The sequence below is a fragment of the Cuculus canorus genome, chromosome 5 (genome assembly GCF_017976375.1).
Source record: "Cuculus canorus isolate bCucCan1 chromosome 5, bCucCan1.pri, whole genome shotgun sequence".
Lineage (NCBI taxonomy): Eukaryota > Metazoa > Chordata > Aves > Cuculiformes > Cuculidae > Cuculus > Cuculus canorus.
The window spans coordinates 619,630-906,056 of record NC_071405.1 but is presented as its reverse complement, the minus strand read 5'-3'; the positions used below and the strand labels follow the sequence as shown (position 1 = coordinate 906,056).

General features: G+C 49.0%; 1 long non-coding RNA gene across 6 annotated transcripts; it reads left to right on the top strand.

Annotated features, from left to right (window-relative positions):
- The first annotated feature begins 58,321 nt into the window (after positions 1-58,321).
- Positions 58,322-283,070, top strand: LOC128852330 (uncharacterized). Of its 6 annotated transcripts, none has more exons than XR_008450097.1 (8): positions 58,322-58,490; positions 147,158-147,219; positions 246,075-246,411; positions 248,188-248,425; positions 251,355-251,510; positions 252,557-252,704; positions 255,110-255,415; positions 282,983-283,070. It is a non-coding gene; the product is annotated as an uncharacterized LOC128852330 (long non-coding RNA). The 6 variants fall into 6 exon arrangements; XR_008450096.1 differs by lacking the exon at positions 282,983-283,070 and adding an exon at positions 281,222-281,720; XR_008450092.1 differs by lacking the exon at positions 282,983-283,070 and adding an exon at positions 275,936-276,517.
- The last annotated feature ends 3,357 nt before the right edge of the window (positions 283,071-286,427 follow it).

The following is a 286,427-nucleotide window of genomic DNA, read 5'->3' as shown; positions in this document are numbered from 1 at the left end:
GCCTGCCCTGCATCCCGGCACAGGCGGGTCTGACAGTGTGGGTGTCCGAGGGGTGCAGGTGAGGAAGATCCCTGGGCTCATGCTGCCCCTCACACCAAACCACACCAGAGCTCTTCCAGAAAACACAATTTCCTTTGCCATAGGCAACCTTGGATTGTTCATGCAATGATCTTTAATGCATTTATCCATGTCCCATCCTTTGTACCGGTTCCTGGGAAGAGCCACTTCTGGGGCCAAAGCTCATCTGTGTTTTACTCATTTCAGAGAGGTTTTCAGGAGCCTGGCTGCAGATCCCAGCCTGGAGGCATCTCCACACCAGAGGGAAGGGCTGGGTGCCACTACCGGAGCCACCACTGACCGTGCCGGCATGGACCCTTCTCCCCAGCAGGTCCCGCAGTGGCCAACGCTACCTGCAGCCCCGCGGATTTCCCTAATGTGCATCAGGCACAGAACTTTCTTTCCATACCTCTTTCGCTGAAGAATATTGCTTTGTCCTCAAGCATGAAGAAAAGGCTTAAAAAATGTGTCTGGAAAAGCAGCGAAGGGAAGCGGCATAAAGTAACATTCATTATTGCAGGTGGGTCTGGGTGAGCCTGTTCAGTCAGATGCTCCATCTCTCTCTTGATCCCTGGAGCCTGCTGAGGTGAGCACTGGTGAGAGTTGGGGTTGTTCACCCTGGAGAACGCTCTGGGAGACCTTGGAGCAGCTTCCAGTGCTGAAAGGGGCTCCAGGAAAGCTGGGGAGGGGCTTTTTCCATGGCCTGGAGTGATGGGATGACGGGGAATGGCTTTAAATGGGAAAGGGGAGGATTTAGATTAGAGGTTAGGAAGAAAGTTTTCACGCTAAGGGTGGGGAGGCCCTGGCCCAGGGTGCCCAGAGCAGTGGTGGCTGCCCCATCCCTGGAGGGGTTCCAGGCCAGGTTGGATGGGGCTTGGAGCCCCTGGTCCAGTGGGAGGTGTCCCTGCCCATGGCAGGGGTGGGACTGGATGGGCTTTAAGCTCCCTTCCAATCCAAACCATTCTCTGATTGTATTAAATGCTTACTGAAATTTAGAAAGCCTTGCTAGGTGCCCATGGCAGCGAGCATCCTGTGCGGATAATGAGTACAAAGCAGGAAAGTTAAAAATATAAGTGACGGGCACACGCAACCGTGCGAGTACGAAAAACATTCATCGTCATACGTGAAATTGGTGCTATTTTATTTTAATTTAGAGAACCGAAACTTGGTTCTGAATAGGAAAAGGGATGAATCAGTCCTGATGGATTCATCATAGCCATTTATGTTCTACCACTTACTTTCTCCGGCGTAGCTGCCTCAGGTTGCATGAGGAATGTAAAGGTTTAAATGCTAATTTTTTCTAAAGCTATTTGTTTTGTTATTTTAAATACAGCCTTAGATGTACTTACTATTTTTGTGCAGTACCTTGGAAATCGTAAATTCTGTGACTGATTATAGAGGTTGCTCTGATTTGGCAATAAACGTTTATTATGCCTCGTTGCAGCGGCAGAGAAAAGTGTTGGAATGGGGATTTCTGGAGTGTTGCAATGTGCGAGGAAGGGTTTTTGCTGTGCTTTACTGAACAAACATGACAAGAGTAGATCTGAGAGGTGCATCTCCAATTCCTGTCTATCCTCTTGGATCGATAGTTTTATTGACTGAGCCTGGCAAATTTATATTCCTTATTTTGTCTGTCCTCAATAACAATAAACCTCAAGACAGTGATTTATGTCAGCTCAGCACCCCACAAAGCCTCTGCTCCGCACAGCCTGCTGCCTCCTCGTGCCTGGCTCAGCCACTTTGGGGCTGACAAAGCTCTCTTGCGCAGCATTTCTTCCACGGTATTTCTTAAACAATGGCATTTCTTTGCTGTTGGAGGGCAGAGCATCAGTGAAACAGAGGGCAGTTACTGACCTTGTCCTGTGTGCCGATGGTGTGACACATCATTGTTAAGGCAGGTCTGTTCCCCGCGCGTTGGTACTCAGCTCAGTCTTGCGCAACACGACCATCATGACCAGGATGAGGGGATGGAGCCCACCTTCAGCAAGTTTGCTCATGACACAGAACTGGAAAGAGTGGCTGATCCGCCAGAAGGCTGAGTTGCCATTCAGCAAACCCTGGATGGTCTGGAGAGCAGGGAGGAGAGGAACCTAATAAAATTCAAGAAAGGCAAGTGTAGGGTTCTGCACCTCAAGAAGAACAACTCCATGCACCAGTACGGGTGAGGGGCTCACTGGCTGGAAAGCAGCTCAGTGGAGAAGGACCTGGGAGTCCTGGTGAACAGCAAGTTAACCATGAGCCAGCAATGTGGGCTGGTGGCCAAGAAACCCAATGGTGTCCTGAGTGCATGGAGAAGAGTGTGGCCAGCAGGACAAGGGAGGTTCTCCACCCCCTTTACTCTACACTAGGCAGGCCCCATCTGGAGTTCTGTGTCCAGTTCTGGGCTCCCCAGCTCCAGAAAGAGCAGGAACTACTGGAGAGAGTCCAGTGGAGGCCACGGAGACCATGAAAGGACTGGAACATCTCTCTTTGGAGGAGGGGCTGAGAGACCTGGGTCTGCTAACCTGTAAAAGAGAAGACTGAGATCTTTGCTGATCGAAATCTGACAGGCAGGGGACAGGAGGATGGGGGCAGGCTCTGTTCAGTGGTGCCCAGTGACAGGACAAGGGGCAACGGGCACAAACTGGAGCTCAGGAAGTTCCTCCTGAACATGAGGAAAAATTTCTTTCCTGTGTGGGTGATGGAACACTGGAACCTGCTGCCCAAAGAGGTTGTGGAGTCTCCTCTGGAGAGATCCAAACACACCTGGACGTGTTCCTGTGTAAATGCTGGAGGTGACCCTGCTTTAATGGGTGGTTGGACTGGATGAGCAGGTCCTTCCAACCCCATCATTCTGGGATTCTGTTGCTGTCTCTCACGCACACTGACCCGAGCCCCCCTGTACGTGGCAGAGCAGAACACACGACTGATTTTGACAGATGTTGAAGGTCTGGAATGGGACAAATGATACAAAGGAGTATGACCAGGGGCAGGAAACATCACCTGCATGTCCTGGGGCGGGGAAGCAAGACCCAGGCAGACGCTGAGTTGAGTATCTTGCCTCTGTAGTGCGTGGTGTAAGAAGGGAAGAGTAACTGAAGCGGCAGATAAATTAAGTGGGGTGGAAAATGTCATTGATAGATATCTTTTAATGAAATAACTGCTTTCTGGTTTTGAAAGCACAATGGATTAGACATGTCTGTGTTTCAGTAAATTGTTAGAAATGCATTAAATGTAAAACTGCAGGGACGGTGGGGCCTGGCACGGGGTGGGGAGGCAGGCTGGGCTGACACGAGGATGGTGGTGCGCTGACCTGGGGCGTATGACCGGGGGGTTGGATGGGGTGGATGGACAGTACTGGCACCTTCCCCCAGGATTCTGCGGTGCTGACGTGGGACCACCACGCTCCCTGACCCTTGAAGAGGGTTTCCTCACCCGCGACATAAGTGGCATTTGGAAAACTTCATGAAAATTGGCAAAAATCAAAGAAAACCAGCAACCCTTTAAAATGGTGCCATTTCCCCCACCCAGCCCCGGCGACCTTCACAGAATGCTTCTCTGTCGCCCTGCGATGGGGTAGGGTCTGCTTGACAAAACAGCGGATATTGCATTATGGACACAAAGCATAGTGAGAGGTCGGGGGTCAAGAAACCTTTTCACTTCTAACCCCACAGCCCACAGGCTCTCGCTGACCGCCCGCGCTTCACGAGATGGGCTTTGCCATTCATTACTGTCTTTTTTAAATATATGTCCCACAATTCCGATGTGTATATAACAGAGATGATATACAGTCATACTTCAGACGGAATGTGAGCCATCTGTCAAAAACAAAAGCTAAATTCTGTGTAATAAAAGCCACCAAAAGATTGATATTTCACATTAAAGGGAGAGCTGAAAAAAGCAATTTTGTTTATGGGCAAACCTGTGCCTGGCACATTTTTCATGTCATATAAAGATGGAAATCTCACCTTATGGCTATAGATTACTGCTATATTTCAGTCTTTATAATTGTAGACAGATATGCATGTCCTTCTGCGTTAAGAGAGAGAATTCCCCATGTGCTGCTGATAACAACGAGTCCATTTGAGCACTCATTGCTGCTGCTTCCCCAGGGTGTAGTATTTTCCTTTTGCTGCCCTCAGCCTATCTGGCAAAGCACATACTTGTAGTAAGCGGAAAACTTTTTTTTTTGTCTTTTCAGTTTACTTCAAACCACTCTGGGTTTGAAGATCCAAGGGGGATGGGGGCTGAGAAGGGGAGCAGCTGGGCTGGGGCAGGGACACGTAGGTTATATATCCTCATCCGAGCATGTGGAGCACTGAAGAAACAGTTCTGGCACCTCAGAACCGTGCAAACCCTTTAACTATTGGCTATAGTTATGTGAAATGTGTTTACTTGAGACCACAAAGCCACTCTGGAGCTGTGTCTGAGTTACACCCCTTCTGCGATGGGCACTGGGAAGCACAGCCCCAGGCTGCCTTCTGCATCAGCCGCGCTGAGGTCCTGGTGGTCCCTCCTGCACCTTACAGAGCAAGACAGAGCCTTTCTGCATATCTATGCCTCCTCTTGAAGCACAGCCGTGCACTGACCCCACAGCTCCTGCCTCTGAGAGCCATAAGAGGTTGTGTGGGTGGCTTTGGGCAGGTAATAGGATGGAGTTACCAACCCAGGCTGGCAGATCTCCTTGTCTGTAGCGCAGAGTTAGTGTGTTCATCACGCAGCTGGAAAGGGAGGTATTATTCTGCCTGCCCCAAGGAGTTCATGTAGCCCACGTAGGTTTGGGTGGTACATAGAATCATCTCCGAGATGTCGGGCAGTGCAGCTGCCACACGGTTAGTGTCCTGCTCCCGTGCTGCTCCTGCTGCTCTGCCGAGCTCTGGTCCCCAGAGAGGATCATCGGCCAGGAGGGACTGAGGGCAGCGGAGCACAGGAGCAGGTGTTGGTGCTGCCGCCCTGAGCTGCCCTGAGCTGCCCTTTGGAGAGTGAACGGGGTGGCAGACCCAGCGCCTGATGCTGCAATGCCTAAAGGAATGCCTCAAGCTCCTCTTCGTGCTTGTTCTGCAGCACGGGGCAGGCTGAGCTGCAGGTTACTGCGGGCAGCCTGGATCCGAGCCATTGGCAGCAGCGTTCCTGCGGTGCATCCGTACAAAACCTCCTGCTGAAATGATTCTGCCGAGTGGCCGGGTCAGTAACATTTATTCACCGACTTTTGTGCAGTGTAATTTTGCTGCACCTGCTGATCAGGGGTTACACATGCTCCAGTGTACACTGAATCCAGTTCTGCCAGAGACACTGTTCTTTGAGTAATAAGAGATGTGTTGATTGAAAGGGCCTTTTTAAGTCACTGTCCTATGTTCTCTTTTTCCCTCTGTTTCTCGAGTCATATTTTCTAACAGCATTAAAGCCGGCGGTTGTAAGGAAGGTGACACCACCGGAGGTGCTGGGTTATTCCGGTGGCTGATGTACACCAACGACGAACCACGGTGGTCCAACACAGACTGAGGTGGTGCCCTCCTTGCTCCGTCCCTTGCAGAGCAGGTGACTTGCTCGCAGTGCAATCAGCAGCATTGACTCCAGCGGGGGGTTGGAACTGGATCATCTTTAAGATCCCTTCCAGCCGAAACCATTCTGTGATTCTATGAAGTCAGGAGGGGTCTTAGGAACCTCAAAGCTCCTGGAAGCATAGTGGAATCTTAGCTCTGCTTTGAGTAAGGTTGGTCTGAGGGTTCTCCAAGTGTCCTTTCCCACTAACACTAGTCTGTACCTTTGGTTTAGATCTGTTTTTTCTATTGCCACCCACTGAAAAATATTACAGCCACATTTGTAAATATCATCCAGCAAATATTATCGTAAAAGGGGTCACACAAAAAGAAATATGAAAGAATTTTTGGCAGAAAGAAAATAATGGAAAATAATAATGTTCCAAAAGAGATTTTTAAGAATGGACACAGATTCCAGAAAGCTGTATTATGAATACAGTAATAATGGAACCATCAGTAGCACTTGGGTTATTTGTCTGCTAAGGAGTTTGATGTATTTTAAGGCTTGGTATCACTGGAAGTTCAGAATCCCAGTTTGTTCTGAAAGAGATGATTTGCTCTTCAGCAGAGAACCGGCAAAGAGCCTCAACAGGGATGTGACTGCGTGGGAACCTGTGAGTCCCTGCATTGCCTTCGATGTGTGAACTAGAGTTTGGTAGAACATTTCAAGTTGTGGCTGAAATACTTTTTTACAGATCAGTACTGGAAAAGAAGAGCCTTTGGATGGCCATTCCCATTCTCTGTGTGTGGAGGAAGAGACGTTTATGTATGTGAACATTTTTACCTGAGGCACAGACTTTTGAGGCTTAAATCTTTGAGCAACACCTGCACAAAAAGCAGTTTTCAAAGTGGATGCAAGAATTTTGATTCTCAAAAAAACAAACCCCAACGCAATGTCAGCCAGGTTGCACTGAAGGCTTTATCTGCAGGGTCTCATCATCAGGTCCTACTGGTCTGGCTGATGTCTACGGTGGTGCAACACTTGGATGAGGGACCGTGGTGTTTCCGTCAGTAATTCCCTCTTTATGCAGGCTGCCAAGCATCGCAGGATGTCTTTAGCTCCTCCATGATTTCCTCAGGCACGAGTCCTCTCTGAAAGCCAAACCTGGGTGTTAAATCCTGCTGTCATGCCCTCTCCAGGCCACCTTCAGTTCCAAGGGTGCAGAGGTGGCACCGAGGGCTGTGGGGACAGGATAGTGGTGTGCTGCAACCTGTGTGCCCCATCCCTGAGCTGGGGACAGGCTCAGCTGCGGGTCAGCAACAGCGGCGTGTCTGATTCATCCCGTCCGACCTGCAGTGCTGCTGTCATGTGAAGGATGCTGAGGCTCCCTCCGAGCCTCGGGGCTGGGGATGGCAGCGCGTGCCTTAGTTAATGTCACTGAGCTGCTCTGTCTCCATCTCCTAAGCACTTTTTTCCCCGTGTGTGGTGATGCCTCCTGACAATGGCATTATTTCAGGCCATCTGCTTGGAGGCTGCCCCTGAAGAGAGCCTGGCAGTGCTGCTTTCATCGGGAAATTTCTGCTCTCGGCTCCATCTCAAGGTGCTGCTGGGCACAGGTGAGCAGGAGGGAGCTGGCTGCACTGCAAGGCCGTTTTTATAGCCAGCAGCCGGATAAGATATCCACATGACACAGAGGTTTTATTTCGTGGAAGCTGTGTTGCACCAGGTTTAGTATTTTCGCGTGCAATGTGCTCTCTGCCCAGTTTGGTGCTGTTCATCACTCTCCGTCCGCAGTGATGCTGTAAAGAGCGTGGGGCAGCGCTGGGGCGATGCCTTCCTGCGGCATCGCGTGGGCGCCGCGTTGAGAAGGACCTCATTCCTCCTCAGGGCACCTTCCTCCTGGGAGAATTCCCTGTGCTCGTGGATGGAGTGCTGGCCTAGTTCGGGCTGTCAGTCTGTTACATAAGCAAAAAGGTAATGCAAATTGCATGGCTACGCCTCTCCGAGTCTTCTTCTCCCTGTGTGATGCACGCGGATTGGATTGGATTTGGTTCATTTGATCACAGAGGAAATTCCCAAGGGAGGATAGAAACCTGCCAGGGCAGCCGGGGGACTGCGACTTGCGAAGTAAATATTCACAGTTTTCAATCTGATAGAAAAAGTCTGATTTGTAAGAAAGGAGGTTTCAAAATAGTGATTTTGTGAACTCTCCCTGGATCTGGGGAGAGGCAGCGGGAAGCCTGCAGGCTGCTCCTGTGCTTCGCATGTTAATGGCAGTCAGTCCTTCATCCTCAACATCCCCGGCTGCAGGCGTGTGCCACGGAGCTCGGGGCAAGCGGCTGCGCTGTCCGGCTGCCGGGGCACAACGTCCTCCGTGTCCGTAGGAAATATCGCCTACAGGAAAGCTGAGGAGGGGGTCTTGATCAGGGAGTGCAGGGACAGGACGAGGAGGAACTATGTGAAGACCAACTTTACTGTTTTGTCTGCCTTAAATATTTAATATTAAATATTTTATTGTCTGAGGGTCCCGTCTGTGGCACCGGGTTCAAGGGCAGGGGAGCTGCAGGCTCCCCCTCGCCTGGCCGAGCTCAGGACGGCTGCTATGGGGGTACCGCCCTGACTGCCCCCGCCGGACCCTCCCAGAGAAGCTTTGTACACACAGATGACCCCATGGTGATGGGCACCGACTGTCCCAGCAGAGGACCTTGTCCATCGCTGTGAACAGAGCAGCTTGGACCACACAGCCTGGAAGAAGCTGCTGCAGCCATCCCATATCCCCCAGGAGCTGCTTTGCCCATCGATGTGGGGATTGTCTCTTTTTCCCTTCTCTCTCTCTCTCCCTGCTCTCTCTATCATTTACTTTACTGTTTCTTGATTGGTACCGGTGTGCGTCGGATCGGATCCGAGTGACCTTGGCCATGGCCAGGGCTCAGATTGGGATCAACAGATTGAAATCTGTTTTCTGCATCTCTGGGAAGTTGCACCTGCACAGTTTGGAAGTGCACCCGAGTATTTTGGTGTCTTTATTTTGGTCAAAGCCAGAATAAATTTGGCTTTTGATTTTAGCCCTGAGAGTGACCTTGTCAGCTTCTGGATCGCTGCGCAGATAGACGAACCACCTTCTTTTGACTGTGCAGGTCAAAAAAAGCCTGGACGTAAGTGTGTAGCTCGTGGATCAGGGCATGACAAACAGTTTTAAGCTGAAAGAACGGAGACTGAGATGAGATTTTAGGAAGAACTGTTTTGCTGTGAGGGTGGGGAGGCCCTGGCCCAGGGTGCCCAGAGCAGTGGGGGCTGCCCCATCCCTGGAGGGGTTCCAGGCCAGGTTGGATGGGTTTGGAGCCCCTGATCCAGTGGGAGGTGTCCCTGCCCATGGCAGGGGGTGGAACTGGATGGGCTTCGAGGTCCCTTCTGACCCAAACCATTCTGTGATTGATTCTATGAAATAATCTCTCTTAGAAAACCAAAGTTTTCTGTTCCCTGACGACGTTAAGCAGAGGGCTACGAAGCAATCTCAGGCATTGTAGACAATGTGTCTGTCCGCCCATCTGTTTTTCTCAGCACAGGAAGATTCACGTTCTCAAGCAGAGAAGCAAAGCCATCGCAAAGCCGTGGTGCTGCAGGCTGAAGGGCTCCTCCTGCGAGCAAAAGCAGCTCTTGACCATCATACCTGGGTTTGCTAAGCAGAATGGTGAGCTGCTTTTGCTGCTGTGTTCAAGCACTACTGAGCAGTCCTTCCAGTGAATACGCCCCTTCCACCTGGCACGGGCAGAGCTCCGGGTGGGAGCGGAGAACGTCAAACCTACTTGTGTATAGAGATGTGCTGCTGTCCTCTTCAAGTGACTGCTCAGCACCTGCGTTATCAGCCTTAGGTCACCAGCTTACCGGCTGCAGTAAACTCATTTCAGTCTCAAACTGAAGAACAGCAGCTTTAACACTGTTCGTTCAATTAAAAAATGGAAAACAGACTCAATGGGGAAAGATACTGTAGGCAAAGGAGTTTAATGTTGGTGTTTTATTTCAGTAATAACTTCTCATTGTTAGTGAAATGGGTGGAAATAAGTCAAGATGAGATGATTTTTTTTTTTTTTGTGGCTTGGAAACAGTCGACTGTGGGCAATGGTTTGTGCAGAACTGTGACTGCAGCTAAACGCTGCCACGCCAAAGTGGTGCACGATTAAATACTCATCAAACGCAACCACAGAGGATAAATTAACTCTACGTGCTGCTAATAGCTTCTTGTGGGAAGTGAGCGAATTAAGTACTTAAAAATGATCAGGACCGAGGGGCAATCTGACCACATTAGTGATGGGGAGTTGGTCACCAGCCACCTTGTAGAGGGGATGGGTGAGTTACTGCCTGTCACCGGAGCAGGGTCTGCCTCAACACCAAGTGCAGGAGAGCCAGGAGCTCAAATGGCCATGAAGAGCTCAGAGCACAAGTGCCGAGCTAACTGCATGCCTTCATGGGCGCTCACAAACAAAAACAACAGTCAAGAGCCAGGATGTGATTATAGTGGCTGCCCCATCCCTGGAGGGGTTCTAGGCCAGGTTGGATGGGGCTTGGAGCCCCTGATCCAGTGGGAGGTGTCCCTGCCCATGGCAGGGGGTGGGACTGGATGGGCTTTGAGGTCCCTTCCAGCCCAAACCATTCCATGATTACTTTGCACCATGGGAAACCTGAGGCTGTTTTTCACAGCAGTCACACACATTGCTGGATGAGGTGGCCTCACTCTCTGTCTCCTTTCTCCATCCATAAAATTGCCCTGCTCATCTTCCCGTAAACACAGCAGCCACGAGGAACCCAGATTGTGGTGTGGAAATGGAGATAAACCCTTCAGAGAGGAAAAACTGCTGCTCCTTCAGTGGGCAGCAATGTGCTTCTCACGCTTCTCTGGCTCATATCAGACACAGCTGAGGTGGGACCATATTTTCTCTTACGCTTGTGACAGCTTTCTGTCGCACGTAGGAAGGTCTGCCAAACATTTCCAGTTCTCTTGCCCAGGATAACCAGGCCTTGGAGGCATGGGATGGTTTCCACAATAAAAGCTGCAGCTTTGCGGTGCCGAGAATATTTGTTCTGGAGTAATGAAGTAGGAGGGAAGTGGCTGGTGGGCTCGCTGAGAATGGCTTGGTCCTACCGGGCACAGCAGTGGAGAAACCTCCAGCTGAGGACCGGCCCAGGCCACGCTCCCACCAGCAGCTTGTTGCTACCATTTTGGAGTAATACTCGTTATCTGCATGGGTTGGCTTAATGGGGTAATTGTCTGGTATATAACAGCACGCGCTGTTTCTAATCAAAACAGAGGGTTGGGCATAAATATTTTACTCACAGAAAATTGTCAGACCGGGCTTAGTAAATGCTGCTGGAAATCTGTGAACTTTAAATAACTTCCACATGTGAATGTAGACTCTGTTTATTAGCAGCAAAAAGCGATTAATTCCTTTGGTCAACACATCTAATTCAGTCTTACGCACCCCATCTGTCACCCAGCCGCTCTCAGACAGTTAAATGCATGAGCGGTGACATTTCATACATTTTAAATGTAATTTGCAGGAAATGTTTGCAAATGGGAGCTGCAGAGATAACAAAAGGAGGTAAAACAATGCCCTCTGGGCCCTGCTGTTTATCCTGCGGGTAGGAGGGTTGGCGATGTGACCCCAGCCCTGGTCCCCTGGGCTCCCTGAGGCTCTCCCAGGTGCCCCGGGCAGGGGCTGTGCCGCTTGTTGAATGATCTCCTGATCATTGACTCAAAGTCCTGGTGCTGACGCACACATTGCAGGTCCCTGCAGGCTCTCCAAACCCCAGTGAGTTAAAAAAACCCATCTTTTGCCAATACAGACCTGATTATGGCAGTTCCAGATTCTGAAGAAGATGGTGTTCAAAAGATTTGTGCTTCCAGGCACAAATATGGGTGGGGTTGGGTTGGGTTGGTTTAGTTTGGTTGGGTTTGGTCACTCACATCATCTGTCTGCCCCGTTTCTGTCTCTCTGCCTGTTGGTCAGGAGGAGCAAGGGGAAGCAGCTCATGGCATCCTACCTCCTAGATGTCCCCAAAACGCCAAGCCAGGCTGGAGAGCTCAACTGTCAGTACCGTCTTTGTGGGCCACCTGTGATGCTGACATGTTTTTCTGCTGCCCTGGGAGCCAAGGACCTGTCTCAGCATCTGGTGTCCTACGCACACACCTCAAAGGGAGCCAGATGAGAACTGTGGTCTCCAAGCCGTTTGGAAACTGGTGGTTTTGCCCAAGGAAGAGCATTAGAGCAGAAGGTAGAGATCCAGATTTGGTCGGGTGGGTTGTGGTTAGAGAAGTCATCAGATAGCAATGTTTACAGAAATCGGTGCCTACAGCTCAAGGAAAGCTGATGTTAGTCATAAATATTGGGTCAGCTGCTCAAACAAGAGGGGATTACCTCTGGCTGTCAGAGAAATAAAACTTCATGCAATGAGTTTTGTTTCACGGAGATTTGCGTATGTGTGTGCAGGCAATAGCTCTGGCTAGTTTTGTTGCTCAACAGGCTTACCTGTTTGAATACTCTGTAAAACTCCTCCCTGGAGAACAGGAGACTGAGGGGAGACCTCGTCATGGTCTGCAGCTTCCTCAGAAGGGGAGGAGGAGGAGCAGGCGCTGAGCTCTTCTCTCTGGTGACCAGTGATAGGACCTGAGGGAAGGGCAGGAAGACGCACCAGGGGAGATTAGGTTGGACATTAGGAGAAGGTTCTTCCCCCAGAGGGTGGTGGAGCGCTGGATCAGCTGCCAGGGAAGCAGTCACAGCCTGTAAATATTCCAGAATCATTTGGACAACTCCCTCAGCCCCACAGTGTGGATGTTGGGGTGTCCTGTGCAGGGACAGGGGTTGGACTCAATGATCCTTGTGGGTCCCTTTCAGCTCAGGTCATTCTGGGACCCTCTCTGATTCTGGTTTCCCACTCTGGGTTCTCTTGTCCAACAGTGACAGCAGCAGCAGGTCTGGGCTGGAAGTGCAGGAAGAGAAGTTTTATCCCAGCAAAAGGATGGGAGAGATGAAAATCACATTGGGGCTGTGAAGAGAGGAAACTTCAGGAGCTGAAGCTTTGCTGGAGTGTGAAGGGTGACACGAGGGGTCCCTGCCCTGACCCCCTCAGCACACAGAGCAGGTGCCCAGGCAGCTTCTCATCCTGGAGGGAACAGGAAAGGGCGATTGTCTTGGAGAGAGGGGGCACCCACCCCTGGGCTCCTGAGCAGCGCTGCAGGACGAGCTGTGGGGAAGCATCATGGGCTTCAGGAGCAAGGGGGGAAAAATGAAGGGATATGTAGAAGCTTGTTAGTTGAGAGTGACTTGGGATTTAAGGTAAACAGGTTATTTTTTTGTGTGATTTTTACTCTTTGAGGGAATCTGGTTTGTTTAAGGATGTTTTCAGAGATACATTTGATGCCCTCAATTTTTCTCCTAATAAAACAACACAGACCACTTCTGATTTGAAAACCTACTCATTATAATAATGTCCTGCAGTACTTTTCTAATTAGTAGTCAATGTTAGTTCAGGACTTGACTATCCTAGCAAGACTACATCACATGTTCACTGTAGCTAAACATGTATTTAGCAAGCGAATCTGAAATCTTTATCTGCTCTGCCTTCTCTGTCATCATCTTTATCCAGCCAGGTTTGTAATAAATTAGAACTGGGATCGCTGTGGAGCAGAATCCTGTGGCAGCTGTATCTCAGCTCAGATCTACATCCCCCTTGGGTCTTCTCCTTCACTAGGAATTCTTTTTCAAAGCCTTTCCTGAATTGAAAATTTGAAAAAAAAAAACCAACCAGGTGAGAGCAGAGCACATCTCCTTTGTGCAGCGCCTTCTTTCATACCCTGATAGTCCCACAGATAAAACATCACGCTGGCTCCCCAATGCCATTGTCTACCCTTAGTCCAAACTGTTGAAAAATAGCATATGTCTAAACCACAAATGGTCTCCTTTAACATCAAATGTAGAAGCTCTGGAAGGATAAGAGCACACCTACCATCCAAGACGTCACGGGGTGATCCAGGGGCACGTTGAGGCGGAAAGACAGCTCTAGGGGGGAGAAGATGGGGCAGCTTCTCTTACAGTTTTGCTGTGGGTGATGGGATCTCAGGGCTGGTTTCCCACCATTACACCTCCGAGGTGGGGTTGTCCTCGCCCTTTGGAAAGCAGCCAGCAGAGAGGCTCATCCCACCCCGGGGGCAACATCACCACCCCCTGAGCTGTGAGGGGGGAGCGAGGGCTGAGCAGGTCCGAGTTTCCATCCCACAGGCGCAGGGATGAAGGTTCATAGCGCGGAGGAGCAGAATCTCCATTTCTAGCTTTGTGGGACTGCGGTGTCTGTCTGTGCGACAGGCGCAGATCTTCGTGTTCTGCAGCTCGTCAGGACCCTCAGCCTGCGCTGGCGGCTGCCGCGTGGGGCTCTCACAAAGCGCTTTACTAAGTATTTGCTAAAACCTATTGATCTGAGAACCAGTCTTGAAAAATCTTGAGGGTTTCCAATCCCCCTCTACAATTTGTTCCTTCTTCTCTTGTGCTTGAGGTTGCCTAAGCGGGACGAGGAAATTGGTTATGTTGCTGGCTTGAACAGTTGTGTGCTATTTGTGTTCCGTATCTGTTCAAACTCTCCAGCACAATAACAACCTCCGGGGATGTGACCAACATCTAAAAACTGGAGGTCTGTTGCACATAGAAAAGTCCCAATTTTGTGCTTTATTTTTTAACATAAGGATTTTCTTGCCTATGCCTTTGGGATAGGAACTTGGCGAGGTTGAAATCGAACCTTTCCCATGAACCAGGAGCTTGAAGGCTTTTTGCATCGCAGAAGATTCCCCAGACAACAGAGAGACCAGAGGTTCCTGTCCTCCAAGCTTGGGTCTGCCCTGGGGAGAGGCAACTCAAGCCAGGAGTGCTTTAATCGTGCTTTCCGGTAGCCCTTATTAATAGTATTTAACCTCTGTTCTTTCGCATATTAAACATTTAGACACCATCAAGTAGACTTAAGTGCAGCAATTTGCAAAATGGTCCACGAGATGTGTTCACAAAACTTCTGATGGAAGTTAAAACCTCAGAATAGCAGTAAAATGTAGCATTTCATAATTATTCACTGTGAATATCTTCAGTATAAATTAATGTGGAATCAGGATTGTAAAATAATGCTAAGATTAAAGTCATGGTCTCTATGGAAACCTCACCTTCTGGACTTGGGATGTGCAGGTGCCCAGCGTCAGAAAAGAAGGGATTTCACTCTCTGTGGGTGTTTTGACGTGTCGTTGTGGCAGCAACATGGTTAAATTTGAGCTGAACTGTTTAGTGAGGATAAAATGGAAGCCTCTAAGATAAAGCAGGGGGAAGTGAGCTGATTCAGGTAATATTAAGCAAAGAAATCCCTGAATCCAAGTGGTTCTAAACATTTAAGAGATGAGGAAAACATCCAGGGTGGATCCCATTCCCTGCTTCTCTTCCTTTCCTTTCCTTTTTCCTTTTTCTCCTTTCCTTTCCTTTCCTTTCCTTTCCTTTCCTTTCCTTTCCTTTCCTTTCCTTTCCTTTCCTTTCCTTTCCTTTCCTTTCCTTTCCTTTCCTTTCCTTTCCTTTCCTTTCCTTTCCTTTCCTTTCCTTTCCTTTCCTTTCCTTTCCTTTCCTTTCCTTTCCTTTCCTTTCCTTTCCTTTCCTTTCCTTTCCTTTCCTTTCCTTTCCTTTCCTTTCCTTTCCTTTCCTTTCCTTTCCTTTCCTTTCCTTTCCTTTCCTTTCCTTTCCTTTCCTTTCCTTTCCTTTCCTTTCCTTTCCTTTCCTTTCCTTTCCTTTCCTTTCCTTTCCTTCTTTTAAACAGTTTGCTCTGAAATGGCAGCTGGAAATGCCTGTATCTGCTAACAAGGTCCAGCATAAACTTAATGGTAAGAAAGTGTCTGCCAGAGTAAGATTTCCAGATTTCAGGCGCCTGTCTGAAGTCTGTGAGGAGATTTAGTTCTGCCCTGTGATCTCCATAAGAAAACCCTGGGGAAGGCAACCCTGTGCTTGTATTTCCGTTCACCTGCATGCGAAAGCCTTGATTTGGGCAAAGAGGATGCACACCTGTGCACGTAAAGCTCAAAACATGATGTTAGTATAATTAAAATGTTAGGAGTCTAATGATTATTATTTTGGATCTAATTGTTATTGAAAACAACAAAGTAGTGTGGTTAAATTGTTATGTTTTGCTCCCCATGGCTCTGGGTTCTGATGTCGGGGTCTTAGTCTGAGGCTGGGAGTCACGGCAAGTGGCAGCACAGGGGGGTCCCTTGCTGGGGTGAAAGCGATATTGTGGATTTGAAACACTTATTTTCATAGAATCATATAACTGTTAAGGTTGGAAAAGACCTCTGAGATCATCAAGCCCGACCATCACCACAACACTGGCCGTGCCTGCTAATCCTTTTGTGTGGATGCACATCTGTCACTTCAGGTGGGGAAGGCAGCTGTGCCTCTGGGGTCATTAGTGCTTAATGAATCAGAAAATTAATCCCTTAACGCTTTGTAAATAGTCCTTTGGCAAGGTCAGCTGTGGGCTATAAGAAGGGCTGTTGGTCCATACGTGTGTCCTCCTGTGGAGAGTGAAGAATATGCACCCCAACACCTGCAAAGCCAGTCTCAGTCGTCCGCGCAGTGTAAGTTGTGTAGATCAAGTTGGAAAGTTTGCTGATGGCCCCGAGGAAGTGGTGAAGCAGTTGGTAACACCTTGTAAAACTTCTGAAGCCTTTATGCATCTACGCACCCTTCTCTTTAAAAATATCACAACAAAAAAAAAACTCGCATTTTTTCATAAAGTGTCTGAAGAAGGGAATCAGTGAATTAAAGGTTCTTCTCAAGCTGTTTTTCAACTACATTTCATAACTGGTTCTAATGTGAGGTTATTGTTCTCCTAGCATGCAATGTGTTGTTATTTACAGGAGGGGAAAAAAAAAGGAATAATATAACTTTATGGGCTTTTTCTTAATGAAATGAATGTCTGATAGATTCATGGAGCTATTAGAAAGGATGGAGGAAGCAGGGCTGGCAAAGCACATTGGTTTTGCAGCTTGCTGGAGATCTCCAGGGTTTTTATAACGATTTGAGGAGCAGAGGTTGGTGCTGGAGCTGGACTTAACTGACTTTGTGCAGCCAAGCTAACCAGAACGAGTACCTTTCACGAGGAAGGAACATTTGTTTTTGTTAATTGAGTAGAGGCAGTAAACGTATGCGTGTGTTGTTGGACTTGGACACGTATGGATTGAATGTTGCAGATTTTTTGACATTCGCCAGGGGAATGACAGTTGTAATAACACCCATCATTTTTCTGAGATACTTGTAAAACCCCTGAGAGCCTGCTGATAATGACTTCTTCTTAATAGGGGAGAGATGAGAAGAGGATAAATGGAATTGTGCCCTACATGGATATGTGGCCACATATGGATTTAAATGAATGCAGAAAGAAAACAATTTGAGACATAAAAGAGCATTTCAGAGCTTGCTCTGAAGCGACACTTGTACCAAGGATTCATCCTGCTGTTCTGCTGGATCAAAGGAGCATCAGCATAACAAACTGGCAGGAGGTTTTTAAATTGAAAACAAAATGCTTATAGGATCATAGAATGGTTGGAAGGAACCTCAAAGCCCATCCAGTTCCACCCCCTGCCATGGGCAGGGACACCTCCCACTGGATCAGGGGCTCCAAGCCCCATCCAACCTGGCCTGGAACCCCTCCAGGGATGGGGCAGCCACCACTGCTCTGGGCACCCTGGGCCAGGGCCTCCCCACCTGAACAGGAAAGCATTTCTCCCTAAGATCTCATCTCAAGCTCCCCTCTTGCAGCTGAAAACCATTTCCCTCATCCTCTCCCTGCCCTCCCTGATCCAGAGCCCTTCCCCAGCTTTCCTGGAGCCCCTTTCAGCACTGGAAGCTGCTCTAAGGTCTCCCTGCAGCCTTCTGTTCTCATTCTATGTTTTTTATAAATATTTCTTGCATTTTTTTGTTATACATATTTAACTGAAACAAGTTCCAGTTCGTCTCTCCCTAGCTCTAAAATAACACTTTTTCTGAATATTATTCTTGGAGGAATTTGTATCTTTTGATGTTCCCTTCTAACTAAGGGTGAAAGCAAACATGAAGACCTTTCAGAAAACTGAGCCTTGTCCCTACCTATGAGGTATCCGCTGGGTTCTCAGCGCAGCACCTGAAATGACCCCTGGGACATTTAGGTGCTATTTTATCCTGGAATTGACAGGAGATGATAGAATGGTTGAAGAATTTCAGCAGCCAGGCTGGGAAAGTACTTCTGAATATAATCAGAAAGACCAAAGCAAAACAGCAGACCATGACTGAAACTCATGCTGACAGAGTGAGCTTCGCCTAAGATGTGGTTTACAAGAAATTCAGCTGCTCTGCATCCGGCTGGCTGGGAGCTCTCACCTGTAGCTGGAATCCCTTCTCAAGCCTTGCTTCTAGCCCTGAGTTGCTCTGAAGGCTTTGAGATGTTCCGATTCCTCTTTTTGTTTGTATGTTGTTTCTCCTGTTCCCTTTTCTCCTCTAAGGAATTCCTCAAAGCAGATGGTCTTCATCCTCTGTCTCTTTCAAGAGATGTATTCTCTCATCTAAAAGGTACGGATTTCTCACATCTGAAGAGTTTACAAGAAGGCTTCATCGCCTTGGGGGGAACATGTATAGCCAGAAAATGCACACTGCAGCAGCTGTGGCAAGAAGGAGAGGCTGTGTTTGCTGTTTGTGAGGTTGTCACAGTCCTCCTCTTGGTGATAGATTCCGTGTCTCCATCGTGGCTTTCCTCTCTTCAGACCCAGCCACCCGTAACCAGATGGGTTTCCCTGGCACAGCCCTGCTGGGCTGCTGCTCTGCAAGTGACTCTGCCAGAACCCGGTGTCAGGGACAGGTTCTCTTCCTCTCACATGTGGATTAGCTAATATCTAAAGCCTCTTCAGATAGCTTATTCGTGTAGTAATAGGATTAGCATGGAAAGCACACGGGAGGGTGCTCAGAGAGAAACAATAGCACTCTTCCAGCATACGTTTATATCCTTCTAGTTTGATGTGTGCATCTCCCATTTGACCAGGAAAACCACAAAAGCTGCCTTAGATACTTTGGCAATGGGAAGCCCAAGGACTTGGCCTGTTGATGCAGTCTCCAGAGGTGTGGCTCATTGCCTGCAGAGGTGTTGATTGCTTCTCGTAATCCAGTCTGTCTCCCAAGCTTTCATTCCCCTCTCAGCAGCCATTTGAGGGTGTTTTTGCGGTGCAGAGCCATGCCAGGCTATAACATGTTCTTTACAGTACTGGCATTACAACCACCCCAGCCTTTCTGCTGCAAACCTTCCCTAGAAACCACCTCACGAGGCTCTGCAGCTCTGCTCTGCATACAGAGGATTTGTCTTTCAGTAGTGGAAAACTCTCAAGGCTTTGTTGTGGATGGGTAAGAAACTGCGCCTGAAGCTTTCTGAGGGTTGCAGGCAGCTTACGCTGGTTTTGGGACAAGCCATGGTCTTATTTCCCCCACGGTGTTTCAGATCCAGCAAACATCTGCAGCAAAACTCCCTCCCAAGTTGTCCCTCCTGCCGGGACGGCAGCAGCGGCAGGTGCTGGCACAGTGAGACAGGCACATGCTCACATCCTCGGTGCCTCCAGGCATTCTTTCCTCTGCTAAGACTTTTTAACTTGCAAACATCTTGGAACCACGAGCCCGCTGGGAAATAAGCTTTGTATTACAGCAGCGGCTTTATAGTCAGGTGGAGGCTGGCACTGCCAATATGGTCCTCTATGTCAACAAAGCCCACAAGTGGGGCAACCTACAGCAGATCCATCGGCTGCTGCTGCATTTCAGATGGATTCAAGGCCTTAGAAGACAAGCTGAATGATCTCAGGTGGATAAATAGCATGTGCGAGGGCTGAGAGGACTCTTGCAATTGGTGTTAATTTAATATTGATTTCTTGACAGCTCAGAGGACCGAGGAGGTCGTGTTGACTTCAGAGTAGACTCCTGTTCAGTTGTGTCTGGGAAGATCCACGGATGTTTTTTGCCTCGTCTCTTCACTGCAGGAGCGTTGTAGAATGTAAGTCATGACTTACTGAAAGAAGCTTATCAAAGGTTTAATTAACCACAAAGCTCAAGGGCAGGGTGGATTCAGGACTGATATCTTGTCCCAGCTCTGATGTCCCCTTGTTTTGGGTATAGGGCTTGATTTTCTTTCAGCATTCCTCACCTCAGGGTGCTTGTGTTGCCCTCAGGGTTGAAGTGGGCTGCTCTTCACTACCAGGTGATTCTTTTTCATTTCTTAACCTCTTGCTCACCTGCAACATTTTTCCATGGAGGGAGATGTCCCAGTGGAAAACACCCTGAAGATGCCGGTTTTGAAGGGCAATGCTGCCCTAAACACAAAGCAGAGTCAATATTTTGTTGCAGAACCTGGAGCTTGTCTATTCACCTTGAACTGGGGAGTTTTCCTGCAGCTCGGTTGTTTATGTGTGGGGGTTGAATAGTGCCTTCCACCTGAGATCACGTCCCCCAGTGCTGCTGTCTGCTCGGGCAGCTCCGGCCTGTGGGGATCCCCATGGGGCACAGCAGGACCAGGAGCTTCGGGCTGTGTGTTGGGACCTCTCCTGTCCCCCAGGCACAGACGCTTGCCCCCAGCGCAGGGTGCTCTTGGCTGGAGCAGCCGGGCGCTCTGGGTGCCCACGCTTCTCCTTGCACAGCACTCCTGCCAGTGATGGTACCTCCGCTTCTCCGAATTCCTGCTATGTTTCTTCTACATAGACACATATTTGTTTCCCTGATGCAGCAGTTATGGAATCCCTGGATCCAGGCTATTTTGGGTGAACCTCATTGCATGTGAAGTCAGCTGCTGTTTTCCCTTAACCAATTTGATAAGGCAGCATCGTCCTGACGAGCAGAAACTGCTATTCATTTCTATTAAATGAATGTCAGGCTGTAACTGCATTAGAATATCTTGATCCATCTTCCCAGATAATGGAATCTGTGATCACTCTGGGTTTGCCAATCTTTGTGAATTCAAAAGTTGCTTATCTGCTCGCTCTGATATTTACATTCACCCCAAACCATCTCTAATGGCTTCAGCAGTAGGTTTTGCATGCAACAATACATTTCACTCAGAAAACAAATGATACAACCACATGAAAGAACAGTGAGAACAGGTTTCTAAATGCATACGCACAAATCCTTATGTCAAAAGAGCTTATCAGTTTGTCCAATCATTTCTGCAAGCACCACGTAACTTATCTTCCACCAGACAGCAAAGCAAACATTTCAAATACTCATCCGCAGCATAGCAATTGGTAAATTCTTGTTAAAAATAGGTTTTCCTGTGATCATGGGTATTCAGCAATCAGACCGGAGTCATCGAATTCCTTGATGTAAACTGTCTGCTCTAATAGCTGTGATTATATATGTATGTATGCGCCCTTTGATAATAGGGCTGAAATGTTTGTGCGGTGATTGAATGGCTATTTTCTGTTTAAATATCGCCGGAGGCTTTCTTTGGGGTCATTGATAGCTGGAACTTTGGAATGTTAAAATGAAGTTTTATTTTTTTTCGTGGGAAGGGAGGAATTTAACTTTTGGATGGAAAATCGCGTGGCTGTGGAAGGGCCTGCTCAAGGTCTCGGCAGAGAAACTGAGCTGAGAAGGGAGTTTTAGGGATATGAGGTTCTAGAAATTGAAGTGGGATTATCAGCTCATCTGCTGCTGCTTCTATGAATAAAACCCACTGTTTTCTGTGCTTCCACAAGCCTGACGCTTCCTTTAAATTTCATACTGTTAAGCAAAAGATAGCATAGAAGATTATAAATGCAGAAATCTTAATTGTGTGAAGGAGGGTCCTGTTTGCTTACTGACGCATAAACATTTCCTATTGGGGAACTTAAATCCTGGTCATGTTCATTTAGTTTTATTTTATGTTCTCCTAAAAAAAATTGCTTTCAGGTTGTCTGTGTGGCATCGAGTCCCCTATTTTCAGTTATGGCTGCCTATATGCCCACATTAATAATCTAAAGAAGATGCTCTGTTTGTAATTTAACCTGATACCATGGTGTGAGCCTGCTGCTCCCTGGAAATCATTTGTGGGTCGGGTATCGCACACCGGGATCAATGGTGATTTTTGGTTTATATCAATGTTCTTCTAGGAGATTTAATCATAGAATCGGAGAATCACTTGGTTGGAAATGATTGAGATCATTGAGTCCAGCTGTCCCTGTCCACTGCTCAGCCAGATCCCTGAGCACCTCATCCACCTGATTTTTAAACCCCTCCAGGGATAGGGACTCCACCCCCTCCCTGGGCAGCCTCTGCCAGGGCTGAGAACCCTTTCTGTGAAGAAGTTTTTTCCTGAAATCTGGTCTGAACCTGTCCTGGTGCAACTTGAGGCCATTGCCTCTCCTCCTATCACTGTGACTTCAGAGAAGAGCCCAACACCCACCTCACCATAACCTCCTTTCAGACAGCTGTAGACTTACATTTAGCGGGTGGCTGGTTGATCCTGGTTTCCAACCACATCATATCTACCAGAATGGTTTTCCTGAAGCAGAGCTTTTTGAGCCACCCGGGCACATCCCCCGTGCAGGGCCAGAACCTTTAGGTCTCTGTGGAAAGAGGCCGATGGAGAGGGCTTCTGCAGTGCCCTCCACGCAGCAGGGGCTGGAACTGGGTGGTCTTTAAGGTCCCTTCCAACACAAACGATTCTGTGATCCTACGATAGGAGGACCGGAGGGGATGCTCTGCTCCTTGTAATTACATCTACGAATTATTGAATGGTTTGGGTTGATTGATAACTTAGAGAGTCAGAAACTGCACTTTTTTCTGCAAAATCTGTCCCTCCCCCTTGGTGGGGGCACTATCCTGTCACTCAGTGTCAGCAGTGCTGGCTAATTGCTGTGTGGATCCCCTCCAATTATTGGATTCCTAAATCCCCAAAGTGCTTTCCGAGGCAGTGTTTAGAAATGCGTTTAAATGCATTTACTGTCGCCAATTCCGCTAAGTGCTCTCCTGGCTGCCTGCTCTCAACGCAAGAACAACACCGGTCATTTTGCTGTGTTTTGCTTGTGGTAAAGGCCTCTACTTTTAGTGGTGAAGCTTTTCATTAGGCTGTTGTAGGAATAGCGTGGAAAAGATCCGCCAGCTGACCCGCCTCGTTGAGAGAGGCAGGAGGGAAAGTTGAGATGAAAGGAAACTAACTGCAGCGCGAATCCTCATAGCTGCGTCTTCCACGCATCAGCTGCTCATTGATGGCCGGGGTCTGGAAGGGGGTGCGTTTCGGAGCTCTTGCTGTTCAGCAGAGCTGTCATTCAAACACCGGGCAGTTTGCTGTAGGTCTCCATCGGCATTGGGAGAGCAGGCTCTGTACCAGATGTATGAGGACAGAGGTGGAGAACAGTGATGCTTCGCTGGAAGACTCTCCCACCATCCACGTATCTATAGCTTGGTGGCTTCCAGAATCAGGTGTGATTTTGTCTTTAAAAGCTCTCGATGGGCTACTCTTCAGAGAATTTACTAATCTCATTTTGAACCCTATTGTCTTTTTAACGAAACTGAGTGCTCGTTGTCCAGTTCCTGGATGACTGTGTTCTGCTTCAGCCTACACCTCCTACTGGGTACAAACACAGAGATGATAGGTCAGTCTTCTCAGGGAGATGTGTTTCTTGCATCCAAGGGATTCTCTGGCATCGAGGCAAATCTGATCAGCTGAAATTGTCCCCGTCCATGGCAGGGGAGGTGGAACTGGATGATCTTTAAGACCCCTTCCAACATAGACCATTCTATGATTCTATGGAATTGGCCCTGTGCCTCTATGTAAGTCACACAAACTTTTAAACGAGCTATTCTTTATGAGATAACCCTTCTGCTGGGCTGAGGCGATGCTGACTTCTGGATGAGCAGAAGTCGTTGAAAGGATGAGGAAAAGAGTCACTGCATTTATGGGAGGATGGGTAGGGACAGAGCAATTGCTGACCTTCAGAAGGCAAGGTCACAGGCACTTTACTTGGAGTCCACCAGCTGCTGCCAGGCCAGAGGTCCTCACTCGGGGCTGGGTGCCCCACATCCCCTGGATTCTGCTGTTTGCTCCCTCTGCAAAAGCTTTGAGGTAGGAATTCAGCCTGCTTTTCCAAGGGATGGAGGTGCTACATCACTGCCCAGACAGGCTCTTCTGCAGCACTCGCCTGTGTCCTCAAGGGATGGATGGCTGGGGTATGTGCTTCACATCATTCCTTTGGTCCCTTCCAGCCACGATGTTTTGCTGCTCAAGTTGAAGAGCAAAGTAGGTTTTGCTTAAGCCCCAAACCAGTAGAGAAGTCCACTGAGTTGGAGCACCGTGCCCAGGTACGTTGAAACTGGGCATGTGAAAGGTCTCTGTGGGGCAAGTGATGCTCAGAGCTGGCTGAGAGTCACCTCTCTTCCGAGGAGTTTCGATTGCAAATTGTTTCCTAAATATTCCAATTCATTTGTAAATCATGTTGCCATAGCAACAATAATTTCTATGCATTACGAATATCAGACACCTCTCGAATCAATTTGTTTTCCCTTGTTGCCATAGTGACAGACATTTTGTCAGAATTATTTAGGCTGAGAGAAATCCGGAGACCTTTGCAGAGATGGAGCTGCAGAAGGAGCCCCGCAGGGAGCCCAGCCTCCCTCCCGGCCTCTTCTCTCCTTCCATCTCCCCTTGCCCCACCGCAAAGAGGTCTCCCAGGTCCCAGTGAGCATTAGGTGGCTTGGATGCAAGCAACCACCTCAGCTGCTGCCCCATCGTCTGCGTCTCAACAATGCCCTCAGCCCCCATGGTGTGAATGTTGCGGTTGTCCTGTGCAGAGATAGGAGTTGGACTCGAAGAGCCTTGTGGATCCCTTCCAACCCAACACATTCTATGATTCTATGATCCCCAAACTTGAGCACATCACCCACCCAGTGCCAATAGCTGCCTGGCATCTGGCTCAGCTTTGCAGCTCTTCAGTCTGGCAGCCATCAGCGCCTTTCTCCTCCGCATTCTCTAATGATTTCTCCTTTTACATCCAGGCCTTTGGTCACACCTCAGCCTTCCTTGATTTTTAAACCAATGTCCAATCAAACAAGCTGGAAAGAAGGCATTTACCTGGCACAACCATTAGTGAAGCAGAATGGGCGCGTTCTGAAAACTGTCAGCAGCTCATTTAAGTGCCTGAGTGGTAGATGAGGTCTTTGAAAACTCTGGCTTGGATTATCTGGCATGCAACAGATTTGTTGTTCAGAATTGGTCTTCACAGGGGCAGCTCAGTGATGAACTCCCCGATCGATTTATCGAACCCTTCTGGGGCGCTCTGCCTCCTCCTGCAGCTCAGCTGGTGGGGGGTCAGGATCCACCACGCGGGGCGAGGGCGGATTGCAAACACCGCTGCTGCAGCCAATATCGCTCTGAGATCTTAGGGCTGCACAAAACACTTGAGGAGGAAGAAAAGTGCCAAGAAAATAAACAACCTGGGCACTGTTGGTTCAATCATTGCTGTAGTCCAGGCTCCTACAATCTCTTATTTGAAGAATCCTAATCCAGTTTTAGATCACATCCTATTGACTCCATGTGTATTTGGTGATCTAGGAAATACGTATGTGAAAGAATCTGTTCTTAAACATGAGTGCTCAGGTTATAGGTGAGATTTGGAGAACAGATTAATGTTCTGAGTACGGGTTGGGAATCGCTGGCGTGGGCTGTGAGGCTCCAGCAGGACCCCAGGGCTGTGTTCTGTGCTATGTTTCCACTGCCACAAGACCTTTCGTCTCGCTCACTCGGGCTCTGAAGGGGAAGTTTGCTCTCTCCGTGTGAAATAATGTGTGACGTGTCCAGGCAGAGGAGCCAGAACGCTGAAACAACGAGCTGACATCTGGCGAACTAACTGAGGGCAATACCTTGTGGCAGACAAATGCTGCTCCATACCAACTGTTCCATAAATCCACCCATCCTCGGGGTGTATACGTGTGCACACAGTGCCTCTGCGGGGGTAATCCTGAGCTTCGCTATACTGCTACTGAACATCTGAACATCAGCAAGTCAGAGGGAAAATCCCCTGAAGAGAGCCTTTTTCTTCCATAATGAAGATAACCAGAACTTATAATGTGGTGCTCTCCCTCCCAAATAAATCCCAGGAAGCAGCTGCAGGGATTTACAAGAACTGTCTGTGCTGCTCTACCTTCCCCGCTGCTATGGCTTCACCTGCACGCTTACCTCCACTTGGTGGTAGCATTTTCTCTAGCTTCCCTCCTCTCGCCCAGTGATTTGAGTCGCTGTGGATGCCTGCGAGGAGACAGTTCCCTGCTAAATGTATGATTGAAGTTGCATCGAGCGTGTACTTTTCCTCTGCAATGCAGAGAAGTTTGACACTCAGATCCTTCCTGGATGGGTTTTCTGGCATTCAAAACACTTTCTTCTAACGTGGAGAGAAGAAGAAAAAGCCTTAAAGGCTTGGAACTGCCACCCCATGACCAGCTCTGCCTTGTCCTCAAGTGAGCTTGATGCCCTGTGTAGATCTGGCCCTGGGGGAAGGTGACAGTGGAAGGCCAGCACTCTGTCTGCCCTGAAACTGGTCTGAAATCTGGTCCAGGTCCAGGTGAACCTGGTGATGGGGCTTCCTGGTAGCCCTCTTCGCGCAGGTGAAGGCAACCCCATGTCTTGCCTCCGTGGTTTCTTCCCAACTCCTTTCTCTCCTGGTGAAAGGTGTTGGGGTGAAAGACTTGGAGCCAAGAGCATTGCTGTAACTGTTTTGGTGAGCAATTCACTGTCGAGGTGGGAAGGACAAGCATTCGTGCTCCGGTGGAAGGTAACCCCGGCAGGAGCACCACGAGTGCTTGGAGAGCCTCGTGCCGGCAGCGCTGCCCTCCCGGCCCCGCCTGACGCTGGAGGTGAGAGGCACTGGTGTCTGCCCTGTCACCAAAACCACAAACGCTGCCACTGAGGGACCCATTTCTATGCAGCCGAGCAGGATGGAAAGGGGATTTTTCCCAAGTGATGCTGCAGGAGGAAAGCCTTGAGCAGCCCAAGGCTGTCCAAAGGCAACGTTCTCCCTGCACGGTGCAGCTTGGTCAGACCCATACAGCAAAGGTGATGTCACTGTGGGCTTTATTTTTGTATTCTAGCTCTTAAAAATCCACATAACTGCTCCACCTTGCTAACGGGCTCTACTGATGTGGCTCTTACTACTTTTGGCTGTCATTAACCTTTTGTGGTCTGAGCAGAACTGCAATTCAACGCGGTGAGGTCTGTCGTGCTGAGGCATTTCCTTCTGTTTCTGCGCTGCACAGGTGTGTCTCATTTTCTGCAGAGAGAAATTGCAGCACCACCTGCTGTAAATGAAATTATTGTACTATTAATTATATTTTTTTAATTGAAGTATGCCATTTATAAATAGGTTATCGGAATGGCATTTACCGCTGCTCTCTTCCCTACCAGCGCAGGCTTCCAGTAGCTGGAAACTCATGGTTATTAGAACACAGTAAATTGGGTTGCGAGTTCAAAATTCTTACCCTTTTCTAAAGAATTGATTGCCATAGGGGCTGGATGGGTTGTGAAATGGAACTTTTTCCATCTCTGATTATCTCAAGGTCATTGCACCCTGGATTGTGATGACAATGTTTGTTGTGGGTTGTGCCACGCTTTGAAAACACCGCCTGTGACAGCATCATCTTTGTTTTACCCAGAGGTAGGATGGGAAAGGGGAACAGCAGAGAACCCAGAGCCCGTGCCGGTGGTACAGGGAGGCACGGCTGCAGGGCACTGCTAGCAAGTTCTTCAATCTGAAATGGTTTTGCTTAGGAAGGTGCAGCCAGGTTGGCACTCCCTGAGCTCCTGCAGCTGCATCCACTGCCCAGGACTGCTGCAGCCCACGGGGATCACAGAATCACAGAATCACCAGGTTGGAAAGGACCCACTGGATCATCGAGTCCAACCATTCCTAACACTCCCTAAACCATGTCCCTCAGCACTTCAGGATGGTGCAGATGGTGGGCACCCTCCTTCTCCTGTCTCCTGAGGAGGGCTCTCTGCTTCGAGGAACCATGCTGCTTTAGAATGGGTGGTGAAGCCAAAGGCTGTGATGCTAACGGCTCTTCCATGCCTGCGGGAGCAGACAGCAGCAGTGTCTGGGAGGCTCTAGGGACAGAGGTTTGAGGGGTGGCTAAAACTGTCCACGTCTCTGCCCCCATGCCACTCCAGGCTACTCTCCGGGTATCACCTGGCTGATGTTGAACATCACCCTGAGGTCTCGGGCACAAACGCCTGCCTCATGGATGCTTCTCATCACTCAGCTGCACCAGGTTTTTTAACTTCCACCTAAATTTTGGGCGAGGGGCGCGTTTCGCTTTAGGTACTGTGGATGAGTAGTGAGATGTGACAGAGCCTCCCAAGAGCCCTGGCAGGGGGAAGAAAAGGCCTGATCTCCTCATGCTGCTCTGTGTTGCAAGGGGATATTTCCATCGTACCCCTATATTTGCCTCTGTTGAGGCCACACGTCAAATCCTGGGTTCAGTTTTGGGCCCCTCACCCCAAGAGGGACCTTGAGGGGCTGGAGCACATCTGGAGAAGGGAACGGAGCTGGGGAAGGGGCTGGAGAACAGGGTTTCTTGGAGCAGCTGAGGGACCTGGGGCTGTTTAGCCTGGAGAAGAGGAGGCTGAGGGGAGACCTCATGGCTCTCTGCAGCTCCTGAAAGGAGGTTGTGGTGAGGTGGGTGCTGGGCTCTGCTCCCACGTGACAAATCATAGGATGAGAGGAAATGGCCTCAAGCTGTACCAGGGGAGGTTTAGATTGGATATTAGGAGAAATTTCTTTCCTGACAGAGTGGTGACGCCCTGGCAGAGGCTGCCTAGGGCAGGGGTGGAATCTCCACCCATGGAGGGTCTCAAAGGCCGTGTAGCCGTGGCACTTAAGGACATGGTTCATTCAGCACGGTGGGTTTGGGCTGACGGTTGGACTGGATGAGCCGAGAGGTGTTTCCCAACCTCATTGATTCTGTGATATTTAAACAGGAGGAAAGCTGCGATGCCCGTGCTCGGTGCCGTCGGCTTAGACAGCTCACCAGGAGACAGTGTGTGACAAACCCAAACCACAGCAGCCTCGTGTCGGCGCGTCTCAGCGTGCAGCCGGGGTAAGTTGGGTACTGCAGACTTCACGATGGCTTTATAATTACAAGGGCTACCGCTTCTAATGCTGTGCAGTAGAAACCATTACCCGGGGTGAGAAATAAACCTCTTAACAGATCACTGTTACAAGCTGTACGATGCTTGGCTTTCTTGGAAGCGGCCAGCTTCAGTCTCTGTCAAGAGTAGTGTAATTACTGTAGCAAGCTTTTGGCAGGCTTTTTTTGGAAGTGCAATTCTTTTTATTCTTCTTTTGAGAAAGCTAAACAAATATGTGACTCTGAAAATGGAAGGTCTCCTCCAAACCCCTTGCCCCCACCTTCCTCAAAGCCTACATGCACAAAATGAAAGAGGAGAGGGCTTTGTGAGTGCCTGGCTAATGACAGCTTTTCTTCCAAAGTGATGTCTCAGGCTGTAAGCAGCTCTTGTTGGAGAATTCAGCCTTGACAAGGGATGTGTTCCAACTGCTTTGGGTGTGATGATGTTGAGAGGAGGGGGATTTTCACAGTGATTGCCCAAACTCCTGGAATTTCACAGTGAAAGCAGCACAAGGAAGGGTGAGGGCCTGTTAGAGCGAGTCCAGAGGAGGCCAAGAAGATGAGCAGGGTGAGGGAGAGGATACGGGATTGCAGGGATAAGATGAGGCGTAATAGTTTTCAGCTGAAAGAGGGGAGATTGAGATGAGATCTCAGGGAGAAATGTTTTGCTGTGAGGGTGGGGAGGCCCTGGCCCAGGGTGCCCAGAGCAGTGGGGGCTGCCCCATCCCTGGAGGGGTTCCAGGCCAGGTTGGATGGGGCTTGGAGCCCCTGATCCAGTGGGAGGTGTCCCTCCAGGGTGGGACTGGATGGGCTTGGAGGTCCCTTCCAGCCCAAACCATTCCATGATTCTATGCAGACAGAACACAAGGCAGGTGGCACAGGACTTCTGAACCGGCACAACCAGAGCTACGGGGGGGCATTCCAAAGAAGCACAGTGAATTGTAGGATGGCAGCCCATGGTCCCAACAGCTCCCTGGGGTATTGGTAGGTGGGACTGGCTGCAGCAAGTTGGGTGTGGCCTGAAGGCATCTCTGCTGCCAGAGGTAGAGGTGATGCTCATGGACATCTGAAGGGATGGTGGGTCTTGAGAAGACTATGAACTGAAAATCAGCATGTGAGGAGTAGAAGGAGGAATGTCCCTCACCAGAAGGGGATGGTGTCCATGCAGCCTTGCTTCCCAGTCTCTTGGTTCCCCGGGCTTCAAAATAGAAGTGGAGGTAGGTATCATCTCTGTAGGCTCTTGTCTATCCTGAAATAGTCTGGAACATCAAACAGACCTGCTTTAATGTGGCTTTTAGTAGCAAAGGGTCTTGTTAAACTCGAATTTACAGATCACTTATTCCCTGGGAAGAAGTAAAGGCAAGTAAAGGAACACCAGATAAGCCACCATGCGCCCCTCCAGACGGGCTCCGTCCTGCGTGAGTGTACGATCCCCACAGCTGCTAGAACTTATCCATCTGTGCACTCGATGTGCCAACACCTTCTCCTGCTGATAACTTCTCTCTGCTCAGCTGAGAGGACCAAAAGCACAGCAGGACACAGGGCTGTGCACTGCGGCCAGGAGGATTGGCAGGCAGATGATCACGGAACAACAGAAGCTTCTAGGTTAGAAAACACCTTTCAGATCATCAAAACCTAACACAGACAAGTCCACCACTAAACCATGTCCCTAAGTATCACATCAACATGTCTTTTAAATCTCTCCAGGGATGGTGACTCCACCACTGCCCTGGGCAGCCTCCAAATTCCATGAAGGAATTTTTCCTGATATCCAGTCTAATCCTCCCCTGGTTCCAACCTCCTTTCAGGCAGTTGTAGACGGTCATAAGGTCTCTCCTCAGCCTCCTCTTCTCCAGGCTAAACAGCTCCAGGTCCCTCAGCCGCTCCCAGGACCCCTGGGCTCCACACCTTCACCAGCTCTGCTGGCTGTCTCCGATGCTCCAGTCTTTGCCTGCATTGCTGCCTCTCATCAGAAATGTTCAATCACAAGGATCGCACTCAGTTGGAGCCTCTCCATGGGGTCACACCCTCCCTCAAGCTGTCCAGGAGCTCCAACCCGCTTCAAGGTGTTGCCAGTGCGTGGCGAGGATGGCAGGGGCAATACAGGCAATTAGGAGAAAAACAGATTGAACGGGCTGGGCATGACCACACTAAACCCCAGTCAGAGAAAGCCAAAGTGCTCATTTTGCTCTGCTTGCTTGCATTAGTGCAGAGCCCGTGGTACCTGTGGTGAGGCTCTGCTGCAGGAAGGCAAAGAGTGCTGGGAAGCGCGGCACGGCTCATCCACCGGCACGGCCACCACAGCCGCTCCGGCAGCCGTGACATCTCGTGACATCCCGTGACTCTGCTCAGGCTGGTTTGAACAACGCTCACAAATAGATGAACATTTTCTTCCTCCCTTGTCAGCTGATGAATTGATGGTTTATGAATATATTTCTGTTGTACGACTGGCTCTGCAGCCCTCTAAGGATTTTTTCGTAATGAAAAAGATTTGCAGAAAATAAGGAATGCAAAAGCCTTTCCAGCAGCCAGCGGCGTGGGGTTTCCTCCCCGTGCTGCCTGCTCAGTTTTCATGGTAGTTTAAGTAGCGCTTCAGCAGAACAAAACTGGTCCTGGTGGGAAATTACCTGGGGCCTTCCTGCTGGAGGAGAGCGTGGCCTCGTGCGCGGCACCGGAGGATCCCAGGGACTCCCGTCCTGCAGCGGTAACCTGTGTGAGCCGGCACAGCCCACTCCTGCAGCGGGGCTGGCACCTTCGTATGCACTCTGCAGTCACGAGAATCGTGGAATGGTTTTGGTTGGAAGGCACCTTAAAGCCCGTCCTGTTCCACTCCCCCTGCCATGGGGTTAGCGTGAGGACTGGTAGTTCACGAGTGAAAATTGCATCTCCTGGGACCCTTGGACAGGAAAACGGACCCGGTTTCCACCCGTTGCAGCCGATGATGCTCCATGTGCCTGTTCCCAACAACATACAGCTTCACCTGGGGCTTTGTTGTCTCTGCCTGCCGGGAGGCTGTTCCAAAAAGTCATTCTTCTGGCGATTCAAAACCCAGTTCTGAATTTTATGGCTTGCAGCCATGGAGGATCCGTGACTTGTGTTTGATTTTCATCTGTCAGTGCAGGTCCTGCCCTTGTGGGGACCCTGGGAGTGGCCCCACAGCCTTGGGGCCACCCAGCTCTGCTCTGTTCTGAGCACCAGCCACGAGGAACCTGCTGCAGTTCTTGCAGGCAGATGTATTGCCTTCTGCTGAGCGCTTCCATCGGAAACCTTAATGTCCTGTGAAGCAGCTTATCGTGCTCCTACCTCAACAGGGAATTAATTTTTAAGGGAAAGCTGCAGATTATCGTAGCTGGATAACCCTTCAGCCAAAAACATCAGAGCAGGAAAAAGCAATGCTGAGAGAATAATTTTGATCACATTTTGCATGGTTTTGATACTCTGAGAACGCAAATTTTGATGCTTTCTAGATTAACTTGGTGCTTTGATTCATCTGATGAAGGGTAGCTCCAGCAAAACCTCCTTAGGGACATTTTCCAAGGGGAAAAAACCATCCCATTGTTTGTGTAACAGACATGAAAACAAAGCGATTGCAGGTTACTCAGTGTGATAAAGGCCTGCGTAAAATGTATTTTGCTCACTACTGTCAGCTTTATTTAAATCTTCAGAGCGATTGTTCTGCATTTAAGTATATTCTAATGGCTGTCTGCGTTGCTGCGTGCGAAAATCCAATTTCGGTGACAAATTATTTTTCCATACAGTACGTTAGGTGAAAGGACTCCACGTTTCTAAAGCTGAACTGTCTCTATGTTAACAAAACTGCTTACAAAGATACTCCAATTGCTACTGGCAGTCGAGTCGTGCGCGTACACGTGCATCCCAGTGCTGCATCCCTTTTGCAGCTCAGGGCTCTTTCTGCTGAGCTTCTCGTGCTCTGCCACTCTTGTGCCGGTGTCTGTACCTGCTCACAGGCTCCTCTGACTCACTGGGAACAGGTCAGCAGTATAGGGTTTCTGCAGAGACCTGGCTTTCTTCTGCTGGAGCAGAGACCTTTGAAGGTTGTAGCACCTAAAACAGAATCGTGGAATCATGGAATCCCTAGGTTGGAAAAGACCTTTGAGGTCATCAAGGCCAGGAGCTGCCTTGCAGCTGGACATGTTGATGCTGTGGGGACCTTATTTCCACCCCTGTCCTTCAGGCTGGACATCTCATGGGGCTTTGGTGGTACCTGTGTTTTCTACACTCTGAGACGTGTGGTGTGATTTCTTTGAGTAGTCCTTGTGGTGGTTTCTTCTGTGGGTGGCAAACAGAGGGGAACCCCTCGGGACCAAGGTAGGTGGAAGCCCATGCACTGGGTACCCATCAAGCCAGACGTTCCTCCAGCAAGAGGGCCGGTAGCAGGACCAGGGACTCAGTCCCCGATGCAGGGTGTAGCTGGGGAAGGGCTTGGCACATCTTCACCTCAGGTGGGTATCACTGTGCTTTGTTCTGCCAGAAACATGCAAATGGGGTACACGAGGACTCTCACCTCTCAGAGGTGGTGCCAGCTCAGTGCCTCTTGCACCCTGTCCTCGGCTGCTCTGCTCCATGGGTATTCTCTGCTCCCCTCCCCTTCTGCCAGTGCAGCTTTACACAAAAGATTGTGGTCTGAGATGATGATGGGAGGGAAAAAATCATACTTTTAAGAAAATAGACTCAGTCTGTGTCTTCAAAGAACAAAACATGAGGTGAACTTTCATAGGAAAGATGCAGACTGTGTAAATGATGTGCGGTGAAGGGCAGAGACTGAAAGGTGGTGCTGGGCGCAGGTGCTGCTGCTGCTGCTGCGTTGGTCGCTTTGCAGCTCTCTGGGTTGCAACGGCTGCAGAAAACTCCCCTGGCAAAGCCCCGGTGCTTGGCTGCTGGCGGGGTGGGCTGAAACGGCTCAGGTTGTGATTAAAGGCAGAGGGACAGTCACACAGGGGGACGAATGGTAAGAATGGAGAATAACAAACTGAAATGAAAGTAGGTTTGAGGATGGGGGGAATGGAACCAAGTGTGCTCCCTTTTGGCAGTGCAGGGAGGTGCATTTAAAGCAGTGCGTGCAGGCGAGCCAGTGGATGCAGGAGCAGCTGTTGGGGCTGGGATTTAACACCCCATCGCTCTGGCTTGTTTGGCTTCTTGGTCCCTGAGGATCTGTGTGGAGTGAGACAGGTAAAAGGGTTGTGTCCCAGGCTGTGGGCAGGGCAGGCGCTGCAGCTGCGGCGCTGCTGAGTCTTTAAGCAGCACAGCCCGATTTCTGTCTTGGGAAATGTCTCACTGAGTGGAGTTTCCACCAAAATGCAGGACGCAAGGTCACGGCTGTGCTGGGAGCAGTGTCGAGGCAGGGCAGGGAGGCAGCACCGACCATAGCATCCCCAGCTCCGCAGGAGCTCCAAGCCACGGGGACCGGCTCTGAGACATTTTGAGTTGCATTATATGCATGATGCCATCTTTCCTACTTTGGCTGCCGTGGTTTAGCTGGTGTTAAGTGCCAGGTTGTTTACTTGGCAGGTTCACGCACTGATGCCACCCCAGGCCCTGGCCGGAGCAGGGTGCCGAGGGTGAGGGCAGGACAAGGTCAAGCCGCCTGTTCCCTGAAGGAAGTCTGTGATGGTGAGAGGTGACAGCAGAAAGCTCTGTGTCTGAATGTCTGCAGGAGTTGTAATGCATATGGATGTTACTCGCTCAAGGGATGGATATGTAAATTTAAGCCATGATCTAGGCCTTCAGTGACCTCTGTTCATCTTCTTACTTTTGTGTCCTCAGGAGCTTGAGGAGCTTCCCCAGCCCCCGAAACCCGCTTCTTGCTCCTCCCTATCATCTCCATGATACATGGATATATCTTTTTTTGTGGTCCCCCCCTACCACTGTGCTTTAACCTCCTCTTGCCTGTGCCCAAGAAACAGATCCCCAAGCACGGGCATTCCACGGCTCACAGCTGCAGCCAGCACCACCAGTGCCGCTGGACTGGTGCCCAGTGCACGATAGGGGCCTGAGCAGTAGTTTTCTGATACTGACAGATGCTCAGAGAAAGTTACAGAGATCCACATACCCAAAAGCCTGCTGCATTTGTGTCTTTGCGTTTGGAAATGTCCAGATGAGCTGTCTTGGCTGCACCTTCCTTGCTTTCCTCATAGCACTGCTTGCCCTCAGTGTTCACAGCGATACACGGGTGCCTGCATGGGTGCAGCAGGATCAGACTCTGAGCTCTTAACTCCTGCACTGCAGAGAGCTTTGAGTATTTGGACCTTCATATGCTCCTGAGGCTGTTTTCTGATGTCTATAATGGAACAATGATGGTTTTCACTTCCCTGCCTTTCCTAACACAAATTCCTGTCTGATTCACCAACCATCAATAATATCAAAGCACTTTTTCAAGATCCAGCTACCTTAATCATTGTGTTCAGACCATCTTCCGTAACCTCCAGGAGGGAAATGGGCTCTCCAGCACAAGGAAAGGTTAAGGAATAACGCTTGGTCACCTTTGTAAAGCAATTTGTGCTCTGTATATGAAATAATAAGTACCAGATGAGAGCTATGCATTATTAGCCATCTCTTGTCTCCAATTGACCTTTCCTGGTCAGTTTAACACCCAGTCAAAAGAAATGAGGGCTCGCATTCTACGCTAAGTTGGCAATGTGCCTGTAGCATCCATTAGGATGTCCCAGAAGTGACTATAACCCCATCACACAGCCCATTATGGTCTGCTTTGGAGAACAGGAATGAAACAAGGTAAAGCCATGCTGAATGGGCTGTAGCTGATTGATGGAGTCGGAGCGCAGAGACATCAGAGGAGCGAAAGACCCAGCGTATGGCAACGGACCTTGGCAAAGTGCTGGGAAGCTTGAAGGGAGACTTTTTATTTCCTTGGCTGTATTGACCGAGTGGCCGCTGTCTCATGAGCAGACCTGACCTGTCGTGATGTGATGTCATGCTGACAGCACTTCTGCTCTGCGTGGCATCGCTGTCTTCTCCTGTGCACCATCTTCTGGTGTGCTGAGTTGTGTGATCCTCGTGGGACTGCAGCATCACCTCAGCTCACGGTCTCTTTGGTAGGGCTGTGCCAGTCTCTGATAGTATGAGCTGTGGGGACAGTGTCTTGCTGCAGGCTCTGAGCCATCTCCCTGCCCGGTGCTCCCCTCCTCGCTGCCCATCCTGCTGCCCCTCTGCAGCAGGAGCTCACTCAGTGGAGAAATCCTTTATTCAGGTTGAGTTCTTTTCCATCAGGGCCAGTTCTCTGATGTGTGAAGCTGGGGGAAGCGAGGGGCCATAAATCACTCTGCTACCAGTCACAGCCTTCAAAAGCTGCCTGTCTGCTCACATCCGCATGCTTTGAGTAGCTCCCGGGCCCACTCTGACCTTTCCTCAACGCCAGCTCGCTCTGACCTTTCTTGATGGAAACAAAAGTCACGAACATTTCCTGTCTTTCCAGTCTTCTTATCACCCCAAACTTAATGAAGTAATTGTTACTGAATCATGAGTAACCCAGCTTTGAATCATTTTACCCCATTTTGTGTTCGTGTCGGTTCGCATCTTGATTAGCATTCAATGCACACTTGAAACAAGGAATCTGTGACAGGATTAATCACATTAAACTCTGTCACAGAAAAATTTTCAACTGTACTATTGCTCAAATTAAAAAGGCAAAAAAAAGATCGGTGGGATGGAGGCAGCTGGTCTGGGACTGCTCCTGCCTCGATGGACGTTTGGGGAGAGGGGGATCTGGACTCAATGGGGGTGGGGGGCTGTGTTTGCATGCCAGAGCACTGTTTACAGCACAGGGTACCTTGTAGAGAAAGAGGAGCTCTGTGGATGTTTCTGGTGTTGAACTGAAAGCAGGAGAGCTGAAATCCAGAGCATAATCTTGCTTTTGTTTCGTTATGCCATGCCTGGTGTGCCACCCCTTCTTGTCCAGTTGTGAGACCAGGTCCTGAAATAAAACCAGAATATGGGACTCGAGGAGCCCTTGGCTGATTTGCTCAGGTTGTCCTGATTTCCAATCCAGGGTTAATGAGCAAAATCTTGGCACCTGTGAAGAGCAGGGCATGGCAGAGCACTCACAGGATGGATTTGCTCTTGGAACAGTCTCAGACGAGGGCAGGGAGACCTGCAGTGCGCATTCGAGCACTTTGGTACCATCTCTTGTTCTGTATTTAAGGGTTCCTTCTTTTAATTTCCATCAGTTTTCTGTCTTCTTTGAACAAGGCTTGTCTTAATGAGCTTCCATGCTGCTCACTTTTTGGGAAGGTTTCACTCATGTGTCATTCTGGGGAAAAATCACCGAAGAACGCTGATGAATAGAGAGGACAGAGAGAGGCAGAGGCAGTGGACTGGTGGGAAATGCCTGTAGAAGCAAAGGAGAAAAGATAGAGGCTACTGGAGTCATCTGGTCCTGATGTGGTGGGGAGGCCCTGGCCCAGGGTGCCCAGAGCAGTGGGGGCTGCCCCATCCCTGGAGGGGTTCCAGGTCAGGCTGGATGGGGCTTGGAGCCCCTGATCCAGTGGGAGGTGTTCCTGCCCATGGCAGGGGGTGGGACTGGATGGGCTTTGAGGTCCCTTCCAACCCAAACCATTCCATGATTCTAGGATGTGCCTTACCAAATAGTCCAAAAGAGCCAAACTACCTCAGAAGAGATGGAGGGGAGATCCTCTTCCTGTGCCTGATGAGAATGTTCAGCCCTTCCCTCTTGTCTTCTGGGGGTCTCTAGTCTAATTTAATCTTTCACCTTGAGCGTCCTATTCTGCCCACATGTAGAAGACATCTTGGCTACTCTTCACAATTTTATGTGGAGACATTTACACGCTTCTGGTGTACAAGGATAAAGCATTGTATTGAAGCAAAGGATCCTCTCCTGTCCACGAGATGTGCAACCACCTCCCCCTCCTTTTGAGGCCAAGAGGCATGCTCCAGTAGAATGCATCTTCCTCCAGACCTCATGTTTTCTGCCAGTCCACAAGTAAGTGGCGTGATGCAAATCTCCCATCAGTTCCCCTATGTACAGCTTGCAGCTGACTCTTGAGTAGGGTCAGACACGACAGGAGTCCACTGCTTTGGGTGCCCAGGCATCCAATCTTCCTCCCGGGCAAACTGTAACAGCTGCATTTGCTCCTCTGTGGGGCAGAATGTCCAAGAGATGTACGTAACTTGTCAGGTTATTTTGGTATCATTGGCATTTATAGGCTAAGCTCTGCCTTGTATGTGCTCTGCTTCTTGTTTAAACGCTTGCAAGAAAGGAAAAGAGCCGTGGTGCTCTGAGACCAATAAGCTGATTATCCAAATTAAGACTAATGCAACTGGGATAAATGCAGTTACAGAACAAAGTCTCCCAGCATCTGGAGAGTCAAAGCTGACACCCCTCAGTGGCTCAGCCTCTGCCTCTGCAGGGGAAGGTGAACATTGGCTTCAGTGCCTTGAGAAAAGTGTCTCACGGCCCTCAGTGTTTGATGTGAGAGGGCACCAGAGCAGCGTGTCTGTACACCTCTCCTGTGGCTTGCTGGGAGGGAAGGGCCATGCACAGCTGGAGATGGAGGCGTCTCTCTGGGAGCGATGTCCTTTCCGATTCCCAGCTCTAAGAACACGCCTGGTGGACAGGAGAACCGATGGCACTCTGCTGCCTGCATGGCTGCTGTCGAGAGATCTGAGGAGAGGACCATGCATTGACAGTGCAAAATGGCTTCGATCTGCCGTGTCGGCAGTTTGACAGGTTGTAAGACTCCTTTGTCCCTCGACAAGAGCCCAAAAGCCATGATTCTTGTCCATCTCCCATGCTTTGCCTACCGCTCGGTAATCTCTCGTGACACAAGGACTCCACGGCTCTGCCTGAACTGGTCCCAGATTCTGTTTCCTTTTACTTCGTGATAGGTTTTGGTGACATAAATGATATTTATCTGAACAAAAAAAGAATGGTTCAGGAAAGAATTAATTGTTCTCCTGCTTCAATCTATTCCAGCTATTCTGGAAGGTGTCCCACTTGGTACCCAATAAATAAATGGGAGTTAAAATCTCATCACCCCCTGGCTGTGCTGGGAACAGGCCTGGCTGTGTTGTACATGAGGTGCTGTAAGAAGGTGGTAAATTACCACTACTAACCTCATGAAAAATCTAATCATATTAATCAGTGTAACTTCATTAGCCAGTGTGCTTCAAGACAGAGATCTGGTGCTACGGCCGCCTCATCCTTTTGTTAATGCGCTTTGCAGAAGCTGATTTATTTATCCCCAACATCTCCCCTCTCCTATCTGAGCCGCTACAGCTGCGCTACAAAATCTGTTGCTCATTGATCAGCGCCAGGGGAGAGCATTTTCGAGAGCCGGCTGGAGAGGAGCTGCTGGGTGATTAGGCTGTAATCAAGAGTGCTTCATTTTCCCGTTAGCAAGCCCTAGGCAGGATGCTCTAACGAGCCCTGGCCCTGAGAGACGGACGCTGAGCGCTCTGGTGTGTCCCCTCAACATTCCCAGTTGCCAAGCAGAGCAAGGCTGGGCAATGTCAGCATGGATCAGGGAGAGCTGCGGGAGGACACCCTCATTTCTGGAAGGATGTCTGTTTTCAGACCTTTCTTGCAGCAAAATATGCTCCGAGAGCTGCCGGGCGACCTGCTGCATCCTCAGTGAGCTCTGGGGCCAGGCTGGGCTGTGCTGAGACCTGGCGCTCTGGAGAAGGTGAGATACAAACAAACCAGACACAACGGGAGACGCAGGCATTTTTGTCGACTCATTTTTGAAAGCAAACCTAGTATTTCTTTATTTTTTTTTCCCAATTCCCCCCACTCCGGGTCTTTGGAGACGTGCTGGTTGTAGCACAGTCAGAATGGTAACGTGCAGTTCTTCTTCCCAGTGCAGATGTTCAGTGCGGCAAGGACACTATTTCATGGTATTGTAAAAGTAAATAATAAAGTTTAAGCTGAAAGATGGGAGATTGAGATGAGATCGTAGGAAAAAATGTTTTGCTGTGAGGGTGGTGAGGCCCTGGCCCAGGGTGCCCAGAGCAGTGGGGGCTGCCCCATCCCTGGAGGGGTTCCAGGCCAGGTTGGATGGGGCTTGGAGCCCCTGATCCAGTGGGAGGTGTCCCTGCCCACGGCAGGGGGTGGCACTGGATGGGCTTTGAGGTCCCTTCCAACACAAACCATTCCAGGATTCTATTAAATTAGAATGCCTGCTCTCCCGGTGCATCGCGCGCCCCTCCTGGGTGCTGGCTCTTAGCAGTGTCCTGTCCTTTACGTGCAGAATTGATTTCCTTGGTTAATTTAACTGCTGCGTGCCACAGATCAGCACATGCACTATACAGTGCAGCCACCGCGTTCCTGGCAACCAGTAATTTGAAGTTTTACTGTACATTATATTACAGACTACAAAGTCGATGACTTCCTCTGGCTGATCTCAAATGTACTTAAATCATGGATGGATGAACATATTTTTCAAAGATAAGCCCAGAGCAAATGAATTGAATTTATTTTTAATGCTGACTTGTTTCTAATGCCCAGTGACACATGAACAAACGATTGCCATCAATTGTCCTCTTTCTCTGTAGGATATTGCTTTGGGCAGGATAATATCAATGTATTTAGCCTTATAAATCATCCCTCTGGCTTGATATTTCTTCTTTAAGGAAAAGGCTTAGATTCAGCCTCCAGAAGATAGATCAAACCTTCCTTATTGTCATGGTGCCACTAAAGTCAACTGCAACACTCATGCAATTTGGTGGCTGATTCAAGGACATCACAGCACTGATGTATCTCCATCGACTGACCTTGTTGGATGCTGAGTGAAGACAGAGAGAGGATACTGGATGGTCTCGAGCAATCCCGAGAGTCTCTCGTGGGCTGGGCACAGGGCACCCAGCGCACAGCAGCGTGTCTGGAGCCAGAGTGCAGAGTTTAGGCACAGTCTATTGGCTGCAGGGTGCACGAGATGTGCTGTGCTTCTGGTCGTTCCACGTAGCTTGTCAGACCGAGGCAACTTCTGCAGCTGAGGGACAGTGACAAGATTCTGATGCCACATTTATGTACAGAATCACAGAATCATGAAATGGTTTGGGTTGGAAGGGACCTCAAAGCCCATCCAGTCCCATCCCCTGCCATGGGCAGGGACACCTCCCCCTGGATCAGGGGCTCCAAGCCCCATCCAACCTGGCCTGGAACCCCTCCAGGGATGGGGCAGCCCCCACTGCTCTGGGCACCCTGGGACAGGGCCTCCCCACCCTCAGCGTGAAGAGTTTCTTCCTAATATCTCATCTAAATCTCCCCACTTCCACTTTAAAGCCATTCCCCCTCATCCTGTCACTCCAGGTCCCTGGAAAAAGCCCCTCCCCAGCTCTCCTGGAGCCCCTTTCAGTACTGGAAGTTGCTCTAAGTTCCCCGGAGCCTTCTTTCTATGGGCACCACGGAGCGGCAGTGTCCCAATAATGCTTTCTGGCTTTCTTTTCCATTTTTCCCTAGATTTTTAAAACACCACTTTGGCTCTGGTTGTTTCTGCTAAGCACCAAGCTGATATTCTCACAGAGCTCTCTGATAGCCCACAATATTTTCCAAGGAAGACCGTAATTTCTTTGTAAAGGAAAGCATTTTGCTAAGCTTGTGTTTGTAAGCCAGGAAAAGACCATTCCCTTGCCCTGTTGGGAGAAGTGAGTAAACTAGATTAAAATATGCCAAAAGCACAAGCAGCTTCCCAAGGATGCAGTTCCAGGTGCAATTAAAATCAAGGACTTCTGCTCAAGGACTGGGATCGATTGCTCATCTGCTCACATTTTCCAAGGAAAATCAGGATCCCTCCCTGGTGGGAGGTGTATGAATTTTTCCTGTGATGCACTGGCAGCAGCTCTGCCGCGATCTCACTGCAGTCCCAGTAACACTGCCTTTGGAGAGAGGAAAGAAGAGCCAGGTGTGATACCGGAATACAGATGAGGGGGAATATAAAAGCTTTAAAGTTCGCTCTTAGTTCCAAGGCTCTGGCATGTGAAAGTGGGGATGCACTTGTTGGCAGGAGGGGTGCTTGGTGCTTTCTTCCTGGGGATGGCCAGGATCTGCTCTGCTCCCCGGGAAGCATGCGGGCATCGCCCAGCTGTGGGTCCGGGCTCCACGTGTCCCGAGCCTGCAGGATCTGGCACAGGAATGAGAAAATTCAGTACAGGCAGTTTCTCCTGGAGGCTTTTGCAGCTGCAGCCGAGGTATTGTACACATTGTTTAGAGGAATCTGTCTTCTTTTTTCCTTTCAGTGGAGCGCCTGTTTTTCGACATTTAGGCACATTGTGCCATATGTTGTTTTTCACTGTGTAATGATGTGAGGCACCTTAATGATGAAACGCTGGCATCCTTCCCAAAAGGTAAAGCAATAGAAACTTCTCCTTGCTCCTGACAGCCTTTGCAAACTCCTTGGATGGGCTGACACAAGGAGCTCTGCGCTAACTGGCAGCTTCAGCTCATGAGGAGAGGGGCAGCCGTGTGATACACTGTGCAGCCAGACGATTTTTGTAGAATCATAGAATCACAGAACGGTTTGAGTTGACCATCAGGCTGAGGATTTTGTATGCGTGGCCTGTATATGTGCAAATGTATGCACACGCCTCTGGAAATATACTTATCATAGAATCATAGAATGGTTTGGGTTGGAAGAGACCTTAAAGATCACCCAGCTCCACCCCCTGCCATGGGCAGGGACACCTCCCACTGGATCAGGGGCTCCAAGCCCCATCCAACCTGGCCTGGAACCCCTCCAGGGATGGGGCAGCCCCCACTGCTCTGGGCACCCTGGGCCAGGGCCTCCCCACCCTCACAGTGAAGAATTTCTTCCTAATGTCTAATCTAAATTTTCCCCCTTCCAATTTAAAGCCATTTCCCCTCATCCCATCACTCCAGGCCCTTGGAAAAAGCCCCTCCCCACCTTTCCCTGAGCCCCTTTCAGCACTGGAAACTGCTCCAAGGTCTCCTCGGAGCCTTCTCTCCTCCAGGCTGAACAACCCCAACTCTCAGCCTGTCCTCACAGCAGAGTTGCTCCAGTCCTCGGATCATCTCTGTGGCCTCCTTTGGACCTGTTCCAACAGCTTCATCTCCTTCTTGTGCATAGGATTCCAGAACTGGACACAATAGTCCAGATGAGAGGAACAGAAGGGCAGAATCCCCTCCCTCCCTGCTGGTGCCACTGCTTTGGATGCAGCCCAGGACACGGTTGGTTTCTGGGTTGTGAGCACACATTGCTGGCTGAGGTTAAGCTTCCCATCCCCCAGCGCCCCAAGTCCTTCTCCTCAGGGCTGCTCTCAATCCTGCTGTCCCCAAGCCCATACTGAAACCATGGATCGCCCCAACTCAGGTGTAGGACCTTGCACTTGACCTTGTGGAACCTCATGATGTTCACATGGCATCACTTCTCCAGCTTGTCCAGATCCCGCTGGATGACATCCTGTCCTTCTGGTGTGACAACTGCACCACTCAGCTTGGTGTCATAATTTTGCCACTTCATCAAAGAAGATGGCCCTGGAGGGGCACGTGGTCCCCTGTGGAGCCAGGGCGTCCCGCTTAGGTGCTGGTCTGCATTTCCTTCTCCACGTTGAGGAGTGGGGCTGAGCCAAGTGATGCCCACGCCAGGCACCGGGGCAGATCTGACCTCTCCCTCCCACCATCCAAATAGTGCCAGAGTCCATTTGCTCCTCTATATATCACGGTACCATTGTTATAATGGCTTTTTAAATACCCCTCAGAATATATGCTCGAGATCTAAGGAGCTATTAATAGAGAGCGTTTGAAATCTCTCCAGTATTGTTTATGGCAGCCTCTTGTGAATTTGCAATGAAACGATAACTCTGCTGGGGGAATCAATTATGCCAAGCAGTTTGTTACATCATTTTTCAGTGTATTAGTTTTAATTTCAACAGAGAAAAAGACACGGTGAAGCCATCTATCATTTTTGAATGAGGTGCTGTACAACGGTCTCTCGGGACTCCTCCAGTTCTGCAGTCACTGCTATCAATACAAGGAATGGAGAAATCCTGGGTAATTTCCAAATATGAGAAATCCTTATAAACAGCAGTGAACCAATGAATGCCATTATCACGGTCCAGGTTTACTCTCCACACTGGGGTCACAGCACCCATCTGCCTTTAACTGAAAAAATTAATGCAGGTAACTATTCATAGAATCATTTGGTTAGAAAAGACCTTTGAGAACATTGAGTCCAACTGTACCTGCCCAATATTAAACCATAAGGTCATAGCATGGTTTGCATTGGAGGGGACCTTAAAGATCATTCCAGTTCCAACCCCCTGTCATGGGCAGCAACACTCACACACACACACATATTACGATACAGAGCAAGAGGTCTTCTGGCTCACCACTGCTTCATTGGTCTTAACCAGGTTTGGAAACCCCTGCCCTTGTGTGGCATCATTGAACCTGGCCTTCAAGTTCATAGTAGGGGAATGGTTGATAGGAATGGTTGGACTTGATGATCCAAGAGGTCTTTTCCAATCTGGTGATTCTATAGCATTATAAACTCCTCTTAAAGAACTCACTTCATATGCAGTTTGCTTCATAATCCTGGCTTTCCTGTCTTGCCTAGGACAGCTGCTCCGCTTGTCTCTCCTGGTGGATATGGTGCATTGACTGAAAATTACTAAAGTTACAGAAAGAGACCCTGTTTGTCCAACCACAGAATCACAAGGTTGGAAAGGACCCATTGGATCATCGAGTCCAACCATTCCTAACACTCCCTAAACCATGTCCCTCAGCACTTCATCCACCCGTTCCTTAAACACCTCCAGGGAAGGCGACTCGACCCCCTCCCTGGGCAGCTGTTCCAGTGCCCAATGACTCTTACTGTGAAGAATTTTTTTCTGATATCCAACCTGAACCTCCCCTGACGGAGCTTCAGGCCATTCCCTCTTGTCCTGTCCCCTGTCACTTGGGAGAAGAGCCCAGCTCCCTCCTCTCCACAACCTCCTTTCAGGTAGTTGTAGAGAGCAATAAGGTCTCCCCTCAGCCTCCTCTTCCCCAGGCTAAACAACCCCAGCTCTCTCAGCCGCTCCTCGTAACCCTTGTTCTCCAGCTCCTCACCAGCTTCGTTGCTCTTCTCTGGACACACTCCAGAGCCTCAACATCCTTCTTGTGGTGAGGGGTCCAGAACTGAACACAGTATTCGAGGTGCAGTCTCACCAGTGCTGAGTACAGAGGGAGAATAACCTCTCTGGACCTGCTGGTGACCCCATTTCTGATACAAGCCAAGATGCCGTTGGCCTGTCCACTACTGAATCACATCTCTGAGCACTTCATCTGCCTGTCTTTTAAACCCCTGCAGGGATGGGGACTCCACCACCTCCCTGGGCAGCCTCTGCCTGAGAACCCTTTTGGTCAAGAAATCTTTCCTGATGTCCAATCTGAACCTGCCCTGGTGCAACTTGAGGCCATTTCCTCTCATGGTATTGCTGTCACTTGGGCAAAGAGCCCAGCACCCACCTCACCACAACCTCCTTTCAGACAGTTGCAGACAGTCACAAGGTCTCCCCTCAGCCTCCTTTTCTCCAGGCTAAACAGCCCCAGGTCTCTCAGCCACCTCTCATAACCCCTCTTCTCCAGCCCCTTTCTCATCTCCATTCCTCTCTCTGGATGCGCTCCAGCCCCTCAATGTCTTCTTGGAGTGAGGGGCCAAAACTGAACCCAGGATTCAAGATGTGGCCTCACCAATGCCAAGTCCAGGGGCACAATCCCTTCCCTGCTCCTGCTGGCCAAGCCATTTCTGATCCAGGCCAGGATGCCATTGGCCTTCTTGGCCACCTGAGCCACTGCTGCCTCATGTTCAGCCACTGTCAACCAACACCCGCAGGTCCTTCTCCTCCAGGCACCTTTCCAGCCGCTCTTCCCCAAGTCTGGAGCTGCTCGGGGTTGTTGTGTCCCCAGCGCAGGGCCTGGCACTTGGCCTTGTTGAACCTCATCCCATCGGCCTCAGCCCATGGATCCAGCCTGGCCAGGTCCCTTATATGGGTCAAGCCTGAAGTTTAAAAACAGGAGATGTAGCCAGCTGAGGTTTGTTTTCTCCATGATTAATTAGTCTTAATTATTGGAGAGCAGGTGCATTAATCATGCTTTGTGCTGCCTCCTCTATTCCTCTGTTCGTTGCTATCTGCAGCGAACCAGAGGGACAAGCGGGGAGTGGGACTTTGCCCTGGTACACGGGAGCAGTGGGAGACGATGCCTTCCCGCTTCTCCCTGCTCCTCCAGCCTGAAAGACCTCCTGTTCATCCCGAGGAATGGAGAGCCTAGCTCAGCAGGAGAGGACAACATCACCACAAGGTGATGGGGGAAAACAGTGAGGAGATTCCATGCAGGAGCAGTGGTTGGAGTGAGTGGGGCAAATGCATTAAGAATCCAACACATTAAATGTGGGACCTCGAATGACTGAATCCTTTCAAGATGTTTGTGTAAAACATAAAGAAATCGTGCTTATTTAGTTAATATAAACCATATCTTTACAGACAAGATCTTGGGCAGAAATGTTTTTCTTTGAGGGTGGGGAGGCCCTGGCCCAGGTTGCCCAGAGCAGTGGTGGCTGCTCCATCCCTGGAGGGGTTCCAGGCCAGGTTGGATGGGGCTTGGAGCCCCTGATCCAGTGGGAGGTGTCCCTCCCCATGGCAGGGGGTGGGACTGGGTGGGCTTTGGAGTCTCTTCCAACCCAAACCATTCTACGATCCCATGATATTTAAGTACATTTACACATGCATGCTCATACACCCACACACGCACAGGCGGTGCATACAGAATCTTCATCCTGGTGGTCGATAATCGAGTGATTTTTTTTTTTTTTTTTATGCAATGAAAACATAACTGCTTTTTGTGATGCTCACGGGGATCAAATGCAAAATGATTCAGGTTAATCAAAATTACAGCTGAATGTTAAGCGTTGCAGCAGGTTCTTGCGCTACTGGATAACTCTGAAATAAAATGGTTGATGAAATTTCATTTAACAATGAGCACTGATGCCCAGGAGAGAAAAATAACCTTCATTGTGTGTCTGTAATGAAGGGCTGTGGCTAATATTACACAGAAAAGCAATCTTTTCTGCACAGGAAAATAAACCATTTGCCTGTGAGGCAGCTGCACCGGCGCTTGTGTAAGGCAGGGAATGACTCTGGTCAGCACGTGTCATGGGCGTGAAGGACAGGAAAGCCAGCCGTGGCTGAGCTTGGAGCGGGGGTAGATGAGTGCAGAGCTGCTCCTGTTGCACAGGAGAACAGGGAGAGAAGAGGCCAAGTTGGTCTGAAATTCCTCAGGAGCAGCTCAGTGGGGAAGAGCTGATCCCTGCTTGTTGCTGGAGGCTGTGGCAGTTCTCAGGGTGGAGACGGAGGAGCTGGCTGAAAGGAAAGAGCAGAAAACAACGATTCCCCCATGGAGTATTTCTCACACTGTGCTGAGCTTTACCACAAGCTCAGCCGCACGAGGTGTTGTGAGGCTCAGTGCTTTAAAGGTAGTGAGGGAGTGGATAAATTTCCAGCAGGTGCAGTGGTGACCATCAGACCTGGAGGTCCGGCTACAGCCTCTGGCTCCTGAAATCTCCACAGACCCCTGCCGTGGTAGAATCTCAGAATGGTTTGGGTTGGAAGGGACCTCAAAGCCTATCCAGCCCCACCCCTGCCATGGGCAGGGACACCTCCCACTGGATCAGGGGCTCCAAGCCCCATCCAACCTGGCCTGGAACCCCTCCAGGGATGGGGCAGCCCCCACTGCTCTGGGCACCCTGGGCCAGGGCCTCCCCACCCTCACAGGAGAGCATTTCCTCCTAAGATCTCATCTCAATCTTCCCTCCCAGGAATGAGTTTGGTAACTGGACAAGGTTTAAAGCTTTGCTCCACTGAAAGCAGAGGTCTGTTCAACAAACAAGTACGTAAAGATTGAGCGCTGGGAAAGCTCACAGGCACAAAGCACAGCTGCAAAGGGACTTTATCTCCGTGATGGGCACTTTGTTTCCTGCTTATTCACTGTTCCCATTGTTTGCAGATAAGGGAAGCAATGAAGTCAAGGCTTACTGGCTTGCTGTAAACAACTGTAAGAACTTTCCAGTGTGCTTAATCACCCAGAGGTGTTTAACTCCAGAAATCACCTGTAGGACCAGAGGCAGCTTCCCCACAACTTGCACGTCACTCCCTGCCAGCACTGCTCCTCTCTGCTCAGCACCACACAGCTTCTCCACGGATCTGGGCCTTTTCTTACCACAGGGAAGTGTTTTACCTATCCATTTATTTGAACATAATGTGTTTTATGGCCTTTTATTTCATAACTGTTGTAAGCTCACAGCAGATTTTTATAGTCTCAAATTTATATTGCACCAGTTGGATAATTTACTCCCGGGGGAAACACTCCAGCTGGAAAATCAGGCATTCAATGCCATCATAAAATCCATGGTGGCAGACGTAAGCAGTGAGGGTGGGTATGGATGAGGAACACGTCGATCTTCGTGCCAGTTGTGTCTGTGTGTTGCACATTGGTTAACAACGTGATCTCTCACCTTTGAGTGGTTTAGGACTTGTGGGTGTCAGTAATACTTATCTTAAAAGGATTATTAAACCCAATCAGCAACATGAGATGCCACAGATCACTCTTCTCAAGGCTCAGGGCCCCTCGTGGTCCCTCAGAGTGCCTCGGCAGTGCCTCCGGAGGGGGTGTCCTGGGCTTCCCCACCTCCTCTTACAGCAGTTGTGTTGCCAGAGCTGAGTGGCTGAGGTGACAGGAGGGAAGAACGTCCCAGCTTTTGTCTTGTGCAGCAAAGTTAGAGCCAAACCCTGCTGTGATCCCTCCTCCTGCCAGACAGCGCTGCCTGGGGCTCCAGGTGCGCTCGGTGGGCTGTGCATCGCCGCATTTCTCTTGACAACCCCTGGGGTAAAAGTTCTTTCCCAGAAGAGTTTCCTTGCAGATACACCATCTTCAAATGGAATAGGTCATTAGGGAAACAGAAACTGGAGCAAAGCAAAGCCCAGCCAAGCACCACAGCAGGCATGGGGCATTTTGACCCCTAAGTGTTCTCTAGCAACGCACACACCAGAGCGCCAGCCCTCCAGAGAGGTGGGGACCTGTGGGGGACTGGAGCATCTCTCTTAGGAGGAGAGGCTGGTGAGTTCAGTCTCCTTAGCCTGCAGAAGAGAAGGCTGAGAGGGGATTTCATCAACGCCGATCAAGATCTGACAGGCAAGGGTCAGCAGGAGGGGGCCACACTGTTCAGTGGTGTCCAGTGTCAGGACAAGGGGCAACGGGCACAAACTGGAGCTCAGGAAGTTCCATCTGAACGTGAGGAAGAACCTCTTTCCTGTATGGGTGATGGAACACTGGAACTGGCTGCCCAGGGAGGTTGTGGAGTCTCCTTTGCTGGAGAGATCCAAACCCACCTGATGCATTCCTTTGCAGCTGCTGAAGGTGACCTTGCTTTAGGAAGAGTTGGACTGGATGAGCTCCAGAGAGCCCACCCAGCCCCACCACTCTAGGATTCCATGTGATTCTGTGTTGGGTGAGGCTTTCCTGCAGCACCTTTGGAGCTCTCAGTATCATCTTCCTGCAGCACTGGCAGTGCTTGGGAACAAGCAAAGCAAAGGGATTCCGTGTCGGACATTTGGACACTGGGGTCCACGGAAGCACTTCACCCTCTTCACCTGAAGCTGCCTGTCAGTGGCAGGGGCTGTGGAAAGGCTCCGGCAGTGGTGAGGACAGGCCAGGATGGAATGCAGCAGCGAGAAGCCTGTGCGTAGCGTGCACACCAGCTGGAGTTGCAGCGGTTTTCTCTGCAAACAGTCACTTTAAGGTGCCGGAAACTTGCTCATGCCTGTGCACAGAGACGGGTCCCTGACCACGCATGAGCTGCACTGCTCTCTGGTACCCAGGCCTGTTCCTTTGGGACCTCACTTCCAGAGCATCACTTCACCTCAGAGCGGAAAAAGATTATCAGCCATAGATCAGGGCCTTGATTTCTTTTCAGTCATTTAGAAATACAGAATCATAGAATGATTTCAGCTGGAAGGGACCTTAAAGATCATCTAACTCAAATCCCCTGTGCCATGGGCATTTGAGGTTGGCTTGATGCCTGCAAGTACCCTGTTGGTCTGAGGATTAAGCCTCGTCTTTTGTTTGCTCTTTCTCTAAGGTTTTTAAGCATCCCAAGAAGAGCAATCAATTACTGTGGATTTATGGGGTTTTCAAAGGCTGCAAGTGGTTGTACACGCTCTGAAAACATAACCTTGCCTCTAACAGCACCAGTCCCTCCCACCTGAAACCCATGGGCCACAGAGATGGTTTTCTCCAGGTCCACCGTGTGTCTTTAGTCCATGTTCCCTTTACCTTGTCCTTAATAACAATAATGGTAAAACTGAGCAGCCGGGGACAGTGCAAAACCTGAGTGGTTTATGAATAGCCCAGCTATTTGACGAACAGCAGCCACTGCAAAATGTATTCAATGGGATGGATTTTAGAGCTTTTTAGGGTACCAAAACCAGTACGAACTGGTTTTGAGCTGTAAGGGCACTAAGAGATGTAGCAGTTTCAGTGGAAGCCACGGGGGCTGCTTGCAAGAGCAGTTGGGTTAACCTCTGCCGGCTTGGAAAGGGAAGCACGTTGGCGTCATGGTCTATAATCCTGCTTACAGGCAGCTCTGGGATGCACGGTGGTGCCCATCTGGGGAGCCCAGCCCTTCCTTCTCATCCCATGGCAAACGTCAGCTTTTTAAACCAGGAGCTTTATCAACGAGCAACTGCAGAAGTGCGAGCTAATTAGTGTGGGCTTTTCTAACGAGGTGCTAAAGCCTGCAGAGAAGGGGGTTAGTGCGTATTTTCATCCTCACCAGGAATACGTTTGAACTCCCCCAGAAGTTATTTTTGTACTGATGAATGTGCTGCCTTGTTTTCACGCGTCTCTGCTGGGGAACGTGTTGCTAAAGAACGGTAATTATACTGGAAAACCAGTGAGACAATGGAGGGCTGCTACGTTAATAGATTGGAGAGTCAGCCTTGGGAATAGAATCATAGAATCACAGAATGGTTTGGGTTGGAAGGGACCTCCAAGCCCATCCAGTCCCACCCCTGCCATGGGCAGGGACACCTCCCACTGGATCAGGGGCTCCAAGCCCCATCCAACCTGGCCTGGAACCCCTCCAGGGATGGGGCAGCCCCCACTGCTCTGGGCAGCCTGGGCCAGGGCCTCCCCACCCTCATCACGAAGATTTTCTTCCTAATGTTTCGTCTAAAACCTTCCCACTTCCAATTTAAAACCATTTCCCCCCATTCTATCACTCCAGGCCCTTGGAAAAAGCACCTCCCCAGCTTTCCTGGAGCCTCTTTCAGCACTGGAAGCTGCTCTAAGGTCTCCCCGGAGCCTTCTCTTCTCCAGGCTGAACACCCCCAACTCTCTCAGCCTGTCCTCACAGCAGAGGTGCTCCAGCCCTCGGATCATCTCCATGGCCTCCTCTGGACCCGGTCCAACAGATCCATCTCCTTCTTATGTTGGGGATTCCAGAACGGGACACAGGGCTCCAGATGGGGTCTCGCAATAACTTGGCAACTGTTGAAAGGGGAATGGTATCCCCCTCCCTGTCATGTTGAAAATTCAAGCTGTGAGGAGGGATGCTCCGTGAAAGGCATCAGAGTGGCTGAGGCTGAGCAGGGCTGGTCCCAGCCCATCGCTGAGCACAGGACAAAATTCAAGCATCCAGACACAGCCCTGAGCTCCCTGAGCATCCTTCAGTGCAGGCAAGTGTTGAGATCATTCTGCTACAGCTCCTCACCCAAAATCGTGTTGGCAGTGAGGGTAAGATGCTTCTGTGGTGCCCATCTCAGGGTGCTCCCCCCTATGGTGACCTCCTTGGGGTGAGGGGATGCTGGTCACAGCTTGACATGAAAGCACCGAGTCCACAAAATTTGTCTCAGGATGCTAAAATCAGTAATTTTAGTAAAAAAATACAAAGATAGGGTCATGGAACAGTGATGTTCCCCTGGAACTCTGGCTGATACTGGTCAGGTTTGTTAATAAATTCTTCTTAAGCTGAACACTCTCTGGTGGTCGTTCTTTTTGCTATTTATTTAAAAACACCCTTTGTGAAACTTCCTTTCGAGATGTGTGTTGCCGCATCCCAGTGCCTGCAACAGTGGCTCTTTGAAGTCCGTCTCCAGACAGCCCTTAAAACAGCATTATTGATCTGAAAATAATACACAACATGGGACAAATAACGTGTGCTGACTTTAAAGCACATATTGTTGTTTCCACAAGCTGACAGCTGTTCTTATCAATTAAATAAATAAGGACTTTTGGTAGCATCCGAGCAGGATGCTCGCTTCTCACCATCCTGTAATATGTTCCCATGCACGTGGGGAGCTGTTGGGAAGGGCAGCGGCCGGCATGGCCCGGGGCCCCGGGGAGGCAAAGGGCCGTGAAACCACAGGGCACGAAGGGCAAGGCAGCTTCTTCTCATGGCCAGGGAGGTGACAAGGGAGGTGACAGCAAGCACACCCAACTCCTGTTCATGTACACGAGGTCCGACACAAACCCCCGACACGAACCCTATAGCTCAGGAGCCAAGAACGGGAGGAGAGAGGCAGAAAGATGGTCACCTGGAGCCCTGTGTTCAGTTCTGGAATCCCCAACATAAGAAGGAGGTGGAACTGTTGGAACAGGTCCAGAAGAGGCCACAGAGATGATCCAAGGGCTGGAGCCCCTCCTGTATGAGGGCAGGCTGGGAGTCCACAGCATTGTCTGTGAAGAGGTTTTTAACTTGTTCTTTGAGGTGTTTATTGCTCTCACATCACCGTGCAGACTCCTCCAGGTACCCAGCCCTGACCCTGGGAGCTGGGAGCAGTCTCTATCTCCTCATTAAAACACTTCTGTAACTCTTGCACAGCAGGACCTGTGCCTAGATTGATTCTGCTTCATCCACACTACTCTTCATAATTTTCCTATAGACATCAGCCTTGTTCCTTCCCAATTCTGTCCCAGCAACTTTCCTTCTCCTTGGCCTTTGCAGAGCCCAGTGTCTTCCTGGAACCCACGAGCAGCGTACAACGCTCCGCAGCCTCCAGCAGCCCATCTTCAGTGGTGCTTTGCTGAAGCATTGTATCAGTGATCAGCAAAGTTTCTATAACACCGAGTTGTGCTCTGCATTTCACGACTCTCATGTCTCAGGAATTATTCGTCCTCATTATCACGTCTGCAAAACTGCCAAAGTAATACAAGCACCTTCTTTTTTTCTTTCTGCCCTTTGATTCGGGTTGATAAGATGCAAACTCAGCAATAGTGCTGTATCTCTGGTTTTACTTCATCCATGTTTGCAACACTCACCCAACGCCTTCAACACGCATCCAGGCACTTTACTCGTTTTTGCATTTTAGACCCAAAGAAATAGGAAACACATGCTAATTACTTTCATTTGCTCATCTTAATGAGGTCTTTGCACATTCATTCCTCTGCAGCAGCCCAAGCCCCAGTGTCCTGGTCCTCCTCTGCCCCCATCCTCTTCTTCCTAATCCATCCTCCCCTCCCCTGTACGTCTTCCTCTGCCCCATGCATCCTTCTCTGCCCCACCCTCCCCTGTTCCATCCATCCATCCATCCACCTCTGCCCCCAACCTCTGCTTCATGCATCCTCCCCTGTACCCTTCATCCTTTCTCCCATCCATCCTCCTCTGCCCCATTCATCCTCCTCTGCCTCATCCTTCTCTACCCCATCCATCCTCCTCTGCCCCATCCACCCCCCTTTTCTCCTACCCATCCTCCTCTCCCCCCTCCCCCCTCCTCTGCCGCCCTGGTGATGGTTCCCACCACGACAGAGGGCTGTTTGAGCAGGGAAAGTTCTAACAGCAGTAAAATACTATTTGGAAGTGTAGAATCTTGCAGAAACGCAGTCAAACCCCATTAAGCTGTAGCAGGAATAGCTTACGCTCGCACGGACCTTCTGAGGAACTGATGAATTAGAGCAGCATCTTGCTGCTTGCCCACTCCAGTGTCCCCTGTGAGAAGCCTCAACACTCGTTGTTCCTACCACAGCATCTCTTGAGTGTCCTTGGGGACTGAGTCCAATTAGGCAACAAACACAGCCGGCTTTAAGGAGCCCATAAAAACCCAGCTGCCAGCAAAGGGCAGAAAAAGCGCAAGTTGGCTAATGGATTATTCAAATTGGGAGAAGCTGAAAACACTTCTGTGAGCAGAGGAGAGCCAGCATCGCATCGCAGTTGTTGCTGCTCAAAATAAAGGCTATTCTTCTAAGCGTGCATCGCAAGGAGAAATAGATGCTTTCTGCAGCATCATCATTTCTCCATATCAGCAGACAGATATCTATTTCTATGGTCTAAAACCTCAGGTGGGGTGAGCGTCAGCTCCGAAGGAATTCAGGTTCTCAGCACAGCCATGAAAACAACTTTTTCCATTTTCTTATGTGGTTCTTCCCTCAACGAAGAGCAGAACCCGCAGCAGGAACACCATCGTGCAGGCCCATCAGCAAACCTGACTGCAGTCAGAATCGGCTGGAGTTGAAGTTGTGGTCATTGGCCACCAGCACAAAACCGCTGTTCCACGTTTCTGCCGTTCAAACTGGATTCACACCTCTTTGGAGAAACAAGGATGAGCTGGTTTCTGCTTGGTTCACGTAAAGCCCATGTGGTTCAGAGCTGCTAAGCAATGCGGAGGCTGGAAAACGCAGCACCGCCCTGGAGCCTCGGTCACCCTTCCCATGGGGCTTGGGAGGATGTGGTCCAGGGGCTTCCTCAGCATCCTCTGGGTGTGATCCTGGACAAGGAATGTGTACCCCATGGGATGTTCCAAGGGACAGAGATGTACGTGGATATCTGTATCTGTCTGTCTATACCTAAATAGATGCATTTTATCTGTATCTGTACCTCACCTATATCTGCGTCTTATTATATCCATATCCATACCCATATCCATCTATCTCTATCTCTATCCATATCTATCTATATCTATATCTATATCTATATCTATATCTATATCTATATCTATATCTAATCTATATCTATATCGATTAGAGCTATATCCATAAGATATGCATCTGTATTTCCAGATACAGATATTGTCTTTTTTTTTTATTCCTGTTGAACTGACAGTAAAGCTGAAATTTCCCAAATTTGCATGGAATGCAATAATAGACCCCCCCACACACATACACACTGGCAATATCTGAATATTTTCAACAAAATACTAGCAATATAAATGCGTGTATTTAATATAGATAACCCTAACCTGAGTCAGCACTATTTTTATATATATAAAATGTATATACAGTATCTATCAGTTTTATATGATACATATAATATATAAAATATATAAAACACACATTATAGAGAAATATATATTAGCATATGAATAATGGCTTTGAACTATTACCACAGAATCATGGAATTGTGTATTATCATAGAACCATGGAATGGTTTGGGTTGGGAGGGATCTCCAAGCCCATCCAGTCCCACCCCCTGCCATGGGCAGGGTCACCTCCCACTGGATCAGGGGCTCCAAGCCCCATCCAACCTGGCCTTGAATCCCTCCGGGGATGGGGCAGCCACCACTTACATATCCATAAATTATGATATCATTATGTACACTGCTTTATTACACTTTACATGTATTATTTATACAGATGTTTATTGTTGCTATGTTGCATCCCCTGTGCAGTTATCCCGGTCACCCAGCACTGACCTCCTGTGACTCCGGAGCTGGGACGGATGGACGGGATCGGGCAGACCCTGCCCACAGGCGCGCTCGGGGTCACCACCAGCTTGTGACACCCAGCAGCAGCCGGGCTGGGGACTTTGATGACCTGGGCTTGGCTGGGAGAGCATCCTTGGGTACCCCACCGTGTCCTCTGCTCCGGGGGAAGCTCATGCGGATCCTCCCCTGCCCTGTGGTTTTGCACTGCTGTGCCAGCATGGAGCTGAACTCTTTCTGCTTCAATTTCTTTCTCCTCCTAATCCATATCAAGTTTTTGGCAGATGGCTGAGGATACCTTTTAGGCGTTCCTCCTATGTATTTGAGTAGGAATCTTTAAGTATTGATTTTAAAAGTGTGTTTGCCAGGGAATTTGGAATCTCCCCCCAGGCAGAAGTGCTTGGGGAGTAAAACCTGTTCATAAAAATCTGTATGTTTAAAGAGAAACTACGTCTGGACTGAATCCAGTTGTTTTAGAGGGGAGAAGAGACAGCAGCTCAGCTCGGAGTAAAAGGAAAGCAAACTGAACAGAGCAGGAAAATGAACATTAAAATCAATCTGCGCTCCATATGATGCTTGCTTGTAATGCCAGAAGTGCGTCTGTAAAAATAACGTCTGCATCAATATGAATCAAGAGGCCCTTGAGAAGCAGGCAGAGCTCAGGGCTGAAGGAAGGAGCAGAGGCACACACTGGCCGTGTTCCTATGAGATAATGGTGAAGGAAGTGCAAAGCCATGCAATTTTGCCATGGGGATTTCCACTCCTTACGAGTGTCCGTGTTTAACCGCTCTTCAGCTCCTGGGCTGGTACAATCTTCACAGGCGCTGGTTTTGAGGTGCTGGGCCACCGCAGGCACAAAATGCGGAGCAGCAGCCAGGACAGCAGTTTGCACGGGTGGGCCATCAGCCGTCACCTTTGGAAACAGGAGTGGTCGGGGAAAGGGTGAGGAAGTGGAAATAAGCCCCAAGGCTCCTGCAGCTCCTCAAGGAGCTGCTGCCACTTGACATGTTAACCCACGCTCCTTTTCATATGCAATGGGATGTAAGTGTTTATTCACAGCTCCTGTACAACCAGAGACATCAAAGGAAATGCTAATAAATCAGCAGTCCTCTGGCCATGGGAAACTAAAGTTCTTCAAGAGATACTGCACAATGCTAAGAAGATTTTGTATTTCATGGTGCTTTAGCATTTCAGTGAGAGAGATGTTAATGTTGGTATCCCAAGGGAGATTTGGAGAAGCCCTTTCTGACCTATTGGTGGGTTTACTTTGGGACAGTCTATGCAGAGATGTCCTCCACCTCATCTCTGGCACCAAGCATGGACAAACTACATTGGAACATATCAGAATATACTAAAGCAGGTCAGGAGGCTGAGGCTTCTCATTTGTTAGCCAGAGTCCCATCACAGATATTACCATCACTGCAATATTGAAATGATCATCAGAAACCAAGGGGCATTCTATCCACAACAGATTAACCGCAGCTGCCTTGGAACAGGACCAGACTGATATTGACAGAACAAGGGGGAATGGCCTGAAGCTCCGTCAGGGGAGGCTCAGGTTGGATATCAGAAAAAAATTCTTCACAGAAAGAGTCATCGGCACTGGAACAGCTGCCCAGGGAGGGGGTCGAGTCGCCTTCCCTGGAGGTGTTTAAGGAACGGGTGGATGAAGTGCTGAGGGACATGGTTTAGGGAGTGTTAGGAATGGTTGGACTCAATGATCCAGTGGGTCCTTTCCAACCTGGTGATTCTGTGATTCTGTCCCGGCAGTGGCCCCGGCGGGCGCCTTGGTGTTCTGCAGACCTTCCAGCGTGTTAACCAATGACTCTTTCCGTGAAGAATTTCTTTCTGATATCCAGCCTGACCCTCCCCTGGCGGGGCTTCAGGCCATTCCCTCTTGTCCTGTCCCCTGTCACTGGGGAGCAGAGCCCAGCTCCTCCTTTCAGGCAGTTGTAGAGAGCAATAAGGTCTCCCCTCAGCCTCCTCTTCTCCAGGCTAAACAACCTCAGCTCTCTCAGCCGCTCCTCCTCAGACTCGTTCTCCAGCCCCTCACCAGCTTCAGGAACCCCCCTGGCCCCGCACGGCCCCTGAGCAGCACAAGGGAGATGCGGGCGGGCAGTGTCGTGCCCGGGCAGGCCTCGGCCCTCACCCGCCCAGCACCCCGCGGGGCGGTGGCACCCCCGCAGCCGCCCGCGCCCCGTCCCGCGCCGCTGACACTGCGCACAGATATCGCCGCCGGGGACTCGCAGCTTTAATTGAAGCTTCTCCTCGGCTGAGCCGCTTCTCCAACTTTGCTTTGAAGGCCTCTCCCGCCCCTCTCCTCCTCACTGCAATCCCAAACATCCCCAAACGAGTCCCCCTGTGCCACCACCGTCTGCCTGACTTGGGCTTAACCCGCAGTGCCCTTCTCCACGCGTTTTTCGGTCAGGTTAACAAGGGAAAGCGGTGTTTTTAAACTATCCAAACACTGCCTTGATGGATTTGTATTTTTTAAGTATCTCCTACACCTGTGGCGGTTTTGGAATAATTACATTCCGGGTATTTTAACAAATGGCTGCAAATTAAAGCGGCTCCCGCTGAAGTCTGAGCAGATGGGCTGAATAAATTTATCGGTTTGGAAAGAACATCGAGAGAAATAACCTCCCTTTTTTTTTTCAGGGCAGAGGAGAAGAGAAAGGACAAGTGAAAGGAATAGAATGGTTCGGTTATCCTCAGCAAAACCGCCCTGAGCTCAGCGGGAGCTGCTGGGAGGGGAGAGGAAGGCATTCGGGGGGGGATGCGGCTGCTGGAGCCGTGCGGGCAACGCGCGGGGGGTGCTCCCGCCGGAGCCGTGCAGACAGTGCACGGGGGTGCAGGAGCAGCACGCTGCCCAGGCAGCGGCTCTGCCCACGGCCCCACTGCCGCCGCCCGAGTCTGCGCTGAGAGCGCCTCCGGGGCCGCCCCCCCCCCCGTTCAGCGCCGGCGCTATGGGGTCGCTGCGGGCGGCGGGGCGGCCCCGGGGCGGAGCGGCGGCGGGGGGAGCCGCAGCGTGCTCGGACGTTGCCCATCTCTGGTGCTTTGTTTGTCCATGCGAGTAGAGTTTTCGGGGCGCTGGGGTGCCCTGTGCCAGCCCCCGGTTCCCGGCAGCGCCAGGTGAGCTCGGCTTCCGCTCATGGTGATGGTGGTGGTGGCTCTGTGCTCCTCCAAGAGCTCTTCCTTTGTGTTCTGAAGCGTCACATCTTTAAATCCTCTGCTTAGAGAGCCTCTCCCTGGTGTATGGGTTCTACCCTGGAGCTGGGGGAGTTTTCTTTTTCGGTTTGGCTTCTGTTCTTTCGCCCGTGTGGCTTCTCCGTGTTTTCCCACTTCTGGGCAGCGATGGTACCCGTGATGTGACGCCAAAAATAAGCAAAATGAATGGTGTGTGGTATGGAAAATCCTGGCTGCTCAGCCTCTCCGTACTATGCAGAGGAGGGGGAGGTGTTTGGAAGCTTGGGGGTCCATCTCCTGTTTGCCCAGGAAGGCAAACGTGTCCATGGTTTCCCCTAGTGAGCAGGCTGGCAGCAGGATGCTGTTGGAGGCTCTTTCCTATGGATTAGCAAACTGAAGTATCGCTTAAGTGCAGTTACCTCAGTGGGGTTAACCCCGCCGTACCCACCACGGCCCACGTAACACCCGAGAAGGGTTGGGATGGTGGAGGGGTGACCACCTGGTGACTGCGCTGGAGCATCACTGGGGCTCCTGTGGCTGCGAAGGCCTCTGGGGCGATGTTCCAGTCTCAAAGATGAAAGAGTATTTGTGTTTCTACACAACAGAAGTTCAGAGCCGGAATGGATGTGTGCAGCTCCTCTTTCTTTCCTGGATCGCTTGGCTCCTCTCCCGTTGGTTCCGAAGCTCTGCCTGGGCAGGCAGAAGGAGCCTCTCCTGCAGCTCGGAGCCTGCACAAGCTGTCCGGAGGCACTTCCCTCCCAGGTCTCTTTGGCATTTATTGCGTTGAACTGTGAACGTAACATCAGAGTCACTGCGCTGCTCCAGCCGCGCTGGGGACTGATCCGTGCGTTTCCTTTTGAGTTCCTTAGGGATTAGCTTAAATCTGGAAAAGGTGAGGTTAGAAAAGGAATGGAAAAATGGACTATGAGAAACATGAAAAATACCTTTTAAATGTTGTCCTTAAAGTATTTTTGCAGCGGGTTTGTAGCAAACTGCAATGGGCGTAGATGGATTTATTTTTAGAGCTACAAAGCATGCTGAGAATTTGAATTGAATGTACTCGAGCTGTGGCCAGGTTGGATGGGCCTTGGGCAGCCCGATCCAGTGGGAGGTGTCCCTGCCCATCGCAGGGGGATGGAACTGGATGATCTTTAAGGTCCCTTCTGACCCAAGAATTCTATGGTTCTACTTAATCTCTCTGTGCTACCCTCAAAGAAAGCAGGATGGTTCTTGTTGGCTACAAGTGAACTCAGTGTGGTGTTACTCATGGTTTTGTCTAACACATCCAATTAGAACATACTCAGCTATTTTCTGTCCTGTGAGTACGGAGCCCTGCCACCACCGCCCGTGCTGGGGTGGTGTGTATAAATAGATGCATAAAGAGAAGGACATGTGCATATGGAGAAGGTTTCTTTGAAGGCAAAAGCTGCTTTTTGCATAACGTTCTTGAATTCAAAGCACCGTGGTCACGTAATGCTTAAGAGGATCGGATGACCTCTGTATATCGTGTTGGAGAACGGGCCAGCTCGGACACGTGCCGGAGTTCTGAGCACTGGTTATCCGGCTTGCCCAGCAAAGAGGGTGGGGGAGTTTCATTTTGCTTTTAAATGGAAGGCTTTCTTTTTAAAAGGTGGTGCTGTATGGATTTCAGTCCCCACATTAGCTTTGCAGATTTTTGATTGATTGAGAACCTTGATGCGTGAGCCAGCAGTGCACGCTCCCGGCCCAGAAACCACCTGTGTCCTGGGCTGCATCCAGAGCAGTGGGACCAGCAGGGAGGGAGGGGATTGTGCCCCTCTGCTCCGCTCTGGTGAGACCCCACCTGGAGCCCTGAGTCCAGTGCTGGAATCCCTGACTGAAGGAGGTAGAACTGGGGGAATGGGTCCAGAGGAGGCCACGGAGATGGTGCAAGGGCTGGAGCACCTCTGCTGTGAGGACACACTGAGAGTCATTAACACTTGTGAACTTAAATCAATGCCAGGTGGTGCAGCTCACATTCTATGTTACGAGGACAGGCTGAGAGAGTTGGGGTTGTTCAGCCTGGGGAAGAGAAGGCTGCAGAGAGACCTTAGAGCAGCTTCCAGTGCTGAAAGGGGCTCCAGGAAAGCTGGGGAGGGGGGTTTTCCAAGGGTTTTAAGTTGGAAGAGGGAAGATTTAGATTAGACATTAGGAAGAAATTCTTCACGCTGAGGGTGGGGAGGCCCTGGCCCAGGGTGCCCAGAGCAGTGGTGGCTGCCCCATCCCTGGAGGGGTTCCAGGCCAGGTTGGATGGGGCTTGGAGCCCCTGATCCAGTGGGAGGTGTCCCTGCCCATGGCAGGGGGTGGGACTGGATGGGCTTTGAGGTCCCTTCCAACCCAAACCACTCCGTGATCAGAGAGAGATTTACCCAAGAGTTGTCATTTAATGGTGAGTGGGAGGGAGAGCTTCACTGTCCATGGGTCACGCTGCTTAGACTGTGGCTGTCTTTCACAAGAAGATATTTTTTGGGCTGTATGTTGCATTTCAAAAAGCTTTTTTTCCTTTGCTCCTATTTTGCTCATTAAGTTGTTCAAGAAAAATTAGCAAATGAGGCTGTTTGCCAGGAAAATTGCCCAGCTGGCGTTCTTGAACGCTGTTGTGCGCTGCTGGAGGATGCCGTGGTGCTCGCTGCTCACGGATGGCTCTGAACGCTGCCTCCTTCCCAGCGGAACGTGGGGCTTCTTCTGAGCTTCTCCTGAGCACTTCTCTTATTTTTTTTTTTCTTTCTCTTTTTTTAAATCCACACATGGAGTTTGCGCCTCCCTTCTCAGTAACTGTTGTAGAGATGCCTCCCTGCATCCAAGAGGAACATATGGTTTGGCATTCAAGGCACAGTGGCAGAGCCCTCCTGTAGGGGAGGGAACATCTGCCAAGCTCCTGCGGGCTGGAATCTACCCTATGGAAGCAGCGCTGTCAGCTTAGTCTTGTAAAAAGTGGCAAATTCCCGTCCCGGAGCAAGGGGCTTCACTTGTGTCAGGCCAATCACTCACTATGGGATGTAGTTCTTGTGCTTCACGCCCACTGGTATCCTGCAGTCAGTACTCGTAACCTCAGTATTTGGAAGGAGAATAGGGACCATAGATGGAGAAAAAAGGTTGGCTTGGAGTCCTACCAGGCTTTGCTTGACAGAGGAAGACCTGGATTCTTCCTCTGTATCTATGTGATCTCACGGGCAGCTACAGAGGCCCTCTGTGGGTTTATAAGGCCAAAGAAAAGTGACATTTTTACTTTTTTTTATAGTCATACAATTTTATTAAGTGATTTAGGAGGACCTTTCCCATCCTAAATTCCTACTGATGCAAGGGCAGAGGTTTCATACCTTGCTGCAGGTGGTCCAGTCTGTCCCTAACCCGCCTTAGCGGGGTGGTAAGCAGTTGGAGAATTACAGATCCCAGCAAATACGAGCTCTACCACTCCACAAATCTTATTCTGGAAGTATTAATAGAAGATTTCTTAGAGGATTTGAGTATCGTCAGGTGGCTCTGCTGTAGTTAATCTTGGCATGCTGCATCTAATTTGGAGAACCAGACTGTAAAAGAGATATATATATATATATAAGGATACAGGAGAATTAGAAAACAGCAGTAATAATAGAATCATAGAATGGTTTGGGTTGGAAGGAACCTTAAAGGATCATCCAGTCCAAACCCCTGCAGTGGGCAGGGACACCTTCACCTGGATCAGGTTGCTCAAAGCCCCTTACAACCTGGATAATAGGAGGCGAGTACTGCAGACCAGGAAAGATGAGGTTGCCCCGAGCAGTGGTGGCTGCCCCATCCCTGGAGGGGTTCCAGGCCAGGTTGGATGGGGCTTGGAGCCCCTGATCCAGTGGGAGGTGTCCCTGCCCATGGCAGGGGACGGACTGGATGGGCTTTGAGGTCCCTTCCAACCCAAACCATTCTGTGATTCTATAATTTTTCCTGGCGAGTTTCTGGACTGGTGGCACTTTATGACGAGCGCCTGAGGAGCCTCGTGGAGTTCCCTGCTTCGGAGGTTCTTAGGGTGGGCAACACAGCGGCCTGAGATGTTGCAGAGCTTTGGCCAGGGCACAACTTCTGAATTGTGGAATGGGAGGATTATGCCACGCAGCAACTGAACAAAACATAGAATTGTACCTTTGAAGGTTAATGAGAAGATAGTGTTCAGCAGCAGGAATGAAAAGAGGAGGGAAGGGTGACGTCTTAAACTTCACGGATGTTTCAGTTCTCCAAGAGCAGAGATTCAAAGTAATTAAATAAAAAATGTTTCCTTTCTTTATGAAATCTCTCTTGAAGGCTTTTTGTTGCCTGAGGTTTTCACGGAACTGTTCTTAAGCTAGAAATCTTGAAAGATAGCTTAGTTTGAATTATTGTTCTTCTAATACAAGAGGAAATACTGTTGTATTATCAAATGAGGAAGCACGCAACGAAGCAAGAATGGAGGCAGACGTTTTACAAGTGTATATTTTTATGGACCTTAACTTAAACCGTTATACAAGTTTACAGTTTAGTAGCTGCACGTACACTGATTTGCATTTTAGGCTGCATAAATTTTAATGATCTCCTTTGAACTTTATTTAATGCCTCAGGTATTGACAGTTTGTTATCTACCATGTTTCCTCCTTTATCGCTTCCAGAGAGTTTTCCCCACCACTCATGGTCGGCTGCAGCAAATCGACCCCACAGCCCGATTCGGGGCTTTATTAATGTTATCGAAGCCTCACGTGGGGATGGCAGAGATAAAGTGTGTGCAGGAACAAATCTTCTTTCAGAAGAATAATTAACTCCAGCTCTTGCGCAGTTCAGGGTTTATCAGTGGGGTCAGGATGAATTGTTTCAAAATCTATTTTTAAAAGGATTGTAGCTTCACTATCAAAGTGCTGATGACCTCCAACAAATTAAGCATTGCTGATTCTCACCAGGGCTGCAGGGAGCTTTGTTGTAGGTGGAGGGGAAAGAGCAGGCAGCAGCAATTACCAGAGTTTGAGCTTTATCAGATGTTTTTCAGCAGCGAGGCTTCCGTTTTGCTCTATGAAGCACTTGGGGTCTTTTCTAGGTGCGTGGCTTGGGATGCTGCCTTCGGATGCACGTGGCTGGAGCGGGTGATGGTGCGTGTAGCTGCTGAAGGACTTGTTTAGCTGATGTAGTTTGATCCACAACTGGAGCTGGAGTGGGTGGAAGGAGAGGCAGCTGGGGTGGAAGAGATCGAGCTCCGTGGTGGGAGCTGTATGAAGCCGCGATGCTGGAGGCTGGAGGCTTGGTGTCACCTGGGGCTGGACCATCTTGCTTTGCGGCTTGATCAGCCTAGTGTTGGGTTTTCTTAGATGTCCCTAGGGACATGGGCTCTCATCCCACACGCTGCTCATGTGCCCTGCGTGCCTGTGGGGTTGGGCACCAGGGTGGTGGGCGCAGCTGAGCATCACAGCAGAGGACCAGGAAGGCTGGTGGTAGCACGGACACTTGCTGTAGCGTGGGAATGCTCAACAGTGACTTGGGCATGCAATTAGCAATAATATGTTAAAAGCACCAGGACATGTTCTGGGATATATTTTGCTGAGACTGCAGATGTTTCTACATTCGTTTTTTGTTTTGCAGCTGCTGTGGAAGTGCCGGGGGAATGATTGTTGAATTTAGTATCTCACTGTTTCACTGAAAATGGGCGTGGGTTTAAACGCTTCCCTGGGCACCCATATTTCCATATTTCCATATTTCCTAGAACCCCATAGAGCTCTTAATAATACAAGAGTAGTAAGCGTTTTAAGTAGTAACCATAACAAGTTATGAAATTAAGTTGAGACAGTTTAGGAAGCTTAAAGTTCTCTGGACAGGTTTGCTGCAAACTTCTGCACGACCTCATGTAACTACTTAATTGTTTTGTAGGAGAGCAATGATGGTTCTCCTTTTCTGGACACTTCTATTATTATTTTAGCTACTGGCCTCATTGATGGATCATTTTCTTTGTAGAAGATGTAGGTCAAGTACTCTATAAACACACTCTTTGCATATATATTTCCTTTAGAAGCAAGGATGCATGAGCTACAGCTCATGTTGGACACTCGGTGTGATAGTCGTGATGATCTGCTAAACAAACATGCATGTGTCTTAGAAATCATATGCAATCAAAACTCTAATTTATAAAGGCCTTTCAAAATATTTTTGGAATCGGTTATGTTTGAGATCTTTACGTTAAGGAGGTCACAGAAGAGTTGGTGTTGGAAGGGACCTCTCTTCCCCTGCTCAGGTGGGGTTGGTGACGGTTGGTTGGTCTGGGCTCTATCTGGTCAGGTTTTGACTATCTCCAAGGATGGAGACTCCACAGCCTCTCTAGGTCACCTGCTCCAGTGTTTGACCACCCTCACAGCAAGGCTGGGGAGAGAGGAAGTGTTTTCTTATGTGCAAATAACTTCTCGTGTGTTTTAATTTGTGACCATTGCCTCTCCTCCTGCCGCTGGACACCGCTTGGGGGGGGGGGGGGGGGGGGGTCAGGCTTAGTCATGTTCCCTTGCATAGGGTATTTATACATGTGGACAAGATCCTCCTGAGCCTTCCCTTTTCCAGAAAAGCAGTCCCAGCTCTCTCAGCCTCTTCTCATGTGAGAGGTGCTCCAGTCCCTTCATCTTTGTGGCCCTTCACTGGATGTACTCCAAGTCCACATCTGACTTGTAGTGAGGAGCCCAGCATCCCGGCCGTGTCTCAGCAGTGCTAAGCAGAATGGGATCCCCTCTCCCTATCTGCTGGCCACAGTCTGCCTGACACAGCCTAGGAGGCTGTGGCCATCTTTGCTGCAAGGGTACGTTGATGGTAGTCAACTTGGTGTCCATCAAGATCCCCATGTCCTCCTCGGTGAAGGTGGCCCCAGCGTGTACTGGTGCGTGGGATTGTTCTTGCCCTTTGAATTCCAATGGGATCCTGTTGGCCCACTTCTCCAGGTGCCTTTTGTGCTCTGCAGTTGGAGACACGGAAGCCCTTGGTGTTCCCCAGGGTGGTGCTTTGCTCTGGCATTCGTGTGTGGTGGAGGGCAGGGTCGCAGCCGGGGCAGGAGCTGGCACAGCGGTGGTGGTCGGTGCTCTGGAGCAGAAGGCAGAAACATGCAAGGCATTAGGAGTGTGAAGCTTGAGCAGATGTAGGGAGACAGCTCCTTACCTCCTCTTCCCCACAGTCATCTGTGGAATTGGTCCCTTGGGTGAGTCGCAACCAGATGTGTTAGCGTTTTCTCTTCAATTTATTTCAGCTATATTAGCAAGACCACTTTAATTTGTTTATATTTATCCTCTGCTTCTCAGCCTGATGTAGCGGAGGAGCCACTGCAGATGTGACGCTTGCTGTCTTTCCCCCCCTCCCACCTTAAACGCAGGGAGGGCTGAAGCTATCGCAGACGCTGCTGTGTGCTGTCCCGGCAGCTGGTGGCTTTGGGCAGGTTAGGAGATGATCCAGCACCTATTCCTGCCGAACCCACCGTGCACTGCGCCAGGCAGGGACCCTCTGGGACTTGTGTTCTTTGGGAAACTTTGCTCCTGAAGGCTGTGGGTGCCCAAAGTGCCCGAGCAAGTTGTGGTAACCATTTCCGTTGGGACTTTCAGGACTCTTTCAGATGCTTTATTGAAATTTAACCTACTAGCAGCTAATTAAGAAATTTCAAGGGGCTGCGTTGAAAACTTACATAGGTGAGAGTAGGAAAAAATAGCGTTTTAAAACTTGCCCATGGCAGTTAAACATAGAAAATGCCAAGCCAGGATGAGACTTTGTACACCAAATACAGCAGACCTGACTGTTGTTCTTTTAAAAAGAAACACAACTTGCAAAAGCATCGTCATTAAATTACTGTCCTATGGCCTTGTTCTAACATCACCCACCTCAGTTATGAACAGGCAAAATCTATGTAAATGTATCAATTGTATCTGGAATTGCCATCAACAGGGGGACTCTTCTTTGTCTCTTCCCAGAGCTTCAGATGCCGCTCTGTGCCTCGGTCCTACCCTACGTGTAACAGGACGTTCAATAATGCAGTAACAATGCACTTATTATACTCAAATTTATTAATATATCCCTAATATCGTTCTCTTATGACACAGCTCAATAGCATAAATGGGTAAGAATGTATGTTAACCCTTGGGTTTTGTGAGTTTTTCCAAGAGGAGAATCCAAAGCCAGGGGTCGGGGAGTGCCAGGCAGGCAAGGGCTCCAGCAGGCAGAGGTTTGCTCGGCCGAGGGAGCTCACAGGCTCTGACCTGCTGACAGGAAGGCAAGATGTGTTGACTTTGAGGCTGTTCTTTGCACCTTTTCATGACAGAGCAGAGAAGACAGGCGTGCATGCCTTCAGCTCACTGGACGATAAAGTGAAAGCGTGTCTTAAGACTTAAATCCAGTCCCTCTTCAAAGGTTGGAAGTAGCAGTGAGTCAGGTTGGACCTCTTGGTAAATGGGAATTATATTTGTCATTGCAGCAGGAATGTACTACCAGCTGGATGGTTTTTGGCTGAGATGATTCCTACGTTAATGTTTCCCTACACAAAAATTACAGGACAGTTGGTAAAATCTTTTACTTGTTCTTACTTCCCTTCTACCCGTGAAGCACACAGCCTTGTACCACCTTGATGCCAAGTGACCGGTGTCTTCTACTGCAGAGTTGTCCATACCTTCCTCCTGGGTATAGTTTAACCAAAAATATCAGGTTTCCAGCTGTTTCTTCTCAAGGTGTCACTGTTCTGTGACCATGGAAGCTGTTGGGGGAGGTTTTCTCCTTTGTTTTCCTTTGCGTCTGGCTGGTTTAGAAGGGTAAGGGCTGTAGAGAGCACCATTCTCTACAGAAGAGAGCTGCAGCCGCCAGAGCCCGATGGTAGGACAGTTATGTGTCTTACCTGCTTTGTAGCACGATACCCAATGAGAAATGCCCTGGTGTGTACCACTCTGTGCAAGTCCTCGGAGGAGGGGCTCGCTGGGTGGCTCGTGCCTCAAGAGCACCCCAGCACCCCAAAGAGGTGAGGCTTTCTGTGCTCAAACTGGACCAAGGAGGAGTATCAAACCAGCTTTCCTGGGCTAAGACTTGTTAGGAACAAATGTGACGGTGTACAGGCAAACCACGGCGAAACCAGCCTTTTGAGGGATTGGCTTGGGGTGCCGTGAATGGCAGGAGGAGGCTGGGGCCTGGGGCTCCCCTGCTTCCAGCCTGAGGGTCAGGGGAGGTGTCTCCTCCCATAGCGTGCATGGTGCAGCAGCCTCTGCTGAGCCACCGCAAAGAAGAGCTGGGACTTATAAATGGTTTGGAGATGGTTTTGAGTGGATTCCCATTTATTTTTCTTATCGAGGTAGGAGCGGTGATGGGATTTCTGTTCCTTCAGGCACTAAATCGACCTTTTTGGCTGGTTCTCAGAGACCTGGCAGTCTGATTTCTTTTATTGGGATGGAGGAGACTACACGCTGTTCATTAGAGCTGCAGAAAGCATTTTTTCCCCCGATGCCCTGAACTCTCTGGTACACGAGCCGTGGCCGTGCTGCACCCTGTGCCCCTGCCTCAGCGCTGCGGCAGGATCGGACCTGCGGCTCCAGGCTCCCGAGCAGGATTGCAGCTGGGATTTGTGCCTTTAGCCTAGTTGGTGCTGATCCTGCCTGACCGAATCAAGGTGCTGGGACCAGGGGAATGGAATTTAAATGCTCAGAAGAGGAGTCTTATTTGAGTTTCAATTTATTATCTACATATTTCCCCTTTTTGAGGAGGGCACTGCAGGCTGGACCAGAGTCATTTTAATCCAAAAAATTGTATTTTTAATAGCTCATAATATTAGCCAATGACTTTATCTTGTAAAGAAAAGCTCCTAAGGATCTGTTCTCCAGGTGAACCATGTCCAGCTTTCCCTGGGAGTGGCTGGTGCCCTGCTGCTTTCCCAGTGCTGGGATCACCGCACGGAGAGCTTCCTTGTGATAAACCACAGCCCACTGGATGTGGTGCTGGGAAGAAGCAGCCCATGTTATCACGCAGTTGTTACCGTGCAATTAACAACTGCAAATGTCTTCATGTGAGAAAGGGGATAAAGGTGAGAAGTGATTTGGTCACTTTTCTCTTTATTTTTGGTTGGCTGGTGATTAATCTATTAATATTTACTATTAATAGCTATTAATATAGAATCATAGAATGGATTGGCTTGGAAGGGACTTTAAAGATCAATTAATTCCAATACCCCTGCAATGGGCAGGGACACCTCCCACTGGATCAGGGGCTCCAAGCTCCATCCAGCCTGGCCTTGAACACCTGTAGGGATGGGGCAGCCCCCACTGCTCTGGGCACCCTGGGCCAGGGCTTCCTCATTGTGAAGAATTTCCTCCTTATGTCTATTCTAAATCTTTCTCTCTCCAATTCAAAGCCAATCTCGCTTGTGGTATCGCTCCATGCCTTTATAAAATATCCCTCCCCAGCTTTCTTGTAGCCCCCTCCAGGTGCTGGATACTTGCAATATCAACAATTATGTAGAATTATAGAATAGTTTGGGTGAGAAAGGACCTTAAGGATCATCCAGTTCCAGCCCCTGCCACAGAAGTCATTTTACACCTCGATTAATTGTTATCTCCAAGTTATCTTTGGACCTAGCAGGAAGGCTGCACTTGGTGGAAGTCAATGCAAGCTCAGCTCTGAGTAGCTGAGGGAGGAGCTGATGTATTGGAAAGAATTCTCACAACCGGAGCTGGTGGCAGGATTTCCAGGAATCGGCGTGCCTCTCTGCTGGCCCTGCTGTCGCCGCACATGTGAGCAGCTGAGCTGAAAACGCGTGTTGGCAGACAGTGAGAAGCAGCTTTATTTCAAGTATAGCGCTACGCTAACACAAGTTCCTAAAGTGTCTGAATGAAATGGGTTATGAAAGACCCTATGAAAGATGCTGATGATTGATTCTTAATTAAACCACCATGGTTTTGACAGTATATTCAGATCCAAAACAATCGCTTGGCTCTGAAGATTTGCCCGAGTAACGACGGCAGGAGGATTTTCTCTGTTTGCACAAGAAAAATAATTCTACAAAACTACTCATTTGACAAACATCGCTCACACAATGTGATGCACAGCGTCAATACGTGGGTTTTCTATAATCATTTCTAAAGAAGGAAAATAGTGAAATGTTTTTGGAAGGACAGGAGTAATTGGTGTTGGGCTGATGGTTGGACTGGATGGTCTTAGAGGTCTTTTCCAACCTTAATGATCCTATAATTCTAATTGCGGGTCAAATGAAACAGTTTTCTTTCCAATTTTTAGATCTATTTGATTTTTTAATTATTATTTAATAATGAGTTTTCTGGAATTTTATGCTATTTTCAAAAAGCAGTCATCCTTTTCTCTCCAGCAAGTCTGTTGAAATGCGATGCTTTTGGGTATTTCCAAACTTACGCAGTTTAACAGTCCGAATTATTTCCTGAAATTGAGGGAAATGGTGTTGTTGGAGTCGCTGAGCTCTGAGGGTGGAAGAGAGAGCACTTCTGAGGAGAAAGGAGGTGCTGCACCTCTGGGAGCCATCACCGGCTGTGGTCTTTGTTCCCTCTGACTATTCCCTTCTAAAAAGAAATCAGAGGTGCATCCGGGCTGCATTTGAGAACTGGTCCCAGCCCCATTCCCGGGGCAGCACAGGAACGCCGCAAGGCTGGGGCTGCGCTGCCTTACGCACCTCTTCTCAAGCTGTGCTTGGGGTGGCAGCGGGAAATGGCCCGTCCGTGTTTCAGAACTGCTTCTCAAATACGTTGACTGATGGAAGAGGGGAATTAATTTTTTTTACCTAGTTATAAAAACAAATTTTGTGTTTGCGCCTCTTTTTATTTGCTGCTTTTGCACCACCAGCCGGAGCGTTTCTCCTGTTACTGTGAGGACAAGCAAGACCCAAATGTCTGCTGGCGCCTCTCTGGGGAGCAGCACCAGCAGGATAAACCCAGGGAACTCGGCTTTATTTGGGTCACTGGCTGCTGAAGGAGGCTTTAAAATTAATATTGCAAGCATTAAGATTTTCTTTCCCCTCCTTAAAGAAGTGGGAGGCACTGGATCAACCATCGCTGCTCTGTACGGCTGCAGATGCGAGCAGAGAGGCCCCTGGGACGGCATCTCCTGGCAGAGCCTTCCTGGGCTTTGAAGAGAAACGTGGATGCCTCAAATAATTGTTTCTTGGGCTTAATTTCTCTCGCTTTAGAAGAGACAAAGGCGAGGAGCAGTAATGATGAAGGATATTTGGGTTTGATTTTTTCAATAATGAAATAATAAAATCGTTAGGGAAAAGCTGTTGTTAAGGAACCACAGAAAATGTAATAAAAGTAAATCCCAGGCAAAGCACAAGAGGAGATGTGGTGGGATGTTTAGAGCTGCACCGCGAGGACTCCGAACGGATTCTTTGAGGGAAACCAGCAATTAGGAAAGCAAAGGTGTGACAGTGGCTGGTGGAGGGGGCGGGCAGCGTGGAAGTGGTGTGGCCTTGCAGGATGGGGTCCTGGCTCCCTGCAGAGTCTCACCTCTGCGTGGCTTTGCTGGGGCAGCAGGGATGTCCACATGGACCTTCTTGCGTTGTCCTCCCACCATGTCCTCAGAGAGCAGCTCTTCCTGCCCTTGCCACTTCAGCAGCCCCGTCAGCGGGCGGTGGTACCTGGTGGGGCTTTGCTGCCCTTGGAGAGAGCCACAACCCTTTGGTGGCTCACAAGGGTCCCTAAATAGGTGCTTTGCATGCACGTGGGTGTGTGGACAGAAGCGTCTGCTCGGGCCGGGGAGCAGCCCTCGGCGCGCAGGGTGGGAGGAGTGGGCTCTTGGCAGGAAGTCCAGGACCCTCTTACCACCAAAGTTTGGTCCTACGGGAAGCCCTACGTTCTGCAGAAGTGCAAAAGCAGTTGCTGAGCAGCTCTTTCTTCCTAATCTCTCTTACCAAAGGCTGTGAAGAAGGCTTTACTCTCCCCCAACGCTTTTCCATTCTGCAACACAATGTGCAAACCCTGCAAACAGGCTGTGTGCTCGCTTTAAGGTCTCTTCAAACTCAAATAATTCTATGATTCTACGGTTATACCGTAACTCCTTTTTATCAAATGTACCCTGGTCATATCAGTGAAAATAACTCGGACTGGAACAGTTCCTAACATTTTGGATAATTTGATTTTTTTTTCCTCCCCAAGTTATTTATCTCGTAGGAAATTTCCGAAACGCTCTCCTTGCTGGTTTGTATTCCTTGCTTTTTGCAGGATTTCCCTTGAAACTGAAATTTCAAACCACAGCTGGCTTTGCTAAAAATACACTTGTTAAACCCTTTGGATTCCATTTAAATACATTATATGCTCTCTTGTCTCTGGGCGCAGGGATTTTCTGTAAAACACCAAATATTGGGGGAAGTGGAAAGCCTGTATGGGATGCTCCTGCGTCTCCGCTCTTTACCATGGGGTTGGTACGAAGGAGCGGATGCTGCATAAGCCTCAAGGACTTGGCATTGGTGGTCCTAAAGGTCTAAATTCTAAGGCATTTCAGTCCAGCATCAGGACTTTGGCCTGTTATTGAACCACCAAGGAAAAGTTAAGGAGAAAAGGTTGAATTGGCCATCAAAAGGTGAAGTGCTGAATGGTCCCAGGGTTGTAGTGCTTGGAGTATAAAGGGAAGGTTGAAAGCTGGACAGGTTCAGCCTTTGGAGTCTGTCCTGGGAGTGCCGAGCCCTGGGTGAGTGTGGGCTTTGAATTGGAAGGGGAAAGATTGAGATGAGCTCTTAGGAAGAAATGTTTTGCTGTGAGGGTGGGGAGGCCCTGGCCCAGGGTGCCCAGAGCAGTGGTGGCTGCCCCATCCCTGGAAGGGTTCCAGGCCAGGTTGGATGGGGCTTGGAGCCCCTGATCCAGTGGGAGGTGTCCCTGCCCATGGAGGGGGTGGCACTGGGTGGGCTTGGAGGTCCTTTCCAACCCAAACCATTCCATGATTAGATTAAAAAAAAAAAAAAGTGATTGAACTTTGTGCGTATGGCATGAAGCTGTTACAAATACTTTGATATTTACTCACATGGTTTTATTAATAGTTGTTATTGCAAGAAAAATTTCTAGGAGTCAGATGTAGGAATGCACACCGTTAAAAGTGAACTCTAATTTCCAGTGCAATGCTGTCATTATATTTCTGTGAATTAAAACGGGGCTCCCTTGGGATTGGACGGAGATTGTGTCAGAGCAGGACGCTACCGTAAATAAAGCCTGCGTCTGTTTGGCCATTATCAGGCTGTTAAAATTGAAATACGCTGCCATAATTCTGCATAGTTTCTAATTCTTTGGAGTGTTTTATACTTTGTGCGTGTACATGATGTGCTCTGCGAGCCCACGCTGGGGACAAATCCTGCCTCTGCCAGGGCTGGGGAGTGGTGGTGGCGGAGAAGAAGCCTCACAGCTGTCCCCGCTATGGAGAATGGGGGAGATCTGGAGTGGAGGTGGCTTAAGGGGTGCCGGCTTTCCTTCTGTGGCTCTTCAGCGATCCTCAGCTGTGGGGTAGGGGGCTGTGACAGTGACTTATTCCTTATATATATACAGCAGGTTGGGACAAAACTCTCCTACGATCTTCCTGCACCATAACCGATATGGAAAGCGTTGATGTGGTGCTGTAAACACCTCCCAGATACCACCTCTGCTTCTGTGGGAAGCGTATCCGTGTCTGGGAACATCACAAACAGCACAACAAGGAGCTTTCATTATCTTTGCTGAGCACATTTTCTGTATTGATTTGGAAATGCATTGTCTGACTTCAGCTGGAAACAACGCGTACCTGAGAAGAAAAAGGCAAACTCAGCGGTGTAGAACTCATGTCAATGCTGCCACTGACATGAAAAAGCCGCAGACAAGCACAGTAGGGCTGGTGTAAAATATTCCACTCTATGATCTTCCAAAAATTTGGCAGTGAGTTAAGTAAACGCTGTCTTTCATCCACTCAGGGTCTAAATATTTTGGAGGGTTACAACCCCCGTGATTTGGCGTACAGCTGGCCAAGGCTTGCTTTTGACTGATGGGAGTTCTGTCAAGCTGTGAAGAAGCAGTGCCATCAGACAAAATCTGGAGATAAAATGTTTTAATTAGCAGACTCCACCTCCTGCTGCTCTGCCCTCAAACTCTTATCAGTGTGAGCAGCTGGGAAGCAGTGCTAGACCCAAGCGTTGACCTTGTACAGAGAGGAAGGTTTGTCCTGTACCTCTGGCAACAGCAGAGACTTGGGAGCTCAAAGCTGTACAAGTTTTCCATGTGTCTCAGTCGTTAATGGGGAGGACGGTCCTTCCCTTCCACTTGGCTTTGTTTTGTTGGTTCTCGTCATGGCCCACAGGATCACCGGGAGAGTCAGGTTGTTGTGTCCTTGTCTCATAGCATGGGAGTGCTCTCCAAGTGGGGCACAGCTCTTGAGGGTCACCTGTGGATCAGCCTCGGAAGGCTGTTGTCAACTCTGAAACATCTGGAGGCATCCGGAGAGGGGTAGGGTTGGGAGGCTGAACTACTGCCCATGTGTCCATCAGTCAGTGTTGGCTTCAGTGAGCCAAGGAGAGCGGGACCGTGGTGTGAGATGGGAAGGACAGGAGGTACTCGTAGTGCATGAAGGTGGCTGTACAGGGTTTAGGAAAGAGCAGGGCGGTGGAAGCATCCCACCATGGAAGGTAAGGTCCCTGTGGCTCTGACTTGGGCAAGATCCCTGGTGTCCTCAAGGGTGAGGATCCCAGTGTGCAGAAGAGCCACTGCTCCTCCGTCAGTGCTGGAGTTTCTCAGCTTTGAGAGTGTCAGTTGCTGAGTCTCTTTGAAGGCCACAAAGCAGCAGGAATGCCTTGACTGTCACCGGGACAATGTGGCATCACCAGAATCCAGGCAACCTCTGAGCAAAGACCTCGCATATGGAAGGGTAACAGGGACAAACCCCAATGGATACAACACGTGTATGTATGGGGGTCCTGTGGAATGCAGAAGCTTCTCCAGGGGCAGAAGGACCTGAGAAGGTTCACCATGTATCCTCCTCACCCCTTTGATGGGCAGTGGCTTGGCTGTGCTGCTCCAGGCTCTGAAGCTGTGAGTGAAGGTACTTCTCGGGCCCCCTGGAGCAGTCCCAGCGGGCTGAAGTTGAGCTGCATTTCTAGTTCAGCTCCTAACGAGAGGTAGGAAAAATGAATAATGAATCTGTTCCTCAGAAGTCTGTGTGTGGAGTCAGAGACCTCTGAGATCACAGCAGACTTGTATAAAGTCAATCTCGTCTTCCAACAGTATCTGGAGGTAATTGGAGAGGGGCTCAGGCAGGGGGGTAATTTTTGAATGCACAGTTCTGTAATCGCTTTGCTGTTGCGGTTTGAGACATTTTTATCAGAACTCAGCAATAGAGTCATTCTTATTAATTTGAGCACATTGTGAGGGAGGAGATGAGATGATTGTCTGTCTTTAGGGGGAGATCGGAGAACTGACGGGAGCATGCTTTTGGTCATCCTCCAACAGCAGAGCAGCTGCTGGGGAATGTGCATGGTCTCCTTTCCAGCTCCAGAGACGTTTCTGTCTATGACTGCGGTCTCTGTTTTGAGTGCAGGGAATAACAGTGGAACTGAATAAAATTAGTGGGTTTTAAGTGCTGTCTTTGCAAACAGTTTGTGTAGGATTTTGAAACATTCCGTCATTAACCACACGTCATTCATGCACTCCTCCAGTCAACAAACAACCCCAGGTTGGGGGATCTGTAGGCACCTCCATGGAGATCCCCACAGTAGATCCAGCAAGAAAGCTGAGGGAAGTGAAGCTCTGAGTGGTCTGTTTGGAGGGAGAGCAGAAGGTCCCGTGGGCCACCCAGATCTTCGCCGGGAGGATGCAGAGAGGCTGGCATGTGAAGCTCTGGTTCTGGCTGGCTCAGGCTGGGTGGCACTGGTTCCTCCCAGCATGCACCGTGACCGGCTGGGGGTCCGGGGGCAGAGCCTTGCAGTGATGGGACATGGAGCCAGTGGTGTGCTTGTGCTGAGGGGGGCCCCAGGCTTGCCCACCACCTTGGAATTGCTCTTAAAGCAAAGCCTAATTTTTATTTGACAGTGTTTTATTATCTACCTGTATTGGTGCTGGTTCCCAAAGTCCTCCCCCAGATTTAAAGCTTGCGGGAGCCGGGATCTGAAGCCTTGGGCAAGCCCTGGGCCAGAGCTACATCTCCCTGGCGGAGCTGGGGAAAGGCAGACTGCTTTACCCTCCCTCCTCTCTGTGTGCACATTATCTCCAGGGGGGGTCTGCAGCCTGATGCTCTGATAATTGGATTGATTAGGATGTCAATTGATTAGCCTCCTGCTAATGAAGTGTTGGCTGATGTAGCAGCAATTTCTGATATTCAGAACTTTTTCTCAAGCACAGCCTCATCCCAGACAGCTCTGTTGTCAACAGACGGCTCGTACTCGCCACCCAAGAGCACCCACACACTGGGAGAAGTGATGCCAAACTACCTTGAAGGCTTCACAGTATCATGGAATCTTTGGTTGGAAAAGACCTTTGAGATTATCGAGTCCAACTACTGAACCAGATCCCTGAGCACCTCATCTGCCCATCTTTTAAACCCCTGCAGGGATGGGGACTCCACCACCTCCCCGGGCAGCCTCTGCCGGTGCTTGAGAACCCTTCCCATGAAGAAATTTTTTCCTGATATCCAATCTGAACCTGCCCTGGTGCGACTTCAGACCATTTCCCTTCATCTTATTGCTTGTTACTTAGGAGAAAAGACAAACACCCACCTCACTACAACCTCCTTATCAGTTTATGGTGGAAAAAATGTAAAATATAGCTGCAGAGCGTCATACGTGGGCATCCAAGTGCAGTGTTTCATACCCACAGCTTCCAGCCCTGTCTAACACAGCCCAGGACTAACTTGGGCAGCCACTTTCTCACAGCTTGCGGTTTGTGTAGCACGCTTGCATTTATTGCTTGGAAGAAATGAGCAGGATGCATGATCTCCGTGTGCAGTGAGCTCGGATGTACCAAAAATGCCCAACTGTGCTCAACTGTTTTTCCTGGCTGGTAACGCCTGTGCCATCTCTCTTGTGGTACTGCACTCCGAGAGTGCAAACCCATGCTGGGTGATGGGGCATCTCGCAGCAGCGAGCAGATAACACGGTGTCATTCCCAGCAGGATGGAGGATCCCAATACCTTCTTTGAACAACCTGATCCACTGGAAGGCATCTCTGCCCATGGCAGGGGGTGGAGCTGGATGGGCTTTGAGGTCCCTTCCAACCCAAACCATTCCATGATTCTGTTTTCGAGATAAATGGATTCATCTACCCATCACATATACTCACATCCCCATTGTGTGTGAAAAATGAGTTCTTGCACAGCACAGCACTGGAATTAGGAACCAGCTTCTTGAAGGCAAGAATGAGGAATGACTTAATTTTTTTTGGTTGTGGAAGAAGTTAAAAATGGAAATGGAAGCTAACGTATGTTATTTTTTTCCCCGATTATGAATGTTCAAGCTGTTTACGATGCAATATGACAACAAACTTGCTTTCCATTTAATGAGCTAAGGATAATTGTAATTGGTGCATGAGTCAGCCCGTAGAGCATTATAACGAGGGGATTGCACCTGCGTTTTTAATGGTCTGTGATATGGTCTCTCCTTGCGTGTTTATGGGTTTGTAGGCATCACTCTGATAGTGCTGTTACCTGCATTTTTTTAACTTAAAACGCATCCCCGAGTTTATCCGTACCCAGCAGAACCTGTAGTTGCTTTTATAAAGCCCACGGCATCGCTGGATCTGACTCAGCCTGTAAAGCACATATTTTGCATGATATGAGTCAGTGCGTAAAGTAAAGGGGGTACTTGAGCAGTTACCTGAACTTGTGCTTAAAGATGGGCTTTTTAACCAGTTTTTACTCTTCATGTATTTAGATAATATGAAGTGTTGAAAGGCTGCATGATTCAAACTTTATGACATCTGAAACGCCGCGCTAGTAACAGGATGAAAAGGGCCTTAAGGTTTTTATCTCCCAAGGAGAATGTACTTTTAGGAATGCGTGGTGTGAGGACCCCCAGAAGGGTGGCAATTCCTAAACAACTTCTCACAACAGAAGAAGCGCATGGATCTGTTGGAGTGAGTCCAGAGGAGGCCATGGAGATGACCCAAGGGCTGGAGCACCTCTGCTCTGAGGACAGGCTGAGAGAGTTGGGGTTGTTCAGCCTGGAGAAGAGAAGGCTCTGGGGAGACCTCAGAGCAGCTTTCAGGACTGAAAGGGGTTCCAGAAAAGGTGGGGAGGGGCTTTTTAGCAAGACTTATTGAAACAGGACAAGGAGTAATGGTTTTATACTAAGGCAGGGCAGGGTTAGAGTGAATATAAGAAAGAAATGTTTTCCAGTGAGGGTGGTGAGGCACTGGCCCAGGTTGCCCAGGGGAGTGGGGGATGCGCTGTCTCTGGAAATACTGAAGGTCACGTTGGATGGGGCTCTTGAGTGACCTGATCTGGTTGAAGGGGTCCCTGCTTGCTGGTTGGACAGGACGACCTCTAAAGATCTTTTCCAACCCAAAGCATTCATAGATTCTATGATTTATTTGCCAGCTCTGATGTAGGATATCAAATAATAAAAGGGTAAGGTGGTGATTCCCTCTGCCCAGCGTGATGCTCATACTGCCCTTGCTGGGCATGATGCTGCTCCCACCAGTTCTGGGAGAGTCTCCTCCAGGGTGGAACACCGGCTGGGAAGAAGCAGAGGAGCTTTCCCTGCAGACACCCCCCCAGCCAGCCCCGGTGGATGAGCTGCCGCAGCCCCGGCGAGCTTGTGGTGAGAGATGAATTTGCAAAGAGCACCGCAAAGGGACTAATTAAGATGAGCAGTTTGCCTTTGTTTCCATTCCTCATGACAGCCTAATTGGAAGGCAGAGGCATTTTCACTTGGGAGGATTAATTTTACCTGATGAATGCCCTGGTCTCAAATAATTTTTGGTAGACTTCTGCAGTGTTGTTACTCAGCGAGGAGGCGGCTCTGACTGCAGCCCGGAAGGTGCTTACACATGAATCTGGGAGTCAACATATGAGTAGCTCTGGTTTAATAAGAAGTTCTTAAGTCAGTAGAAGCTGAAGAAGCTTCTTGGCTCAGAGGTTTGCTCCACTAATCCTCAGTTAACTTCTTCAGAGCTGTACACAAAAGCAGTGTCCTACAGAAAGGACATGGGTCTGTTGGAGTGGGTCCAGAGGAGCCCATATGAGGACAGGCTGAGAGAGTTGGGGTTGTTCAGCCTGGAGAAGAGAAGGCTCGAGGGAGACCTTAGAGCAGCTAAACTTGTCAAAGGGGCTCCAATGTGCCCTTAGACATCAGGAAGCCCAGATAGATTGCAGCAAAAGAAAAGTAACCAACCCCTCGCAGATCCACACAGATGGGGACGGCCACTCAGAGCTGGTTACCCAACACAGCTTTCCGAGGAACAGAGGTTTTTAACTTTCCTTCCTGGCTTTAAACGTAAAATTAGGGTTTGTTCTTCAGTTTTTTTCCTCCCTGTGTGAGAAGTTAGTGGAGAAGCCATCTCCTGCAGTTTCCCGTATAAGCATTGCACACAGTTTCAGACCGATTTGGCTGAAGGCGTGTCTAACAGAAAGCCACAGTCATAATTTCTCAGGCCTAGCTAGAGATGCCAAATAAATCTATATCTCCCTGACAATTATATCTTTACAAAAGCTTTGGGGAAAACAGCTGAAAAGGGAACTTATTTATGAGCTTTCTTATTAGAGGAAAGTCCTCTGGCAAGGCGCACAAATGCAGCATTTCGTGATGCGCCTCTCGGGTGCAGCAGCTGTGGGAGGCTGGGTAGGAACAGCTTTGTGTTGGCAAACTCTTATTTTAGGGGAAGTTCTTCTAACAAAGCCTCAGTTTGAGTCATTTCATGGTGGATCTGTAAAAAGAGATATGGAGAATATGTTATTTTTCGTAAAACCATTAAGGCTGGAAAAGCCCACTCAGCTCATCCAGCCCAACCATCGGCCCAGCCCTACCGTGCCGACTAAACCATGTCCCCAAATGCCACCTGTATGTGTTTTTTGAACCCCTTTAGGGATGGGCACTCCGCCCCTGCCCTGGGCAGCCTCTGCCAGGGCTTCACCACTCTTCCCGTAAAGAAATCTTTCCTAATATCCAATCTAAACCTCCCCTGGTGTAAATTGGCTTAAATGCTTGTGTTGATGGCATGATAAGTGGCTCACAAAGGAGCCCCTTTTGCAAGAGCTGGTGGATGGGAAGGGATACCGAGTAGTTTCACATTTCTGATGACAATAAGGAATTGCAGGATGGGGATAACGGAAAGCAGCCGCTTGTCATGTCAGTGCTTCTGCCAAAGCACTGCCCCTCTCCCTGGTGTGGGTCTGCAGAGCGGCTCGTCTGAAACCATAGCGGCTCCTGGGAAATTAATGACTGGTACAGGGACTGGTGACTGGGAGAGCGAGCAGGGCTGCTTAACAGCTCCTAGGAGTAGCACTGCAAGTCAAACAGGAAGGGTTTACAAAGTCAAATATGAGATTAATTAATGTTATGTGTGATTCAGTTACACAGGAGAGCTGAAGTCTCCAATTTTACTGCTTGTTCCGTGTTCGTGACTCCCCCGTAGCCAGGCTGTCAGAGAGGAGAAATGTGGGTTAATTCAGTTTCCTATTTAGGACTTCTATATATAGATACAGGAATATAGGATGTAACCCTTGGGGGGACCTTTATCCATTCCTCCTCTGTTTGTCCTACTTCTAGTAATTAGGTTTTCCAAGTAGGTGCTTATTTACAGACTCCTCCTACGGTGAATGGCTGTAAATTCTGCAAACTGTAGTTTCTGGTGGTTTTTTAAAGGCATCCTTAAACCTGAGCAGGTGGCTGTTACCTGCCAGCAGAATTAAAACATGATTCTGATGTCATAGAATCACAGAATGGTTGGGTTGGAAGGGACCTCAAAGCCCATCCAGTCCCACCCCTGCCATGGGCAGGGACACCTCCCACTGGATCAGGGGCTCCAAGCCCCATCCAACCTGGCCTGGAACCCCTCCAGGGATGGGGCAGCCCCCACTGCTCTGGGCACCCTGGGCCAGGGCCTCCCCACCCTCAGCACGAAGAATTTCTTCCTAATGTCTAATCAAATCCTTCCCCCTTCCAATTTAAAGCCATTTCCCCTCATCCTGTCACTCCAGGCCTTTGGAAAAAGCCCCTCCCCAGCTCTCCTGGAGCCCCTTTCAGCACTGGAAGCTGCTCTAAGGTCTCCCCAGAGTCTTCTCTTCTCCAGGCTGAACAACCCCAACTCTCTCAGCCTGTCCTTGTATGAGAGGTGCTCCAGCCCTCGGATCATCTCCGTGGCCTCTTCTGGACCTGTTCCAACACTTCCATCTCCTTCTTATGTTCAAGATTGCAGAACCGGACACAGGGCTCCAGTTGGGGTCTCACCAGAGTTGAGCAGAGGGGCAGAATCCCCTCCCTCCCTGCTGGTCCCACTGCTTTGGATGCAGCTCAGGACACGGTTGGTTTCTGGGCTGTGAGCACACATTGCCGGCTCACGTCCACCTTCTCATCTATCAGCACCCCAAGTCCTTCTCTGCAGGGCCACTCTCAATATGTCAAATGCTTTCAAGTGTCTTAAGTTTTAAATAGGATGCTTTAGGGCTGACACCTTCCCACCATCCTCCTGGGTGGTTTCCCATGCACCAATGTGGTAATTTTTAATTATTCTCATATTTTGATTATTCTCAGCACCAGTGCAGTTCCTTTGTAGTCTTTGCAACAAAGCGGGGATTGAGCTGGGAAAATAAAGAGGGAGTTCACCTGCCCAGACCTGCACAAGGCACAGCCTCTGAGTTCTGCAGAAACCCAGAACAAATAAAAAGGATAATATCAATTCCGAAGTGGCAGAAGAGCTGGCAGGACTCGGGCAGTGGTGAGCACCAGCCAGCAGCTGGCCTGCTGGGCAGCTAATGTTGAAGCAACAAGCAAAGTAGCACTCGGAAGCGGTGAGCGACAGATGAGCTGTTGGAGTGACGCAGCACTAGCAGGGCTGAGGGAGGAACAGGCTTCGGAAGAGTGGAGGCAGAGCAAAGTGAAGGGAGAGAAGCCTGCTTTTTGAGCAGGAAGTGAGCGAATATCATGGTGGAATATGAACATCCACCCACGGGGGAGTCATGGAATGGTTTGGGTTGGCCAGGGCCTCTCCACCCTCACAGCAAAACATTTCTGCCTAAAATCTCATCTCCATCTCTCCTCTTTGGGCTTAAAACTGTTCCCCCTCATCCCATCCCTGCCCTCCCTGATCCAGAGCCCCTCCTCGGCTTCCCTGGAGCCGCTCTCAGTACCAGAAGGCTGCTCTCATGCAGGAGATGCAGCCAAATGCAGAGTGGGTTTGATCTGTGCTTTAAAGAAAGCAGGAAAAGCCTTGCAACCTTTGTGCTGGCCCGGATTATCCGGCGTGGGGTGGTGGTGAATGCCTTCTCGTAGCTGCTGGGGCAGGGGATGGGCTTGCTGGACACTGTGCTTGGCTCAGCCTGTGCAGCAGGGAGGGTTTGGGGGTGGATGGAGCGATGCGATGGGGGCAGAGAGCGAAAGGGACCCTGCAGCAGCCCCGGCACAGCAGGTACTGCTGATGTGCACTGACGTGGTATTTTAGGGGAGGAAAAAAAAAGCCCGGATTCAAATATGTAACTAGTTCTATGTGTTTGCCTCACAGCATTCCTGCAGATTAATATCCCATGCTTAAATGGGAAAATCATAGCCTTGGTTTGATCTTTTGACCAGGATGATATCTAGGACGGTGAAATGCTAAAGAGGATTAGAGAGGCTGCAAGGATTTAAAAGTAATAAAAGATTTCAGTTGTTTATCAGCATCACACAGAGGCTACGCTTTTAAATGCAATAAACAATTGCTGTTTGTTGAAGAAGACAAAAGAGAAAAGAGACTGCAATGAAGTGATGAGGGTGGGGCTACAGATAAAGCTATTGAAGAGCTGTGTTGTGATAAAGGTGGAGTGAACCTAAATCATCCCCGTAAAAGGCAGAAAGTAATAAATACATATGAGAGTAATGCTTAACTTGAGAAGAGGAGCTCTGTGAAATGGTGTAAGACAATTAAGAGATCAGATAATGCAGCAGAAATGCTTGTGGAAAACAGGGATCACGAGGGATGTGCCAGGCAGGAGGCTCTGGGGCCCTCGTGCCCATCATGGACCACTCTCGGCACCCGCTCCCCTTCCACATCTCCTTCCAGCTCTGCCCCCACCACAGCCCTGTGCTTCAGAAGGGAACCACAACTGAAAAGGCGCATCTCCAAAAAGTGCACGTCCTCCCTAAAGGAGGGAAATGGAGAAGGGCATCAGCACCAGCTGATTACTGGTGCTAATTAATTACTGATTTTGCAATTAACAGGGCTCAAAAAAATTCTGAGGAGCAACCGTCTGGGAAACTGATAATAAAACTCTTCTTATGGGGATCAGAAACTTGAGGGCAGCAGTCAGATGACAAAGATGACCCTGCAAGCTGAAGAGCAGTAAGAAGCCGGGGAGACCTTAGAGCAGGTTCTGGTACTGAAAGGGGCTCCAGGAAAGCTGGGGAGGGGCTCTGGATCAGGGAGGGCAGGGACAGGATGAGGGGAGCGGTTTTGAACTGAAAGAGAGGAGATTGAGATGAGATCTTATGGAGAAATGTTTTGCTGTGAGGGTGGGGAGGCCCTGGCCCAGGGTGCCCAGAGCAGTGGGGGCTGCCCCATCCCTGGAGGGGTTCCAGGCCAGGTTGGATGGGGCTTGGAGCCCCTGATCCAGTGGGAGGTGTCCCTGCCCATGGTAGGGGGTGGCACTGGATGGGCTTTGAGGTCCCCTCCAACCCAAACCATTGCAGGATTCTTTGACAAGACAGCAGCAGGGCTCGGAGTTTGGCCCTTGAGTAGGGTGGATGTCATGAGTTTCATCACATTTAGTAGAAACTTGAGGCCCAAACGTTTTTTAAAGTCATTTGGATGCTGCTTCGTTCAGGAGTGTCAGTTAAATGCCTCGGATGCCCAATACTCTCTTTTAAAAGTGACTTTGGCACCACGACCTGGACTTGCAAATTGGCGTGTAAACACCTGTAAAACCTGAGCCTGGATCTCCCCTCCTTACCCAGAAAAGTGACAAGGGAAAGATATTTAGGGGAGAGAGCTGAGCCCGATTCTCAAACGCAGCGCAGGGCCCTGCTGAGGGCGGTGAGCATCCAGGGAGGGCTGTGCTGGCACACAGCTCCCACCCAGAGCTCTGTGCAACCCATCACCTCTGAGTTGGGGCATCTCTTCAAGGATAATCATTTAATTAGGCTTTCAAATGATAGGGAATCTGCTCCATATTAGCTGCTTCAGTTCTTAATTATCTTTATTCCTACTCTGGATTTGTTCAGATTCACCTTGCAGCCTTTGTCTCTTGTTATCGCTTTTTTTACTGAATTAAAGAGCTGCCTGGTACCACAATCGCCTCCCCGCTCTGGCACTAAAGCGTGAGGTGGAATTGGCTGTTACTGTTCCCTTGGCTAAATTAAAAAGGTCAAGTGCCTGTAACCTGTCTCTCTGTACGAAGTGGCTTTGTAGGCTTTGAATCACTCTCTTGAGGCTCTGAACCTCATCAGGCTGCATCCTGGTGCCCCAGGGCTGGATGTTGTGGTCTTGGTAATGCAACACCATCTCCGTTCCTTTGGCATCCCCCACTTACGGCCCCTCTCAGTCACAGCCACCGTGTCCTGTCTGACCCACGCCTGCGGTCTCTACTCACCCCGGTGCTTCAGTTCTTCAGAGGATCACAACTCCCTGGAAAAAAACAGCATCATGAATAAACATTATGAATAATTTTCTGAGATAGCATAACTCTACCGGTGACTGTAAGGAGAGGGGCAGGATGGGAGCACTGATTAGAATATTTATGCAAACCAGCCTTGATGAAATCCATCTTGACAAAATAGTCATAGGTTGATCCATTTTAATTTCATGTAAATGCCTTGTTTTGTGGAGCAGCTCAGTGCAGTTAATTGCAGATGCTGACCCATGGCCTCTAGCTCTGCAAACCTTCACTCAGGCTGAAGGTTGCAAAGGTTCCTTTTCACAAGAGGGCAGCTCTCGTGCCCGTGCGGGGCTCTCTGCTGCAGCCTGCGGGTCACTGCGCCTTGGTGGTGCTGAGCAGGACAGTCGTCTTCCCTGAGGCTTTGAAAAGCACTTCTGATATCAATGTCTGGTGGGTGAAAGATCTTTCTATTTGATATCTCCTCTAAAGGGTTGAGTTGGTGGAGTCTCCATCCATTGAGGGGGTCAAAAACCCAAGTAGAGGTGGCATTTCAGGGCATGTTTTTTTAGCATGGTGGGGTTGGGCTGACAGTTTGACGGGATGGTCGTAGAGGTCTTTTCCAACAACGATGCTGTGATTCTGTACTTTTGGGTTACTTTTAGCCTTTCGCTTATCAGAGCTTTTGAGGCTGGTAGGAATGCATTTGTGCTGTGTTACTTGTTGATAACTCACCTGAAATGCGTGAGAGAGCGTCTGGGCAGGACCAAGGTGGTACACCAATGGGTTATACAGGAAGGATCAGTGTTGTGGCCAGGAACAACGGTGCCTGGGCTGCCCCAGGGATGCGGGGATGGTGTTGGGTGTCTCCTGCCTTGGCGGCAGGGTTTGCTCTGCCAGCGTATGTGTGGGACCTGTGCTGGGAGAGCAGGTCTGTAGGTCCTGCCCCAGGCAAGTGACCTCTGTGAGCGTAAATGCAGGCTACGTATGTGAGTGGATTTTAATAACATGCATCAGAAACATGCGGGTAGGTATTTGCTGGTAAGGAATGGGCAGAATTATAGGGACTGAGCTGTCAAAAGAGCTTCTGCAGTTGTCCCTGTCATCTGTGTCCATTAACTTCAGCTGTCTGGACGGAATGCAGCCACACTGCTTGGTTCTGCAGTTTTACCAGATGTGAATGATGAAGGTTCCCTTCCATAACCCCAAGAACAGCGCTGCCGTGCAGGCTGTCCCGATCCCCCTGCTCTGACGGCAGACGTGCCTGCTGGGTGACAGAAAGGAACCTTCTCTGGTGCTTGCCTGGCATCTCGCCCTCTCCAGCAGTGTTGGATATTTTTCTGCCAACTGTAAAAATATCCAAACAACCAAACCAACCACCCTATACATTTTTAAACAAGTCATGCCCCTGATTTCAATAAAATTTGGTAGTAGAGGATTAGAGCTGATTATATGTTTTGGGGAAAATAATCATTTTATTGCCTGAAGTTTGTAGCCTTTTTGATTGAATTATATTCTCCTTAATTTGTCATCCTTCATTTATTTTCTCCCTGTTCTTTAGAACCAGTTTTAGATTGTTGTTCTTCAGATGAGTAAATAGGACATTCATGTTCTGGTAGTGCCAGGAGGCCCAACCAATGTTTGGCACAGAGAACACCCATAGTTTTAATAAATTACAGCTTAAAGATACAAAGAAAAGCAATCTTGATTCAGAAATACACTAGAACAGTGAGCATGGAGGGCAGCTGCCTCTGGATTTCCAGGTACTTAGTCACTGTGGATAGAATCATGGAATGGCTTGAGTTGGAAGGGTCCTCAAAGCCCATCCAGTCCCACCCCTGCCATGGGCAGGGACACCTCCCACTGGATCAGGGGCTCCAAGCCCCATCCAACCTGGCCTGGAACCCCTCCAGGGATGGGGCAGCCACCACTGCTCTGGGCAGCCTGAGTCAGATTTTCATCACCTTCAGCATGAAAAATTTCTTCTTAATATCTAATCTAGACTCAAAGCACACAGAAATAAACATGGGCAGATGGATACATCTGTCTGGAGCACAATGGAGATGAGATGCTCCTCTTACCCTGGGCCGTCACAGCTCTTGTGGGGGTGAGGCTGAGCAGACATGGCAATACCAGGCTGTGTCTGTGCGTGCTGCGATGGCCGGCGCCTGTCTTCTGTCGGAAAGACCAAGAGGTCTCCTGATACATGAAGCACCATGTCGGGGAGATGTTCCCTCTCTGAATTCCCTCTGTTTTCTGATAAATATCTACCTTTTCTGTCTTTTTCCGAGGGCATTTTCAGGTCTCTGGTCACTCCTGCTAATGTCTCTCATCCTCCTGTCAACAAGGACAGTGTGCCGCTGGGGTGATGGGGGCTGAACACGGTGTGGGGATGATGGTGCTGGATTTACCTGCACTATTGATATGAAAACAGCACACTTCATGCTCACTCTGACCAGTTTGGTGCCTTTTCGGGACACTTCATATTTGTTAGCAGCAGTTACATCTCTGGTTCACTGAGACCTTGCTCAGGAATCCCCTGCCCTGGCAAAGGCAGGGTGGTGCAGCAGGAGGAGTTTCTTGGTAGATATTCCCTGTGGCTGTAGCCCCTGCCCAGGCACCACTGAAGCCCAGGACACGGAGCTGAGCGGAGCCGTGCTCTGTCCCCACAGCCCTTCTCACTTCTGGCTCTGCTCTTCTGGCAGCAGCGAAGCCCAGGCTGCTCTTAGTGCCTCTGAGATCCCTGCTTGTGGGCATAAAGTAATTCTTTATGACAAAACCCTGTATTCCTGGCTCTTGTATCTTATGCTTTAAATGGGCGAAGTAAAAGAGAAATGGCCCACAAGCTAGACGTGATGAAAAGAGAGTAAGTCTGCTAGGAAAAAAAAAAAATATTCCTTATTTCCTCTCCAAAAATAAATCAGCTGGGAAAATGCTGAGTCTATAAAGTCCCGTTTCAGTGAGCGTCCTTGTCTCTGGTCAGGAGATATATTGTGTGTATGTTAATTGGCCTCCTAGCTGTTCTCTCTGGGTTGGAGTGGCTGCCTTTTGAATTCTGTTGTAGCACTGTCTGACGCTTCTTTGCCTCTTTATAGCTGTCTTTTAAAGGAATAATAGCTAAAAAAGTCCTGAAGTTTTTAGTATTTGCAGAGGAGCTTCTGTTGTGCATCAGCAGCGGACTGCTCCCCCACGGGCAGGGCTTTGAGCTCACTTTTCGGCACTCGTTTGCTTCAACCCTCATTCTCTGTCACTTTAGTCACAGAATCATGGATTGCTTTGGGTTGTTACGGACCTCAAAGTCCATCCAGTCCCACCCCCTGCCATGGGCAGGGACACCTCCCACTGGATCAGGGGCTCCAAGCCCCATCCAACCTGGCCTGGAACCCCTCCAGGGATGGGGCAGCCCCCACTGCTCTGGGCACCCTGGGCCAGGGCCTCCCCACCTTCATTGTGGAGAATTTCTTCCTAATGTCTCATCTCAATCTTCCCTTTTCCAGTTTAAAGCCATTCCCCCTTGTCCTATCTCTACAGACCCCTGTAAAAAGCCCCTCCCCAGCTTTCCCGGAGTCCCTTTCAGCACTGGAAGCTGCTCTGAAGTCTCCATGGAGCCTTCTCTTCTCCAGGCTGAACACCCCCAACTCTCTCAGCCTGTCCTCAGAGCAGAGGTGCTCCAGCCCTTGGATCATCTCCGTAGCTTCCTCTGGACCCATCACAACAGTTCCAACTCCTTCTTGTATTGGGGACTCCAGCACTGGACACAGGGCTCCAGGTGGGGTCTCACTGGAGCGGAGCAGAGGGGCAGAATCCCTTCCCTCACCCTACTGGCCACGCTGCTTTGGATGCAGCCCATGACACAGTTGGCTTTCTGGGCTGCGAGGACATACTGCTGGCTCATGCCAAGTTTCTCATTTATCAGCATCCCCAAATGATGCTTTCCATCATTTTTGTAGAGGCAGAAGAAAATAAGTGGTTCTGGTGCCGCACAAGTATTCCCAGCACATTTTCAGTTCTGTAATGAAGAAGCAGAAAGCCTGGCAGGAGTTTAGTTTCTCTGCTAATGAAGATTAAAAGTGGAAGTGGTCCATTACAGGGAAAGCAACTCCTAATGAAAATTTAGAAAGAGTTGAGAAAGAAGGCAAAACCCCATTTTGCTTAAAGAATCAGAAGCAATGCAGCATGTCATGTTTTATGGTGTGACATCTCTGATTCATCTTGAAAAGCAGACCTGTTGACACAGGACTTGCCAGTCAGAGGCCACTGCGTGCAGCTTGGGATGACAATTTTGTGTGTTCTTGGGCTTCTCGGGTTCTCTAGGGATTTTCACAGCAAACTCGAGGTGTTGACTTTGGGCTTGGTGGGAAGCTCAGCAGCAGAGTCAGCAAAAGGTTGCACAATTCATCTCCTAGAAATAAAAACAGAGTTTTAGAGCTCAAAGGAGGAGGAGAATACAGTTTTATACCGTTTAGAAGTGTTGATGTAGCTCTCTGCAGGCAGCCAGCTGAAGGCTCAGCTCCTCATGAGCAGTGTGTGGTTGGATGCAGTTTGTGCTAAGTGGGGAGGCTGAGTTGAGCCGTGCAAAGGGAAGAACCATAGAATAGTGCGGATTGGAAGGGACCTTAAAGATCATCCAGTTCCAATCCCCCTGCCACGGGCAGGGACACCTCCCACTGGACCAAGGCCCATCCAACCTGGCCTTGAACACCTCGGGGATGAGGGATCCGCAACTTCCCTTGGCAACCTGTTCCGTTGTCTCACCACTCTCATGGTGAAGAAATTCTTCCTAATGTCTATCCAAATGTGCCCCTCTCCAGTTTGTACCCGTTCCCCCTCGTCCTGTCACCACAAGCCTTTATGAATAGTCCCTCTCCAGCTTTCTTGTAGACCCCAAGGCTTGAAGTCTGCCTTTGACATCAAGCCCCATAGAGATCTATCTGTTGGACCTAATTTTGCCTGTCCTTCAACCCTCTGTGTGGCTGGTGAGAGAGAAGGGTTGGGAGGTGACACTGAAATGTCGCTGGGCAGCAGATCTGCCTTTCGCACACAGCATTCCTCGTGGTACGACACTGGGGGCACTCCAGCTGTACAGAAACCAGGGGTGCTACACCTGAGGGTCTTGGTGGCAGTGCCTTAGAAGACTGTGGGGAGTATCTCAATAGGTGAAAGGAAATCGGATTGCGGTGTCATCCAGAGAGGAGTGTAAGAAAGAGCTCTGTCCTCTGTGAATATCTGAATTTACAGTAACAAAATGTCATGTACCAGTCCTGTATTCTCCAAAATCAACCACAGCTCTATAAAGGAGGATTGCTACCACACTCCGTGTGGTGTGTGTAACAGAATCATTCAGGTTGGAGAAGACTTTTAAGATCATGGAATCCAACTATAAACCTAGCCCTGCCAATTCCAGAACTAAACCACGTCCCTAAACACCACATCCACGTGGCTTTTAAACCCCTCCAGGGATGGGGACTCCACCACCTCCCTGGGCAGCCTCTACCAGGGCCTGAGAACCCTTTCTGTGAAGAAATGTTTCCTAATATCCAGTCTAACCCTCCCCTGGCACAACTTGAGGCCATTCCCTCTCGTCCTGTCACTTGCTGTTTGGGAGAAGAGACCAACACTTTCCTTGCTACAGTCTCCTTTCAGGGAGCTGTAGAGAGTGATGAGGTCCTGCCCTCGGCCACTTCCAGAACCCCTGGGCTCCGGGCCCTTCCCCATCTTCATGAAGTTTTGTGCTTTACCTACTCATGTTCAAGGTGAATTGGTAAATGATCTAGTTAAGCAGTGAAGTTTGGAGTAAAAGCAGTGCTTTCTTATGGAGTTGTGCTCTGATAAGATCCAGCAGGATCTGTATTTCCACCTTCCCTGATACTGGATTCCATTGCGTCTTTGCAGGTGAAGCCCTTTGCTCCTCCCTGTAGGCTCAGCCAGGTTAATCCAGAAGAGCTTCCCCAGCACCTCCTGGGAGCTGCTGGGCTGCTGTGGGTCCCGTGCTGCTGCTCAAGCCTGAGCTCCTTTCAATAATCCTACTGTTATTATTGGTTCTGAATTAATCATAGAATCGTAAAATGGTTTGGGTTGGAAGGGACCTCCAAGTCCATCCAGTGCCACCCCTGCCATGGGCAGGGACACCTCCCACTGGATCAGGGGCTCCAAGCCCCATCCAACCTGGCCTGGAACCCCTCCAGGGATGGGGCAGCCACCACTGCTCTGGGCAACCTGGGCCAGGGCCTCCCCACCTTCATTGTGGAGAATTTCTTCCTAATGTCTCATCTCAATCTTCCCCTTTCCAATTTAAAGCCATTCCCCCTTGTCCTATCACTACGGACCCCTGTAAAAAGACCCTCCCCAGCTTTCCTGGAGCCCCTTTCAGCACTGGAAGCTGCTCTGAGGTCTCCATGGAGCCTTCTCTTCTCCAGGCTGAACAACCCCAACTCTCTCAGCCTGTCCTCACAGCAGACGTGCTCCAGCCCTCGGATCATCTCCTCTGATCAGCCCTGGCACCAAGCATTGCCTTTGCTGCTGTCTCGGCGGGTTGGACAGATGGTGCTCCCAGGGACAATGGGACCCTACAACCAACACCTCAGCGATGTCTGTTCTCTCACCCGCCTGCAGGTTCTGGAAGGGGTCACTTCAGGTCCCTGTGTCACCTCCCTGCCGGTTCAAACTTCTCTAATGTTAAAGAAAACTCATCAACAGAAATAGAAAACTCAGTTTTCACCTTCCTGCAGATCGGCGTGGTAAAGAGACGCGTCTCGCAGACTCTTTTAGCTATTTTCTGCTGGGAGTATTTTGTTCCAAGCTGCACACGGGCGCTCCACTGAAGAACAAATCACGCTATTAGGCTTGCACTTTAATCTTCCCTTTGGGAACACAGAGCTTCCTAATGCAATCTTGATGGTACTGAAAAGCATTATTATAATTTTAATGCACATAACAAATTACCATTGTCCCCTATTTGCAGAGGTGAAGGAAGGTATCTTTTATGCATACGCTAATGTAGGAAATTTTGTTCTTGTTTATCCTGGTTCAGACTTCGCCCTGCTGCAGTGAAACCTGTTTTTTAGAGTAGGTGTGACCCGGATGATTGCTCTGAATTATAAACTTAAAATATGCCCTTACAGGTTAATTGGGGGAAGGCCGTATTTTGTGTGTTATCCTGGACTTCATGATAAAAGAACCTCAAACTGGATTGTGCTGAAAAGCTTAATGTGCACGTGGAATCAAAAGTTAGCACATCCCAGCTGCATGCAGTTCTTGCAAAGGTCTCCAAGTGCTTGTCTGCCTCTGAAATCTCCTCTGTGCCTGCTCCTCCAGGAGCCTGGAGCCCTTGGCAGCTGGGAAATGCCCTCGTTTCCCTGCTCCTGGTGCATCCCAGCAGGCTACAGCGTGGCATGAGCAGCAGTCAGGTGGTGGGAGAGCCCATATGCTGCTCCTCGCCCACCTGCAGGTACCTGTGAGTGTCCAGTGTGGGTGTTGAGGACCTTTCTTGCCTTTTCTGAGCCTTCATCTGCTGTGATGAAACCCGGCAGCACACCACCCGCTGTCCCGTGGGCAGCACCACCCTGCCGGCAGCGCTGGGGACCGAGCTGGAGCATGCCCTGCAGAACCCCAGGCATCTTCCCAGCGTGGGAAAGGCACCTTCAGCACGGCTGTTGCTTCTCAGCTGAGAAGATAGCAAACAGCCAGGAAAAACTCTCCAGGAGATGGGTTGGTTTGTGGGCAGAGGATGGTGACACACAGGCCGAGGGGACAAATAGGTTTTATAGTGTCAGACTATGAGGAGTGAATGAAAGAAAAGGGTCTGCAGGAGTTTCTTGTGTGGGTACAGGAACACCGAGAGAGGAAGGTATTTGTACTTTATGTGATGTTATTCTGCGTAGTTGTTGTAAGCATCCTGTAGCCTCTGGTGGGGAGGTGAAAACTACGTGTTAAAAGTGCTGCCTTTGAAAATGTGCTGATGTGAGGATCTGGTGCAGCCGCAGCCGCAGCCCGGAGCGCAGCTTTGCTTCTGGTTCCATCTTTTTTATGCTAAATATGCATGTTTACATTGAATCCAAACTGCGGAAGAGTTAGCGGGGAAGAACCATGCCCTGAGCCCTATTTCTGTTTTTAAAGGTCTTTAAGTCCACTAAATACACTGGATTTCAGCTCATGTGGCTGCCCTTTGACTCACAAACGAAACTTTGCACCTGCAGAGGAAGGAGTGAAAAGAGCAGAGGATCCAGGGAATCCACACTGCCATCAGGTCTGTGCCGGCAGAATTGTGCCAGGCTCTACTACCTGTTCAAAGAAAGGGAATAACAAATGTACCTTAAAATATTGAGCTATAAGAAGAAGGGTAAGTGAGTATTTAGACTTTTCTCCTAACTACTCCCCTCTCTTCCCTAATTCCATGTACCTGCCTTCTTCTCCCAATTAATAAGTGGTGAGGTGAGAGGAAATGGCCTCAGCTTGCACCAGAGAAGGGTTACATTGGATATTAAGGAACATTTCTTCATGGAGAGGGTTCTCAGCCCTGGCAGAGGCTGCCCAGGGAGGTGATGGAGTCCCCATCCCTGGAGGGGTTGAAAAACGTGTGGCTGTAGCTCTTCAGGACATGGTTCGGTCAGCACGGTGCGGTTGGGCTGGTGTTTGGACTGGATGAGCTTAGAGGTCTTTTCCAACCTTAGTGATTCCATGATTCTACATGGAAGAAGGGGAAAAAGAAAGCGGTGAGCATACAGTGTTGTACAAATAATGGGGATTAGGAGCAAGAAATGGATGGGAACTCTATAAACATCCAGTTATGAAATGTGACCCAACTATGTCTTTATTTTGGCAACATCTTTCACTTTCAAAGACAAAAGCTATATTTCATATCGGTTAGTGACTTTTATATTAAGATTTGGTCGCTTTTTATAGTGAGCAAAGTTACCAAAACCCAGCTGTCACATCAGTGATGCCTTGTGTGGAAAAGAAGTGGCTTCTTTTAGGGAAAAAACCACTCCCACCACCCCCAGTTCACTACATACCAGCTGGGCTCAGAGATGTGACTTTGAAATCTAGCTCAAACCTGAAATGAGGGATATCCATGGAGAGGGGAATTGCCTGTGGGACAGCTTGGGGAAGGTCTGCAGTGGCTGCTCAGCCGCAGACATTTGAAAGTAAAGGATAAATGTTCCTCTGCAAGTTGTGCTCTGTTTCAAACACGTCGTGATTTCAAAAGGTTGTAAATTCTGCACACTTGTCTGTTCTGATCCTGTGATTTATTAACCCACAGGTACAGGGAAGACCGTGGGTATTTGTGGATCGGTTCTGGTTGCTTGGAGAGCATCTCCCTCCTTGTCTGCTTTTCTGGGGGGGTGGGAGGAAGCCTGCTGCCAGTCCGTGCTCTCTCTGCAGCGTCTAGTTCTTTATGGAATACATCCCTGAGGAAATCAGTGCCTGTGTGTTGCTGTAGCTGTTGTCGACTGGCCTGACACAGCCTGGTTAGAAATGGCTCTGGGACCAGCCCTGCCCTGCTATCCCAGTGATGAGAGGTAGGGCTATGCAGGAATTTCATCAGATCAGCTAATCTGTGGTTCCTGGAGTCTCTCAGCGTATGTTCTCCTAATTCATGTCTCCTCTGCCCCGCCTGACTGTTCAGAAACCATCCTCCCTGGGCCAATTTACTCTTCTCTGACAGAGCTGGCAGTTCATCGCCTGCCTTGCCTCTAATTGCTCTCTGTGGCTTTGGGGTGCTGTGAGTGTCTCAGCGCCTTAAATACTGGTGTCCTCAATAACACAACCTATCGAGCTTCTGTATCAGAACTGACAAGAAATACAAAGAAATACAGAAAGAAAACCTTAAATGTGTCCGTAGAAGGTGCTTGAAGTCGGTGGGGTGAACTGTCAGCAGCCCTCTAGTAACATGGATTTGACATCTGGAGTCTGGGAGAGCCTCCTTCATCCCCTGGAATGGGCTGGGGGCACCGGAGCAGGACAAAATGGGCTGGAGATCGTCGCCTTCAGTGATGCCGGCAGTTTGGGGAGGGGTGTTAAAGAACGGGAAAGCAGCACCAGACAGTGCCGTTTGCTGCTGTGAGATGGCACGGAGAGCTGCCTGCAGCCCATCTCCCTCGTCCGTGCAGCTCCGTGCTCGCAGCGTTGCATACAGCTGATCTTAGCAGAGGTGGTGTGTTGGAATGCAATGGTTCGACCCAGTCTTGCACGGTGCGGCACTAAAAAAATATCACTTGAGGATATCAGTGAAGGACCTTAATGTAGGTTAAAAGCTGGGCAGGAGGCAGATCTCAAAAAGAAAAGTGTGCAACGGGGAGATGTATCAGTGAGGGAAAACTTTAGGATCCTTACCCATTTTAGGGCTCTTCTGGGTTTTCTTCTGTGGCCTGGAGACACACATGTCATACAACGGTCATGAAGCAATGAAAGAGGAATCCTGCATGTGCGGGCATCAAGGCGCCCCGGGGATGGGTCGGTCCCCTGTGCCCTCGCATGCAGGATTGCTTAATGAGATCGTGTTTGACAGGTGCCAAACAATGTCACGTCTGTCTCAAAATCCACAAACAACTGGTTCTTCACTTAATCCCTAGTTAAGTGAGACCCTTTCCCTATGAGCCGGTCTGGGTGCTGATCTCAGCGCTGCATTCCCCCAGCCCCTCCTCAGCCCTTTCTGCCGTCCTGTTTGCCTCCAGTTCTGATGCCGGACCACAGCCCTGCAGCTCCTGGTGTCCCTGCCTTTCTCCAGTGCCGTACCCTTCCCGAGCTGTAATGCTCTGACATGCCTTCAGCCCTAGGGAGCGCGGGAGCATCTCTTTGCATATCTGACACATCACACCAGCTTTTGTAGATCCTGCTACATCACTTTTGTGACAAGATGACATTATTAACTCATGTTCAGTTTGTTTTCAGCTGTCACCATTGCTGCTTTTTTCCATCCTGCTGCCTAGCAGGCGATCCCCGTTCTGGTATCTGAGTATTTGTTTTCCTCTCATTTGTATGGGCACTTGTCTCTGTTGAATTTCATCTCTTTGATTTCAGACCATTTTCCAATTTATCAAGATCACTTTGAATTCTAATCCTATCTGCCAAAGCACTTGTAATCATTCCCACACTGATGTCATTCACAGTTCCCTCACTTGTGTTGCTGAAGTCATTAATATTTAATAGAAGTACAACCAGTAGGGTCTCTGCTTGATAGTATTTAATATGTCCTTTGCCAGCGAACCATTTGTAGCAGCTTTTTGCATGTGTTTCTGAGTCCCTAATCTGTTCTCACAACCAGCTGCTAATGATTCAGATAATGCTTTGGTTAACTTAGTATTTGACGATAAATTTAGATCCGTGACAGTAACCTCAGGTTGGATTCTCTAATGTCTTCTTCCTACTTGCTCCTGCGCTGTTATCCTTCTAAGATAAATACTCTTTGTCTTGGTCCCAGATGGAAAAACACATTTAGGCTTTTCCATGGCATTTGAAGTGCAAATTCTTTGTTGATAAATACTTTATATTTTGCCATCCACCATTGCTACTCAAAGTCCTGTAACTTTGGGAACAGTTTTCAGCTGAAAGAGGGGAGATTGAGATGAGCTTTTATGAAGAAATGTTTTCCTGTGAGGGTGGGGAGGCCCTGGCCCAGGTTGCCCAGAGCAGTGGGGGCTGCCCCATCCCTGGAGGGGTTCCAGGCCAGGTTGGATGGGGCTTGGAGCCCCTGATCCAGTGGGAGGGGTCCCTGCCTGTGGCAGGGGGTGGAACTGGGTGGGCTTGGAGGAACTTTCCAATCCAATCCAATCCAATCCAATCCAATCCCATCCCATCCTATCCCATCCCATCGAATCCAATCCAATCCAATCCAATCCAATCCAATCCAATCCAATCCAATCCAATCCAATCCAATCCATTCTGTGATTCTGTGGTTGTTTCAGTTATTTCAGGAATGGTAAGGTGAATTACGAGCTTTATTATGGGAAGCTAAAGGCTTCAGAAAAATAAAGTCTAGCGGGCTCTAGGCCAGCCTTGTGACATTTTCTGCCTAATTCCTAGTGCTGTGCCATGGCCTTTGTTCCAGTCCTTTGACAAAAGGATTCTAATAGCTTGCGTATGACTGCCAATAGCTATTATTTTATCAGTTTGGGGGTAACTTAACACCAAAAGGGACGTGAAAAACAGGATTCTTTTTTATCTTTTCGGGAAGAAGGTCATGTTTTCAAACAAAGTAATTTTTGCCTGCTATGGAGTGTTTTCACTTAAAAGTCAAAATTGCTGCTACGCTTCTGCCATCTGAAAGCAGTTCCACTTGCTTCTGTTGCACAGCATTTAAAAACTGAGAATTGGGATTTGTGTAATTACGCTGCAGCACTGGCAAACCGTACTTTTTATTGTTATTCTTGTAGAATCATAGAAATATTGTGGTTGGAAAAGCCCTCTTAGCTCATCCATTCCAACCATCAGCCCAACCCAACAGTGCTGACTGAACCATGTTCCCAAGTGCTACGTCTGCACCTTTTTTTGAACCCCTCCAAGCATGGAGACTCCACCACTTCAAGGGAAAACCCGCTGTTTCTTCTGGGTCTCTCTTGTCCACTGCCAGTGCTGCTGAAGGCAAAGGGGCTGGGGAGGGATTTGTCACCTCCTCAGCTCCCCCTCACCTGGCGCATGTGGGTCTGATCCTACACATCCAGGCTATGGACTGCATAGAATTCCAACAGGTGCCGTTGGTCTCCCAGCGCTCCCTTTTACATGTGAGTATCTCCCACCAGCAGACAGATTTACTGTGCTGTGCGTGCAGGAGTCAGAGATAATGACACTTGTGCTTAGTGCATTATACTTTTAAAACACGAATCGCTTGAGGATCTCGGTGTCCGTGAGGTGGGAACTGACTGAGGTGTGAATGTACCACAGACAGCGGGAGCAGCGGTGCAGGCAGGGGCCGTGAGCCTTGGCCCAGGGAGGCAGGGAGAGGCAAAGCCAGGGTTGTGGTACAGTTGCCACACTGGAAAGATGAGATGTCATCCAGCGGGACCTGGACAAGCTGGAGAAGTGGGGCTGTGTGAACATCATGAGGTTCAGCAAAGCCAAGTGCAAGGTCCTACACTTGGATCAAGGGCAGTCTGTGGTTTCAATACAGGATGGGGGATGATGTGATTGAGAGCAGCCCTGCACAGAAGGACTTGAGGTGATGATTGATGAGAAGCTCAACATGAGCTGGGAATGTGTGCTCGCAGCCCAGAAACCAACTGTGTCCTGGGCTGCATCCAAAGAAGAGTGGCCAACAGGGTGAGGGAGGGGATTCTGCCCCTCTATTCTTTTCTTGTGAGAACCCAACCTGGAGTCCTGTGTCCAGTTCTGGAATCCTGAACATAAGAAGGAGATGGAACTGTTGGAACGGGTCCAGAGGAGGCTACAAGGATGATAAGAGGGCTGGAGCACCTTCCCTATGAGGACAGGCTGAGAGAGTTGGGGTTGTTCAGCCTGGAGAAGAGAACGCTCTGAGGAGACCTTAGAGCAGCTTCCAGCACCTGAAGGGGCTACAAGAAAGCTGGGGAGGGACTTTTTAGAAAGGCTTGTAGTGATAGGATAAGGGGCAGGGAGTGTAGACTGGAGAGAGGCAGATTTAGGCTAGACATAACGAGGAATTTCTTCACTATGAGGGTGGGGAGACCTTGGCCCGGGTTGCCCAGAGCAGTGGGGGCTGCCCCATTCCTGGAGGTTTTCAAGAACAGGTTGGATGGGGCTTGGAGCCCCTGATCCAGTGGGAGGTGTCCCTGTCCATTGCAGGGGGGTGGAACTGGATGATCTTTAAGATCCCTTCCAACCCAAACCATTCTATGATTCTGCGATTCGATGATTCTATGGTTCTATGGTTCTGTGTCTGTGAGGAAACCCGCAGCAACCACCTACATGGGCGGGAAGCAGCTGTGAGGGTCTCACACAGCCAGGGTTGAGGCATCTCCATTCCAGCCTCCTGGCTGATCTCTGTCTGGGCTTGAGGGGTGTTTGGGGGCAGTCTCAAACTACCCAGAGGAACTGTGCGGTGCTGGGACAGCTTGGCCTTTCTGGAGTGACTTGAGTGGGAAAATTTGGCTTAGATTTACGGATAGCTAATATTTAACCTTTTTGGGGGGTGGACGGACAAAAAGCTTTTTCTGCTCTTTTTATGTCCTAGATCAAAGCTCGCTCGTTTAAACTACTCCCTTGATATTGCATTTTGTCCTTTGGGCTTCAGAAGCACACAGAGACAATTCCTGCTATGGCTTTGAACTTCACCCTATGAATTCCATGATCACAGCACTCGTACACACTTGGGGCGAGAACAGCCCTACCATTTTCTTCAGGATAATTCCGGCATGTGAACAAAGCGCTCCTGTTGCTGAGTGTCCATAGGGAGCGGCATGAGGAGGTGATTTAAGACTTATGCAATTTAACGGCATGCAAGGAGAAAGTCAAAGGAAGGGAAATTAGCACCCATTTTATGTCTTCTTCTTAGTCTGGAGGGGGTGTGCTGTCAGTCCAGTCTCAGACCATTCTTCTGGGCCAAACAATACTCTTGTCTGACCATTGGGTGCTGATGTCCTTGCAGAGCATCACTGGCTCAGCAAAGACTGGAATGCTGGAGAGGAGGCGCTGCCGAGCAATTTGCATCACTTTGGTGGTGCTGGTGCTCAGAGCAGGTGGTGGGGCAGCACTGCTCCCATCCCAGCATCTGCAGCCTTCTCCTGATCCCTTCCACTTTCACTTCTGGTTCACTTCCCATGAACTGCATGTCGAGGAGCACCAGCCGAGGGGCAGGCACTGCGGAGAGCTTACAGATTGCATCACAGCACCTGTTGTGTTAACATGAGCTCCTCTAGATGGTTGCTGCCATGCTGGGTCCCTCATGCTCCTTGGCTGAACTAGGCAGACACTGAGATGTGCACCTTACGCCCTGCTGCTCCGCACACGCTGCTTGCGCGGCCGGTGCGGGAGGCACCAACAGCCAAGCCACAAGGATGCTGGTGGGTGGGGAACCGCAGAGCGCAACCCCAGTGATGAAAAAGAAAGTCTTAGTCTCCTTTCCTTCCAAAAGATCCCTCTGTCAGTGTGAGGACCCGGCCAGCAGGAAGACAAAAAAATCATAAAGGGAGTGATCAAAGAGCTGTGTGGGCGGATGGGCTTGATGCTGTGACGAGATCAAATGTTACACATCAAGGCGCCCATCAGAGAGCCGTGTTCAAGGGAAAACAGCTGTCAGCACATCACTTGTTTGTTCCCCACACGGATGCTAAATCTGAGTGACAAGACAAGCGTCCGCATCCCTCCTCAGCACCTGCCTGGGCTGTGCTGGGCAGCCTGAGCATCTGCCATTCCCCCCATCCTGTCCCTGCCCTGATCCAGAGCCCCTCCCCAGCTTTCCCGGAGCCCCTTTCAGCACTGGAAGCTGCTCTAAGTTCTCCTTGGAGCCTTCTCTTCTCCAGGCTGAAAAGCCCCAACTATCTCAGCCTGTCCTTATAGCAGAGGTGCTCCAGCCCTTGGATCATCTCCGTGGCCTCCTCTGGACTCCAGGTTTCTGAGGCAGCTTGAGCCAATATGCCCTCTGAGTCAAACCCAGTTTTATCCTCAAAGGTGTGAGTTAGAGAAGAAAACCCTTGGCCTGGAGTACCTGCACTGCTCTTGGAGGGGGGTGCAGCCGCCGTGCCCACGCTCTCTTGCCTGGCACAGCCCGGAACTGGAAGGTTCCTCGCCCGGTGGCCTCCAACCACGTGTCTGGTGCTGTAGCAAAACCACACCAGGATGAACAGCCTCTCCCACCATCGCCTTTTCTCTTGCTTGAGTCAGTAAAGATTTCTTTCCTGACATCAAATCTCTTACTTAATCATGCAATATATTTGCCAGCACATCATTAAGCGTAGATTTGTATATCCTTAAATTAAATTTAGCTACCAGGCCTGAGTTATTTCCTTCCTGATTACCCATTTGGATGAAACAACAGCCATTAATCTCTCTCCCTTTTGCTGGAGTGCTGCTCTTCCAATTTACCATAGAGGGCTCGGAAGAACAGAGTGCCCGCTGGCATTCCTTTGTAAAAGGATTCCAGCTTGCCCTTCCCCTGCTTTGTGCTCAGCCTCTGTGGATTAAACAGCTCCTGTTCTGTTTCTGCCTCTGCCTTTCAGGTGCTGTGATTGAAAATACGGTGCTAAACGCAGCCGGTCGCACGTGGTGTCCCCAGGACTCGGTGCTGGGGCCAGTCCTCTTCATTATCTTCATCCATGATCTCGGTGAGGGGATTGAGTGTACCCTTAGCAGGTGACACTAAGCTCGGAGGGAGTGTCGATCTGCTTGAGGGAGGCTCTGCAGAGGGACCTGGCCAGGCTGGATCCATGGGCTGTGACCAATGGGATGGGGTTCAACAAGGCCAAGTGCCAGATCCTGCAGTTGGGTTACAACAACCCCGAGCAGCTCCAGGCTTGGGGAAGAGTGGCTGGAAAGGTGCCTGGCAGAGAAGGACCTGGGGATGTTGGTTGACAGTGAACATGAGGCAGCAGTGGCCAAGAAGGCCAATGGCATCTTGGCCTGGATCAGAAATGGTGTGGTCAGCAGGAACAGGGAAGGGATTGTGCCCCTGGACTCGGCGCTGGTGGGGCCACACCTGAAATCCTGGGTTTGGTTTTGAGCTCCTCACTCCAAGAACGACATTGCGGGGCTGGAGCGCGTCCATGGAAGGGAAAGGGAGCTGGGGAAGGGTCTGGAGAACAAGGGATATGAGAGGTGGCTGAGGGACCTGGAGCTGTTTAGCCTGGAGAAGAGGAGGCTGAGGGGAGACTTTATCACTGTCTCATTTCTCCCTAAGATCTCATCTTAATCTCCCCTCTTCCAAATGAAAACAGTCCTTGACCTTCCTTCACCTTCTCAGACCTTCCTTGACTTTCTCCAACCTTCCTCAACCTGATATTTCATCTGTGTAAGATGGCTTATATTGGGCTGTATTTCATTGGTAGTTTATTTGAGACAAGTCACTGATGTTTCTGTTTTCCTTGGAACACAGTGTTGAACGTTGTATTTAATTCCTCTTCCAAATCACTAGAAATTCAAAGAACTTTGTATCCGTCAAATCTTCTTTTCTACCCACCCTCCCCTCTCTACCCCTGTAGTATTAATTGTGCAGGAAAACCGGAAAGCACCAAAACCGGCAAGCAAACCACAGCGAGAAAACCGTGTGTCGAGATCCATTTGTGACTCTCCAGGGGCGTTATTGTCTTTGGCTTTTCGTTTTAACAAACCTGTTGCTATGGCTGCAGCAGAGAGACCTGAGCTCTCCCTTTAACAATGCATTGTGCTCATTGCTCTTGCGAGGGAAAGCCGGGAAGCTTTTCTTGCTCTCCCCTTCGGCACAGCGGGCAGCCCGGCTCCCGGCTCTCCGTGGCTGGAAATCACTCGTTGGAACATCTGCAGCAGTGGAAGTTAACACGAAATATTTTCCCTTCTGTGTAGAAACTTAGCTCTTGATCAGGGAGTGCAGGGAGAGGATGAGGAGAAGGGTTTTCAGCTGCAAGAGGGGAGATTGAGATGAGGTCTTAAGGAGAAATGTTTTGCTGTGAGGGTGGGGAGGCCCTGTCCCAGGGTGCCCAGAGCAGTGGGGGCTGCCCCATCCCTGGAGGGGTTCCAGGCCAGGTTGGATGGGGCTTGGAGCCCCTGATCCAGTGGGAGGTGTCCCTGCCCATGGCAGGGGTGGAACTGGGTGGGCTTTAAGGTCCCTTCAACCCAACCCAACCCAACCCAGCCCAACCCAACCCATTCTATGATTTGGCTGTTTTCATGCCGTTCGTTTTAAAGCATGAATTTCTGAGCCCAAGTCCTTCTGAAGTGCTAGGCATGATCTTCATTGCTGACAGGGCACCTATTTCTTAGGAAAACATTCCCTTTTCATTTCTGCTGATGCCATGAGGAGCCCTGGGCCAGCAACTCACCTGGTTTTTGGTGGTGTGGCCAGCACTGGCCTCTGCATACTTCCAGCTGGCACCAGGTGCCCAAACATTTTGACATCTCCAGATGACGTTTCTTTGAACATTTGGCATTCAAAAGGTCTGTTTTCTCCTGCTTTACTCTCTTGCGTTGGCGTGTAAATGAATTCAGAGTACAAGAATTTTCTGCTGATGGAAACCTTCGTTTTCCTGTGGCTCTGGTTGGTGCTTCACAGCGGTACGGACAAAGAACTGCAATCACAGAAAACCGTACATCTGGAGAGGGCACAGCTTTGAAAGGCTTAACCCCTGTGGAGAGCTTGGAGTGCGAATATCGGCTCTCATACCGGCATCAGAAGTAGGTCACTGTGACTCTGCCCTTATGCTTGCCTTCCAAATGTAAAAATGACGTTTGTGGGTTTATTGGGTCAAACAGGTCATTTCAAACTTCAGAGCACTTTTTTCCATTAAAAAAATAGAAATTGCTGAAATATTTTGTACTCTAATACTTCTGATTTAATGGATTTTCATTTTCAAATGGATAAAGGGTTATTTTAGAGATTCCTGACCTTTTCTGTCAGGTCCAGATGGTGAGTGGGAGTGATCCTGGATATCAGCATCCTTCCAGGTGTGAAACTCCTCCAAAACCATCACCTAAAAGAATTATAACCAACATTTTCAAGACTCATTAGAGGATTGTGACAGGAATCTCGGACTTCTGCTGTTGCCCTAATGTACTGACATGCAGCAAGGGGGAGATTTGTGGTCATTAACCTGTGCTCATGTGTCGCTCAGGTCCATAATAAGTCCATAGTGCTGTGCGGAATAAAATAAAAAGATAAATGGAAAAGAAAATACAAATATGATCCAGTCTGAGAAAATATGGAGGGCCCAGAGGAGGAAAAACGTATGTTTAAAAGAGCTAGTGATGCAACATGGAGTCGTAGGGTGAGATGCGTTCAGACCCTGGAGGTGGTCAGCCCGACCGTCGAGGCAGCCAGAGAGGAGCAGGGTCCTGGGTGACCCTGTGGAGATGTGCGAGGGCAGCAGGTGAGCTGCAGGGACGGGGGCCCTCTCAGAGGAACCGGGGGAACCGAGGTGCTCTGCTGCGGCTGGGGAACCTCCGGGCTGTAGCGCAGGCTTTGGCTCAACCTTAAAGCATCATTGAGAGCTGCGCCCAAAACCCAGGCTGCACATCTGTGCCGTCGTTTCCATCAATGGGATGATTTAAGTTCTGTGAAAGCATTAGGCACATATTCCTATGTTGTAAAGCAGGTAGAAATAATGAAATATATGATGGAGAGGGCCATCATTCAACCGATTTATTGCGTTACAACTTTCCTCTGATTGAATTATGGTTGTGAAATTACTCTCTGTCCATATATTATCCTATGTTTAATGTAGAGGGAACATCTGTTCAGGTTGGACTGATAGACTAGGGATGGTTTATTTCTCCATCCTTTGTTCCTGTAACTAAGTCACCCCTTTATCACTTGTGTGGTAGCCGAGGGGCACACACTGGGGAGAGAGCTCATCGCACTTACTTGCTGCCCTGAGAATGAAAAATCAGTGCTCACAAAAGGTGATGAGATTGGAGTCGGTGCCAGATGCCCTGCAAAGAGCCATCGGAGAAACTCAGACCTCACCTGGATGTTGACTCACACCCTTTGCTGGCGTCTCGCTGGTGTGACAGGTTGCTGCTGGGGGATTGCACTGAGACCCCCACAAAAGCTGAAACCTCCTCCTGGGCGCTCAGTCCCACTGGGAATGGCGTGATCTAGTGGGAGGTGGAGCTAGATGATCTTTAAGGTCTCTTCCAACCCAAACTGTTCTATGATTCGATGATTCTATGACAGTGCCAGGTTGGATGGGGCTTTGAGCAGCCTGATCCAGTGGGAAGTGGGCTTTGGGACCCTCTGCTCTGTGTGTTTTACTTGATGCGCTGCTGGCTCGTGGAAGCAGGCAGCAATGAGGTGCCCAAAGCCCAGAGCAGCATCAGTGATGGTGAAGGCTCCAGGGCTCCTCTGCTTCCAAAGCCAAGCACAGGGGCCGTGGTTTGCCCAGGTACTGGACTCAGACTGGGGGATAAATGTATGAAATCCAATGTCTTGTGACAGGCAGGGGCAGGTGAGAAGGATTTAATGGTCCTGTCTAGGCTTAAACTCCATAAATCCGAGAAATGGGAGCAAACGGCTGCCTTGGGTAGGAGCAGGTAATTTAAAGCTCAGTTATGTATTGTCAGCTGTAATTCCCGGTGGAGATGGCTGAACCTCGCCGTTTGCCCTTGCTACACATGAGAAGATAACGGCTTTGAGCTAGAGCCGCTGCAATCCAGCCAGGTCCATCCTGCAGGAGATTTGAGACTGGGAGAGCAAAATCCTGGCTCAGGTCAAGGGTAACACATCAAAATGGGTGAAACTTTTCATGGGCTCAAAAGTTCCGGCAGAGCTCCCAAATATCCCAGTGTTTGGGGTTATTTATACAAAGTGAGGACCTATCTGGAGTCCTGTGACCCATTCTGGGCTCCCCAGCTCCAGAAAGACAAGGAATGACTGGAGAGAATCCCGTGGAGGGCACAGAGATGATGCAGAGACTGGAGCATCTCTCTTAGGAGGAGACCCGGCTCTGTTCAGCCTGGAGAAGAGACAACTGAGAGGGTGTCCTATCATTGCTAATCAATATCCAAAGGGCAGGGGGCAGGAGGATGGGGCCAGGCTCTGTTCAGTGGTGCCCAACAACAGAACAAGGGGCATAAACTGGAGCCCAGGAAGTTCATCCTGACTGCGAGGAAAAACTTCTTTCTTGTGAGGGTGATGGAGCAGTGGAGCAGACTGCCCAGGGAGGCGTGGAGCCTCCTTCTCTGGAGAGATCCAAACCTGCCTGAACACGTTCCTATTCAACTGATGGAGGTGACTTATAGCAGAGCAGAGTGGTTGTTGGACTGGACAGGCTGAGATCCCTTCCAACCCCAGCACTCTGTGATTCTGGAATTCTGTTAGCCCCTGGGCTGCTCTGGTGGTGTCACCCTGGACAATGCCCTGGGGATGTTCTCCACTGTCAGAAACACCCTGCAATCCCAGGCAGAGCTGTTGCTGGCTCCCATGCCATGCACATCCCATCCATGTGCACACCTACCCTGGTGCCTCTGCAGGAGCAGGAGGTGAAGGGGCACCCCAGTCACCCCGCCCCGGCTCACAGAGGCAGAAGCAGCAGTAACCACCCCAAAATAAAACCTTCCTGCCGAGCCTAGCGATTTACAGAGCTTTCCCCCAGGGAACAAATAATGCTGTGGCAAAATCTGTCTTCCTGTAAAAACTCCTGCATGAGGGAAAAGCAGATTTTCTGTCAAAGAAGCATTTAAGTAGGCAGTTTTCAACTAGATTTGCTTTTAATCTTGCAAGATGTTAATATTGCTGTTCCTGGCCTGATAATACCTCTCTGTTACAAAAAAAACTTCAAAATCCTTTTCAGACATCACACTCTCCATCTTCCTGTGGGATAGATAAGTACAGCTGGCTTTATAAATAAAGGCATGGAGAAATTGATATCAAGTTCTGAGAACAGAAAGGGAAGATGGAGTTAGGATTGGGTTTAATTGCTTTTTCCATTTTTTGGAATCTTTTCCATTGCAAGATAGAATCACAGATCATGGGATGGTTTGGGTTGGAAGGGACCTCAAAGCCCATCCAGTCCCACCCCTGCCACGGGCAGGGACACCTCCCACTGGATCAGGGGCTCCAAGCCCCATCCAACCTGGCCTGGAACCCCTCCAGGGATGGGGCAGCCACCACTGCTCTGGGCAACCTGGGCCAGGGCCTCCCCGCCTGAACAGCAAAACATTTCTCCCTGAGATCTCATCCCAATCTCCCCTCTTGCAGCTGAAAACGATTACTGTTCCCCTCATCCTCTCCCTGCACTCCTTGACCAAGAATCATAGAATAGTTAGGGTTGGAAGAGACCTTAAAGATCATCTAGTTCCAACCCCCAAGAGCCCCTCCCCAGCTTTCCTGGAGCCCCTTTCAGCACTGGAAGCTGCTCTAAGGTCTCCTTGAAGCCTTCTCTTCCCCAGGCTGAACAACCCCAACTCTCTCAGCCTGGCCTCGTAACATAGAATGTGTTATTCCAAATCTCTGCTGGTTTATTGACGGTTGGGTTTTTGCAGATGAACCTGAGATATCAAACAGCTGCTGATGCAGGAAAGGAGCTGACAGTGAGGTCCCCCTTTCTGCTCTCCCATGCAGCAGTGAGCTGCACCGCCTGACACTGATTTAAGTTCACAAGTGCTGCAGCACCCTTTGCAGCCTTGAACTGTATACAAACCTGTGAGTAACGTTGCAGCACTGCAGCTGCATCCTAGCAAGGAGCCTCAGCCAGAGGGCTCTAATGGCACAGGTATTCTCTCCGGCAGAGCTCTAGTGTTTTGCTATTGCTGTTTGTGTAAAGTATGTGGCATTGCCAAATTGGGGTTCTTTGGAAAAGAGTGTTTTTTCACCCGTGCTGTTTCATTGCAAAGTGATGTTGGAAGGCTCAGTGGATAATTACAGAACATATGTGCCTTCCGCTTCCTCTTCCTTGCCATGAATGTCATTTTTGGGCTGTAAATGCATTTTCCTTCTGTTGTTGGTGTATTGCAGCACATCTCTCTCCTAGAGGGAATTCCTAGAGCAACGTGATGTTAAGTGGCAGGAGGTTTCTGATTGGTTACTTGGTTTCGTGCCCATCTTCCCTGCGTGTCCCCTGCTCTTTTCCTACTTGAGTTGTGTTACTGCTTCTTGAATCTGAGGAGCGCTAAAACCTCATCTAAGAATAAAAGGCTGAGTACTCAGGGATGATCTGGTCCATTTGCCCACTGAAATGTCTAATAAACTGTATTTGTTTGTTTTTGGTGGGGAGTGGGATCTCTCATAAATTTTCCAGGTCTATTTTGTTGTTTCAGTCTTCTGCTTACACAGCTTTTCCTGGTATTTAGCCACCTCACTGCTGTTTCTTCTAGTATTTTTTCATCTCACCTGTGGCTGAACCCAGGGAACAGGTTGTTTCACAGAACTGCTGAGGAGAGGCAGCCCTGGAGGTCACCTTGCGCAGCCACTGTTCCAGCAGAGCCACCTCGAGCAGGTTGCCCAGGTCTGTGTCCAGTTAGGTTTGAGTATCTAGTGGAAAGTGTCCCTACCCATGGCAGGGGGTGGAACTGCATGAACTTTAAGATCTCTTTCAACCCAAACCATTCTATAATTTGTGATCTCCAGTGATGGAGACTCCAAGCCCTGTCTGGGCAACCTGTACTTTGGCTTTCTTCCCAGTTTGTGATATATGTGAAGTTTGTGAAGACTGTCCCCTTGGCTTCCCTGTGCTTGCTCCTTCTGATGGAATAACACCGCATCATTTGGCCTTCCGTTGCAGGCCAAGGTTTTTGTACATCTACTCATCTGTGGGTTTTGGTTGGACCACAAATACTTTGGAAACGTGGTGTTAAAAAGACATGGCATATGTCTTGCAGGGCTTGCTGTTGACCGTGCGTCCCCTTGCTGTTGCTTGGTGAGTAGGAGAAGGACGCTGTTGGCTTGGTCTGTAGTTGCACATCACTCCAAGACCTTTCTCTGTAAAGATCTCCCTGGCTACTTCTCCTTCCCTTAGGCAGGGTTATTGCTTAATGGATTTCATCCACATTCTCATTTAAATTCTCTAATATGGTAGAACCACGTTGCAGTCTAATCTTGTTTTCCGGGATGCTTACACCCCTTTCCAGTCAGGCCCCACTTGCAAAGGTGATAAATGTCCTCTGCCTCTCACCATCCAGGCCTTTGCTGATCATGTTGGGTAGCCCTGATCTGCAGAAACACCCGTGGGACCCCACCAGCTCCATCTTCCCATACCTGATGCTGAACATTTCTGATCTGCTTTTGGATGATGGTAACCCACACAGATTTTACTTGGTTTATCAAGAGTATGTTTCTCAGCCTTATCATAGCAGAGCACATTAACAGTCATTAAACTTGGATCTGTGGTTCCTTCCCAGGGCCAACCAGGCCCTCTGTCCCCAGAAGGTCAGAGAAAGGAGATGGTGCATTTGCATTGAGTCATTCTAAACAAAACCATTCTCATTGCTTTCCCCCTCAGGATCCTCTAGGAGTTTCCAAATATGTGGTTTGATTATTTGTTCCTGGAAACTGAACCTGCCCAAGGAGCACTGGATAGGAAGTAGAGGATAAGCAACGTTTTGCCCTTTAACTCTTTCTTCCTCCAAAATCTCTCCTGCGTAGCAGCAGGTGGTTCTGAAATCGCTTCCCTGAGAACTTCAGGAAAACTTCAGCAGGCTCAGCTCTTCTGAAAACATGGAACTCTTCTATCCTGTTCTCCTGAGCTATTCCCTGTGTCAGTGATGCCAGTTGTGTTATGTGGCTGACCGCGATTCTCCTTTTGCCAGAGAGTAAAACAGAACAATAACTAAAATTGTTAAGCAGTGAGGGTTTGCACTACTACTTGCCGTAGGCTTTTCTGCTTGTTTATTCATCACCTTTCTGGTCACTCTCCTGCTGCCACAGGTCCTCTCGCAGGATGCTCCATCACTGCTCCACATGCGCCTGGCTGGATTTACCTCTCTAAGAGTCCTGGCTCTCTTGATTTTCTCCCTGCGTGCTCATGCTGTTTTTTTCAGGGCTTACCTTTAGTCCCAGTTTCTGCTTTCTTTAACTAATTTCTGCTTTCTGTGCTTCCACACCGCGCCTGCGAGTCCCTCGTGATGCCCTTCCTTTGGGCTGGGGGAGTTCATGTCTACCCCATCAATGTCACTCTAAGAAACTGACATCTTTTAATTGCATTTCCCTCTGGCTCTGTGAGATCACTTGAAATTGCTCTTTTCATCATCATTTTTCGTCAGGCTGCCTTTCCATCTTCATTCCCGTGCTCTTTCCCCTCTGGAGATCAGTAGCCTCTGCAGAGCTTCAGCTCTGCTTGCCTCCAGGTGCTCCAGCCCCTCTCTTGGCACCACAATTCCAGGGCTTTCCCATCAACAACAGGATTTGCACCTCTTTGTGTTGCGGGATGGAAGTGGTGCGAGTGTGATGTTTTCCTGGGATAAAGCTGGGCCTTGTGCAGCTGGGTTTAGTGAGCATGAGATGATCTATTGGCATTAACAACACAACTTTCACATAGCACAGACTGCAGTGGGTGCCACCCATGGTACCCAGTCAGCAGCGCCATTACTGCTTCCGAAGCGCAACCTGGGAGCCAAAGCTGGTGATTTCCTTGGGAAATGTGCTCAAGCAGGAATATTTTCCCTATTTAGGGGTTTATTGCAGGCTGTAATAATAATGAAGCAGCTGAAAAGACCCAGGATTTGCCCCCCTCATCCACCCCTGGCTTTTTCCAGGTCTGAGGAGCAGTGGTGCCTTGCTTGGCACCCCCAGTGGAAAATCCCGCACAGCATCAAAGCTGACTTAATTTACCTCTTCAGGTGATGCCAGTCTACATTTCGGTCCTGGAGCACTTCTAATGGACACAGTTTAGCAGAACCTGGCAGTGAAGAGGGTAAGGATGCACAAACCCCACACTGGCTGGGTGCTGCTGCCCTAAAATGTTCCACATTCTGTGTGTAAGGACCTGGCACCCCGAGCTCGGAACCTCCCTGCCTGTTCCAGGCCTGTATACCTTCATTAGCACTCGGTATTAATGATCCAGGTGCTGAATCCAAGGTGTTACAAGGTTTGGTTTAATTATTCCTGCTTGGAATCTTATCTGTATTAAGAAAAAGAACTTAATTACTTCACTAATAGCTCAGACTTTTCCACAGGGCTCTTTGTTTCATTAACCCTTCTGCAGCCAGCAGCCTCTCGCTGAGCATGAGTGCAGGAGACTGCAGTGAGGGGCAGGGGTGTCTACACTCCTGGGGTTTATTGAAGATAAAACCCAGCTATCAAACAGGCATTGGAGTGCATTTCCTATTGTAGGTTTCAGAAAACAGTCATTAGTAACAAAAAATATTTGCATCTAACTGTAAAGAGCAAATGTTGGTGTTTATCAATAGCTCCTTGTCAGGGCATGAAAAAGCCTTTTGTGGCATTGTATGGGCATTAATGTAGTGCTGGTATCGCAGGGAGGGAGGCTTGGAGGTGCTGAGCTGCATGGCACTGAGCTCATGCTTTCAGGAATGCAGCTGTGGTTCCAGGACCTGGAGAGCTTTTTCCCAGGTATTGCCCTGCACCCGGACAAAGCCAGATGGGCGATGGCCGCTGCCTTGTCTTGCAGTAACGAGCAGTGTCACCAGCAGCAGCCAAAGGAGAAGTTTATCAGCACACAGAAACAGTTGTTCTCTGCAGTCTCTCTCTTTTCTGTCCTTGTGCTTCCCTGAGGCAGCTTGGGAGAGGGGAAAAAAACAAAGAAAGGAAATCAAGCAGTGTTTAAACCTGTCCTCTCCATCCTCAGCTAGGTCAGAATTCCTCAGTCTAATTCAGTCTGGTGCTTTTAGGACGGGAACCTGTGTGTGCTCCGCTGGGGTGGGTGGGAGGGGTGGCAGGGGATGGAGGCCAAGCCGTGCTCTGGTGGGAGCTGCTCGTTGCAAACCAGCCCAGCTTGTCCCGTAGTTGCCAGCAGGACTTGGCTTGGGACGGAGCGAGCCTTAACAAGGCAAGGAGAAACAGGTACCTGCAGACCCCAGCTTGCCCTCAGCCCAGCTACTGCAGGGGTTGAAAGTGCTTTATTGCCTGAACCGAGAGCTGCTGGCTGTTCAGAGAGAGCTGGAAAGGAGAAAGGGGATGGAACTGGGGAAGGGGCTGGAGAACAGAGGTTCTGGGAGCAGCTGAGGGCCCTGGGGCTGTTTAGCCTGGAGGAAAGGAGGCTGAGGGGAGACCTCATTGCTTTCTGCAGCTCCTGGAAAAGAGGTTGTGGTGAGGTGTGTGCTGGGCCCTTCTCCCAAGTATCAAGGGATAGGATGAGAGGAAATGGCCTCAAGTTGCACCGGGGAAGGTTAGATTGGATATTTGAAAAAATTCCTTTCCTGACAGAGTGGTGGAGCCCTGGCAGAGGCTGCGCAGGGCAGGGGTGGAGTCCCCATCCCTGGAGAAGTTCTAAACACGTGTGGCCGTGGCCCTCAGAGACGTGGTTTAGTTGACACAGTGGGGTTGTGCTGACGGTTGGACTGGATGAGCTTAGAGGTCTTTTCCAACCTTAATGATTCTATAGTTATGTATGAAGTGTGTGTCCAATATGCTTGTATGGAATACCTGTGTGTACAGTTATCTCACGGACAAGCAGCTGCCGTGTGTTTTTCAGAAGGCAGAACAAGCTCTCAGTGTCACCTCCTGCCCTTGTTTCCCTGTGCAGGAAGGTGGCTGGAGTATTCCTCTCCCGTAGGATGGTGGGTCAGAGTTCTCCTGCTCTCCAGAAAGGCAGCTCCCAGCTGTGGTCCGTGGTTTCCCAGCACAGCGCAGTGTTTCTTGGTGTCCCTGCATGTTCGGGCTGAGCCCACTTCAGGTGGTGGCTGAGAAGCTGGTGGCAGTGGGTCCTGCTGGAACGGCACCTGGCCTTTAATTGCTGGTAAAAAGGGATGATGAGTACATAAAAGAGATCTTTTTTCTTCAAGACAGAGCAAAGCAAGAGACTGGAAAGATGAAAAGTAGCTGGCAGTGCGTGTGCAGGGAAAGAATGAGGGGAAAACAAATTGCAAGAAGAAACAAGGGAGCGGGTGAGAAGGAAAACTCTGGGACACTGAGAGTGGTGAGGCTCTGGCACAGGTTGCCCAGGGAAGTCGTAGTGCTGCATCCCTTGAGGTGTTCAAGGCCAGACTTTTTATCTAAGAACTCCTAAATGGAAATGGCCTGGAACAAAAACTGCTGCAGCCACACTTGCCTGGAGGAGGAGGCTCTGTGACCGTAAGGGTGAAGCGCTGGTGGGGCCAAGGGGAGGTGCTGGAAGCTGGTGGGGTGGATGACTCTTTCCAGCAGGTTGTACTGGAGATGAGCCTGCTGCAGGAGGTCCCGTCACATCATGGTCCTTGCTGCCCGTCCCGGTGAATGCTTCCTGGCTGAGCCTCCCAGTGCTGGCACAGCCCATGCCCACCCTCTGCCTGCTGCTTGTCACGCTCCTTCAAAGGGATCTGTCTTTGCAAACAGAGCCACAAATAAGCATTTAAATTACCACTGTAGTATTTTTCCGCACATCAGAAGTCATCAAAAGCGCAACTGGTTGCATCCTTAAAGGAGCAACGGATCTATGGTTGTTTCAGTCCCTCCAGCTTTTTGTTTGTGGGCAGCTCAAGAAAAGCCTCTCGTGTGCGTGATGGATCGCAGTGGGGTTGTTAATCACTGTCAGCAACTCGTATCATGCAAAACCACAGTGCTCTTAGATGCACTGGGTAATTCCGGACCGTCTGTATTGCCTCCCTGCTGCTCTTCCCTATATTTGTAACAGCTCTCATTTTTGTTGGATTCAAAGAGCTTTCTGATCGTGTCTCCACTTTAGCTGCGTGACACAGTTGAATGGCGGTAGGAAAAAAAGCTGTAGTGTTCAGTGATTGCCTCCTGTGAAACAACCCAGTTATCTCCCAGGGGCACATTTTAACATCTATGCACTCGGGCACTGCTCGTGGCCCAGCAAAGGCTAGTTTTGAGCAGATGAGCTCTGTCGAATGCCTCTGCTCGAGCAGTAAAGACTTGCCTCAAAGTCTTTTAAAGTATGGTTTCTTGATAGATAATGGATTCCTGGTGTTGAATCCTGCATGCCAATGGAGACAACGGTATATGTGATGCCTTGAGATCTGGCCAGGCTGGATCCATGGGCTGAGGCCAATGAGGTTCAACAAAGCCAGGTGCTGGATCCTCCACTTGGGGCACAACACCATGGAATGCTCCAGGCTTGGGAAGAGCAGCTGGAAAGATGCCCAGTGGAAAAGGCCCTGGGGATGCTGCTTGACAGCGGCTGAACACGAGCCAGCAGAGGACCTGGTGGGCAAGAGGGCCACCAGCATCCTGGATCAGCTGCGGTGTGGCCAGCAGGAGCAGGGAAGGGATCGTCCCCCTCTGCTTGGCACTGGTGAGGCTGCACCTCAAATCCTCGGCTCAGCCTGGGCCCCTCCCTCCAAGAAGGACATTGAGGGGCTGGAGTGTGCCCAGAGAAGGGAACGGAGCTGGGGAAGGGGCTGGAGAAAGGGGATTTCTGGGAATGGCTGAGGGACCTGAGGTTGTTTAACCTGGAGAAGCTGAGGGGAGACCTCAGTGCTCGTAGCAAGGAGGTTGTGGTGAGGTGGGTGCTGGGCTCTTCTCCCAAATATCAAGTGATAGGATGAGAGGAAATGGCCTCAAGATGCACCAGGGGAGGGTTAGATTGAATATTTGCAAAAATTCCTTTCCTGACAAAGTGGTGAAGCGCTCTCGGAGGCTGCCCAGGGCGGGAGTGGAGTCTCCATTCCTGGAAGGGTTCAAAAAGCTTCTGGGTGTGCTGCTTCAGGACATGGTCGAGTCAGCATGGTGGTGTTGGGCTGATGGTGGGACTGGATGAACTTTTCCAACCTTAATGATTCTATGATCTTTAGATGATCTTTATATGAGGGTAAGTAGCGAACCGAGATCATGATATTGTATTTACTTTTATAAGGCAGTGAAGTGGAAGGGCAGTAGTTCATTAGCTGAAAGCTAACACAGCCGAGCTCATGTTGGGGTGAGTTTGTATGAATTTTTCAGAAAAACTTAAGTTGATGATTGATGAATAAGAACAAATCAAAATTTCTGTGTTGAGTGGGACGAAGGAAGATGGCTTTTGTGGCAGGGCAGGAGGAAAAATGCTTGGTCAGCAATAGCAACAGGTTTTAATAGCACATGGGGGGCTTTTACAATCAAGGGTGAGCAGCTGGAATACAGAAATGGGACAGATGTGTGAAGGAGCAAGCTGGCATGACCTCTGCTCAGCTTCACCTTGGCTGTGCTGGTTGACAGCTGCCCCTTCCAGAGGGATTTGCAGATCCAACCCACTCGGCTGTGGCCCACCGTCTGTGGCATCGGGCTGGTGTGAGTCTTCTCCACCTTGTGATGGCTGCCTTGAGCACAGCCACCTGGAGCTGTGGGAGGCCGTCCCGGTCCTGCCGGTGGCTGGCTGCATGGATAGCAATCTCCTCACCTCCCTTGGGGGACGACATCTCCATCCCTCCTGCTGTGCCCGTGGGATGAGCCTGGCTCTCCGCTGCCCACAGCATCAGTGGCACCAGATCAACTCCTCCAATGTTCTGTGCTGCTGTAGGATAATTTATCCTGTCCTCCCTCTGGAAAACCTGCTTTCTGCATGTTTCATATGCAGAGTCTTTCTTTCTCCTGAGGCTAAAACTGAGCATTGCAAAATTGCTTTTTTCTAGCAAGGCAAAACCGAGCTGGCGTGTACGGCAAGAGATGGGCTCACCCCGGGAGCTCTGAGGCCTTGGGGCGAAAGCTTATGAGAAAATATCGCCACGCCTCTGCTGAAGCGGTGGAAGGTCTTGCTCCCAGCAGGTCACGGAGTTGTCTGACAAAATTAAATGTATGTAATGCTTGATAGCGCCAATACCTTACTGAAATCAGCTCCTCAGGAAAAGGAAAGTGATGCGTTAGGCTTGAAAAGCAAGGTGAGCATAGGCAGAAGCTTTCAGTGGAAATGTTTTATTGCTATTGAAGAAATGTTTTGCTGTTCAGGTGGGGAGGCCCTGGCCCAGGGTGCCCAGAGCAGTGGTGGCTGCCCCATCCCTGGAGGGGTTCCAGGCCAGGTTGGATGGGGCTTGGAGCCCCTGATCCAGTGGGAGGTGTCCCTGCCCATGGCAGGGGTGGCACTGGATGGGCTTGGAGGTCTCTTCTAACTCAAACCATTCTGTGGTTCTTTGATCTTGTTTTTCATTTCAGATTGCATTTGATGGTCAGAATAAACACCACCTCAGCTGGTTTGGTGTCATAGAATCATTTGGGTCGGAAGGGACCTCAAAGATCATGCGGTATCACAATCACTCATTTCAAGGTCATGCTAGCAATGTCAGCTCGGCGCTTGGCACTCTTCCGTTTTGCTGTGAAGCCCGGGGCAAGGGTTTGGGGCAGGAAATGAGGAATTACAAATAAAAATTTAAATTAGGAATGCATATTCCCAGCTGTGTTTTAAGGAGCCTTGACTATGTGCTAATGCAGCTGAGACTGATGAGGAATGTGAAAATTAACAGGGAGATTAAAATTTCTTCCATGGTGGCCAGATGGGTGTGGAGAAACAGAGTGTTAATGGGGGAATGCATTCTGATGATATAAAAGATATAAAATTCAGGTTATGTAATCCTGCCTCCCCCAAGTCGCTCTCTGCACTCCCAGCTTGCATGTGGTATATTCAGGAACCAGAGCTTTTCAGTGCCTGTCCTGCCCCTCCTGTCCCTGGGCAGCCCCGAGCTGGGAGGGGTGTGAAAGCAATCGGTGCTTTATCAGGGCATGGCCATACGCTGCAGCAGATTTTCCTCAGTTCTTTGAAGTATTATGAGTTTTGTAGCTCACTGAAACCTACCTGATAAAAACATAGGGTCTGGCTCTTGGTGACATTGAAGATAAAGGGAAATAACTGCATTGTTTTCTTTCATCTTTGTCTTCTGCAAAAGTAATGTGCATCTACCGGTGATGTTAATATTCATATTTCTGTGCTTTGCTCTGATGGAAAGATGTCTTGCTAGGTATGAGCCCTTGGCAAAATATAGTAGGAATAAGTAAAAAGCAGGAAAAAAAAAACCAAAACCCCCTTGGGTCTTAATTCCTCTGCATTCCTCATCCAGATTTGGTAATTAGGCCCTGAAATGTTGTGTATTTTGAATTTTATAGTTGACCTTCCTCTCCTTAAGTGCTTATCCCTCTGCAGGTTCCATATCCCAAATAGCTGTCACTGTTCTCAGGGTTGATAAATCCATCAGAGCTCATCACCCACCTGCTGCGGAGACCTCTGGCACTGGAGGGGTTCCAGGCCAGGTTGGATGGGGCTCGGAGCCCCTGATCCAGTGGGAGGTGTCCCTGCCCGTGGCAGGGGATGGGACTGGATGGGCTTGGAGGTCCCTTCCAACTCAAAGGATTCCATCATTCTGTGTATGACAACAGTGGAACACCGAATGCTAGAAAAGCTGGAGTCATGTCTTTAATGTCATTAATGCCTCAAACCATCATTAGTTAACAGTCAAGATTTTTCTAGCTAGAAAAAATATCTTTCCTGCGCTGCCCTAGATTTGGCTTCTCCTGCTTTAAGGAGATGCCTCTCACTGACGTTCTGTGCTTTTCCTGTGGTTAATTAGCTGGCTTGTCTTTCTGCATGTCAGGCTGAAGATTTCAGAAGGTATTCTTGGTATTTGATCCAGCCCTTCTGACTGTGGACTTCCAACTAGAATATCATCTCCCCTCACTTTATTCAGGTTGTTCATATCTGCCATGCTAGAGCATCCTTTTACTCTTAAAAATCAAACTGATGGGTCTATACATGATATTTCTTAACATTTCTTTTCCTTTTGAGTGCTTCCAGGTACATCCTGATGCACTAAAGCTAGAGAGAGATATAAATAAGGTCTGTGAGAGTCAATGATGCTCGTTTAGGGTTTCTTTAATTTCTCTTTTCAAAATGAGGTAGAAACCGTACACTCGAGGACAGTATTTTCATCTGACGGCTTTCCACGAATGATTGTGTCAAGAGCAGTCAGCTCACAGGAATAGGAATCTTTTCAGCCATCACGACAAACAGTGGTTGTTCTGAGCCCAGGACAATTTCAATATACTTTAATAATGCACCTAAATCCCCTCTGTCAGGCAGCCTGACACCATGATCCCAGGAAATAACGAGCTTGCTAAGGCAGTGAAGCGGCAGAGCGTGCTTCCCTCTGCTCTAATTGCAGCCAGCACTGCCAGCGAGTGCAGCTTGGAACGCGCTGACCTTTCCAAAGCCGCTCTATTCTGAGTGATGCCGTCTTTTGCTTCCCGTGCTCGCTTTGCTCCCTCCGCTTCATTAGGCTGGTGCTGGAGAGACAGGTTCATAAAAGGCGAGATTCGGATCGGTCACTCTGCAACAGTGCAGAAAACCAAAAATCAATCACCCAGCCACTCGGATAATTCCTAACCATGGATCTCGTGTGCTGCCAGCCTCGGGGAGGGCGTATGCTTCCCAGCATATTGCCCTGAGGAGAGATCCATGTTCCTGGTGCTGGGAACAAAGCTCTGTGCCCAGCAGCTTATTTATTCCTCTGCTCCCTCCTCATCTTTGGAAGAGGATGATTGGGTGGAGGTGATCGTTCAGTAGAGTGAGAAACCATGAAGTTGTGGGAGCCCACTGCTTTGAACCCTTAGACAGATTGTACCCGTGTAATGTTTAGAACTGGAAGGTGTTTTCCTCTCGCTGGCTTAAGCAGGCTGTGCAGACTCGATTTGCTCCCTGGCTGGAGCGTGGTGTTTTTACAGCTCTGCTCCAAAGTCTCCGAGTCCAACTGGTGAGCCAAGCGATGCACTCCTGTGCCGGCATCACTTCAGAGCACAGTGTTGCAAAGGGCTTTCCTGCTGGATCCATTTTTAAGCTGAGCCCACTCTGATGTCACAGTTCGTTAGAAGTTGTCCTTGAGTGCTGGGAATGAACTCCTCTGGGGGTAGGGTTTTGTTTGCACTGTAGATCAATAACCTCGTGTAGAGCTGAGCCAAAACCTGAACTTGTGTTTAATATAAACAAGTGCACCCAAGGTAGGTCCCGTGGGAAAAAGAACAGTGTTTGATGGATGCCTGTGTTTATTCTCGTGCCTTGCCATGTCATAAACCTATAGAATCATAGACTGGTTTGGGCTGGAAGGGACCTCAAAGCCCATCCAGTCCCACCCCTGCCATGGGCAGGGACACCTCCCACTGGATCAGGGGCTCCGAGCCCCATCCAACCTGGCCTTGAACCCCTCCAGGGATGGGGCAGCCCCCACTGCTCTGGGCACCCTGGGCCAGGGCCTCCCCACCCTCAGCGTGAAGAATTTTTTCCTAATGTCTCGTCTAAATCTTCCCCCTTCCAATTTAAAGACATTCCCCCTTGTCCTATCACTCCATGCCCTTGTAAAGTCTCTCCTCAGCTTTCTCGTATTCCACCTTCAGGTTCCAGACTCCCCAATCTTGTCACGGGCTCCCTTAAGCAGGAAGGTTTATTGCAAATGGAAAGGAAATGTTGTATTTGCTGCACTTCTGTTGGTGAGGTATTAATTGAAACGGCCAGGCACACCTGCAGGAGAATTATGGCTGTATTATTTCTGTTATTAAAAATACGAAGTGAGGCATTAGTATTAGTTTTTTAGTATTAAATTTGCCGTTCAAAAACTGTTCCAAAAGCCCATGAAGTTGGGCAGTTACTAATAGGCAATTTTAAGACAACTGAGTAACTGAAGTGTGAAAGGCTGAAATGCCCGAAAGGTCAGATACTTTGGAGATTTGATTCTTCCATCCAGTAAAACTCTTAATGACTACTTTAATTATATGACATATTATAGCATGTTGGTTCACTGAATCCAGGGAAGTTAGAAATTGTTATTTTCCTGAATAAATCATTTGAAAATAAGTTGAATTGTTAAAATAACACTGACTACTTCAAAAGGTTTCCACCGATGCTCTCACAGGTCAGTAGAACTGAAATATGAGCTGAAACCTCATTGAGCTATGAGCCCTTAATTGGAATATATTTGTGTAAGTTTGCTTTTCCCTCTCTGATAACCAGACCATGATGGATATAAACAAGCTTTGGAATTGAAAGTGGCCACAGGATTAATTGCAAGTGATTTATTCGGCACGCTGCAGCCTCTATTCCTCGCTGCTGGGCAGTGGGCATTGCTACATCCCAGTCCTGTCTCCCCCTTTGGCCCATGGGTCACCAGCACAGCACCTGCTTGTGCTCCCCATCCTGTGCTGTCTCAGCCCTGGTTTTCTGTCTCCAGCTCCGTTCCTTAGGCTGCTGGAAGATGAGGGGCTTGCATTAGTCCTTGCGCTTTCCCAGGGGAAGAAAGGAATGGCTTGAGGGTGTTGCACGACTTTGGGAAATTGGAGTTGAGCCACTCTTAGCCGAAGGTGCTACTCCCAGCGGCAGTGGTCCTCTGTAACAGGTTGGGGGCCTCTTCTGTGGCCATCAGGGTGAGGGAGCGGATTCTGCCCTCTACTCCTCTCTTGTGAGACCCCACCTGGAGTCATGCACGTATCTCTGGAGTCCTTGGTGCAGGAAGGACATGGAGCTGTTTGAACGAGTCCAAAGAAGGCCATGGAGATGATCCAAGGGCTGGAGCACCCCCTGGACAGGCTGAGGAACCTGTCACTGTGCTTATTGGGTGTTTTTTCAACCTTGCTATGCCAAAACTGTCTTATTGTGCAAAGGGAAAATATCACTGTAACGAGGCTAAGGTCCTTGGAGGTGTTAAAGCTGCTGATTTTATGGTGATTTCATCCTGCATTAGATACCAAAGATCTTCTGAGGAGCTTGGCCTGCGTGATGCTCCAGGTCTGGCAAGGAGTCTGTGCAAGATCCCGTGTGGCATTTCTTCCATGTCTTCCTCTCAGTACGGAAGAAGGGATCCTGTATTGGCACCAGAGGTGTGGCCCACATGTAAATGCTATTTAGGAGTCATTCAGTCTTTCTGTTGCCGGAGTGGCTGTGGACGGCTGTAGCTGGTAGAGATTTTCCCAGAGCTCTTTCCATATGCGTATAAACAGCATTTAAATGAGCATTTTCCTTTTTGTTAATAACACGGCTTTATTTTTCATTCTTTTTTTCTCAACCTCTGATGCACAGAGTGGGGGCAGCAATACGAGGGGTAAGGAAGGCATCAAAAAACTCTCGGAATCTGGGGTTGACTGCAGCACAGCCACCAGTACCAGGGCTTTTCACAGCCTCCCCTGGGAGCCGTGGTGATGGAGCTTCAGCTGCCTTGTGTCATTGTTCTGCACAGAAATACCAGTCCATTTTACACTTGAGCAAGCAGGCACAGAGGAGCAGCATCTGACATAACCTGTCTGGATGTTCAAAATGTCTCCAGCCAAGTCCCAGTACAGAGTGGGAATAGATGGCCATTTGACTGCAGCAAAAGGTTAACAGCGCGGTGCCCAGAGATGTCCGTGTGGGACTGGTGCTGACTGGCAGGCTAATTAGCAACGTGGGGAAGAGGATGATCACTGATCTGGTACATTTGCAGATGAAAAGAGTTATTTAGAACAGCCAAAGCTGCAGTCCTGTGGTCTAGGGGGACCCCGATGAAGCAAAGTGATCAAAGAGATGATGGCAAATAAAACTCAATGTTGTGATATACAACTTGTGTGGGTCGGAATAATTTGAGAAATTCGTATGTCTGGAACTAATGGCAGCAACGTGAATCACAAGTAGTGTTTGGAAGGGACCGCTGGAGGTCATCCCACCAAAGCCCTGCTTTGAAGCATCAGAGTAGGTCATCTGTAGATTTGTCTAGATGAGCTTGGCAGTCTCCAAGGATGGAGACTGCACCTCCTTTGGGTGTATCTGCCAGAGCTGCCTACCCAAACGACTTGTCTAAAGCGTCCCAAACTGCAACCTGGAGCTGCTGCTCCTGCCCCTACCAAGGAGAGCCTGGCTTTGCGGCTCGCCTTCAAGTGGTGTTGGCTGCCCTGAGATGCAGAGGCCCGTTGTTGAAGGTGATGTGCTCTTGGCCTCGGCCACCTAGGTAAATGGTGGCTGAAGTCTCTGTAGCTTCTTTCTTTGACAGCAAAACAGCCTGAGGGACCTAGGTCAAACTTCATTAAAAAAATAGGCAAGATCAAACTTATTTTACTAGATCTTGTAGGGACTTTTCACTAGAAATGTTTTGACATTAATAGGCTTTTTTAATTAACCAATACTTCTGAGATGCCAACTTAGAGTTATCCTGGCCATGCACCATCTGTCTGTGCAAGCAGTCAGGAAAGGATGAGGTTCCTGAGCAACGGAATGAGTTATGCCTACTCTGCGAGGTCAGTTACCCATCTTGTCCTCAGGAATGAGCACTGTCCTGCTCAAACCAGCAATCCCAGCACCAACAGCCATCTCTGCCCTGATCCCAGCCCCTTCTCCTGCCCACCCAGGCTGTTTAGAATCTGTCCTGTCCTACCAGCCAAGTCCAAATACACACACATCTGGCTGGGAGGAGAGTTCAGCCTGGGCTTGCCCATGAGCTCCGTAGAATCATGGAATGGTTTGGGTTGGAAGGATCCTCAAAGCCCATCCAGTCCCACCCCTGCCATGGGCAGGGACACCTCCCAGTGGATCAGGGGCTCCAAGCCCCATCCAACCTGGCCTGGAACCCCTCCAGGGATGGGGCAGCCCCCACTGCTCTGGGCACCCTGGGCCAGGGCCTCACCACCCTCAGTGTGAAGAGTTTCTTTCTAATGTCTCATCTCAATCTTGCCCCTTCCAATTTAAAGCCATTCCCTCTTATCCTGTCACTCCAGGCCCTTGCAAAAAGCCCCTCCCCAGCTTTCCTGGAGCCCCTTTCAGCACTGGAAGCTGCTCTAAGGTCTCCCCAGAGCCTTCTCTTCTCCAGGCTGAACAACCCCAACTCTCTCAGCCTGTGCTCACAGCAGAGGTGCTTCAGCCTTCGAATCCTCTCCGTGGCCTCCTCTGGGCCTATTACATGTTTCATCTCCTTCTTATGTTGGGGATTCCAGAACAGGACGCAGGGCTCCAGGTGGGGTCTCAGGAGAGCGGAGCAGAGGAGCAGAATCCCCTCCCTCCCTGCTGGCCACATTGCTCTGGATGCAGCCCAGGACATGGGTGGCTTTCTGGGCTGTGAGCACACGTTGCCGGCTCCTGTTGAGCTTCTCATCATGAACTCTAGGTTTGGGAGAGGTGCCCCATCGCGGTGGTTGTGCCCAGCCGTCCTTGCTGCCCCAGCTGTGGCATCTGCTTTCCCACACTGTATTTGCAGCTCCTTTGCCTGCGAATTAGATTAAAGCCTGTGCGTGGGAGTAAGCAGTAAGGTGACATAATTAGAATGAAGAAATGAATATGACTGAGTTTTAAATAGCGTAGGGGCTCTGCGGCGGGTGTAAAGGTGAGCAGGCAGCAGCCACAGTACACTGAATATTGATTTTTTTCTGTGCGACAAGTACAATTTTTGTATTCTTGACTGTCAAATAAACAAAACCTACGATACAAATTAAGGGGGCATGTCCAATAAATCCCATGTTTATAAAATAGCTGGATTCTACAGGGTGGATTAATTATGGATGGCAATTAATTTGAGCTGCTAACATTTAAAATCATGAATATTTTAGTGGCGGTCCGCATACAGCACCGGCCCTGGGAATTACATCCTGCGTTCCAGCTCCTGCTTTTGTTCTGAAAACATTGCTTCTATTTGTGATGGGAAGCAACAACTTATAAACACTGCAATAATCACAGAGCAGCACACACTCGCTGCCTTTCTGCGCGCCCGATGAGTCAGCCCCGTTATTTTGTGTTACGGAGTTATCAGAGTGGATCTCATGATAGGATTATAATGCATGTACGGCTTAGCGAGGAAATACTATATAAATTTTTAATAAGATTTCCTATTCAATGCTCGTGTTTTGTAGTGCACAGAGGCGAATTATTTTAACTAGTTTATGCCAGAGTGCGCAGTTGCTGCTTGAATTGCTTTATCTCCATCTTTCAAAGCTCGTTGTGATGAGAAAACACTTACTACATGATGTTACGAACGCTGTGCCACATAACGTACTTGTCTGTAGTATGGAATTGTCTGTTTTTCTATTTGACTTTTCATTTCATCCTGCAGATTGAAGACAAGACTTTCACGTGAGTTGATCATTTTCCATCATGTGGCACTTCAAAAGCAGGAGTGAAATACTCGTCCTCTATGTCCTCATGCGTGTCTGAAGGTCAAAGGAGCTTCAGAAAAGGGAATTTTTCCAAAATGTACCAGCCCAATGATCAGGATTTAATGATATAATAGTTGACCCCGTATTTCTTTTCATAGTTTTCTGCTTTCACATTTTTGGATTCACTTACACATGAAGAATTTTAATGCCTAGATAAGCCAGGGTTTGATAACAATATCCTAGAGTCATGCAGTGTTTTGGGGTTGGAAGCGACCTCAAAGCCCATCCAGTTCCAACCTCTGCCACGGGCAGGGACACCTCCCACTGGATCAGGGGCTCCAAGCCCCATCCAACCTGGCCTTGAACCCCTCCAGGGATGGGGCAGCCCCCACTGCTCTGGGCACCCTGGGCCAGGGCCTCCCCACCTTTATTGTGAAGACTTTATTCCAAAGTTCTCATCTAAATTGTCCTCCTTCCAATTTAAAGCCATTCCCCTCATCCTGTCACTCCATGTCCTTGTAAGAAGCCCCTCCCCAGCTTTCCTGGAGTCCCTTTCAGCACTGGAAGCTGCTCTGAGGTCTCCCTGCAGCCTTCTCTTCTCCAGGCTGAACACCCCCAACTCTCTCAGCCTGTCCTCACAGCAGAGGTGCTCCAGCCCTTGGATCATCTCCGTGGCCTCATCTGGACCTGTTCCAACAGTTCCATCTCCTTCTTAAGTTGGTGAATCGAGAACTGGACACAGGACTCCAGGTGGGGTCTCACAAGAGTGCAGTAGAGGGGGAGAATCCCCTCCCTCTAACTGGTTTCCTACTTTCACTCTTTGGGATTCACTTGCACAGTGGAGCATTTTAATACCTCGCTAAGTAAAGGTTTCCCAGCAATATCTAGAATTCATTTTATTTATTCAATATAAGGGAAGAGCTTCCCTTCCGCTGCCCATCCGTGCACTGCTGCTCGTTCTGAGGGCTGCCGTGCTCAGACATCCATCCCGCCGGGAGCTACACCAGCACCTGGGGGAGATATAACAGCGAGGCACTGGGCTCAGTGTCATAAAGCGCAAAATCATAATGATAGAAAATACCAGAACGAAACGCAAGCCTTGCTGCAGTCCCCGGCAGCAGAACCATAAGGGAATTCAAGCCCAGCGCTCTGATGCCATTGGTTTTGTTTGAACCCGCAGTGGTAGATACCCCTAGAAAGGAAAGAACAATGGCTGTGACATTTTTTTCTGTCGCCCTGAGCGTTTTGCCCTTCTGCTGGCTCGTCATTCGTAACAAAAAACACATGAAAAGCAATTGCTGAGGTGCGGAGCGGTCCAGCCTGACTAGAGAGTTAATTAAGTGGAGACTTCTCTCAACAGGGGAAACCAACGGTATCGGAATAGCAAATGCGGTGGACCTTGAGGAAAAGCAGAGAGAAGCTGTTGGCTTGGAAATAATCCATGTCTGCTTCCAAATACTTGGATAATGTTTATTCATCCCCACTTGAGTCAAATTCTTCACTCTGGGAGTTGAGGAATTGAAGGGATAATGAGCATCAGGGGAATCATAGACTGTTTTTGGTTGGAAAAGACCTTTAAGATCATCGGGAAGCTGATGGTGATGGGGGATTTTCCGTGAAAGCAGAAGGCTTCCCCGTGGGGATGCACCTTGGGGAAATGCGATGTAGAAATGGTCCCAGGAGCAGGTGGAGGTTTATGTGAAGAAGGGAGGAGGTGTTTTTCAAGGTGTTTTTACCTTTAGGATTGAGTGCGCACATCGTCTGAGTTCATGTATTCCTGCTTTTTTTTTTTTTTAAGAAAGGACGAGTCTTTTAAATCACCTGCTTTCATGGACTTGCAGAGAGAGGAAATCGGAAGGTACTAAGCAGAGTTGTGCCTGTTGGGAAGATTGGAGAAGTGCTAGTCGAAAAAAAACACCATGTGCTTTATTCATATGGATTTCACTGTGGTCTCCTTTCTCTGTCTCCAGTGGGATGCAGTGGGGTGAGAATAAGAAGTGTTCATGGTATGGATGGAGGAGGGAGGATGAGTGCCAGAGGGGAGCCTGGGTGGCCGCTGTCAGCACAGAAGACCTGAGATGGGGCTGGAGCAGTAAATCCTCAGGGGGTAACGCAAGGCAGGAGGTGACTGAAGGCTGACCAGGGCTTTAAAGCAGGACACTAATTGTAAGAGAGGTTTGGTGTACTTCAGCCACCACTGAAGATCAGAAGATAGCTGCAGTGGTAAAGGCTTCGGGGTCATTTTCACAGCCCGCAGGCTAAGTTGGAGACATCTGTAGGTCTCCTACACTGAAGAGAACAAAGATAATTGCAAAGTTGCAGGCAAACAGCTCTGTCCTTTGGAGTCTGCAACCCTGTGTCCTCCATGGTCAAGCAGGCTAACCCAATTAACCCGGTGTTAATCACCCCTCTCCCCCACGCTGTATAGCGGAGAAGGGAAACCGTGCAGCTCATGAGTAATTGTGGCTGGTATTTACCTGGGCAGCGGCTGGTTACGGAAACACAAATGCATCGAACAGTTTAAGAGGCTGCTTTATTCTTAGGCTGAATACTGTTACTGGACGAGTCTTCTTCCATAAAAAACGGTGACACAAGAAGTGGTATAAATAGGAAGAGTAAAGGTCAGGCTGACGGCTCCTGTATACATCAAGATGAACAGTGCGGAGAGGGTGTATAAAGCCTCCCCTGTTCAGCCTGTCCGTGAGCAACTGAGGAAGGGCTGTTTTGATTTTCCATGGCAGAAAAAGAAAAGCCCACAAATGTGGCCGAGGTGCAGGGCTGGAGCCCCTCTGCTATGAGAATGGGCTGGGAGAGTTGGGGTTGTTCAGCCTGGAGGAGAGGAGGCTGCGGGGAGACCTCAGAGCAGCTTCCAGTGCTGAAAGGGACTCCAGGAAAGCTGGGGAGGGGCTTTTTCCAAAGGCCTGGAGTGACAGAATGAGGGGAATGGCTTTAAATTGGAAGGAGGAAGATTCAGATGAGAAGAAATTTCCCTTAGAGGGTGGGAGGCCCTGGCCCAGGGTGCCCAGAGCAGTGGGGGCTGCCCCATCCCTGGAGGCGTTCCAGGCCGGGTTGGATGGGGCTTGGAGCCCCTGATCCGGTGGGAGGGATGGGACTGGATGGGCTTTGAGGTCCCTTCCAACCCAAATCATTCCATAATTCTATGATTCCTTTTCATGGAGGTCTTCTCTAAACAAGTAAGAAATTAATGGTTTGGTAAAACAAGGAACAAGGAAGGGACATTTAAGGCTGTGTAGTTCATAGTCCAGATTGTAAAAGGGAAGTTGGCTTTGTTAACACTAATTTAATTCAGATTCTGAACACTTACCTGAGAAGAAAAGCTTCCCTTGCGAAAGCTTCACATGCCCCGCTTTCAGCTGCAGAACAAGAAAGCCTCTTTTTGGATTTTCTGGTTAAAGCAGATTAGATGAGATTTAATATTCTTGATTTATTTGTTTACGTATTTATTTGCTTTTTAAACCTAAGGGTAAAAACCACGAGCGGATTTTAAGTTTTTTCATCTCCAGGAACAGTAATTTCATTTTAAACCTTGCACATATAACACAAAGCGGCAAAATTGTGATTCCCTTTTCCATTTAAATAGCCTTCAATATTTATTGCATGGAGTTAAAAAACTCGATCCTGCGGCTCAGCACACAGCAGATCAGTCAATTGGAAAGCCAGAAGGAACTTCTGCTTGATACCAGTCATAAAGCTGAACTAATTTCTGTTTTAACTAGAGGGTAGAAAAAAGTCTGGGTTTGATTTTTGAGAGTGACATCGACTCTAAACAATATTTGGACATTTTAAGGTGATGAAAGTAGTTAAAAAAAAAAAAAGAAAAAAAATCAGAGTTGTTTAAGTTGGGAAAGATCTATAAGATCATGAAGCCCAACCATAAACCCAGCATCGCCAAGTCCGGCACTAAACCATGTCACTAAGCGCCACATCCACGTGGCTTTTAAATCCCTCCAGGGATGGGGACTCCAGTGCTGGACAACCCTGATGTCCAATCTAACTCTTTCCTGGTGCAACTTGAGGCCATTTCCTCTCATCCTATCACTTATTACCTGGGAGGAGAGCCCAGCGCCCACTTCACCACAACCTCCTTTCCAGGAGCTGCAGAGAGTGATGAGGTCTCCCCTCAGCCTCCTCTTCTCCAGCCTAAACAGCCCCAGGGCCCTCAGCTGCTCCCACAACCCCTGTTCTCCAGCCCCTTCCCCAGCTCCGTTCCCTTCTCTGGACGTGCTCCAGCCCCTCAGTGTTCTTGCAGTGAGGGGCCCAAAAGTGAACCCAGGATTCGAGGTGCACCTTCACCAGCGCTGTGTCCGGGGGGATGATCCCTTCCCTGCTCCTGCTGGTCACGCCGTTTCCGATCCGAGCCAGGATGCTGATGGCCTTCTCGCCCACTTGGGCTCCTGCTGGTTCATGTTCAGCCACTGTCAATCGGCACTGCCAGGTCCTTTTCCATTGGGCATTTTTCCAGTTGCTCTGCCCCAAGCCTGAAGCGTTGCACGGGTGCCCATGTGCAGGACACAACACTGATGCCTTCGTGACTTACAAGCGTGGTTGATGGCATAATACTCTCCAGCAGTGAGCAAGGCAGGAGCTTCCCTCCCAGCCCCCTGCTTATCTCTCACCGTACTCACAGAGTCTGTATCAGCTTTTGTGGCTGAGGTGTTGATTGGAGGCCAGTGCTGCTCTTCACCTGCCATGGACCCAACGTCATGATCAGATCCATGATGCTCACAGTAGTATCCCCAACATCCAGGAGTAGCCTTAGCTCTTTGTTCTTGAATCTGGGGTGTTGGAATTGGTTTTTATAGTTAACGTTACCTTTAGAGCAGCGATTTGCACATGCCAAGCGGACCAGCAAGCTGGAGAGCACTGTTGTGCCATCATCCGGATCTGCATTCCCCCAGTCTTTGTGCCACCTGCAGGCTTTAGGCAACGTGGTTTTGTACTTCTTACCAGACCATTGATCAAAATGCTGAATAACCTGGGCTGAAGTCCGGTGTTTCAGTACCCTGTTAGTGAAGCACTGGTGCCACCGAGACCCATCAGCCCATTTTAAATTGACATGAACCGTGCCGTGCTGCAGAATTATCCGGCCATGACATGGAAATGCTGTACTGCAGAAATTGGGAAAGGAACATTTTGCTTCCTGCAGCAAAATCTAACCGATGGGTTGATCTTTCCTGCAGGAAATGCCTGTAATGGGTAAGGAAGGCTCAGGTTTCGCCTTCCTCCCTTTGCATTTGAGAGAAAGAGTGGCAGTGATGGACTGGAAGAAATAAGGACACAAGTCTGCAGGGCAGACAGAACATGGAGTATTCGTGCTTATATTTCAGGAAAACAAATTGCTTTTGTTTTGTTCAGGGCTTCTGCATTTGTATGTGAAAGTGAAAGGACTGATTAATGTCTAAATTATTATATGAAGTCATTACATGATCTGTTCATATGCTATCTACGTGACATACTTCTGATGCTTTGGGGATAAACTTGTTTTAAAAATTTGTTGGAAGATGAAAATGCATTGAAGCACGTGGTTTTTTAAGGAGTTTCCCTGGAAACTACTTAATGGGGAGCTCAGGCAACTCGGCAACCTCCAGGCACTTCTTTTTCCAAGTCAGAAACCAAGAATATTGAGATTAGTATTCAGGTAGCCATGCAGGCACCAGAGACTTAAAACTCCAATTAATATAATCCACATACTGACATTTCAAATGCCGTCTGCTTGAGTCTGTGAACATATAAATCTCTGCCCAAGAGTTCATATTGGGTGATGTAATGCATGGTATTGTTGATGCCCATTTCTTAAACCACCCAGTAACAAAACAAATAACTCCTTCTGGAATGAGGACTGAGGTTCATGTCCTGCTCAAGTGACAGTGGTACTGGCTGGTTACAAGGTCCTCAGCCGTGACCTGTCCCACTGCCCCTGCCTTTGGGCTTGTAACCTTCCTCTGTGGAAGGGTCTTGGGCAAAACTCAAGTTGGTAGCTTTAGTATTTCAGCTGATCTCCATCATCCACCAGCAGGACACTGATGTGCATTCTGGTTCCCACCAACCTTCTCGAGGCACAGTGGGATATGTTCCTTGAAAAGCAGCTGGTAACTCGCTCACCTTCTCACAGTCTTTGAGTGGTTGTTTCTAACCAAGATAAATTTATGTGAGGTGGAAGCTTTTAGCAGGTTTTGTTGTGGTAGTACAAGGGGGAATGCTTTTCAGCTGGAAGAGGGGAGATTGAGGTGAGATCTTAGGCAGAAATGTTTTGCTGTGAGGGTGGGGAGGCCCTGGCCCAGGGTGCCCAGAGCAGTGGTGGCTGCCCCATCCCTGGAGGGGTTCCAGGCCAGGTTGGATGGAGCCCCTGATCCAGTGGGAGGTGTCCCTGCCCATGGCAGGGGTAGAACTGGATGAGCTTTGAAGTCCCTTCCAACCCAAACCATTCCGTGATTCTGTGATCCTATGATTTTACTCTTGAGCAAGAGGGTGATGAGGGCTCTGGTGCCTCATTTATCTTCTAGGCCTGTGATCAATGAGCCATTTATAGTTACTTACCCAGTGTCAGAAGCATGGACCAGATATTTGAGAAGTGCCAACCAGACAATTGTCTTGGGTACAATTAAATAAAATAATTAAATAGGGCCTATTCCTTTTTAATTAGATTGCATCAGAGCTTCTTCCATTACAGAAAAGACAACGCAGTTCAATAGCTTTATTCTCAGATGTGAAGCATTCAAATATATTTTTTTCCTTTGTTAAATTAATTTAATTAGAAAACACTATTTTTATGAAACAGGATCCTGTAGCTTCCAGAAATGAATTTTCATATGCAGAGTACTTGAGAGAAAAAGCCATGAAAATCATTTTGATAAGTAAGGCTCCAACTCTCTATTGTTCTCGTGCCCTCAGGTTATATTTTTAATTGCATGTAATAAATATAACTTTATTAATTAGAAATTATCTGGAAAAGAAAGAGGCTTTTATTTTCTGCTTTATGGTAGGCAGAGGTTTAAAACAAAATGATGTTCCTGGGGTAAGTACGTCCATACTGCTGCCTTTATTCGTTCTTGGGCTGACAACACAATCAGGAATCAACAGTCTTTTCTTGCTTATGTTTTTTTTGTTGTAATCATAGAAGCAGGTTTTGAGCCTTTCACTATAGGAGGCTCGGGAAGTTGCCTCTTTGGCAATTCCTCAGGAAAACTTTCGTTTGTGATGGTTTGTGGTGGGAATCTGAGTCGCCAATGAAAACAGGGTGGTGTTGCTTTGTATTTCTATTGTCCTTGCATCTGATTTTTGTATCTTATTTCTTGCAAAGCCATGATGTTGGTTTTCTGTACTGCAAAGTGTCTTCCACATGCAAAATACTGACTTGCGGGTGATGATGAGATTTGGGATTGAGGACCTGCTTGTAGGGTGAATTAGAAAGGGAAATAGAAAGGCAGAGCCCCTTCTTGTCCTTTCTCCCACTCTTAAATTTAAATAAGAAAAAAAATGCTGTAGATTTCAGGTGTTTTCACTGCAGGAGATAGATATATATTTCTCACACACACTTTACCCTCTGGTCCAGCTTGATGACCCAGTTCACCTTCTGGCCACCCAAACTGCTGAGCCAAGACACGGGAGTGGGGTGGAGCAGGAAAGGGTCAACTGGAGAAGGGATCGCTCAGTTTCACTACGAGAAAGATGTTGATGTCCTAGAGCACGGCCCAGAGAAGAGCAATGAAGCTGGTGAGGGGGCTGGACAACAAGTCTTACAAGGAGCAGATGAAGGACCTGGGGTTGTTTAGCCTGGAGAAGAGAGGCTGAGGGGAGACCTTATTGCTCTCTACAACTGCCTGAAAGGAGATTGTGGAGAGGTGGGTGTTGGTATCTTTGCCCAAGTGACAGGTGATAGGACAAGAGGGAATGACTTCAAGTTGTGTCAGGGCAGGTTCAGATTGGACATCGGGAAAAATCTTCAAGGAAAGGGTTCTCAGGCCCCAGCAGTGGCTGCCCAGGGATATGGTGGAGTCTCTGTCCCTGGAGGTGTTTAAAAGAGGGCAGATGAAGTGCTTAGGGTTATGATTGGGTAGCGGACCGGTATGGTTGGACTTGGTGATCTCAGCAGTCTTTTCCAACCAAGCGATTCTGTGATTCTAAGCTGAAGGCACAGCTGCCTCACGGAGTGTGGAGGGGAGGCTGCTCCCAGCTGGTCTGGTCCCAGACAGCTTAGTCCCAGCAGATCTCACCATCACAACTGACCCAAAGTTCTATTTATACCTGGGAGCCGAGACAGGAATATGCAACTTTCTCTCTATTTCTTTAACTCTCTATTCCAAATGCTACAAAGATGATATCTTTGTTTGGAAAGCAACCCAAAATCTCCTCCTGGCTTGAAGAGGGAGGAAAACACCACCAGTAGAAAAGGGCAACAGTAGGATGTAGGGGAATGTGCAAATCCACAGCTGGGAAATCGGAACGGGAGATGAGAGCAGCTCTGTACCAGCAGAAAGGGATGGGCAGTGGGGTTAAAGCGGGATGTTGAGGGATTTGCTCTCAATAAATGAAACCCCAGCAGATTCTCTTCAGCAGAGACCAAGCATACCGGGCTGCAGAGAGGTTGGAAGCCCTAAATGTGTACTCACACTGTCTGCGTGGAAAGAAACAGGATCATTTACCCACTTCTTACCGTGATATTTAAATGCTTTCCATTCCATCTGTAACTGGGGAGGATACTAAAGGGCAACTGCTCACCATTTCTGAATCAGCAGGACCCCATGGTTTGCGTCTAAGATCATTAAAATATGGCCAGGAATCTCCGGGAGGTGCTAACCTCATGGGTTTGTTTGTCTGCTGCTCTGAACAAATCATGAAACATTGGGAAGAGGCTGTGGGAGCAGATAACAAACATTGTGCCAGTGTTTAAACAAGGCAGTGGGATGTCCTGAAGCACCAGCAAGGCTGAATGATGGCAGTGGACTGTGCCAAGGGCACTACATGATGATCTAAAGCATAAACAGGTTGTATCTCATAATTGATTATCTAATCATATTTGTCAGGGCATTATGACATAATCGATACCAAGCCACAAGCTCTTAGTGTAATTATTGCCAATAAACTTCTTTGTATGGGAACAGTTTCTTTGAGTTTGGTCGCATTTGGGCTGGTATCTTGTGTTTACGTGACAAAGGTAACTGAAACATCTCTGAATATCTGGGGAGCGGCTCTTGATCAGGGATTTCAGGGATAGGACAAGGGGAATGGTTTTAAGTTGAAAGAGGGGAGATTGAGATGAGATCTCAGGGAGAAATGTTTTGCTGTGAGGGTGGGGAGGCCCTGGCCCAGGGTGCCCAGAGCAGTGGGGGCTGCCCCATCCCTGGAGGGGTTCCAGGCCAGGTTGGATGGGGCTTGGAGCCCCTGATCCAGTGGGAGGTGTCCCTGCCCATGGCAGGGGGTGGGACTGGATGGGCTTTGAGTCCCTTCTGACCCAAACCATTCCATGATTCCGTAATCTCAAGGTGGGTAAGAGCTTTGTACTTGTACCACAGCAGTGTGCAGAGCCAATTTAACATACCCTGGATAGGTGAAAACAGCAAATAAATGGCAAATGCATTCAAGCAGTTGACAGTTCTGTGGAGAGAGTTTCTCCTGTGCTTTTCCAGGGCTCTGTCCTTTGCCCAGGACTATTCAGTGTCTTTACCATGAACGTGCACCTGGTGCAAAAAAAAAAAAAAAGGTTTGTTTTGCTATTAATTTGTGAATGTGGAACCCTGGGAAGTGTCTCACGCTTTGAGATGATAGGAAGAACATTACAGCTTGGTGAGTGTAACCTACCACGGTCTGCGGTGGAGCTGGCGGCAGAATGTAGCTTCTGTGGTTTAGACAGTGGGGCTGGTCCCTACACTGCAGTACAGCCGGAGGGTGCTGATTTGGCTGTTGGCTGAAATGTGGAGGCATTGCTGGAGCAATTTTGCCCCCACAGCTCTAATGGGGCCACCATAATTCCTGAGAAGTTGTGAAGTGCAGGAGACTTGAGGGATCACTTTGCTCTTGTGCTTAGCGACACCAGAGTTTTGCTCTCAGAGCTGCCAGCCCAGGGACCACGTGTCCTGAATTTCATTGTGGGCTTTGTTTCAGTTGTGCTGGTACCTATTTAGCTGTTTATTACTGAAATTTGTAGGGAATGGGATTTGAATGATTCATTGGGGAAGTGATTGCGGTCTGAATGACAACGTGCCCAGAAGGATGCACCGCACTGTCCTGGATGGCAGAAAGTGAGGGGCAGCTGCACACCTTGAACCTCAGAGCACGTTCTCGTGGAGAAGACCGGAGCTTGGGCCACTCCTGGCATCAGCAGCCAGAAAGTTAATGGCAATATCAGTGCACACTGAGAGGTTGAAGTGTGTCCAGAGAAAGGCAATGAAGCTGGTGAAGGGTTTAGAGCACAAGACTGCTGTGGTGGTTCCCTGTGTCCCCTTCCCTCCACCCCAGGCTGCTGGGGCTCACACTGCTCCCCCCCCGCTGCATCCCCAGCCTTGGAAAGCGGCACCTGAGCACAGCATCCCTGGGCATGGAGCATGGGAAGGCTGGAAGGGTCCTCCAAGCCCATCCAGTCCCACCCCCTGCCATGGGCAGGGACACCTCCCACTGGATCAGGGGCTCCAAGCCCCATCCAACCTGGCCTGGAACCCCTCCAGGGATGGGGCAGCCACCACTGCTCTGGGCAACCTGGGCCAGGGCCTCCCCACCCTCACAGCAAAACATTTCTTCCTAAAAGCTCATCTCAATCTCCCCTCTTTCAGCTGAAAACCATTCCCTTTGTCCTACCCCTGCACTCCTTGATCCGGAGCCCCCCCCCCCCCCCCCCCATCTTTCTAAGAGTCCCTTTCAGTGCTGGAAGGCTGCTAATGAAGCCTGGGAAGCTGCCTGAAGCGAGGAGGACATAAGAGAACTGTTATCCGCCTGTTTTCTGACTGCCTTTTGCTCCGAGGCCAACTTCAGAGTTGGTTGGGAGAGCTGGTGGGCACTTCTCTCATCGCATCCCTTGCCGAGCCCTCCTCCCCAGGAGTTGCTTCTCTTTGGCTTCACAAGTATGGCCAACCTTATACACCGAGACTCAGATACAGGATAAAAGTCACAACAGTACAGGCAAGAATTGCTCTTGTCCTTTCCCAAATGTTCCTATTTTCCTTTCTTTCCCCCTGCCACCACAGCCATGCTTTGAAGTCTTCTTGTCTGGGCCTTGCTGTCTGTGTTGCTCTGCAGAGCAAGGGGAGAGCAAAGCTTTGATATTTTCTGATGGGGATGCAGGGATGAGGAGGGAGAAGAGGTTTAAAGACTCTGACAATAGACAAAGATTTCCAAATAATATCCTTTCACGCTTGGTTAGAGTGAGACTCCAGTCATAGTTATCAGACATAACGATGTAACTGTAATTGCTTCTCTGTACAATGGTGTTAAATTAAATTCACGAGATGTCAAGGTCCTTTGCATCGGAGCACAATTCAGCACGGGTTTTAACAGCTCTTACTTTCAGTGCTTTAACTGCTTTGAATGGACTGGTGTAGGCTGTTTGTCCAACTTCTGTTCTGAAATGACAAGTCAACAAAATACTTTGCTGGTGTGCCTGGGGGACATCAGAGAATCATAGAATCACTTGGTTGGAGAAGACCTTTGAGATCATCAAATCTGGCCATCCCTGTCCACTACTGAACCAGATCCCTGAGCACCTCATCCACCCGTCTTTTAAACCCCTCCAGGGATGGGGACTCCCTCCCCTCCCTGGGCAGCCTCTGCCAGGGACTGAGATCTCTTTCAGTGAAGAAATTTTTCCCAATATCCAATGTGTAGCTGCCCTCGTGGAACTTACGGCCGTTTCCACTTGTCCCATCGCAAGGAACTGGGGAGATGAGACCAGCACACAACTCACCACGACCTCCTTTTAAGTAGTTGATTTAGACATTGCTTTTCTGTTTTCTTTTTCAGATTATTGCGAGCAGCACAGCAGTCTTAAGTAGGCAAAAATAATCCCTGTGAAATGCAACAGGTTTTTTTAAGCCTGGAGTACTAAGGTCTATAAATAAGTTGGGTAAACCATCATTTTCATGTACAAACACTCATATAAAAATGACAGATGGCTCCAGTGGTTCCATAAACCTGCAGATGCAGATGGGCAGCCAAGTCTTTTTCACACCTATTGTTGGAGCTGATTTTTCACTGGGGCCTCTAGAGACAGGACAAGGAGCAACAGTTTTTAACCAAAAAAGGGTAGATTTAAATTGAATATAAGGCAGAAATGTTTTGCTGTGAGGGTGGGGAGGCCCTGGCCCAGGGTGCCCAGAGCAGTGGGGGCTGCCCCATCCCTGGAGGTGTTCCAGGCCAGGTTGGATGGGGCTTGGAGCCCCTGATCCAGGGGGAGGTGTCCCTGCCCATGGCAGGGGTGGGACTGGATGGGTTTGGGGTCCCTTCCAAACCATTCTATGATTCTATGATCTCAAAGTAATCAAGAGCCTTGTGCTTGTATTACAGCCATGTGCAGAGCCACTTTAATACACTTTGAATGGGTGGAAACAGTAAAGGCAGAGTGAGCGTTAAGGTCCCTTCCAAACCAACCCATCCTGTGATTTTATCGACTCCATGAGGTGGTCTGTGAACCCATCGGTGCTGATGGAGCACAAACCATCGGGCAGCAGCGGGTCACGCTGCATAAGAAAGACAGCTTTCTGTACTCTTTCTACAAATTTTGTGTCAGAAACCAGAGATGCAGAAGTGAAAGGGTGGAATGCCTTGTGTTCGGTGTGGTCTGTGCTGAACAGAGGTGTCTTCTGGAATCCCCTCGGTTTGCAGTCTCTCGCTGTCTCAAAGGCAAGGTCAGGCAGAGCTAGAGCCACCTCCAAATTAGCAAGAGTTTTGACTGTTGCAAGGTTCATAATAACATTAAAATTAGACTTTGGAAAGTAATAGAATATGCATAAGATTTCTGAGAAAATTTATCTATGGACATGTCAGTGGGAAATATATTCTGTGCTTAGCCTTTGTCTTGTCGCATGTGATTGATGGAGATCACTGTCTCATGTGTCCAGCCCTGATAAAGGATGTTTGCTTTCTAAAGCTCCAAAACGCATCTTAGAGAGTTGATTTGCTGTCATTTTCAGTATCGCTGCACTGAAGATGCTCTCCTGGGTGAGCTGCAGGCAGCAGCAGGGCTCAGGGAGGCTGTTTAGGAAGCGCTGCCCGCTGCCGCCTGCCCCGCTTTGTTTCTGATTAAGTCTTCAAGTGTAAAGTAATGTGAGGCAAGGGAGCACAATCCCATGAAATTACCTTTCCATTAAATTCCTTGTCATAAATGAGAGGGAAAGTGGTTAATTCAAAGCAAAGGTGAATGAGATAAATTCCCTGTAAATCCCTCCCGAGCTGCCCCTTTGCTGCAGTTGTGAGCCCGCAGCAGCGCATTCTGTGCCCTGCAGCACTGAAGGCTTTTGATCTGGCAGGTCAATACTTCTTTCCCTTTGAGCTGCAAGGAATCGCTTCATCTTTCTCATCAGGAATGCAGGCATCCCACTGAACCGCCCTCCCACACAGGCTCCCACTATTGATCTAATTTATGAATGAGGCCCTTGATTAAATTACCAGTAATGGATACGATGTGCGAAGCAGAGGCAAATGTCAGGAGGATTATTAGAGGGAGGGGGGTCTGAATTATTGAACGGCTTTTATTGTGCTTGCAGCCGACACCGCACTCATTGCTTGGGAGCTGGGATCGCTGAGGCTGGGAAGCTGGGAAGTCCCCGTGGCATGGCAATCCGCAGTGTTGGGCTGGGGCATCCGCACATGCAGAGGCAGCATCCTGGGAAAGGCTGGGAATGCCTGGATCTGAGCTCACTGCTGGGATGGGCTTTCCCTGCTGGAGGGCTTGGCTGGGTCTCAGGGATAGGGAAACTCGGTTCTCCCAGACCTCTGCCACTGACCTGAGGGTTTGTCCTGGTGCTTCTGCCTTTACTGCTCTGAAGATGTTTATTTCTGGAGCTGCATGGCCTTTGCTGGGAGAACCGCTTCTCGCTTGGGGTCAGCTGCCTTTTCCCTTTGCTGAGCCACAGCCTGTGGTCTTCTCTGGCTTATTAGAAGCACTCTGCAAAATCCTGTGTTGTTGGAGGCTGCAGAGAGCAAGGAGGGTGCTGGGAAGCACAGAGAGCAGTTCTTGCCCCAGCCGGCGGCTGGACGAGCCCTCTCCAGCTGCTGCCGGAGGAGATTTCGGTGCAGGCAGCTCTAGCCTGCTGGGAGGGAGGTCGGGGACTGCAGTGGCCTCGGAGCTGTGACTGCACATTCCCTCTTTCCACTTGTGCTTCCCACATCAAGTCCCATTTGTTCGATTTGATCCCATGCTCTGCAAAGTCTGTGTCTTCTTCAGTCCAGAAATCCTACCAAGACGTGGGTCCTCTGGCCACCAGCCCTGAGCTGCTGTGCGAGGTCTGCCAAGCCCCATCCTGTGGGCTGCCGTCCCGGTTCCAGTGCTGGCTGCGGAATGGAACTCTGCAGGAAAAGGAAACTTCAAGGGGTTTCGTCGTCAATGAAGAGCTCTGTGCTTCATGCATAACTTCACCGAAGCCATTTGCAATACGTAAGGACAGCTCTGGTGGTTTCCCAGTGGATCTTCATTTGCAGTTCTCCCCATTCCTGCTTTTCATAAATGGGAAAGGACCTGGGGCAGCAGGGGGCTGATTGTGGGACTTTGGGTATGAAGGAGTCCCTGGTAGAGCTGGAGACCATGAGGTGGGCTCTGCCACGGGCAGAGGTGAGTAAAGGACAAGTCCAGCCGGCTCTGCGATGGCGATGCCGGTGTGCCGACACTGGGGAGGACACTGCCCAGGATAAGCGGACACCTGGTTCTTTCTCCTGCTTTGGCAGCAAAGGAGGATGGGTTGTTCTTTTCTCCACTTCTTACAGTAAAAGATCAAATACGCCAGCAACCAGCACATACGGTGGAAGCAATTGTGAGCTGAAAAACAAGAAAGAAAAGGAGAGAGAGAGAGAGAGATCTGATGTGAATACTAAGGGAAAAGCACACAAATAGCTAAGTAGGCAGCAAATTGGGGGATAATTATATCATTTTAAGTAAGGATGGGAAGAACAGTTCATGTAATTGGTGTAAAGGTTCAGGTTAGACTGTTATGCTGTTTTCAGCTTCTAAAAGACATAAATGTTCCACTAAGGGAAGCCCCAGGATAGAAAGGGTTTCTATAGCCCTGCTTACTTTGTGCGTAGGACCTGTTGGACCCAGGGAGATTACTGAAACTCGCTCCCCTAGTTTTTCTATTGTAATCAGGGCTATGACTTAGATTTGTAAAACATTACCAGATCTGTCAGTGTTTTCTGAAGAGAATGTTCTCACACTTACGAATTTGCTATGTTCTACATGTTTAGAGTCATAGAATCATGGAATCGTTTGGGTTGGAAGGGACTTCAAAGCCCATCCAGTCCCACCCCTGCCATGGGCAGGGACACCTCCCACTGGATCAGGGGCTCCAAGCCCCATCCAACCTGGCCTGGAACCCCTCCAGGGATGGGGCAGCCCCCACTGCTCTGGGCACCCTGGGCCAGGGCCTCCCCACCCTCAGCGTGAAGAACTTCTTCCTAATGTCTAATCTAAATCTTCCCACTTCCAATTAAAAACTGCTCCCCCTCCTCCCATCCCTACGCCCTCTGATCCAGAGCCCCTCCCCAGCTTTCCCGGAGTCCCTTTCAGTACTGGAAGCTCCTCTAAGTTCTCCCCGGAGCCTTCTCTTCTCCAGATTAAACAACCTCAACTCTCTCAACCTGTCCTCATAGCAGCTCCAGCGCTTGGATCATCTCCATGGCCTCCTCTGGACCCTGCTCTGAATTTAGAGCAAACAAAAGGCAGTGCCTGAAAGATCGGAGAGACAGATTCCATCTCTTTTCATAGTCAATGCCTTAATGACCTTAGCGATTTAATAGGGTTAGCGTAACGCAATAAGAGTATCCTTCCAGTGAAGTCTGAGATCTTAAAAATTAGGCATAATTTAAAGTACTGTGTGGAGAAAACGCATGGCAAGAACTGTAAATGTGGAGCAATGCAGCAGCTAACCTGTCAGCAAGCTGTGGGCTCCTCCAGCAACAGGGAGCTGTCAGCAGCCTGACAAAAATGCTCAAAATAAGAAAGTTACAGCAGGAATAAATGGAAATGAAAATACCTCGGGGCACTAAGAAATTCCAACTGTGAAAGAGAAACGTGTAAACTTTAACCACCACTGTGGGGCATCTACACGGTGACAGCCCGTGCCTGTGTGCCTGCGGGGGGTGATGGGGAGGTCACCCAGGAAACGTGGTGGTGGGCGCAGAGGGGATGGAGCAGAGCCTGGGGCGGTACTGAGCATGGTGAGGGAGAAGGGACTGTCCGACACTGCGATGGGGGATGCTCAGCTTTGGGAAGGGGATGGACAGCAAGGGCGAGGAGGTTGGCCAACACTGCTGATGGTAGAAGTTCAGCTTGGGAATATGATTAGGAGATGTGTGGGAGAGAGCAAGAGCTCCTCCACGTTGCAGTCACCAGCTCTCAGCAAGGGCTGCCGTACACAGCCCAGAGAATCCCATGGTGAGCCCCTGCCCTGGATCTTCCACACCCTTGGTTTTGTAGGGTGACCATAGAAAGCCCTCACCTGATGGGCTGGAACCTTTAGACCAGTGAAACACTGATGAGTTGTAACCACACATCGCGATAGTGTGGGTTTTTCATTTAATAATTCTAAACCATGTGGAAAAATCTGATCAAGTGCTTTTGGAGGCTGTGTTGAGTCATACATCCTTTAAATCGATGAAACAAGTCCTTGGTCTGAACTGAACGAGGGTGAGGAAGAGGCTTATCTTTGCAGGAGGGTGTGGAGGGATGGATCCTGATAGGTTTGCAGTGGGATGGGATAGAATTGCCGGGTAGTTATGCCAAGGGGCTGAATGCTGGGAAGGCCACGGCTGCATCCTCAAGGTCAGGCTCTGGCATGGATGTTGATCCGTCTCCTCCAGGATGACGTCCCTGCCGTATCACAAAGCAAAGGTGCTGAGGACCCCCTGCACAGCCTGGACTCCTCTCGGTCTTTCGTCCCTATCTCATTTCTTTCAATCCCTATCTCACATAAATGTCATACCTGTCACTGCGAGGAAGATTTCCTCCTGCCACGGGCTGGATCCAGGCATGAACATTCAGAGAAGGTGCCGGGGCCCGTGCCTTCCTCAGGGGTGATTTTACATGACCAGACTTTGCTTTTATTGCAATGTGGTGTTTGCAAACACTTGAAAAGGCACCTGGCACATCAATTGCTCTCATCTCGCAGACGAGTTTCCTCAGGAAATAAGAAACCTGTGTCCACGCTGTCCATTTGCGCATCTCTGAGAGCCGAGCCAGCATCAGATGGATTTGCTAAAAAGAAGAAAAGAGATAGGAATTAGGATTTTTTTGAGGGAAATATCCCGGTATGGACCCAGTAGATTTTTGGCTAGTGTGGGTCAGGCTGGATTGGTCACCAAATACACTGATGCCTGCCAGTGCCCGAGGGAGGAGTTAGGGACCAAACAGCACAAATTGGAAAGAAATAGGCTCCATTAATGCCTCTCCTTGCAAAGGCAGATGCTGCCTCTTTACCTGACAGCTTGGAGCAAATAACTTAATTCAACTTGAAAGGAGTTGTCTGAGATCAGAGCGAGCAGAGCGGAGCGAGCTGAGGGTTCTGCTGCACTCAGGCTGATGGGGAGGCGGTGTCCGTCCATTCCGTAGCCAGGCAGCTTATCTCCTTTGGAGACAAGGGCTCTAAGGCACCAGTTCTTTCTGGAATGGATAGCATTGATCTTGCTGCATCTTTGAGGTTCTGCTTGGTTTTTGTGCTGCAGGTCCAGACAGAGCTTTTGGGGGAAGACGCGGGGTCTTTGCCGGCTGCCCCGGGGCTGCGCTCACTGTGCGGGGGCTGAAGCCAACGCTCCTTTCGAGGGGGGCTGCCTCACACCACCCATGAGCATCTCTGCCCACGGAGAGGAGGCAGCTGGAAACAACAGCGGGGGCTGCGCGGTCTGGAGAAGAGGAGGCTGAGGGGAGCCCTCATGGCTTTCTGCAGCTCCCAGAAAGGAGGTTGAAGGGAGGCGGGTGCTGGGCTCTTCTCCCGTGAAACAAGGGGCAGAATGAGAGGAAATGTCCTCAGGTTGCACCAGGGCAGATTTAGATTGGATATTAGGAAAAATTTCTTCACAGAAAGTATTTTCGAGCCCTGGCAGAGGCTGCCCGGGGCAGTGGTGGAGTCCCCATATCCCTGGAGGGATTTAAAAGCCGTGTGGATGTGGTGCTTAGGTATGTGGTTAGTGGTGGAGCTGGCAGCGTTGGGTTTGCAGTTGGACTCATTGATCTTAAAGGTCTTTTCCAATCCAAATGATCTGTGATTCCATGATTCTGAGTAACTCCTTTATCAGCTTGCCCCAGCTGCCCCAGCCCATCAGCGCAGCACCAGGTACAAAAGGTACAAAAGGGGTACAAAACAGGCAGGGGAGCCCATATCTCTAAGTCCTGCGGGATGAGCAGGACCACAGTCCCAGCAGGGCCATCATCCTTCGGGACATACCGTGGGGTGCACGCAAAGAACATTTGGGGATGACACAGAGCTTTCTGTAGGAAGCTTAGGAGAGGGAGGAAGGGGTAAGGAGTTTTGGGGAGGATGAAGCATGGGAAAAAAACAGGATGAGGGGGATGATGAGGGAGATGCTAAGGGCCTGTCTAGAGGCCAGCGGTCAGCACTGTCTATCCTGTCTCCATTCTCAACTCCAGCTCAGTACTCTCCAAGGGCTGCCTAAGGCTGTTAGGAGCTGCTCAGGGGCTGTTTGAGGGCTCCTTGGTGGTGTTCAGTGGCAGCTTGGGGCTGCTGGGCTCTACTTGGTGGTGTTTGGGGCTGCTGGGGGCTTTTTGGAGCTACTCAGGGCTGCACGGGTGCTGCTGTTTGTGAGAAACCAGCGCTGGCAGCTGGAGTGGGGCTGTGGCTCTTGGGCGTCTGTGTCCAGGTGCCAGCAACTGGGGAGACGGGGTGCCTGAGCTCAGCTGTGGAAGGTCCACCCTGAACATATATCTCAATATACGTATGGGTGCTGCTGGCCTTGCATTCTGCTCAGCCAGAGGAGCAGGATGGAACCATTGATGCTGCCACTGAGTGCTCTGTCTGCATGTCCGTCCGTGTATGGATGGATGGATTGTGCATATCCGGTACTGCCTGTAGAGAGTGGCTGCTCGCCTTGGTTACTTGAAGGACCCGTGGGATGGAGGTGAACTGGGAGGGATCTGGGCCCTGGAGTCTACCATAGAGGTCTGGACCATGAGGGAGGAGGAACCTCCCAGGCTCCCGAGGCGGACGTCACCCATCTGACAGTGCACTAACTGTGCTCCCACCTTCTCCGGGACACAGAACTGGGACAGGAGCGTGGGTGGCAGGGCTGGATCCACCCTGAGACTGTGGTGAGATGCAGGCCCCCTCTTCTAGCACACCCATGGCACTTCCCAGAGAGCCTTCCTCTGGTTGGAATTGATGATCTTGAAGGTGTTTTCCAACCTAATGATTCTATGAGACAGCACGTTGGTTTGGTCAGTCGCGTTAGCACAGGGCTAATAGCTACATAATTAAAGAAACTGGAATATCCAGTCTGGATACACGAGGTTCGGATCTGCTAGTACAAAATGCAATTACAAGAGCGAGCAATAATACCACAGCAAAATATGCAGATTTTTAATTTCATTGCAGATTAGAGGGAGCTGGGACTTTGCATGTTTGAAAAATGACACACTTCATAAATATTTAGGGTGACGGAGCGATGGCTGCAGATGTGTCATAACAAAGTCGGAAGAAAATTGCTCTTCCTCCAGCCATTAATAACTTCCAAGCAAGCCTTCACAGTAATGAAAATTGATCAGTGCCAAGTGACTGAGCACAGCCCGGCAGCCAGCGACCCAACCCTGCTGGCCAAAACCTGGCCCAGGCGCTCGGGGCAAGGCTGCTCCCTGGGGACCCCGCACGGGAGGAGCTGCACCCCCGGCCTGCGGGCGGTGGGACCAGCAAGGCCCCTCGTGTCACCACATCCCACCCCTGCCTCATGCATCTGCAGGAGGATGGGTGCTGCCCGCCGCACTGCTGCGCTGCTTGGCATGGGTGCTGCGGGGTGCAGGGATCCTGCAGGGTGCGAGGTGCTGAGGGAAGCAGGGATGCTGCAAGGAGCAGTGGTTCTGTGGGGTGCAGGGATGATGCGGGAATGCTGTAGGGTGTAAGGATGCTGGGGATGCAGAGGGACGCAGAGATGCTGTGAGGTGCAGGGATGCTGAGGGATGCTGTGGTTCTGTGGAGTGCAGGGATGCTGTGGAGTGCAGAGGTTCTGTGGGGTGCAGGGATGCTGTGGGATGCAGTGGTTCTGTGGGGTGCAGGGATGCAGTGGTTCTGTGGGGTGCAGTGGTTCTGTGGGGTGCAGAGATGCTGAGGGATGCAGTGGTTCTGTGGGGTGCAGGGATGCTGAGGGATGCAGTGGTTCTATGGGGTGCAGGGATGCTGAGGGATGCTGTGGTTCTGTGGGGTGCAGGGATGCTGAGGGATGCAGTGGTTCTGTGGGGTGCAGAGATGCTGAGGGATGCAGTGGTTCTGTGGGGTGCAGGGATGCTGAGGGATGCAGTGGTTCTGTGGGGTGCAGGGATGCTGAGGGGTGCTGTGGGATGCAGGGATGGTGCAGGGATGCTGTGAGATGTTACTTTCTGTGACAAGGTGACCCACTTCATGGATGAGGGAAAGGCTGTGGGTGTAATGTACTGGGTGTTGGTCTCTTCTCCCAAGTGATAGGTTGTGGAACGAGAGGGAATGACCTCAAGCTGCACCAGCTCAGGTTCAGATTGGACAGGAAGAAAAACACCTTCACAGAAAGAGTTCTCGAGCCCTGGCAGAGGCTGCACAGGGAGATGGTGGCGTCCCCATCCCTGGAGAGGTTTAACAGGTGGGGAGATGAAGTGCTTAGGGATATGATTTAGTAGTGGACAGGTAGGGTTGGACTTGATGATCTCAAAAGTCTTTTCCAACCTAGGGATTCTATGACTCCATGAGGGGCAGTGGTGCTGTGGGGTGGGGCGCACAGCAGGCGAGAGGCCAAAGGGCAAGCGGGGGCTGCTTCGCCTTTGTAGCAGCAGCAGGAGGAGGAGGAGGAGGCTGCTCCCGTGGGTGAGGGCAGCTGGGAGCTGCGTGGCAGGGCTGCTCTGAATACCCAGCTGGTGGGTGACGATGAATTTTGTCTCCCGTATTTGCAGTCAGAGTTTTTGAATGTTATATTCCATGGGAAAAATAAAGAAGCAAACAGAAGGATCTTCTTTCTGCATAGAAAGAAAGGTCTTTTCACGCTCATCTACAGGTTTGATAGAAGTGAACCAGTAACCGTGTTAATACAGATGTGCTCATAAGGCGTAATAATTTGTAGGCATTTAATTTTTGAAGCTATTTGATATAAATTGCTGTTTCTCTAATGTGCCCCTCACCTAAAATTTCTCTGCCTCTCTCTGAAATGTGGTATAGAATGTGAATCTTCGGGAAAATGCTTTAACTTCCTTCCATCTTCTCTTTTGAACTCCGATCGGTTCTACCATCTCGCCTTGTGCAAATGCTTACGCTACCAGCTATGTGATAGTCTTTAGTGTATGGTATGGGTTTGCTTCCAAGCTCCTTGAAGTCAACAGGAGCATTTTCATCTCTGGAGATGTGAAAGCTCTCTGAAGTGTAATTTCAAAGTCTTATTTCCACATAGGAAGTCTTGGGGAACTCAAATCCCAAGTGGCACATGTGTTACCTATGTAAAGCACTTGTAGCCATCATTCTTCGTGTTCTCCTAAGTGCTCTGTGACCTGCCCGGTATTTCAGCTAATGCCTCCTGCAAGGAGTCATGGGCAAGAAGATGTCGAAGGGTAAACCCAAAGTAACAAAACTTTAGGTCTATTTTCTGTTCTGTGATGAAAGTATTGCATAGAGATAAAATATGGTAAACAGTAACCTGGCCGTCAGCTTTTTGGCCCATTGGAGGTGAGTGTTGGACTGTTGGATCTCTGGTTTGACCCAGCAGAGCTCTTCCTGTACTGATAACCCCACCTTTCTTTTCACATAGCACAGATACCGTGGCGGCTTTGCTTAGGGACTTCTGTGCAGACACAAGTTTTTGCCAGGATGACACAACAGAACTGATCATAGGGAGGATGCTCGGATTTCCCTTTTAGTTCCTTCTTTCACATCAGAAAATATATTTGGGATCACAAGGTTTGTGTGTCCATACTGGAATGGAGCATCACCTGAGTGAAAGGTTCCCCACAGGAGCTGCCGCTTCTGAATAACGATGTAATTACTAAAAATCCAAACCAGATAAATGACCAGGTTGATGAAGTGCTGAGGGACATGGTTTAAGGGAGTGTTAGGAATGGTTGGACTCAATGATCCAGTGGGTCCTTTCCAACCTGGTGATTCTATGATTCTGTGACCCAGGTGGCCCAGAACAGTGGTGGCTGCCCCATCCCTGTTCAAAGCCAGTTTGGATGAGACTGAGAAGTTTGTCAGAAGAGGAGACGCTGGCAGAACAGCATCTGTGGGTGATGCCCAAATCTTCTTGCTGCAACCAAAGCAATCAGTTGATGAGGGTCAGGGTAAAGGACACCTTATTAAAAGTCACACCACATTTGTAGGGATGTGAACTGCAGGTGTTCGTCATGTGTTTTGTGACCCTTCCACTCCAAGGACAGATTATTCTGGGAAGGCAGGTAGAAAGCTGTGATCCACAGCCTGAAATGAAGATTAACTGGAGTGGGGCTTTGGATTGCAGCCTCCTACAGACCATTTATTGTTGACAGTGATGCTTCCGAACAGTGATGGACTTGAATTTAGAGAAAAAAAAAGATGACACTGACAGATGCAAACCATTGCTTTTGGCAGCTGGAAGCCAGGCAGCTGAAGGGAATGGTATTTTGCTGCAGAGCTGGAAAACTTGGCAGCAGCTCAGGCTATAAAACCCACCACTGTTACTGGGTGGATGGTTTATGGTCTTCACAGATCATCAGGCTCCACAGTGGGGGGAGACATAAAATTTGGAAAGAAATGGGAAAACGATGGTGATGTTCTCTTGCTGATTGTCTCCTCTGCTCTGCCAGAATGAGGTGGCAAAAACTGGAGTCTTTCAGTGTTGCCACTGCTGGGAACATAGAGCCCTGCTGCCTGAGGAGAGGGAGAGCGAGCAGAGGAGGGGACCGGAGCAGAGCTGGAAGAGCTTTAACTGGAAGCTCAGTGAAATCTCAGTGGCACCAATGCAGCAGGAGGCAGCTGATTGAGGAGCAGATGTCTACATTTCTTCCTTGTTCTGGAGAGATAATGACAACATAATTAAAACTGTGGAAAAAAAAGTTTAAAGTAAACATGGATGTATCAAGAATTACTTTGTGTGCCTGAAATACATATTGGGCAATATTTCAAACAACAAAATCCTGGAATGGTTTGAGTTGGAAGGGACCCCAAAGCCCATCCAGTCCCACCCCTGCCATGGGCAGGGACACCTCCCACTGGATCAGGGGCTCCAAGCCCCATCCAGCCTGGCCTGGAACACCTCTGGGGATGGGGCACCACCACTGCTCTGGGCACCCTGGGCCAGGGGCTCCCCACCCTCACAGGAAACCGTTTCTTCCTAAGATCTTATTTCAGTCTTCCCTCTTTCAGCTGAATGTAGCTATTTTTCTTTAGTGTCCAAATGCGTATCTAATGCATGGGCTCTGTAGGACCAGTCTGAGACCAGTGGTCGTACTGGGCAGCCATGAAGTGGTGTGAAGAGCTTTAGAGAAGCTCTTGGTTCATCAGCACAGGCCATGGCAGAAGTGATGAAGGTGATGCATCTGCCCAAGTGTTGATGATTAACACTGTTTAACCCATCGCTCCTGGGTAGGAGTCCACCGTATGCCCCATCTCAGAGGTCTGGTCTCCACATCAGTTGGAGGATCTGTACAAGCACAAGCTCTGATGGGCAGCCTGGCTGGATGTCCTCTCAGTGACAGAAGGAATTTGAGAGGTCCTGGTGATCTGCCAGCCCAAACTGAAAGCCCCATCCTTGGATGGGCTGCACGGGCAACGGGAAGGAGTTTCCTCTCCTTAACCCCCTACACCTTAATGTGCCAAGCCAGTCACAGGAGTTATTTTGTGTCTTTTTCCTCATCCAGATGGAGCAGCATGCCGTGTGCAGCAGGATTGTGGAGTTGATGTCGGGTGACCCCACTACAGGGTAAGTGTGGAGGAGACCCCCACTAGAAACCAAATGCAGACTTCATGATGGAAGGGAAGGCTTTGCCTCTGATGAATTCTTAGGAGCATCCCGTTGCTCAGGGGAGAATACGTTCACTGAAGGGAAGGGCTTTCCTTTTTGTGGAAAGGTTAAATACATAAATTACCTTAAAAATTTGTTTTTTAAATGGAATTTTTTAATCAAAACCCTGTGCTTATGAAATGTGAATTTTAAAACCCAGCTTACTGTGCGTGCCTCTGCTCTTGATTTGCTCTTACTGCATGAACAAGCAGCTTTCTGCCTCCTGTAGAAATAAAAACAGCTTTTTATTATGTAAAATGACCTTAAGCACTTAAAAAATTATTAGAGTCCGATGGTTTTGTTCCCCCGTCCGCTTTTCTACTAAGGAGCTGCTTTGCTTCTCAGCATTTTTTTCCTCCAAGGAGAAGCAATACCTAAAGGAGAACTCGCTGCACTGTTACAGGAGGTGAGAGCACTGAAAAAAGATGTGAAATCCAAGATCGTTTGCTGGTCATTATGTATTAAATTAGAGTAAAACTTCCTGAGGTGAAAAAATTACCACAGTCTTGTCTGTAAAATGTGTAAACTACATCGTCTTATCGCTAAGAAATTAGCGCCTTAAGGTTATGAATCACGAAATATCGGCTTGAGTTTATTAAGTCAGCTAAATGTATGTGTAATTTTCTGTCCTATTTATGACCTTCATGGGTTGAGGCCGCTGAAATGTCTATCAGGAGAGCTTGTGTCTCCAGGGCCCTGAATGCGAGGTCACTTCCAGGCGTTTCCTTAGGGATGGGGTTGCAGCTGTGGAGATTTTTCATACAATCATGGAATCATTAAGGTTGGAAAAGCCCTCTCAGTTCATCCAGTCCAACTGTCAGCCCACCCCCACCGTGTCTACTAAAGCATGCCCCCAAAGTCACATCTACGTGCTTTTTGAACTCCTCCAGGGATGGTGACTTCATCGCTGCGTGTGGTTTTGGTGCCCCTTGACCTCGGTGCAGGGGTGTTGGGTTGTGTCACCTGGGGTTTAGGGCTGCAGGGGGAGGAAGGTGCGGGGATGCAGGCTCAGCCCCACCATCCTGGCAACTTCAGCCAGTGTCTACACTGCAGCTACAGACTACTTTGCAGCGCTACAGACTGGGGGAAGAATGGCTGGAGAGCTGCACAGAAGAGAAGGACCTGGGGGTGCTGGTTGACAGCCGACTGAACATGAGCCAGCAGTGTGCCCAGGTGGCCAAGAAGGCCAATGGCATCTTGGCTTGTATCAGAAATGGGGTCACCAGCAGGTCCAGGGAGGTGATTCTCCCTCTGTACTCGGCACTGGTGAGACCGCACCTCGAATACTGTGTTCAGTTCTGGGCCCCTCACCACAAGAAGGATGTTGAGGCTCTGGAGCGTGTCCAGAGAAGAGCAACAAAGCTGGTGAGGGGGCTGGAGAACAAGTCTTATGAGGAGCGGCTGAGAGAGCTGGGGTTGTTTAGCCTGGAGAAGAGGAGGCTGAGGGGAGACCTTATTACTCTCTACAACTACCTGAAAGGAGGTTGTGGAGAGGAGGGAGCTGGGCTCTGCTCCCAAGGGACAGGGGACAGGACTAGAGGGAATGGCCTGAAGCTCCGTCAGGGGAGGGTCAGGTTGGATATCAGAAAAAAATTCTTCACAGTAAGAGTCATTGGGTACTGGAACAGGCTGCCCAGGGAGGTGGTCGAGTCGCCTTCCCTGGAGGTGTTTAAGGAACGGGTGGATGAAGTACTTAGGGACATGGTTTAGGGAGTGTTAGGAACGGTTGGACTCGATGATCCAATGGGTCCTTTCCAACCTTGTGTGATTCTGTGATTCTGTGATTCTGTGATTCTGTGATTCTGTCTAGGGATTTAACCTGCGGATTTAGCCTATGGCCAATGTAAAACTGTGTCCCGAGGTGTCTCCCGTGCTGAGCTCTCCACTGGCAGCAGCGAGGGCTGTGACAGCAGAGCTGCTCTGGGATGTTATTGCATTAGGAGTTTTGCTGATATCTTCCGGGGTTTTTTGTTTGCTCGTTTTTCCCTCTCTCTTTTATCTGAATCATTTCACACACTTCATCATGGACAACACACATTTTTATGGATGTCTGCCTTGATTGTTTTTTACCTTTTTGCCTGTAACTTGTTTCTGTGGGTTTCCATGGGCGGCTGTGGGTACAAAACCACTTCCACCAAGGGAACTATACAAAATTCCTCTTTAGTGTGAAATAATCTTTCTTTACATAAAATTTGTTTTCGGCTTCTTTTTCTCTATGTGTTTGTTTTTGTCCCAATAACATATGGTACAGTGGATGTTGCCTAACAGCTATAAATAACTCAGCAGCAAGTAGGTGATACCGAACACGCAGCCTGGCAAACACGCAAGTCCTGTCAGCCTGGTGGATAATGGGGAGATATGACAGAGAAGAACAGAAAAGACACAAATATGAAAATCCTTTTCTACATCAGAACTGCAATTCACTTGTTTGCTGTGCAATAACAGGCTTAGAGGACAGTGCTTACAATAGAGAGCTTCAGTAACTGGTAGCACTGCTGGCTGCGGGCTCCGCTCTGGGCTGGCATCCATGCAGTCATGACAGTTGTACAACGGTGACAGAGTCAGAATTTTGACTGTTCTAACTGGTTCAGAGGTTTAAACCCAAACAGTTCCACCTCCTGCCATGGGCAGGGACACCTCCCACTGGATCAGGGGCTCCAAGCCCCATCCAACCTGGCCTGGAACCCCTCCAGGGATGGGGCAGCCACCACTGCTCTGGGCACCCTGGGCCAGGGCCTCCTCACCCTCACAGCAAAACATTCCTTCCAAAGTTCTCACCTAAATCTCCCCTCTTTCGGCCGGAAACCATTTCTCCTCATCCTGTCCCTGCACTCCCTGATAAAATCCCCCTCCCCAGCTTTCCCTTTCAGCGCTGGAAGCTGCTCTAAGGTCTCCTTGGAGCCTTCTCTTCTCCAGGCTGAACAACCCCAACTCTCTCAGGCTGTCCTTGTATGGGAGGTGCTCCAGCCCTCAGATCATCTTTGTGGCCTCCTCTGGGCTCGTTCCAGAAGTTCCATGTCCTTCCTGTGCTATAGACTCCAGAACTGGATACAGGACTCCAGGTGGCATCTCATGAGGGCAGATTGGAGAGGGAGAGTGTTCTTCTTCACCCTTCTGGTTACACTGCTTTGGTTGGAGAGATAAGACGGGGGCTGTGTCATGATGTACCGGGGAGTTCTGTCTCTCCCGTCTACACAAGTCCCACTTCTGTGTGGGGAACGCTGCCAGGTCTTGAGCACAAACCAGCAGCTTTCCCAGAGAGGGAAAATATTGAACAGTAAAAAACGCCCTTCAGGCAGCATCTCCATACATTGTTGTCCTTCCTCCCCTGCCAAAAGCCAGTCGGGAAACAGGCAGTTCTGTGGGGTGGTTTGTTGGCATGCACAGTGATCTTGATGGGGTTTTGATAGCTGTGGTCCAAGCTCTGCGCTCAACATATAATTTATAGCAAAAAGAGGATGTGCAGATGGTGCTGCAGTATAAACAGACAATAATTTGCATCCACTGGCGTATCGCCTCAACGGGAACTGCAGGGGCTTTTCCCACTTTGGCTCCAGTGAGCCACAAAGCAAATGTGTGATCTGGGGGGGGGGGAAAGGGGGCTCCTGGGCAGCTCTTCTACAAACACAGCTCCCTTGGATGGGCGTCATAACTCAGCGGTGAGTTTTGTTTCCATGGCTCTACGGCTGCAGTGGGAACAAGAAATGGGCTTTCCTTTCAACCATGGTTTCTAAAACAATGGTCCTACCAGAGAGGTGTCAACAGGGAAAGCCCAGGAAAAAAAAGAAGAAAATGAGAAGTGCAAAACCTAGTAAAGATACATTTCCTTCTTAAATGCGCTGCATTACGGTAGATGCTAAAGCAGGTGACAGCTCTTTCCCACAGCCTGGGTGCATCTTACGGGGTGCATCACGTTGGGTCTGGCTGCCTTGGCGGTGCCGTGTTTGAGTTGGCCCAACCTTCCCACATTGTTCTAGGTGGTTTTCCTGTTGCCGTTGGCCCCCATGCCACAAAGAACTTTCTCCTGTGAAGTGTTTTTTACTCCGAGATAGTTGATGAAGGTACTAGAGGAGCATCTCAAGTACCGGGAAACAGAGAGCCCTGTGAGGAGCAACCTGGGCATGAGGTCTCCCTGACATTTGTGTTTACCTGGATCAGCTACTCAGTTATTAATCGTGCATGTTTCTTTCCTGAGAATGCTTGTAGTTTTGATGTGACTGTTGTACATTTTAAGTCAGATACGTGCAAATGGGGCTCGGAGCAACCTGATCCAGTGGGAGGTGTCCCTGCCCATGGCAGGGATTGGAACTGGGTGGTCTTTGAGGTCCCTTCCAACCCCAACCATTCTATGATTGCCTGGAAAGCAAGAAACAAGGTGTTCCTGTAGCATCTCGTGGTTCAGCTCTCCCTGGCTGGGGGGGATTCCGGCATGGCTGGTGGCCCAGTAGGCCACAGTGAACGCCTCTCCGACCACCAGCTCCTGCTCTGCCTCCCAAGGAGGTGGCTGGGCTGCACCTCTGCACTGAACACTGCAGTGTGGAAGCTGCTGCACACAGGGTCCCACAAACTCTAGTGTGAAACTTGAAAACCCATTGCGATGCACACTCTGCTGTCCATAACACGGCAAATGTCCTCCAACAAACAGTTCTGACATTCTGGGCCCCATGATGGGGACAGTGCTGCAGCCCCAGGTCCCACCTCCCCGTGCCACCTCCCAGCAGACCTGGCGGAACGAGGCCTCAGAGCAGCTACTTCTTCTTTAAAACAGTCACAGCTTCCCCGTGCTCTGTGCGATGAGCGTTTACCCATATTTACAGCGTACACAGCTTTCATGAAACAGAAGCGCTCCCTCGCCAGCTGTTACTACGGTAAGCTCGGACTCTTGGGTTTTCATTCCAATGACTTCAACAAATCTCATTTTAGTGAAGAAAATTCTGCAGAACACATGACTTTCCTTGTCAAACCAATGTGTGCAGATGTGAGATTTTGAAATTAGAGTTTTAGCCAAACACTAAAATTAAAATTGCTGTCATTTATCAAACCGTTTTTCTCTGTTGTGAAGATGGTGAAAAATATCGATTGGTTCATGATTGGAAGCTGCTCCTGCCATCTCCACTGGCTGGGCATCGAGTAAAAATTGCCATTCAGTCCATGGCGGCTGCATTTGTCTTCTGTGAAATTATGCAGGGTCAAAGGGCTGTCAACATCACATCAATACCACCAATACATTAACCTGTGTCTAGAGAACAAATTCGGAAAAAACAAGTTTGCTACCAACCTCATACCAGCACCTCTCATCTGTCATTTATCAGGAGCTGGAAGTGATAAAGAAGAAAATACATTGCCAGTGCTGTAGAATCATGGAATCATGAAATGGTTTGGGTTGGAAGGGACCTCAAAGCCCATCCAGTCCCACCCTCTGCCACGGGCAGGGACACCTCCCACTGGCTCAGGGGCTCCAAGCCCCATCCAACCTGGCCTGGAACCCCTCCAGGGATGGGGCAGCCACCACTGCTCTGGACACCCTGGGCCAGGGCCTCCCCACCCTCACAGCAAAACATTTCTCCCTAAGATCTCATCTCAATCTCCCCTCTTTCAGCTCTAAACCATCCTGTCCCTGCCCTCCCTGATCCAGAGCCCCTCCCCAGCTCTCCTGGAGCCCCTTTCAGCACTGGAAGCTGCTCTAAGGTCTCCCCACAGCCTTCTCTTCTCCAGCTGAACAACCCCAACTCTCTCAGCCTGTCCTCACAGCAGAGGTGCTCCAGCCCCTAGATTATCTCCATGGCCTCCTCTGGACATATTGCAACAGCTCCATCTCCTTCTTATGTTGGTGATTCCAGAACTCGACAGAAGATTCCAGGTGGAGTCTCAGAAGGGAGGAGCAGAGGGGGAGAATGACTGTGTTGTTCTCATTTGGTTTGGTTTGTTCTGTTGTTTTAAGGCTGTCACTAATTTCTCCAGCAATCCAGCTGCTGCCAGTAGGAGGCTTGGAAATGTTAATTTTTAACTTATAAACATTGCAAGTTTAGCTTTAAGGTACACCAGGGAGTATTTTATGGGGTCATTAATTCTTGTCTTGAATGTGATATGTTGGTGTCTTCATTCCCTTGGGGCATTTTATTAGTAGTCTCATGAAACATGCCCCAAAGTGTCTAGCAGCAATTAAAACATGTCCCTTTGTTCCAAACTAATCTTTCTAAATCTCTTTTAAAACCAAATTACTGAAGAGCCCTGTGTTTAGAAGAGCGATTGTGCACAAGATACTAACACGTCCTGAAGATGCTTTTGGGACCGAAGGTCTGTGGGTTAGGGGTGGTTTCAGCTACAGGGTCAGCAGGATTCATCATCAAAACAAACCAGCAAAATGATATTTGGCTTCCCCTGTAGTATGGAATTGTCTGTTTTTCTGTTTGACTTTTCCTTTCATCCTGCTGATTGCAGACAAGATTTTCACGTGAGTTGATCATTTTCCATCATGTGGCACTTCAAAAGCAGGAGTGAAATACTCGTCTTCTATGTCCTCATGCGTGTCTGAAGGTCAAAGGAGCTTCAGAAAAGGGAATTTTTCCAAAATGTACCAGCCCAATGATCAGGAGTTAATGATATAATAGTTGACCCCGTATTTCTTTTCATAGTTTTCTGCTTTCACATTTTTGGATTCACTTACACATGAAGAATTTTAATGCCTAGATAAGCCAGGGTTTGACAACAATATCCTAGAGTCATGCAGTGTTTTGGGGTTGGAAGCGACCTCAAAGCCCATCCAGTTCCAACCTCCTGCCACGGGCAGGGATACCTCCCCCTGGGATCAGAGGCTCCAAGCCCCATCCAACCTGGCCTGGAACCCCTCCAGGGATGGGGCAGCCCCCACTGCTCTGGGCACCCTGGGCCAGGGCCTCCCCACCCTCACAGCAAAACATCTCATCTCAATCTCCCCTCTTTCAGCTCAAAACTGTTCCCCCTCATCCTGTCCCTGCACTCCCTGATCCAGAGCCCCTCCCCAGCTTTCCTGGAGCCCCTTTCAGCACTGGAAGCTGCTCTAAGGTCTCCCCACAGCCTTCTCTTCTCCAGAGTGAACAACCCCAACTCTCTCAGCCTGTCCTCATAGCAGAGGTGTTCCAGCCATCGGATCATCTCCGTGGCCTCCTCTGGACCTGTCCCAACAGTTTCACCTCCTTCTTGTGTTGGTGATTCCAGAACTGGACACAGGGCTCCAGGTGGGGTCTCACCAGAGGGGCAGAATCCCCTCCCTCCCTGCTGGCCACGCCGCTTTGGAAGCAGCTCAGGACACGGTTTGTTTCTGGGCTGGGAGCGCATTTGCGAGCTCATGTCTTTTTGTGGCCATACAAGCAAGGCCCAAGAAGTCTGACGTGAAGAACCGGCCCTGATCTGCCCGTGCGAGGTCTGGTGCCGGTGTTGGTGAGCGAGAGCGTTCGGTCTTTGTGCAGACGGAAGGGAGACTGTGAGCTCTTTGCTAAACAGTGGCTTATGGTTAATGCTGAGGTGGAAGGTTTGAGAACAAGAGTAGGGTACTCCTGGCAGTGCAGCTGTAAGTGGGGGTGCCTTTAGGAGCGACGGACTGTGGGACCCCTCTGAGATTGCTTCAGATGCCTCAGTCAACGCTAGGGCATGCTTTGAAATCAAACTGCAAATTAAGCAAATAATGTATAGAAACTGTGTATAAATTAGCAGTTTTGGGGGAGCCCCCCAAATGATTTAAAATGCTAATTCCACCTCTTAATTCCCATTTAAATAAGTCTCCAGCTGTAATAATTGCAGCGTGATTGACCAAAAGCAGCCTAGCCAAATTAGCCGGCCTTAATTAGGCACCGCCTGACTGTGCTCACCTGCAGGAGAGCTGGTGGCCCATAAAGGGGGCAGTGGAGAAGCCCTCAGGGTTCTCCCTGGGCTGGATGGTGCTGGGAAGAGCTGGTGGCTCCTGGCTGTGAGGTGAGTGAGCAGTTTCATTGGTGTTTCAGTAGCAGATGGAGTTCAGAGTGCATTCCTATTTCTTTTTTACTCTGTTAGGTGATGAGTAAGGAGTTTGGTAGATGCGTGGCTGGTTGGCTCTGGTTTAATAGGGCTTTAAGAACTCGAGAGAGGGAGGTGTGAGCACCGGTGAGACTTCCTGCATCACCTGTGGAAATCCAGAAAGCTGATCGGGATCTAAGGCTGTATGTTTTGTGTTTGTGATGGTTTGATCCTCTGTGTGTGACACCCCCTGGTTTAGGGATGCAATGTAAGGCTCGCAGTAGAGAGAACAGCTTGTAGAGGGTCTGGTGGGGTAACTCCGTGCTTCACAGGCTCAGACCTTGGGCTGTGTCCTCAGAGCTCCTCAGGGATCTGATCTGGTGGCTGCTGGTCCTAAGTAAGTGGTTTCTGATCTCCTTGAGGAGAGGTGTCCGTGGTGGAAAAGCACCACGGAACGAGGTACAAGGAGCCTTCTGGGTGCTTGGGGCAAGGCAGGGACAAGGGAGCCCTTGATCTGCTGGGGATGCTTTGCTTTGCTCTCCCTATTACCCAGGGAACCCATTGCCTCACCCCGGACTATGAGCAGCCCTCTGCTGCTGTGGCCCCTCCCTCCCCAGGGTTTGTGTGGGCTCCATCTCCAGGGGGTGGCTGAGGGGATGGAGGGTGAGAAAAGCCTGCTTGTTTCGTTTCTCCAGCAGCAGTCGGGGTGACAAAACCTTTGATCCCCTTTCTCAGCAAGAGGGGGTCAACTCTTATTTTTCCCCCTGCTGAGATCCCAGGGGTGGTTCTATGGATGTGTTGGTGATGGTCTGTTAGCCTTTAAGGATTTTGTTGAGTTTTTGTGGAGTTTGTCTTAATTTCAAAGTCATGTTCCCCCTTTATTTAAGCTTTATTTAAAGGTCCCCTTTAAAAGGTCCCCTGTCCCCTTTAAATTGACCTGAACTTCATTTTGACTTGCTATGTGCTTCCAGAGGGCACAGGTCTTTGCATGTTTCTGCTCCACGTTTAAATTTGAAACAGGGAAATATGTACTCAGTGAAAACTCTATTGCATGTGATTCAGAAATGTTATTTTTATGACTAAACTCATGGAAACTGTGTCTGAGATGTGAAAAATTGGACATCTAGCTCATGCTGATTTAACATGGCTCTTGGGTTGAGAGGCTCCTTCCTTCTGCTGTGAGTGAGATGCAGCTTCGTTAGAGCTGTAACAAGGGTAGAATGAATTACCACAGAGTACTTGTCTCTTTGTAGTTTGCCTGGTTCACGAAGCTACATAAATCTGCTGAGTCAACTACTTGCACACACCTTTCATTAGCTCAGCTCATCCTTCAGAGGATGTGATCTCAATAACCTGCCTCTTGCCAAGCTTTCCCCATGATGCCGATTCCTCCTCTCTGCTGGCAGCACAGATCTGAATTGGCTGCACTTGATGCTCCAGCATCCGCCTGATTTGGCAAATCTGTAACTGTTTGATCTCTCAAGGAGAGGCCAGAGCTGTCTCTGCTTGAGTGTGAGCCTGCCTTCTCCATCCTCTGGGATCACTGACCCAAAGAATCAGACTCACAGAATGGAGCAGTGTTGTTCACATAGTCTTGTACTCTTCTTTGGCTGTTTTTTCGGTCACTTTTTCAAAATATACCTTCTCCAGTTACGAGTACTCTGCCAGATTTCAATGTTATGAGCGTATTTTAAGGCTTTGTTCTAAACCTGGAAAGAGACTCTGCCCCAGGAACCTGAGCCGCTCCTCCTCCCACTCCAGTCACCAGGATCCAACTTTCCTGTCTTGCACCTGCAAGTGATTTCATGGAACAAAAGTGATGTTCAAGGACCTGATTAACTGGTGTCAGCAGGGATGCAGCAAACCAACCTGGGGCTGCAGAAAGGCAGAGATGGAAGAAAAAGAAGCCTCTTCATAGAATCACTGAGTGGTTTGGGTTGGAAGGGACCTCAAAGTCCATCCAGTCCCACCTCCCACTGGATCAGGGGCTCCAAGCCCCATCCAACCTGGCCTGGAACCCCTCCAGGGATGGGGCAGCCCCCACTGCTCTGGGCAACCTGGGCCAGGGCCTCCCCACCCTCAGTGTGAAGAATTTCTTCCTAATGTCTAATCTGAACCTTTTGCTTTGGAATTTAAAGCCATTCCCCCTCTTCCTGCCTCTCCAGGATAGCCCGTCAGGGTGTACAGGGTCACACACAGCTTCCTGGGGAGACCCGCGAGTGCTTTTGCAGCGGGGCATTGAATACACTGCAGTGAACATCACAGAATAGGCTTTTCTCTCCCTCTCTGCTGTGCTCCTGGAACACGGTGGTGAGTGGGGAAGGCTGTTGAGCAGAGGCACCCGAGTGGGATGGCTGCCAGGGGATTAGTGGAGATCTGCTCACAAGGGCTGTGCTCCGAGAGCAGGAGGATTGGGGACAGGCACGGCAATGTCCTACTGCATCACTTACATGTGCACTCCAAATGGGTAAATACAGCTGAGAAGGACTGACTGAGTGTTTAGTGTAGGAATAAAGTAATTAAGCAAGTGTATGATGGACAGTGGTATGGAATCTCAGGTTCCTATAGAGGACAGAAAGTTGGATTTTCAGCTTTGCATGGCAGAATGCTGTGCTGCGCGCTCCCTGGTACAGGTAATGGGCATCTCGGCTGTGGGACAATCAAAGATGCCCAAGTAAGAGGCTTTGGGCTTGAGTTGGTTTATTGTGGGAGATAAAGGGGGTTTTGAGGTCCCTGGTTGATAGTAAAGGGAGGAGTTTGGAGCAATCCATGCTTGCTGGCCAGAGCTAACAATGGGTGCTAGAATGGGTGAGGTGCTGGGGAGCAGGAGAGATGTAAATGAGTGAGAAATGCCCCTGCTGCTCAGAGGTGGCAACAATCCTCTTGTGTGAGGGTTCATGCCAAGGAGAGGAAAGCTCTGGGTTTTGTAGTGCCAGCAGCTGTGTGGTGAAGGTCTCCACCAGCAGATACCAGCGGGTGGTTTCAACGCTTGTGTTGAGCGGCAGCAGATGGGTGCTGGGAGCTGGGGGCCAGGGCTGAGGGGCTCTCCTGCAGTGGTGCAGGCAGGGAGGGGAATCTCTGAGGGTGCCCGATACTGGGCCAGCTGCTTTCAGGATACTGGTGTGAGCCCAGGGAGGTGCAGCTGGGCTGCATGATTTCATGATGAGCAGTAAAATACAGAAGACTACAATGAAGCTCCTGCATTGCTTTCCTGCCCAGCTCCCTGTGGACCTTCTGGAAAGCCTATCTTGCAGCCGTGTGCTGCTCGGTGTCCTCTGTGCTCAGATCCAAACCATCTGCAGTGAGTGCAAAGCCCGAGTTACCCTGTGCCACTTGGGGACGTGGTACGCACGGTGGGGTTGGGCTGATGGTTGGATTGGTGGATGAGCTTCGGGGTCTTTTTCCAACTGTAGTGATTCTAATGAACAGTCCGTGCCAGCATTCAGGGTGAGGATTGTGTAAGGGATCTACACTCCTTGATCTAGCAGAGAAAATTAACCCCTACCTCTGTCCTTTTAATAGAGTATAAAGGAATTGGTTTCATGTAAAGCTTTTGTTAGTTGGCAGCTTGGAAAGAAACAACAACAAAAAAGCCCAAACATCAAAGAAACCAAATGTTTCTTGGCAGTTGATTGAATCTATTTTATGCCTCTATGGCTGTTTGCTTCTTGGTGGGCTCCTGAAGCTAATGTTTTATTGCTGTAGTGTAATTGTTGGGTTTATTACTGGCAAGTGCCTTATTATTGCACTTGGTAACATGAATTATTTGCAGTATTAACTGATGTACTACAGCAGTAACTGCCCTCTGCAGAATGGGGCCATTGTTCATCCTTAAGTGTGCTACTTGAAGTGGAGGAAGAGCTGGTTCATCTGCTGGATGGGAAGAAGTGTGAGAAGCTCCCGTGGGGACAGTGAATTTGTTACTGCTCGAGCGGGGAGAGTTATTGATGAGCATCCCTGCGCCGCTGCTTTTCCTTCATGTGTTTTGTGCTGTCGTACAGCCCGGAAGGATCTGGAGAAGCAGAGTTGTGCTAATCCAGAAGGATTTTATTGAAATCGGTGTGGCCCTGGCTGTCCTGGAGGTTGGGAACCAGCTGGTAAATCACAAACTCTGTGAGGGTACGTGTGGCGAGGATGCTCAGTGCACGGCAGGAGTACAGCTGCCTTGTGAGAGCCTGGAGCAGCGGAATCAATGCTGTCCAGGCTGTAATTAAAGGTACTTAAGGATCATTAGCAGAGCTTGTAAAAATGCTTTTTAATACAGTTTAATGAATGGGGGGTCTTAGTTTAATTGGCGTTATGAAAATTAGATGTGGGTTATTTTCTGTAGAAAATTATAGGGGGAATTTGTATCCCTGTGATATGAATTGGTGCTGCCCGGATTCTGATTAATACCGTGTGCTGAATGTACCGTGTTCTGGCTGTAACAGTGCCATGCATCACAGCTGTCATCAGGTGCAAGCGGTGTCTCAAGACTTGCCAAAATATGGGAGTCGAGCGCTCTGTTCATCGCAAACTCTTGTAATCTCTTGTAAATGCAGATTTCGATATGCAACATCTATTGAACCATTAACGTCCTTAATGCTGCTGAAAAGAGAGCTAAAGGTTTCTCCATCAGCTCTGACGGGACAGCCTGGATGAAGGAAAGATGATTTGATCCCAAAGTGATGATGCTCTCGAGCCGCACCACTGTGCTGATTTTTGAAGCCCTTACCCACAGCTGCCCGGGGCTGTCTAGTGGCGGCTTCCTCTGGTGTCCCTCTCCTTGGGCTGCCTTGCTGTGCAACGCTCTCCTGCCTCGCTGCTGGGGGGCAACTTGAGCAGGACAAGGTCATTAACAAGCTGATGTAATTACAGCTTCCCCTCATCTAATTACACGTTTCCCTGCATCCTCCTCTTTTCCTGACTTTCACCCAGGGAAGCTTGGCTGTAGCACAGGAGCTGTAGGAATCCTCTCCGGTTCCTGTTGTGTGGATGTTTCTAGCTATGAGAATGATTGAGACGGGTGGAGAAGCTGTGAAGAAACAAAATCCTGTTATGACTTTCCAGCACTGTGTTACAGAGGGATTTGGCAGAAGCCTGGGAATAAATTGTGTTGGATTGATCCCTTCTTGCAGCCCACTGAGACGCTGGCACGTGTGTGGTGCTGGGAGAGATCTGGGGTGCCAGCAGCCTGGTCCTGGGGATCCTCAGGCTGTGGCAGTGGGTGGAACTCGAGGGTTCAGTAGTCCGTGCCTGTACGCTGAGCTCTTGTTTTTTCATCAGAAACACTTGCTCTGTATTGCTCCCAGCAACTAAAAGAACGGTTGTGCTCATCTTCCCTTCTGATGATGCCAAAGCAGCAAACTGCAGCGGAGAGGAATGGGTGATAAGAATTTCCTTCATACAGAAAAGAAAGGACGTTGCGTGTTCTTTGGACATTCTGTTTCAGAGAAAACCACTCTGGACTGTTGTGCTTGAGGCAGTCCGTTACTGTCTGCACCCAAATGAAACCATTAACGTTTTATTGCTTTGTAAATGGAAGTGGACCTGACAGTATCTAAACCCTTGTCAGTCAGGGCAAGAACTTGTTCTCTTGGTGTCTGGAGCTGTGCTCGAGGTTGCAGTGAAAGGGTTAAAGAAGGGACTTGGCATTCTTTTGCCAGCATTTCTCAATAGCTGTAGTAGCCCTGGGCGTTTTCTTCCTTAATGTTACTGGCTTTTAAAATAAGAGCACCTTTATGGTGATTGCTTTTGTATTACTGGAGCAGTTCTTCTGTGTCAAATTTTATTAGAGTGTGATGTGTTTAGAAGTGAGAAAATGTGTTTAGAAGTTATCTGGGGAGGGAGGCAAATGCCAGACTGTGGGGCTGTCCCTGCGGAGGTGCAGAGCTCCCCAGGCAGGAGCCTCTGGTCCAGGGTCTTGGAGAAGGTGGGAGACAGCAGTAATTTGTACCTGCCCTCTGCCTATGAACACATGGGGAGCCTTTAACAAGGCTGGGGAGGACTTTGGAAAACCAAGCCAGCATTTGTGTGTTGATGGCTTGAATGTCTGGGACTGCAACTCCTGTAGAACAACTGAGCTCTCCGATTTGGCTTATGGGGTTTCCAAGAGTTGCTGATCACTGAATAGTTTGGGTTGGAAGAGGCCTTAAAGGTCATCCAGTGCCACCCCCTGCCATGGGCAGGGACACCTCCCACTGGATCAGGGGCTCCAAGCCCCATCCAACCTGGCCTGGAACCCCTCCAGGGATGGGGCAGCCCCCACTGCTCTGGGCACCCTGGGCCAGGGCCTCCCCACCCTCATAGTGAAGAAATTCCTCCTTCTGTCCAGTCTAAATCTGCCCCTCTCCAGTTTATACCCATTGCCCCTCATCCTATCCCCACAAGCCTTTGTAAACAGTCCCTCTCCAGCTTTCTTGTAGCCCCTTAAGGTACTGGAAGGTCACTATAAGGTCTTGGAGCCTTCCCTTCTCCAGGCTGAACAACCCCAGCTCTCAGCCTGTCCTTGTGTAGGAGCTGCTCCAACTCCACCCTGTAACAGTCCTCTGGACCTGTTCCAACAGCCCCACTCCTTTTCTTTGTGACACTGCAGGAACACCCCTGAAGAGGTGTCCCAGCTCCAAGACCACTGTCTGTCCTGCTGGCATCTCAGAGACAAATAAAAATCTTTGGAATCCAGCTCTGTTGCTCTGCAGACACAGCTGAGGGCTTCAAAAAAGACCCGAACCAAACAAACGGAAGAGTCTTGGAAATTCCTCTCTCCCCACCACTTCCAAATCTGGTGAGCAGTGCTTTTTGTTGAGTCCGAGTGGCTCAGTCCAATAACACCACTGTTGCCCACACTGAGGATGAGGGGACTTTGTGTCAAAACCACTGGGATGTGCCTGTGCTCGGGTGTCCTCCTGGAGCAGGTAGGCAAGAGGAACTCCTGATGATACAATATATGTGGAATATTCTGAAACTTCACGAAGTGGAATGTTTCAAAGTAGAATATTTTTGACTTTAGCTAAAGTACAGTTAAGTTTTGTCTAAGCAGTTGTGGTTCTTTTGGAACTTAGGCAGAATGACCCTCTGACATGTTTTCTTTAAAACTGTCTTCCTGACGTGGTTTGTTCTTTGAAGATGATAATGCCTTATGTGAAGTATAATGTGTTGAACAGATGTCTCTTCTCTAATCACCTCTGTTTGGAGTTCCTGCCTTAAAAGGCAGGGTCAGACGGAGAGCGGGAGCCAGCTCCAAATTAGCAAGAGTTTTAACTGTTGCAAAGTTTCATAACACTAGAATTAATCCTTGGAAAGTAATAGAATATGCATAAGATTTCTGAGAAAACTTATCCATATGCACGTCAGTGGGAAATATATTCTGTACTCAGCCTTTGTCTCGCTGCCAGTTCCTGGTGGGGATCCCTCCTGTGTGTTGCCCAGGCCTGATCAAGGGTGCTGACTTTATAGAACTCCAGAATGAGTCTTTGAGCTTGATTTGCTGGCGTGTTTGGTATCATCAGATCTGTTTGTAGTGTCTGGTTGTCGAGTAATGTGATTCTTCGGGTGAGGTTTTGTGACGAGGAAACACTTCAATGGGAGTGATGGGAGACCAGAGCTGAGCCTGCAGCAAGTAGGAAAGATTAATTCCTCTTGAACTTGGCATCATTGTGGAACTAAGACTACAAGCGAAGGTAATGCTGTACACCCCCACCTTCGCTGTGCAGCACCGGTGTTAACGGCACAATCCTGTTCCTCTCTCCTGAAGTATGGTTTCTTTGTTCTTGCCAGACAAAGCCTTAATGGGACTGAGCTTGGGCTGGAAGGTGAGGTCTCTCCCAGTTCATTAGTGGTGCTCATTGCTGGGTAGCGGTGATCTGATTCAGAGTTTTGGGAGGGATTTTGTAGTTACTGCTCTCATCTGTCTCAGTGATGTTGAACCAGTTCGGTTAGCCCTGTGAATTTTGGGCTTGTTTCTATTCACAACCAGAGAACAAACAAATAAAGTAGAAAGATGATCACCAGGGCAAAATGATACCATAATCTCTTAATGATAGTAATTACTTATGAAGGAAAGCATGCCTTGAAGAACTCAGTGTTCTGGTTACCTCCTTCGCTTTCAGGCAGAAGAGTTCATCCCTCCCCTGCCTGTGGGAATGCTCCGAAGCCACTGGAGTGGGACCCAGTGAGAAATCGCACTCACTGGAGGGCCTTTGGTGTTGGAAACAGTGATGTGTGCCTCCCCCTTGCAACTGCTTGTGCTTGTTTTCTTGCTAGGGTATTTCTGTGGCATTATTTTTCCTGTCTCAATTTACTCTTCGTTTGCCAGGCTTCCCTTTCAAAAGCAGAATGTAAAATCGTGTAAAGGCTCGTTGTTGCTTGCATTCATTATCCTTCATTTCATAAGCCGGTGGGAGCGCCGCAGTTTCTCTAAGCATCTGTCAGTGATACCATTGGAAATTCCCCTCTTCTCCTGGCCTTGTTGCTTTGCTGTGTGCATCTATTCTGAATGGAAACTTGTTCATGTTTGGCTCCTCTGGAGTGAATGCTTTCTCCAGCCTGTGGGCACTAAGGCAAAGTCATTCTATCATTCTTAAATATGATGTTTTTTTTTCTCCTCTGGTTCTTGGGCTCATCTGCTTCATTGTGTTCAGTCTGCTCTGTGCCTAGTGTGTTCTAGTATTTCAGATGTTTTATTTAGGCAGCTCTGTTCTGGAGACAGTAAGTTTAAAAAAAAAAAACAAACAAACCCAAAACCAAGTGAAAGAAACCCAAGCCAAAACTCTTTGGGGAGCCTGTGCTGTGTGCCTGCAATAAAGCTCCTTCCAATGCTTCCCCTGAAGATTTGAGGCTCTCACATTTCAGTGGTATCAATTTGGTGTTGATTTTACAGATTGATACCACTTATTGGTCCCCTTGACTTGGACACCTTCAGGCAGACCACAAGGGGTGAAGCAGCCGTTCCTCCACGCCACGCACTGGCTGTTGAGCTATGATCCTCAATGTACAACAGATCCCAGCCTCTGCGATGGAGAGGTGGACAAAACCCTCAGTACAAATGAGAATAATCAAAGAAATAAGTTTTTGCAAATACTTTATTGCAAACTGTCTCTTGCCTGGGAGTCCCGGGGTTCTGGGTGCTGAGCGGTGATGCTGGATGTGATCCACCCTGGGAAGATTTGAAGCTAAAACCCACCCAGGAATGGGACTGTGGGGGTGGTGGGAGCAGAACCCTTGCCCTGCTCCCCTAGGAGGGTTATGGGGGTGCTTGGCTCCCATGCCATAGCTGAGGGTGAGGAATTGGGCAGGGTGGGTGCTGGTGCCCTCTGGCTTGAGGTCACGCCACGCTGTCCCTGCCCTCCTCTGGTGTGTCCACATCCAGCCCAGACCCCCACGGCCCCAGCTGCACAGGGCTGGGGGTGCTGCTCCCCCCACACCAGGGGCTTCAAGGGAAGCAAAGGATGCAGCAAAGCTAATGAATGTTGGTTTCCAGCCCTGTGGAGAGGCCAAGTGGTGTGTGAATATCTGCACCCACTCCTCCTTGGGCAGCGCAGTGCTCAGCTCCCGCTGTCCTCTTTAATCAGCTTTTCCTCCCTGCTTCCGTCTCCCAAGTGATCTTCCTGGAACTCCAGTCACTCATTTCTCTCTGCTGCACTGAACTGGAGTTAAGTTTCCCAGCTCTGAGGCTGGGAAAAAAAAGGAAGATTCCCTTTCCCTCCCCATTCCCTGCTCGGCAGTGATGGGGGCTGATCCTCACCCCTGAACGTTTGGCTGCATCTCCATTTCATGCTTGGCCAAGGTGTTCTGGGCCAGCTGCTGGGGCGTGTGGGCTCGCTGGTGTCTCTAATGCAATCGTTACAATAACCTGCCCGGCAGAGAGCCCACAGACCCCAACAGCTGCTCTTTCTCCCTTGCTTTTCCTGTCTGCTTGCTTCTGGGGAGAAGCAGGAGCGGTGCCAGTGATGCTCCATCCTGCTGTTCCAAATGTGGGTCTGCCTTTTGTGCTAATCTGTTCTCTGCAGCCTCCCTAATAGCCTTTGTGTGGAATCATTATGCATTGGCAAATAACCTCACCTGATGAATGCTGGTATTTAGAAGGGTGAAAATTCAAGCTAAATCTGTTTCAGGAACAAAATCTGTCTCGGCATAATGACAGGCCTGCCCTGATAATGCAGTTTTGTATTTTATTTGGGTGATGCTCAGCCCTCTGAAGTGCGTCATGCCCTCCGGCGACAGTGGCTCCGATCAGTTCTGTCTCTCTTGAGGTAGAGCAACACCATTTGTCAGGCACACGGAGGCAAAGTGGGGCTTTCTGCTCAATATGCAGTTTGCACTGGTAGTAAATGACTGAAAATAAAACTAGTACAGCTGACTTTGGAGCCGGCTTTGCCTCTGCGCTGCAGGCAGGATTTGGCCGTGGAGCTGCAGTTTCAAAGGGTTTCCATTAAAATAACAATAATGAAATGGATCAATGACAGTCCTAAAAGAAAACTGCATCAAATGCGTTCTGAACCTTTCATGCAATTAAAAGGTAAGGCCTTTTTGAGGAGCTCAGCTTCGTTCAGTCTGTGGTTCATAGAATCAGGGTTTGGGTTGGAAGGGATCTGAAAGCCCATCCAGTTCCACCTCTTGCCATGGGCAGGGACACCTCCCACTGGATCAGGATGCATCGAAGCCCCATCCAACCTGGCCTTGAACACCTCCTGGAGGAGTTATTCTCCATGGCCAGTGGTGGGAAGAGAGCAAGTTCAGTTTTGCACACCAGACTCGGACATGGAACCTATTGTTCTGAGCCAGAAGCAAAATGCAGTTTTACTTACACACCACACGTACCTGTAGCAGGCAAAGCTCTGCTGCATCTTTTCCATTGTCCTTGGGGTTTCATGTAAATCTCCTTCTCGTAGCTGTGCATTCCCTGCTCCAGCCACCACGATGACTCTGCTGCCCCAGCTCAACCCCATACATCTTCAATGCCGAGTTTCTGATTGACCGATGTGTGCGCACCAGCAGGGCAGCCAGCGCTTTTCCCTGCACCTGCAAATGGTTTGAAGAACTGAGCTTCCTTCTGGATGGACCCTGCTTTCCCATATTGAAGGTCACTGGGTCTTGGAAGCTCCTGGCCTGGGTGAACATGGGCTGAGCTGTCTGCATGGTTGTCTGGAGGTGGTGAGGTGACCCTGGGGACCAGGAGAGCTGCAGCACATGGCTAGAGCCGGGAGAGGAGCAGACTTGGGAGCCTGTGTCCCCATGTCCAAGCACTTCTCAGTTTGCTGTTTTCACCCCTGTCATCCCAATTCCAGCAGAACAAGTGAAGCTGTAAGTGAAACATGCTGGCCGAGCTTGTGGCCAAAATGTGTGTTGGGGTCCTTAGTACATGGATCTATCTGGTTTATGCTTCTGGAAAAAAAACTGTTTCCTGCAAAAAAAAATGCTATAGGTAGTGGTGAGAGATTTTTTTAGAGCGTGTTACATGTATTAAGTAATGGTTTCATTTTAGGATTTCTTTGTTTCCCTCTTAGCCAGAACAGGCTTTTGCAGGCAAAACCCCTTGTCTGATAGTCTAAGAGTGTTAAAATAGATTCCCTCTTTGAGGAAAGAACTGGTTGATATGCCGCTCTTGTTTCCTTGAGCGCTGAACAAGGCAAATGTGTTCTTAGAGGGAAAGAGAAGGGCAAGGGTGAAGGCAGCTTCCATTAGTCCATATCTGAATCGGCACCTGGCTTAACTGCTTCCTCTGGGAGCAGATGAAGATGAATCCACGTCAGGCTGTGCAGGAACCACTTCTGAAAGGTGTTTAAGGCACAGGAGTTGATGCACAGGAAAGGGTCACGCTGCACCAGCTTGATGGCCATCTTTAAGTTTGGAAGTGATATATAAGAGGGAATAAAAGGAGTGAAGATGAATAATGACAAATGCACTGCTCATATGTGATCAGATCCAAGCAGAGATGCCATCCTTGCAGTCATCGATACCTGTTTGCCTGCCTGGTGGGATGCTGGGCTGGGTTTGTGGGGCAGAGCTGCTCTCCGTCACCCTGGTGATCCCCACATGGTGCCACATCGCTGCAGGCTGCTTCACTGCTCTGCACCTCCTGCTCTCCAGGCACAACAGCAAATCTATTTCTGCAGCCTCGTCAGCCCTTTTTGTGGAGACACCAGTTCAAACCTCCTGCCTTTTTACCTCAGCTGGACACTCGGTGACCTTCTGCAAAGGGCTAGGTTAGACCTCTGTTTGCTCGGCTGGTGTGTGGGGCAGTAAACAACAGGCGCTGGAGATGCTTCCCAGCCTCCAGACTTGGCTGTAACATGGGGCAAGTCCTGGGCAGCCTCTTTCTCCCTGTCTCCTCAGGTAATCCGTGATGTGGGGGGAAGCAGAGCAATGGGGGTGCTCTGGCTCCATCCCTGCTGCCGAGGAGGCCACCAGGCATGGTATTGGGCAAGAGATACGCAAAATGTCCTACTTGTATCCCAACAGCATCTATGGCTGTTCCTGACTTTGTGGGGAGGGAGTAGAACCCATTGTGTAATGAATAAGTAATACATTATTTTACACTTGCTGACACCTGAAATCGGACTCCGGTATCTCTGAGAATTGAGCATCTAAATCAGAGCAGAGCCATTGGCATGCCGTCAGATTTCCTGCTCAGGAGGAATAGGTGTAGCAGATGCTTATGCAAATCGGTGGAAATGAGAATTAAAAAGCCATTAAGTGACTTAAGAGCAGAGCAGGTTTGGAAGGTGTTTGCTGTGACCTTCTGGGTTGGGTTTTGGAGCGCTGCCGGTCTGGAGGGAGGGCGATGCTCCCAGCGCCAGGGCTGCGGTTGTGCTGGCGGAGGGGACGCGAGGACCCTGCCCACGGTTGGGGAGGGCGCAGGCGTGGGGCTGCGTCTCCTACCTGTGCTCACAGCATCCTCACAGGTGCCCCCGCAATCCCTCCTGTGGTGTGAAGCCTCCGGAGCAGATGGATGGTGGCTCAGCCACAGGAGGATAATCAAAAATCAAGCTTTAGCAGTGAGTTTCTAAACTTCAGATGGTTTTGGTCCTTTGAATAACATCGCAAAACCCCCAAACCCTTCGATGTCTGTGTGATGAGGGATCTGCCTCTTAGAAAGAGCTACTTAGATATATTTATACAGTGGCTTGTTAAAGCAGCTATAAATAATACATTAGCGTTGCAGAAATGCCTGTTAATGTTCCTTTATTTACTGGAGGTGTACTTTCTTCCTGAGACAGGGATTTTTGCTTAACTCTTTACTCCCCTAAATACTCTTGTGTGGGCTGTGATGTACAGCAGATACGTAATGTAGGCTATAATATAGATTGAGCTATAATTTTGCAAGAGTGTCCTGAGGCTCCTTTGACACTACACATAATGCTTTTCCCCTTAATTATCTTATCATGATAATTCCCTTTAATTATCTTGCTGTAGTAAAGTCAATAGGTGAATTAATGCAGAATAGTCACTGTGCAACACTGGTAATTTGAACAGCTTTGGATTTTCTGTCGGTGTTTCTGCTGAGAAATTGGAATCCCTTTCCTTCCTCAAAGCACTGTTTGATGCTAACTGTGCCCTGCTTTTCTTTCATCCTATGCATCCGTTACAAAGAAGGGAATGAGGCAATGAGCGGTGTAGCTGCTGTCTGGCCCGTTGGGGCTGTGTGGAAGAAAACTTTGTGGTAGTTAAATGGACCAGAGAAGTTCTGCAGACTTTTATTGAAATAGTTTGCTGCTGCTCTTTGATTTAAAGGGTTTTCGGAGGCATTTTGGGAGGGGTTAAAAAAAACCACATCAAAATACTTCTCTTCCACACAAAGATTTAAAGAATTTAAGATGGAGAGAGCAACTCAAGTTGAACAAAAGAGAGTGTTCTGATAGCCCTTGGTTTTGGGATAGCCCTTGTTTTTGGTGTTGCTGCCACAGCAGGAGCTTTAATTTGGTCTTTTCTTCCCTGTGGTGTTTGGAGTAAGAGGGAGAGACTGAAACTAGGGTGGTGGAAATGCCTTTTCCCACCTGGGTGTAGCGCATCATCCCAGCTGTGCGGGTGGCACCAGGATGCGATGCACAAAGTGGCCAATGCTGCAGGTCCAGCTGCAGGCAGGTCCAGCTGCAGGCGGCTCCTGCAGAGCTGCCCTCACCCCCTTCTGCTGCCATAAGGCAGAGCCAAAGCATCTAGCAGTGATCCTAATTCTCCGGGACAGGGGAAAAAAAGACCTGTCACTCTCTGATCTTGTTAGCTGGAGAGTGAATCTCTGCCTTGTTAGCTGCTGCTGCAGTGCAGGGGGTGCAGCCTGCCCGTCAGGAGGCTGCAGCTCAGCATCCTCCACAGAGCTGAGGAAGCTTTTAAGTACCAACAGCCTGGAGAAAGCCCTTACCTAGTCTGAATCAATAACTTTAATCTGTTTTTTCGGTGCTGGCTGATTTAAGTAGGCACCGTCTCATGCACGAGGTGTTGGTGGAAGCTATCGGGGTCATCTCTCGCAGCCTAACGGGATTTATGGTGGCTGTGTGCAAGTGCTGATGGAGGAGCTATCGGCTCCTGTGCTGCCTGTTGCCTTTTGACTGCATCCTTTGCCTTACCTTGGTCTGTAAGACTTCCAAGCTGCAAGCCTGAGTTGTTAATACTGTTCTCCAAAGCTGATAAAGCTCAGAGGGTAATGAAGCACCCTGGCATCTGCCAGAAGTGCAGAGAGGCCAGTGAAACCTTGCAGACCATCTCACCCCTCGAATAGGCTCATTTCGTTAAACGAGTGCTCTCTTACGAGATGGGTTTCACTTCATCTGAGCTGCGGTCAGTTCCCTCCGGAGCAGCTCTGTCCTGCTGGAGCGTTCAGAGAGTGGGCACCACCCCTGCTGTTAGCAAAGCGTGGGGTTTCAGTGCTTCCTTCCTGCTGCACAGTCTGAGTCCCAGACGGGGTATTAAAAATTCATGGCTCATGGCATTCTGTTGTAAAGTCGATAGTTATAATGACATTTATTCAGAGACAGCGCAGCACCCTGGACGTGCTGGAAAAGAAAAACTGGGAAAGAACAAGTGGCTGGTGAAACATCACTTTGAACCATGTCAGTCCTGTTTACAGCCAATGCCTAGGTAAGGGTTTTTCCTTATTTTTAGGCTGTGGAAGAACTCTTTGATTCGGTTTCATGTGTATGTATACATGATGCCTTAGCTGAAATTAGGTCTGAGCACTGAATCTGCAGGTTTCTTCTTTAGGCACAGTTTCTGCAATAATTTGTATTATTTGGAGGGGCTGGTGGAGCCCAGTTGAGGTGGCGGAGGAGCTTTCCTAGGAGCTTCAGCTCTGGAAATAGCGCTGTTGCGCTCTTCCCTTTTATTTTTGATGCCTGTTGCAGGTGTAAGCCCGGCCCTTGGCAGGTGCCCGTGGGCAGGGTGTGCCTTCACTGCCTGCTAGCACATTGCAGTCGTGACAGAGATGTTTGTCACTGAGATTTCCATCTCCTAAAACCAGCACAACATCTCAGGCCCTGCTTTCAACTGCCTTTATTTGCCATTTGTTTGATTTACTTTTGCCAGGCACTGTTGTGTTGCCGTGTGCCAGCGTTTCAGAGGGGGGTTTGTTCTCTGGGTGGTTTGGAGCAGAGATGTGAGCACCCTGATCCGGTGGGAGGTGTCCCTGCCCATGGCAGGGGGTGGGACTGGGTGGGCTTTGAGGTCCCTTCCAACCCAAACCATTCTATGATTAATTCTGTATCTTCAAATGTGATTCATTTCTTTCTCTGGTGCCAGCTTTCTTGGCACTCATCCTTTGGAGCACCCCAGGCGTGTACCCCAGCACCCCCACAACGCCCTGGCGCAGGCGTGGGCTCTCCCTGGGGCACACCAAAAGCCAAATAATGCTGTATTCTTGGAACGATCGACAGCCTCTGCTGAGGCAGTGTAAAGAAAATTGTCAGTAGTGCTGCTTGCAGCACAGCAGGTTGGACTGTGGAAAGCTGAAACTTGGGGCAGCTTTGGAGCCTGCAGTTTGAGGGTAAAGCACAGACACCACGGACCACTGTGTTTCCTGAGGCAGCCGTCTGGATGGGGTGTGTTGACTCCTCCTCACCCATAGCCAATGATTATGGGCACCAATTGCTCAGATTTAAGATATTTCTACTTTGAACTGCCAGGTGAAGAAAAAAAGATAAGATGAAGTGTGTGTATTCCAGTGCAGCAGAAGTGTTCCTTTTCTGGGTAGACGTCATCTCGGAATGCAACGAAAGCAGGTGTCCTGTGCCAGATGAGCACTACAGATGTTCCCAACAGTCATACATGTCACTGTCTTAGACAATGTGTATTCACACAACAACGTGATGAGACTCGGCAATGAGCAGAGAAGCGACCTCAAGCAGCATTCCTTGATTTCTCAGTCCTGTAGGGTCAGCTAGAATTTGCTGTTTAATTTGGTATTGAGGTTGGGAATTTCCAAGAGATCCTGTCCTTGCCTCCTGAGGCTGCTGTAACTGATTCGAGCAATTGCTCCAAGATCCCAGCATTGCTTGCAGTTAAGTTTTTGTTTTAAGGATTCTGGAATTAGTCATTCAAGGTTTTGGGGTTTTTTTTTTCCTTTTTTTTTATTGTAATTCATGCAAGTTGAAAGGAAGAATCGGAGGATCAGGACGTCTTCTGGTTCTGAAGTACTTGGTGATGGGGAGGGGGCACTGATGGACTCTGTAGGTTTGTCATGCTTGGGTCTCATAACATCCACAATCAGTTTACATTTAACACAAACCGCTTCAGCATGCGAAGGAAAATGATTTTATTAGGATTCTTGCGTGCACATGCTGTTCCCTGTGCACGGGCTCCCGGGAGCCTGCCTGCTGGCAGGAGGGGAGAGCCATCAAGCCACAGTGATGTCCAGTGCTACTGCAGCTCTGGGCATGTTCTCTCAGTGGGCTTTGAACGCCGGGTCTTGGTTCTCCATCACCCAACCCCACCTTGGGCAATCTTGCCTTGATTTACAACTCTTTGCAGAAAACTCATTTGGGTCCTAGATGGCTCCTTTCTGCCTGGGTGTGTTTATAATGGATCAATGTTTCACTTGGCTCCAGTTGCTTCTGGAAGTTATACTGAAAAACAAACTGTTCCAGTGGCTTTGGGGTCTTTTCCTTTCCATTTTCATAACTTCAGAAAGTTGTTAAATGCTTTTTTTTTTTGCCTCTAGTTGCCCACACGTGAAATGGATGTAATTACTCATCTAGCAATGCTGTGAAGTTTTTAGTTCTGTAAAGGTGTGGTTTGACTACCTCAGGATCGAGGTACGAGTCGGTCCTAAATGCAGTGTTGTTTCTTCCTTCAAGTAGTTTTGCAGCCTTGTTATTTTTTAAGCTTACTGTTGCACCGAGACCAGGACAGCAATGAGCAGTGGTCTGTGCCCTGTCCTCATCCTGTCTCCAAGCACAACTCTTGGACGGGACAGGAAAAAGGTAAATTCATGTCTCCATCTGACTCTACAATGAGGGTGGGGAGGCCCTGGCCCAGGGTGCCCCGAGCAGTGGGGGCTGCCCCATCCCTGGAGGGGTTCCAGGCCAGGTTGGATGGGGCTTGGAGCCCCTGATCCAGTGGGAGGTGTCCCTGACCATGGCAGGGGTGGGACTGGATGGACTTTGAGGTCCCTTCCAACCCAAACCATTCTATGACTTCATCAGTTGGAGGATGATCAAGACTGTGCCTCTAAAATCAGTAGCTGAATCACTGGATGAAGAACAAATGTGAACTCAAAATGCGTAGAATCATGGAATGGTTTGGATTGGGAAGGACTTCAAAGCCCATCCAGTTCCACCTCCTGCCATGGGCAGGGACACCTCCCACTGGATCAGGGGCTCCAAGCCTGATTAGTGGCTCTCCCTGCCTCATTTGTGCTGAGTCTGTAAATAACTCGGAGCTGCATTCCCAGGACAATAACTCGCTGGCTATTTTCTTGATGTGTTGTTGATCCAATCAACCTGGCCTGGAACCCCGCCAGGGATGGGGCAGCCACAATGGAGAGTGAGTGACGGTGATGCAAAGTTTCTGGGGTGGGGGAGTTGGAGTTAATCTAGAGATACTTGGACCAGGAAGAAAAACAAGACAGAGGACATGTAGACCAGGGTTAAACGATGATGCTGTTACTAGAAGTCTTTCACTCTAACTTTTGTGAAGGCTAAAGGTCAAAATAATCTGAAGATTTTATTTCTTGTAAACAGAGAAGGAATTTATGCTTAGAATATAGTGACGGTAATAGAATTCTTGGCACAGAGATCCTGATCCATCATTTATTCATGCTGATGGAAATGATTTCTTTGCATTAACCTCCCTCACCATGGGATTTAGGTGTATAAAGCTTCTGTTATTCACACTCTCCTATCCCCATTAGAAGTAATGGTGGAAAAACGTGTTTGTTTGGTTTTATTTTTATTTAAGTAAAACCAGAGCCTCGTCTACAGTGGTTTCTAAGCTACAAAGTACAGAAGAAAACCACCACCAAGTCATTTCTGTTTCCCTTATATGCGCCCTTTAGTAACATTAGTCATGCTGGTTTCTCCTGACAGTGGTAAGGATGCTCTGTGGAAGTCCAATTCCTCTTTGTAATCCCCAGCTTCTCCATGTGTGATTAGGAAGTGACCAACTTCTCTTGCTCTGCCAGAGCCTTGGAGCCAAGTGCTGCAATACGGCTGGTTTAGCCTCGTGTTCAACAACACATCAAGAAAATAGCCAGCGAGTTATTGTCCTGGGAATGCAGCTCCGAGTTATTTACAGACTCAGCACAAATGAGGCAGGGAGAGCCACTAATTATTAGCATACAGAATCCAAGCGTGTATGTACAAAGTATCAGCAGCCCATGACATGGGTCATGGATGGTTGAAGATTGAGTGTCACTTTGTTGTTGTGTTGTGTTTATTTGGGGAAAGAGAAATCCTCCTACAAGGGCTTGAATTGGTGTCCAACTCGGACAGCTCTGGAGAGACAAACGAGGATTTGTATTTTGTTCAGACCAGTGGCAGCATTTTAAGAGCTGTACGAAGGTCCTGGCTGAGGAGGTGCTGGGACCAAGCGTGGAAGGAGTGTGGTGACAGTGTGTGCTTCCCATCCTTCCCCACTTCAAGCTTCCCACTTCCCAGTTAAGCACATGGACTTTACTGTCTTATTTCAATGTAACAGGAGGTGAATAGTCAGGCTTTCATTTTCAGGGGTTTAATGACTTCAAGGTGGTCTGGCCCAGAATAGGAGTGAGTATTTACAAAAAGGTGGTGTGAGCCGATGTTTTCTCTGCTGATTTCCTTGATGTGATATTCAGTCTGTTCAGCAGCGTCAACATATGGCAAAGTCTTCACTGCCCGGGATCCTTGGTGTGAAAATGGCTGTGCTGCCATGCTTGGAATGCAGCACTTCCACCTCCTGGATGGATTGGAGAACTCCTCGCTCCATCTGATGGGGATGCTGTGGGTCACACGGGATTAAATGCTCCGACCGGCATCCTGTCTTGCTGATGCTTGATCAAAGGTGGAATCCCTTTAGAGGACCAGGGAAGAGGGGAAGAACCTTGCTAAAGGGTTGGGAAGTGGCAGGGTGAGTGGGGCAGCAGGGCCCCCTGCTCGTGGCCACCTTACCAGTGCCCTCCCTCAGACTCAAAGTAGTTCTTACTGGGAACAATAATACGAAAGAGAAATTGGGCAGTGATGGATTTTCTTGGAAGGGCGATGATGTGAAGGCATTCATCATGCTGGCAAGGGCCTTGTTTCCTGCCACTGTTGCTGTTTGGAGGGTTCCTGGCTGTGCTAGATGGAGCTGTCTTGGAGCCTTGCCCACATCTGCCAAAGACGTTTGTTTGGGGCAATTTCCTACTACGATCCTTTACTACTTAAAGGGTTTTGTGCAAAACTACTGGCAATGGTTCACTTCCATCCCTGAGAATGTGTTGTGTCACTAACAGGGATGTAGTGCTCAGACCTCCAGCATCACACCCTAACCCGGTGTGGAGGGGAGACCTGGATGTCCCTGCTCCCCCTCCATCTCCCGCTCAAGCAAAGAGAGCCTCAAAGCCAGGTCAGGATCTCGGGGCATGTCCAGTGGAGTACGTCCAAGGATGGAGACCCCAAAATCTTTCTTGGCCCGTGTCTCGGTACATGGTGACTTTTTCCCTTCTTGTATCCGGTCACTTGGCTGTGCTGGAGCTGGTGCCTCTACCTTTAACTCCTCCTTGTCTCTGGAGTGACATCCACCCACCCCCCACCCCCCAAACCATCCTGAGCCAGGGAAACACCTCAGCATCCAGACCCCACAATTCTGGATGTGTTCCAGAATCCAGAGATTTGAATTCCCTGTGTTCCGGTAGATATTCCTTAATACTCCCTTAGAAGAGCTGTTAACTCTATTCCGCTCCAGATATTTAGTAAAGGTCTTTCCTTGCCTTGGGGGGTTTGTGAGGCTCCTTGCTCCTCTGGCTCTTCCTGCCTGCATTCCCGGCCTTTGGGGGGCCAAGGGAGGAGGGCGGTGGATGCTTGTGTTCCTCCTGCCTCTTGTGGGGTATCTTCTGCTGAGGCCAGAGCCTGGGTTTTGGTGTTTCCAAGCAGATACTCTGGTGCTGCTGCAGACTGGCAGCTGTGCTGGGTGCAGAGAGCATCCTAGTGTCCTTAAGGGTGATCTCTCCTGCAAGGTGCTGCCCGTGACAGTTGCTGCTGCATGTGTGGCTACCAAATCCCTTGGGGTCTGCTGCTCCAGGTGAATCTGCAGCTCTGGCCAGGGTCATGGACTCCTCCAGCAGCAATCCTGTGGGATCCGGTGCCTTGAGGCTCCTCTGTCAGCTTGGGCATGGTGTTAAATGCAGAGCGAGGGGTGGGCAGCAGGAGGGGATGGCAATTTAAACTCACGCTTGGCACATGGTGTTTTGACCCTCCAAGCACAAAATCGCACTGGGGAGCACAGTCCCAGGGCTGGTGTGGGACTGTCATAGAATCATAGCCCTATTGGGTTTGGAAGAGACCTTAAAGATCACCGAGTTCCACCCCCTGCCGTGGGCAGGGACGTCTCCCACTGTGTCAGGTTGCTCCAAGCCCCATCCAGCCTGGCCTTGAACACCTCCCAGGAGCTGTGCCTAGTGACAGGCATTTCATACCCCCTGTCCCCCATCCCGCAGCCCTGTCAGGGTGATGGTCCAAACGTCTGGATTGTAGCAATCGTGACAAGCGAGCTGACGTACGTATGCTTCTCTCTCGGCAGCGCCACCGGCCTCTTTGATGTGCCCGGGAGCTTTTCCATATCTCATGATTGGTTGTGAGACCTCTTCAACGAAGGCACTGCTACCAGGACAGGGCAGGATGGTCCCATAGTGGCTGAGCAGAGCACCTCATCGGGGTCTCCTGTGCAGGAGCTGCTCTGGAGGCTCTCTGCTACAGCCATGTGCTTCAGGACTAACATCCCTGGTCCTGGAGACAGCATTCCACACATCACTGAAGCTCTTTGCAGTGTGCATGACTTCTGGAAGTGCATCCAGTGCCCCAAATCCTTTTTGTTTTCCTTCCTGAGCGCTGTCCTGTGGGAAGGCCCCCAGGGTGGCCCTGACCCTGTGGCTGGTGCCCAGGAGCAGGATCTCCCCAGCCTGGGCAGCGCTGCAGAGCATCAGGGCCAGAGGCCACCATGCAATGAGTTCAGTTGTGTTTGGCCCATTACGTGGTTTTGGAGCTGCCAGGAGCGAACTGCTGAGTGTGAGTGCTCTTTGTGTAACAGCTTGGGAAGGTGATATTTAGATTAAAATGGGATTTTGATTTTTGCTTTTAAGGTTTAAAAGTGCTGTTGGCTTCCCTCTAAGTGCATATTGTTCAGTGTAAGCGTACAGCTTGGAAGCTGGAAATGGTTTCCACTTTGAAATATGTTGCTGAAAACTTGCAGTGAGACATTAAAAGCGTGTTAAGTGAGTCACAAATCATCCATCAGTCTGACCCTCTGTGGGCTGCTGCAGCTACAACACTGTCCCTTCCCTTCTGTTTGTAAGGGTAAATGAGTAAGACCCGGCAGGAACTTGGAAACTCGAGTTTTATAAAAACAAAGTGGGGAAAAAAGTGACCCTTGAAGGTTCCCATAATTGATATGCTGGATAAAAACATCACTCATTATTTTGGTTCCCTGTTGACAGCAAAGTTTGCAAAGTGGTAATATTTCCCTCAAAATAACATTTGGATTCACAGCGTGAAATCTGTAACGGCAGCTGCCCTGAGATGCTCGGCTGTGGCTGTTCTTCCATCAGCACCTACCTTGCCTTTAAAATGCTGTGAACGTCTTCCTAGAGGAAAGATTCCTCTTCGGAAGGGCTGGGGAAGTGGTTTCATAATCTTTTCTCCTGTAGGAGATGGAGCCCTGCTCCCACCGGTGCTGCTTCCCGATCCCATGAACCCCTTCCCTGCTCAGAACCAGACCTGCTTCTCTAGGGCAACGTAGGAGGAGATAATATAAAATGTTTGGCCTTGAGGGTGCCTGGGGCTGTGTAAAAAGCATGGAGTCTGGCTTAGAACAGTGGAATCGCACAGGTTGGAAAAGACCTTTAAGATCATTGAATCCAACCATTAACTCAACATTGCCCAGTCCACCACTAAACCGTGTCCCTAATCCCCACATCTACATGGCTTTTAAAATCCCTCCAGGGATGGAGACTCCACCACTGCCCTGGGCAGCCTCTGCCGGGGCTTCACTGCTCTTTCCATGAAGAAATGCTTCCTGATATCCAATCTAATCCTCCCCTGGTGAACTTGAAGCCATTTCCTCTCACCCTGTCCCTTGGTGCTTAGGAGAAGAGCCCAGCACCCACGTCGCCACAGCCTCCTTTCATGGTGCTGTAGAGGGTGATGAGGGCTCCCCTCATCCTTCAGATCTTGGGTGTTTTATGATGTGGGACTTTATCTGTGCTTCCCAAGTATGCAGTGCTCCACCGAGGAGCTGCATGTGCTTGCTTCTTCAGGTGGTACCGATGCAGGGGAAAAAGACCGGGATGGAGAAAGACAGTCTCTCATTTCCTCTCCAGCTGCAGCCCCAGCAGACACAATCGGGCAGGAGCAGAGTGGTCTCATGGGCAGAACTGCTGCCTCGGGCTGCCTGGGGCCCTTTGACTTCTAGTAGTTGATATGGATTTGGATTTGAAATGTGGGAGGATATGGGTGAGTGATGTTGCCTGCTCCTTTCTGACCGCCACTTGCTGACAGAGGAGAGACTGGAAGAAACCTCCTGCTGAGCCGTTTGGGGAGGAACAGCAAACTCGCATTTACAGGGTTCAAAATGCCAACTTGATGTCATCCAAAATATTTACAGTAGTGCCAGGAATGCTTTTGTGTTTGTCCCACCACCCAGCATGAAGGAGGTCAGTTTCTTCAAGCAATTCCAGATGGGATCGGAAGAGATAGTAGGAAGAAGCAGCCAAAAATGGACCATGTTATACAATGGACCATATTGACTCAAGCGTCTGTTTAGTGAAACAAGGAGTAAAATAAATCATTTTTTGAACTTAAAAACCCAATATTTCTTTTGTTCAAAAAAAAATTAAGAAAGAGTTTAAGTTGTGCTGGAGAGGCTTAGATTGGATGTGGGGAAACATTTCTTTACTGGAAGAGTGGTGAGCAGTAGTGGAGTCCCCATCCCTGGAGAGACTCAAAAAACACATAGAAATGGCACTTGGAGGCAGGGTTGAATTGGCACGGTGGCGCTGGGCTGATGGTTGGGTTGGATGGTCTTTTCCAACTTCAAAGATTCCATGACTCAGTTTTTTTCAGCTAGTCTCGGAAGCAGAAAAGCCCACTGTGAGCTTTATTCTCCCAAAGCTGTGGATGTGGCCATAACCTTGGCAGTGGTTGAAATGCTGGTGGATGATTATTTAGCTTATTCTCATAGGTGCACAATTAAACGGGGGACATATTTGATGCACCAACTAAAAGGCAAGGAAGGGTGTGGGAAGAGGCATCCACAGGCACAGCACTGCTTTGGGTTTTCCTCATGGGCAGTGCAAGATGAGCAGCTGTGCTGCCAATTTGGAGATAATATGGAAATGAGAAGAGGATGGTGTTGGGCGATGGCCTGGCAGGCAGAGCTGCTGCTTGCCCTCGAGATGGGGAAAAAAAGCTTAAGACGTGATTCCACCAAGGTTTAACTCTGTCTGGAGCTGTTGATATTCCAGGGTGTGCTCCTGGGAATCGAGTGGGGTTTAAGAAGTTAATGTTAAGCAGTTAATGTCAAAATTATCACTGGAATTCTTTAGAAAGAGCGGAAAGCTCAGTAGGCCTTCCCTAAGGGCAGGCTTGCTCACAAATCAATGCGTGAGGTGTGATTATCGAATAGTTTGGGTTGGAAGGCACCTTAAAGATCATCCAGTTTCAACCCCCCTGCCATGGGCAGGGACATCCCACTGGCTCAGGCTGCCCAAGGCCCATCCAACCTGTTTTTTGAACACCTCCAGAGATGGGGCAGCCACAACTTCCCTGGGCAACCATTCCAGTGCCTTGCCACTCTCATCATGAAGAAATTCCTCCTTATGTCCAGTCTAAATCTGCTCATCTCCATTTTATACCCATTGCCCCTCATCCTATCACTCCATACCTTTGTAAAAAGTCCTTCCCCAGCTTTCTTGTAGCCGCGTCAGGTACTGGAAGGTCACTATAAGGTCTCCTCAAAGCCTTTTCTTCTCCAGGCTGAACAACCCCAACTCTCTCAGCCTGTCCTTGTGCTCCATCCCTCAGGTCATCCTTGTAGCCTCTCTGGACCCATTCCAACCGCTCCATATTATTCTCATTCAGTCACCAAGCAGCATATTGTCCATTCGATGGTGCTGGGACCACTCCTCAGAGGTTCAGTTTGTTTGCTTCACTTGTATGAGCCCCAAGCCTCGCAGCGCTGAACCCCTGCTTTGGGAAGGGTGTAGGGCATGGTGGGCTCCAGGTACTTCCTGTGGGCATGGGGTGGGTTGAAAGCTGCAGGAACTCGGTGATCTGCTGGGATCTCTGCTATAGCAGCAGCTGGTGCTGGATCTGGCCAAAGAGACCAGCTCAGCATTCACTTTTGTGTCTGGCTTGGTGTCCAGCTCCAGGTGCCTCCACCAGTGGGTGCCTGGGGAGTAGTTACAACAAGCAAACATGGAGGGGTCTTGTTAATACTCTTTTAGCTTCTCCTCATTTGCAGCTCAGGGCTTTCTCTTGCTTTCCAGCGGATGCCCTTTCCATGAACTCAACTGTTTCCCCCTCCCAACCATCATTTTTCATAGGAAAGACGCTTCCAGCAATGCAGCGACACCTTTCCAAACATTGCCTTTCCGACGTCTTTAAATCACAGTGCCAGCACCACTCCTACAAAGTCTTTATGGAACAGTCAGCTGTGATAAATAATAGAATTTCTGGGAGCAATTTCTCATTTTTATTGAAAGCAAACATAAAAATATTTTTTCTTTTTGTTTTGTTTGGTCACAAGGTGAACATTAAGTTTTTTCCTGCAAGTCCGATGTTTACTTTTTATTCCTAGGAAGCTGGCCAGACACTTCGAAGTGGTGGAAGGAAATATTGGTTATCATGAGATCCCCATTGTATGGCATTAGTACAATAAGTTTTACTGGTTTTCTCCTGTTGCAGTTCTGTCTTTTGCAAAGCTGATCAGTACTGGTCGTAGGTTTTCTCCCCAGCTGATGATTAAAGTGCTCGGCAGGCTGGAGCCAACCATCAGTTCCTGCGGAGATGGGATTGCTCTGAGGGCTTTCCATCCTGAGACCAATCAGAGAGAGCGCTTAATTGTTTAAAGCCAATTCTATCGATTTTGTGTTTTTCCACTTTCTTAGTTAAGTAACTGCATGGTATTGACCCAGATCTTCGGTAAAATATGGTAGCGCCGTTTTGTCTGTCACAGAAGGGTGTAACCTTCCTCAGTCAAGAACGTTGTCAGATTATTTTTATTGTGATTAACTGCCACCAGGAGTTAGTGTTGGCCTTAGTGTTAACCACCATTCATTGCATTATTCTAAATAATTATCTGACTACATTTTTAGCTTTTTTTCATTATACGCATCACTTCTACTCAGATCAACAAGAAACTGCATTTTCTAGACACTTTCCCTCTCCTTTTAAAGTAGCTGTGCATGATCGGTTTTCTGTCTTTCAGATTTCCCTGCTATTCAATTTTTTCTGGTGTTTCCTAAGAGTTTTAAAATGTTTTATTTTCATCAGTGCTATTTAGAAGCTTTCTGAGAGATGGCAGAGTAGGAGGAATAGCCTTCCAGCTGTTGTGAGCACACACATCTCTTGCATCTCTCCAGCTACAAAGAAGAAATACCAAGCAATACTGGTTTTCATCTCATTGACAGTCACGCTGGTTGTGTCTGCGTATTGATGAACACGGTTTTCAAGATCCCTAATGAATTTAAAAACAAACACGTGGTATTCCCTCTTCTGGCAGAGCTTTTTTAGGTACTGAATCTTATCAAAATTTCTCAGAATTCCTGGTTTTAGACAAGTTCTTATGTTTCCACTCTCTTCCCTACTTTATTCTGGGTGCAGGGCTGGATTCTTGGCTGAAAGGTTCTTCTGGACATAAACTCTTTTGAGCTGTTCTTAAACAGCTCTTAGTTATCATTCTAGTGTTGGTGATGAGGTCCTTTCCTTGTGCCGGGTGGTTAGAATTAAGCTTGGTTTGAAGCTCCTTTTTCAAGTTGTTTTCTCCCGCAGTTTCACTTTGTTTTCCCGAGCCATCTGCATCTTCTAAAGAAGGAATAATGTTCTTGCTTTGTTGTCAGATTTGCCTGACACCAGTCTCCAGGAGCGCTCGCAGCAGGGAGCGCAGAGGAGGAGGCTGACAGTTCTGAAGAAAAGCTGGTGGCATCAACGTTAGATTGATTTGTATCGTTCGTGACAGCTCAGACTCCTCCTGCACCTGCGGGAAACCAAAGAGCTTCAGACGAGTGTGTTCCTCCACGGGATGACCCGATGCCGGTGGCACGACGTGGTGTGCAGTGAGACAGTGGGTCAGGGATCTGGCTAAAGAGCACGTTGGTGTCACTGCGACACCGTTACTGCTGGTTTGCTTTGCTTTGTGCTCCGCTCGCAGCACCCACTGCCGTGCGGTCAGTTAACCTGCACTCCATTCTACTCCAGATTTTCTGCTGCAAAAGGAGTTTGGGTTTGAGGGCTCCTGGTCCTTTTCCTTCCCAACTGCTAAAATGCCATTTTGATTTGTGTCCTATACCCAGTTAGGAGCATGACTTGAAAATCCTACCAGGTAGGCTTTGCTTGCACGTGAGATGGGCTGTGGTGCAGGTACAGGTGGATCAGTGCACACTTTGCATTTGGGCTGTTGTTGGATGTACTGAGAGACAGAGCAGGTTCTCCCACCGCAAAGAGAGTCCTCTCTCTATAAAGCTTTTCCAAAACTTTAATTTCAGTGGCTGTTTAGCATATTTGAGCTAAGAAGTGTGGAAAAAATCAAGGAGAAGCAGTAGCAAAGCCAACCATTGTCACTCAGTGTAGTTGAGCGCAGGTGGGAGCCTCTTCTCGGGCTGTCCGGGCGGCAGTGGGGATGTGGGGTGCTGCCACATCTGTCCCAGCCAGCTGATGAAGGTCACACATGTTTGTGCATGCAGCTTAGTTTCATAGTCCAGCCTGCAATTAATTTAGCTAATTATGGGGCACTATGGAAAAGCAGCTACAGTCTCAGGCAAGTTATCAAAAACTGTAGTGCCAAAGAACTGATGTCCTCCCTTACCGTGCCTTTCTCCTGCAAGGCACCAGAGAGCTGTTAGCAAAACAACCTAAAGGCCGTGCAATAGGGACAACACTCCAGTTCATCTCTGGAATTTAAAAGATAAAATACTTCGCCTGTGCTGCAGGAAGGTTTTCAAGTCCGGTAGTTTGGAAAACAATGCATCGATACTAAAATACAGCTTTCCAGTCCTGTGAATTCAAAGTGCTTTTCCATCTCACAACCATTTTAATGCATTATGAATCCTTTTTTACTGGCTAAGTGTTTTTCAAAACTGAAATTTTTTAGTTCGTAGTTTAAACTGCTGTTTAAAGAAATTAATGCAAGTCCAAAAGCGAGACCCTGGCAGGAAGGGGTGTGAGATGCAGTTAAACACCCGTGAGACTCATGATCACCTGTGCATCCAATAGCGTGAACCTTAGGTCGTCGCATCATTAGACTGAGACAAAAAATGTATACTTACATAATTATACAGTATATACTTTATAAAATTAAACAGAAATTAAATGAATGAATCAGCCCAAAGTGTTCTTTTTAAGGCTGCCTATAAAAGAAAACGGATGAAATGTGTGTAATTGCAGCTGTGTTAGAGCTTATCCCCAGGTAACTTCTGAATGTTGTCTTGTAGAGAAGAAATTCATGTTAGTAATGATGATAATAGACCTGCAGTGCAGTAAACGGGTTGCAGTAGGCTATTTTCCACTAGAAAGGATGACCCTTAAAATTCGACATCCAAAACACAGAGATTGCTTATTGGAAAACAGGAGTAAGGAGAGGGTTTCTATTGCACAGCAGAAAATAGATGGTTTAGGGGAAATTATCCAGAGGAGAGCTGTGGACTGGATGCCTGCAGAGCTGGTGGGGACCCTTACTGCCTGGGGGTCCCTTCTGCCCGGCGTTGGGTGAAGGAAGGGCAGGGATAGGATGAGGGGGGAACGGTTTTCAGCTGAAAGAGGAGAGATTGAGATGAGATCTGAGGCAGAAATGTTTTGCTGTGAGGGTGGGGAGGCCCTGGCCCAGGGTGCCCAGAGCAGTGGGGGCTGCCCCATCCCTGGAGGGGTTCAGGCCAGGTTGGATGGGGCTTGGAGCCCCTGATCCAGTGGGAGGTGTCCCTCCCCATGGCAGGGGTGGGACTGGATGGGCTTGGAGGTCCCTTCCAACACAAAGCATTTGATTCCTGCAGCGAGGTCTCTGTGGTATACGGGGCAGTAAAGCTGCCATGGGGAACACCAGGAATTGCAGAGGCACAAAGCTATTAAACAGATAAAAGTTGAGTGGTCACATTTCATAGAATCATGTCATGGTTTGGGTTGGAAGGGACCCTTGAAGGTCAGCTCATCCAGCCCCCCTGCAGTGCGCAGGGACATCTGCATTTCCTCGCCTCTCTGCATCTGTGCTTTGTATTAATCAGCCCTTAGGGCTCCTGTGTTTATATTTACTCCATTTTAATTTTTAATGTTCTTTTGTAATGTGGTGCCTTAGGTATTCCTTATTCCCGTGTTTGTGTAAGCATCAAAAGGCTGGCTCTTATTATTTGTTTTAACCCTGGTGTTCTCAGTGAGGTTTAGTTCTGTGTGCTTTAATTTGACTATATTTAATATAGATGTGGCTCAGAGATGTTAAATGTGAGGCAGTATTACTAGATGGTTGCATTTCTGTCTTTAGTAATGTTCTTTTTATATTGCTCTGTCTACTTTTCTTTTCCCACTCTGTTTTCACCGTAGTACGTACAGAAACACATCCGTAGTGTGCTTCAGTTCTGGGGAACGTGCTATAATTGTTTCTCTTTTGTTGAATTCCTTTTACTCTTTCTTTCTAGTATTTCCAGAATGGTACAAACTAGTGCTAATGTCATTAACATAAAAGAGGCATAAAGTGGCTGAAACGGAGGTTTCGGGGTTGGTGGTAGGGAAGTGTTGGGAATGAGTTGGTTGGTTGGTTGGCACACTATTAAAGACAGGACAAGGCACTGTCTGATTTGACTTTTCACTCAAAATTGAACGTTTTGGGGAACAGCAGGCACCAGGGCAGTGCTTCAGTTGCTTTCACTGCTCAACAGATGCTGTGTCTACTGGTGGGATCTGCTACCAGATATGATTTCTCATATTCCCAGTGCTTGATGTGCAAAGACAGAACGTGTCCACAAACGCTACTTCTAGGCCACCGAGAGAAGTGGCTGAGCTGTCGTACCAGTAGTGCTTCCCAGCTGCACGCACGTTTGCTGGAAGGGATTGAGGAGACGTCTCCACTATCCCCTCAAGGTCGGCAGTGCAGGTGCTGGGTCAGCTCGCCCTGCTAAGACACCAGTAGAAGTTCAGGCATGTGTTGTGTAACTTGGTTTAGGCCAACTGAAGGGATTAAGATCCACTTAATTAGCTCAGACTGCCACAGGTGAGGAAAGGACCCATGAAAAGTTCCTGTTTGACATCTGTGGTAACTGCTGAAGCTGTGGAAACGTGCCCGTGCAGCTGAGCCCCTCTGGCTGCTGTTAGTTTAATCTGCGTGAGCAAATGAACAAACAAAAGCCCACATAAAATAAACCGGCCCCCTGCAGGAAGCAGATGAGGGTTTGGCTGCTTCCTTGGCCAACATTCTGTAGCGCTCCACAGCCCTAGCGTGATCCCTGCCATCCACTCTAGATTGCTTTGGTCATTTTCCCAGAGGATGCAGAGGTGAATTTATCCTTTGTGTACCAACCCTGTGTACGTGGAGCCAGCACAGTCGCAGCTGCTGGGTCCCCCAGTGCCCACCTGCCCTCCATACCTGCCCACCGCTAGAGCAGGACCTTTCCTGCTCTGCCTCTGGTTCAGCAGGGCAGCTCTTCAAAGCAGAAATATCCTCCTGCTCCCACCAGCAGAGAGATGAAGGGCCTAAGCATGGCGGAGGAGCCCATGTTGACAAGAAGCATTTCCAAACACTGATATTCATAGAATCATAGAATAGTTTGGGTTGGAAGGGACCTTAAAGGTCATCTAATTCCACGACACTGTGATGGGCAGGGACACGTCCCGCTAGATCAGGCTGCCCAAGGCCCATCCGACCTGGCCTTGAACACCTCCAAGGACAAAAGCTTTTTGAAGGAGGTCGTCACAGAGCAGGACAAACCAACCAGTTGGTGGTTGGTTTTATTTGTCCACCAGCTCTGTAAAGGAGAACAGGCGAGGAAGGTGAGGAAAAGCCACTGTTCCACCAATGTTGTGGATCAGCTTGTGCGTGATAGTTTTACAGAGCACACATCGTCAGTGTGTCCTGCTAACAGGCAAAGCTTTAATTTATCTCTTTGTACTGAAATGCTGCAGCTGAGAAATAGGAAATGATTATTCTCAGGAGTCAGATTCCCAGGCTTCAGCTATTTTGGGCTGTTTTCCACTTACTTTATTGACATACCTTTATAAAAGGGATCCAACAGTTAAGGAAGTTTAAATTTCCTTTCATCTGTTCCCTGGTGTAATGAGCTCGCAGTCCAATTAAATATTTTAAAAAATATTTTCATTTTGATGGTATTCAGAACTGCAAGGAAACGTAACCCAATCACATCTTCAAGTGAGGTTCTAAAACTGGAATTATGCAGGGCTTACGAGAGTCTTTTTAGGTAAATGTAAGTTAAAGCAAATTCTTTTGAACAAAGCTGTTACACTTGCAGATGTGTATTTTCAATACTTCTGCTGGATGTTTATCAGTTCAACATGTAGCATGCATGGATGGAGAGACACGGGGAGGAACTGGAAAGCCAAGCTCATCTGTGTTTTTTCTGTCTATAGACATGGTGGCAACACTCTTTCATTTAAAGAAAGAACCTTCTTCTATTCTTTTCCGTCATCTCAATGTTCGGAGCTCACCAGTCAATAGCTGGAAGGAAAATGAGAAAAGGATGTTGTATTCTGCAAGTTCCTCCCTGAAGCTGCATACAGTATGTGTTAAATAAATATTAAATGGCAATAATTATTAAGCTCTGAGTATATCAAACCTAAAATACTAATCTACACAAGTACTTCAATGTTCTTTCTCTGCCTAATTGATTCATTTAATAGGTCCATTAGAAAGAACTTGAAAGGGCACTTGAATTACAGAGGTAATGAAAATGCCAAAGGGAGGGAGGAAGATGGGGAGGTGTCCTGCAGGTGAAGGTCTGAAACTTGATATCGGCAGATAAACTACCTGGTTATTCCAGTCGAAACTCTTACATAGTAAAATAATGGGAGTTGTGGAAAAGGAAGAGCAAGTGACCGGGTCCCACCCTTTGCTAACTCAGGCTGAAAATTAAAATAGTCCCAAATCTCTGCTTGTTTTAGGGACTAACAATGCAGATCTGAGCATGTATTGTGATCGTATCTGATAGATGAGCCTTTATCTCTGTGCCCGTGTTCTCCAGGAGCGGTCGCCCCGAGGAACAGGTGCAGCGTGAGAACCCACTGTGCTTGCTCTTGCACTCGTTGGATTTCCCCCCCGGTGTTTCTCGTTGGTCTTGAGCAGTGGCCCAGGTGGGCTGTCCCCCCACTTCTGTGCTCCAGTCTGGTCCCTAGGGAAGGGGCGGGCGTGGTGCCAAGCTGGGAAGTTGAGTCTGGGAGTCAGGATCAGGAGTAAGGCACCGGTATGGCTCCAGCACCACTGCGACACAAGTGGTCGCCTTGTGGTGAAGCTGGAGGTTTGCTGAGGTACCAACCCAAGGCATTTTGTGCTTCCTGATATTGCTCTTGTTGTCCTGGAGCTTCTCGTCGTGGATATAGACTGAAAGAATAGGCATGAAGGGCATCATCTGCTCCCCCAGCGAGGAATAACCCCTCTAAGGTGAGGTCGCTGTGGGACAGCACATTTCCTTTGAGGAAATAAAGCCCCGATGGCTGCATTCTCCCTGCAGACTCTCGGAGAGCCCTGCTCAGTGCCGCTCCACCTGGCTCTTGACTTTGACTCCAGTTAAGGCCACAGCAAGAGTGAACAGAAATCATTATAAAACTTGCCTTAAAACAATAACAGTATGCATCAGGTTCCACTTAATTACTGGGAAACACTTGAAAGATTATCCTCTACTCCACAGATATTATTTTAGCAAAAATCTGAGCTTTTCACAATGACATTTGTTTCAATAATGCGGCAGAAGCGCACTGAAATGACCGCCGGTGCCCCTCCTCTTGCTCCAGAGCGGCTCTGTCCATCTGTCCACGTCCCCAGAGTGTGGCTGCTTTTGTGTTTTGGGGCAGCAGCAGAGGACAGGTTGCATTACGGGAATATTCGCTGCACGTCACTGCAATGTGACACAAAGCAGGGAGGAGCGGGAGATGCTTGGAAGGATGCAGGTGTGGAGAGAAGCGTTGCCCTGGGAGGAGAGACCAGTGCCACCAGCATCCCCCAGGGAGGCAACCCAGCTCCGCTTCCCTCCGGGCACCGTGAACGGGAGGGTGACAAACACTTGCAGCAGGAGGATGTCAGTTGTGAGCTGACATCACCCTTAGATGGTGGGGACGGGGGGGAGGCTGTTAAAAACTTGTATTGGTGAATGAATGTGAGATTTTCCCACCAGCAGCTCAGAGCGCAGAACTGAGCCCAACTCTGCAGGTGAAATAATCTAGAAGAGTTGCCTTGGGAAGTGTCGTTGCTGCTTTCCTTTGGAGATGGGCTCCCGTGTGAATTATAGAATCATTAAGCTTGGAAAAGACCTCTAAGATCATCAAGTCCAACCATTAAAAACTGTGAAAGATGACTTTACACCATCGCTTGTGGTCAGGAAGCGTTGTGTGCTAATCATTAGGTTAAAATAGGAGGAACTCTGTATGTGCTCGGGGTGAAATCTGCGAGAACAAATACTAAACCAACTGGAAATGACATTTGTTTTTAAAATGGAGTGTGCAGAGGGAGTAATTTTACTCACTAGAACGCAGAAAGTAGGATTGCAATAAAGATTTTTTTTAATAAAAACAACAACTCTGACAGGACATTGTGATCTGTAGGGAAAACAGAGCTCCGAGTCCTCCAGTTCCAGCGGGGAGGCTGAGCTACAGCAGCAGTGTTCCCTTCCACCCCGCTAAAGGGGGTTCTGGGTGGGTGAGAAAGGGCTCTGCTTAGCGCTGGTTTTAAAAGACTCAAAATGTTGATAAATTTAGAGGTGGTGATGAATTGAGGTGCTCAGCGAACCATGAGCACGAACCATGGCACCAAGCAGAAGAGGCTGTTGCTGTTCTGGGGATTTCAGAACCGATTGTGGCAGTGTAATGTTTAATGCATCATGCTTTAGGCTTTGGGTTTTTTGTTTATTCTTTATTATATTATGAGGTTCTAAAGTAGAGTGTGGGAGGTTTTATTCTCAATTATACCGAGAGCTCCTTGGCTCCGCAGGTACCTTGTTCTGCTTCCCTCTTTTAGTTTGTACAAACTATTTTTGCTTCCTAAGATAGGCAGTACTGAGGAATTATGCTCACTTTCTCTCCACGAAGACCATCAGAATTTGGTTTGGACTGTTGAATTAGAATCTCATGTCTGGTAATTTTTATTATCTTACATATGGCTTCCATTCCTTTTAATTCTTCTTCAATTGCTTGGGATCAGATCCCCCAGGTCAGGCATTAATGTGACCCCCTGGCAGTGATAACCTGAGCAAAGCTGTATTCTTGTTCTCCGAGATTGCGTGACTGCTTCACTTTGGGGGTTTTCCCCACTCTTTGGATCAGGAATGTAAGGGAGGATAATGTGTGCACAGCTCTGTGTGCCATGAGACTGCTCGGGGTACTGGAGGACAGTCTCTGCTTCCCTGCAGGAGCCGCGCTGCAAAGGTTGGCATCGCAGGTTTTTACGTGATTTACAGTTTAGGGCAATATTTACAGTTTAGGGCAATATTTACAGTTTAGGGCAATATTGCATTGACACAGACAGGAGGAGGAGCGCAGGCAGGGCATGCCTAGGAGGGCATTAAAGAGTCTGAAGGTGTTCACCGCACGGGTGGTTACTGTGCTGTCTTTCACACATAGGTTAAAGGCAGAAAGAATAAACGCTGGGGGAGAGTGTGCTGGAAGTTTCTGCAGTTGTTGAGCAGCTTAAAGCCAAAATCCTGGAAATTTCCAAGTCCGGATCGCTGCCTCCCTGCCTTACCGAGCTGTTATGGCCAGCCCAGCCCCGCAGCTCCATCAGCCACAGCGCAAAGGACCTGCGCCCTGGTCCAGACTGAGATTAAAGCCATATTTTCATGTGCAAAGTGGAAGCACTTGATTGAGAGCTGCAAGGCGGAACCTGTCTGATTGCAGTGCAAAGCACTGACCTGCTGGAAGCCCAAGTGTTCCAGAGAAGGCAAGGATAATTACTGGTAGCCAATTGAGACGGGCAGCAATTACAGCAGTAATTTAAAGATTACAAGATATTGGCTTTCCATATTAAAGTGCATCCAGGCCACTCAAACTGCTTGATTCTGGACACTTCATGATGCTGCTGAGCTCCTGCACTGTAACTCGCTGAACAAGATTGCACACGACGGCAGGAGGAGGATGCTGGGGTTTACAGGGGCCCCTTTGCCGCGGGGTCGGGGCTGGCAGCGCATCCCAAGGGTACGAGGGGAGATGGGAAGGGAGGGATGGGGCTGACTCTGCTCTCTGGGCTCTGCAAGGCTGGGGTCTCACTTTTGGGGTGGATTTGGAGATCCACCCTAACACCACTCCATGCTCCCATCGTGAAGTTCAGTTCGTTTTGGATCAAAAAGATATGTGAGGAGCCATAATGATGCTGGGTGTAAAGCTCACAAATATTTATTTCTCATTTATGTATTGACAAAAGATGTATCTTAGAAAACTATGTATCTGTAATGCATTATAAACTCCTTCCAGACTACAGTGCAGGTGCACGTAGGAGGTTCTCTACACTCTCAGTTAAAATAAAGCTATTTCATGTAAAACAAAGCAGAAAAGCATGCAAGGCACAACATTTTTATGAGGCACGAGGATTTTTAGGTGAATATTCTCATTTAAAGTAGTTTTCCTCCCCCTTTGTAGGAATCGTGTATCATTTCAGGTTCCAGAATGTTTTAGTTGAAAATGTCATTTTTTAAAATGATCGAAATCCCACCCAGCCACAAACTGTGTGTTATAAAACAGGAAGAAGAGGTAGAACTACTTTTGATACTTAGTATTTTTGCTTCAGTGTTCGATCACACGCGTGTCCTTTGCTTCCCCTCCGGCTCATGGCTTCTGCTTGCTGGGTCTCATCACACATCACATCTATAAAGTCCACCTATGACCACGGCAGGTTTGTCAGCAGTGAGCTGGACACTAAACGCTAACACGCGCGTGTCTCCAGGACTGCTTCCCCGAGCAGCAGCCAGGCAAGGCGGTTTGAAGTGCCTGCAAGAGGTAGCAGTGGTTGCAGGCAGAAGAGCCCCAAGGGGGGCTGCCCCTTCCCACCCCTCGCCCACCCAGGGCTGCCTCTGCTCGGAAAGAGGCTCCGGGCAGGGATGCTCCTGGAGCAGTTTGGCTCCCAGAGCCTCAGGGGTTCCTTGCACAGGGGAGCCCCGCGGCAGTTCTGCCCTGGGGCATCGTGCTCAGAGCCTCATTCCCTTTGACTGCCCTGGTTTCATTTTGGATTTGGAGATGCTGTGTCATGGCAGGGAGTTGGATCTGGATGATCTTTAAGGTCCCTTCCAACACAAATCATTCCATGATTCTATGACCTTGGTTCCTCCAAGGCAGGGAATGAGCTATGATTACATTTCTTGCCTTCTGATTAATTCAGCGCCTGCCCCTTTCCTCTTGACCATTGCTATTTTTTTCTAATGTTTTGAGATCCTCTTTAAAATCCACTGCAAACGCAAATGGGAAGGTTGTGCTCCCTGGCTTGCGATGCACTGCTCTGGGCGCTGGATGTTCTCCTGCTGTGGTGCAACTATGAAGTCTCAAGAAACCAGGTAGCAGTGCCAGCCTCTTACATGTCAGCATCCTTCTCCATCTCTGGCAGCCGGAGCCTTTCGTCACGCCTGAAGGATGTGGTGTGAGCACGGGTGTTAAACGTAATGTCCCACTGTCTGAGCATCATCTTCCAACGCTCTGGTGTGTGTGTAGGGAGGGTTGAGGCTTCTTGTGCGAGGAGGCTTTGGCTCCTTTGTGACATCTGTGGGATTCTTCGTCTGAGGTGGTTTTAGATGCTCTGAACTTAAATCTGCTGTATATAGGAAGTGTTTCTGGAGGTGATGACCAGGGCGTCCCCTTTGGTCTTCATTCTTTTTTCTGCAAGGCTTATTCCAAGACATTGGAAAGTGTAAAATAAACAAAGGGGGGTTGGACACCTATCCACAATGCAGCCAAGGCTTTTCTCCCCTCAGCGAGAGTGCCTGGGGCTGTAAGAGGGGCAACCAGACAGTCACAACTCAGACTGCCATCAAAAAGCGGTGTAACCATGCATGTATTTCACCAAATCTTCCCCTCCGATAAGAAAATGATACCTCCGAGGTATCATTTTCCCGAGGCAAAGCAACGTCTGGCAGGAAACACAGAGCTTAATCCTAGTTTTAAGTGACTTATTGCGTGACCTTTTGAGCAGCTGTCTAACTTACGGAAGCCTCCATTTCCCCCTGGAGATGATGCTGTATCAGAGGACTTCACCAATTAAATGGCTCATTGACTTGAAAATCGCTTTTCTTCCTGAAAATTGTTTACCTGCTGTTTTTTCCAGATGACAGCCAGGATTCCCCCTGCTCCCTGGGAGGGTGGTTAACCCCAAGCTGTTCCCTCATCTGCCCGCTCAGCGCAGGGCTGGCCGAGCCTTGGCCAGCTGGAATGGGGGTGGGAACGGAGCGCTGCAGGCGGACACTGCCAGGCTGGCTCCACGCAAGCCTCAAACCAAGACCATGGGGTATCGGTTGCTTCATTTTCAAACCCTTGGGGCGAGTAGAGAAACGGGGCTTTGCATCTCAGGGATAGGGCGAGTCCTGGTGGATCGTGAGCCCTGGGCTGGAGCAACTTGGTGCTGCAGTACTGGGCTACTGCCCCCCCCACCAGTGCCACCGTTGGATTTGGGGTACCTGCTGTGCTTCCACCTACCGAGTACCCTAGATAATTCACATTTGTAACTCCCAAGGCCATAAATCCCTGAAGGAGGTTATTTCTTTAAAACAGACGAAGAATTAAAATGGTAGGAAAACAGGGGTTAAAACCCAAGGAAATGAAAAAAAACTTACTCCTGAAAGATGAAGTCTCAAAGTTTAAATTGCTGCTGTTATGCGTTGTATGTAGAAATTTTACTGCAAAGCAGCACTCGACTCAGATTCGGATCCTGAAGTGTTTACACAGTTTTTAACCTTCCCTTCTGTAAGGAAATGCTACCACGAGTGCAGCTACTACAGAAGTTTGTGGAACTGAAGAACAGCAGTGACCTGTGTAATGCACTGAGGCTTTTCAAAAGCCTTAACTTCAACGTGAAATCCTCCTGTGTATTGAGTAAGAAGTTAGGACGGGAGAAGTTAAATGGATTAAGAGCAATGAAAGGGAATAACTGCATGCTAGAAATCATTGCTGTGTGGAAATGTCTGCACTGAGACTCTCCAGCGTCTGTATCAATCATTTTGAAGGGGGTTACTGTTGATTAAAGTGAGTAGAAAACCTACTAAAACTCCAGTAGGTAACACAGAGCTGATGCTGAATAGGGGTTGGTAGGGTGGAGGGACATGGATCACAGGATCATGGGATGGTTTGGATTGGAAGAGACCTCAAAGCCCATCCGGTTTCACACCCTTCTGTTCCACACCTCCCACTGGATCAGGGGCTCCAAGCCCCATCCAACCTGGCCTGGAACCCCTCCAGGGATGGGGCAGCCACCACTGCTCTGGGCACGCTGGGCCAGGGCCTCCCCACCTGAACAGCAAAACATTTCTCCCTAAGATCTCATCTCAGTCTACTGAAAATGCAGGTGTGCACCACCGAATGCGAGCGTCTCTGCCTGGGGCAGAACAGGCAGGCTGGGGGTCCGGGACAGGTGGATGTATCTTGGTTTGGGGGACAGGGGAGAGACCGTGGGTGCAGTGCCATGGGAAATGCAGCCGTTGGTTGGAAATGACTCTGGCAGTGGGGCAGCAGTTGCCCTTCTTCTGCTCCCTCTGGGTGTGGGACCAACTCCACGTGTTCTTAACATCCGCCTGGCCAGAAGGGGAGGATGAGGTGCCATGTGTAACCACAGATGCTTTGGGGTCAGAAGAACGTGCCTTAAATGAACACATTAAGGAACTCAGTCTGGAAATTTATTAAGATGATGACTGTGATTATATCCCTCAGGGACTTTTGTGGGAAGATGATCTTGTCTGCAGGAGAGTGCTTCGTTCTGGCAGGGAAAGGCAGGAAGGAACCTGTGGTTTAGTGAGAAAGGTGACAAATTCAGTCTGTAAATATGACCTGATTTAGCAGCAGGTGTGGATGTACTTGGATGTCCCTGCCAAGGGAACAGCTGGATGCTTCCTCTCCAGATGCCTTCAGGTTCGCGACGAGCGTGACATCCATGGGGAGCTACGCTGCAGTGGGAGAAGTTACTGGTGATGCAACTGGGTGAACACTGGCCGGTCTATACCCAGGGAGATTGAAGGAGTTACAGGTGCCCCTGTCTGTGCGTTTATGAACTAATTGACTCATATTTCTAACCCAGTGTAAGAACTGGCCCCAAAGAGACAATCCAGGGGCCCTCCTGGGCTGGGTGAGCGGTGGTGGGAAGTTGTTTAAGGTGTTAGTCCTCAGCTTTGGAGGCAAACACAGTTGGTCGCGCTCAGTTCAATATGAAGAAATGAATAGGGAGTTTTGATAAAGAAGATTTTATCTAAGTGTCCATCAGGCTGAGGGGTTAACAGGCTGTCCACACCTGGTTTAGAACTGTTCAAAGAGCATCTTTGTTTCTGTAGCTGTGACAATTCCTGCGAGTATTTCCAACTCACACTGCGTTCGTGTGCCTGGCTGTAAAGGGCGCTGCTGATGTGGGCACGAGGCTGTGGCAGCCAGCAATGCCTGTGATGAAGAAAGCCAGGGGATGGCCCAGAGGTCCGAGCCGATGGCAGGAGCTGGTCTGGGTGCAGATCTGCCAGGGCGTGTGAATGGTCCCGTCCCGATGCCTCTCCCGGCGCCTGGGAGCGCGTTAGAGTTAGCCCAACTCCTGCTCCACTGCCACTTGCCCATGGCTTTGGGGAAAGGGCAGAGCTGCTGCCCTGCTGCTGGGGCAGACGTAGTTCTGGGGTTTGGGGCTTAAAGGACAAATACAGTGTCTGGAAGAGGCTGGTTTGTTGTCTCACTCAGTTTTGTGTTAACCGTCACAGGGATCTTAGCACCCAGTCACTGATCACGCCAAACAACACCCACGTTCGCACTGTAATGTGAATTAATAAATCACGCTTCCTAATTGTTAGGAGGAGGCTGCTCTGCCTCCACTGAACGCTTTCCTTGCTATATTTGTTTCTGTAATTAAATACTTTCCCTCCTTGGATTATAGATAATTTAACAGTTCAAATATTCAAATATATAGAAATGAGGTCTATTGAAGTTCTAAAATGTCAGATTGTTAAAAGCAAAGGAAAGCCTTGCTATACAGCCGTGAACATGGCAATGTTGCATTTCTGTGATGCAGAGTGAGCTGAAACTCAGGGCTGATCTTCCTCCCCCGCCATACACTGAAAAGCAAAACACAACTTGTAGCTAATATCGACTGTGAATTGATTAAATCAGGGAGGTGTCAAACCCCCTTTGAAAACCTTCTCCATTATTAAAGCATCAGCATCATTTACCCACCAGCCTCAGTGGCTGTTCACACCAAACCCCGCACTTGCTCGTTGGGCTCAGCTCTCATCCCTGTTTCCGCAGTGAAACCTCCTGCTGACACCCACCGGGGGAGATATTGCCTCTCTCCTCACCCAGCTGGAATGCCTTTAAATGTTTAATTTTTCAATGCCAGCCCATTATCCTGCCTGTGCTGATGTCAGGAATAGGGGCATCTCTCACCTCGCTCCCCAAGGATTTTTTATTCACAAATGTCTAACCCATTTTCTCTCCCTAACCGCAAGCAGGATGGGTACAGCTCTACATTCAACACCTCGAGAAACAGTCCTGGTGCCCACCTCACTGAGAGCTTTACGTACGGGACCAAACAGGACAGCGTTGGCAGCGAGGCTGCGCCTGAGGGGCTTGGATGGAGCAACCTTTTCCCACATGTGTTGCTGGCTTTGGCAGGATGGCTTCAAAGTCCCCGTCACGCTGCTTCCGTCAGGGCTCCCATAACACAGCACATGAGACTCGAGGAAAACTGTGAGCGAGTTCCTTATTGCCAGCTTTTATATTAAGAGGAAAATCTGGTGCAGAGAGTAGGGCGGTACAAACTCATAGGTGGCTGCTCCGTCATTTTTCACTTGTGCTTTCACAGAGTGGAAGGATGAGGGGACAGCCAGAGAGTTTCTGTCATTTACTCTGAGCGAGCAGGACTTTGACTGCTCTGGACGAGAGCATTTTCAGACAAATTTCTAATTCAAGGTGACATGTTTGAAACAAACAGGTTTTGCATTTTGCCCCTTGTTTTCTCTCTTTACTGCAAAGCTGGCAAGTGTAATCTCAGAGGCTAGGGAACATGAGAAGCTCAAGTGGGGTGAGATACACAGATTATCCACAGCACTGGAGCGGGAAATGAATATGACTGCGTCATCTCTCTCTGGCCATGATGCACCTTTCTCAGTCTTCATCACCTGGAGAGTGTTTTTTCTAAGGCAGTTGTTTGCACGTGGTTTCCCTGCAGTAGAATTACCATTGAGGAGAGGAATCATCTTGGCTGGAGTTGTTCACATGCTTGAAAAGAAGCAAACCTTCCATGCGGTTGCAGTGAGGACCTGCCAACCTTACCTCTTGTTCCGAGCCACTGTGCTCAGAGAAGCAGCAATAATTATCTCACATTTTCTTTATGGCAATTAAAAAAGAGGCCAGGTTTGCTTTGTTTGGGATTTCATTGTTTCTCCTGGCTGTGATGCTGCTGTGTTGGGAACGCTGCGGCTTTTCAGTGCCTCCCAGGCACATTAATTTCGTGAAGGGGATTGGGTGCAGCCTTTAAGTCACAACAGAAAAGTCTATTTTTGAATCCTGTTATTCTTTTTCCTGGTCAAATTGGAGAGGATTTATAGTGTTCTTTGTAAGGCTTGTGTTTGTTTTAGCTACATGAGCTTCACATCACTAGGACTGACCTTCGGAGAAGAGTTTTTCTCCATGGGAGATGAACAATGTGTTCATTGTGAAACTTCTGTGAAAATAGCCTCTGCGGTGAGAGATCCTAAACAATGGAAAGGAAACACATAGGTCTGGCTGCGAGGCAGACCAAAATAGATGGTACGATTTGTGCAACTGAAGAAATAGGAAATAAAAGAGCAGCGTTACGTGGTGGTACTGCTGGCTGCAGCCTGGGAAAAAAACCTCTGGAATCAGCTCTGCAAAACTTGGGGGCTGAGAGTTTGTTTGGAAAACAGGGGTTCTTTACTACAGTGGAGATGGTTTGGTACGGGGTTTGTACTGAGGCACTAAATTACGTAGTTTGAAAGGCTGGAGCTGTTATTTATAATGTTTGACATGGAACTGTAGGCATGCGTTGTGTACGGAAGAGATCAGCATCGATACAGGAGCCACTGAGCAAACTGCAGCTGATGATGCTGGACACTGCTCGTACTCAGTGAATTCAGCAGTCATCTGGGCACCGTCTCTGCAGGGCGAGACTGAAAGAAAGGCAGTTTACACCTGCTGAGAGTGAGGTTGTTCTTTTAATCATCTGGACAGAAGGGAAAGGTTTGACTCCTTGGTAACTGGTCTGGTTCTAATAATCAGCGTTAATGGGGTGTGCTAAGATTATAGGTATAGAAAGAAGGCACACGGGTGGGGCTGACAAACTGGGAAGACATTTTGGAAAGACACACACTGACCTGTCCTTGGAGATTTTCAGAGTCTTCCTCACCCTGAAAAACAAAATGTTTGTGAATTTAGGGTGTATGAGTCACAGGGCACAAACATGTAGTTTGATTTGGCAGTCTCAGAGCTGTGGTGGTAGAACAGGTCATTGCAGGTGTCCTGCACAAATAGTGATTAGAGAGGTAATGCTCAATGTATTAAGAAATATTGAATGATACCATGGAGATAACCATTTCCTTTGAATACTGCATCAGTAGTTGTAATTTGCTGCTGCAGCTGTGATGATACAAAGCTATAAAAGTGGCGAGGTTTGTAGGGAGAGGTGGTGTAGCGTCTTTTATTAGTCTCAAATCTCTTACACAGATCTGAAAAAAAAGGGTTGGGTTTCCAAAAGCTTTCCTGATTTCTCCAGCGACATCATCTAGCCTAACAAAACCCACCGTTTGCCACTGCAAGCTTTCCTCCCCGCTGCCGTCACAGCTGTAGCAGCTTGTGATGTGGAAGTGTGCACGAGGGTTTGGCTGATCTGGCAGAAGGAGCAGCTCCTGCACGGGTAAATGGGACAGAGGCCGTAAAAATGATTGCCCTGAAGTTCTCGTCAAAGGAGAGACTTGCAAAACTCCACCTATCTAATTTGTCCAAGGCGTATTTAGTATCTACCTTGTTTGGAGTCTACCAATAGCTGCACGGAGAGCAGCTTTTCAGAGGTAGGAAAATCCTTAGTACGTGCGGGAGTGCAGAATGAGAGGGAACCTGTGCAGAGGTTAAACCACAAATGGAGAACTGACCCCAGCAGACAGCCCTGCACTGGTCCAGGACAGCCACAGGCTCTGCCTCCCCTCCAGCATTCCCGGGAAAGGCCAGGGAATAGCTCTGTGCTTCAGGTGCCAAGTGACAGGAGGAGCTTTTAGGGCAGTAATGATGCCAGTGGGCTTTCACTTGGGGCAGCTCAAATCGCTCTTTCTTCTATTAGCAGGAAGTACAAAGCGATTTGCGGTGGTCTAATGATGACACAGTTAAAGCACTACGTGGTCAGTGGGGAGTGTGGGGAGTGTGTTCGGTACTTCTGCCGGCCATGCTGGGCACCTTCGCGTTCCACAGAACCGCAGAGTGACTTTGGTTGGAAACAACTTTAAGATCATCAAATCCAACCATTGATCCAACCCTGCTGTCCACCACCAGACCATGTCCCCAAGTATGACATCTACTCGTCTTTTAAATGCCTCCTGGGATGGGATCTCCACCATGTCCCAGGACAGCCTCTTCCAATGCTTGACAACCTTTGCAGTAACAAAGTTCCTCCTAATATCCAACGTAAATCTCCCCTGGCACATCTTGAGGCCAAGGGTTTTAGCCAAGACATGGAGTACAATCACTGCATCTCCATCTTGCTGATCACCTCGCCAGGCTCTGGACACCAAGGTCATACATGTGGCCAAAGATGAGCAGATCCAAGTTCCTCTGGAGGAACTTGCTTGGCTGATTAATTTGAGGTTACGCCATGCCTTTTAAGAGAATAGAGGTCAGAATTTGTCTTGAGCAAGCTTTATATTTCTGTACATATTATATGACTGTAAATCGGAGAGGGGCAGATTTATAAGCAGGAAATTCTTCACAGTGAGGGTGGGGAGGCCCTGGCCCAGGGTGCCCAGGGAAGGTGTGGCTGCCCCATCCCTGGAGGGGTTCCAGGCCAGGTTGGATGGGGCTTGGAGCCCCAGATCCAGTGGGAGGAGTCCCTCCCACGGCAGGGCGGTTGGAATTAGATGATCTTTAAGGTCCCTTTCAACTCAAACCATTCTGTGATTCTGTGGTATTTTGTTGGAAAGGGTCTTCCCCTCTCCTTTGTGAAGCTTTTAGCTGCTGTGAGATTTCAGGCAGCTCACGGCAGTTCTCGAAGGGTCCCTGTGACTGCGGTCACCCTGATGCTACAGCCGTACCTCTGGCCCAAAGGCCATTCCAGCTCTCTCCCGCCGCACCGGGCTCTCACCCACAAGGCTCCTGCGCTGTGCCGGCCGTGCCGAGCCCGGGCTCTGCCGCTGCGGTTGCTGCATTGACCTTCTGCCAACGGCGTCACGGCAGCCCCTGCCAAAAACGTCTCGCCTGTCTCAGAACCTTTTATGGCCATAGAGTTATAACCTTTAATCTGCCAGCGTGCGCTCCCCGATCTCACTGAGAGGCACGGAAAATGCCAGCACTGCTAAAACGCAGCTAATTTGAGGTTGTTAACATTTTCTTTGTCTCCTGCCTCGAAGGAGGAGTACGAGGTCTGAACCCCTCTGCCATCCAGAGGACGGCAATTTCTCATGGCAGCAACTGGTACGGAATGGACTGAGCTTGCAGATCTGGATCTAGAGCCCTGGAAAAGCAGCTCCAAGCCCCACTGGATGGGTGGACCTATTATTTGTGGACACTTTTAAGCCTCTTGGCAACAAGCAGGAGGAACCCAATTATCAGCAGTTTGTTGTTTGCACTTAGTGCTCACTGCAAATGCTGATATTTCCAACAGCACAGCGCTGACAGCGGCTCTTGGGCGAGGTAGGAGCTTTAAAATGTAAAACCCAGCGGCAATGATATCTTGCCTGAAAATGGAACTGTTTGAATTCCGACAGCGCTGATTGTGGCGTGATTGCACCTGTATCTTTCCACAGCAGGACTGTCCTGCGGGTCTGAGTTATTTCCTCTGCCAGAGGTGCTGTGCACGTTGTCCTGGAGCCCCGTGATGCTGTCAGTGGGGCGTGGAGCCTGTTTTCAGAGAAAGGGCTCTGAATCATAGAATCACGGAATAGTTCGGGTTGGAAGGGACCTCAAAGCCCACCCAGTCCCACCCCCTGCCATGGGCAGGGACACCTCCCACCGGATCAGGGGCTCCAAGCCCCATCCAACCTGGCCTGGAACCCCTCCAGGGATGGGGCAGCCCCCACTGCTCTGGGCACCCTGGGCCAGGGCCTCCCCACCCTCAGCGTTAGGAATCACTGGCCATGCTTCACTGCATCCAAACTAGGGTTAAGCAGGGATTATTTAATAGCACTAGAACATGTTTTTGCTCAGCCAGTGAGGAAGAGAAGAGGCCGCTTCATGCTGTGTGTTTAATTCTGCCTCAAAGGCACAGATGGGAGCCAGATGGAATCGATAGTTTCCTACATAGACCTGCAAGGTGGATCTGAATATATGGATGTCCCGTGTACATGTTCTGTAAACACACGCCACCGGGGGGTCCAGGCAGAGGAACCGCACAGAAGCACAGAATCAGAATCGGAGAATGTCCTGAGCTGGAAAGGACCCAGAAGGACCATCGAGTCCAACTCCTATCCCCGCACAGGACACCCCCAACAGTCACACCGTGGGGCTGAGGGTGTTGTCCAAACACTCCTGGAATATTGTCAGGCTGTGACTGCTTCCCTGGGAGCTGATCCAGTGCTCCACCATCCGCTGGGGGAAGAACCTACTCCCAATTAACCCTCCCCTGGCACATCTTCCTGCCATTCCCTCTGGTCCTATCACTGGTCACCAGAGAGAAGAGCTCAGCGCCTTCTCCTCCTCCTGATGTCTTCCTCCCTGCGCATGATGTCTGCTGGGTGCCATTCTCCAGAAGATGGGGTTACTGAACCCACTGCATCCCAGGAGCACTCACCCATTGCAGCACCTGTCAAGATGGAGCTCAGGGGCTTTTTAGCATACATTTCAGGTTGCTGTTTTCACCTTCGGGATAGATGACCTGAGGGTCCCGGCAGCGTGCTGGCCAGGGGTCTCCTCTGTAATGTGGTTTGCATCTGCGTAGTAGATGTTGCATCCCACCATCTGTCTGGTAGATTGAAGGAAAACAAACACATCTCTTTTCCCGTCCCTTGCAGGAGACCTCTGGAGGTTGCAAGGGGACTGTAACCAACTGAGGCACTCCTGAGGTCTGAAATTCCACTCAAGATATTTTCAGAACTTAAAAAAAAGTGATTTCTAGTCTTTCAGAAGGTTCATTTTGTGCGCTTTTTGTTATTCATGCATTATTTTATGAGACAGCAGTCAAACCAATGACTTGTCATAATACGACATTATTGCTGAAACATTCAGTTATTTTAGTGTCATTTATAAAAATCATCAACTGCGACTGATCGGTGCTGATTAAAATCCATAAACTCCTTCTCTGGATCCAGATGTCTCTGGCGTATGGAGCAGTGATGGAAAGGATGGATGTTTTGGTTATTTGTTGAGGGTTCCTGCCGCTGCCATAACACCTGTGCACGTTCCACATTGTGTGCCCTGGGTGATTCTCCAGAAACTGCATTTAGTGCCCATTTCTGTCATTGCAGATTTACGGGGTGACCTGGTAATGGCCTTACCCAGTATCAGTGGCCAAGAAATCCCAAGAGGAACTCAGTTCCCTCCTGTTAAATGGTATTGCCTTTCGCTTCCAAGATATAAGAGTTCAGAACTATAGACTCATAGAATAGATAAGGTTGGAAGTGACCTTAAAGATCATCTAATTCCAATCCCCCTGCAATGGGCAGGGACATCCCACTGGATCAGGCTGGCCAAGGCTCATCCAACCTGGCCTTGAACACCTCCAGGGATGGGGCAGCCACGACCTCCCTGAGCAACCTGGGCCAGGGCCTCAGCACTCTCATGGCGAAAAAATTCTTCCTAATGTCCAGTCTAAATCTGCCCTTCTCCAGTTTATACCTGAATAACTATGAGCTGTTCGGGTAACAAGGAATGGGAGCGGTCTAAGAGCCTGTGTAGCTGTGGGCTGGTGTCCTGTGGATGCACAGCGTTATGTTTTCTGTCACAGCTGGAGGTCTACACCAAGAGCAGGGCATGCTCTGAATGCTGTCAGTGCATCGCTCGGTGTCTCGCTGTATTTAAAACTGGGGCGGTACCACTAAGGAACTCAAACTGCTCGTAGTTCAGAGATATCACATGTTAGTATCACCCTCTGTTTCTTGGGAAGTGAAGCGTGGGGCTGGGTGGGCTGCCTGTTCCTTGCAGTCACAGCTACGTGCGCTTAACTCCATCACTTCGGGTTTGAGAGGAGTGATGGCGTGAGCAAAATGAACACACGTTGGTGATTTCCTTTCTGAGGTTGCCCCATGCTGAGAATCTGAGCTGTTCAAAAGCTTCCAAATGAGAGATACACGATTGATCCCGACGCTTCTGTTCGCGTGTAAGCAATGTCCCTCTTGTCTCTCAACTCACTGAGTCACTTTGATTTCGTGCAAGTCCTTCACCTCTTTCTGTGATACATTTCCTTGTTTGCAAAAAGAGGTCTTGCTCCTTTGCTAATCTGCATTTTTAGCCATTTTTGCGGTTTCATTGCTTTTGGGACATGGGTGGCGTGCCAGGCATTGCTCTCTGTGGAGGTGCAGAACAGCAAGGTCAAACCATGACACCTGTTCCAATTCTTGTACCTTCTCTCCCTCCCGGGGCTCATTCTGTTCCACCTTGGGTTATGAAAAACAATGTAGGTTTTGGCTTTAAATAGCAAAAGTAGGCACTGCTTCTTGTCTTCTATGACTCTAAGAAATAAAGATGCTCTTGTGTCACAATTTATGCTCCCATGAGCTCAGCTCTTTATGAGTTTTTCATATTAGAATATTGCTGGTATTTATTAAATCCCTGATAAAGCTACACTTAATGCTCACATAATGGAATATGCCTCTTCGAATCTGCTGAATGTGTGGTTTGTCACCGATGCAAAGCGTATTGATCAATTAAATAAAACGTAGAGATTCATAAAGCAATTGCCGCAGAATGAAACGTTATTTACATCTAAGCATATTAACAATTATGGAAACTTAATTTTCCCCTTATACAATCTGTCCTGAAATTCCGCTGATATTTTAGCAGTCTCATGATTTAATGATTTAAAATTAATTGTCAACATTGAACACATCTGCAACAAAATCAGGAATGTTTTCAAATTAAATAAGGCTGATATTTTGCATAATGGCAAATTTGGAATTCTTGGAGGGGGAAAGAGAACAAGAGAACACTTATGAATCGAATATATGGATTTCTGTCCAATTTTTTAAGTCAATATTGTAGCTGTCAGGGCTGTAGGAGATGCGTCTGAAAATGTCCTTGTGTTACACGTTTTTGCTAACAAAAATGTTGCCTATTTTGCTTTCATGAGTACCTTCTTCTGGGTTATCTCAAGTTCTGCTGCTGCAGAACATTATCTGTCGACTGTTTACTGGGAAGTTAATCAGCCAGCACCAGACAAATCCAATCCGTTATCAAGCGCTTTATCAAGGGCTCATCAAACGGCTGGGGACTGCTCCGCTGCTCCAGTGAGACCTGGCTGCCCCAGCTGGATTAATTCAGCTATAAAAGACAAAGCCTTGTTCACAGGGTTCCTCTTCCTTTCTCTTTTTCATGTAAATGGCAGAATGAATGATGCATCAGATAGCGGAGTCTCTCCTTCACCAAGGTCTTTGGCCACGTTTCCTTTTTCGTGTTTCCTTTTTTTTGTAATTAATGTTGTAGTGGATTGAGGGCTGAAGGTCTGGGAGTAGTTTGGGATTTCTAAGCCCTGATTGTAGAATCATGGAATGGTTTGGATTGGAAGGGACCCCAAAGCCCGTCCGGTTCCACCCCGCCACGGGCAGGGACACCTCGCACTGGATCGGGGTGCTCAAAGCCCAGTCCAGCCTGGCCTTGATGAGAGGTGATGGGTAGTGTCAGTTAAAAAAACTTTAACCCAAGATTTATTCTCCAGTAGAGGAGTTTTCCTCACTCCTTTGATACCATGTTTGCTACTGAATGGTTCCCAACATCCCCTTCTGCTGAATCTCCTACCTAGTTATCGCTCAGAAGTTCATTAGCAGCCGAGTTCCAGAGCCCAGCTTATAAACACAGTAAAAGCCCGTAGGATACTTTAGTGTAAAGGTAGAGTTGCATTCCAGCCATATGTAACATCTTTTGATTAAATTATCTGTTTATTAAATTAATCAACATGGCCCAGTTCTGCTTGATTCTTACCAGTCCGAGCAGTGCTGGCACCACCTTTATACTTCAGACCTTCTTTCCTCACCACTCTCTTTGTGGGGACCTGGGGATATGGCTTATGCTTGTTCTTCTGTCTTGGTGCCACTCGATGGGCTCATGTCCTGCTTTGAGAATATTTCCCTGCTCAGGTCAGGGATCGCTGGGTCATTCTGAGGATTGCTGAGAGACATGGTTTAGGGAGTGTTAGGAATGGTTGGACTTGATGATCCAGTGGGTCCTTTCCAACCTGGTGATTCTACGATTCAAACATTCCCACTGAGCCCACCACTCTCTGGACAAACACCCTCGACCTGCTGTGAGGGTGGCACAGCTCCACCTCCAAGAATGGAATGGAGTATTTTTGTTGAAAGGGACTACGCTGATCATCTGCTTTAACTGTCCAAGAAGTCTAAAATAGGTTCTAGTGCTGCACCTCATTACCAACTGTGAATGAGTTTGAAGGCCAAGAGGCTGTTGACCGCTTGGCGTTTCATTTTTTTAAAGCCGGCTGAACCATCTGTGAGCTCTGATGTTAAATTCCCTGGTGCTGGTCTCCCTCAGCCTCTCCTTGAGGGCTGCCTGCAGCCCAGGCTTGTGGTCCTCTCTCTGTGTCCCGGGGAGCTGTGACCCCACCTCTGTGGCCATCATGTGGGTGCATTTCTGCCCCTTTCATCCAGAGTACTCGGTCCTTCTCTGCTGCGCCTTGTGAGGCATTCACTTTGGGGGAGAGCTCATTGCTCTCTGCAGCTTCTGGAGAGAAGGTTGTGGTGAGGTGAGTGCTGGTCTCTTCTTCCAAGCAGCAAGTGATGGGATGAGAGGGAATGGCCTCAGGTTGCACCAGGGAAGGTTTAGACTGGATATTGGGAAACATTTCTTCACTGAGGGGGTTGTGAGGCACAGGCAGAGGCTGCCCAGGGAGGTGGTGGAGTCTCCATCCCTGGTGATGTTCAAACAGTGTGTGGCCCTGACACTCTGGGACATGGTCTAATAGGCACAGTCGTGTTGGGCTGATGGTTGGACTTGATCATCTCAGAGGTTTTTCCTAACCTTTATGATTCCATGATTTCAAAATGGACTTATCTGAATCTGCAGAGCATGTTTTCTTGGCCTCATCCAAGAAGGTTGTGCCAAAGGCACAATGCTGTGGATGTTCTGGATGTTTCCCTCCACAAGAAGACCAGCCCCTCCTGCCGGGCAGCGTGGCAGGGAGCGGTGTTGTGCCCCAGCATGTTAGAGCTGGACCGGAGGTGGGTTTGCACGTGGAAGGAGCTGAGCCCCTCCTCTCTGCTGAACTCTCCATGCTCCCTCCTCTGCACCTCTACAACACCTCAACCCTTTAAATCTCTTTTCTCTTCTGTGGAACATTGTGCTGCAAATGTGTACTAAGTAAAGCTGTCATAAGGATTTTTATTATGCAATTCTGATGTGCAAGAATGGTATCTAAGCTGTTTAGAGTCATTGATTGCTATTGAGCTAATGAGCCAAGCGCTAATCAATTCTCTGGGAACTGCCATGAAAAGCCATTACACCTCCCACAGTGCCGGCATTGACTGCTTATTGGCAGAGTGATTGTGTTATCTGCCTCAAATTTCACCAGACAGACTGTAATAATTCAGGAAAATAATATCCCGTCAATGATACTGTAAGGCATGTCTGCGAATGATGGAAGAGGACGATGCCAATAAGCTGCTGCTCGGAGCCTCCTTTAATTGCAGATGTGTATTTACACGTTGGGTACCCTGTTGCCTCTGCCTAACGTGCACCGGGGCACGCAAACTGGGGGCGGATCTTTACCAAACTGCTTTTCGGGCATGGGAAATGCAGTGAATCTATTTTGAGGATTGGAATTGTTCAGCCTGGAGAAGCGAAGGCTCTGAGGAGACCTTAGAGCAGCTTAACAGTGCTGAGAGGGGCTCCAGGAAAGCTGGGGAGGGGCTCTGGATCAGGGAGGGCAGTTTTGAGCTAAAAGAGGGGAGATTGAGATGAGATCTTTGGAAGAAATGTTTTGCTGTGAGGGTGGGGAGGCCCTGGCCCAGGGTGCCCAGAGCAGTGGGGGCTGCCCCATCCCTGGAGGGGTTCCAGGCCAGGTTGGATGGGGCTTGGAGCCCCTGATCCAGTGGGAGGTGTCCCTGCCCGTGGCACATGACTGGGGGGGCTTTGAGGTCTTTTCTCGTTTCCAAACTATTCCATGATTCTATGATTCATGTCACCAGTCAATAAATCTTAGGACCATAACAGACATTGTCACCTATCTTCTCAGCAGCTGGAAGGACAGTGATACGTGGCTGGGGAGCGTGTGTCTGGGCTTCCTGTGGGTGGGAAAGCAGGAGCCTCACTGAGATGCCAGGGATTTTCCTGGTGGTACCTGATGGCACCACCTGAGTTTCACTGTGGGATAATGCTGTAGTTCAAGGGCTGTTCATAGCTTCAGCGCTCCTGCCTTGGGAGGGACCACCTTGTTCAGTTCTCTGCCAGCACACTGAACAATTAGTGCCCTAGGTATGTTAATCAACCAGTGAATTGTAACTCTAATTAACAAAATTACAGAAGAATGGCGCAGTCGGCTGCAGTATGAAGGGGACTGTAGGATGCAGGGCTGGATGCAGGATGCTGCCCTTCCCGGCAGCTGGTGCGGGAGGCCCCTGGGCTGGAGGACCCAGCTCACCCTCAGGTTCCCGGCACCAAGGCAGTCGGAGAGGGCAGAGAATCCCAAATTATGAACCTTAGCTACTCTGACCTCAAAGCAGAGCTGTAGAGAGCAACGCTTCCTTGCAGCAGCATCTGCAAGAGTCGAAGAGCCAGGATGGTTTCTGTGCCACCAAGCACTGATCTCAGGAGCTCTTGCTGCTGCTCATAGAGAGTTTTCCAACTGAAAGAAAATAAATTCCAAATGCAATTACTGATTGATAACAGAGAGAGGGAGCGTAGCTGCTTTGTAGCTGTGGATGCTGCAAGAACTGTATCCTTCCGGAAGCTCTTGCTTAAAGCCATTGCCCACCCATGGCTGCAAAATAAAACTGCAAAGCTAATTTGTGAATGCGTTGGAAGCTGCTGTTTGTGGGTGGATAGCCTGGTGTGCGTTTGTCCTACGTTCCCTTGGAGGCCCAACAGACTGCCATTGCCTGGGTGGTGGCTGGCTTGGAGTTGTGCTCCTGGGCTGCCATGTCCCCGAGGTGTAGTGTGGGCTGGGGCGATGCCTCCGAGCATTCCTGGGTAGAGCTGAGTGTGGATTGAGGGGTTATTTTGCTGCAGAAGGCCAGAGGTTGTGCAGAGGAGGTACTTCTGACCTGGAGCAGGCTTCAGCAGCCATACTCCTGGGAATGGGGACCTGCAGAGGGACTGGAGAAGAACCAGCCACAGCCCTGGATAAGCTGCATCCAGTGGCAGATTCTGTCACTCTGCTGATGCGCTTTTGCTGGCTGCTGTAGGAAAAGGGAATGCTGGACATTCGTTTTTTCAGATGGAGTTTGCTGCTAAAGGGAGATTTGCTGTTTTCCTCTGTTTTCTTCGTGGCAGTTCCTCACCCACCCCAGCTCCTCAGCCTGCATGCCTGGTTTCTTGGAATTTGCCAGGCTTCAACTCCTGCCCGTATCTCCTTGGTATGCCTGCCTCACTCCCATTAGAGACCTTTAATTCCTGTTGTTTTCTCCCTATGAAGGTTCTTATGTGCTGTAATCAAGGCTTCTCCTAATTGTCTTTCTGATGAACTAAACAGATTAAATTCTTTAAATCTCGCCAGGTAAAGAGCTTTCTCTAATAGTCAGATATTTTTGTAGCTCTTTTCTGCCCTCTCTCTAATTTGTTGATGGCTTTTTAAAACTCGAGCAGTTGGATTGTGTGGTTTTGCAGCGAGCCTGTGTGGTGCTGCACACCCAGATGGGATCCCACCTGTCCTGACCCCACGTTTGCACACACAGGGTCCTGCTCCAGCAGCTCCATGGAGCATGGAGAGGGACTGGTGACTTCCCAAGCAGCAGCGAGGCAACTTCACTCCAAAGCAGGATCAAACCCATGTGAATGCTGGGGGAGATGTTAAATTAACTTGACTTTAAATCACAGAATCATGGAGTGGTTTGGGTTGGAAGGGACCCCAAAGCCCATCCATTTCCACCCCCTGCCATGGGCAGGGACACCTCCCACTGGATCAGGGGCTCCAAGCCCCATCCAACCTGGCCTGGAACCCCTCCAGGGATGGGGCAGCCCCCACTGCTCTGGGCAACCTGGGCCAGGGCCTCCCCACCCTCACAGCAAAACATTTCTGCCTAAGATCTCATCTCAATCTCCCCTCTTTCAGCTGAAAACCGTTCCCCTCATCCTGTCCCTGCACTCCCTGATCCAGAGCCCCTCAGCAGCTTTTCTGGAGCCCCTTTTAGCACTGGAAGCTGCTCTAAGTTCTCCTTGCATCCTCCTCTTCTCCAGGCTGAACACCCCAACTCTAAATGCCAGTGTTGGGGTTCCCATATTCCAAGTTCTCCACCTGGAACACCCCAGACACCTTTCAAACTCGTGGTTCCCTGGGGCTGTGAACCAGGGTGGCGCCCTCTCCATCCTCAGTGGTATTTACCATCGATAACATCTCAGTTATCCTGTGGCATCTTCCACAGTGAATTCATGTTTCATTCGCTGGTGACTGCAGGGCTAGTGCTGATCCTTGCACATCCCCATCGAACAGGAGTTTTCCCGGCTCCCTTTATTTCTCTTTCCTTCTCCTTTTACCTCAGTGGAGATTTCTGGGATCCCAGTAATGCAAAGCCCATCACCTTGTAAAAGCCTAGATACTAAATTAGAGCTATCCAGGCGTCTTGCCGGGGCCTTTGGTGCCACAAAATAATACAATCACATTGTTTTCCAAGCTATATTTTCTCTTTCAAAACCAAGCTTGCAGTATGATTTATAACCACACCCTGACCTCATGTAATCGTATCTTATTTCTGGTTTTCTGCTGCCTTTGTCAGGGATTTATTCTGTGCTGCCAAGCCTACACCAGCTTAGCTCTGTGTCCTTTGAACACTACGCAGGTTTCAGTCTTTTTCCCCAAAATTCGTGTGTTCAGTTTTGGGCCCCTCACTGCAAAAAGGACACTGAGGGGCTGGAGCGTGTCCAGAGGAGGGAACGGAGCTGGGGAAGGGCTGGAGCCCAGGGGTACTGGGAACGGCTGAGGGCCCTGGGGGTGTTTAGCCTGGAGAAGAGGAGGCTGAGGGGAGACCTCATTGCTCTCTGCAGTTCTGGGAAAGGAGGTTGTGGTGAGGTGGGTGCTGGGCTCTTCTCCCAAGGAAATGGCCATAAGTGACACCAGAGGAGGTTCAGACTGGATGTTGGGAAACACTTCTTTCCTGACAGAGCAGTGAATCCATGGCAGAGGCTGCCCAGGGCAGTGGAGGGGTCACCATCCCTAAAGGTGTTCAAACAATGTGTGGCCGTGGCGCTTGGGGACAGGGTTCATTTGGCACGGTGGGGTTGGGCTGATGGTTGGACTGGAGGAGCTTAGGGGTCTTTTCCAACCTTAATGATTCCATGATTCTATGATCTAAATTAATATTTATGCATACAAATATAAAAAATTATGTATGTATACATCCATGTATGCGACTAAAATGTCGTGTTGACCATCCTAACACTGATTTTTTCTTTCCTGGGCTTTAAAAATTTTCAGACTCCACACATTTTTAACATATTTTTTGGCTGTGAAGAAAGATAATTCACCATCATCATGTAGAACTTACCCGCTTAAAATTCTTTCCAATCCACAAAAACATTCCTTTACGTAGATCTCAAATTTTTCAACACTGTTACTATTAAGTTGTTACTTTTATTTATTTAATGATGGATCTCTTGTCATGAACACCAATATGATGTTGTCAGGGGGCTGCCGTGCTCGCTCCAGTACTGCAGGACGTCTCACCACACTGGAGGCTGTTGGTGAAGCTGTTCTGTTGTTGTCCTCATGCTTGGGTGGGCCCCGTCCAGCCCACAGGTCATTTGGGCTGGTGTTTGTTAGCACCGTCCTGGAGGTCTCATTTTTCAGTAACCGGAGAAGAGATTGGAGGGACTTTTGGCTGCAGCCCTCACCTTGCCCTTCAGCAGGATGATGATGTCCGCATTGGCATCTTTGTCCCACCAGGGATGTTACATCTTTCCCCACTGACATGAGTTTTGGTTCCTGGGGCTCAGTCTGCGTTTTACAGACAATTGTGAAAAGAGGGAGCAGAAGCACAAACTTCTCTTATTTCCAGGCTGTAATATTTCAACTTATTTATGTTTTGTTGAATTTGAATTTAAGCTGTGTTGCCCTCGTTAGTGCCCAGCCTTCGGGTGTTGAGTGCTTTACGGGCTGTGCCAGCCAGCCTCCCCCCGCTCCATTAGCTCCTGGCCCAGGAGAAGGGCTCTGGCTCATTTACACAACCTCCAATGTGCTGCAAGATTCATCCTTATTTTACTTTTTTCCACATTTTCATGCCACTCAAACATCAAGTGGTTCAGCTTCAGTGTCCTCTGCAGCCTCCCTGCGGGACCAGGAAGGTCTCTGAGAAGACCTCTCAGAACTCTTTTCTGCATTTCTTTTCCAGGATTGGAGACATTTTCTGACTTGCTCTTCTTTATGCTCCATTCAGGCAACGTTTTAGGAGAAGTTTTGAGTAGTACGGGGTGAGAATCAGATGAGCCAAGGCTTTAGAGTGTTTGGGAGTGTTTTGCTTCACACCAGCCATTTGGCAGTATTGGCGAGAGCGAAATATGGACCAAGCGTGCGAGCATAACTCCAGCGGTGCCTGTTCCTCGCTGGATGACGGCGTGTTTATAGTACAGCTTCTGATTGAAGCTGATGTGCCCCGGACGCAGGTGCAGCGCCCGGGCGGGGGGAGAAGAAGTGTTTTGTGAAAGTCAGGGGGAAAATAGCTTCCGTCTCAATCAGATTTCAGACACCTCTTTTTTTTCTTTCTTTCTTTTTTTTTTATTTTTCTTTTCCCAGCTTGGAGAGGAACGGTGCAGGCAGAGCTTGGCTGCTTTCTGAATAAACACAGTGAGCTTTTTTGTGTAAACAGCTGGGACTTTTGGCTCAGAGAAGCGAGAGGAACTCGTGTGCATGAGCTGGGGCGCTGCGTAGAAGTAGGGGCAGGTTTCTTGGGGCATGGCAGGAGCTGCGTCCCCCGTGGATGCCGGTGCTGGTGGTGGTTCTGGGTGTGGGGGGCTGTGCCCTGCCTGTCCCTGAGCATACCCAGAGGTGGCACAGATGCTGCAGATGCTGGTGCCACATCCTGGGGATGCTGAGGGCTTGGCGTGCTGCCAGATGCCGTCGAGAGGTCCCGGTTGTGGCAGTGCCCTACAGCCACTCTTAGCACCCGGCTGCAGTTTTCCCTACATCAGATCAGATAATCCTGGAATGGTTTGGGTTGGAAGGGACCTCGAAGCCCATCCAGTCCCACCCTGTGCCACGGGCAGGGACACCTCCCACTGGATCAGGGGCTCCAAGCCCGTGCCTGACTTTGGTTCCCTCTGTCACTTTAACGCCCTTTTCCACATGGTGAAACAGGCCCTTTTGTTAATGGGATATTAATGAGAACTGCAACAAAGCTCCCTCATTACTCAGAGCTTTGCAAATAATGATTATGTAGTTGTTAACGATTCTGTTCTACAAAGGGAGCTCTGCACCATTGCATGTTCTCCTTTGGGCCCCACTTTCCAGCAAGAGCTGACTCACATGAGCACGCTTCACTAACTGCTTTTTGCCTTTTGCTGTAGGGAATTGGGAAGGAAAACGGACAACGTGGTTGAGGTGAAGGGGAAGTTTTAGTCCTGGGTTTCAGTGATATTGCCAATGCTGCTAACACAGGCTCCTCGGCTCAGGAGGCCCCTTTGAGTTTCCATCCTTCCACTTCTTTTGTTTATGGTGATAGATGACATAGTTTAACAATAAACAAATAAAATTACTAAAGGAAATAGGTTTGTTTTCAAATTATGAGCCTCCTCCGACATTAATTTTTAGAAAGTGCCCAAATGTTTATTTTCTTTATTAACAAAACTGCAGACAATGGTAGCATCTTTTAAGCTCTAAGAAATTAGAAAACAACTAAATGGGAGGGAGAACAGGCACATTTTTCATGATAAAGGAGGAGATTTTTAGAAATCAAGGAGCTGAACCATGACTGATGAGTTTAGGTTAAGTTCTGCTCTACCAAGGGCTTGTTGTGCAGCTCAGATAATTAAATTCCTGTGCCTCGTTTTGCCTATCTGCAGCTTTTCCTTCTGAGTTTGTATTTGTTAAATGTGCCCCGTTAAGGCCAGGTCACCTTCCTCAGCGTCACCTCTGGGCTTTTCTGTTGCTGTAGGAGGCAAAGCGCATCAGAAACAGGCTGGGAAAAGCTGTTGTGGAATTCATTTCACCCCAAGTGCAGTCTGGGGGGGTGGTGGCTCCTCCAACAAAAGTCAGCCTTTGTTTAAGTGCATCCTAATAAACATGTGTTGGTACGAGCCCTGAGATCCTGCTTCAGATCCTGTTTGTCTTTCTCAAGGAAAAAGTGAACTATCATCAAAGTAACCTTATTTTCTAACAGAACTCTATAATTTACTTCTAGGACTTGATTCTCTGTCGTTTGTGGTTTATTTCTTTGTGATCGCAGACAACATGCTGTGGAAAACAGTTTAGCTTATCGTTATTGAAAGTAGAACTCATTTGTAACATGCATGGCTATTATTGAGGGGGAAAAGAAAGAGTTAAATAAGAGATCTCTACAGGGTGGGTAAGATGTTGGTCAGGAGTGGATGTGCCAGCTCATCCAGGAGAAGGGAGCTCAGAGCAGGGATCGTGGCAAGAGGCTCTGCATCGCCCGTGCTGCAGGAAGCTGGAGCAGATGGTTCCGATGGTCCCTCCTGGCCCGGCAAGTTGTGCATCTGTGGAGTGAAACCCTGTGCAAAAATACAGGGTTCATGTGCCTCACTTTTCAGTGGTTTTGATGTTAACTTGAAATAACAGGTGGTGCTGGTACTGCGCCTTTTCAAAGACTTCATAATATGATATAAATTAAGAATTTGGGGCAAAAGAAGAAATAGTGTGTAGTATTTCTATTTTATTCTCATTTGTTGATTTTTTTTTTGTTATAAATAATAACTGCACAGTGTAGAATATGTTTTCATGTGTCAGAATTCACAGGGGAGGTGCTTTGGCTGTACAATGGCTGCGTGAAAAATGAAGGGATTTGCCTCATTTCATCAATATATTTTGATTCCACTATCGAATAAAAATAAATTATCAAATAACAGTCACATAAACTCAAAAATTCCAGGCCAGAGGCCGTTTACATTTCATAGGTGGGTACAGCGTCATTTGATGAATCTGGGGGAGATGAGTTGGTAATTGCAAAGGACCATCATTGTAAGTGTAACGAAAACCGCTAATGAGTGTTGTGGTAATGCTAATGTACATCAGCTAAGTGCGACATCAGCCAGCAAACCTGTTGAAGGGAAGAGGATAAAACAGGGTAACTTTCTGTTCTGGAAGCACAGCGAGCGTTGCTGGACACTGGGCAAACCCAAAGGGACCGAGACCAGGGGAATGAGTTCGCCTAGAAAAGTGTCTGCGGTTCCAAGAGCATCTCCTTCTTCTGTTCTCCTTTCAGGGTGGGAGGTCGAGGCGAGTTTGATGTTTGCCGATTGAAGCAAGCTTTCTTTGAGGCTGTTTCTCCTGGCAAAACTCCACAAGGGGATCATTGATGATGATTCAGTCCAAAGCAGCCATATAAATGAATCTCTTCAAAATGAACACACAGCATCTGTTTCCCCAGCACGTTCAATCACCGTGTGGTCAGGCAGCAGGCTCCCAGCAGATGGAAGGGACCTCCAAGCCCATCCAGTTCCATCCCCTGCCATGGGCAGGGACACCTCCCACTGGATCAGGGGCTCCAAGCCCCATCCAACCTGGCCTGGAACCCCTCCAGGGATGGGGCAGCCACCACTGCTCTGGGCACCCTGGGCCAGGGCCTCCCCACCTGAACAGCAAAACAGTTCTCCCTAAGATCTCATCTCAACCTCCCCTCTTTCACCTGAAAACTGTTCCCCTCATCCTACCCTGCCCTCCCTGATCCAGAGCCCCTCCCCAGCTTTCCTGGAGCCCCTTTCAGCACTGGAAGCTGCTCTAAGGTCTGAGAATCTGGAAAATTCAATCATATTTGACCTTTGTGCTCCCAGGAGACCCTTTGCAGCTCCTTGGGACACAGGAGCCTTCATTTCTTCGTTAAGGAAAGAGACTGACCCCTAAGGAGGGGTTGTAGGCATGGATGCTGCTGTTGCACTGCTCTCATCTACCTTTTTATTAGTTTTCCCGGGCGCAGGGTTGATTTCTGGCAGCGGGGAGGCGGTTTATCTGGAGAGCCGGAGCGCTCAGCAGGGTGCTGATGGAGCCGGTGCAGGAGAAGATGAGCAATCACAGGCAGACAAGCCCGTATTAGTCAGATGCGCCTGCGACCAAGGCGTGATCGATGCTATTTAGCATCACCTGGCAGAGCCCTGGGAGAAAGTGCTATTTCTGGCAGGCACCTTGATTTCTAAAGAATGGAGATGATTTATGATTAGGAAGGGCTGCTGGTGGACTGGCTGGGTGCTCGAGAAGTTAATCATTTGGGATGAGGATACCGTGACTTGTTTGACGTTCCCAAACTGTGTGGTAAAGATTTTGTGTCAGGCAGCGTTTATGCAGGAGTGAAATGAGTCTTATTCTCATTTCACTTTATTTGTAGCCCGCAGATCTTAAAACACCTTTGGTGATTGAAGCTGGTGAGGCTTCGGGGTGCCCTCAGTGGTGGCCGGCAGGGGAGCACGTGTGCAGGCAGAGAACTTCATGAATCCCCAGAGAGCAAAAGAAAAAAGATGTCTTGACACGGTGCTTCTGGACACAGGGGCCATTCTCCCAGGAGCAGATGATTTTCTTCTTTAGGCTGGAGGATTTTGCTCCTTCCTGAGCATCCTGCACACCATCTCCTGGGCATAAGGGTTGGGAAGAGAGCAGAGTCCACTTGAGTTTGGAGGTGGGACATGCTCTGCAAGGAGGCCACAGCCAGAGCCTCCTACCTGAGCTTGGCTGGGCTGGAATGACCTTTTCACCACATAGTCATCCCAAATTGCCACCTGTGTTCTCATGGACGTGGACAGTGGCCACAAACCCTGTCCCTTGGTAAAGATATTTGGTGAAATGCAGCATAGCAGGGCTCTTGGAAGAGGCTGGAACTGGCATGTCTGGGAGTGGGAGATCACGGCACGGGACTTGCCTTTCTGGGCTCTGGTTTCTCCAGCATGGTGAGGAGACAACCATGGGCGTGACTTGTGGAGTGCAAAGTGCCTTGCTTTCTCTGCAAAACACTGAGGGGGAAAAAACTCTTTCCCTGGGAAACTTCATGAACAGATTCACTGTGCATTGCAGAAGAGTGTGATGTGGAAAAGGATCTGCGGATCCTTCATGTTTAAAGTTTGAAAACAGTGGCAGGAACTTTCATTAAGATGAAAGATTCTCACACGAACTACAGCTTCTCAATCTGATTGTGGTGTATCCGCATAGTGGAAGGAGGCCAGATGGCAAGCCAACTTATTAATTAATTAAATCAAACCCGCCCATTTCCAAACAGGAAAACACTGGGATGCCTTGGAACTTATGTGTTTTATTTTATCTAAGCAAGAGTTTCAAATAGCTGAGTCTCCACTCCAACCATGTGCTTGAGCACACGGTGAAGTTTATCTTTCTTCATTTAAGAACATTTGAATAAGCTAAGACGTGTCCATCCGAGCCGTCACATGACTCGTCTGCAGATTGTTGTTTAACGTTTCAACTGAAACAAGAAATCTGTCCATCCAGAATGAGAATCATAGAACCGTGGGATCATTAAGGTTGTAAAAGACCTTTAAGCTCATCCAGTCCAACCATCAGCCCAATCCCACAGTGTCAACTAAACCATGTCCCCAGGTGCCACATCCATGCACTTTTTGAACCCCTCCAGGAATGGAGAGTCCACCACTGCTCTGGGCAGACTCTGCCAGGGCTTCGCCACTCTGTCAGTAAAGAAATGCTTCCCAATATCCAATCTAAACCTCCCCCGGTGCAACCTGAGGCTGTTTCCAAAGCAACAGGTTAGTGCTAGCATGTCCCAAGCTGGGCCATGTTCAGCATGAGGTAATTATAGCTGAAGAACCGTTCTGAACTGAGTTGACTGAGAGGCTGGTTTTAAATTCGTTGGGTGAGGGCTGACAACATCTGCAGGTCACCTTTGATGGCCAAAAGGAAACCTGTGCCCAAGGACCATTCTCTGAGAGGGGAGAAAATAGCTTGGTTTAAGGTAAGGATGAGTTTGTGTGAGTGATGTAGATACCTTAGAGAGCACTTGAAGAGCTGGAGAGAGTTGGAAGAGGTAATAGAGAGTGCGTGGACTTGAAAATGAGTGAAAATGGCTGTCTGTGTTTTTCAGGCATTGAGAGTCAGTGGATGTACCTGTGAGGGCTGGATTTACTCCATTTCCACCCTCACACGTGATTTCAGCTCCCTCCATCCGTCAGCTGCTGGACCAAGAGGTCCTCAGGGCGGCTGCTCTGCTCATGTCACCCCCACTGAGGTCCCAATTGCACAGGTCACCCCTGATGTTAGTGCTGAGCTCTGTGGACACACGCTGACCTGTCTCAGCTAGGAGAAATCACCCAAAAGCCCATTGGCAAAGCGTTAGGAAACGGCACAGGCAGCTATTTCAGATGTGATATTTACCAAAAGGCTGCTGGAGAAACCAAAGGCAGAAAGCAAATCGGGTGATAATGACCATAAAACAAAACAAAGTGATGGAATTCGTTATTCTAAGGAAAGAAAGGAAGGAGAGCAATGGAATAATGATAAGGGAGTTCAAAAACCAGACTTCAATGAAGGCAGGGAAGCAGCGGCGAGGGCCTCCCGGGAGGATATTCAAAGGCAGAATGAGCTGCAGCAGAGCTGGCTGGTACCGACCAGAGCTGCTTTCAAGGCACGACAACAGCCTCCTGGTGCCATGGCAAGGCAGGCGTTCCCGAGCCTGCTTCTCAGCTCTCAGAGGGCTTGGAGAAATGAAAAGAATCCTCCAGAAAACCAGAAACAAGGACAGAGTACTAAGGATGAATACAAAGGAATAAACTCTGGCCTGTAAAGAGAAAATCAGAAAGCAGCAGGCACAGAACGGGCAGAGAACGCGAAAGGCTAAAAGGCAAATGTCTGTAAAAGCACCAGAGATAAGAGGAAGGCAAAGGCACGCACGGCCCCGGTGCGGAGCAGTGCCGGGAAGGAATGGAGCTGCACAACAAAATGCTGTATTGTTTCAGCCTGCAGAAACAGGTTAATTATGGCCAGGCTCTTACTGCAATTAATTATAACAAGGAGATTACATGGAAAGAAAAGATTAAAGTACAATTAGGTAAAGTAGGTGTTCGCAAGCTGTGGGAGCCTGATGAGACCCATCTTGGAACACTCGATGCGTTGCCCCAGAAAATCCCTGAGTGAATAGTGGTTGTCCATGGGGAGATTGGAGGGTTGGAGTGCACAGAGAACACTGGGGTCAGCCAGCAGAGCGCTCGGGAAATTACACAGCTGGGAGCCCACATTAAGTGCCTGAGACGGTACTGGGAAAGAATGAAATCATCAGTTTGTGGGTAGATACAGGGTGTTAAGATAAAGAGGGAGAACCAACAGGGATTTTGTTCCACCTGGGCAAGAAAGGGAGACCTCAGAGCAGCATCCTGTACTGAAAGGGGCTCCAGGAAAGCTGGGGAGGGGCTCTGGATCCATCAGGGCAGGGACAGGATGAGGGGAGTGGTTTTAAATCGGAAGGGGTAAGATTTAGATTAGAGGTTAGGAAGAAATTCTTCACGCTGAGGGTGGGGAGGCCCTGGCCCAGGGTGCCCAGAGCAGTGGGGGCTGCCCCATCCCTGGAGGGGTTCCAGGCCAGGTTGGATGGGGCTTGGAGCCCCTGATCCAGTGGGAGGTGTCCCTGCCCATGGAGGGGGGGGACTGGATGGGCTTTGGTCCCTTCCAACCCAAACCATTCCATGATTCTATGATTTTGGGAAAGCCTGTACTGCAGGCAGTGGGAACATCCTAGCCTGGGTCTATTTCTGTTTATGGGATTCCCTCTAAAAGCATCCTTCCCTGCAAAGGCTTTGTGGGACAAGAGCCGAGAGAATTTTTTGTGCTGTTCTGTTTATTTGGAGCAGTTCTCGCAGTCTGATAAGCTCTGAATCGATACGTACTGAGAATGAATATTCCTATGCTTTGGTTGTGTTAAGTACTTTCCCACAGAACATGATATATCAAAACTTCGAGTTGTATCTTGAATGCCTGTAACCAACAACTTCATTGGGGAAGAATAGGCTTATAATGTAGGGGCTTTCCCTTTTCCAGAATGCCTTTAATGGAAAAGCAAGCAAGACATCTGAGTGAATTTTATATGTTCCCTGAACTGCTGAGGCCTTTGAAATAACTCAGCTTGAAGCTTTAGTCAATATGAATGGAGACATTTAAAAATCCGTGTGCTCTTCTGTCAATAAAAGATGGCAAAAGGCTAAAGAGGTGAAAATAGACAGCAGAGGCAGAGATGAAGCCAGTACCAAGCAGGCTTCGCAGGGAGCAACCATTAGTGACTGTAATCGACACGTTTGATGTGAATTTATAACAGTGTTGATAACTAAAGAAACACCTTCTTGCACTCCTTTGGAAAAAAAATAGTGGTTTTCCCTCTCAGTGTGGATAGCGAAGATGGTTTTGCTCTGAACCGTTTTTTCCTGGTCCTGGAAAGGACTTTTATGCCGTGGGTTAGATTACTCTGATGTAATTTTCGATCATCTAACCAAACTGCTTCTCAGGACCTGCGCTGCAGCCCTGGCACCCGATGCAGCCTGCACACACGGCGCAGCTTGCGAGTGCTGTGGCTCTGGCTGCGCGGAGAGTCTGCATCCCTGGCTGCCTTCGGAGTACTCAGTGCCAGGAGAGACAAAATCCCTCGTTAGGTGATATCATGTGTGATAGAGTAAATTGGTCAGTGTCTGAGCAAGTGATAGCAGACGGAGTAGCCTGGGAGCATTTCCCTTTTAGCACCCCCTGAGCAGACAGAAATAGAAGTTCCCCAGCTCTTAGAGTGCTGTGATGTGATGTGGGTCTCCTGACGAGCTTGGGCTTAAGTTTATAAGTCAAAATCAAGAACCTTAATCAGACCCATAAACAGCAAATGGGCCTCTCCCTGATTTGTTTATAATTTTTAGCAGACTCGTCAGGCTTGTAAGGAAAATGGAACTTTGCTCCCCTGACCTCTGATCAAAACCACTTGCCAGGTGGAGACCTGGACTGGGGGAGGCTGGAACTTAAATATCCCCAACTTCAGACGGTACGTGGTGCATGGACACGCTCTTCCTGCTGTCATCTGGGCTTCACTGTGTGAAAAGCGAGCTCAGGTTCAGTGAAAGTTGGAAGAAAACAGTTATTCCTGGCAGAGAGGTTATTATGTAGTGGTCAACAGTAGTTCATCAGAGCACTTAGTCCTGTGTATCTCAGCCAGATCGCCTCACTGCAATGCTTTCATCTTTTGTCTTCTCCTTTGCCCCTCAGAAGCCCATTCCCATTGAAACTCAGTCATCCCTGTGTCTCATCTTAAGTAAAACCTTGGTGTAATGAGAATATCTGGAAAAAAATACATTAGTGCGTGGTTCTGAGAGAAGCACCTGTGCTTCCTTTAGTGGGCATTAGGCAGGGATCACTAATAGCGCTGTTTGCAAATATCAAATAATAATGGGAAGTGTGACAATAATGAAGTAAGTAATCAGATGAGCCGTTGCGTACAGGTGCCTACATTTACAACTCTCTCATCAAAGAGAAAATTAAGCGCTCTTAGAATATTATGGCAAATTGCTTGCTGTTATATGACTGCTAATCAGGTGGAGTACGTAAATGCATCGGGAAAATTCTTCTTGAGCAATTATGGCAGTGGATGATTAAAGCACAGAGCACATCACGGGATGGGTCCCTTCTCTCTGCCTACAGATGTCAAGGCTGGTGGCAAAAACAAGCAGCAGAAGCCCAGACTCACCAGAACTTCTGCTGGAGTTTGGCTGATGGTACAGTGAGAATGCGACTCCTGTATCCATGGGGTTGTGTTGTACAGCCCTCGCAGCGCCCCGGGGCTCAGCCTCCTCCTCAGGGGCTGCAGTCCATGCAGAGGCTTGAGGCGGGTGTTTAGCGGGGGGTGGGTAGGCAGGGCATTGCCTTGCCTTACTGCCCCCCTCAGTGCAGCACCGCGGCTGATGCTCAGATGCAGCCTGGATGAGTTCACGGCCGCAGCCCCAGCCCTGGGCAGCAGGATGGAGGCACCATGCTCCAACACCTTCCCTCTCACTTTGCTTCTCCAGCCACTCTGGGGCACAGCCAGGGCACTTTTTTGCCCCAGGAGTTCCCCTCTGCTGCAGGGGTACCCGCAGAGGCCATGGGCTGTGGGCACACCCGTGCCTGTGGGTGGGTTTATCCTCCTCAGCAGCTTCTCTGGGAAAGCAGCGTGGCTGTGGCATCGTCTCTGCCTTTCCCCGCTCCCGTGGCTTTTGGAGATAATGTGTTTTTCTACCTGCCTTTTTCCAGCATCTCAGGCAGCTGGTCAAGCCCTGCATTTTTCCTGGCTTCCTCCTTGTCTTCTGGAGGGTTGGGGTTGTTCAGCCTGGAGAAGAGAAGGCTCTGGGGAGACCTTAGAGCAGCTTCCAGTGCTGAAAGGGGCTCCAGGAAAGCTGGGGAGGGGCTTTTTACAAAGGCCTGGAGTGAGAGGACGAGGGGGAATGGCTTTAAATAGAAGGGGGAAGATTTAGATGAGACATTAGGAAGAAATTCGCGCTGAGGGTGGGGAGGCCCTGGCCCAGAGTGCCCAGAGCAGTGGGGGCTGCCCCATCCCTGGAGGGGTTCCAGGCCAGGTTGGATGGGGCTTGGAGCCTCTGATCCAGTGGGAGGTGTCCCTGCCTGTGGCAGGGGTGGGACTGGATGGGTTTGGGGTCCCTTCCAACTCAAACCATTCCATGATTCTATGTTAGATTCTTTGATTCTCTGAGATGCAGCAAGGCCACCACCGGAGGCGATACAGGAGGCCTCTTTGGCCAAACTCCTGTCTCTCAGCCAAGACTTGCTGCTTCCTGGGCCTGCTGCAGACAAACCTCCTTCCATGCTTGGCTCTCCTGAGTCTTTCAGCTTAGGGAAGAATGTGGCGAGTGTTGGTGAGTGAGCTTTGACTTGGAAAACAAGCTGAAGGCCACTCTCCCGTGCTGCGGGGCTGGGGACTGATGTGACTGTCCTTTGTGTGCTTGGCTCCAAGGAGAATCCAGGCTGCCCTGGAAGAGTGGAGCAAGCTGATGCCCACCCTCTTCTGCCCCCAAAACCTGTGCTTTAAGGTAATGATAAAACATGTGATAAAACCGGTCTCTTGGCAGGTCCCCTCCTTCAAGAGAGCTTCATGGGTCCCTTCTCTACAGGCTGAGGAGGAAGAAGTAACGCAGACTAACATGATGCAACTGTAGACCTTGACTGCACCACGGGGCATGTGGTCCTGCTGCACCAACTGATGTTTTTGGAGGGGTGCTGTGCGGTGCCAGGCTGCAGCAGGCAGCGGGGCCGGTGCAAGGTCTCCGGTGAGGTGCTTCCAGCGCAGCAGCCTTGCTGTGAAGGGTTTGCGATAGCATTTCCTAAAGCTTGCGTGTTAATTGCAGGAGTGTGGAGTAAGAAATCGCTCACTGCTGTGTGAACACATTGTGTCACGTTTGAATCGTGACCAACAACCAAACCCTGTTATTTGCTGTTTAGAGACTAAAAATAGTCTATTCCTCCAAGGGCATGGAAAGTATCCTTTCATTTGTCAGCACATAAGCCTCCTTCCAGTTTATCGAGGCACCAAGGCTACCAAGTGAGCATCCTTACGTGTTCTGCCTTAAGGACTGGGCTGTCTGTTGCCCCAGCCCTTTCCTCGTCTTGTCCCTCAGCACAATCCCTGTGCTGTGAGACCGTGCGAGCTCTCTGTTAGCCTCCGTGACTCGCGATTAGTATGGCAAGTCATACTAAAAAATGAATTGGGTTTTGGATATCTCAGAATAGCAGATAATATAATCCCATTATTAAAAAATGGTATCTTCATCTGTTCTTCTCTGCTAGTTTCCAATTCTCTGTTATTGGGCTTTACAAATCCTTCGTATCTCCTTTCATTTAATTTCTGACGTGTTTGGGATTGTGAAGCTATTCCTGTGCTGACACTGGAATAGGAGATGTGCTAATATCTATGAGTGGCTACTTAATCCATGCAGAAAAAAGCGAACTGCTGCCTTTTTTTGGTTTGTTGTGTGCTAGCACACGGTGATCTACAACCTGTCGCCTTAGCCACTGCTTCACATGCAGAGCTCACAGTGGGGAAGAGCTGGAGCCCAGACCCAAAGCTGTTGAGGTGGTCAAGAGCTTTTGGATTGTATCTTACAGGGGATGGAGAGGGGGTACCCAGGCAGTTCCCTGAAAAAGAGGCGCTGGGAGGCTGGGAAGTTGGTTCAGTATGTCTTGTGTGGGAAAGTCAGTTGTGCAGGTGAACCTTCCCAAAAATCTCGAAGCAACGACAGGGCAGAGCCCTACCTCCAGGTTTGGTTTCTGAAGGATCTGGGAAGCATCACGCACGGTGAAGCTGCGGGCTTCTCAGCCTCCACTGCAGAGCGAGTTCTGCTAATGCTGCCTGGAAGGTGTGTGAAAGATGCTGTAATGCTGAGAGACACTGGCCGTGGGGGCTGCCCTGGCTCCGGGGCTGCTAACAGGTACCCTCCACCTCCCCATCGCCTTCTGTGCCACCCGCCCGGAGCAGCATCGCACGCACTCACCGCTTCCTTTCTTGCTGAAAAGAAGCTCAGCAGAGGAAGAATCAAATTGCAGCACAGCTGTGATCCCTCGCACAGACCGTGCTCTCAGAGTTCAGGTCCTTACACAAAGCTTTCCAAAACCTTGGGAAGCAATCTCTTCCCTCCTCCCTTGCCTGTCCAGTACAAGGATCTTGCTGATGGTTCTTCTTGGGAATCACTCTCGGTCTTTTCCCCCTGGCAGGGATGAATTTCAGTAAAAGAGGCACAGAGGGAGTCCAGAGTGTTACAAGGAGCAAAGCTGATGGGAGAAGCATCCATGGGAGAGGTAACTGGGTGCATGTGCTGATGCCTCTGCACCACATGCCTGCAGCCTTGCCCTCCCACCCTGTCACCTTGAGCAGGGTTCTCTCCAAGACCACTGACAATTCTGGCTGCAGCTGCCTGGGATGTTCCAGCTCCAGCTGGGAGGTGCTGGATAACCAGAGTCACCAACCACTGTGCTCCAGCCAGAGGAACCTTCTGTTCCTGTAGTGCAGAAGGGCCCCAGGGGGGACTACTGGTTCCCCCTCTGCAATTACAGCCGTAAAAGTCCTTATTTCCCTTTCCTAAAAGCACGAGATGCAGAAATTCTAGCAGTAACCGTCTTTCTTGTGAGGCTCAAAACCCCCAAGACTATAAAACCCCCTCATGGTCTAGCAAACCTTATATGATCTGATTTATTTTTAATAAATACGTTTAGAAAAACTTTTAAGTGCAGCTTGTAGCCTGAGAAGGGGAATGATCTAGAGGTGTCAACGCGACGCCGCTAGCAGCTGGTATCAAATTAAGATATAGATTTGCAAACCTTCCAGCAGAGAAGTGGTCCTGCAGGGGAAGGCAGTGGCAGGATTGTGTGCGATAATGTGCCAGGAGAAAGTGCTCTCATAAATTGCAGGGGGCTGCGCTGGGCTCTCAGCACGCTGCTGTGCTCAGCCTTAAAATATATCAGCCTGAGCAGTGCATCCCTGATGAAAGCGCCTGGCAGCACAGCCAGGGCACAGCAGATGTTGGTTTGTACCAAAGAACCAGGGAAGCAGGGCTGCAATGTGCTGCCCTCCAGCTCCATCAGAGCTTTGGGGGTTTGTTTCTGAAGCTTCGGGTTTCACATCTCCAAGGGATTTGCAGAACCTCCATAAATAGGTGCACGCTAGGCAGCAGAGGGGCTCCAAGCGGCTCCTGCATCCTTGAGCCATGGCTCCCCTGGCCCCATATCAGAGCTCACATGGAGCTTTGGGAGTCAGCGTTCCGTCAAGGCTGTTCCTTCTCACCAATGACACTGGAGGAGGCAGCAGGTGAGTGCCTTCAGAGATCATAGAATCATGGAATCATTGAATGGTTTAGGTCAGAAGGGACCTCAAAGCCCATCCAGTTCCATCCCCTGCCATGGGCAGGGACACCTCCCACTGGATCAGGGGCTCCAAGCCCCATCCAACCTGGCCTGGAACCCCTCCAGGGATGGGGCAGCCACCACTGCTCTGGGCACCCTGGGCCAGGGCCTCCCCACCCTCACAGCAATTTCTCCCAAAGATCTCTTCCAGCTGAAAACTGTTCCCTTCATCCTGTCCCTGCCCTCCCTGATCCAGAGCCCCTTTCCAGCTCTCCTGGAGCCCCTTTCAGCACTGGAAGCTGCTCTAAGATCTCCTCAGAGCAGAGGTGCTCCAGCCCTCGGATCATCTCCATGGCGTCCTCTGGACTCGTTGCCATCTTGCTGCTGAACCTCTGCACTGTGTGGCAGCTGAGGGCAGCCCAGGGAAAGGCTCCTGGTGCCAAGTTCTTCTGGCCACCAGCCCACGAGCACCTCATGGTACTCGCAGCCTGCAAGATGCTCGCAACTTGGGATGCAGGAGCTGTGTGGAGCCCCTGCCACTGCCCAGCACCCCGAGCCCAGCAGGGCACCCCTGGGCAGTGCCAGCCATGGACACCCTCCCACCCCTTCCCAAGGAGACGGGGAGATGCTGATGGGACATTGTGCTCCTCTGCCCCGCAGCACAGCCAGGGCGCTGAACCTCTCACCCCAAAAATCTGTGTTTAAAAATATGTTCTTTGCTTTAGCAGAACCGGTTGTGCATAACAACATTTCAAATCTCCTTTTGTTTTTGCTCTTGGTAAAATCTGAACACAAAAACTTAATCATCTCGCGTTTATTTATTTGTTTACTCCTGTATTTATTTACTCGGTTTCCTCCTTGCTTCCCTCCAGCTGTTCGGGCTTCTGTGGCAAAGCAGAGATAAGTTAATCTGAACAGAACATGGTAATACTTGAAAAATTCCTTTCCGTCAAATTAAAGGGAACAACATTTACTTTTCATCTCTCTTCCATGGTTTTGTGTCAGCTCTGATCACCGTCTGCACCAGGCAGTGCATGCCATGAAGGATTTACTGTCCTGAATCTCTTGGCCAAAGAGCAGAACCCAAGAGGTTTTCAGCATGGGGAGCCAGTGCCCATCAACGGTACCATAAACAATTTGTGTGAAAAACATCACGTGGGAGGGGCTTTTTCCCACGAAGATCTGTCTGATGACAAAAATCTCACTGGAATGTTTATCCCTTTTCTTGGTTTTAATTAGAATGAGCTTTTTTCTCCCCATAAAACCATTGTACATCCATTTCACCATGACACCGCACTGTATCTTAAATCATAGAATTCTTTGGTTGGAAAAGACCTTTGAGATCATTGAGTCCAACTGTCTCTTTCCACTGCTGAACCAGATCCCTGAGCACCTCGTCTCTCCGGCTTTTAAACCCCTCCAGGGATGGGGACTCCACGCCCTCCCTGGGCAGCCTCTGCCAGGGCCTGAGAGCCCTTTCCATGATGACATTTTTCCTGATGTCCAATCTGTACCTCCCCTGGTGCAACCTGAGGCCATCCCCTCTTGTCCCATCCCCTGTCACCTGGGGGAAGAGCCCAGCACCCACCTCACCAGAACCTCCTCTCAGGCAGTTGTAGACGGTGATGAGGTCTCCCCTCAGCCTCCTTTCTCCAGATTGAACAGCCCCAGGTCAGCCACTCCCAGAACCCCTGGGCTCCAGCCCCTTCCTCAGCTCCGTTCTCTTCTCCAGACGCGCTCCAGCCCCTCAAAGTCCTTCTTGGAGTGAGGGGCCCAAAACTGAAGGATTTGAGGTGTGGTCTCCCCAGCGCTGGGTGCCGGGGCACAATCCCTGCCCTGCTCCTGCTGGCTGCACGCTTTCTGATCTCAGAGACAACCTTCACTGTAATTCACTGTCTTTTACCAACAGCCCATGTATTTATTCATTTCCAGAGAGCCCCGTGGCCGTGTTCGGCTGCCTCCAGTATTGTCCACCAGCGCATGATCCCATGGGGCGAGGAGGGCAGAGTTCCTGGCAGCTTCAACGGGTGCTGGGGCAGAGGGAGCTGCTGCCTGGTGGTGGTGGTGGCAGCAGCAGCGATAGTGGCAGTGGTTGTGACTGTGCCTGGCGGTGGCAGCTGTGATTGTGCCTGGTTGCAGTGGTGGGGGCGACAGTGGCAGTGGTGGCAGTGCCAATGGTTATTGTGGCGGTGGTGGCAGTGGTGATGGTGGCAGCGCCGGGTGGTGGCTGTGCCCAGCGGTTTGGTGGTGGCTGTGGCTGCAGTGGTGGCAGCGGCTGTGTTGGTGGTGCTCGTAGCAGTGGCAGTGGTGGCAGTGCCCAGTGGTGGTTGTGGCGATGATGGTGGCTGTGGTGGCAGTGGTGACAGCGGTGGTGGCAGTGGCAGTGCATGCCCCTTCTTCTACACCAGAGGGCAATGAAGTGAAGGTAAAACTTGTTCTTCCTCTGTAAAAGAGTGGCTTCTTAGGACATGAGTAACTTAGGTGAATATTTATGGCTGGATAATTGAATACAGCATTTAATGTGTGATTTCCCGGCCAGACCTTCCCCACGCTGGAGAAACAGGAATATTTGTAAGGTCATTAATGCATTGAGCCAAGATTTTTCCTCTGTGCCATTGAATTTAACAAAGCTAAATTTCAGTTTTTGCTATGGCAGAGATGTTTGTTTCTATTTTTGTTTTTGAAGAATGATAGTGTTATGGCATTTTCTGTCACGTGTTTGAATCTTTACAACCGCCCATGGAGAGCGGGAAAGGGATTCTTCCTCTCGGGAATTAGCAGGCTGGCTGCAGACACGCAGCTCTGGGTCTGGCACTGAAATAAAACGCCCTCCTCTATTGCCTGGGCTGCCCTGGGCGACGCTCGGCAACAGCTGGGGGTGTTTTTAAAGCTTAATTTACCTTCCCATCTCTTTAGTGCAGAGAGAAGAGACGGAGAGGAGACGGAGGGATTGGCTTAAACATTCTGCCACCAGCTTCACAGAGGGCATTTCTGCCCCCATCACCAGGGGTGGAGAGAGGAACACAGAACCATAGGGAAGGAACATTCGGGGGCTCGGGAAGAGGGAAGGCTGAGACCTAACTGCAACAAAGAGGGGATTGAGGGATGTGCTGTGTGTGGCAGTGATTGTGGTGCGTTCCTATCACTCCGTGTGCCAGCCTAAAGAAAGATTCTACTCCTGCTGGCCACACCATGGCTGTCCAAGCCAGGATGCCCTTGGTCTTCTTGGCCTCCTGGGCCACTGCTGGCTCATGTTCAGCCACTGTTGACCAACACCTCCAGGTACTTCTCTGCCAGGCAGCTTTCCGGCCATGTTTCCCCAAGCCTAGGTCGTTGCATGGAGTTGGTATGTCCCAAGTGCAGGACCTGGCACTTAGGTTGCTCCAAACCTCATCCAACCTGGCCTTGAACACCTCTAGGGATGAGGCATCCTCCATAATCTTCCCCAGCACTGAGGTCAGGCTGCCAGGCCAGCTTTGACTCGGTGGCAGTTGGCAAAGATTATTCTTAGATTGAATCACAGCCCTACCTGATTAGAGCTAGAGCAATGGTCTGTTCACGCTGTAGAAGGTGCTCCTCAGGTGGGTCCTTCTGCTGCCAAGGCTGGTGTCCTTGCTGCCTGTGACTGTCAGACTGCCTTGTTCTCTTGCATGGAAATGCCAAAGCCAATATTGAGCAGCAGCCTACTGGAGGCACAGTGAGATAAACTGAGGTTGATCTTTGTGACAAAAAATTGCCCTGATCCTTTGTTGTTTATGCCTTATCCTGACACATGGGAAGCAGCATGAGTCAGGTCTGTCTTTGGCTCTGTAACCTTAGGACACTGTAGAGACAACATCCTCTGCTTGTGTCTGCTTGCACAAAGGTTCACTGGAGAGCCTGGGCTGTGCTCCCTGGGACTCACCTCTGCTTTATTAACCCTTCTGGTGAAGTTCTGCTGGGCTTGAACAAACATGTCATTTTATTCTGTGAGTCTGAACAACTGCTTTGGATAGCTTAAAAATGTGAAGATTTAAAGCTTTTGCCTTGCTCAACCCCTCTTTCCCCCGGAAGCTAATGACCTTGGTCCAGGAGGTTAGACGTTCTGGTCAAAATGAGCTCTGAATGCAAACGGTGCCTGCTAGAAAATTATCCTGAGTGGAGCTGCTGTTCATGACTTCCCCACCATGGAGGGATGGCCCTACCAACTGTCACAGCTGGGTGGAGGCTGCCCAATGTCCTGGCGGAAGGGGAGAATGGGCAGACCTGGCAGACACCTGACAGCCTGCTGGCCTTTCTTGCTAACCCCTCTGCATCCTGGAAGCCATCAAGGTGATGGCCATCAGGGTGATAACTGGGCTAGATTGGGTTGGATGAAAGCAGCAGCTCGATTACTTGTCACCAGCTACAGGTGATGCATATTCTCTGTTGGGAATCTAGCGTTTCATAATCTTCTCTGTGGCCCAGTTTGCTGATCTACATCATAGAACCATAGAACAGTTTGGGTTGGAAGGGACCTTAAAGCCCATCCAGTTTCAACCCCTGCCATGGGCAGGGACACCTCCCACTGGAGCATCACAGCAGAAACTTTGTTAGTAAAGCTAGAGTTACCAAACGTGTAAGCCTGAGTGAGTTATAAAACTTTTGCTCTCTTCACAAGAGTGAGACTATGGTGGGATGTCAGAAAGGCAGGAGCCAGGCACCAGCAGCACCTCCTGCACGGGGTTCTGAAGTATCTCTGCAGTGGCTTTGGCTGGTGCTCTTGGAGGGCAAGATGAGATTGGGCAGTCATGGAAATAAGAGCCCTGGAGCCTCACCTGCAATGTTTCCCTGGCAAATCCTACCTGCTAGTCCCCTCCTGACAATGAGTAAAAGGTGTCTGCTCCACCTGGGGTAGACTCAGAGCCAACCTGCTGGCTCCTGGTCCTGCCTAGAATCTGTTTCACTCAGTAAGACCCCGCGTTTTCACTGAACATGGCCCACAACACGCAATACTGGTCTCTTGAACACAGGGAGATTCTCAGCAGCGAGGATGACCAAAAGCCTCTGTCCGTATGTTCTCAGGCTGTATTTGCTATTTATCACTATTCCGTATTTCAAAAGAAATCGTAAGTCTGTGTTCACAAAGCGCTCCCTGCTTTAAATTAGAGATTATCCGTGATGACTATAATTTGAAACTTCTGAATCAACTCTGAAGTTAAGTAATATTGACAGCTCTCTGGCTGATAAGCTCATCTTACCCTTTGTTTGATAAGCCTCTATTTGAGCTAAGGATATACTCTTTTAAATGCAAACTGAGACCATGGGGATCATTTCTGAGCAGCTAATGATCTTCTCATGTTTGCGGCGCTCTGCAGCAGAGCCCCAGGGCTGCCACAGCTTGGCAGAGGGACGGCTGAGCACGGAGCACTGTGCGCTTGAGACGCTTAATAAAGCTTTCAATGACTTTGGCTCTTTGTTAAAGGTTACTCCGATAATGGGGTTGGGAAGGAAGGCAAAGGCCACTGCTTAAGACTCCCTGCACTGTGAAGCCACAGCAGAACCTGTGTTCTTGCTTGCATGGCACAGTGTTGCCAGCCGTGGGCATGGGATTTGTGCCTGCTGTGAGGGAGCTGGAATTAGGGGTGTTTTCCACTCTGAAGGACAAGAGGTCAGCAGAAGAAGAGGCTGCACGCATGGCTTGTCACTAACAAACAGCACCTTCCCCTCCGGCAGTGCTTGAGATGAGCAGGTTCAGTTAAGAAGAAGCTGTAGCTTTGAGGTCCCTTCCAACCCAAGCCATTCAGTGATTCTATGAAGAGGCTTCTTTTTCTTCCATCTCTGCCTTTCTGCAGCCCCAGGTTGGTTTGCTGCATCCCTGCTGGCACCAATTCATCAGGTTCTTGAACATCACTTTTGTTCCATGAAATCACTTGCAGGTGCAAGAGAAGAAATTTGGATCCTGGGTGACTGGACTGGGAGGATAGCAGCTCAGGTTCCTGGGGCAGATTCTCTCTCCAGGTTTAGCACGAACCCTGAAAATATGCTCATGACATTGAAATTTGTCAGAGTGCTCGTAACTGGGGGGATTTTTGAGAGAGTGACTGAATAGCAGCCAAAGAAGGGTACAAGAAGATCTGAACAACGTGGCTCAGGAATGTTTTGCAACATTGCCCTTCAAGAACTGGGGTGGACTCAAATTTGCATTTTCTTATTTTTGTTGCCCAAGGATAATGTGGAGATCTGGGCTCCTGGTTTTCATGCCTGTGATGTCAAATGGAGCTGAATGTTAAAAACAAGGCTCTTCAATAAATCAGGAGCAGGTTGTCAGTGTTCATTTTGCAGAACTCTGTCCAAGACTCAAGTTCAGGACACCTGTACCAGTGCTGGTCACCAAAATACTAATACCTGCTTTGCAACAGGCTTTGGTGCTCTGCTGGTACAGCCATCAGCTGTCATGGAATGGTTTGGCTTGGAAGGGACCCCAAACCTCCAGAGATGGAGACTCCACCACCTCCCTGGGCGGCCTCTGCCAGTGCTTGAGAACCCTTTTGGTGAAGAAATATTTCCTTCTGTCCAATCTGAACCTGCTGTGGCACAACTTGAGGCATTTCCTCTCGTCCTGTTGCCTGTCACTTGGGGGAAGAGCCCAGCACCCACCTCTCTACAACCTCCCTTCATGCAGCTGTGGACAGTGAGAAGGGCTCCCCTCGGCAAAGCTCTCCTGGGGACCTGTGGGAGGGGAGCAGTGTTGGCACCCCTGCTCCCATCAGCCCTGCAGGATGGGGCTGACAGCCTCAGCCCACGCTCTCCAGTGAATTGGGCTCTGCCCAGTTCAAAGCCAGGCTGCTCGCACGAACCATCAAATTAATTGCTGGAACCATAGCAGCATGTGGTGCGTTGCTAGGAATTTTTGAACGAACGTGCCATTCGCCTTTTGCTTCATATCTGCTCAGCAATAAAATGATTAATTCATTCTGGTGACAGAGTTCTTCTCGCAAAAGCACTTCAGAGTCCACCTGGAGACAATGGGGATGCATAATCCAAGTAATCCAGTAAATGTTTGGCACGTTGTTGCTGCAGCCTGCTGAGAGCGCCCAAGGAGAGTCTCCCACTCAGGCTTCAACAGGAGCTGATGGTTTAGGTACCAAGTATCCTAAGGGCTGATAAATTTGGGTGTTCATTACAACTCTTGATGGCTTGTGCGAAACAGAGCAGAGCTGTGATCTGTCCGATATCAGAACCACAGAATGGTTTGGGTTGGAAGGGACCTCAAAGCCCATAGAGTTCCAGCCCCTTGCCGTGGGCAGCGACACCTCTCACTGGATCAGAGAGCTCTCTCCAGAGCCTTCTCTTCTCCAGGCTGAACAACCCCAGCTCCCTCAGACTGGTCTCGTACTGGAGGTGCATATGTCATAGACTAAAAATCCTTTTTTTTTTCACAGAAAACGCCAATAATTTGGAAGTTTCTGGACTTGAAAGCAGGTATTTTCATCAAATATTACTTTTTTTAGTTATCTATGAAATAAAAATAGCTTCAAAGAAAACAGGAAGGACACTTTGGAATCCTGGGAATATCCAATTCAGTTTGCTGGAATCAGTAGATGAACAAAAGAGGGAAAATATCAGCTGGTCAGATTGTTCTCAGCAAAACATGAGAGAAATGAATAAAGCCATTGCAGAAAGCAATTTACCCTAATAAGCCATAACTGTAGAGACTTTTTAAACATTATTTCTGGACTCAGGGAAATAAGTGATTAATGGATCAAATGGCATGAGCCAGACCTGGAATATCTGTTTGAAAAGGTGAGATGTTAAATGCAGGTGTACATTTTCATACCGACCACCAATTGATAAAAGTCACCAGGGAAGAAAAAACCCTAGGGAGCTCTCTTCTCTGTGCAAATAACTCGTTGTGCTTTAGGAACAGAATCAGCAGCTTGGGGGTCTCTGCTGCAGGCCCAGATGGCCACGCTGAGGACGCTGGTTTTGAAGGGAGCGTGGAGAAGCCTTTTGCCAAGTCCCCAGTCTGCAACACTGGTATTTAGTGCTGGACAAACCAACTGGCACTGTATCTGCTTTGGGGTTGGACAGCCCTCCTGAGCTCCAGCGAGGAGGGAGGAACACCAAAAAAGAACAGATGTAGCAAGAATTCTTTCCTTTGTAAAGATTGTGGCACGAGATCCAAAGTAACGAAGAAGGAATAGGCTGCTTTGCAGAAGGATGCACTGCAGCAGCGCTTCATCCTGCTGAAGGTGGAACATCGGATTCAGCTGAAACCTGGGTGGTGCCAAGCTCCATTTGGCTTCCTGCACAAAGACAAATGTGCTCCCTTCAGCTGTGCCTGGAATGCGATTCTGCTCCCTTGCTATTCCTTCATAGTCCATTTGTGCTAATGAGCTGCTTTGGGCTTGGGTTGGTTTGGGGTTTTTGCAAATATCTCAGAAATAGAAAAACAATCCAGACAAAAAGCATCCCAAAATCTCAACTTGGATGAAGCCCATTCTGTAAAACCAACATTTATTTGGGCTCTGGAAACATTCACATTGTTTTGGGCATTTTGCTTTGAAAAACAAAGCTTTGTGTCTCAGTGAACCGGGCTGGGACCTGTGCATGGCGTTGGCCACAGTGCTGCTTTGGCATGGTGCAAATCAGGGCCCAGAAGTTTATTTTTCCAAGAGATTGAGATTACCCGTCACAGCTCATTTCAAAGTACGCAGGGTTCATCCTTTCTCATTTGGCTGTGCTCCCGCCTCACTGTCCATCTGGTGTGGGGCAGAGCATGTCCTGCGGCAGAGCCACCGCTGCGGTGCTCGGCATGGGTTGGGAGGCCCTGAGGGATGACAGCCGTGGGATGGCCGCATCCTGCACTGCTGCCAGGCCCCTCGGCCCCTCCAAGCTATGCAGATGTCGAGTCCAACCTCTGGGTAACTCAGCCTTCTTCACTGAAGTCATAGAATGGCTTGGATTTGAAGGGACCATGAAAGTCATCCAGTCCCACCCCTGCCATGGGCAGGGACACCTCCCACTGGATCAGGGGCTCCAAGCCCCATCCAACCTGGCCTGGAACCCCTCCAGGGATGGGGCAGCCACCACTGCTCTGGGCACCCTGGGCCAGGGCCTCCCCACCCTCACTGTAAACAATTCCTTCCTAACATCTCATCTAAACTTCTCCTCTTTTAGCTTAAAACCATTGCCCCTCTCCTATTGCTACAGACCCTGCTAAAAAGTTTTTCCCCCACGTTTCTTATAAACCCCCTTTAAGTTTTGAAAGGCCGCAATAGGTCTTCTCTCCTCCAGATTGAGCAGCCCCAACTCTCTCAGCTTGTCCTCGCAGCAGAGGTGCTCCAGCCTTCGGATCGTTTCTGTGGTCTCCTCTGGACTCATTCCTACAGCTCTGTGTCCTTCCTGTGCTGAGGACTCCAGAACGGGACACAGGGCTCCAGATGGGGGCTCACAGAGCGGAGCAGAAGGGCAGAATCCCCTCCCTCCCTGCTGGTCCCACTGCTCTGGGTGCAGCCCAGGACACGGTTGGTTTCTGGGCTGCGAGTGCACATTGCCGGCTGACACTGAGCTTCTCATCCACCAGGACACCCAAGTCCTTCTGCAGAGCTTCTCTCGATCCTAAATCTTCTGTTTCTGGGACCAGAGCTGTCTCGTGCATCAGCTCAGCAGTGTGGAAGCTGAAACGATCTGAGAAAAATAGAGAAAGACCATCTTGTAGTCAGAGCTTAGAGAGGAACAAACGCACGGAAGGCATCGTGCAGCTATATGATCTCTTGGAAACAAATGAACAGATTGCCATGAATGATTAAACTGCTTAAGACACTAATTCGCATTCAGGAGGCCGTGGAGCTGAGGGGACCGGTGAAGATGGCAGAGACGTTTCCCTGTGATGGCTCCTCGTCGTGTAATTTGATTTCTGAAGGTAGCAAACAGAAGGTAGCCGTGCTCTGCAAACAAACCGCTCAGCGCAGATGGCACAGAGCGCTGCTGTGGGTGGTGAGGTCCCAACGACGCTCCTGCCCTGGGAAACAGTCCATGAGTGCAGCAGCCTGGCTCACTGGCTTTGAGGAAGGAGACCATGGCAAAGGCAGTCCGTGCCAGTCATGGGACAGTCAAACCCACAGCTGGAGGAGCACGCAGTGGGCACAGTGCATGGAGGGGATGGTGGTGAGAGAACAGTCTGGTGCAGGTTACTAATTCTGGCTGCAGCACAGCCCATGCTGTTGTGGGCGGCAGCAGGGCGGGGGCTGCGATGGCTCTGGGGGTCCGGCAATGCTGGGGTACAGTTAACCACCATCCCTTTGATTGTGGGGGCGGGGGGAGATGCACAGCTGACAACACTGACTGGTGCTCCCGCGCTTCTCTGCCAGGGACTCCTGAGCCAGGACATCTGCATCCCAGGGCAGCATCCCCCCACTTCCTGGTGTTTCCATCGCAAATGTCCCCTCCAGAGCTCCATGTGTGTGTTCCACCCAAGGCATTTATATTCCTCAATACCTCACTGGATCCTGTGTGTGTTTGGAGCTTACAATAATCCAAACTCTATTTCAAAGAGAATCACAGAATGGTTTGAGTTGGAAGGGACCTTAAAGATCATCTAATTCCACCTTCTTGCCACGGGCAGGGACACCTCCCACTGGATCAGGGGCTCCAAGCCCCATCCAACCTGGCCTGGAACACCTCCAGGGACAGGGAATCCACGACCTCCGTGGGCAGTGTCTGTTCCAGTGTCCCACCACCCTTATTTGCCGCTTATTAATTAATAGCCCCTTATTTGATCTGAAAGGGCTCCGGAAATGGGGTGGTTTGGAGGGCTTTGGGGTTTTTAAGAGAAGCCATTGCTGTGAGCCCCAGCAACAGCTGTTCTTCAGCGCTTACAGATGGTGATGTGATGGATTTCCTGAGATGTCCAAATGGACTGAAGATAGAAGCCTGTGTGAGAGAAACAACTTGTTAGAGAAATAGCAGCATTGAATTGCTTTAAGCTGGGTGAATGATGGCTGTGCATTCAGACAGCACCGACTGGGCGCACAGGTCGCTGCTGGTCTCAGCTCTCATTCAGTCTTATTCAGAATAACAGCATTCTGACATACAGAAAAGAAATTACTGCGTCGTACCATTTAACAATAGTTCAAGCTGGATCCTGCTAGAACTTATGCCCTTGTAATGTCTAATGCTTTGCCTGGGGAAACCAAAGGGAGGAGAGTTGCTCCTGGGGTCGTTCTGTTGATCACGCATTGATTAATAATACCTGTGTTTAGTGGCTGCTTAACACCATGCAGCTGACACCAAGGAGAGTTTAGGTGGTTTCAGAGGAGGTGCTCATTTCACTGTCTTTATAAAGCTGACCCTGCAGCTCAGCCTTAGAGCTGGTGCTGAGGAGATGTTTCGGGCTGCCCTGTGTTATAAGGAGCTGTGGTAAAGCAGTTGGACTGGGAGCGAGGGCATGGTCTGAGCGTGGTGGTGCCCAGGCGCTCGCTCTGTGCAGGTGTGACCGTGGTTTGAGGTGAGCTGCGTTTGCTGAAGTATGAGACTGGAGCTTGTGGTACAAGCTGAACGTCACCCAAGCAGTGGTACCATATTCAGGGTGGTGTTATCAGCTTTTAACATCGCCTGAGCAGTAGTAGCACACCCGGGGTGGTGTTATCAGTCACTGCCTCTGGAGAGGAGTGAGTCGAGGCGGCTGTTTCACGGTTTGTTGGACTCCATCATCTCTGCTCTTGGATGCTGTGCTGCTCCCCAAGAATAGCCTTTCAAACCAGGTGAGTGAGTTTTGCTGTGTTTATCTTTCGTTGGGCTGGCTTATGTTATTGAAGTACAAACCATAGGACAGTTACCCCTGTGGCCTTTACTGTGTTCCCTGGTTGCCTGAACGATGAGCTGGGTTTGCTTTTGGGTGTGAGGTGGGTGGATTTACCTGGCACACAGCACAGCTGATGAGGCCGTTGTGATAGTCTTCTTGATGTTTGCATTGGGAAGATCTCATCCAGCACCAGGATAGGGGATTCTTCACAACAGCTGAGTCCCTTGTGTGGCTTCAGTGTCAGAAGTTAGTCTGGAGTGGAAGCGATGGAGCACTTTGGGTTCACGGGGGGTTCAGAATTCCAAGCTGGTGCTTTGTTCTGATGCATGGCCAACGTGTGCTGCTGCTGCAGCCCGTATCAGTGCTGCGGATGCAGGAGTTAGCCCGCAGCTCGTGTGGGGTGGGTTGCAACCGGATCGCTTGGATAATGAGGGAGGAATCCAGTCCCAGAGGTAATCCTGAAAAGCCTTCGTATTTAGCAAAAGCAAACAGGTTCTTCCCTGTGCAGCTGAGCTGTTTTGCTTTGGAGACCTGTTCTCCTCTGCTGGAAATCCAATGCAGTGATCAAACATCAGGCGCTGTGAAACCTCTTTTGTATGAAACTCAAGAGCTGCTGCATGATCTTTTGTCACGACTGAAGTATGGGACACTGTGCTCTGAGAGCAAGCTTAGGAGCTGCCTCCTGGGTGGGCACCACACTAAGGGCAAAAGAATGAGACAGATGTGATGTGTCCTCATACATGGGAATCAAGCACTGTGCGAGGACTCGGAACCACCAGAGGAGAGCATAAAAGGGAAATCTCTTGCTCAGGGACTTTGCCTTTGCCTGGGCTATGAGCAAAGCCTTCCCCTCCACTTACTCCTCTGGGCTCTGTGGTCAAGCTCACATGTGTGCCTTCAGATGCTATTTTGACTTCGTCCCAAAGCCTCAGGACTTGGTGTCTCTGTGACCTGGACACTGTAGGGCTTCTTGAGGGTTTTCTCAAAGGAAAACAGTGTTTCATATTCAAATTAAATTAATATCGCAGTATTTCATATTAAAGACTTAAGACCAGTGACTGGTTGACAGCAGGTGACTAAAGCAATGTCAGAAATGGAGTTTGAGCAGGGCAGTCCTCCCCCTGGCTCTCGTTCCCAGCTTTTAGCATATGCTGGTATGGGATTTTCTTGGCCATGGGATTTTACAGCCACCAGCAGAGTGGCCTTGCACAAATATGTGGATTCAAAATGAATCTGAGGATATCTGATGGCTGTGAGTTGCACAGGTTTTTATTATGCATCAGCTGGAAATGCAATTGATTTGTGTTAAGTGTCTTTGAAGACCTTTCTGTTATTTCATCTCCCTGAGAGTGGAAGGCATCGTGTGTAACTGGGATAGTGAGGTCGCTGAAGAGTGGGAGGGCAGATAGAAACGGTCTGGGAAGAGATGGTGGGTGGGGACTGTGCCTTTTTCCTTAAATCAAGAGCCTGTGAAGCTTCCCAGCTCCACTCTGGGGGATTTCTGAGCAGTGGAGCTGCTATTTCTGTTAAACTGTTTTCCCGAGCAGCTGCCTACTCCTGAGTGCCCCTCTGCATTTATGTTCTGTCTCAGTATTCCTTTGGTAATGGAACACAGTCATTTAATCTCAGATTAAAACAAAGGTATTGAAAACCTAGCGCATACGAGGTTTCGGTTTTCTCAGTGCTGCTCTGTTGTTGCTGTGGGTAGTTGAGTTTAACTCCTAATTACATGGTACAGACTAGGCAGTGTTGATACTTTAAAGTAAATCCTGAATGGCAATTCTTAAACAAGTCTGCAGAGCTGCTTTGGATACAGGCAATGTTTGCGCTGGCTGCTTTATCGGGCGAATTGCATTTGAGTTTCAGCACGCTGGTCTGTACTCAAGATGTTAATATTCCTGTGTACCTGATTATCTTCATGAGATTTGTGCTCAGACACAGGTGCTGGAACATGAAATGCCTTTATGTAATGTCTGAGGTTCTGATCATTAAAGTAAGATTAACACAATGAAATAATAAAATTCAGAGTTTACCTAGCGCTTACAAGCATAGTCTGATTCTCTGCATCACATGGACGTAATTATTTTTAGCTTTCCAGTTTGAAGCTTTGCTGGCTGAGGAACGGGCAGTTTAAGGCACTGTAAAACTGAGCCTAACCCTTCTCATTGAAGGTCATGGGGACAGGCAGGTCCATTCCATAACCTTTCTTGTACCAGTCTATGCTCTCCTCCAAGGAGGGGCTTGGATGAGGATGTGTCTGGGGGATCCCTAACTTGGGGAATGAGTCTTGGTGAAAGCCAGAGGGATGTTTGTTGACTTCCGAACCCAGAGCTTTGGTGGCTACACAGACCAGATGGGTTCAGAGATGCTGTCATATGGCTCATGTGCTCTGGCCAGCACTCAGCCCACTGGAAATGAGGCTCAGCTGTGAGGTTGTGTCCATAACTATGCAAGACAGGCTTGAGAATTATTTAAATAATGTTATTGAAATCATAATACCTCACCTCAAAGTCAAAAGATCTCGCTGGTCTTTCACTCAGCTTGTTCAAATTGACATGGAAGTCTCGTAAGCTGGTCACAGTCCTTGTAGAACCAAGCAACGAAGTGCTTACTTTCCTTCCCAGCGGTTCTGCTGTCTCATGGAATGTCAGGTTTGTTTGGCAGGGCTGACTCTTCACAAACCTAGTTTGGCTACTGGCTTGCCACCTTGCCATTTCCTGATGCTTCAAGCTTCTATTTGCGTGTCTCCCAAATTTCTCTTGCTTGAAATTAAGGTGAGTTAGAATTATACATCGACCCCTCTTCTTTTCTTAAGATACTTGTGTGTTAGTGGGATCTGTTACACAAACACAACACGGGCTTATCACTATTAGTCCTGGCAAATATCCCTTAAATGTATCTGTTGGCTCTCTTTTCTTCTTTAGCAGAAGATGCAGACTTGAACCCAGTGGGCACACAGTTAAGAAGATTCTTTGCCCTGTTTCTTCATCTCATGATTGCATGAAACAAGGTGTGGGTGAGGGCAGAGCAGAACCCACAGTTGGATACAACCTCATCCCTGCCTGCAAAGGGCCTGTCAAGCTCATTATGTGATGAGCTGCTTGAGGGTTTTTAATGCACCAATTCCTGGTTGTGCTGCGTGTAGATATGGCACGTGAGGTCATGGTGTACTAGGCACGATGGGGCTGGATTGAAATGAGCTTAGAGGTCTTTTCCAGCCCTAACGATTCTGGGATTTTTAGCTAAGTGAAGTCTGCATGCATTGCACGTGTGACACCAGTTCTCCAGCACCGCTTATGCCACGACTCCAGATTAACAGAAGTGAAACCAATTGCTATCTGCTGCCACAGGGGTCCATTTATCCATTAACATTCCTCAGTCCTGGCTGGCTCTACGGACACCACCGAACACTGGCTTTCCCGAATGTCACAATGAAAATACATTGCAGCGGTGAAACCGGCAGGGCAGAAGCTCGTGTCTCCTCGGGCAGAGGCAGGTGCTGCTGGTGCCCCTGCTCCCAGCTCTGCCTGGTGCTTGCACAGACAAAGGATGTGGTTTCCAAGAGGTCCAGGCGCACGCGGCTGTCAGAGATGTGCGGCAGGTCAGGAGTATGCTGCCAAGAGAGTTTACTGTCACAAACCTGCCCCTTCCTCAGCAGGGAGGTGTTTGGCGGGGATCTGTCAGCTCTGAGAGATTTCAGAGGAGATGGCAGGATGACGGTGGGGCTCGGGGAGGGGGTGAGCACAAGGTCACTGTGTCCGATCTATTTTGTCACAGGTAACCTGGGTGTATGTGTACAACTTGGTTTGACTTGCAGCCTGAAAATAGTTTGACTGTCTGTCCTGCACACCCCTGGCCATGCATGTCTCTCAAAAGCTCATGGTGTTTTAGTTTCCAGCTTTATATATTCATGCCCACTGCCGCTAACCTGCTCCTCCTCCTAAATGCCACTAGTCTCTCCCTGATGATACCCGTGATGTATTGATTCAGAGCCACCACACATGCTACCAGCCTGTATGTTGCTCATCCATGTTCCCTTCCTCTTGTACGAGCTGCTCTCTCTCCCTGACCACCCCTGTAACTGTTTCTGGCCCTGCGGTTCGTAATTAATCTTTCTGCGTGAATCCTGGTAATGTTGATGTTAAGCCTCTTCTGCACACATGATGAAGCAGAGAGCCTATCTATGAATTCAAATGCGAATGTAACACCTTGTTGGAGGAGATTTGGACCTTTTAGAGGATAGGATTAGACTTAAAAATGAGCTTGACGAATAGGATACGTGTTTGGGGTGAGAGAAAGATGAAATTCAAGCTAATGCGAAAACTGTGTTTGGTCAGAGCCGTCAGCCTCAAATGGAGGATGAGAGGTAGGTGTAATGCAGTAGATACATGGAACAGCATCTGTAACTCTGTATGCAGTGTCTGGTGTAACTTCAGGTGTCCTGGAGCTGATAGGAGGTCCCAGAGAAGATCAGACTCCCTTCTGCTGAGTGATGACCCAGATTGTGAGGTGGCTTTCTGATAGAGTCAAAGGGAGCGAGAATGTCATCAGTTACCAAGCTGATGATTCTCCAGGGAGTCTGTGCTGTCTGGAAGAAGGACGTGTTTTGAAGTCACAGTTCTGCTTTGCAAGGAACTTTTGGAGACCCAAAATTTGGCATCATGGTTTCCCTGGCTGTAGGGAAACGCTGGACAACTTTGTCCAAATAACCAAACCAGCCAGTATAGTTGTAAGGCAAAACATTTTGGCTTCTTATACCCCAAGAGTTGAGGTTAAGAAGTAATTGATGGGAAACAAACCATTTTGTAAGGACTGAATGGGATTCAAAGGGGGATCCAGCAGAACACACCATACCTGGTAATCAAGAAAACCCCAAACAAATATCTTAAGTTTTTGTGATCTTCCAAGTTTTCCCATGATGCACAGTCAGCTTTCTCAGTTCATTCCACTGCCTGTGTTAAAGTGGATCCTTTCCAGTTTGGGTTAAACGCTGTTTCTAGCAGAAACAGTTAAGGGTTCCACTTGTCTGCTTTCCATCTGTATCTCAGCAGGTAGGTGTGTGCAAGGCAGCTATGGACAGGCCTTGTCCAGTGCTTATATCAGGACATTGATGCCATTTGGGCAACACACTTGCAACACAAGGTATCTTTGAGTATTTTTAGCTCTAATAAATAGAGCATTCCAGATTCCAGATGTCATTCAGAATTTACTTGCAATATGTATTTATACTGGAACTCTTGTGAACATCCCCTAAGTATTTGACAAGGATATTCTGGATGTATAACCTGCTTTTCCTCCAAGTGAATGAAGTTTGTAGACCTAGGATGCATAACCTACTTTTACTTAAAGGAATTTAATAATAGAATCTGGTTTTTTCCAACTCTCTGCATCCTTTCTTGCAACTCAAAAGAGAATAAAGCAGAGGAGGAAAATCCCAAGCAAGAAAAATGCTTGCACCCCAAGGATTGTTAGCAAATACAATTAAAATGGAAAAATCTAGCTTTTCCAGAGACCACTCTTTCAAAGGCATGGAGTGACAGGATGAGGGAGAATGGCTTTAAATTGGGAGGGGAAGATTTAGACTAGACAGTAGGAGGAAATTCTTCATGCTGAGAGTGGGGAGGCCCTGGCCCAGGGTGCCCCGAGCAGTGGGGGCTGCCCCATCCCTGGAGGGGTTCCAGGCCAGGTTGGATGGGGCTCGGAGCCCCTGATCCAGGGGGAGGTGTCCCTGCCCATGGCAGGGGGGGTGGAATTAGATGATAACTTCAAGGTCCCTTCCAACTTAAACCAGTCTGATTGTATGATGAAGGGCCACCTTTAGAAAGGTGGGAGGTGCAAAGGGTGTCATTAGCATGAAAACCGGAGTGGGAAGGAGAGGACTATCTGCGCATCCCAAAGGAAGGAACCTGTCCAAATGAGTCGTGCTGAGTTTGAAGAGCAGTTTGTGACTCTATTTAGGCTACCTTTCTGTTTGAATGTCCTTTCATAGTAACACATCTCTTAGATGTTATCTGCTGTCATGACACATCAGCAGACCATCAGAAATGGCATCTGGTTCCCCTCTGACCATGCCTGCTTGGGCCCTTCAAGAAGGGAGAGCTCTTTCTTGGCTCATACTTTATTTTATTCCCCTCCACACCCCTGCCAGTGGAAGTGGCTTGAACGTCACTATAGAGCTCCTACAGCAAAGACAGATCAGTACTGTTATTTTAATACCTTTCTCCCCCCAAACTCAACAGTCCTTCATTCTTCTCTCTCCTCTTTTAAAGAGGAAAAAGAAATACAGACCTAAGCCAGACAGTTCTGGTGAATTGGAATTGTTTTATTAGGGTGTTCTGTGTCTACTTCTTCCCCTGCTGACCTGCTTTTCACCCTGCTCCCAGCCCAGAGGTGCACGGGAAGACATCTATACTGCAATTCAGATCCTCCTCTTTGCCTGTTTCTGTTTTTCTCTCCTTGTCATTCTTCTGGAGAAGTAGTGCCGGTTCTCTCTTGGCTTGTGGGATTGCCTTATTCAAACCACTAACAAACAACTCTGTATGTTGTTAATGGCTCTAAGCTGATGATCTATGTGCTAATTCAGCTGTAGGCACTTGGGTAAAAACTGCTCCCTGGGTGCCACTGATTTGGGCACTCAGTGGAGACCTGGGTTGGCCCCTCTTGCCCCATTTGCATTTGCCCCATTTCTGTGGTGCGAACCTCTGTGCCGAGGAGATGTTGTGGGTGGTGGCAGTCCCAGCCTGAAGGAAAGTGTGTGGGTTCCAGGGGTCTGGGAGCCCCAGTCCTTGAGAGAGCTGTGATTCTGCTGGGAGGGCTTGAGGAGCTGCCCTGCTGCCTTTCCGAGGTGTGAAACGCCCTCTTGGATCTCATAGGATCAGTGTTCTGCCTCTGTATCTGACCTGTGCATTCAGAAATTATTACTCTAGTTTATTTTTTAATAAAAAAACCAATCACCAGTTCTGACTCTATAAAACCGCCTGCGCGGTCTTGCCCTCTTCCACTTTGTACTGTGTGAGCTGTGCTTCAGTTCTGTCGGCAGTGCTGCTGTTGGGCTCTTAGTTCTTCTGCAACAGAATACTTGGAAGTGGTCTGATGGCTGAGGGTACCCAGGACAACAGCTGTTCTTGACAATTTTATACAATTGTAGAATCCCTGGGTTGGAGAAGATCTCTGAGATCATCAAGTCCACCCATACTTGTCCTCTACCAAATCGGATCCCTGAGCATTTCGTTTGCCCGTCTTTCAAACCCCTCCAGGGATGGGGACTCCGCCACCTCCCTGGGCAGCCTCTGCCAGGGCCTGAGAACCCTTTCTGTGAAGAAATTTCTTTCCTGATGTCCAATCTGAACCTGCCCTGGTGCAACATTTCCTCTCATCCTATCTCATGACCTGGAAGAAGAGACCAACACCAAACTTTCTACAGCCTTCTTTCAGGCACTTGTAGAGCGTGGTGAGGTCTCCCCTCAGTCTCCTCTTCTCCAGGCTAAACAGCCCCAGTTCCCTCAGCCGTTCCTCGTTACACTTGTTCTCCAGCCCCTTCCCCAACTCCGTTGCCTGCAGTCATAGTGAGGATCATTAATTTTGCTATATTACTTAAGAAATCTGTTATTCCAGTGATACACTTGGGGTACCTGTGAGAGCTCAGGACATCTGGAACACTTGGGTAGAGGAACATTTGTAATCTAAAATCATGGGCTCTGTAAAGGTAAGTTTTACATATCTAATAAAATAATTGCTATAGACTTTATATAAGCTCCTGATGAGCCAGAAGAAAATGCACATTCCAGTTGAGATAAAATTTTCCGTTTTACAATTAGTTTACAGCAATAATTGCATGTTATGGAAGTTAATGACATTCCCACCCGTACGTCACCGTAATGGCAGCCCGATCCCAACGCGTGTGGCCAACACCTGGGAAGCAACACGACAGTGAAGAGAGCTTTAATCAAAAAAGCGACCCAACTGCTGCAGAGACACTGAGCTGTAACAAACACTTGTGATGACTATCAGTAAAAATGATTTTATAACCCAGAAATATTTTATATCCCAGAAATGATTTTAGAACCTCTGTGCATGGAAAACTCCATCTTCTGTTTTGCTCACCTGGTTTGGCTTTGCCTGTACTAATGATTTAGAAACTGAATCTGCTGCAGTCATGCTTGGGTAGCGTGACTCTTGGTATCAGGTGTTTGCGGGTGGCCCTGCTGGAACGGGGAAGGTGCTGGTTGTGGTCAAGAGTGGCTCAAGTGCATTACTGCCAGAATGCAGAGTGCTTAAAATGGCTTGGAGGGTTTGATTGTAGCAGGCACTGTTTATTGCAGAAACCTGTATGAATGAGCAAATGTACGGATGGGATCTTCAGACACAGTGAAGTCTTAATTGAAAACTCTTATTCGTGCAGGATGACCTGGTTGGTGGGGTGAGGCTTCGAGCAATCTGATCTAACGAGTGATAGGATGAGAGGAAATGGCCTCAAGTTGTGCCAGGGGTCGGGTATTAGAAAATATCTTTCCTGACAGAGTGGCGAATCCCTGGCAGAGGCTGCCCAGGGCAGGGGTGGAGTGTCCATCCCTGGAGGGGTTCAAAAACCTTGTAGCTGTGGAACCCTGGGGCATGGCTTAGCAGACTGGTGGGGTTGGGTTGGTAGTTGGACTGAACGAGCTCAGAGGTCTTTTCCAACCTTAATGATTCTATGATCTGGTGGGAGGTGTCCCTGCCCGCAATAGGTTTGCAACTGGATGGGCTTTAAGGTCCCTTCCAACTCAAACCATTCCACAATTCTGTGTTTCTGGAGAATTGGAAGAGGGGATGGAGAAGCCAGGACACCAGACTGCGGAGGGGTGGGGAGCATCTTCTGTTTCACAAGAACTCTCCAGATCTGGATACTAAAGGTATTTTTGTTTCATATGAAATAGGACAGCCCCAGTGTAAGAGTTTTCTCTCAGGTGTTTGTGTCTGCATGAGAGCAGTGGCTCCAGTCGGGGAGAGTCTCTAAAGCAGTGCAGCCCCTGCTCTGACAGTGTTGCTGTTTCCAGGTTTGGGTCTGTCTCTTTTTCCCTGTTCTGTGAAAAGTCTCATCTTCATCCAGTAAACTGATGAAAAAGGGAAAAAGAAATACATAAGCCATAAATGTGTTCTGCAAAGGAGCATTTGTTCTCTGCCTGCCAGCCCTGTCTCTCAGCAGAGTCCTGGGTGTCATCAAGGTCTATGTTATATACAGGAACCAAATGAAGGAATGAACCCATCACATCTTCATGATCTCATAGAGACAGGGAGGAGAGAGGGCTTTGCTGTCAGATTTATTCAAGGGTATTCTATTTTTCAGAAAGGCCGATAGCCATTACAAGTGGTGACCAGAGGGAACACCTGCCCAGCCCAGGTCCACCGTATGGTCCAGAGCCTGATGCTCACAGGTGTGTTGGATCCAGGGAAGCACAGTTTTCCTCCAGACTATAACCTCCAAAACCCGCAGCACTGTGACCGAGGGACTGGACAGCCATCAGCTCATTTGTCTTCATTAGTGTGTCCTTCCGAAAAGCCACCACAACGAGCAGCGAGGAGACCTGCAGCACATGAACTTCAGTGTGCTACCTCAGCAGTGGCCACCTCCAGAGCTCGGGGAAGACAGAAGATCGTTCCTTGTTGACCTTGCCAGCCCTGCGGTTCGTTGACCTCTATCCTATTCTCTATCCTCTTCTCTGTGCTGGAGGAGCAGAGTTTATTTGGGGAATATAAAAGAACCCTGGAAGTGTAGTCCATGACAATATTTCAAGCTTATGGCTTGCACATTACAGGAGCCTTTAATCTTCCTGAGAATAAAGTAAAACCTAAATTCTGAGCTGTCTCGATGCCAGAACGGGCTGGGCACACAGCCAGGGGATGGTTTGCAGGGCAGAATTAAATCCCCAAAAAGTTTGACCTCTCCCTTGCCTCCCTTGCCTCTGCACAGTTTGAGAGGCTTAGCTTCAAATAAAATTAGATTTTGGAACAGCAATAAAATATTACAAGTTTTCTTGCTGAAAAATTAATGATGTAAATTCAGTTCTGGAATCGCCAACATAAGAAGGAGGTGGAACTGTTGGAATGGGCTCAGAGAAGGTCATGGAGATGACCCACAGGCTGGAGCACCTCTGCTGTGAGGACAGGCTGAGAGAGTTGGGGTTCTTCACCCTGGTGAAGAGAAGGCTGACTGGAGAAGTTAAAACAGCTTCCAGTGCTGAAAGGGGCTCCAGGAAAGCTGGGGAGAGGCTTTTTCCAAGGGCCTGGAGTGACAGGATGAGGGGAATGGCTTTAAATTGGAAAGGGGAAGATGTAGATGAGGCATTAGGAAGAAATTCCTAATTGAGATGAGGTAGCAGGAAGAACTGTTTTGCTGTGAGGGTGGGGAGGCCCTGGCCCAGGCTGCCCAGAGCAGTGGGGGCTGCCCCATCCCTGGAGGGGTTCCAGGCCAGGTTGGATGGCGCTTGGAGCCCCTGATCCAGTGGGAGGTGTCCCTGCCCATGGCAGGACTGAATGGGCTTTTGAGGTCCCATCCTACCCAAACCTTTCCATGATTCTAGATGAAGAGAATTGTTTAAAATAATACTGTTGTCAAAATGAAGCTGTTGTCACTGCAGTCTGAAAATACTGTTTAGGAAAAGGCTTGTTTCAAAGTAAAGCCCCGAATTTCAGAACTGCAAATATTAAACAGTTTGTGCTCCGTGCATCCACGTGATGCGAGTGCAGCCACCACTGGTGCTTGTTCGGAGCTGCACCTGCTGTGTTGTAGTGAAATCTTACAGAAACAACACTTCATTTGTCAGGCTTTTCTCTAAGTGAGTGTGTTTCTCTATTGGAATTTCAGTCACACACTGAATTTTATAGCTTTCTGCTTGCAAATCAAAGGAACTTTTCTCTTTTCATGTTCCTAAATTGTTCATGAATCATAGAATCGCTTGAGTGGAAGAGACCCTTGATTGGGTCCAACTGTTCCTGTCCACTACTAAATCAAGTCTCTGAGCACCCCAGAACTCCCAAACCCAACACTGACACCTCTGTACGCAGTGCAGTCCTGCAGCAACACAGAGTGATTTTATTGCTTGAATTTATATTAAAATACATCTATAACAACATTTCCTACACAGTAGCTGATTCCATGTATTTCTAATATTGGAAGAAAATAAGGGCTGGTTCCTGTAAAGCAGTAACTGCCTCAGCTATCCCAGGTTTTCCCAGAGCTGCTCTTTCTGCTGTTGGATTAGAAAAACGAAAATATATTTCCGCGTACCTTCGATGTTCATGACCAGTTTGCTTCTGCGTCGGTGCCCAGCCTGCCGGAGGCTGAGTGGGCTGACTACAGCGAGGATCTGCCGCCTCAGTTTTCTGGGACCTCCTTGCTCAGTAATTGAAATGCAAATGTATCTGTGTATAATGATATTTCCCTCAATTTTTTGGCTCAGGAGATAAGCTGCACACAGTGAAGCAGTTTGAGATGAGGGGCCCTGAGCAGCAGCAACCCTTGCTCTACTTGCACAGCTACTGAGTGGTGTTCTCTTCCCTTCCTGCCACCCCTCATCCAGAAATGGGAGGCAAAGGGGACTCGAGGAGCACAATCAGTCAGCGGTAAAGTAGGCTCTTCTGCTGAGTTGTGATCCTTCATCTGCAGTTCTTCAGGAGCTTAAATTCTGAATGGCCAGGGTAAGTACCGCTCAATTTTCAGTAGGTGTCACATAATATGTCTTTTCCAAAAGAGCATGGGGAAAAGAAATTCAGGGTGACTGTGCTCAATTTGCAGTGCTCTTGGTCGGGATGGCAGGAGCTGTGCGGATGCTTCTCTGGAATGAAGTGACTGGAATGCAATAAACCCAAGCAGCAATTAGCAGCGTGTGTTAAGCCTGTCTCCTGGGGGTGATGTTCAGTGCTCCCAGCTTCCTTGCTGTCTGCTGGGGCTGTTAATCACGTTTGGTTGTGGGCACGGCTGGCCACTCCACGTGTGTCTCCGTAAACACAGGTGGCACTGGGAGTGCTGTCTGGCATGGAGCATCACTCACTCTAATTTGCTCAGAAGAGCCATGAGTTGTACTCAGAGGCCACTGAAAATCTATCAAGTAAGTATTTGTGGGTGAGGAAAAGATGTGTCTGAGTGGTGAACATCACCGAGGCACTAAGTCACCTTTGCACTCGCTGTCACAAGTGCTCGATGGCCTACAGGAGAGCTGGGGAGGGGCTCTTGATCAGGGAGTGCAGGGACAGGGTGAGAGGGAACAGCTTTAAGCTGGAAGAAGGGAGACTGAGATAAGATTTTTAGGAAGAACTGTTTTGCTGTGAGGGTGGGGAGGCCCTGGCCCAGGGTGCCCAGAGCAGTGGGGGCTGCCCCATCCCTGGAGGGGTTCCAGCCCAGGTTGGATGGGGCTTGGAGCCCCTGATCCAGTGGGAGGTGTCCCTGCCCATGGCAGGGGTGGGACTGGATGGGCTTTGAGGTCTCTTCCAACCCTAACTGTTCTATGGTTCTGTGGCTCTGATGCACCTTGTGGTGCCTGGGGACCACACTGAGGGCTCATCAGGTGCTGGTTGATGCTGTCAGCTCTCCAAGCAGTGATCGTTAGTGTAGGTGAGCACAACCAAGCTGTGATGAGCAGAGTCCTCCTAGCAGTTTGCCTGTCCATTACAGCAGTGGATAATGAGGGGAGTTCATTTAAATCATTGCAGATATACCTCAATCAAGCTGTTATTAGATGTTTTTATTGGCCTTTGCTTCTTTACTTTGCCTTTTCCCTGTTAACGCATGGACTGGAAGACCACAGCGAGTAATTAGTAATCGAGCTGAAGTGAATGACCTGGGTGGGACTCTGTTCTTTCCTCAAGCCGCCTTGGCTAATGGTGTCACGCCTGAGCGAGACGAGCACGTTTGCCCGGCACAGAACAGGCTCTTGGTTTCTGTGGGCATTAGCAGTCACTGCAATCACTGAGCTCCCTTTACCTACTCAGGGAAAGCTTGTGAATCACTTAGGAAACCAAATATTCATTTACTGACGGGCTTCACCTAGGGACTTCTCACTCTGTTTTGCGTCCCAGGCACAGAAATTAGTTTGAATCTCTATGCATGGGAGGTGCGAGGCTCTAGAGGGAGGTGAATGCTGAATGAAATCCGCATTGTGCGCTTCACAAACTGGTCTCAGGCTTTTGAAAGCTGCCACCTTCATTTTTGCACTTGTAATTCTCTTAGTTGTCAGTCCTTTGCCTTTCTCTTAAGCATCTTAATGTGTTAAATTAGAAACACAATTTCTTACTTGACAGTCGCTTTATATTGTTTGCATGTTAACTGCCCGTGCTCTGACAAAACCCGGTGTGAAGGTGCCGGAGTCGCCCTAGACCCAGCTCCCGTCAGCGGGAGGAGCCGTTGTAGGCAACCTGCCCACAGTGCTCTGTGGGACCCCCCAGCCTGCCAGCAGTCCTGCCAAAGCACTGGTGGTTGCACCCACGTGCCTTTTTGGTCCATCAGGAATGGAGTCAGGAGGGTTTGCAGGGTCCCTGGCCACAAATTAGAAGATGAATTTTGGGTTTTGCGGAACAGTCTGAGAAGTTGGAGGTGTTTTTCCCTACGCATCTGGATGAAAATATCCTTATTTTTTGCTTTGTTTCCCTGGGAGTTCTTCACTTTCTCAGCCATTTTCTTATGTTGTTTTGACGTGTCTTTCCCTATATTGCTTTCAACCCCCAACAACCCTCCCCACCTTCCCGCCCCTTCCCCTGCTGTGCTGGTGGGGAGCTCTGCAGCAGCACCTGCTGATGGAGGAGGACGAGGAGGCAGGTGTTGCTCACTGGTCCGCTCCTGGAGGTGCACGATGGGCTGGGGAGCGTGCGTGGCTCTGTCAGTGGCCCCTGTGGAATCTCCTGCCCTAAGAGCTGAGATGGAGTGGGAAGCTGTGCACGATGGTGCGGTGGTGGTGCTGCCGTGAGCGTGTTCTGCTTATGGTATCTTCAGCTTATGTTGCAAACCACTTTGTAGGCAGCCTGCAGCCCTGTGACTGCAATCCTCTTGTGCAGTATGAAATCCAGACCTTTACCCTTTCAAATTATTGAATATATCGCTATACTGGCTTATCAATCTTTTTCTGCCACTTCACCTCTTGGTCATTTTACTCTTCACTCTTTAAGCCTTTAGTGGCTGTTAAGGAAGAAAATCAGGACATTGAAACCTTTCAGAGCCTGAAGAATGATTTCTATGTCTTTCCATTGCATTCAGCCCACTTGAAATACCCACTTGAATGGTTTATGCTTTGTGTAGTGCTTTAAGAGCTCACTGACGCTGCTGCTCAGGCAGGCTTGGCCGGGAAGCTGGAGATGGGCTGTGGGGATGGCACCGCGTGAAAGGGAAGAGGCTTTCGCTTGTGGGGTGCATGATGCAGGGCTGAGGAGAGAAACAGTCACTCCAAATTGCACGAGGGCTTCACCATCCCAAAACTCACGGGGATGTGAAACCAATCCTATGTAATGAACAAATTAAGTTAAACCACTTTTTTAATTGTTTTTCTCTGTTCTGGTTTTATGCGCTTTTGCTCCTTGAAAAAAAGCAGTTCCTCGTGCAGCAAAATAATCTGTTTGCTTTCCTCCCTCTGCACTTCAGGGTCTGGCTGTTGCCCTTGGGTGTGAAACCACTTCTGCTCGGTGGAGGGTGAGCAAAGATCTGCGGGGGCACAGGTGGACGATTAGGGCTGAGGCGTATAAAGAAATGATGTGAATGGTCACAAGGGAAGAGATGCCAAACATCTGTGTCACAAAGGTTGGTGTTAAATAGATTTGAGTAAAGTGTCTGTGTGAGGGTTTAGACCTGGACAGCAAAGAATCATGTGGAGCTTAGCTGGTGACATGAGGCCACTCGCTCACCCTTCCCATCCTAGATGGAATTAGGAAGAGAAACAAAAGATAAAGCTCGTGGGTTGAGATAAGAACAGTTTAACAGGGCGGCACAGGAAGAGAAAAGTAAAACGCTAGTAATGACAGTGAAAGATCACACAAAATGGATGGCAAGGAACCCAAATCACTCCCTACCCAGAAGAACAATGCATGACTGTTCCCATGTAGCAAAGACCTCACTGTGATTCCAAACTGCTGCTGTGCTGCAGTACAAACTCTAGAACCAAGCCCAGCTGTGCTGACCACTGTGCCACTCTGCCCCGCCGACCTCTCCACTTCTATCTTGTTATGGTATGGAGCATCCCTTTGGCCAGTTTGGGTCAGCTGCCATGTTTGTCCCTTCCCAGCTTCTTGTGAAAATTAACTCTTTTGCCACCAAACCCGGGAAATTAACCCTTTCCCAGCCATAGGCAAGACAGAAGGTTAGGGTTTTCTATATATATTCTTAATTTGTATCTGCTCTGTGTGGAAACAGAAGCCACCAGCTGGGCTGGACCAGGTGAGCGTGACCTGTGTGACTGTCACAGAATGGAAATGGTAGCAAAGGTGTTGCTGTCCTTCTGCTATACTCGGCTTAGCGCGTACGTTTTGGATTCTGTCCTAGAGTGATGTTTGGGCTCTTGTGCCATTCCAAGTAAGCCTCTCCCGGTGCTCATGCTGAAAGTGAATACATTATTTCATCTCTGGAGATAAGACTGTGCTCTATAATATGAAGACAATCCATCCTAATAGTGAAGCAAAACATACAATTCTCATTTCCATCTTCTGTCAGGCTATTATCAGTATTGAAATACTCCCTCCGTATGCATGTGTATTGAGTAATTCTGAACAAAATGGGTTATAAAAATATTAACAAGCACTAGAAATGCATTTTAGATACTTTACATTCTTTTCTCTCTATTGATTTTCTAGCTCCATGGAGTACAGAATCCAGAAGGCATCATAAAGCCACTGTTCCTGGTCAGGAGGCATTGACCACCCTGGGAGGCAGCCTGAGAGACCCATGCAGTGTGTTGGCAGTGAGGAGACTCCAGATGCCCCAGCAAAGGCTTCTTTCACGGTAATAATCCAGGCAGAGAATTCCTGGATTCACTGAATTTAATCAAAATATTGCATTAAACTTCAATAGTCCCTTTCACAGGATGCATAATTTAAAACAAACAAATCATTTTGACAGAGTACCTCGAATCCTGTGTTCAGTTCTGGAATTCTGCAGCATAAGAATGAGATGGAACTGTTGGAATGGGTCCAGAGGAGATGATCTGAGAGCTGCAGGACCTCTGCTGTGAGGACAGGCTGAGAGAGTTGGGATTGTTCAGCCTGGAGAAGAGAAGGCTGCGGGGAGACCTCAGAGCAGCTTCCAGTGCTGAAAGGGGCTCCAGGAAAGCTGGGGAGGGGCTTCTTCAAAAAGACATGGAGTGACAGGATGAGAGGAATGGCTTTAATTTGGAAGAGGGAAGATATAGGTTAGACATTAGGAAGAAATTCTTCACGCTGAGGGTGGGGAGGCCCTGGCCCAGGGTGCCCAGAGCAGTGGGGGCTGCCCCATCCCTGGAGGGGTTCCAGGCCAGGTTGGATGGGGCTTGGAGCCCCTGATCCAGTGGGAGGTGTCCCGGGGGGAAACTGGATGGGCTTTAAGGTCCCTTCCAACTCAAACCATTCTATGATTTTAAGTCCACACGGCTAAATTTAAACTCATACAATCCTTTTCCAAAGGCTTCAATACATCTTACAGTGCGATTGACCATTAGTACAGCGCATCTTCAAACTACTGTTGCTAGACGTTTCTTTTCTTTTGTTTAATCCTTTTTTTATAAAAATGCTGATGGGGATGAGTAATAAGCTGTCTTTGGGCATCTCGACAGCCATCATTATTTTCCACTTAAAATTAAATTACGTTTAAATTTGGTGGTATACATTTTAATAGCAACAAATGTTCCGCCATTATCTTAATATACTGCTATTTATCACCTCTGAAAATATATAAATAAATTGCTGTACTAAAGGCAAGCAGGAGACTGTCATGATACAGAGATCAAAGGAAAAACATTGGTTTGGGTGGCATGAAAGGAGCCGTGCAGTTGTCTCAGACCTACCATTCCCATTAAAGACAAAACAAAACTCTTATTTTTCTCAGAAATGTGAAATTCTTATTAGTTTGAATTTCCTGCCATCATTTCCATACCTGCTGTCACCTCACCATCCAGACCATCATCTTCCCAGGCTTGATGCCTCCCAGTTTCTGCTCCCTCAGGCTCAGAAGCTCCTTTTCTGGTGAGGAGGCTGGTGGGATGATTAAGCCTCCTGGGAAGCCTCACTGTGATGGTTTCAGATCCAGCAAAGCAGGCTCTGGTCTGTCTGCTGAAGAGTGCTGCTTGGTGAGGGCTGCTGTGAAAGAGACATTTGTCTGAGCAGTAGCATGTGATGCAAGAGATCCAAATGACTTTCTTTTCCACGTAGAACTTCATAGAATCATAGAACGTTTTGAGTTGGAAGAGACCTGAAAGATCATCTCATTCCACCCCCTGCCATGGGCAGAGACACCTCCCACTGGATCAGGGGCTCCAAGCCCCATCCAACCTGGCCTGGAACCCCTCCAGGGATGGGGCAGCCCCCACTGCTCTGGGCACCCTGGGCCAGGGCCTTCTCATTGTGAAGAATTTCCTCCTAATGTCTAATCTGGATTTTCTCCTGTCCAATTAAAAGCTATTCCTACTTATTCTGTTACTCCAGGCCTTGGTAAAAAGCCTCTCCCCAGCTTTCCTGGAGCCCCTTTCAGCACTAGAAGCTGCTCTAAGGTCTCCCCAGAGCCTTCTCTTCCCCAGGCTGAACAACCCCAACTGTCTCTGCCTGTCCTCGTAGCAGAGGAGCTCCAGCCCTTGGATCTGAGGCTGTGCCTGGAGAATCCTGGAGCCAGATGGCTGAGGAGCCACCATCCATCTCCCCGCAGTGTGGGATGAGGCTCCAGCTGCTCAGCTCTTCTGGCTCAGGGAGCTGGAAAGATGCTGTTTAGTTTAACACACAGTAAGGACCACGGCGTAAGTGTTTTAGTGACTGATGTCAAATACCTGGGACCCCTGCCCAGAGTGAGAAGCCCTTGCTGGGACAGTGCTTTTCAGGGGTGGATTATAGGCAAAGGAAGGAGGCAGGCTGGGATTTTCCTCCGGAAAACACTTAATGGTACAAACTTTTTAAAAGCCGGCTTTTAATTCAATAAAGCTGTCCCCTCAAACCGGTTTTATCCTAATCCTTGAGAGGAGAGAGAGCTGTTTAAGTGCGATGGAAAATGTTAATAACTCTTCATGTTGTTCAGGGTTGTTTCCTGACTTGGTAATCGCTGTCAGCACCTTTCCTTTCCCTCGTTCACCTTAACAAGTTCATTCACTGCACTGCCTCCAGCCTGTGCTGTGATTAGTAATTAACAGACCCTTCCAAATGGATTTTTCTTCCTCTTTTTTTGTGCAGTGACAACAGCCATTGATGTTTCATAATCTGGTGGAAGTCTTCGGGCAAGACCTTTCTCCGGGGAAGCTGTGCCTCTGTCAGTGGAAATGGCTGCTGCCCCGCACTACGCTCGCCTCCTTTCCAGGCCCTGCGTGGGGACAGGGACCTGCAGGAGCTGCTCCTACCGCTGCGAGATGACCCCTCTGCACAGAGACCCATCGCAGCAGCCAAGGGCGGCTGAACGTTGTGGCACATCAGGCGTGCTTGCTGCAGCACCCGGTGTCCTGGGGTCCCAGGGGCGGCCCGTGTGCCCGGCGACTGATCCAGGTGAGGTGGCTGTAGGCAGCCCTTACTTTGACCGTAGCTCCTTGGGTTTTGGTCATAGCACTTGGGTAAAATCCGAAGAAGCTTCCCTTTGTCTTGCAGGAGGCAGCGTATTGTCTCGGTCTCTTCTCCCAAGTGACAGGTGATGGGATGAGAGGAAACAGCCTCAAGTTGCACCAGAGCACGTTCAGATTGGATATTAGGAAAGACTTCTTCACTAAAAGGGTTCTCAGCCCTGGCAGAGGCTGCCCAGGGAGGTGGTGGAGTCCCCATCCCTGGAGGGGTTTGAAAGCCGGGCAGATGAGGTGCTCAGGGATCTGGTTTAGTAGTGGACAGGGATGGTTGGACTCAATGATCAAAAAGGCCTTTTCCAACCAAGAGATTCCATGAAAAAAATACTTTTCCTAAATTAACTGGACTAGGGAAGTGGTGAGACTGCCTGAGCTGAATGCAACCTCACACTGCCACGAACAAACATGAAATGTCAGGCTCTCCACAGGCTGATCAGCCCCTTCTCCCACCCTGGCTTTGTTCTGCCATTCTTCCTGCACTGTCCCATCATTACAGGGACTTCACTCCCAGTGCTTTGGCCTTGCTTGAATTGAATTTGATGTCTCGTGTGTGTGGGTGAGAGCGGCCCCGCAGGGCTGTCTCTGCACACTCACGTGGAGATGCCTGAGGCGCGCGGTCGCTTTGCTCGCTGTGGTTCAGGTCTGCAGGACTCCGTGTATTGCATCCCCCTGCTCTCCCTAAGAGGATAGATTTCCAGATCATACTTGCATGTGCTTTTTTCCCAAGCACCCCCACCCTGTGGCACTTGCTTTGTCTGGAAAATGTGATTTTATCAAAGAATATAGCTGTGCTGTTAGAGATGAACACTCAGAGTTACAGCTTAGCTGCATACCAGTAGTGGTCTGCACAGGTTATTCAGCTTTTCTTTATCACACAGCTATTTTGGGTGATAATCTGTGTGAATCGGGCACAGTTTAGTCTGGCTGAACGCCTGTTTCAGCATAGGCTAACGCCATAATGTTGGAAATGGGAAAGCCAAGAGATTCTTTCCTCTAAATTAGCCGTGTCACCCCATTTCAGAGAACTGCCGGAGATAAGCTGCTTTGCACAGTGCTCCAGCCACGTGATAGTGGGACTGATTGAAAGCTGGAAATGAGCCTTAAAGAAAATTACATGAAACTGTTTACCTGTACTCAGTAGTGGCCAGCAGGACATCGTGCTGATGTTCTGTCAACATAACTCCTCAGCCTTATGTTTAATTCAGCACAGAGCTTATACTGGAATAATAGCAGGCCGAGCTTTTATTAAAACTTCCTTCCTTGAAGTCCCAAAGCCACCAGTATTATTGAAGTTCAGGCATAGTGGTGAATCAGGAACCGGGATTGCTGTTGGAAGGAACAAGAACATCTCAAGATTAGCTCTAGATCCAATTCCGTGGCTCCTGCCCTTTATCCAGCTGCTCCCTCTGCCCATCACTCCATGGGTGCCTCTGGGGAGAAGTCTTCTTTCCTGGCATCCCTGGTCTGTGTCCAGAGGGGCCACAGGTAGAGCAAGCTCCTGCTTACTGAGCAAGGAGGATTTCCCAAGCCCCCTTGAGACTCCCTCCTAGCATCCCACAGTTTGAAGGCAGTAATGATCTCTCCATCCATTTTATCTAAACATCCAACGTGTTTGACACCACTTGGGCAATGCAAGAGGCTTTGGTTGTTCCAGAACTGAAGTGATGTGCACAGCGCTGTAGGCTGGAAGTCAGTGGGTTGGATTGTACATTTTAATCAACATCTCTGATGGCTTTCCCTGATTTTTGTGGCTGAGCACGGTCTGTTTCTCTAGTGTGAAGCAGAAGGAGCTACAGGTCCAGTGATCTGGATCAGGGAGAGCAGCCCACCTCAGGAGTCACCTAGACATTAATTACTAAAGAATTATTAACCACAAGGTTTGGCTCAGAACTCGGAGCTACCAGGTCCAGTGTTAAATGGAGGAATTCAGGAAGAATAATAGGGGTTTTTATTAATAAAATAAAAATTTTAGGAAGATGAGGAAAAAAAGAGGGAAGAACTGAAAGTTCCTGTGTAAAGGTAACCTGAATAATCTGAGCTGGGAAGGAGTATTTTAAGTCTTCCAGAGAAAACAGGTCCACTAAGAAGCCATGAGCAGCTCTAGGTGGGTGAAGCAGTGTCCCAGGTGGTCACCTCCCTCAGACCAAAGCTGAGGACAATCAGGAAAGGACTGGAAGCCTTTCATCTCTCTTTGACCTTCCCTCTTCTCAAGGGCCCAGAACTGCTCTTGTCTGAGCTGATAAAGAGTTTCCCATTCTGCTTGTTCATGAGGTTGGGGATGTCCTGCTTTGCTGGGAAGAGGCCATACCTCTGGCAGCAATTGAGGGGACTCAGGAGAGCAGGGAGAAAAGGAGTTTTATTGGTAAGGGCAGCTAGTAATATACTTTAATAAAGGTCTGGAAGGGCTGATATCTGACAGAGATGTATGAACTGCTGCCCGGTGCTCGGGAATCACGGGGGGCCGGTGTGGCTGCAGCAGAAGCCACCCTGGCTGACCCCTGCTCTGGGGTGAGAGGGGCAGGCTTCCCCCAGCAGGGAAGGGAGTCCTGGCAGAGCTGTTTTCTTACAGCATGTTAAGTTAAAACATACTTGTTGCCTATTTCCTTCTGTACTTGTCTGACACATCAGTACAAATAGCAAAGGAAAAGCCAGCCTGACTGTCAGGTCTGTTTTCCTCATGTGGTGACTCATAACGGCGCTGCTCCTCCAGCATCGGCTGTGCTGGTTTCTACTTAAGCGTAAGGACCAAGCAGTCAAGGCTCTCCTGGACTTTGTAGACCTGAGTTAGATGTGCCACGAGTGCTGCCAAAGCCTTTGGTACCTCAAAGGCAAAAAAGGTTTCTGAACGCAGTGCGTTTCCAGCTTTCCTGTAAGTCACGTAAAAGGCAGCAGAGTGCCTGTGTGAAAAATGGTTTCTTATGAGCCTTTAACATACAGGAACCTTCTTGCACCATGTCCGTGGGGCTGTGTGGCAGCTCAGAGGGCCAAAAGGTGATAACTTCTATGATCACAAGAGAAGTCGGGCAGAAGGAGCCCTCCTCGTCCTGTTCCCACGTGTTTAAGGGACAGAGAGGCACCTCCTTCTTGTAAGAGTCAGTCCAGAGATGACCCACGAAGTAGAGCCTTCACCAAGAAGGGAGAAATGACAGTGGTGGGACCTGAGTCCTTGTCAGTGTCAGAGTCATATCTGTTTGTTTTTCTGCTTAAGTAGAAAGTCAGGACTTGCTTTAGTAGGCAGGGTGGTGTTAGGCTGAGGGCTGGATTTGGTAACTTTGCAGGTCTTTTCCAGCCTTAATGTTTCTATAATTCTAAGTGGTTTAGACAAATGTGAAGGAGCAGCAACAGCCCGAAAAGGATTTGTATGCTCATACTCATAGTGATTTATTCTTATGTGATGACAAACCCCATGAAAGTGCTGCCTCTGTGCAAGTATTTTTATCTATTGCATAGAGACCTCAGCTACATCTTGTTCTTGCCTTGTTCACGACAAGCTGTTTGCTGGTGGTCTCAAGTTTTAACTTGACAAATTCTCCTGAGCACTTAAGGGATCGTTAACTCATCTGTGGATGCAGCAATTGCCATGGCAGCAGGGCTCAAGTAGAGGTTACTGCCCTGCTCCCTGTTGGGACTCGGGGTGGTGGAATGAAGGGGTCCAGAGCAGTGGTGGCTGCCCCATCCCTGGAGGTGTTCAAACCCAGATTGGATGGAGCTTTGAGCATCCTTGATCCAGTGGGAGGTGTCCCTGCCCATGACAAGGAGTGGAACTGGGGCTTTAAGGTCCCTTCCAACCCAAGCCATCCTATGATTCCAGAGTCTCCCACCCTGCTCTTTGCTCTGCTTACACTGGGGAGAAGATCCGTGCATGTGCTGAGGCCAAATGTAGCAAAACCTTTGATTTTGCATGAAGGGTTTTTTTTATGATGTTCACCTTCTCTATGAGCCCTCACGTGCGCTGCCTCGCGCTGGCCACTCGCTCCACCTGGCTGGATGGACAGGCACCGGAGCTCTCGAGGACCCTGCAAAGCGTGGGGCTTCAGCCAGCACTGGAATCGCTATCGGGCAGCTCACCCTACCTGCGAGGATATTTAAATGATAACTGGGTAATTAAGATAAAGCGTTTTAAAAAAAGTGCCTTTTCTGGAAGGCATGACTTGTTTGAATAGAATTTCTGACAAATGGGAATAATTCTATGCAATAAGTAATTAAACTGTATGACTGATTATTTCTGGGAGCTGCTCTGTGGCAAATATTTTATACAAATTCTGAAAGGAAGGGAAATGCAGATAACAACAACACGGGGTTGTCTGATGGACTGCGGAGATCAGTTGTGGTTTGCTCACTGTGCAGAGCAGCTGGGATGGTCCTGGGTTGCTTTCTCTGAGACAAAACATGGCTTGGTTTTGCTTTCTTAATGTTCGTATTTGGAATGGAAATTTGGCTCGCTCTGATCTAAAATGTGAGCAATTTTTTAGTTATTTTTGAGTAGCTGGAAGAGAACAGTTCTGCTGTGGGATTTTCCCTCCCTCCCTGCCTTTTCCCAAGGAAGGGTTGGGAGATGCAGCAAGATTCTCGAAAAGGTTTTGGCTGATCTGAAGGTCACTTTTCACTGATTGAAGCTGCTTTCAAAACAGTTTAAAGTCATCTCTTTGCCTTAATTTTGTGCTTTAGCTATGAATGCTTAGTTTCTAATGGAAATTAGTTGCTAATTTACTTTAGTTAATAATTAGTATTTATGGATTAATAGTATTTAGATTCATAGTCCTTTCTTTATTTATGTCTTTCTGTTATTTAATTAGCTTCCAGTATTGAAAGGGTCTCGAAGAAAGCTGAGAGAAGCTCTTGATCGGGGAGTGCAGGGATAGGGCGAGGGGAATAGCTTTAAGCTGAAAGAGGGGAGATTTGAGATGAGATCTGAGGAAGAAATGTTTTGCTGTGAGGGTGGGGAGGCCCTGGCCCAGGGTGCCCAGAGCAGTGGTGGCTGCCCCATCCCTGGAGGGGTTCCAGGCCAGGTTGGATGGGGCTTGGAGCCCCTGATCCAGTGGGAGGTGTCCCTGCCCATGGCAGGGGGTGGAACTGCCTGGGCTTTGAAGTCCTTCCCAGCCCAAGCCATTCCATGATTCTATGTTCTTCTCAGCCCCTCATGGCCAGGTGCAGTCGTCTCTTCCCAGCTCCCATCTCATGTCTTTACCGCCCCTGGATGTGTCCTCCAGCCTGGCACCCACCCTGCGATGGCACAGCGGCACCAAGACCCTACATCAATATCCCAAGGCCACTAAGGGTTTAGCTGGCTGATCCCAGGTACGTTGCCTCCTATCACTTAAAAGAGTAAACCACGTGGAACTAGATGGTCGCTATAGTCTCTTCCAACCCAAACTGTGCTATGATTCTCTGATCTGGGGAAAAGCCACCTGCACTAACACATCCATGTGGTGTTCCTAGGGAACAAACTCAGTTTGGGAACAATATTGAGAGAAACTGTACTTTCCGTGGGAGCGTTATTCCAGTGTGAAGCTCGCAGCCAGCTCCTTTAATTGGCTGCGAGTGTCCGGCATTGCCAGATTCTTCAGAGGAATAATTTTCTGATGATGACTGTTTCTGTGCGGTGTATTAATCATTTACTATTCATTATTCCTGAACTGTGACTGACCACCTAAATTGAGTGCACTATTGCTGTTCTTCAGTTGGGTAATTGAAATGCTCTTTAAATCAGAGTAATTAGCAGTCTGACTTTTCAGCTGAATTATTATTTACCCTAAATTAATGGAAAATTCTGGGACTTGTGGGCTATTATCTCCATTATTTGGCAGTGATCTGAATTCTGTCAGCTGAGGAGTGCTATGAATTTGTGAATCATCTAGAACAAACCTGACAGCTTCTATTTGTAAAAATATTAACAATTCGGGGCGTTGATAATTCAGCCAACCCTAACGTTTTAGACTATTTTGGGCACCATTCATAACCAACAAGGCGTTTTAGTTACAGAAGCCGGGAGTTTGGTGTCAGCATGCTAATGCCATCTCCCCAAGATGGTGGAAGTAACTGATTTCCATCTTTTCCGAGCCTGTTTTAATCAGGAAGACAATAGCTGATCAGAAGAGCTGATGGGTATTCCACATGGGCTTCTTTGAATGTCTCCATAAATCTGCTTTGATAGTTTTTGCTCCTATTTTGTGTTCACACTGTGAATATTTTCCAGCAAAGGATTTAACCAGCCTTAGACTGTTAAACATCTTTACCGGAGAAGAGATCATTTAAATTCACAGTTACAAATATTCACAGTGCAGATGAGATTCCAGACCTTCAGCTACAAGGAGTGCACTGTAAGGCCCACAGGGGAAAGATATAGAAATGGAGATTATGGAATCATTTGGTTGGAAAAGTCCTTTGACATCATTGAGTCCAACCGTCCCTGTCCACTACCAAACCAGATCCCTGAGCACCTCATCTGCTCATCTTTCAAACCCCTCCAGGGATGGGGACTCCACCCCCTCCCTGGGCAGCCTCTGCCAGGGCTGAGAACCCTTTCCATGAAGAAATCTTTCCTGATGTCCAATCTGAAGCTGCCCTGACACAACTTGAGGCCGTTCCCTCTCATCCCATCCCTTGTTACTGGGGAGCAGAGCCCAGCACCCACCTCACCACAACCTCCTTTCAGGCAGTTGCAGACAGTGATGAGGTCTCCCCTCAGCCTCCTTTTCTCCAGGTTAAACATCCCCAGCTCCCTCTGCCACCCCTCATAACAGTGTTCTCCAGCCCCTTCCCCAGCCCCGTTCCCTTCTCTGGACGTGCTCCAGGACCTCAACGTCCTTCTTGGAGTGAGGGAGCCAGCACTGAACCCAGGATTTGAGGTGTGGCCTCACCAATGCTGAGTGCAGGGCCAGAATATCTTCCTTTTTGTTCCTAATTTCTATGCTGGTCCCGATTCGGCATATATTTTATAAACCACGTCCCTTTAAGCAGCCTACCTGCTTATCTCGTGGCCTTATCTCGTGCTGGAGGTGGCAGTGCCTCATCCCTGCAGAGAGCACCGGGTCTGCCAGAGCTCGGTTCTCCCAGTGAACCCAACAGCAGCCGGGGAGCAGAGCAGGAGGGGCCACAAACGCGGTTGGGTCGTGGGTGAGGTGAGCAGAGACAACCCTGGCTTTGCCGTGCGGTTCTCTCTGTGAGCACAGGCTCCGGGAAACCTGGGCTTGTTTCAATTCTGAGCTGAAACAGGGCATGTGACTTGGAGATTTTGTGGTTGTTGTGGTTGTTACTGTTAATACTATTAGGAATGGCCACGGGTTGCGCTGTGGGAGGCTCAGATTGGACATTGGGAACGATTTCTGTACTGACAGAGTGGTGAAGCCCTGGCAGAGGCTGCGCAGGGCAGGGGTGGGGTCTCCACCCCTGGAGGGGTTAGAAACTTGTGACCATGGCACTTCAGGGCACAGTTTAGCCGTCACGGTGCGATTGGGTTGATGGTTGGACTGGATGAGCTTAGAGGTGTTTTCCTGCCTTAATGATTTTGTCATCCTACTAATTATTTAGTTACGGAAGTCATAGAGCCGCCTATGAAGTTTGTTTTATGTTATGTGAAAGCCTGCTCTCCGCCTCTCACACTCCTGTTTTTAGTGCACAGCGCAGTAAGAAAGCGCTGTAAAGAGCGGCTCTTCCTATTTTACATTCAGAACATGAGGCTTTACAAAAGGAAATGTCTTGATGTAGCTGCTATTTTATTTTTAATGAAAACATTTCTCCCACTGAAAAAAAAGAGGTCACTGCACATTTCTCTGACTACAAATTATTGCGTATGCACAGAAGATGGAAAAACACCAAGGATGGAGTCAGGGCACTAAATTCCCCACTCAATAGCACCTTTATAACAAGCAAATAAGGTAAAACCAAGCTCCACACTGTGGGGTTTGGAGCACACAGAAATATCCTCCTCGGAGCAAATATCCTCCTCGGAGCAATGCCACTGCCTTGAGACTGTGAACCAAAAAGCACAGGAAGAGAAGTTTTCCTTTGAAAAAACTTTGTAAAAGAGTGAAAAAACCACTCATGGACAAAGTACTGAAGGCTCTGACAAACAAAATATCTTCCCCATAAGGGCTTGAGTGTGATGACTGAAAAAGGAGGTGTTTTCAGAGCAGTGAGAGAACATTTTTGCTCTCTCAGGAGCCCCTCAGGGGGTCCTTTGCTCCTCCATTGAATCACCGCCTTGCTGTGCTGCAGGTGGTTGAGCCTCTTCCCTTTCTGAAAGACTGAAAAATGGTGACTTTTAATTTTTTTCTGAATTATTTGTTTAAATTTCCTTATAACTGAAGGAAGAACCAGCTCTGTGTGCAGGGAAAATGTAACACAACTTACAAGCGTTAATTCTGAGTGTCTCCTAGAGCTTTGGTTCATGGGAGCGTGCACCGTGGGGTGAATGCACTGTATCTGCTAACGAGCGTATCCAGGCACGGAGGATAAAACGTCTGCAGAGCATGACCTCTTTTTGTGATAGGTTAGTATCTTCCATGTGTCTATTGGTGTTACTTTGCATGGAGCAAAGCTCTGGGTATTCTCTTAAGAAACAGCTGCCTCCGCTCCTGCCCATTCCTCACCGCTGAGATCACGAGGCTTTCTGGCTCCACACCAATGACTGGGAAGAAGCCCGCGAGCAGCGCTGCTGTACTCAGCTCCTGCGTCCCCTCCAGAGCATCGTGTCCCATTGGTCTTCCTCAGGCAGAGCTAAACAAGAAGGTGGTGCAGCCCACATGGTGGCAGTGGGATCTGATGGCCCTGGGCTTGGGGAGGGGAGCAGGACCAAGTACCGCGCCAGGAGGGATGCTGTCCTAGCAGCTGTGACCAAGAGGACTGTGGCACGCAACGGAGCACAACCCGTCCTGTGTGGACAGTGGTAGGAATGTACTGCCCGTGTGCCACTGTCCCTGGCTCTTCTCTCTCGCCTGAAGACGACGTCTGAGCAAATGTGGGACATCCAGTGCTTTACCTAGAACCCCCGCTGGGGCATTTTCCTGAACAGGATTATAAGCACTGTCTTAAACTGAATGTTCTATTTAGGTTCCTGGCATGGCAGATGGATGGGTAGAAAGACTTCTAGCAAGGCCCATGAATCTCCTGATTCCTGAGCTATTCATCAGCCTCAAATTGCACATCTAATGCTGTTTCTAAGCCAAGGAGACACTCGCCTGTGTTTGTTGCGGCGGTTGTGTTCCCTATAACCGGTCCGGAGCTCCTACGCCCATCTGTGACTCTTGGCAGTGAAGTGGTGAGCTGGACAGGGGATGGCCAGAGGGAGAGGATTCTTGCCTGGCAGTCAATGGGATGCAGGAGGTCTGCCCAAGGGGCAGATCCACTCCAGGCTCATGCCCTGCACTCTCAGCCCTGCTTCTGGGGCTGTCGAAATCTTCCCTTGATGGCAGATCTGCTGGAGTTCACCACCAATGGGATCGCTCGTGTTAAATGAAAGGTTGTCCTTGTGCCTTTTTCATAGAAATGAGGATCAGGATGGGAGCTTCAAGGTGCAGCTTCATTGCTGAGATGTGTTCCTGACAGCACACCCAGCTGGTCCTCAGGAATGGAAATCAGCAGGTTTGGGTTTCTGAGCTGGTAGAACTGCAAGTCAGGTCTCTCTGTGGCTTGTCAGTAGAGATGGAGTGGCTTCCACGGTGAATAACCTTTCTATTAGTACATTATCTGTCTCAAAATAGTAAAACAACCCTGATTGGCTGTGACTGCTGCATTTCTTTGATGTTACTAGAATATTTTCAGTAAATATATTTGATATTGCCAGATAATATTGGGGGGAAAAACATACCACAGCTTTCTGTTGTAAAGATCTTAATGCTAAGAAAACCTTCTGCCTGTGTTTGTATAAATGGGCTGTCCTTGAGCGGTGTTTCATAGAATCATTGAATAGTTTGGGTTGAAAGGTAACTTAAACCCCACTCAGCCCCACTCCCCTGCCATGGGCAGGGACACCTCCCACTGGATCAGGGGCTCCAAGCCCCATCCAACCTGGCCTGGAACCCCTCCAGGGATGGGGCAGCCACCACTGCTCTGGGCAACCTGGGCCAGGACGTCCCCATGCTCTTCTCATCTGAATCTTCCCCCTTCCAATATAAAGCCGTTCCCCCTCATCCTATTCCTGCACTCCCTGATCAAGAGCTCTTCTTGGATTTCCTGGAGCCCCTTTCAGCGCTGGAAGCTGCTCTAAGGTCTCCCCACAGCCTTCTCTTCTCCAGGCTGAACAGCCCCAACTCAGCCTGGCCTCATAGCAGAGCTGCTCCAGCCCTTGGATCACCTCTGTGGCCTCCAGAAAGGTTCCAGAACCGTTCCAACAGTTCCATCTCCTTTTTATGGTGGGGATTCCAGCACTGGACACAGGACTCCAGGCAGGGTCTCACCAGAGCAGAGGGGCAGAACCCCCTCCCTCACCCTGCTGGTCCCACTGCTTTGGATGCAGCCCAGGACACGGTGTTTCTTGATGAAGTTTGCGTTTAGGACATCATTGTGTGATTTGGTGCGATTCATCGCTTTGGTCTCGCTTTGGGTGCTCGAGCCCTTTCAGACAGCGACCAAAGGCACAGCTGCTGTTGGCCCGAGCAGACCAGACACGGTGAACTGGGCTCACTGGGAGAGGAGCCAGGAAAGAGCAGCGCCCGTGGTGCTGCTGAACAGATGGGCTGTTCCGCACCAGCCTGAGCTCCCTCAGGACACGTGGCACTGCTCCAGGCTGGTCCCAGTGTGGAGGAGATAAATTGAACATTAAAAACAGATAAATCTTGGACATTGTGTACTTAACAAACAAATCACAAATCAGATTTTAATTCACGTGGCTCCCGTCAGTGTAAGAACTCTGCCCACTGGCAGCTGGACCATATCAAAAGAGAACACCGTTCAGCTCCAGCGATCAACAATTCGGGCACAGCGAGATTCACAATTCAGATGTTTGAAAGCATCGAGTTAACAGCATCGTTTTAAATATATCCTGTGCCATCTGCATGCAGAACATGCGTGAGGGGCGTGTGGGGCAGAGTATAAATTTAAAGTACTGCGTCATCCTACCAGACTCTTTTCTTGGTCAGAATTAATCTACATTAAGAGATAAAGAACGAGGCCTTGTGCCCTGTAAAGAAGAAAATCTGATTTCACTTTTTTGGGGTGAAATGTTTGTCATTTTACATTTTCTATTTCAGACATAATGAAGGATTTTACGTGGCTGTCCCTGCTGCTGTCCTACTCAGGGTGTGACGGCGGAGGCACAAGGCGTCCTGACTCAGCTGCTCCTTGGCAAGAGTGCCGTTAGTCTTGTCGTGCTTTTCTCTGGGTCACGCGTGCACTAAAAATACCCCCTTATGGAGCCAAATTTCCTGACATATCTCCTGTATTTGTGCAGAGCATCGCCTGCTCTCCTCTGAAATCCCTGTGTGTCCAAGGCAGCCGCTGTGTGGTGTCCGACCCGAGTACTCGGTGCCCTGAGCAGACCATGGGGATGCTGGGAGTGGAGCCACTTTGTAAACAGTGTTTTTATGTTCTCGTTTCAACACCAATGTCCATCCAGCCTTTTCCTTCTCTGCTGCCACTGCCAAGCCTTTCCTCCAGGCTTTTGCTGGAATTCGGTTTTGTTATTGGCTCTGAAGAGCTGCTCCTCCTTTTCGGGTCCCACCAGTAGAGTGGGATGCCTTGTTGTAGGACAACTGTTGGAGCTTCAGCCTTTCCTCTGCTGTCTCTGGGTTGCCCACACACCGACGGGTCCCCAGTCCCCCAATTCCCTGTTTCTGCAGTCTGGAGAGCATTTCCTTCAGGGGAAAAATGAGAAAAATCCAGGCAGGACTTCTTTAATATTGGAAAGCTGTCTACTTCAATTAACAAGTTTAAGCTGAAAGAGGGGAGATTTAGATGAGATTTTAGGAAGAAATATTTTCCTGTGAGAGTGGCTGCTAGTAATACCATAATTGAATTCATAAATAAGAATTATTTAAGGCTTCATGCTACCTTGGGCCTTTCTTCTCCTGCTTTTGAAACCACAGAAAAATCGTGGAATGATTTGGGTTGGAAGGGATCTTAAAGATCATCCCGCAACCCCACCATGGGCATGGAAACAAAAATAAAAAGCCAAAATAAAGGTGGAAGGAAACCCAAGGAGTGACCATTCTCCCCTGCTGTCCCAAAATGTCCTCGGCTGCACCCACACCATCCTGGGAGACAGAAACCTGCTGGAACGTGGCCTCAAAGCCTTCCAGCAATGGGGATCTTACAAACTCTGTCCACATCACCAGTAGAGTTCTACAATGTCTGATTGACATCTGCCTTGTGGTAACGGAGCGCCTCACTTCCTCCGCTATGAGACCCAGCATCACAAACCCCCTTTCTCTTTGCATCAGGATTTTACCTATTTACAGACTGTTATGACGTTCCCTTCAATCTTTTCTTTTGGTTGAACAGTCCTAATTCTTTCCATCCTTCCTCATCGATGCTGACTCTTAGAGCTCTGATGACTCTTGTTGCTCCTCCTGGCTCTTTGCAGCTGGCAGCCTGATGCCCAGACCAGCAGTGGAGCCCAGTAACCCTGAGAGACCATCACCGCTGCTGGGGAGGCTCCTCTTTGCCCCTCTCCTTGAAATATAAATTAAGCCTAATATTTTCATAGAATCCCTACGTTGGAAAGGACCCACTGGATCATCGAGTCCAACCTTTCCTAACACTCCCTTAAACCATGTCCCTCAGCACCTCATCCACCCGTCCCTTAAACACCTCCAGGGAAAGGGACTCAACCACCTCCCTGGGCAGCCTGGTTTTTTCAGCTGATAGTTTCCCCTGGAGGAAAACAGTGCTAAAACCAAAGGTGTGTTCAGTGGTTTTGTGTTCAGTAACCCAGCTGGTTATCGCTTGGACACATTTACACTTCATTTTATACTTGTTGACATCGATCTCCTTTGACATCTACTGCCCATAGCCATCATCTATAGCCATAACACAGTTCCTTTGCCACTCATTTTTTTTCATTATCTTCACCTTTTTGCATTCTACTAATGATGAGAAATTGTGAGGGGAAATATTCTCTGTGTACAAAGTGGCTTATTTTGAAAAAGGTGAAATAGGAAAGCTGGGAAAGTGCAGTGCCCCTCCTTGTGCTGTGCTAAATAAAGTCCCTGTGAGCTCTTAAAGGAGCACTTTGAGCACAGATCCTGCCGGCACGAGGGCATCAATAGGTTAGGAGGTCACTTGTGCAGATGGTGGAGCATCCTTCCAGTGAAATACATTGTGCTGTGCCAAAACAAAGGTGACTCGAAGCCTACAAGGGACCAGACCCTGACCTTTCATTTTGCTGTAGTGATTCCCCTTCTGCTGCACACCCGGATCCAGACAGAGCCCCAGAAATAAAGTACACTGATTTTTTTCAATTACGATTCATATTGTTGGCTTAATGGATATGAAATAGGGCCTTATTAATAGATAAGGATATTAATAACTCCTTTTGGTTAATTGAAAAGGTAATATTAATGAAAATAGAGCACTTCAAAATGTCTGTCCCATAGGGACGTTTAGGCATTAGCTTCCGTCCCTGGGAGGGAGTGTTTGCTGTCGGGTATTCTTTCTCCTCAGTTTTACACTGAACTGGGTTTCTTTTAATTCATTTTATGAGACAGTGTTAATGTGCTCCTTCCTCTCTGGGACCCGGCTGACGCGGGACTCTGTTTCCCCGTGAGCTGTCAGTTAAAGCACACAGCATCCTCTCCCACCAGTCAGTGTTTGGGGGGCTCTGGGGTGTGTTAGGGGTTGTCACGGCAGCATTTACACAGCTCAGCTAAATCAGGTAGGTCGCCATCACCTGGCTGTGATGTCATCGTTGTCACAGCTAAACCAGGACAAAACAGCTCTGAACCAAACAAGCATGGACAAATCTTAACCCCCAGCGCTGCCAGATCACTACAAAGCCCGAGGTGTTTTGTTACAGTGGTGAAAATTGTATTTACTGGGCTGTACCTTTGGCTTCTGGGCAAGGAAAAGGCACCTTTCTCACATACTCTTCTCCTCTGACACTGAAGCTGTGGCTGCTGAGGTCACAGTCGCAGAGAGGTCTCTTGGTGAGGGAGGGAAGCCGAGTTCTGCGCACGACTCTCCTGATGGTGAGATCTTTCCTTCCCATCTGCCTCCAGAGGGGCTACGGGAGGCGATGTCCTCAGGCAACACTGGGGGACCTTCTTGACATGGCCAGGGAGTTGGTGTAGTGAGACACAGCGACGGCAGGAGGGCATGAAAGGAGAGGGTTTAGAGGGATTGGGTGGATTTATCTTCAAGGAAGAGGGACTCTGAAAAGGTGCAAAATGAGAGCTGGGTGCTCACTCTAAAGGAGTGGATGAAAAGCAGAGCTCTTTAACACCTGACAAGCCTGACTTGCAGAGGAACCTTCTGCCTGAATTGTGTTTTAGGAACAAGCTGGGCTGTTGGAAACCGGAGTGATGGAGAAGTGGAACAGATGGGAACACAACGTTTCCCTGCCCGTGTGCTCACTTCTTGTTTCTGTCGGCATAAAGACAAACACTGATGTGTTCTTCTGCAGAAAGCTGGCGGTGGATTTAGCCTAGATTGTTGATATTGTAAATTAATGACAAACGATTAAAATTAGAAAGCAAAGATGATAACGCTTGGAAAATAATACTGAGAAGTGGAACTGCAAAATGATATAAGCAAATTATAATCATCAGATAAGGAAAATAAATATAATGGGATAACGATCTTACCAGTGGTGAAGCCTAGCCTAGCATCGCTTATTGGAGGTATTTGAAAAGGAATGAGCCAGAACATAAAATAGTGGATAAGAATTTGAGTTGATGGTAGATGAGGATTGTTATGCGGAGGTATTATGTACCAGACTTCAGAAGCAGCAATGTTTTAGTGAAAATATAGATGTAAATAGGAGCTGATTCAGTGGGCAGGTGTGTGTGGGCAGGGAGCCAATTTTGTCCAAACTGGACTAAAACGTAAAACCAGTTCCTATGTACTGGACAGGCAGACAAACTTGTTTCAAAGCATTAAAATGAGGAACAGCAAATCCAGTCCTCTGGTCCTGAAGGCCTTCCTACTGTATAATCGCTGTCTTTAGCTGATCTGTCCCTCTTGGAAATGAGACTTTCCTGCCCTCCCATGACAAGAAGGTATCACATCTTCCTGTTGCTGCCTTGCAAACCTGCTTCCAGCCCAGGTTTCCCCATAGAAACACGGAGCACATCAGGGATAAACCGTGCTCGTGCTGCTGTACAGTGAAAGATCACCTGAGGTGTAACTTGAGAACAATCATTCGGATTACAAAGCTTGGTGTGTTTGGGCTGAATTTACCTTCATGCGGTAATTCCCAAGCAATACATTAAGGAGTAAGAAATTCTTAAAACCTCAAGTGTTAGGTTTCAAATTAATTGGCTTCAGTGGACCAAAGCAGTGCAAAAAAGGGTAAAGAGGTAAACTGCAACATAAACAGTAACATTTTCTTGTGAGTTTTCTCAACCAATGATAGAACTACTGAGAAAAAGATAAGCATCGTATATTTTCACTTAAGAAATGGACCAGTGGAAATGTATCTCTCCATTGTGCTCATGTTCCTGGGGCCAGGAGACATCTCGTAAGTGACAAATCAAAGAGAAGAAGTATTTCCATGGCCACTGCTGGGAAAGAACAGTCATCCAAAAGCTGAAAATGAAATTTCACAATAAAAAGAATTCAGAGAGGTAAATAAGTACCAGGATCGATCCAGTGCTCCATGCATTAAGTACTGAGATCAGATCACGACCACGCAGTACCTGCTATGTCTGAAAGACAGTTCAGGGTGACGATGGCTTCGCGTGTGCCCGTGCTGTGGGGTGTGAGATGTGGAGCCTCAGTCGGCGCTTTCAGAGGCGTCCGCGCTGCTCAGTGCCCCAAACCCGGGCGGAGCGATGGGGCGGCTACATGGCAGTAGCCTGGGCAGGCCAGGGGGAAACATTCTGGTTCTACAAAAGGAGACACAAACAGACGTGAGTCTGAGGTTCCTGTAAAGGAAGCTTTGTGTAAGTTACAACAGTTTTTTTTAAAAGGGATTTAATTATATTCTACATTTTACTTCTTCCATAGAATACCTCTCCTGTACAACCTCATTAAGGTTTGATACATGCTGCATTTTGACAGCTAATATATTGTCCTTATCCAGAGAGCTGCTCCTGAATGAATTTCCGCATTGTGTCTCCAGGCTTCAGAGGCAACAAATACCCACGTTAACGTCGCATGAGCTCCTCAGCTCTGCTTGCCTGCGTGTATGTTGAGTGATGATGCTGTCCTCTAAACTGCCACACAGGCCTGAAACACTCTCCAAGATCACATACACAGGCAGAACAGGCTGTGAACGTACACGGAACAGCAGCACGGCACCACGTGCCATGCTTCGCGTAGCCTGAGGTGCAGCCGACTGCCTGTGTTACCGACAGATCGATGGCAGAGTGTCATGGGGAAATGACAGGGGAGAGGGTTTGTATTTGTCATAGAATCACCGAATGGTTTGGGTTGGAAGGGACCTCCAAGCCCATCCCGTCCCACCCCCTGCCATGGGCAGGGACACCTCCCATTGGATCAGGGGCTCCAAGCCCCATCCAACCTGGCCTGGAACCCCTCCAGGGATGGGGCAGAACCACTGCTCTGGGCACCCTGGGCCAGGGCCTCCCCACCCTCACAGCAAAACAGTTCTCCCTAAGATCTCATCTCAATCTCCCCTCTTTCAGCTGAAAACTGTTCCCTCTCATCCTATTCCTGCCCTCCGCAGCTTTCCTGGAGCCCCTTTCAGCACTGGAAGCTGCTCTAAGGTCTCCCCAGAGCCTTCTCTTCTCCAGGCTGAACAACCCCAACTCTCTCAGCCTGTCCTCATAGCAGAGGGGCTCCAGCCCTTGGATCACCTCTGTCGCCTGCTCTGGACTGGTTCCAACAGTTCCATCTGCTTCTTATGGTGGGGATTCCAGAACTGGACATAGGACTGCAGGTGGGGTCTTGTGAGAGCGGCACTGGCCTAATTGTCACACAGATATCAGCTTAAAACATGCCTTGTTCTGATGGAAGCAGAGTTAGGGCAGTAATGCCTCTCTGGCCAATTTGTTAACTCTAAAGCAGATGCAAAAGAAGAAGAAAAAGCCTCTATTATGGAAGTGCCATGTTATAAGCCACAGCATTGTCCTGCTTCCGTCAGGAGCACTGAATGTCATGAGTTCTTCCACCATCCGTAATGTCTTGATAATGGCTCTTGTTAGAAGTACGGCTCCGTTCCAGTGGAAAAAGGAGCCAGCGCCATGTCAAGGTCCGTTTGCTTTGCAGAACGCTCAGCTCAATGCATTCTGCTCAAAGTCAGGGAAACACTGTCATTATACTGAGAACGTCTTTGTAGGATGCAGAGAAGAACTGCAGTGAGACAGGACTTTAGAGAAGGGAGGGAGGAAAAAAGCATCCAAGAGGAATTTAAAAATGAGTTCTACAATTTACAACCTTCCAAAACAATAAGGGACCTGTTCTGCCACCGCTTGTCTAATCTATGCCCCGTGTGTTCTCATAAACCACAGGGCTGGAGGACTCTGCATGTTCTTCTTGTATTGTTAAGATAGAAATGGGTTTTGCTCTTCCAGAGATTCCCTGGGATTGCAGGGGAAAGCGGGAGGTGATGGTGTGGCAAGGGTTGTGGGGCCAGCTTGGCCAAATGACTCACAGCAGGGGACACCTCCCAGGTCAAGGGGGAAAGCTGGACTGTGCCCACGCTAACACTGAGCCCCTCCGTCCATGTCCGTGTGCTCACAGCTCCCATGGCCCCTTCAGAGCCACACGGCTTTCACAAGAAATGCCATTGGTGTGGAAGAGGACTTTAATGGGCTGTAGATGGATGGTTTTCTCCACAGCTGGTCGTGGCTCCTTTTTGTCGATGTTCTGCCCTAGGAGGCCATATGCTCTTCCTGTCTGTGGTTCTGGGGTGGCTCTCCAGCCCCTCCCCACTCCAGTCCTGCAGCTTTAATTGACGCGAGACAGAGCTGCTTTCTCTGCAGCCCGGGATGCCGCTCACCTCAGCCCGTGGCACGCATCCTTTCAGTGCTGTGGGATATGGATGCTGAGCCTTCCTGTCCATTTGGCACCTGGGCTGGAGCACGCAGCCCTGCTTGGCACTGGTGACACCCAAAGTTGGGCTTTGCCTTCATGAGAAATTGAGTTCTGTTTTGAAAAACGTTGGATCAAATGAAAGCATCATTTCCATGGCAGCATAATAATATCCATGTTAGCTTAGAACAAGGCACACCTCCCTCTGTGTTGTCTCTTAAAGGGCAGCCAAACACACAGGTCTAGGAAAGAGCAATAATAGAGTACGCGTATTTGACTGAGTGGAGTTGCTTCCCAAAACATGCTGTGAACCAGAAGATCAACTGTAACGTCCTGGCAATGCTGATGTATGGAATTTCCTACGTGACACATGCTCCAGCTTGTCCCAGCTGGAGGCAGCAGGCCATCTGGGCTCCAAAACAAGGGAAGCTCTAGCTTGAAACTACAAGTCTTTTGAGATTGTCTAAAACCTCTAATTCCTGCTATACCACAGGGAAAACTGTTCATAAAGATTTTTTTCTGTGTATTTCTCGCCCTTTGGGCTCCGGGTTCCTTGCCAGACAACCTGGGTCCATCAGCATAGTGCCACTGTTCTGGAAATGTGCATCACAAAAGCACTATTGACTCCAATATTCTGCAAAAGACTTGATTTGGTCTTTTTCTGCAGAACCCTTGCCATCGTGTCCATCCTGGCTATAGGTACCTGAGCAGTGAGCATGCGGAAGCAGGAGCACCACCCGTGTAAGCCTTCAGTGCTGCCTCTGACTCCAGGACAGACGAGATGACCTCGGCCACCAGTACCATCCTCAGGTTCTCCAACCTTTCCTAAGTCCTAAGTGGCCGTTGGACTATCCCTGCTCCTATAAGGTCACCCATGGGGTTTCTTTTGCCACATCTCATCACATTTCCAGGATCTAAGTCTTTCCTGGGGAAAAAGATGTGAGTTTTGTCATATTCCCCAAGTGAGACAACCAGATGGTGTGAGCACAGCGGGAAAGTCCTGGACAGTCTGGGTTATTAATTTCTAGGGGAAAGGAAAAGGTTAATTTAAAGGCATGGGGAAAAATAAAAAAAATAAAAAAGAAGAAGAAAAGTCTCATCCTCAAGCTGAAAAAAGAAAGTGAACGGGAAGAATTTTGGCATTTATGACTCTTGTTGTCATAGAAACTGAACTTGATATTTCCATAGAGCAATCCGTAGCGGTAACAAATACTGTACTTTATAGCAGAGATGAATTAAGATCAACTTAAGATTTCCAATACATTGTCAAGCAGATCAAATACTGGTTTATTTTGTATTGCCGAGTTGTTATCAGAGCCCTTAAAAACCATTGCTGATATATTTAAATGAAAACTGCCGGGTATTCGTGGGCCATTATTAGAATTCAGAGTGGCTGTTGGAGAGGGATTGCAATAGCCTAGCGAAAGTTCTCACATTTCCATCAGAAAAGAGCGTGTCCCGTGGGACTCATCTCTTGTTTGTCACACATGACCTCCTCTGGCACCTCAGCAATGGCCTGCATGGAAAACAGCTCTGAAGGCCTCCTGGGCAGCTGCTGAGACTGAAATGCAAAGGGGACGCAGTTCTCTGGACATCACAGCTCAGGACCTGCGGGCTTCTTAAATGCCTTATGAATTGGGCAGCTGATAGGACAAACATGGCTTGGGTTCCTCTCAGTCTAGTTAGCTTTGTAGGCTTATATTGGTTCCACATCCAGGATCTGTGGATTTCAGCTGGTTTAGCATAACCCAGTGTGGCCACCATCAGCCCAAACCCACCAGCTTACCAAACCGTGTCCCCAAGTGCCATGGCCACACGCTTTTTGAACCCCTCAGGGATAGAGACTCCACCGCTGCCCTGGGCAGCCTCTGCCAGGGCTTCACTGCTCTGTCAGGAAAGGAATGTTTCCTAATATCCCATCTAAACCTCCCCTGGTGCAACTTGAGGCCGTTTCATCTCATCCTATCACTTGGCACTGCAGGACGTTTTTGAACATGGTTCTGCTTCAAGGTGAGAACCTCTTTAAAAACAACATCTGGTTTAAAAGTGGGAGTGATGGATGACTTACCACAACTCTTTGTGCGTTATTCCTCATTATTTTAATTTACAAGCAACTGGCCAAATTTACTGGCCAAACTATTCTTAACAAGGATTTATTTAGTTTCATTTTCTACCTGGATACTTTTTGCCCTTTCTTATGTAAGCTGCAGAATCCGCTGTCAAAGTTAGGTTCCGTTTGTTGATAAAAGTTGAAAATTGTGATTAAGACATCCCTTTACCTTCTCTGTGGTAGGTAAAAGAGCGCCTCCCTGGACAGTCTTTAATGTCAGCTCTATTTTTCTTTCCCTTTTTGTTGTTGCAGATTCTCAGAACCTCCTCCCATCACATCTTTTAAAACGATCATGGCAGACCTGGGCATATCATTTTAGTACTGCACATATTCGTGCAAGACAGCGGGAAAGGGACAGGCCTTACAGCTGCACGATACCTTTGGGGTTCTGCAGTTGGTGCTGCCCAGCCTGGCCCATGCCCCTGGCCGGCACTGTCTGCTTCGCTGGCTGCTGAATCACTGATTCACTGCGTCTGCATCTCCAGGAAAGGATTTTCCCCCTATGCTGCCTTTGGTGCTTCCTCTCCTCACTGCTGCAGCAGCTCAGCTCGCTGTTGTGGGTGAGGGAGGATGCAGAAGCGGCAGTAGGACATGGCAGTGATCTCCTCTGTGCCAGTGGGTGAGGGGTCTGACGAAGCCGCACACCCTGACCTCCGGAGGAGGTGGGTATGGGCAGTGCGACCACCCCCTGCCTGGCAGAGGGGCTTCTGGGTTGCAGTAGGGTGGGAATGGGCTGTAGTCTGACTAAATGGGGTGATGGAGCCTCTGCTCTTCATGCCTGCATTTGAGCACCTGAATTACAACTGCCGACAGTTACCTGCTCTCTAGGCTCTCTTATTTGGCTTATGTATTAAAAGATTAGAAAGAAAGTGTATAGGGGATATGATGAAAGGAAGAAGACCGCTACAGGGAATGTGAAGTGACACAGGGATGTTCTTTGGGCACTAGAGAGGTCACATAAAAGCATTAGGGAAGACAATGCACTGTTCTAGGCAAGATTATCCCTAACTTACACCCCTGAGGATGCTTTCCCTTCCTCTCTCCCATTTAGGAATGCAAACAAATGCAGTGAACAAGCTGAAAGCCTGGGCCACAAGTCCAGCAAATTGTTGCCACTTCCACTGGGCATTTAACAGCCGGGACATGCACCTTCGGAAGCATCTAGTTCACTTATTTTTATTTTGGACTTGGTGATCTCAAAGGTATTTTCCAACCTATGGTTTATGACTCTGACTCAGTGGGGCTTTTGCAGCTCTTTTTTTTTTGTAGGTTCCATGTATCATAGAATCATGGAAACATAGAATAGTTTGGGTTGGAAGGGACCTTAAAGCTCATCCAGTTCCAACCTCCTGCCATGGGCAGGGACATCCCACTGGCTCAGGCTGCCCGAGGCCCATCCAACCTGGCCTGGAACCCCTCCAGGGATGGGGCAGCCACCACTGCTCTGGGCACCCTGGGCCAGGGCCTCCTCACCCTCATAGTGAAGAAATTCATCCTAATGTCCAGTCTAAATCTGCCCCTCTCCAGTTTGTACCCATTCCCCCTGGTCCTGTCCCCACAAGCCTTTATGAACAGCCCCTCTCCAGCTTTCCTGGAGCCCCTTCAGGCACTGGAAGGTCACTATGAGATCTCCTGGGATCCTTCTCTTCTCCAGGCTGAACAACCCCAACTCTCTCAGCCTGTCCTCGTAGAGAAGGTGCTCCAGCTTTCCTTTTGGTAGATGAGAAGAAACCTCAGTATTCTTATTTATCCTTAATGCACTTTAAGAAAAGTGTGAGACTTTCCAGAATTTTATCAGAAATCGTTGAAGGCAGGTGATAATCAGATCCACCTTTTGTGGAAAGCCAGGGCTGTGCTCCCTCCTGGCTCAGGATGAGGTCAGGAAATCACTTTGAGAGTGAAAATAAACAGATGAGAGGGTAAAGACTGCAGAGGGTATTACGGTGCCTGTGAAATATTCTGTATATTCAGCATTCTGGAGCTTGAAAGGGTTTTCTTAGAGGGGTAAAATGCGTTACGTGATCAGCCACCACACTGCTCTCCTGCCTGTGCAGCTCCATCGATTGCCGTGTTGCCGCTAAGAGCCCCACGGCAGCGCACAGCACTGGGTTATAGTGCATGGAAAACACACGGATTCACACTGCTGCTCACTCTGTGGCTTTGGGAGGCGGCAGACCTCAGGTTCCTCCTCTCTCCTTACCGCGTGCACGTATCCTGCCCACTTACACCACCCAGCTACACATCTTCTAGGGAAATTACTCATACATTTTTCATGTAATCTGAACCGTGGAAAGAAAGGCTTGCAGCTGAAATGCCGCTGTATCTCCATGTCTGGGTTTAGAGAGCGCATTTCCCAGCAAATCCAGAGGCGATCGCTAGTGTCATGTCTGATTTCCTTCCTGGAGATGGGAGACGGACAAAGATTTACTAGAAGTATTCTTTCCCATGTCAGGAGAACAGATACACATTAGTGAGTTGACAGGAAAGATGAATCCTCCTGTGCCCCTGCTGCTGTCCACTCTGCAATCTTCCTTTGTAATTAATTAGCTGTCAGATCCGCTGAAACTCAAATAACGGATTGCTGGGATTCAAGGCAAATTGGCCCTGAAATTAAGACCCAAGTTTGAGCTGCTCTTCTTCCTCACCTTGCAGCTCTCATTATTGATTTTGGGTAATTTCCTGCTTAGGCAAAACAAGAATAAAGTAGAAGCAGCGCAGCAGCTTTTTTAGAGTGTTTCAGGTGTGCCATGACTTCAGAGCTCCGGTGCTTGTGGCTGCACGCTCTCCTCACTGCCGAGTACATTAACTGACCTGAAATATTTACTGCTCAGCTGTTCCTGAGCTTCAGACTGGAAACAAGGACCTGGAGAGCGTGTTTGTCCCTAGAAGAATTTTGGCTTAAGTAGAATTGGAATGACGTCACTGAATTAAAAAACTACACAACTGCACAGCTTACCTCAAATTCGAAGACATTATTAAGGCTGAAGATACTTATGGGGGGGGGAAAAAAAATAAAAGCTCAGATTCACATGTATTGTTGCAGCAATTGCCGTAATCACCTCTATGACACAACAAACTGATTGATTTGGGGGCAGCCCTGAGGAGAAGGACTTGGGGTGCTGGTTGATGAGAAGCTGGACATGAGCCGTCAGAGTGTGCTCCCAGCCCAGAAACCAACCGTGTCCTGGGCTGCATCCAGAGCGGCGTGGCCAGCAGGGAGGGAGGGGGTTCCGCCCCTCTGATGAGACCCCACCTGGAGCCCTGTGTCCAGTTCTTGAGTCCCCAAAATAAGAAGGAGATGGAATGGGTCCAGAGGAGGCCACGAAGATTATCGAAGGGCTGGAGCACCTCTGCTCTGAGGACAGGCTGAGAGAGTTGGGGTTGTTCAGCCTGGAGAAGATAAGGATCCATGGAGACCTTAAAACAGCTTCCAGTGCTGAAAGGGGCTCCAGGAAAGCTGGGGAGGAGCTCTGGATCAGGGAGTGCAGGGACAGGACAAGAGAAACGGTTTTAAGGGAGATTGAGATGAGATCTTAGGGAGAAATGTTTTGCTGTGAGGGTGGGGAGGCCCTGGCCCAGGGTGCCCAGAGCAGTGGGGGCTGCCCCATCCCTGGAGGGGTTCCAGGCCAGGTTGGATGGGGCTTGGAGCCCCTGATCCAGTGGGAGGTGTCCCTGCCCATGGCAGGGGGTGGGACTGGATGGGCTTTGAGGTCCCTTCCAACCCAAAACAAACCATGATTAAATTTGTATTTATTTAATTAATCTTGTCAGTCTTTTGATAACTCTCTTAAAACTTCAATTAGATTTTAAGGAAGCACAAGCAATGTTGGGTCCAAGATTTAGTTTTCCTGTCAGGCATATGCTATTGAAGTTAAATATGACTGACGATGCTTTGGGGAGAAATGGGACCCTGATCCCCTCCTGATTTGTTGTGGGGACTCAGCACAGCCCCCTTTGCACCCTTCAACTGCTCCAGGCTGCTACAATGCCTCCACGCTTCTTCTGGCCCACTAATAGGCTGCTACTGGAAACATTTCGTAGACAAAGGTGACATAAAACACAGTATTCTTCTTAGCTAATAGGACATGCAGTGATGGGGAACGAAGTGCCCAGAGCTCATAGAGGAAGCCTGGCTGAAGCAGTGATGGATTTTCTGATCCAGGACTGAATCGATTGGCTTCAGTGTTCCTGCAATGATGTGGAGACGTGCGTGCTATCCAGAAGATTTCTGATGTAACACACACTAAATTCGTTATACTTCATGGGCATTGCTTTTGTGGAATGGCAAAAGAACGCAGACAAAAAGACGTGGGCAAAATATGGTACATCGCCTATTGTTGTGGTTTGTAAAGGGTAACAGGAGACCCTCGTGCAGCTCCTGGCAAAGCTGTGTTTTCAGAGCCCGTAGTTTAGTTGGGACACATGAACGTGTCAGAAACAATTGCTGTGTCGGCGTGCCGTGATGAGTTATCACTCATTCATAAAAGCTTTCTCTCAGGCACATTTATACGGGAAACACCTTTCTCAGGAAAAGAGAGTTACTGCTATGCTAATACTGCACAGTGCTTTGCATTTTCATTTTGTGAGGAACTCAACTTACGTCATAAAACATTCTGTCTCCCGACAGCGTATTCTTGCATTAAAGAACAGAAAGCCATGAGGAGCACAGGATTACCATTTGCTGTCACAGGATAACTTTGATTATCCCCTGTTCAGCTGGCTGAGTCCATCTGTCTCACCAGACACAATTGCTGATGGGATGTGCCCGCCAGTCTGGGAGAATGCTAGGAGTCTGGGATCACAAATCATGGAATCACAGAATGGTTTGGGATGAAAAGGACCCTAAAGCCCATCCAGTCCCACCCCTGCCATGGGCAGGGACACCTCCCACTGGATCAGGGGCTCCAAGCCCCATCCAACCTGGCCTGGAACCCCTCCAGGTTCCACCACTGCTCTGGGCACCCTGGGCCAGGGCCTCCCCACCCTCACAGCAAAACATTTCTTCCTAAGATCTCATCTCAATCTCCCCTCTTTCAGCTCAAACCCCTTCCCCCATCCTGTCCCTGCACTCCCTGATCCAGAGCCCCTCCCCAGCTTTCCTGGAGCCCCTTTCAGCACTGGAAGCTGCTCTAAGGTCTCCCCACAGCCTTCTCTTCTCCAGGCACAACACCTCAACTCTCTCAGCCTGTCCTCATAGCAGATCATCTCCAAGACCTCCTCTGCACTCTCTAAGAAATCCATGCCCGTGTGCTGAGGGCTCCAGAGGGACTCCAGGATGCTGCCCTGTGCCCTGGCTGACCAGAGGAGCCCTTCCCGCAGCCCCACAAGCCCAGGGGCACTGGCACAAGACACGCGATTCAATGCCCCAGACAGCAGAACGGGGCGGTACGAGGGTGAGCTGTAGAGTGAGCAAGGGGATGACAACCAGAGCATCACTGTCACTGCGAGCAAGGGGAGATGGCTGGAAGAGGCTCGCTGCTCATGCTGCCGGCCTGGAGAGAGCTTGCATGATTCCTTCTTCCTCCTGACATTATTCAGGCTAAGAAAAGATGCTGCAACCTGTCCAGACTCTTGAATCCATTAACGGAAGATAACGAGACATCGGTTTCTGACCAGCTCAGAAGCATTCATGTTTCAAAGAAGTACATGTTAACCGACGTGACAAACTAACTGTGGCACTGTAGGACTGGAGAAGATGCCATTTCATGAATAAATGAAATATGTGAGAGATGCTTCCTTAAAAACCAGGATAAAAATAGAATCAGAGATTTAAATTGTGAGGCATGAAACTCACAGGCTCCAGAGATGTGTCCTGGCGAAGAGAAGAGTTTGAGGGTTTGCTCAGGATCATTTGCACATGCATCCCTGGAAGTCAGAGAATTAATTCACATGGTGGGGGGAAGAAACCTGAATTAACTGAGTGGGAAATAACCAGTGGTGCTGGCTGTGTCCTTAGCATCTGCATGGAGGGGTATTTCAGGTATATCTTTGCCTTAGGAGACATCCCTGAGGGCATTTATAAATGACAATGGTCTGTATCAACTGTTTCTGTTATTTAAGGAAAATACAAATAAAGGAATAAAAGTTATTGTCTATGTGTTTTTCTTGTCTCATGTTTAAATTTCACCAGGGGTTACAAATACAAGGCTTTTCCCAGAGAGAGACCCGACTCCCTCAGCTCCTGTTTGAGCCATGAGCTCAGTTCTCCATGCAGAACCTCCGGGCAGCTCTCAGTCTCTGGAGGAGGGGGACCAGCAAGGGCTGGACCCACATGGCCCCACTGTCCCTGATGGATGCTGGTGTCCGCTGGCCTTTCCCATAAGGAAGGTGTTCATGATGTCCTCAGGAGCCTGCTCTGGTGCTCAGCTGTCCCTGCTCTTGGTAAGAGGTTGGTGCCAGCTGGCTGCCATCTCCGTGCTATGCCAGAGCCCATGGACCAGGAGACCAGAGCTGCTTCTCCATTTCCACAGCACAGTGCACTCTGCCAGCACCCCTCCTGCCGCCTTCTCTTTTCCAACGACAACAGCCATACACAGAATCATGGAATGGTTTGGGTTGGAAGGGACCCCAAAGCCCATCCCGTCCCACCCCTGTCATGGGCAGGGACACCTCCCACTGGCTCAGGGGCTCCAAGCCCCATCCAACCTGGCCTGGAACCCCTCCAGGGATGGGGCAGCCCCCACTGCTCTGGGCACCCTGGGCCAGGGCCTCCCCACCCTCACAGCAAAACATTTCTTCCCAAGATCTTGTTTCAGTCTTCCCTCTTTCACACCTTCCATCCTATCACCACAGTTTGTGTTTCTGGGATCGCTGATTTTCCTTATTGCCTCTTCTCAAATCCTAATGGGCTTAAAAATACAGAGGTGCCAGTAAGTCAAGTAAATGTCACAAGCGAAGTACTGAGAACATCAGGAAATGTATTCCAGGAATTGATCCATGTCCCAGACGAACCCTCATACGAGCTCTGAATCTGCAGTAGGTGTGTGTGAGGGCACACAAACTGCATCAGTGAGCGAACTCAGCCTAACAAAAACAGTAACTTTTTTCTTTTCAATTCAGGTCATTTTATGGGTCTACAAATCTCGGCACTGACAATGTGTCAGTGGCACAGCAACAGGCGCACAGAGATGAACTAGGGAGAAGGAAGAGGGCTGTAAATAAGCTCTGCCAAGGAAGAAAATATTTGTAAAAGCAGTCTCTGAAAGAGGTAACCAACCTCTTCCAACAACCAATTCTGGATATGTATTATTTTGTAAATTAAAGATGTCACTGCTTAACAGAGTCATTCACTTCTTGCAGGCTCAAACTGAAGCGTTTCCGCATGGAGACAAAGCAAATCCCACACTGCATCATCATCCCTGCCTTTGCTAGGACGTAAATCCCTCTCTGCCTTCTGAACAACACGTTCCAGTGGTCGGGAAATGGTAAGGCCCTTCTAAAAAAGGGTAATTTTCACCAAGATCTGTTTTAGAATCATAAAATCATGGCATGGTTTGGGCTGGAAGGGACCTCAAAGCCCATCCAGTCCCACCCCTGCCATGGGCAGGAACACCTCCCACTGGATCAGGGGCTCCAAGCCCCATCCAACCTGGCCTGGAACCCCTCCAGGGATGGGGCAGCCCCCACTGCTCTGAGCACCCTGTTTTCTGGAGATTAAGTTTGTACCTGTAATAAATTAGTTTATTGCCCAAAGTTTCCCGTTCCCTGAGCACATTTTGATTTTCAGATATTTGCATGGCCACGGCCGAACTGTTCTCTTTACCATACGTAACACATTTACAGCTCGCAGTTTCATACTTTAATAAAGATATCAGGCTCACAGTCCCCAGTAACTTCTGCTTGCGTTCCCCCACCCTTCTTTAAAATGTATCATAAAAGGAAATAGCATTGAAATTAAAACAATGCAGAAATTACAAGCCCCTCTATAAATATATTCTGCATTTCTATGGTTATTACCTCATTTTACACTTCAGACTTATCTTTGGGAGACAGGAAGCCAAATCCTGAAATGGTTTAATTAGGCCGAAAATCTTATTTAATAAAGTTCTGCTGGAGAAATATAAGCAAGCGTTATTAAATTCCACAAGCGCCAGACAAACGAGGCCAATGGTGAGTTTTAGTCAGCAAGTTGCTTTCATGTGTAAGAACATAATGGACAGATCATGGGATCATGGAATGGATCATGGAAGGCACCTCAAAGCCCATCCAGTTCTACCTCTGTCTTCTCCATAATTATGGAGAATGGGTAATTATGGAGAAGACAGAGCCAGACTCTTGTCAGATGTGCACTGTGGAGGGTAAAATGGCAGCAGACACAAGCTGGAAGAAGGGGAACTTGAACTGATCCTGAGGGAGGTGTCCCTGCCCGTGGCAGGGGGTTGGAAATGGATGGGTTTTAAGGTCCCCTCCAACACAACCCACTCCATGATATTCAGAGAGCTGTAGCATCAGGGCACTGCGCATATTTTTTTAATCATAAAATGAGATAGAGATACAAGTGCCCGCACCAACTTTTGCCACTGTCAATGTTGACTTGAGAGCTATTTCCTCTCCTTGGAGTGGCGCATCACCTCCACTCAGTAAAGCTCAAACCTGGGTGTGCAAATAGCACAGGGCTTAAGTTAATAACCATGATTACTTTTATTTGTAGTTCTCCCTTCTAAGAGAAAAAGTAGCCACATTTGCTCTATAAAGAGAGTGGAAAAAGAAAAGCACTGGGCAAGCTGAAAGAACTAGAAATAGTGGTGGGTGGCTCAGCTTTAGCTGCAATTCTTGTTAGTGATAAGTATGTCCTTGATTTAAGGAGCTGCTCCTCTGCTTCCCAGGGAATGAGATAAATCAAAGGGGTAATAGGAAAGCAAAAAATACCCTTCTGTCTATAAAACCACACTTGGGATCATCAGCGAGGCACAGGAGGTGAATGGTGCCCAGTGGGGGTCTGTGGACAGCCCTGCCAGGAGAAGGACCTGCATACAGGGAGGATGAGTTATTCACGTGTGTGAATATTTACATATATTTGCATAGATATGTCATGGTGAGGTGCCAGCTGGCAACAAAGAACCACACAGGCACTTACTCGCCCCTACAAATTCATCTCCTGTGATGCGGGAAGGAGAATCAGAGGAAAAAGTAGAGTTTGTGGGTTGAGATAATAACAGTTTGGTCCACAAAGAAAGAGCAACTACAACAATAACAATAAAGGAATACACAAAATGAGTGGTACACAATGCAAATCACCCATGGCCTGGAGAACTGACACCCTGCATGCTCTTTGCCCGGAATCCTGAGCTGTGCTCCCAAGCAATGCATCTGAGCTGAGATTACTGAGCCCCAAACCACACCTCAAACCCTTGCCTCATGGTCAGTTGTCCCCCTTATAAACTGAGCACGATGCCATGGTGCCGATATCCCTTTGGCCAGCTTGGGTCAGCTAAGCCGGCCGTGTCCCCTCCCATCTTCTTGTGACAATTAAACCTATCCCAGCTAATCCCATCCAACCTGGCCTTGGACACCTCCAGGAACGGGGCAGCCACCACCTCTCTGGATGACCCGGGCCAGGGCCTCCCCACCCTCAGAGGGAAATGTTTCTTCCTAATGTCTCCTCTAAATCCTCCCCCTTCCAATTTAAAGCCATTCCCCCTTGTCCTGTCACTCCAGGCCCTTGGAAAAACCCTCCCCAGCTTTCCTGGAGCCCCTTTCAGTACTGGAAGCTGCTCTAAGGTCTCTCTGCAGCTTTCTTTTCTCCAGGCTGAACATTCCCAACTCTCTCAGCCTGGCCTCAGAGAAGAGGTTCTCCAGCCCTCATCATCATCTCCGTGTCCTCCTCTGGACCTATTCCAACAGTTCCATCTTTTCTTATGCTGGGGACTCCTCAGCTGGACACAGGAGTCCAGGTGGGTCTCACCAGAGTGGAGCAGGGCAGGGAACTTCCCTCTGTTGTTCGGCCACACCAAGGGCATTAAAAAACCCTACAGGGCTGTTCCGGCCATGTGAGCACGGCGTTAGGTGAACAGTGCGATCCGGGAACCTGAAGCTGCAGGGATGTAACCGTGTGGTATGTGATTCCACACAAGCAAATCATCTCTTCAAGCACAAATGGATGCAAACTAGCCAGGAAAAAATACAGGCTGGCAATTAAAGGAGAATACTAATTCTTAAAGCACCGAGTATTTGTGATTACCTGAAATGGTTCTGGGAATTGCACAGGACCTGGATTGACAACTGGGTGGTCACTGCCACCTCTCCACGCTGCTGCGCTCCGTACCTGGCCAGGAGAAATCAGCAGGTATTTCCTTACGCCCCAGTGTTCCTTCTGAGAAGCCATGCTGAAGCCTATGGGATCAGAGAGCACCTTCATCTGGGGAGGCATTCTGGCTTCTGCTCCTCTGAACGGAGCTGTGTCCTCACTGCAGGAACCTCCGGCACCGAGCTCTGCGTGGGGCTCTGCGTGAGCAGGTGGACTAAGAAGGTCTGGAATATGAGACAGGCAAATGTTAAAATCAAGTGCATGAATACTTCTCCCTTTCAGAATTAAACCATTTAAAATCTGGGTGAAATGATAATCGGGTTTCTGAGAATAAATATTTTCCCCTAAAACCAACGCTTACAAAAAAATAAGGTTAGTCAAAAGGCAAGTTTTCTGTTTCAAGGCATTGGATGACTCCTGGCTGAGCACCCGCAAAGCTCTTTGCCCACCAAAAACACAGAGAGACGTGTGAGGCTTTGACCCGGGACTGGGAGAGGA